General features: G+C 39.2%; 20 protein-coding genes, 1 long non-coding RNA gene and 1 pseudogene across 39 annotated transcripts; 19 read left to right on the forward strand and 3 right to left on the reverse strand.

Annotated features, from left to right (window-relative positions):
- The first annotated feature begins 4429 nt into the window (after nt 1-4429).
- LOC104423322 (cytosolic sulfotransferase 14) lies at nt 4430-29429 on the forward strand. The gene is made up of 3 exons (XM_039303636.1): nt 4430-4987; nt 5038-5248; nt 29200-29429. The coding sequence occupies exons 1-3, from the start codon at nt 4430-4432 to the stop codon at nt 29427-29429; spliced, it is 999 nt and encodes a 332-aa protein (XP_039159570.1).
- A 99-nt stretch (nt 29430-29528) lies between these two features.
- LOC120289108 lies at nt 29529-31279 on the forward strand (annotated as a pseudogene).
- Nucleotides 31280-34974: 3695 nt separating this feature from the next.
- Nucleotides 34975-35837, forward strand: LOC104420950 (putative RING-H2 finger protein ATL69). The gene has a single exon (XM_010032725.3). It carries the CDS (start codon nt 35111-35113, stop codon nt 35615-35617), a length of 507 nt encoding a protein of 168 aa, XP_010031027.1. The 5' UTR covers nt 34975-35110; the 3' UTR covers nt 35618-35837.
- Nucleotides 35838-36958: 1121 nt separating this feature from the next.
- On the reverse strand, nt 36959-43683 carry LOC104420951 (65-kDa microtubule-associated protein 5). Its single transcript, XM_010032726.3, has 11 exons — nt 43397-43683; nt 42739-42942; nt 42133-42378; nt 41810-42025; nt 40085-40240; nt 39823-39982; nt 39216-39367; nt 38326-38413; nt 37753-37826; nt 37594-37668; nt 36959-37349 (listed from the first exon to the last, which is right to left on the reverse strand). The coding sequence occupies exons 1-11, from the start codon at nt 43463-43465 to the stop codon at nt 37098-37100; spliced, it is 1692 nt and encodes a 563-aa protein (XP_010031028.2). The 5' UTR covers nt 43466-43683; the 3' UTR covers nt 36959-37097.
- Nucleotides 43684-46760: 3077 nt separating this feature from the next.
- Nucleotides 46761-52644, forward strand: LOC104420952 (cytochrome P450 4X1). Its single transcript, XM_010032727.3, has 7 exons — nt 46761-47201; nt 47923-48122; nt 48608-49234; nt 49756-49906; nt 50572-50739; nt 51168-51334; nt 52044-52644. Exons 1-7 carry the CDS (start codon nt 46874-46876, stop codon nt 52149-52151), a joined length of 1749 nt encoding a protein of 582 aa, XP_010031029.2. The 5' UTR covers nt 46761-46873; the 3' UTR covers nt 52152-52644.
- A 780-nt stretch (nt 52645-53424) lies between these two features.
- On the forward strand, nt 53425-55441 carry LOC104420954 (cysteine proteinase inhibitor 12). The gene is made up of 4 exons (XM_010032728.3): nt 53425-53670; nt 54115-54334; nt 54425-54570; nt 55085-55441. The coding sequence occupies exons 1-4, from the start codon at nt 53473-53475 to the stop codon at nt 55220-55222; spliced, it is 702 nt and encodes a 233-aa protein (XP_010031030.2). The 5' UTR covers nt 53425-53472; the 3' UTR covers nt 55223-55441.
- A 7035-nt stretch (nt 55442-62476) lies between these two features.
- LOC104423324 (zinc finger protein STAMENLESS 1-like) lies at nt 62477-63415 on the forward strand. Its single transcript, XM_010035831.1, has one exon. The coding sequence runs from the start codon at nt 62477-62479 to the stop codon at nt 63413-63415; it is 939 nt and encodes a 312-aa protein (XP_010034133.1).
- Nucleotides 63416-71276: 7861 nt separating this feature from the next.
- On the forward strand, nt 71277-97451 carry LOC108955672 (mediator of RNA polymerase II transcription subunit 15a-like). Of its 2 annotated transcripts, none has more exons than XM_039303848.1 (7): nt 71277-71732; nt 73412-73523; nt 73850-73964; nt 75141-76442; nt 76557-76627; nt 78107-78181; nt 78859-79442. In XM_039303848.1, the coding sequence occupies exons 1-7, from the start codon at nt 71599-71601 to the stop codon at nt 79252-79254; spliced, it is 2205 nt and encodes a 734-aa protein (XP_039159782.1). In that variant the 5' UTR covers nt 71277-71598; the 3' UTR covers nt 79255-79442. The 2 variants fall into 2 exon arrangements, with proteins under 2 accessions (XP_039159782.1, XP_039159783.1); XM_039303849.1 differs by lacking the exons at nt 78107-78181; nt 78859-79442 and adding exons at nt 96648-96722; nt 96931-97451 and having other exon boundaries at nt 71310-71732.
- A 7164-nt stretch (nt 97452-104615) lies between these two features.
- On the forward strand, nt 104616-105589 carry LOC104420957. Its single transcript, XR_005547113.1, has 2 exons — nt 104616-104812; nt 105021-105589. It is a non-coding gene; the product is annotated as an uncharacterized LOC104420957 (long non-coding RNA).
- Nucleotides 105590-108205: 2616 nt separating this feature from the next.
- LOC120289109 (mediator of RNA polymerase II transcription subunit 15a-like) lies at nt 108206-111538 on the forward strand. The gene is made up of 4 exons (XM_039303637.1): nt 108206-108225; nt 108686-108754; nt 110462-110573; nt 110894-111538. Exons 1-4 carry the CDS (start codon nt 108206-108208, stop codon nt 111137-111139), a joined length of 447 nt encoding a protein of 148 aa, XP_039159571.1. The 3' UTR covers nt 111140-111538.
- A 6380-nt stretch (nt 111539-117918) lies between these two features.
- Nucleotides 117919-129202, forward strand: LOC104420955 (mediator of RNA polymerase II transcription subunit 15a). Of its 3 annotated transcripts, none has more exons than XM_010032729.3 (12): nt 117919-118188; nt 118316-118485; nt 120211-120322; nt 120642-120756; nt 121997-123340; nt 123456-123526; nt 125015-125089; nt 125281-126678; nt 126796-127140; nt 128082-128282; nt 128367-128455; nt 128579-129202. In XM_010032729.3, exons 2-12 carry the CDS (start codon nt 118352-118354, stop codon nt 128784-128786), a joined length of 4092 nt encoding a protein of 1363 aa, XP_010031031.2. In that variant the 5' UTR covers nt 117919-118188; nt 118316-118351; the 3' UTR covers nt 128787-129202. The 3 variants fall into 3 exon arrangements, with proteins under 3 accessions (XP_010031031.2, XP_010031032.2, XP_039159781.1); XM_010032730.3 differs by having other exon boundaries at nt 121997-122625; nt 123428-123526; XM_039303847.1 differs by having other exon boundaries at nt 120642-120744.
- A 1464-nt stretch (nt 129203-130666) lies between these two features.
- Nucleotides 130667-134907, forward strand: LOC104420961 (pentatricopeptide repeat-containing protein At2g15630, mitochondrial). Of its 7 annotated transcripts, none has more exons than XM_018863776.2 (4): nt 130668-132873; nt 133138-133356; nt 133635-133998; nt 134389-134907. In XM_018863776.2, exon 1 carries the CDS (start codon nt 130863-130865, stop codon nt 132774-132776), a length of 1914 nt encoding a protein of 637 aa, XP_018719321.2. In that variant the 5' UTR covers nt 130668-130862; the 3' UTR covers nt 132777-132873; nt 133138-133356; nt 133635-133998; nt 134389-134907. The 7 variants fall into 7 exon arrangements, with proteins under 7 accessions (XP_039159910.1, XP_039159911.1, XP_039159912.1 ...); XM_018863779.2 differs by having other exon boundaries at nt 133635-133745; XM_039303976.1 differs by lacking the exon at nt 133138-133356 and having other exon boundaries at nt 130667-132873.
- Nucleotides 134908-136519: 1612 nt separating this feature from the next.
- Nucleotides 136520-140676, forward strand: LOC104423325 (receptor-like cytoplasmic kinase 1). Its single transcript, XM_039303638.1, has 7 exons — nt 136520-136540; nt 136979-137076; nt 137633-138240; nt 138369-138517; nt 139471-139689; nt 139920-140069; nt 140611-140676. Exons 1-7 carry the CDS (start codon nt 136520-136522, stop codon nt 140674-140676), a joined length of 1311 nt encoding a protein of 436 aa, XP_039159572.1.
- Nucleotides 140677-150046: 9370 nt separating this feature from the next.
- Nucleotides 150047-153668, forward strand: LOC104423326 (proline-rich receptor-like protein kinase PERK3). The gene is made up of 7 exons (XM_039303639.1): nt 150047-150184; nt 150378-150467; nt 150889-150983; nt 151796-152112; nt 152219-152357; nt 152901-153093; nt 153345-153668. The coding sequence occupies exons 1-7, from the start codon at nt 150047-150049 to the stop codon at nt 153666-153668; spliced, it is 1296 nt and encodes a 431-aa protein (XP_039159573.1).
- Nucleotides 153669-183734: 30066 nt separating this feature from the next.
- Nucleotides 183735-188011, forward strand: LOC104420962 (histone-lysine N-methyltransferase, H3 lysine-9 specific SUVH1). 4 transcript variants are annotated; one of them, XM_039303541.1, is made up of 2 exons: nt 183735-186016; nt 187605-188011. In XM_039303541.1, exon 1 carries the CDS (start codon nt 183913-183915, stop codon nt 185959-185961), a length of 2049 nt encoding a protein of 682 aa, XP_039159475.1. In that variant the 5' UTR covers nt 183735-183912; the 3' UTR covers nt 185962-186016; nt 187605-188011. The 4 variants fall into 4 exon arrangements, with proteins under 4 accessions (XP_039159475.1, XP_039159476.1, XP_039159478.1 ...); XM_039303542.1 differs by lacking the exon at nt 187605-188011 and adding an exon at nt 186924-187132; XM_039303544.1 differs by lacking the exon at nt 187605-188011 and adding an exon at nt 186949-187132.
- A 4325-nt stretch (nt 188012-192336) lies between these two features.
- On the forward strand, nt 192337-196953 carry LOC104420964 (cytochrome P450 714A1). The gene is made up of 5 exons (XM_010032752.3): nt 192337-192729; nt 195075-195298; nt 195384-195634; nt 195717-196086; nt 196218-196953. Exons 1-5 carry the CDS (start codon nt 192420-192422, stop codon nt 196641-196643), a joined length of 1581 nt encoding a protein of 526 aa, XP_010031054.1. The 5' UTR covers nt 192337-192419; the 3' UTR covers nt 196644-196953.
- Nucleotides 196954-198007: 1054 nt separating this feature from the next.
- Nucleotides 198008-200339, forward strand: LOC104420965 (protein SRC2 homolog). Of its 3 annotated transcripts, none has more exons than XM_010032755.3 (3): nt 198008-198657; nt 199291-199854; nt 200119-200339. In XM_010032755.3, the coding sequence occupies exons 1-2, from the start codon at nt 198189-198191 to the stop codon at nt 199845-199847; spliced, it is 1026 nt and encodes a 341-aa protein (XP_010031057.1). In that variant the 5' UTR covers nt 198008-198188; the 3' UTR covers nt 199848-199854; nt 200119-200339. The 3 variants fall into 3 exon arrangements, with proteins under 3 accessions (XP_010031057.1, XP_010031058.1, XP_010031055.1); XM_010032756.3 differs by having other exon boundaries at nt 200126-200339; XM_010032753.3 differs by lacking the exon at nt 200119-200339 and having other exon boundaries at nt 199291-200057.
- A 1783-nt stretch (nt 200340-202122) lies between these two features.
- LOC104420966 (autophagy-related protein 18c) lies at nt 202123-206934 on the reverse strand. The gene is made up of 5 exons (XM_010032757.3): nt 206781-206934; nt 204628-205459; nt 204060-204318; nt 203538-203661; nt 202123-202492 (listed from the first exon to the last, which is right to left on the reverse strand). The coding sequence occupies exons 2-5, from the start codon at nt 205405-205407 to the stop codon at nt 202399-202401; spliced, it is 1257 nt and encodes a 418-aa protein (XP_010031059.1). The 5' UTR covers nt 205408-205459; nt 206781-206934; the 3' UTR covers nt 202123-202398.
- Nucleotides 206935-218499: 11565 nt separating this feature from the next.
- LOC104420968 (hydroxyacylglutathione hydrolase cytoplasmic) lies at nt 218500-221689 on the reverse strand. Its single transcript, XM_010032759.3, is given in 8 exon segments — nt 218500-218815; nt 218981-219157; nt 219796-219909; nt 220243-220280; nt 220283-220320; nt 220917-221078; nt 221291-221413; nt 221511-221689. Coding segments are annotated over 8 exon segments (774 nt in total). The 5' UTR covers nt 221558-221689; the 3' UTR covers nt 218500-218740.
- Nucleotides 221690-222820: 1131 nt separating this feature from the next.
- Nucleotides 222821-225498, forward strand: LOC104420969 (60S ribosomal protein L10). The gene is made up of 4 exons (XM_010032760.3): nt 222821-222974; nt 223805-224306; nt 224739-224820; nt 225219-225498. Exons 1-4 carry the CDS (start codon nt 222965-222967, stop codon nt 225285-225287), a joined length of 663 nt encoding a protein of 220 aa, XP_010031062.1. The 5' UTR covers nt 222821-222964; the 3' UTR covers nt 225288-225498.
- A 4522-nt stretch (nt 225499-230020) lies between these two features.
- LOC104420970 (probable inactive receptor kinase At5g58300) lies at nt 230021-234470 on the forward strand. Of its 5 annotated transcripts, none has more exons than XM_010032763.3 (4): nt 230021-230357; nt 231085-232433; nt 233167-233487; nt 233938-234470. In XM_010032763.3, exons 2-4 carry the CDS (start codon nt 231149-231151, stop codon nt 234231-234233), a joined length of 1902 nt encoding a protein of 633 aa, XP_010031065.1. In that variant the 5' UTR covers nt 230021-230357; nt 231085-231148; the 3' UTR covers nt 234234-234470. The 5 variants fall into 5 exon arrangements, with proteins under 5 accessions (XP_010031065.1, XP_010031066.1, XP_018719340.1 ...); XM_010032764.3 differs by lacking the exon at nt 230021-230357 and adding an exon at nt 230398-230550; XM_018863795.2 differs by lacking the exon at nt 230021-230357 and adding an exon at nt 230408-230661.
- Nucleotides 234471-236032: 1562 nt separating this feature from the next.
- On the forward strand, nt 236033-237688 carry LOC104423327 (low affinity inorganic phosphate transporter 8). Its single transcript, XM_010035834.2, has one exon. The coding sequence runs from the start codon at nt 236033-236035 to the stop codon at nt 237686-237688; it is 1656 nt and encodes a 551-aa protein (XP_010034136.2).
- The last annotated feature ends 4474 nt before the right edge of the window (nt 237689-242162 follow it).

Raw genomic sequence — 242162 nt, forward strand, 5'->3', positions numbered from 1 at the left:
TGCGCAAACCACCAATTTAACACCCAGATAAAGAAGCGAATAAATTGCAGGACTTACCTCATCGCATCGAAAGCATCTGCAATGTTAGATTAGAATTCACATCGATAGTCCTAGATATGATTTTTAATTAACACGCAATTACTTTTTTTTCACTTATTTAATGAGAATTTAATCTATATGCAATGCCATCCAAACCTAATTCTAATGACAGACAATTTTTAACTAAATGAACCTAGCAACAATCACTAAATGACATGCATTTCATGAACCTAATTCTATATAACGTGCACATAATATTTTTCATTTTCTTAATAAGCATGCAATCTATCCTAGAGAATGAAACTAGTTTATTCTAAGATAATTTTTTGGTATTTTCCATCAAATTAGAAATTTGAAAAATGCAAAAATTATCTATCTAGATTAAGATACCATCCAACTTATATTAAGGAAACTAAGATGTTATCTTAACTTATTAATCCCTAACCTAAAATACAGTCTATTTAACCTTATAATTAATTAGAAAATAAATTTAAACATGCAATCTTATCTTAATATGCAATGACGCAAAGAATGCCATAATTCAAGTTTTTTTTCTTTTTCTTTTCAATGAAATTCGAAATTAAAATTGTCACATAATTAAACATGCAACTTAAATTAATAAATAAAAAAAACTAACATCCTAAATCAATGCTCTTTTTGGATTTTTATTTAAGAAATTCGAAATAAATAAATCTCCTAACATGCAAACTACCCTAGAACAAACAATAAACCTAATTTAACTCAAACAAAAAAAAAAAATTTGGGGCTTTCTTTTACGGAAACAAAATAAATTCAAATAACACGACAGCAAAATCAGGTAAGATAAGCATGAGATCGGGTTGGCCAATTTTAAACAAAATCACGAATCGAATCTCGAGCGTGAGAGATCGGATTGACGATTTTTTGTGCGATTGCGAGTCAAATTTCGGGTGCAAAAATCAAACCATCAACCATATCAAATTAGGGATTAATCCCTAACTTAAAATGCTACTCGAGTTGCGAATATAGTTGGGGATTTGGGGAGACTTCAAATAAAGAAACAAAATACTAAAAAAATAAAAATAAAATAAATAAATAAAAATCTACCTAATTTGATTTTTTCAAACAGGGCGTAGCAAACGGCTCGTGTCTCGGCGTGACTGGGGACAGTCACCGTGGTGGTGGGCACGGTGTGGGTGGAGGAGAAGCCGGTGTTCGGAGCTCCGGCGAGGGGCGGCGCGAGCCGATAGCGAGGGCTTGGAGCGTTGGTTGCCGGCTGCAATGCGCGGGCTGCTGGGTGTCGGGGACAATCGAGCGGGGGCATCGGACGTTGGGCGAGGGAGACGTTGGCGGGGCGAGCGTCGGCGATAGGCGCGGAAGCAAGGGATGACGACGCGGCGAGGGGTGAACAGGTCTTTGTGTAAGAATTATTGTGACCCACATGATATGATTTATTATATGGTTTAATAATTATTGAAATGCTATAAAATAAATAATTATTGGTTACGAGAAGTTGCGACTCTAATAAAATAAAAAGGTATATCGCTTTGATGGAAGACACATTTTCAACGAACGTATAAATAGAGTCCGGTCCTCTCTCAACCCACAACGAACAACAATAACATAAAGGAATTTGGTATTCTCTCCTCCATCGATAGAATACATTAAGGTTTAGTGGGTTAAGGGAGAGAAATCGGATTTCTTCTTTTGGTTCGAGATTCTTTGGGTTTTCTACAACGATCATCATCAAGTGCAACGCTATGGATAAAGGTATGTCTTCATCTAATTGTGAAAATCATGAAGATCAAAATATCACTGTTTTATTTGTATTTCCGCATCAAAGTATTATATGAATTCCTAACAGTTGGTATCAAAGCATTTGGTTTATGATCTCATGATTTTTCCGTTTAAAGAAATATTATGATTTATGTATGATAATTCGTTAAACGATCCTGTTTGTATTATTTGTTGTTGTTAAAATGTTTTCAGATGGTTCTATTAAAGAAAATCTGAATGATGAATGCTTTCATGGAGAAAAATGTCGAAAATGGAAGAATGAGGGTGAAACAGGGGATGAAAGGACGAAAAAATGGCGAAGAAAATTGCCTCTGTCGCGCGGGGAAGAAGGCGTGTGGGTCCACGCGAGCGCTGCAGTTGCAGGCGTGTGGATCCCATGCGCCCGCGCCGTCAAGCGCGCACGCGCCCGCCAAGGACGAAGGCACGTGCTCAGCATGTGGGTGGCGTCGCGATGCTGGCTACGGGAGGTGCAGGCGGAGGAAGACGCGCGGTCGTCGGCGCTCGGAGTTGCAACAGTGACTGGTATTGCAGTGGCGTCGGGACGAGCTCGCGGGTGCAGAGGGATTCCGGGTGCGGAAGTCGCGGATAGAGCACGACCAACGTTGGGCGGATTGGCGTCGGCAGAAGCTCCGGGCAGCAGGGCACAGGGATTCAGTGGTAGCGTCGAATCGCATGAGCGCATCAAGGGGTCAGTGGGTCCTCGACTCCTGGGCGATGGGCGATGCTCGGTGAGGCGGAGCAGTGGGTCGCGACGAGCTTCAGCGGGCCGGAGGTTGCGGCCGAGGTAGGTCGCGGGGCTATGTGTCGCCGCGGGACCGGCTGGTGTGGCGAGGGCGTTCGCGGTCGAAAGTGCGGTGAGGCGGCACCGCGGGCAGTCTGAGATGCGGTCGCTAGACGCCGGGCGCGGCGATGCTCACAGCTGCGGAGGCGCGACGGATCGGACGGCGAGGGAGTCCGAGCGGCTTGCGGTTTGATGGCGTCGACGCAGCGCAGGCGCGGGTGAAGAAGAAGCCGGCAACCGGGACAGCGGATGGGGACAGCGAATGTGGGGAAGATGATGAACAGTAAATGTCCAATCACTTCCTCCCCTCTGCTGTTTCTGCTTTTCACTGTTGTTGCAGTACTTTTCCCCTCCTATTTCCTCCCCTCTGCTTTTCACTGTTGTTGCAGTACTTTTCCCCTCCTATTTCCTCCCCTCTGCTGTTTCTGCTTTTCACTGTTGTTGCAGTACTTTTCCCCTCCTATTCACGACGACTTCCCCTCTCTCTTCACTTTCTCTTCTTTTTCGGTCAAAGAAGCAAAAACTTTATTTTACTTTTTCCTTCTCTTCCCTTTTTTCTTTTCCGACGAAGAGAAAAGTTGTTGTTGAATTTTTCGAAAACCCTCGAGAGAGACACCAATGTGGCTGTATGTATAAATCTGTGTGGCCTCCTTCTCAAACCCTACGCATTTAATCTATTTATAGGCCGCGAGTTAGGGTTTTAATTTTTCCAAATCCATATCCACGAAAATTCATTTTTCCAAATGTAATATTTGCTTTTGATACGATTTAGGATTGCAAAATGATTCTTTTAAAATTCGAAATCTCGCATAAATCAATCCGTAAAATCTTTCCGAGGATATGGGCTTGGGCCAATTTACTAAATTAATATTCTGAACCATCAATTTGAACCCATTTGTCACCGGCCCAATGTAAATGCAAATTAAGAAATAAATGCACCTAAAACTATATGCTATGCAATTAACTATTTTTTCAGAAATAAAATTAACCCCTAATTTTTTAATGCAATAAATGACTAAGCGGGTCGCCAAAATTTAGGTGTCAACATACACACACACAAATACTAATCCATCTTTTTGTTTCTCATTAATCTTGGATTAATTCATTATCTCCTAAATCATAAGCAAAGGATCAGACAATTCCCCTTATTTCTTTTTAGATCTAAAGTTTGAATTATATCGGGCTACTTCTTTCGAGGAAGGTAGAAGTTCAATGACAAAATAAGTAATTGCGCTATTGCTTTGCACTTTCATTTAATAACAAGAAGGCATTTTCACATCATGATGATTTACATTCGCACATCACCTTATGCATGATTCCACAACACGTGCTTCATTGAGAATTGCATACTCTCTTTCTCTATCTCGTGTAACCAACAAGATGGTGCTCTGATAGGGTTCAACTATTCTGACTATTATTAGGTTTTTTCGCTTTATTGGAGTTACCAACTTTTATTTGTCTGACTTACCAAACCACTAAATTTAGCAACTCTATTAGAGAAAGGAAAAAGGAGGAAGAAGAAGAAGTAGAAGACAACTCAAATCAAACCCAATTAACTACTCAATTAAATGTCTGGCAATGACTCAACCGGCATGCTAACAAAGCACACGGTGGTCCCTCAAAGAAACGTGAATCCTATTGAGATTGATTAAGGGGTATGCACAAGAAGTCAACAGACATAGCTTGCATGAAGGAGGTCCATTTCGGACCCACTTCATTTAATCATTAAAGGGCTCATAAATTGTTTTTCTCATGTGATTGGGGGCATGCAACGACTATAAAGCAGTGAAAAAGGAATTGAAAACCGTATGAGTGTTTCGCACTGAAAACGCCATGGCAATGGGAGACAGTGAGCAGGAGGCCATTGATGAGCTGATTGCTTCACTTCCCCAAGAGAAAGTTCTTAATCTTCCTCCTTGCTGCCTTTTTCAAAACTTTTGCTACCCGATCTTCGTGCTTCCTAAATTAGTCGCGTGCCAAAGGCACTTCAAGGCCAAAGACAAGGACATTGTTGTAGCCTCTACCCCCAAATCGGGGACCACCTGGCTAATGGCCATAGCATTCTCCATTGTCAATCGCTCCCGCTTCGACGTCTCAAACACACCATTGCTCACTTCAAGCCCCCATGAACTCGTCCCTCGCTTCGAGTTCGACTTGTTCGGGCATAACCCGAGAGTCAATCTTGATGACATGGAGGAGCCGAGGCTTTTCGCTACACACGTAGCTTATCCAAGCTTGCCGAGTGCGTCAAGCGTCGACTGCCGGATCATTTACATCGTCGAAGTCCGTTGGACACCGTGGTTTCCTCTTGGTACTTCTCCCTCGAGATGGCGCGATCAGCAGAGTGGCCAGAGTGGTCTTTGGAAGAGCATTTCGAGAGCTATTGCCAAGGTAAACTCCCGTTCGGGCCCTTTTGGGAGCACATGGTGGGGTATTGGAAGGAGAGCTTGGAGAGACCACACAAGGTGTTGTTCCTCAAGTATGAGGACTTGAAGGAAGATATTGAAGGACAGATGAAGAAGGTGGCCCAATTTGTGGGGGGCCCCTTCACTGAGGAGGAAGAGGAGGGAGGTGTGATTGAAGAGATAGCCAAAATGTGCAGCTTGAAGACCCTCCAGAACCTGGAGGTCAATAAATCCGGCAAATTACCTGGTAAAACCATTGAGAAGAGAAGTTTTTTTAGGAAAGGCGAGGTGGGTGATTGGGTTAACCATCTCACTCCCTCCATGGCAGATCGCCTCAATAGCATCATGCAAGAGAAAATCGGCCCCTTTGGGTTACATTTCAAAACACGTTAGAGTGTTAATTACTCTCACTTTCTCGTGTGCTATCAGAAATAAACGAAATCAATAATGGATGGATCTGCAGTCCTCTTTATTGGTGTAGGATAGAGAACTCAAGAATCCTTGACTTCTCAATTGCTAGAGACCAAAACAAGTACTCGATGTTGATCACGTGTAAGAAGTAAAAAGATAATCTTTGGTTGCGGAGGTAGACTGAATCTGATATTGTAAACTACTACAATCCCACACTCAATATTAGTGAACGATATCATAATTTGCTATATGGCTCATTCAGTAGCACACTGAAACAAGGTTGAACATCATCAATAGAATTATGAAACACTTAGCCTACTCCTGCAAACAATAACAAGCACCGCCGCATATCCGACGCAGCAAAGTAACCAAGCAAGCTCGCCCCCGATGTACCCAAAATCTTATATGGCACCATGTCACTACAACTCTATGAGATACAAAGTTCAAGATTAATTGATCTAACCGGCCATATGAGCGAAAAAATATTTATTTACTGGGTAATCCATTTTTATTTTTATTTTTACTGTGTTTTTTGTTGTGATGATTCTTTGAGAACTGAATAGGAATTATGAAATTTGGGGATGTGAGAGAGAGAGAGAGAACACTAAACTATCTTATTGCGACACCAGGGAGATGTAAAGAATCAACAGTTAGACTCATTAAGCCCTACACTCGAGCTAAATCAATCTTGGGCATACCCTAACAGCAGACGCGAAGTCAGTCGAACCTTAAAAATTGAGTAGATACACCCATGCAGGTCAAAACTTAGCCAAGCCCTCCAGCACAACAGGCAACAATGGAGTCCTCCCATGCGGCTTATTATGCTGCCAAAGGCAAATGATCCAGTTTGTCTGTGTAATATTAATTACCATACTGGAAAATAATGTCATGAAACTTAATTCATTGTTTTCATGCCTCAACTTTAAGTAGTCTACTCTCAATTTTGTCCCGGTGTGGTTCATGCTGGACATAAATGATTACGATCCAAACCGAATGTCGTAAACTCACGAAAAGCAACCTATTCAGTAAAAATTTGATTTCTTGTGAATTTTCTCATATAAATTGAAGCAGACCACGAAAATGTATTATGTCTTAGAAATAGGCCTAGAAAGCTTATTAACAATCCTTGGCACCTATATATCTCGATGGAACCTCAGCTCTAATAGCTCTGTATATGTGGTCACTTCTTGATATATGAAAACCAGAAATTGAGAGCAACGGTGTTAGTGAGTGCCTGAAGAAGACACAATTCAGATTAATCCTAATCAACCACTGAATTAGATTTGCGTGGATTATGACTAAACCAGCTCACTGATGAAGCACCTGCAAGTCCCCAAACAAAGGCCTGGCAGATGATCACAATGCACGAATCATGTGTTTCATGCGTCGACATCACCCGAGGGGCCGACAAAAGATTTGTGTAGATTATGACTAAACCAGCTCATTGATGAAGCACCTGCAAGTCCCCAAACAAAGGCCTTGCAGATTATCATAATGCATGAATCATGTGTTTCACGTAGTCGACATCACCCGAGGGCCCGACAAAAGATTTGTGTGGATTATGACTAAACCAGCTCACTGATGAAGCACCTGCAAGTCCCCAAACAAAGGCCTTGCAGATTATCACAATGCATGAATCATGCGTTTCATGCAGTCAACATCACCTGCGGGGCCGACAAAAGAGTTCTACCTAGCATCTTATTTAAAATTGATGAAGGCGCATGTGTTTTTAGGGCATGCGCCGCCTTGATTTTTATGATTTGGAAGAGCATTCTGAGACCTTTTTCCGAGGGATGATGGGTTTTCAGTCCTCTTGTGATCCCGTGTGGGTATTGGAAGGAGAGCTTGGAGAGGCCACCCAAGGGGTTACTCCCCGGGTATGAGGACTAAAGGGAGATGTTGTTGAAAGTGCTAGTATGAACACTTAAAGGGGGGTGAATAGGTGTTTAAAATAAATCTTGGCAAATATATGCAGAATAAAATAAACTTCAAACAAAACAAAGGAGCTAGGGAAGAGAATAAGAACACAAGGTTTATAGTGGTTCGACTTAATTCAAGCCTACTTCCACTCTCCAACGCTAACAGCCTTCTTGGCTGGATTCCACTATACAATCAACAAGAGATTATAACTTTGAGTGCAAACACTTAGTAGTAGATCACACTATCTCACTAAGTCACTCTTTTGGTATTTCTCTCACGATCACAAACGTTTAAGCTCACCAAAGACAAGTGTATGAACAAAGATCACTCGGACTTTGAAATTATAAATTCTACGCTCCGTCTCTTACTTGCTCATCGGTCCTTCATCTCCTTAAATACTTCTCCACTTCCAAACTAGCCGTTGGACAGTATCTCGAGAGAATCGTCTTCCAATATACCCATTGGACAGCTCGTATCTAGAAGATTTGGTAGCCGTTGAGTGACAAAGGTAGAATCCCAAATTGATTCCGATCGCCCATACAAACAGAATCTTGGTTTCCATAAGTAGAGCTTATTCGTATAAAAAGTTATTGTCTTCAAGATCCAATCGACAATCAATTAGATTGAATCAATCAAATCAATCTTGATGTAGAATCCAAACCAGATCACTAGCCATTATATGATTGGGCTTGTATTATGTTTTGTCGAATCTAGATGTAAAGTCCGAGTGCAATAGACTTTACAATCTGGGTCTGAGTGTAATAGACTTTACAATCTAGGTCTGAATGCAATAGATTTTACAATCTAAGTCTGAACATATTTTGCTTCAGCATAGAGTATGTCTTCTAGTTCAGTTTCAGCATAGAGCCTGCCTTCTGGTTCTTCCAAGTATAGACTTTGATAATATCCTTTACATGTTCTATCATATGCATGGTCTATTACTCAACCATCAAACATATCAGTAGCTTTTGATTTATTTTGTCATCTTCAAAACATCATAAGGGATTTCCCTAACAATCTCCCCATTTTTGATGATGACAAAACAATCTCCGAATATGCAGATGTGTAATTAATATGCAGATGTGTAATCACACTTTCTAAAATAATGATAAATCAATCATCTTAGATTTTCAAATAATGTGATTTGAATCAAAAGACAGCAAATAGATTGAGCATAACAATGTATAGAAAAAAATAATCGCAGCTCAATAATATCAACACATATGCATATTTATATTCTCTCCCCCTTTTGTCATAATCAAAAAGCGATAAAAAGTAACACGTAGAGAATATAAAATGATAACAATTTTTTTTTTCATGAAACACAATTTTTGAAAAATTTGTTTTTATAAAGTAAATCGAATATTAAATATATGCAATATAACTCACTTCAATCATATATATTAGCAAATATCCAATAGAAATCACAGATGCATCATAAAATGCACGTACCCTTTTTGTCATAATAAAATGATAATATCAATAAGAGATTTGTTAATGACAAAAGGTAATAAGAGATGCACTAACCGGATTTTGTAGAAATTCTGATGCATTTACCTTTTCCTTCTTTCCACAACAAGATCACGATCAATCCAAAAGATTTTTCCATAATTGATCAATGCTCCCCTCAATTTGTTGCCTTTTGAGATGATCACGATTCTTTTCCTTTTTCTTGGATTCGCTTGCTCCCCTATCATCATGATAAGATTTGCAAATAGAAACAATTGTTGCTTGTGCACGTTGAACATAATACTTTTCCAATATTTCCTTTGTAGCAACAACATCAGCAACGATCACTTGCATTTTGAAATTCGAGGCAAAAATTTATTTTCTTCAACCAAGCTCATCTCGAATTCAACCTGCATAAACTTAACAAACTTTTTCCACAAATAAGCTGTAATAATGTCCGCGTAATATATAATGCCATTTCTTCAAATAAATAAATTGAATAGCATATGTAAAATTAAAATTCAGAGCTACTCAACCTTACGTATGACACATAAGCAAAAATTTTGCACAAAGAATAGAATCTTTGAGCCTCCAAAAAATAGTACAGAATTTTCCATGATTTTCAAATTTAGCTTTCCAAAATCCAAATGAAAGATTCTTTTGTGACCTGCAAATTCAGATAATAATCCTTGAAAAAATATTGCGTAATATCTTTCTTTTATTTGCAGATCAAACTTGCTAGATATAATATATCTTCTAAGAATATAGCAAGAATATCCATAAATATGCAATAATATCTTTTCAAGATCAAAAGGATTTCCATAAGCATATATATCAAAATATTATTGATGCACATTGCAAAAATAAAGCGGATATTTCTATCATGTGCCAAATCAAATAAAAACTTGCAATGCCTTATATTTATGACTACAATATAATAAACAATCATCCAAAATTGTGATAAATGCACTTAGAAATTTACAAGGCGCGATGATAAAAATATTCTCTTACCCATGGTATATGTTTCAAATATACCATTGAAAAAATAAAATAAAATCAGTACCAATCTTCACATGAGATGCATTTATGATTGCATCATGATTTGCATAGATTTGCGATCATTCACCCCTTAAAGAATTCCCTGCAATCAACTCATTTCCCTTTTTGGTATCCATCAATTTGGATCCTTCCTTGACGTTAGAGCAAAATATAAAATCTCATAGATAATCAAATATTCTTTCTAAACTCATCATAACATGTTATTTAAGGAAAGAATATTATGCACAATAATATCTCGAAAAATAAATTCTCACTTAGTCATAATACGATAAAATCATAGAGAATAAAAATCCTTGAGTAATTTATGATCACGTAAAACAGATTTTTATTTGACAAAATATGATAAAATCTGAGAGTATAAAATCAAACCAAATAAATTCATTTGTTTCTAAACAGGATATCAAAAAAAAATAATCACACGTATTAAATCAAATCTCAACTCACGAATCACAAAAATAAATCACACGATTGTTTCTTCAATAAAACAAAATATGATCATTATAAAATCTCAATCAACCAAGGATATATCGAATATCAAGTATAATGAGAATTATTGCCCAAATCAAATTGAGAATAAAAATTCCTTACCAAATCCTCTTTCTTCTTTCTTCTTTATATCCTGCAAAAACAACTCATATTTTCTTTGATACCCATTTTTCTTGGGTCCATGAGAGTTAGTAGAACATGCTGTTTTTATCCAATTTTTCTTAATAGGTCTCCAAACTTTAGGACAATCTTTTTCAAAGTGTTCCGAATCTCCACAATTTGAACACTTGACGTCATTTCCACCAACAGGTTTTACAAATACTTTTTGAAAATAATTTTTGTAAAATGCCTTTGGAAGTCTTTGTCTAAGTCTCTACTTGACTTTAGGAAAATCAATTAGAGAATCTCTTTCCTTATTGAAACCAAGTCCCGACTTATTATAGTAAGGAACTTGTATGGAAAGGATATGCTCTAATGCTTTTGATCCATTTGAAAATCTTGTCGAAATATTTGAAAATTCTTTCTTTAAAGAATCATTTTCTTTGACAAGTAAATCTCGACTTTCTTTTGTTTGTAGAAAATCTTTTTGCAAAATTTCAAACTTTTATTTTCGAGAAAGATCCTATTGCCTAAGCCATGAATTTTCCTTTTAAGTTCGGAGATCCTTTTAATCGAAGATTTGAGATTTGAGCAAAGCTCATTTATATACTTAAAAACTTTAGCAGGAATTTCTAAATGACTTACCTCGATTTTCTCATCGGATTCTGAGTCTGTGTCTAAGTCAGACTCTGATTTTGAGTCTGTGTCTGAGTCAAACTCAGATTCTAAATGTGCCATCAAGCATATATTTTCTTGCTCATCATCTTTTTTCATTGTTCTTTTCTACCCATTATGCTTTTATCGTCTTCTTCCACTGAATTTCCTTCCTTTTCTACTCAGATTTTTGAATTTCTTGACTATAAAGGCAAGTTTTTCGTCGTCGATGTCATTTTCTAAGTCTATTTCATCAAAAACAGCGTTAGATACTAAAGCAATGGACTTCTTACCTTCGGGATCTTCATCGTTAATTTGTTCCACTTCATAGGATTGAAGAGTGCCGATCAATTCATCAACGGAAAGTGGCATAATCCTCTGAGTCTCCCGGATTGAGGTCTTAACACGATTCCAATCTTTTGAGAGTCCACACAGTAGCTTGTTTACTTTCATGGGATCAGAAATTGGTTGACCTTGATTTTCAAGACCATTCACGATTTCTGTAAAACGACTAAATATGTCAGTGATTCTCTGATTTCATTTTGAATGCTTTGTATTGACCGAGCAGAATGTTGATTCTGGTTTCTTTCACTCGATCAATTCCTTCATAGGTGATGTGTAATCTATCCCGAGACTTCTTTAGCTGTAACACAAGAAGATATTCTGTTATATTCAGCAGGAGACAATGCACAATATAAAGAATAAATAGTTTTTGCATCAAGCGCTTCTCTTTTGGACATCTCTGTCTGAGACATAGGAGCATGGGGTTTGGTTTCTTTGTCTTTGCTATTCTTATTTGATGTAGATACAGTAGTGGGATTGATTCCTCTTTCCACAACATCCCATTGCAAGGGATATCGGATCTTAGGAATGCTTTCATTTTGTTCTTCCACACGTTGTATTCATTTCCATCAAAATATGGTGGCCTTGTGTTGATTTGCCCTTCCATAAGTCCTAGTGCCAAGATACTAGCCATAAAGAATATTTAGCTCAAAAGTAAAAACACTTTTATAAACCGAGCACCTTGCTCTGATACCAATTGAAAGTGCTAGTATGAACACCTATAGGGGGTGAATAGGTGTTTAAAATAAATCTTGACAAATATATGCGGAATAAAATAAACTTCAAACAAAACAAAGGAGCTAGGGAAGAGAATAAGAACACAAGGTTTATAGTGGTTCGGCTTAATCCAAGCCTACGTCCACTCTCCCACGCTAACAACCTTCTTGGCTGGATTCCACTATGCAATCAACAAGAGATTACAACTTTGAGTGCAAACACTTAGTAGTAGATCACACTATCTCGCTAAGTCACTCTTTTGGTATTTCTCTCACGATCACAAACGTTTAAGCTCACCAAAGACAAGTGTATGAACAAAGATCGCTCGGACTTTGGAATTATAAATTCTACGCTCCGTCTCTTACTTGTTCATCGGTCATTCATCTCCTTAAATACTTCTCCACTTCCAAACTAGCCATTGGATAGTATCTCAGAGAATCGTCTTCCAATATACCCATTGGACAGCTCTGTATCTAGAAGATTTGGTAGCCGTTAAGTGACAAAAGTAGAATTCCAAATTGATTCCGATCGCCCATACAAACAGAATCTTGGTTTCCATAAGTAAAGCTTCTTCGTATAGAAAGTTCTTATCTTCAAGATTCAATCGACAATCAATTAGATTGAATCAATCAAATCAATCTTGATGTAGAATCCAAACCAGATTACTAGCCGTTATATGATTTGGCTTGTATTACGTTCTGTCGAATCTGGATGTAAAGTCCGAGTGTAATAGACTTTACAATCTGAGTCCGAGTGCAATAGACTTTACAATCTGAGTTCGAGTGCAATAGACTTTACAATCTGAGTCTGAACATATTCTGCTTCAGCATAGAGTATGTCTTCTAGTTCAATTTCAGCATAGAGTCTGTCTTCTGGTTCTTCCAAGTATAGACTTTGATAATATCATTTACATGTTCTATCATCTGCATGGTCTATTACTCAACCATCAAACATATCAGTAGCTTTTGATTTATTTTGTCATATTCAAAACATTATAAGGGATTTCCTAACAGTTGTAGGACACCAAGAAGGTGGGCTGAGCTAGGCATTTCCCTTCTTCAAGCGGGAAGAAGGTGGAGGTGTCAATGAAGAGATAGCCAAAATGTGTAGCTCGAAGAACTTGAAGGGCCTGCAGCCAACGAGAATGGCGGATTATTGCAGATGATTTTCAAAAATGAGGTGCATCCTAGGTTAGCCATCTCACTCCTTACTCTTGGGAGAACAAGGACAATCTGAACAATATCGAATTAGCGCAGCAAAACAAAATATTCTCTCATATTTGCCACGACCTAACCTCAGGTTGGACCACCTAGGGTTTGGCTAATAGACTACTAAGTCTAAACTTAGCTCGGACTCTTCCAATATCATACCAATTCGCGACTTAGGTTCAAGTTCTTAACATGCAAATAATTTTCCGATTAGGAGTCACAACTAATCTATTTTTGGTAAGTCAATTAGAAACTCAAGTAAAGTGATGAAATATTCACCTTACTCCTACGAACCAAAGATTTATGAATTCGGAGACTTGATTACGCTAGATTCATCTAACGTCCTTTCGGTACCCTTCTCTTTTATTTCGAAAAAAATGTTTTGCAAGTAGCTTATGATATTGCTAGTATGAGTACCTAGAGGGGGGTGAATAGGTATATAAAAGATTTTTCTTCAACAATTGCACAATACTAGACAGATTTTATCCTCTTATGCTTTGATTATGATAGATTCATCTAACGTCACTCCCTTATGGAATTATGATTTACAATTATGCTCTTATGCTTTGATTACGATTTTATCCCTGTGTGCAATTTGGTAAATATTTGTATTTTACAATATTAAAAATTCATATTACGAATGGTTTGTTAGTCACCAAAGTGGCCGAACCTTGAAGTCTTTTAAATTTTTGATATTGTAAATTATTTTATTTAATTACCCATGATTAATTGATGCTATAATGAAATTGATATGTTTTATATCATTATTGGAGCTATAGGTATATTGAAGTTTATTTATTATAAGAATTTAGGGATTAACCCAAAGGTTAATTATTTTCTTATAATTCATGAACATGATGGTTGATAATTAATATGACTTATTAAATTTGTTTGTATATCCAAAGATAGCAAATAAATTTTAATAAGATATATTTACAATTATCAAATAAAAGTTATTAGCATCATTATGGTATATATATATTTGTATATCATAGGATCGCCCAAAGGAGAACTATGATATACATGTGTCGTTTAGTTTGAATTTGATTAGGTGATATTCTCAAAGCGTTAATGTATGAGTATTTTCTTGCACATTTGCAGTATCTGTACCTGTTTCAATCCATTCACACGCCTCATATGTTCCCTTATTCAATGTGATAAATTTTCCTGATTGGAGTGAACAAGTCCAGTTTCACTTAGGTGTCCTGGATATTGATTTAGCGCCTCAAGCTGAGAAACCAGCTGCTATTATTGATTAAAGTAGCGATGATGAAAAGTCTTTCCATAAAGCTTGGGAAAAATCGAACAGATTGAGCTTAATGTTCATGCGAATGACAGTTGCAAACAACTTAAAGACTTCTCTTCCCAAGACTAACAATGCTAAGGAATTTATGAAATTTGAGGAAGAGCGTTCTCAAACTGCTGATAAGTCACTTGCTAGTACATTGATGAGCACACTAACCACCATGAAATATGATCGTTCGTGTACCATGCATGAGCATATACTTGAGATGACGAATTTAGCAGCAAAGTTAAGGACTTTGGGAATGAACGTGAATGAGTACTTTTTAGTACAATTTATACTTAATTCCTTGCCTCATGAGCAATATGGGCCATTTCAAATGAATTACAACACTATAAAGGATAAGTGGAATGTAAATGAATTGGCCAAGTATGCTAGTTCAAGAGGAAATAAGGATAAAGAATCAAAAGGCTCATTCTGTTCATCTCTCAAGTCATTAAGAAGTTTGAAAGAATTTCAAGAGGAAAGGTGGAAGGAGCAAGAAGAAAGGACTATACGTCCTGAATGACTCTTCAAAGACTTCTCAAATCCACAAGAAGGAACACAATCTTATTAAGTGTCATTTTTGCAACAAAATTGGACACTTGAAGAAAGATTGTCTGAAATGTAAGGCTTGGTTCAAAAAGAAAGGTAAGCCATGTGCTTTAGTATGTTTTGAATCAAACTTTACTGAAGTTCCTCATAATACTTGGTGGATTGATTCTAGTGCCACCACTCATGTGTCAAATACGATGCAGGAATTTCTTACGATCCAAACTATAAAGCCAAATGAAAATTATGTGATTACGGGAAACAGAAACAAAGCTCTAATTGAATGCATTGGCACTTACTGTTTGATCTTAAATACTGAGCATTATTTGGATTTGTTTCGAATCCTTTATGTACCTACATTTTCTCGCAATTTAGTTTCTTTGCCAAGACTTGATGTGGCGGGATTTTATTGTAAATTTGGATCTGAATCTTTCAGTCTATTTAAGAGTGATACTCTTATTCGAACTAGAACTTTATGTGATGGTCTCTACAAATTTAGACTTGGTAATACTTTTGTTGAGACATTAATGACCTTGCATCATAATGTTGGCACTAAACGAAGTTTGGTGAATGAAAATTCTGCTTACTTGTGGCATAAACGTTTGGGTCATATATCCAAGGAAAGAATGCAAAGATTAGTGAAGAATGAAATTCTTCCAAATTAGGATTTTACTAACCTTGGAGTGTGTATTGATTGTATTAAAGGTAAACAAACAAAACATACTAAGAAAGGTGCCACAAGAAGTAAAGAGCTTCTTGAGATTATACATACTGACATATGTGGTCCTTTCGATATTCCATCTTTTGGTAAGGAAAATTATTTCATAACTTTTATTGATGATTTTTCACGTTGTGGTTACATTTATCTATTGCATGATAAGTCTCAATCAGTGAATGCATTTGAAGTATATATTAAAGAGGTTGAGAGGCAATTAGATAGAAATGTGAAAATAGTAAGATCGGATAGAGGTGGTGAATATTATGGAAAGTATGATGAATCGGGACAATGTCCAGGTCCATTTGCTAAATTCCTTGAAAGACATAGCATTTGTGCTCAATACACAATGCCAGGTACACCACAACAAAATGGTGTAGCAGAAATGTGTAACCGTACTTTAATGGAAATGGTTAGGAGTATGATGAGTCATTCATCTTTACCCTTGTCTTTGTGGATGTATTCTTTAAAGACTTCTATGTACTTATTAAACAGGGTTCCTAGTAAGGCAGTTCCAAAAACTCCCTTTGAACTGTGGACGGGAAGGAAACCTAGTTTACGACATCTGCATGTTTGGGGTTATCAAGCAGAAGTAAGAATTTATAATCCACATGAAAGGAAATTGAATTCAAGAACGACCAGTGGTTATTTCATTGGTTATGCAGAGAAATCCAAAGGGTATAAACTTTATTGCCCTAATCATAGTACAAGAATTGTTGAATCTGGAAATGCTAGGTTCATTGAGAATAGTGACATCAGTGGGAGTGAAAGAATGCGTGATGCTTGCATTCAAGAAGTAAGGGTAGAAGTTCCTATGCCTAAAGCTTCTAAAGTTGTTGTTCCTGATATTGTAGTACAATCTAACAATAATCGAGAACAACAAATTAATGAACAAACACTCGATAATTGAGATATCGATAATGAACCTCTAATAGCCGAGTCACAAGAAATAGCATTAAGGAGATCTCAAAGAGAAAGGAGGTCAGCTATTTCTGATGACTATATGGTTTATCTACAAGAGTCGAAATTGACTTAGGAATTGAAATGATCCAGATTCATTTTCCCAAGTCATGGAATGTGAAGATTCTAATGAATGGTTTAATGGCATGGAAGAAGAGTTAAAATCCATGCATCAAAATCAAGTTTGGGATATTGTTGAATTGCCTAAATGATGTAAAAAGGTCGGGTGTAAATGGGTCTTTAAGACCAAGCGCGACTCAAAAGGCAATATTGAACGATATAAAGCCAGACTTGTTGCAAAGGGTTTTACTCAGAAAGAAAACATTGACTATAAAGAGACATTTTCACCAGTCTCTAAGAAGGACTCACTTAGAATTATTATGGCTTTGGTGGCTCATTATGACTTGGAGTTACACCAAATGGATGTAAAAACTAAGATAGCTAGTATAATCACCTAGAGGGGGTGAATAGGTGCACAAACAAATTTTCGAGATACAGAAGCGATTTTAGGCAATCGATAGAAAGGAAAATACGATCAAAGTAAAGTAAAGGTTAGGGAAGAGAGAAATGAACACAAGATTTATAGTGGTTCGGCTTATTCCAAGCATACGTCCACTCTTCCGCACTGACAGCCCACCGGCTGGATTTCACTATGAACAAAAGAGAAGTTATAGCACAGCTTTTCTTTGATTCCACAGTGTAGATGTTCTACCATACTTCCTCAAGGTTTCTCACGAATATAGACTCTCTTTTGTTTACACGATTATGCTCAACAAATGAATTGAGTAGAAACAAGGAGCTTCGGACTTTGGAATTCTTCTATCGTGCACACTCTCGAACAACTAGAACATCTTCCTTATATACTCCTTCATGCCATCATACCCGTTGGCACTTTCCAAAGGAATTCCTCCAATCTACCCGTTGGATGGAATCAATTAGGAAGATCATTCGAGCTATTAAAGGAACATGTCGATAGCCCATCAATCATGTTCGCCCATACAATCGGGATCTCGGTTTCCATAAGTAGAACCTTCCAAGTATACTTCGCCAATCATCGAATCCTTAATCTTCGAATCAATTGTGATCAAATAAAGAATTCCGTTATGTCATATCCAGCCAAGAGATCTTCTCCAGTCGATAAGGCCACATCCTTAATGAAACATCCAGTTCCGGATAGCCTTTCTTCAACGGATTAGAAACTGTCAATGAGGATAGACTTTGAGTCTTGAGTCTGGCTGTCCGGAGGTCTTTGGACTTTAAGTAGCAGAGTCTGCAATCCTTCATACTAGACTGATGGAAACGTTTTGTCAACTTCAAAACACTTCAAGAGGAATTTCTCCAACAATCTGCCCCTTTTTTTATGGTGACAAAACTTTCCTGCAGATTTGGAAAACTTTGACCTGCAAAACATTTCTCAAACACATATGCATATCTTATAGATAAAATGGCTAAATGAATAACACTAGAATCTGCAACCACAGAAAATAGATTAGTCCAGTATGCAATAAAGCCATCCATAAGACATCAATAGTAGTTAATAATAAGCAGTCAAATCCAAATCATAGATTTAGTCCACATCCAGACACAAGTCAAGTCAAAACAAACCACATACAAAACAAGCCAAAAGTTCAAATTTAAGTTCAAAGTTTTTCAAGTCTCGCAACTCTCCCCCTTTTTGTCAGCATAAAAAATATTGAGATGAAAATGAAGTCAAGGATTCTTGGGAATACAAACAAGCTGAAAATCTCCCATCGATCGAACAATGCCTTTCAGCCTTTTAAAGTCTTCCTTCACCGAGCAACATCCTCACCCTTAGCATTAGCCTGAATCAAGAGAAATGGCTTGGATTTGATCATTTAATGAACCCGAAGAGACTTGTCCGCATTCCGCAAGTTCGAACTTCACATCCCAATGCATATATCTCGACATTGCATCTCCAAGAGAATATCTATCACTCTACGAAAGTCTGCTGAATTTTCGGTCTGCGTACTGGCATTAGCACGATCTGATTGAGTAAATGCAGACGATGATAGATCAGCATAATCACGCAGATTTGGCGAAGAAACCTCATGACCTTCCAGCATTTTAAAGTCTTCCTTCAGCTGAGCAACATCCTCACCCTTAGCATTAGCCTAAATCTGAAGAGAAATGGCTTGGATTTGATCATTTAATGAACCCGAAGAGACTTGTCCCGCATTCCGCAAGTTCGAACTTCACATCCCAATGCATATATCGACCTTGCATCTCCAAGAGAATATCCATCACTCGCGAAAGTCCGCTGAATTTTCGGTCTGCTGCAATCGGCATTAGCACAATCGATGGAGTAAATGCGGACGATGATAGATCAAAGCATAATCACGCAGATTTGGCGAAGAAACCTCATGACCTTCCTCAAGAAACCGAGAGGCAAAAACCTCCTCTGGATCTCGCTGGGATCGACCGACTCCCTCACCTGCTGCGGATTTGAGGTCATTCCTCTTTTTCTCTTGGTCTCCCCGTGTCCATGCCTTCAGGTGGAGAGTGCTCCTCATGTTCTCCTTCTTCTTGATCTCTTTTTCTTCTTCTTCTTTTTCAACTCTCTCTCTTGCTCAAGCATCTCTTTCTTCTTCTTCTTCTTCTTCTTCTCTTTCCTCTATTTCTTTTTCCTCCGCCTCTTTCTCTGCTCTTTCTTCTGTCTGCTGTTCTGACTCTTTCTCTGGAACAGATTGACTAAGATTCTTCAAAGCAGAAATAGTGATGTTATCCTCATCATCTTCATCCTTAACGAGGAGAGATCTTCTTCTCTTGGATGCAGCATCCATGGGCTCCTTCCCTTTCATTTTTCCTGCAGAAGAGAATTGATGAGATTTGACTGGAGTCTTCTCCTTAAATTTCTCCAATGCCTTGCTTAGTTCCTTCAAACGCATCTTGGTCACCATTTTTAGTCCTACCACCATATGATCGCACGATCGAGCACAAAGAATTTGCGGAGGTTGAATGTTCGGATGTCCGAATAACTTCGTCACAAGACGGATAAGGAAGTTGTCATCTGTCCTTCATCACAGCTCTATACATATGGAACATAACAAAGTGTGAGGAAGTGAAAACCTTTTCCAGTGATGATGGCATACATTAGCTTTGCCTCTGAACTTGAGACATTAGTCTTGGAAGTTGATTTCGGTCTGAGGCAATTAATTACAATTTTGTGCAGCAAGATGTTAAATGCACTCATCCTTGAATAGGAAATCTTTCCCTCTATTCTCCTGTCTTTAACAAGTTCCAGAGTAGTACGAGCAATAGAAACTTTGATCCGTTGATACCTTCCTCTCTCAACTCCTAACACATCATGCCAAAGCATATCCATATCCACAACAAAGTCTTGATCTTTGACATGAAGGAGAATCTATTCGCATCCAAGAAACTAAGATTTGAATAGAAATATGCGGTTAGTTGAGGATAGGCCTCGTGGAGTCGAGCAGAATTTCTCAAGTTGAAGATGACCAAACTTTTCCCTTAAGTTCACATTTACAGCATCCAGAAAGTCAAAATCCACACTCCTAGGGTTTATCACCCCACGCTTCAGCAATATTGAGTATAGATCCATCTGTTCCTTCGATCTAAACAACTCTCCTCTTTTTCCTCGATTTTCCGCCGCAATTCCCATTCTTGGCTGAAATTCGTTGTATAATTTGTCATCATCATTTCCATCCACCGGATTAACTCCCCAATCACGAGGGTCACATGGGATATTCGCAAGGGATTCTTCGCCACACCCTTACGAGCAATTCCCAAACTTTCCATTTTTCGCAAAAAGATATATTCATTTCCATATCCTTTGTCCTTAAGAAAATCATCCACATAGTTCAACGGAGTACCTGGTCCCTTTTAAAGCACGATACTGACTTATAAATAAAAGAGGGTCTTTGAACTCTTACGAGTCTCGCATCTTCAATGATTTCTTCATTTTGATGATGATCAACATCTTGAGGACTAGATGGAGGAGAATGACGCCGCCGAGAATGTTGTGGGCTCTGCGCTGATTTGGAGACACTTCTTCTTCGGTGAGATCGAAGTGCGTAGGCCCCTCACTCATTCGTCGTGGTCCCCCCTTTGCGATCCTCGAAGACTTTCTTGAAGATGACATCTTTCTTAGTCTTTGAAAGATTCCTTGCTTGACTTTCCCAAGAAAGATGACAACTTTTCGAAAATTAAACAAGAGAAGAAAACAGGAATGGAAGATTGGTGCTTTTAGGGTTTTGGAGTTAAGCGAGGAGAAACTGATTATATATATAAGACAGTCGTAAGGAGGGGATACCAACCGTCGTAATGGTAAGTGAAAAGATGCCTTTTTAAAAAAATAACTGCCTTTTTCGAAAAATAGTCACATCAAAATAACTTCTTTTTCTAAAGGAAATGATGCAATAATTTCGTCAATTAAAGATAGCGATTGAGATAACAATAATCAACACGGTTGATCAACGTACCTTTTCAAAATGAGATTAGAGAGAGAATAACTTACAGTCAAAGTCTTGCAGTCAAAGTCTTATAGTCTGAGTCTGAGAGTCTCTAGACTTTAACTTCTTCAAACTTCAAAATGTTGAGTCTTGAACGGATAATTTCAAATTGATTTTTCTCCAAAGGCTTTGTAAATATATCCGCCAATTGGTTCTTTGAATCAACAAACTGAATCGAAATTTCTCCATTTTGAACATAATCTCTAATGAAGTGATGTCAAATCTCTATATGCTTTGCTCTTGAGTGAAGAATTGGATTTTTGGTGAGATTGATTGCTTATTTGGTGTTGTCACATTTAATCTCCGTGCATGAATCTTCAATTCCGAAGTCTCTTAGCTGTTGTTTTATCCACAGAATTTGTGAACAGCAACTTCCAAGAGCTACATATTCTGCTTATGATGTAGAGAGAGCTACTGTACTTTGTTTTCTTGAAAACCAAGACATTGTCCCGCCTCCAAGTAGTTGGGAGGTACGAGGTGCTCTTTCTATCAACTCTGCATCCGGCTAAGTCTGCGTCTGAGTATCCAAGAAGAGTAAAGTCTCCCATTTTAGGATACCAGAGACCGAAGCTTGAAGTTGATGCAATATATTTGATAATACGCTTTGCCGCATTTAAATGTGATTCTTTAGGGTCTCGCTTGAAATCGCACAAATGCAAACACTAAACAAAATATCGAGTCTAGAAGCAAAGTAAGATAAAGAAGTGAACCGATGATACTCCGTATAACTTTTGGTCAACTTTCTTTCCTCCTTCATCTTTATCTATCTTCACGAGCTTGACATTGGTATATCAGCCTTTTTGCAATTGTCCAGTCCAAACTTCTTCATAATATCATTAGCATATTTTTCTTGATAAATAAAAGTTCCTTCATTCAATTGTTTTACTTGAAGTCCAAGAAAGAAGGTTAACTCACCCATCATGCTCATTTCAAATTCATCCTGCATAGTCTTAGAGAATTTCTTGCACAGATTTTCATTAGAGGATCCAAAAATAATATCATCGACATATATTTGAACAAATAGAAAACTCTTGCTTTATCTTTTAATGAAAAGAGTAGTGTCTACTTTACCTTTAACAAATCCATTTTCAATTAAAAACTTACTCAAGTATGTCGTACCAAGCTCGAGGAGCTTGTTTCAAGCCGTATAAAGCCTTTTTGAGTCGAATACCGAGTCCGGTTTCTTTGGGTCTTCAAACCAGGTGGTTGTTCCACATAGACTTCCTCTTGGATGAATCCATTTAGGAAGGCACTTTTGACATCCATTTGGAATAACCTGAAATTCTTATAACAAGCAAAAGCAAGTAATAATCGAATTGCTTCTAACCTTGCTACTGGTGCGTAAGTCTCGTCATACCCTTCTTCTTGTGTATATCCCTTGGCCACGAGTCTTGCCTTGTTTCTTATGACTTTTCCTTTCTCGTTCATCTTGTTCCTGAAAACCCATTTAGCTCCAATAACAGACTTACCTTTCGGTTTAGGAGTCAATTCCCGCACATCATTAATTGAATTGCCGAGCTCTTCTTGCATAGCTTCAATCCAGCTTTCATCATATAAAGCTTCTTCTATGCTTTTGGGTTCTATTTCAGAAATAAGAGCCACAGCACTAGATTCTTCGCGCCTTTTGGATCTTGTGCGAATTCCTTCATTGATGTCGCCAATAATAAGATCTTTGGGATGACCTGGACTTATGTTTCCAGTTCTGGTTAATTTGTCAAATTGATGGTCACTTCCTTCACTTGAATCTTCAACAATCACTTGTTCTTTGGTCCTTCAAAGTCTCGAGCTATTTTAGACTTTGTAGAGTCTGGAGCAGTTCGGATTCTTCAAGATGAGTCTGAATGGATTCATTTTGCATAGAATCTTGGAATTTAACATTCATTGATTCTTCCACTTTGTTTGAGTCTTCTTGTTGTAGACTCTGTACGCTTTGCTTGTGGTTGAATATCCAAGGAAGATGCCTTCATCTGATTTTTCTTCAAACTTTCCAACTCGATCATTTGCATTTTTCAGTATAAAACATTTGCATCCAAATACATGAAAATATGAAACAATAGGCTTCTTTTCTTTGAATAGTTCAAAGGGGGTTTTTTTCCATAATAGGCCTTAGAAAGACTCTATTTATAATGTAACATGCTGTAGAAACTGCTTCGGCCCAGAAATGTGAAGAGATGTTACTTTCAATTAAAAGAGTTCTAGCCATTTCTTGAAGAGATCTATTCTTTCTTTCCACAACTCCATTTTGCTCTAGAGTATATGGAGATGAGAATACATGCTAAAAACCATATTCATCACAGAATTTTGTAAAATCATGATTTTCAAACTCACCTCCATGATCTGTTCTTATACTCAATATAACATACCCTTTTTCATTTTGAACCTTTTTAGCAAACTTTTCAAAGTAAGAGAAGGTTTCAGACTTACTTGCCAAGAAATATACCCAAGTGAATCGTGAGTAATCATCCACAATTACCAGGCAGTATTTCTTACCTCCAATGCTTTGCGTTCTGGTTGGTCCAAAAAGATCCATATGCAAAAGCTGCAGTACACGGTTAGTGGAAACTTGATTTATTAGTTTAAAGGAATTTCTTACCTGTTTTCCCAATATACATGGTGTACATAGATCAGACTTTTGATATGATAAATTGGGTAGACCACGAACAAGCTTCTTTGCTGAGATTTTGGCTATTTGCTTCATATTGACGTGCCCAAGCTTTCTGTGCCATAAGTTTGCTTCGTCTTGGATTGAGATTAGACATTGTGATTCATCTAGTTTCACATCCAAGAGGTAGATATTTCCATGTCTTTGACCCATGAATGACTGAGTAGAATCTTTACTAATTCAGAACATATTCCCTCTTGAAAGTTGATTTTGAAACCAAGTATCACATAGCCGACTAATACCGAGCAAATTGTAATTGAGCCCTTCCACTAAGGAAACATTGCTGATTTTGAGATTTCCAATCTTTACAATTCCAAATCCCACAATTTTTCCTTTGTTGTTTCCTCCAAAAGAAACTTTTCCACCATTTACTCGAACAAGCTTTATGAAGTCATTTGAGTCTCTGTCATGTGTCTTGAGCATCCACTATCCGGATACCATTTTACCTTTTTCTTGATAGTGACCCGCATTTAAAAAAGAAACTCAAGCCTTCTTTGGTACCCATATTTTCTTGGGTCCATTGGTGTTAGTATGATATGCGGTTTTTGCCCATACCTTTTAACAGGTTTCCAAATCATAGGACATTATTTTTCAAAATGATCTGCACTATTGCACTTTGAGCATCTAAGAGCATTGCGACCTTTGGTTTTACAAAGATTCTTTTAAAATGATTTTTGTAAGCATCTCTTGTGGCTCTTTGTTTGATTCTTTCTTTCACCTTAGGAAAATCAATTAAAGGAATGGTTTCATCAGTCATTCCCAAACCAGATTTATTAAAATAAGGTCTTTGAACATAAAGAATTTTTCTAGTTTCTCGAGATCCTATAGAAAATCTTTTGGAAATATTTGAGATATCTCTTTTCAAGAATGCATTTTCTTTTAACAAATTATCTTCACTTTCCTTAAGAGAAGAAACATTCTTGTTTAAACTTTTCACTTTTTCTTTCAAAATATTTTCCTGTTGTTTTAGAGCAGAATTTTCTTTCTTGAGTTCGGAAATTCTTTTAAGAGAAGTCTTAAGACGAAACACAATTCATCAATATACTTTGAAACCTTAATAGGGATTTTGAAGTTACTTACCTCAAATTCGCTTTCTGAGTCTGAATCTGTCTCGGAATTTGAATCTGAATCCGATTGTGCCATCAGACATATATTGGCATAATCATCATCACTTTCTTCACACTCGTATCACCCGGGTTTCAGCTTTAAGAGCTTTTCGATACTTTTCAGTTTTTCCTTTCTTCTTCCTCGAAGAGGACAGTTGGGTCTCGATGTGTCCCTTTTTCTTACATTCAAAGCAAACTACATCTTTGTTTGATTCATCATCCTCAAAGACTTAGTCTTTGCTTTTGAAAGCTTTGTTTCTTTGGATTGAATCTTCTTCATTTTCTGTTCAGCTTTCTGAATCTTCTTATCATGAGAGCAAGTTCCTCATCATCCATATCGTCTTCAGAATCTGTAGCATTAGAATCATCATTAGATTTTAACGCAATGGATTTCTTACCTTTAGGGTCTTCGTCTTCATTGATTCGTTCCACTTCATAAGACTGAAGAGTCCCAACCAACTCATCAACGAGATAGAGGCATGATTCTTTGGGTCTCTCGATTGAGGTCTTTATGTGATTCCAATCATTGGAGAGTCCATGCGGTAGCTTGTTTACTTTCATGGGATCGAAATTGGTTGACCTTGATTTTCAAGACCGTTCACAATATCTCGTAAAACGACTAAACATATCAATTATAGATTCTCCTGGTTTCATTTTGAAGGCTTCATATTAGCCGAGGAGAATGTTGATTCTAGTCTCTTTCACTCGATTGGTTCCTTCATAAGTAATATGTAATCTATCCCAGACTTCTTTAGCTGTAACACAAGAAGATATTATGTTATATTCAGTAGGGGATAAAGCACAATATAAGGAATAAATTGCTTTTGCATCAAGAGCTTGTCTCTTGATTTTCTCTTCCTAAGTCATTTCGCTAGACTCAACAACATATTTTCCTCTTTCTGAGACAGATGCAGCTTTAAGAATGATTCATTTTTCTACAACGTCCCATTCCAGAGGATCCTTTGATCTTAGGAATGCTTTCATCTTATTCTTCCATATGTTGTAATCATTTCCATCAAAGTAAGGTGGTATGGTATTGCTTTGCCCTTCTACCAGCCCTAGAGCCAACATACTAGCCATGGATCTTTAACTCTGAAGTAAAACACTTCAACAAAAGTGAGTACACAGGCTCTGATACCAATTGAGATAGCTAGTATAATCACCTAGAGGGGGGTGAATAGGTACACAAACAAATTTTTGAGATACGGAAGCGATTTTAGGCAATCGATAGAAAGGAAAATACGATCAAAGTAAAGTAAAGGTTAGGGAAGAGAGAAATGAACACAAGATTTATAGTTGTTCGGCTTATTCCAAGCCTACGTCCACTCTTCACCGACAACCCCCACCGGCTGGATTTCACTATGAACAAAGAGAAGTTACAAGCACAGCTTTTCTTTGATTCCACTTTGTGTAAATGTTCTACCATACTTCCTCAAGGTTTCTCACGAATATAGACTCTCTTTTGTTTACACGATTATGCTCAACAAATGAATTGATTAGAAACAAGGAGCTTCAGACTTTGGAATTCTTCTATCGTGCACACACTCGAACAACTAGAACGTCTTCCTTATATACTCCTTCATGCCATCATACCCGTTGGCACTTACCAAAGGAATTCCTCCAATCTACCCGTTGGACGGAATCAATTAGGAAGATCATTCGAGCTATTAAAGGAACATGTCGATAGCCCATCAATCATGTTCGCCCATACAATCAGGATCTCGGTTTCCATAAGTAGAACCTTCCAAGTATACTTCGCCAATCATCGAATCCTTAATCTTCGAATCAATTGTGATCAAATAAAGAATTCTGTTATGTCATATCCAGCCAAGAGATCTTCTCCAATCGATAAGGCCACATCCTTAATGAAACATCCAGTTCTTGATAGCCTTTCTTCAACGGATTAGAAACTGTCAATGAGGATAGACTTTGAGTCTTGAGTCCGGCTGTCAGGAGGTCTTGGACTTTAAGTAACAGAGTCTGCAATCCTTCAGACTAGACTGATGGAAACGTTTTGTCAACTTCAAAACACTTCAAGAGGAATTTCTCCAACAAAAACCGCCTTTCTTAATGGGAATTTAGAAGAAGAGGTTTATATGGACCAACCCGAAGGCTTTTCAATTAAAGGAAAGGAACACATGGTATGTAAATTAAAGAAGTCAATATATAAACTTAAACAAGCTTCCCGACAATGGTATCTTAAGTTTAACGATACCACAACTTCACTTGGATTTAAGGAAAACACCGTTGATCGGTGTATATATATGAAGATTAGTGGGAGCAAGTTTATTTTTCTAGTTCTGTATGTTGATGATATTTTGCTTGCTTCTAATGATCTTGGTTTGTTACATGAAACCAAGAAATTTCTCTTTAAGAATTTTGAAATGAAGGATATGGGAGAGGCAACATATGTGATAGGAAAAGAAATATTCCGTGATAGATCACAAGGATTATTAGGATTGTCTCAGAAAGCCTACATTGAGAAAATTTTAGAGAGATTTAATATGAGTAAATGTTCAATATGAATAGTTCCAATTCAAAAATGTGACAAATTTAGTCTTATGCAATGTCCGAAAAGTGAATTGGAACAAGAACAAATGACAAATATTCCTTATGCATCTGTTGTTAGGAGCTTAATGTATGCACAAACTTGCACCAGACCAAACATCAGTTTTGCTATCGGAATGTTGGGCATGTATCAAAGTAATCCTGGAATGGATCATTGGAAAGCTACAAAGAAAGTTCTTAGATACTTGCAAGGAACGAAGAATCATATGCTCACTTATAAAAGATCCGATCATCTCGAGGTGATTGGATATTCAGATTCAGATATAGCCGAATGTGTCGATACAAGAAAATCAACGTTTGGTTACTTGTTTCTTTTGGCTGGAGGGGCAATTTCATGGAAGAGTACGAAGCAGTCAATTATTACTATGGAAGCTGAATTTGTGGCATGCTTTAAGGCCACAATTCATGGATTATGGCTGTGGAATTTTATTTCAGAGCTTGTGATTGTCGACAGTATTGCCAAGCTGCTGAAAATTTATTGTGTAACTCTACAGCAGTTTTCTTCTCTAAAAACGACAAGTATTCTAAGGGTGCTAAGCATATGGAGATCAAATACTTGTTTGTTAAAGAAGAAGTTCAGAAACGAAGAGTATCAATTGAGCACATTAGCACCAATTTTATGATAGCAAATCCCTTAACAAAAGGACTGCCGCCCAAAACATTTAATGAGCATGTTGAAAAGATAGGCATTATTGGACGTCATTAATATTTGTATTATGATTGTATTAAATTTATGTATTTGACACTTTGAGCTCACTTACGTGTTTCTGATATTTTCTGTTTTCTATTTTGTATACATTATGGAAATAGATGAATGTTAAACAGGATAGTTTCTAAAGAAACATTATGGTTGGACTATTACTGTACTTCTCATTTATGAATCATGTTAAGTAAAGTGCTATAGTCGTAGTATATAGAAGGGACTATGTCAATTAATGACATACAATTGCTATGACTCACATTAGTTTTCTTTACTTAATTATGATTATTATGTGATTGCCAATTTAATGAAATTTTATAGCATAATGTTATTGTGCATGAAAGGAAAATCATATGGGTCAAGTGAGAGAATGTAAGAATTATTGTAACCCACGTGATATGATTTATTATATGGTTTAATAATTATTGAAATGCTATAAAATAAATAATTATTGGTTACGAGAAGTTGCGACTCTAATAAAATGAAATGGTATATCGCTTTGATGGAAGGCACATTTTCAACGAACGTATAAATAGAGTCCGGTCCTCTCTCTACCCACAACGAACAACAATAACATAAAGGAATTTGGTATTCTCTCCTTCATCGATAGAATACATTAAGGTTTAGTGGGTTAAGGGAGCGAAATCAAATTTCTTCTTTTGGTTTGAGATTCTTCGGTTTTCTACAACGATCATCATCAAGTGCAATGCTATGGATAAAGGTATGTCTTCATCTAATTGTGAAAATCATGAAAATCAAAAGATCACTATTTTATTTGTATTTCCGCATCAAAGTATTATATGAATTCCTAACAGCTGGTGCTCGGGCAGAGGCGCAGGTAGAGGTGCTGGGTCGTGGCTGCAGCAGGCGTTGGTTCTGTGTCGTGGCCGCTGGCGTCGGGGCCGGCTGCAAGAGCAACGGTGGACGCGCGAGGCAAGGCGCGGGATCTGCAAGTTGCAGCCAAGGTGGAGGCGCAATGGCGAAGCGACGAGGCAGCAGCGGCGGGCGTTGGCGCTGGGTTGCAGCTGCTAGCGTCAGCGACTAAGCGCGACGAGGACAGGGGGCGGCTACCGGCAAGGCGAAGACGGTGGCCACGGTGGCGTCACAGCTTCTGGGCAGGAGCAGTGACGCGAGGTCGCGGGTGATGGAGGGTTCCGACGGCAGGCGGGACAGCGGCCGGCTCGACCGGGCTGGCGAAGAGGCTACTGTGGTGCAGGCGCGGCGGTCGACGCAGCAGCTCGCAAGCGAAGGCCGGCGGTGGGTGAAGACGCCCGCACGAAGAAGATGACCAATCCTCTTGCTTTTTCTTTCTTCTTTCTTTTTTGTCTCTTTTTCTTCTTTTCCCTGCCTACCTAACGTGATTGAGTTCCAGTGGCACTTCGAAGCCAAATGCAAGGACATTGTCTTGGCCTCTTAGCCCGAGTCAAGGACCACCTGGCTTAAGGCCCTAGTGTTCTCCATCATTAACCGCTCCTGCTTTGACATCTCCAACCCATCATCGAGCTCAAGCTGCATGGAAGAAATCCGAGGCCAAACTTGACGGTGCCAAGGCTCTTCGCAACTCACATCCCTTACCCAACCTTGCCAGAAAGTGTCAAGCGGTCGGACTGCTGGATCATTTACATCTGCCGGAACCCATTAGACACCGTGGTTTCCTCATGGCACTTCTACCTTGGGCTGGCGCGGTCAACTGGCCACCGGAATGGTCCTCAAGTACGAGGACTTACAGGAAGATGTTGGAGGATAGCTGAAGAAGGTGGCCGGGTTTGTGGGGCTTCCCTTTGATATTGCTAGTATAAACACCTAGAGGGGGGGTGAATAGGCGCACAAACAATTTGTCTCAAATACAGAAGCAATTGAAATACGATCGAGGTAAAGAGAGTAAGGAAGAGAAAATTGAACACAGGATTTATAGTGGTTCGGCTTATTCCAAGCCTACGTCCACTCTTTTCCGCACCGATGCCCCCACCGGCTGTATTTCACTATGATCAAAAGAGAAGTTACAGCACAGCTTTGCCTTGATTCCACGGTGTAGATGTTCTACCACACCTCCTCAAGGTCTCTCACAAATATAGACTCTCTTTTGTATACAAGTATTCGCTCAAAGGATTTATCTAAACAAATAGGAGCTTCAGACTTTGGAATTCTTCTATCGCGCACACCTCGAACAACTAAGAACGTCTTCCTTATATACTCCTTTATGCCATCATACCCGTTGGCACTTACCAAAGGAATTCCTCCAATCTACCCGTTGGACGGAATCAATTAAGAAGATTGTTCGAGCTATTAAAGGAACGTGTTGATAGCCCATCAATCCTGTTCGCCCATACAATCAGGATCTCGGTTTCCATAAGTAGAACCTTCCAATAATATTTAGACAATCATCGAATCTTCAGTCATTGAATCAATCTTGATCAATCAAAGGATTCTTATACGTCTTCTCCAACCACGAGATCTTCTCCGGATGATAAGGTTAAATCTGAACAAAACATCCAGTTCTGGATAACCTTTCTTCAACGGATTAGAGAGCTGTCAATGAGGATAGACTTTGAGTCTTGAGTCTGGCTGTCCGGAAGTCTTCGAGACTTTAACTAACGAGTCGGACCTTGGACTAGACCGATGGAAACGTTTTGTCAACTTCAAAACACTTTCACCGAGATTTCTCCAACACCCTTCGCTGAGGAGGAATAGGAGGGAGGAGTGATTGAAGAGATAACTAAGATGTGTAGCTTAAAGAACCTCAAGGACCTGGAGGTCAACAAATCCGGCAAATTACCGACGCATATCAAGATTGAGAAGAGAAGCTTTTTCTGGAAAGGTGAGGTGAGTGCTTAGGATAACTATCTCGCTCCTTCTTCCATGGTGGAACGCCCTCAACTCGATAGCATCATCCAAGAGAAGATGAGCCCTTTTGGGTTGGAATTGAGAAAACATTTTAGTTGCTTTCAACCCCTTCCTTCTCTAAAGTATAAACAGAAATGAATGAAAGCAAAATCGAATGGTTTTCGCAGCCAGCTTCGTTTGTCTTGCTTCTCCTCGTTGTTTGGGTGGTGTAGGGTAAGAAAAAGAGCAAATCCCAATTGAACTAAAGAAACCTCGACTCTCTCTGTGCGCTAGAGACCAAACAAGTAGGGAAGAGAGGCTGATCGTTGGCTGAATTGCGGATATTGGACAAATAATAATTTCAATACATAAGGACAGTTCTACTGTTTAGTTTTTAAAAAAAAAAAAATCGGTACTGGTAAATCAATAAAAAAGTTGATAATTTGCTAATTACGAATTTTTCTTATCTTTCATTGGCTTTTATTTGTTTTTTTTTTTTTTTATCAACGACTTAAATGTGCTAACTCTTATATGGATTAACTAATCTTTATCCGAGTAACAAACTAATCATTGAGTTTTCTTATCTTTTATAAACATTTATATGGTTTTTTTTTTATAATTTATTGACTTTCGTTATCGTTTACCAACTACTTTATTTATCCTCTCTTATATAAAATTTACCAATATATATTTGTGTGGATTATCAGCTTTTCTCCTATGAGACTACCAACTAATTTTAGTTTACCAACTCTCGTTTGAATTATTCATCAATATTTATTTGGTTTTTAATTTTAAAAGTCTAAAACTTTCTATTGAGTTACCAACTTCTGTTTTGTCTTTCTTACTAAAGATTTATATAAACCGACTCTTTTTAGTAATGATCAACTTTTAATAGAGTGATTACCATCTTCTATCCAATTAAAATATCAATTAGTTTTGCGTTAATGGCCTTTATTTGCTATTTTTTTCTTTTTTCAAATTACCTCTTGAGCTTCATTGATCATCCTTTCTATAGACATTTTCAATCTTCCCATTGAAGATAGTCTCGAGGAGCAAAAAGCCGTTGAGAGTCGTTAGAAGCTGTTTGTCCAAGGATCGATTGTCCATACAATTTTTTTCCTCGAACATCAACATGGTTTCCCAAAATGGAGTCTACTCATTTTGTCACATCATTAGGTACTTTGACAATCTGACAAAAGCTATCAACTGCTCTCAAACAATTATCAATTATTTTGCTATGGTGTTTCCAGCTATCAATGGCTATAATATTCGTCTCTAATGATGATCTTTGGATGAACGTATCAATAGCATCCCCAATGACTCGGCATTAGTACACATCCATGCTCATAATTAGCATGTGCACTTTATCACCGATCTCTTGATGTTATCTACAGATAAACCATAAGAATAACTTGCATTCTACTTCCAATAATACTTTTAAGTATATCAACTTCCAAAGACTTCACAAATCAACCATAGTCCTTTTAAGTCCTTATGAACACCTTGACATGTCTAACTTATTCACATCCTTTCAAAATCTATATCACCATAGCTAGCCTTTGCTAAGCTTTTCAAGCAATCATGGATATCATCACAATCTTTCAAATATCACCACAAACATATGGAGATGCCATTATAGATATTATACAAAGTATAGTTTCGGAATCATCATAATTGCCTAGGGGTGTTTTCCAACAAGCGGGGGTCACCAAGCCTCAACGATGGCTGGTGACACTTGCCCAGATCTGGGAGAGGCAAGACAAAGACAAAGATCTTCTCGCTTTCGGTGGCAATTGCAAAAGCGAGCAAATTTCTTCGCCATCCGTGAAACAATGGTTGCTTTTGTTGCATTCCCCTTGCCGCCGCCTCCTCTACTAGATGTGGCAAAATAGATCCAAGGCCCATTCTTTAACTCGTATGTAATGGGCCAGTCACATATGAATTACCAAAAATTTTAAAAACAAGTTGAAAAGGGTTCAAGAAATAAATGGCTAACTCCATATGGGTCTAAATGGGCTGTAAACAAGCCCATTTGAGACCCATTTTCATTGCAGCATAATTACCCATTAAAGAGGGAAGTGGTCTTCCAGAATTTGTTGAATTATGCTGAAGCCCAAAAGCTTGCCTGTGTCAATCCGTAATTGGGTTTTAATACTTAGTGATATAAAGATTCTGGCTTGTTCACGTTTTACATTATCACTTATCTTTCGTCTCGTTTCAGTGTTGTTCCTCTATTGATTCACCATTGAAGCAGCTTACAAGCATTACTTCAGGGAACACTACCATTAATAAAGTATCAATAAAAAATGAGGGGAAAAAATAGTGGATATTCAAAATTTTCCCATGTAGGAAAGTACATGAACGCCATTCATTTTGAATCCCAAAGTTCGACCACATAATCTTTTTAAAAAGATAGTAGCTTAGGAGAATATTTTAGAATTTTATCGGCAATAAGATTGTCAGTTTAATTATTTATTAAGGCAACTTTACAAAAATGAAGTTATTAGGAATATGAGCAAAATTTATTAAGACATATCTAATTATTGATATGGCCCTTAAATTTACAAACTATTAAGATGTGGTACAAATATTAAGTTATTAGAAGTACAAGTGCTTAACCACCAGGGCAAATTCTTCCCACATGGGAAGGGGGTGGGAGATTCGAAACTCCACTTTCTTGAAGAGTTGAGAAGGGGATGATTTAAAGTGTGGATTTCGACTCTTACACCTTACATGGAGGCAGGGCAAAAGTTAGCATAAGAATAAAGTAAGATTGAGCAAATCGAGTAGGGATATGAGTCATTAAAATTATATTTTATTTAAATGAGTTGATTTGAATCATATCATTTTCACTTGTGATTCGGCCAAGTTTGAAAGTAAAAGTTAGAATAAGAGTAAAATATTATCGAAAAAAAAAAAAAAAGAGTACAAATGCTTATGGTATTTGGAAAGTTATTTGTCGGCATGAGTTGGATTCGGATCGAGTTTGGGTATGGGTTATTAAAATTATTTTTCATTTAAATAAGTCAATTTGGGTCAGATCCACCCATTTGATAGGCCTATGCTTTACTTCCATACGCATGCTTTGTCTTCATCTCTTAGGATTCCTCTACTCAAAGCATTTATTGATCGTTATTTCTTGGTCTCCATTTATGTGGCTTTCCCTCGCGAGCACGTTTGCCAGCCAGAACCACCACTTGTACAGTGAAGATCCACGCCTAGGGCCAATGAGGGTCACCGGCCATTGTCGAGGTCCGGCAACTCCCACTAACCCTTCCACCACCTCACCAAGTGATATTGCAGTCCCTTTTTTAAGTATTTTTAGTTTGTCCTTTTCTTTTGGAAAAAAAAAAAATAGGATGCCGAGTAAAAAGAAGAAAATAATAAATAAATAAAATCACTTCAATATTATCAATTAGCCAAATTAGACAAAACTAACATAAAGATTTGATTGTACAATTTTAATAAGTTTTAAAACTTTATTATACTTTTTAAAAGTTTAAGAATATAATTACATCTTCATGATAAATTTTAAAATGCATGCTACTCTTATCCCCTAAAAATAACATCTCTCGTCATCTATAAAGAATGAAAATAAAGAAGTGTCAAAAAAAGTTTATTGTCAAATTCGTTATATTAAAAGAAAATATCCTATACATTAATCAATATTTACAATAATAAGATATTGGGAACTTAATCAAGTATATTCAGGGTGCAATTCGGGTTCCAAATCTCAACCATTAAGCACTAATCCCAAGGGTCATCACTCCTCTCACCTCACCTCCCACTTTCTTTCATTCGCACTCAACTTTGGCACTCACCAACACACATTAACTCCAAAATCTCATTAATTTCGCTCCCCTGCTCCCTCCCATTTGTCCTCCTCCTCTCTCTTTCTCTCCCATGTCCTCCTCCGCCGACCCCCCGGCGGCGACCGGAGTCGGCCTCGGGTACGGCATCGCCATCGCCGTGAGCCTCCTCGTCCTCATCTCCACCATCATGCTCGCCTCCTACGCCTGCGTCCGCGTCAAGTCCCACAACCTCCGCGCCACCTCCGACGGCGGCGACCCCGACGCGGCGGACCCGACGCCGCGTGCTGCGGAGATTATGGTGGCGGTGGGGATGGACGGGGCGGCGATAGAGACGTACTACCCGAAGCTGGTGCTAGGGGAGAGCAAGAGGCTGCCGAAGCACAACGAGGGGGGGCATTGCTCGATATGCTTGGCCGAGTACGAAGCCAAGGACGTCATACGGTGCGTACCGGAGTGCAGCCACTGCTTCCACGCTGCCTGCGTCGACGCATGGCTCAGGGTCAGCGCCACGTGCCCGCTGTGCCGGAGCTCGCCGGCTCCCACGCCGCTCGCCACGCCGCTCTCGGAGGTGGTCCCCCTCGCCATCAACCCCAGGTGACATTGGTCGGGCTGAGTTTTCTTTGTTTTGTCTAGGTTTTGGGTATGTCCATGTTGCGGTATATGTAGCGTAGTTGCTAGAAGAACCACAAGCATGCATGGTGCTTTTGCCTGTTCTTTTCCTTTTCCCCTTAGATGGTGAAGAATGTCCTGTAATCTGTATGTATTACGCAGTGCAGCTCAATTGAGAATATTCAAGAGCGGATTTATTCCTTTTGTTCCATTTTTTTCCCTTAATGAAGAAATCAGGGATCTTAACACGAGCTTTGTACAAATCTTGAGCCGTTGATTCAAGTTTCCCCTGACGTTACCCCGTCATTATCCCCATTCAATCCGATGGTCGAGTGGAGCTAAAACTAGCTAATTGCTTTGGATTGGTACCCTTCAACAGCCACTCAATACAAATGGAGAAGTAGATCCCACACCAGACGAGAAAAGCTTGCTTGGCTGACTTTCAAGTCGGATTAAAAATTTGATCGAACGAAGTGGATGGCAAGAAACGATGCGGCCAAATTAGAAGATCGTGATGATTGTTGCCTACGTTTGAAAGGAGCTTAGACTAACCTTTTGTTTCTAAACTAGGCGTGTAGGCCTAGTGTATATTTTATCTAGTCAGTGGCGACAGAAAGCACGAAGTCGTGTCTTAGGAGATCGGGTCGGCTCTTTTGGACTGATCTACAAAGTCAAGATTTCTCGAGATTTGTCCCCTCATTCCATGTCCGTAGTTCTCTCGTCTCTAGAAAATTGAACCAGGGGGGGTGGTCCTCTTGGATTCACCAGTTCGAATAGGGTACATAAGCGCAATGCAATCCCAACCGATGACCCCATCGGAAGCTAAACTGAGACTCAATTCTTTGGATTAGAGCAGCTTGGCTACCTTCCGTTGGAAATTTTTTTTAAGTTTATATGTTCAGATGTAGATCTGAGTCATATATCCAGATGGCCCCGCAGACATTAATATAAAAATAAAGGCGCTGAAAGGAATGGGAACAGATGGACTATGCCGACCTTGGATAGGGTCACTGGCCGACACTCGACAGTCCACATAAATGACCTGTTGGCACTTTAATATTCCCTTCACATGGGCCGAAGAGGTCGTTGCCGGTGACAATTAAGGCGTCGGGATGTGCGAAAGACGGACCAAAAAGCGGAGATGCTGTCCCAACCAGTCAAATATAAAAAGCTTCTTTCCCAGTGGTCTTCTTTTGTTTTTCTTCTCCTTTCTGAACATCCTGCGACTTAATGCTCATGACCCAGCCAGAGGACTCTAATGAAAGGGATGAAGTGCTCGCAATGGTCAGGTCCATGAATGGTGCGCGACGATATCCATTGTTTTAGGCGGTTGGCATGAAACAATGAGCTGTACTTTTATTAGCTATCATGGTCGTATGCACAATTCCGGAGGACTAAGCATTATATGCTTCTTCCGGATAAGAAAAAAAATTCATGTAAAGTATGGAAGAGAAAGCCACATGTCGATTTCACTGAGAAATGGTATCATCCTTTGGAAGAGCGACGTAGTTGATAGGGATGACGGCATTGGACTTGCGGCCATCTCTGCGCTCCTTGCCGCTCGAGGGCACTCCATGACGGCTGGGGGTGGCACCCCGTCGGCCAAGTGGTGTTCCGAGGAGGGTATTGGCAGTGGTGCTCTGGCCGAGCGGTTTCTTGGGCCGGGAACCAAAGATGGCTTCTTGTTCCGTAGCAAGTTGCTCCTGTAGTCGTTTCTGCTCCTGCAAGAGGCAGAAAGAATGGATAGCAAGATTTACTAGGCAAGTTCAGCCTCAAATAACAAATGTCAATGCTGAAGCTCCTAAATGAGGACGGCATAGTAGAACCTTCCAGATCCATAACAAAACATAATAGGAGAATAAATTAGTGCCATTTTACGTGTGAAAGACAAAATCAGACCCGTGTGTTTTCCATATTAAACATAATGAAATGCAAGAAGTACCAGATTAAACGATTTAAGCATACCCGAAATCGACGCTTTTCCTCTTCCCTCTCTTGCCGCAACATTATGTACTCCTCCAGAGTACATAAGAGAGGATCCTGGAATTAGCTAGCAATTTGAGTCAAAACTACTTAAATGCTAAATTGTACATAAAACAGAAGATGAGTGAGCTGATTAATTACCTTATCATACAAGAAAGGGATCCCTTTCTCTGATTCCCAAGCTTTTATTTTTGATGTCAGAGTTTCAATAATAGCTAGTCAAGAAAGTTTGAGTCTTGTGTGAGCATATAAACATCCTTCCAAATCATAAACAGTAAAATAAACACTTCTTGTCAACTGCAAATTGAAACCTTACGGACTACTTCATTAAATGAAACCCGACTACTATGCATCAGAAGGTTATAAGCTTACAACATAACACAAGGAGTTTCCTTGCTGTCACAAAATCGCTACAAGAGGTACAGCATTTAATTTAATCCGAGAGATAAAATCATGCTGTGAAGATGCCGATAACAGAAACACTTCCACAGTAGTCTTGGCTCGGAGAAAATGACACGTTCAGGAGAAATAGCTTGATTACCGCAGGAAAAGAGGATTTCTCTTAACGGTCTGTCACTTCTATGTAACATAGACTAATTAGCAATGGTATTGATTGACTTATAGTTCGACTTTGAATCAAGGAGGCACTCTGCCACCAATCATCAAAGACTTAGATATTGTTATAACAGTGTCTGTCGACGATGAAAAGCTCACATGGTATTTTGCTGACCAGGATTCGTGCCTTCTCTGCACGTTTGAGACTTTTATGTGCGCCCCTGCCAGCAGAATAGCGATTTTCGTCCTGCAAAGGGAAAAATAAAGTGAGTAACTAAGGATTCAAAAGCTGAAAGCTTGCAACGTGATTGCCTAAGAGCAAGTACAGGGCCCAAAGGTATTACTTGCTACGAATCTCCTAACATAGATTGTAATAAATTAATCAATTTAGCACAAATGTAATAGAAAGAAATGCGATGATCTCCTATAATTGTACACATGGAGATAAGTCTAATTTTATCTCTAAGCAATACAGACTTGTTCACAAGCCTAAGTAGAAGAAATTTCTCTGGCTTGTTATTTACATTTTCTCCTAAAAGAATCATATAGGAGCAGTAACAAGTTCATTTGCAATGACTGAGGCTAGTGACATAAAAAAAGGCCCAAGGGACAACACAAGTCAACAAGTTGGGTCAGGCCTTTCCTCACCACGCTTGGGCATGGATTTGGTTTTACCCTGTAGCGCAACAAGGAGGTCGATGACATACATATTTAATACCCAGTACTCATGATCCAGAAGTAAGCAAGATTATCATCACTTGACATAAAAATGTAAAATTTGGAAGAGAAAATGGAAGTAGGTGATGTGGAAAGAAAACATTAGCATACGTCCAAAGACAGAAAAAGTCATAGAGCTGTAAGTTTCTCAAAGCATCCAAGATTCGTTCTTGCATGTTTAGACAATGCCTGGGATTCACCTTTCAAGTATATTATCTCCAAGAAACCTTGAGATGCCATATTGTAAAACCAGAACAAAAGCTAGAGTGCTGAATGTATCTACCACCAAACTGTGCAGCAAAGCAATTCAAAAGCTTTTTGAGAGTTGATACCTTTTCATAATCATCAAGCCATTTCTCCTCTTCCGCTGCATACTTCCACTTCTCTACCTTATCCAAAATATCCTTTCTGCTCAGAGCTTGCTCTTTCGCTTTCGCAATCTGGTCGTCCATGCTTGAAAGTAGGTCAGACATATCAGCATTGCCTGCAAGTGCATGTTGAAAGCAAAATTTAAATATTCATTGCAGGTATTTTTGTTTAGCCTCAGAGCAAGAAGTGTGCATTTTGATTCCCTCCTAAAAAAGGGGCCTTAATATAAACAAAGTAAAAGATGCATGCCCAAGAGAGGAAAGTGGAATATATCAAGAACAAGGAGACTGCTAAAGGTACAAACATCACACTGGAAATGTATATACACGGGATAAGGGTTGGAGGATGGAACTCCTCACAACAAATTTCTATTTCACACAAGTTGAAATTGATTGCTAAGAATGACAACCGAAATGCAGGGATGAATATTTCAGGAATGCTTCTTTACCCTGGGATTTGGTAAATATGCACATCATGGAAAGTGCTGAATAACTTGAGGAAGGTAATGCCAATAGAGAGTATTTCTACTTTATCACTGTGGAAGATGAAAAAGGGAATAATGAGTGGGACCTGATTCTATAAGGCTGATGAGAATCTGTCTGGCTGCATCACTGTCCACATCCATATGAACACCTCTGTAGATTTCTTCTAGCTCACTTTGCCTCTTTAAAACAAGCTCCTTCATCTTACTGGCCTTTAGCACATTCAACCTCTCTACTTCAAGCTCAGCCTAGAAATAACAGGCTTAAGCATGTTTACAGAAATCCAACAGACAACTTCTTCAATATGGTAAGAGTTTATTTGTGAAATAAACCTTATGTCACGATTTCACCTGCTCAATGACTTCTAAAGCGAGGGATCCTGGCTTGGACACCTCGTCAACATTGGAAGAAATTAAACTAGTGACATAGTCATACTTTTTCTGTTCCTCAGTAGGAGTGTCCATAAGGTTCCACAGCTCCATGAGTGTGCTCCCTAGATTTTGAAGCTACAATTACACCAAAGAAATTTCTCTTCATTCCAATGCCATCAAAAAATCTCGCAGCAAACAAGATTATTCTGTTCACCAGCAACAAGTATTAGCCCTGAGGGCATTTTATTAAGCTCGAGCTCGGGAAGATCATTAAGACAATCAATAGGCCATGAAAAAGTAAAGAGAGGAAGAATCTGCTTGTACTGAGTAGCTATTAGCCTGTTACAAAAGAAATTTTTAAAGAGGAATTAAATTAACTACAAACTTATCCATTTGGTTAATACTTGCATTTTTATGGCTCCAGAGTAGTGTATTTTTCCCTTGTCATTGCTTGAAAGCACAAAGTATGTTACTAAGGCCCCGTTTGGTTCAACTTTGGAGAAATGGCTTTGCATTTCCCCAAGTATCCTGGAGTGAATGAGCGTTTGGGGAATGAAAAGTGTGTTTGGGAACTCATTTTTGTGTGTATTTTGCAAATTAATTTTGAGGTGAAAAGAAAAAGGAAAAAAAGAAAGGAAAAGAAAAGGGAGGAGGAGATGCAGCTGCTCGGCAGTGGGGCTGGTGGTGGTGGGGAGGCGGCTGGTGGTGGTGGCGGTGGCGGTGGCAGTGGAGGAAGGCGGCTCAGGCGCCTCGCGGTTCAGGCGCCGCCGAGTCGCGCGGCCTCAGGCGACGTTGCCTGGGTCGATTTCTCCCTCCGATCCTTCTCCAACCTCTAGGTAGCGCGTTCTTGAACTCGCGGCCATCGTCATCTTCTTCCGATCGTCGCAGGTTTCGGGAAGGATTTTCTCGCCGTCGTTTTCTGGGGGTGTTGAGTGCCGGCATCAGCGTCGCCGTCGGCGGCATCGCCTGGGTCACTCGACCTCAAGCGCGACCCAAGGCGTCGCCTGAGACCGCGGTCGAGCGACCCAGGCAACGCCGCCTAGGTGGCGCAACCTCAGGCCAGGCTTCCTGGTGGCCAGATCTGGCCCCCCGGCGGCCAGATCTGGCCTCTCGTCGGCTGAGCTTCGTGAGGAAGAAGGAAGAAGACGATGAACAGTGTTTTTCAAGGGCAGAAAAGGAAAACATAATTATCAATAAGGGCAATATTGGAAAGAAAAAAATTTACTAAACCCTAGACTAGCATTCCAAATGCCGAATGGAGACTTGAAAAGCCGAACCAAACGCAAAAAAATTTTCCCCAAGGAGCTTTGGGCTCAAAGCCCTTGGGAAAGTTGAACCAAACGGGGCCTAAGTCTTAAAAATCCATGCAGTTCCAGCAAAGACCTTGCCAATACAAGCATGATCATGGACAAAAACAACCATAGAAATAAGGAAGCAATGAGACAATTTTAGCAGTTCTAGAAAAGACCTTGCTAATACGAGCATGATCATAGGCAAAAACAACCTTAGACATGAGGAAGCAATGAGACGTTTTTAGCAGTTCCAGCAAAGACCTTGCTAATAAAAGCATGATCATGGGCAAAAACAACCTTAGAGATAATGAAGCAATAAGACGTTTTTACGTGCTCTAATCAGGAATTACAAGTCTGATGTAGCATATACACACGTAGAAAACCAGAGACATAAAGGGAAAGTAGCCATCACCTTCTGTAGTCTTTGTCGTTTTTCTTGATTTAAGGAACGGATCACACTGGTGAGTCTAGCAAGAGTGTCATTGCTTATGCTTTTAACCTGGTCACTTTTGCAGCTGCTCAAACTTGGATTAATTTCATTGACAGTTTCAAAGAAATCAAACGACATGACAACTGACAACTGATGGATGGCGTTGATATGGCTGTTCACTCTTTGTAAGCGGATCAACTGCAACTCAAATAAAAGAATTGTTTAATTTGAGGTATTTACCAATTTTTCTCCTAGGCTTTGCAGAAAAAAGAGCGTACAAGACAGATAAAAGAAATGATATAAACCTTCTCATTTTGAAGCTCCTGCAAGTGTGATTTCAGTTCCGCCAACTTGTTTAATGTCCAATCGCTTTCATTAACTCGCAGAGAAGTAGAATCATTGGACTGTCCATTTCCTGCTATCTCTGCACATATCTGGGCAATCTGCCTTTGCGTCTCTGAAAATTCCTTCATTCTTTCGTTTTTCTTCAATCTTAAGTCATCGAGAACAGGTTCTATAGTAGATAGTTGCTCTTTGAGACTACCCTTCCCCTTCATAATCAAGTGATATCTAAAAGCTCAGCACTTATCTTCACAGAAATATTTACTTAAGGAACTAGATAGAGCAAACCAAGTTGATAATTCTATGGTAGGCCCCGGCTCGAAAAAAAAAAAAAAAGAATTTTCTCCTCTCTTCCCCCATATTTTTTTTCCCCTATTTTCACTTCATCAATGTATACTAAAATGCTATGGAGTAATTGCGCAATGATTTATTCTTGAAATTTTCAATCCCCAATCTGAACTTCGATAATTAAAGGTTTAAAAGGTTAATGGAGTGATCAATTCATGTAACTATCAATCCCCTGATCCTAAATTTCGAATATTAAATATTGAAAAGGTTAATGTGAGTACCCGCGCGATGATCATGCGCTCCCCAAGGGCAGAAATAAGGTTGGTTATTTCAGCTTCAGACTCAGCTAGTGACTGATGCAGCTCTGCCTTGTACTTTCTGGTTCTATCGACCTTCCTGCGGTAAATGTCAAGACACTCCTGCTCCAGCTGCAGAAGCATTCTATCCCTCTCGTCATCACTCTCACCAATCTCATCCCAAATGATCTGCCATACAGTGGTAATTAGATCACAATGGAAAACTACTGCATAAGCAGTTCCAATCCCGAAGAATAAAAAAAGGGGGGAAATCAGAATAAGAGACAACGTTCGAACCACACTAACAGAGCGATCGAATTCCTTTCCAATCCTACCATCTACCCATTATTCGATTCTCCACAGACGACTCGGAATGCCATTGGCTCACAGAGAAACAAGGCAAATGCTAGTTCGCTGACCATAAACTCTGGAATGTGTATCGTAGCGGAAGACGAAACGCCGAAATGCAATCTCAAAATCCTTGGCGACTTCGACGCGAGGAGGACAATATCGACGTGAATCTATGCAGAGCAGACCGCGGAAGAGGCCGGAGTAGAATTAAAGTCTCCGATTCGGCGAAAGAAGACGAAGCCCAGTGCTTGCTTAATGGAACAGGAAAAGAGAGAGAGAGAGAGAGACTGACCTGAAGCTCGTGGAGGAGGGAGCTACAGGTGGTGTGGCTTTGAGAGGAAGCGGGCTGCGGATCCGCCATGCCGGATGAATCCCCCGCCGCTCGGAAGCCGTCGGAAGATGGAAACCGCCGGCGATTCGAGAAACCCTAGAAGGATGAAGGAAGAAGAACGGAGAAGGAGAGAGATTGGATCGAATTCGAACCGGAGAATCTGCGCGTTTTATGAGCACGAGAGAGAGGGAGAGAAATGGGAAATTTTTGGGGGAGCCGGAGCCGTACTGGTCGTCGGTTACGGATTGAGTTTCGTTTTGGCGGGCAATGAAATCGGATTTCCTCATTTTTGAATCGGCACGATTTTGGAGGGCACGGTGGGCCCCCCCCCCGCGCATTGGGGCCCCCAAGCGATAAGCAAGAGAGGATGATGATATTTCTTTGGGAAAAAATATTGGGAGAACTCCTAAAACTTGTTATGAAAATATAATTAAATTATAAAACTTATAAAAAGTGTAATTAAGTTCTAAAATTTGTCAAAATATTTTAATCGATTCCTAAAATGACACCGTCAAATTTCCTAACGGAAAAAAAGTTGACGTGGCGTGGGACGCACTTTTTTACTCATTTCTCTCCTACATGGCGAATAGTTAAAAGAAAATTCCTTTAGGAAATTTGACAACGTCGAGTTTATGACTCGATTGAAACATCTTAACAAGTTTTAAGACTTAATTGCACTTTTTGCAAATTTTATACTCAATTACATTTTCGTAACGGGTTTTAAGACTTCTACAAAGACTTATTTTAATTCTTTTATAAAGCCATAAGTTGTTCAAAGGGATGAAAACGGCCCTTTGTTTTTATTTTATTTTTTTATTTGTTGGTTTGAAACGGCCCTTTAATTAAATGGGTTGGTTGATCCTGAGGTGGGTAACGGATAACCCTTTTTTTTTCTAAATAAAATCCTGTATCCGATTCTCCTATTTATATACTCAAATCTCTAAATTATGCTGGTTAACTTCTTTTTCCTTGATCTGATTCGACCACAATGGCCCATTCATTAGAAACCTCCCTCGCTTGAATGCCATTAATTATAATTCACTTGAAATCGATAGACATCGCATCATGGTAGAAATTTCATAGTAAAAGCTACTTGTTATCTCATCCGATGAGTTTATATTAATTTTAAAGTGGTTTTTTTCACAAATGCAGAGAAACGTGAATGGATCATAATTCCATTCAATTTATATTGCACGACCTTCGTTTTGTAAATCATATGTAATATATTGGACGAAATTTGGAGCTATCTAGATATAATTTGAATTAAAAAAATTATCACATAAGAGGTGAGACGAATGTCGCGCGAGCTTCCACCATCAACACCAACATGTAACTTCAAATCTGAGGTCACCAACCTTAAGGGATCCTAGACTTGAGGTCACCAAATGTTGGACCTTGATCTCAGTGTTGCCCACGGCCTATGTGGTTGCGGCCAATCGCAAGCTTAGCTTGCATCCCTCGGTGTTGATGATGATGACAAACCTCGACCTCGTCGATGAAGATTACTAAGAAAAGCGGGTGAAAAGTAATTTGATGGTGGTGAATCGTTGACAAGAAGACAGAGGCCAGTGGAATTTGAAGTTGCAGTATATATGTCGATGGTGGATTGAGGGAGAAGAATCAACCCACTTTCTTTTTTATAGGAATCAATAATAAGAAATATTGAAGTCCGATTGGATTTCATTCAAATAAAGAAGAAATGCGCATAAATCGTAATTCCATTCGATCTTCATCGCCCATATCAAAGTGGGCCAATTTTGGATTCGAAAGTTGGAGCAACACATAATCTAATATGCCTAGATATAATTTGAATTAAAAAAAAATTAACATAAGTGGTGAGATGTACCCAATAAGATAATAAATTTGACAGAGAAAAAATGTCATACAAGATTCCATCATCAATACTCACGTGTAACCTCAATTATGAGGTTGTCAATCTTGAGGAACCCTAGAAGTCACTGGAGGTCAGACCTCGATCTCAATGTCATTGACAACCTCTTTGGTCACGGCCAACCGCAAGCTTGGCTAACGTCTTCATGGTGTTGATGAAGACAGATAAACCGTGACCTCGTTGAAGATTGTTAAGAAAAGCGGGGGAAAAGGAATTTGATGGCGGTGAATTGACGACAAGAAAGACAAGGCATGGTGGAATTTGCACTTGCGCAATATAATGTCAACGGTGGATCGAGGGAGAAAAATCGATGCCACTTTCCCTTGGAAGATCCCCTTTTTGCTCTCTCTTCGTTCTTTCCTCTCTGGCATCTGACATCTTTGACTACTTGGAGAACTGTAGAGAGGAAGGGTCTGCATGACATGACAACATTTTCGTTTTTCACAATCTCTATTTTTTTATTTCGCGAAAAAAAAAATGAAAATTCATTTAACAACGTCAAATTGTTTTTTTTGTTCCTCAAAATAAAAAGTTAGCCCCAAAATGGATTTAGAGTAAAAATGAGAAATAAAAAAAAGTTACTTCTTGCTCTGGGAACAATTTCTAAAAAATAAGCCAAATTTCTTTTTTGTTTTTCTTTTATTCCTCTATATTGCCGTGGCCACTAGTCGTCGACCGCTGCCGCATAGCCCATCAGCCTATTGCTGACCAAACGCATTTCTATTTTTTTTTCTATTTCTAGAATAAAAATTACGTGAAGTTACCAACTTACCAAACATCTTATTTTACAAAAAAAATTGTTCCTCAAAATAAAAATAGAAAAGAACTATTTCTGGAAAAAAAAAAAAACTCTTCCTCAAACAAGAAGCGTTGTTATGCGCAGCTGAAGTCGCAAGCCCCTGCCCCTGATCTAGGTGATGTTGTCACGCGTGTGGCATGGAGGTGAAGGGCATCCTCGACGGGGATTGAGAGCCGCAAGTTTCTCTGTCAATATAGCAATTATTTCATTATCTTACGTCCTTATTATGTTCGATAATATTTATCAAAATAATGTGTAAAAAAATTCACGACGACCTAATCTTATTTATATAATTTAAAAATATTACTTAGATTTCACAAAATTACGGAAGATTATACGTGAATATATGTGGTAATATTTGCATAATCACGACTTATTCGAATCTAAGGAAAAAGCCAAAATGGCAACAAGATTTTTGACTAAGTAAAAGGAACGTGCCCGTAAACTTTATATTTTTTTAACAAGGTTCGAGAAGCTTTCTCTTGCACGAGGAGCAGGAGGGGAGAGCGCGTGAGCCGCCTCCACCCACCGCAGTTTCCGAGACGCGCGTCATGATATCGTCCGCTGCTTTTTCACGGGAAGACAAATGAACGAACCGTCGGGATTTGATTGGTCGGGATATGATTGATTGATTGATTGATTGAAGGAACCGACAGATATCGTGATTCGTACTTTCGCTCAGTTCCCGGTGGAGAGGTCAGTCAACCGAGATCATCACAGTCCCTCCATCTTCTCGCCGATGTGATCGATGATCGATCGATCGATCATGGACTCGTGCGCGTCGTGGTCGTCCTCCTCGCCGTCGTCGTCGGAGACTCTCCTGGGGCTTCTCCTCCGATCGAAGCTGAGCCCCCGGTCCTGCGGCTCCGGCGAGTACGCCCACGAGCTGCTCCGGGAGTGCGCCGCGAGGGAGCTCAACGCCTTCCTGTGGATCTCCCTCATCGCCGTCACCGCTTACCTGGTCGGGAAGGTGGTCCGGCTGGCGAGGCTGTGGATCGGGGGGAGCAGGATCCCCGGGCCTCCCTCCTCGTCCTTCTACGGCCACTGCAAGCTCATCTCGAGGGGGAATCTCGTCGGTGAGTCTTTTTCCGTCTACGAAGTGTTGATGTTCGGAGGGAAGCTTCTCTGAGCGTCGAGGATGGAGAGGGCGTGGACTAGATGTCGGGTTGTTGCGTGCTCGTTGATTGATTGGATTTGCAGCGAGTCTCGTCGATAGTAGGCCATCCTATGCCGTGTGTAGTATGGTCCTATTTCTGGTTTGATTGTGGATAATCATGTTCCCGATGCTATTCTTAGCTTGTGAAATCCCCGCGGAAGTTGTTCAATGTTCACTGGTGGGCTTGAATGTTACTCTCGCTGGTGATTTACTACTGGACTGAAGAAGAAGATAGAAATAGAAGTACATGACATCCCCATGTAGCCTCAATTATGCTTTCTGAGATTATCGAGAGAGAGAGAGAGGAGCAATTAGCTGAATGTACTTGACCGCACAACCACTGTAGACGCGCAAGATTTTACTCCGTCCACAGTTGGTGGAGCGGTCCAATCACTGGAAGGCCCTATGATATTACTGGAGAGCCCTATCGTTGCACTTTGTTTTTCTTTTGCTTCCTCCGGTAGTTTGCTGTTCTAATGACTGCTAATTGTTGTGCCTTCCATTTAGTTGTGTCTTCTCTAGAATATCGGCACTGCCATTTTGTTTGTTCTGTTAGTGATTAGTAATTTAAGAGCTTCTCGTGTGTGTAATGTCTTTTTCTCATTCTGGATTCTCTTGCTGATCCTGTTGGCCTTTCTTAGATGTTCTATCCATCCTCCATGAGAAGTATGGAGCAGTTGTCAAGCTGTGGTTAGGCCCGACTCAGCTTTTGGTATCGATGAAGGATGAACGACTCGTCAAAGAAATGCTTTCAAAGGCTGAAGATAAATTGCCTATTGTTGGTAGGACCTTTCAATTGGCCTTTGGACGATCGAGCCTCTTTATGCCCTGTTTTGACAAGGTGCAGACTCCAGTTCCTTGTCCTTATGTGGTCCAAAGTGTATAGGGAGTCATGACTTTCTCTGGAGCAATAGCATCTCTAGCTGTTGCTTTACTATGATTAAAAGAAGTTGAAATAGGTCATTTCACCAGTCTAATAACTGAATGTTTTTAACTCCGTATTCATGGTCCCATTGCCAATTTATTGCCACCGCCAGCACCTTGAAATATGCCATGCCAGTCTCTATCCTTTTTATTGAAGTAGATGACTTAGTTTCTGTCTGTTCATATAAACTATCTAGCTGACTGGGATTTGCATAATTATCTTATTGTTGAAGCTTAATGTGTTAGTATTAACGGCCAAATTGGAGATGATACCTCAAGGTCATGCGTCAAATGTGCTCTTCTTTTTTCTTTTACAAGGCATGAATCATCAAATATCCTTGTTTGGTTCCTTACAAATACTTTTCATTTGTTAGTTCTTCATTCACCTAATGTTTCCAACAGGTGCAAAAGAGAAGAGAGTTATTGGAAGCAGAATTGAATAAAAGATTGCATGAGAAAGCTGGTGTTGTCTCCACAAAGGTCGTGGACTCTATCATGGAAAAGATGCGTCTATTAATGGCCAAAGGAAGTGTGGACTCTAACGTATTATCTCAACATATGGCGTTCACAGTTTTGGGTGCCACAGTGTTTGGGGAAGCATTCTTGGGTTGGTCTGAAGTTACCGCCTATGAGGAATTGCTCATGTCAATTTCCAAGGATGCATATTTTTGGGCTTCATATAATGTCACTCCTTTCTGGAGACGGGAATTTTGGAGGTACCAAGGCATGTGCACAAAGTTGAAATACCTGACTCAAAAGTTTGTTCAACTTTGTGAAAAGAACTATGAGAGATGTTGCCACCTCGATGAGAAGCCTAAAATTGATCCGACAGTAGGAAGTTCTCTGGCATGGTCTCCTGCTCTGATGCCTGATAACTTAGTGTCTAAGGAGCTAAATAGCCAATTTAATCCAAGTGAGGAACCATTTGCTAATATCATGGGTGTCATGTTTCATGGATGCCTGACTACTGCCAGCCTAATTGGTGATATCTTCCTAAGGCTTGCATCGAATCAAGAATTGCAAGATCAGGTCTTTTTCCCCCTTTCTTCTGCTGTTATAGATTGTTTATGTGACCAATCAATTCAGATGTAAACTATGTACTATTGGGTAGAAAGTTTAAATCTAAGCAATGCAGGGGAGGAAGTTTGAATCTAACCTTCCCGTTCTCAGTTTTTTTACACCTGGGTGATTGTTAGCAATTCTTCCTCTTGGGTGCTGGTCTTTTGTTGGAGGTCTTGGCCCTTGGTGCTTGCCTCTATCCTTTGTATTGTCAAGTCGCCATATGAGTCTATGTTCCATACATCAGTTTTAGATGGGTCGATGCTAGAAGGTAAATGGTGATTGATCTGGTTGAACATTGACTATGACTTAGCTTAGGTTTGCCGTGAGCCATTATCATATCAAGGAAGTTAATTTTGAAAATGATGCTCCTATTGGATAACTTCTGGTTAAGATTTGGTAATTGTGTTTGGCTTGCTTCGAGGCTGGTGTTGTTTTCTATTAAGAACTTGGTCCACATAATATGACTGTATTTTTAATACGTTTTAAAGATCTACTCGGAGATTGTTACGGCAAGAAGATTGTCACAGAAAGAGGACTATCTACACCTTGATGAGATGGTGCTATTATTTGCCACTATTTATGAATCTGCTCGTCTTCTCCCAGCTTCGCCTTTGCTGCACAGGTGCTCTCTTAATGCAGGTATGTGGCTAAATTGCATCAGGTGGTGCATTTGACTGTGAAGTTGTGCAATAAAGCGTGTCTTCAAGTGCATTGAAAATGAAAAGGACCAAATCACAATTTATAGATATGCAGTGTGATGTGGTTTCTTTAATGTTGTGCTGCATTTATTTACAGTCAAACTGGAAATATCTTTGTGCATATGACGAAGGCCCTATGTTAGATTGCCAGAAAAAATAAGTTGAATGCCCCTCTTTTCTCCCATCACATCATATCATCATTTCAGTATGTTGCATTCTTATTGTACTGATGACGTATCATTCATGGGAAATGTTACGTTTTTAGTTTCATGAAATCTTGAGGTACCTCCCCCTTTGACCACGTTTTATGTCATGGTGCTTCCTCATTTCATGAAGTAAAGTTTCCTTGTGCTTCTGAGATGGTCAGTCTAAGTGACCATTCAATCGTCAATCAATACTTTGATATTCAAGTGGAAGGACTTAATTTAATATCTTGGTAAAAGTATGCCAATTCGATGTTTGTAACAGCAAATTTTTTCCAGCTGACTAACACCCATCTTCAATGCTAAAAAGGGTTTCACATAATGCCCATCATTTACCTTATTATTTTTTTAGTGGGAACGCTTTGAACTGTTCTTTTAACTCAAGTCTTTTCGAACTTTCTAGACTTGCACCTCAAATCGGGTACTACTATACCTGCTGGAGCAGTAATAGTTGTGCCTGTGCAGTTGGTACAAATGGAAGGTTTAAGCTGGAAAAGTGACAGCAGTGAGTTCAATCCACATCGTTTCCTATCAAGGGCTGAAAAGGGTTCTCTTTCAGCACAACTTTCAGGTGCCACTCATTAGCTTGCAGTCTCCCTTTTTGTTTTCAATTTCCTGGTTTACCTCGCCTTCAGCCGTCGGTCAAATACGGATCATAGTAGTTGCTACTGATAAACTTTTTGAAAAGTCACTTATCCATGCCGATGCGATTTGGATATCTTTCGTGGGCAATGCAACTTTCCACGCTGTAATTGCTCGATGTATTTTCTTGAGAATATTACATTATTATTACATGTTTCTGGCTGTGAATTAGAGTCATAAGGAAATTATGGCCTGATTTTTAGTGTCTTCTCTAGGTTGAGCTTGAATGCACTAACTTTTACAAAGCAAGCTCTAATTTTGAAAATTACATTGAGATTTTGCTGTCACCACCATGGCAAAGTTCTTATAACTGTCTTTTGGTTATGCATGTTACCTCCTGGCAATCGTTTTCATCAGGGGCTGCTGAAGATGGTGTTTCTAAGAAGAGTTCTAATGTTTTGGATGATCCAAGAAACCATGCAGCATATCTTCCTTTTGGTTATGGCACACGTGCTTGTGTCGGTCAAAAGTTTGTGATCCATGGCCTGGCAACATTATTTGCATCAATGTTGGAGCACTACAAGGTTTGCTAATTCTATCTTCTCTACCTTACTGCTTGTGGTAGATCCCATCAACTTTTCCCTGACTAATAGAGTTGTGATTAGAGCAAGAAACTGTGCACTACATGAGAAATGCGAGGAAAGGGAAATAACACAACTGATGCAGAGAGGGTCAAAATATTACAAAAGTGGGAAGGAGTTTGGGAGATTCTGGTGATTGACCTGCTATTTCTTAAATGCTGGAATAATTGTGATAGTTGACCATGGACCATGGTCCTTTACATGAACTCAAACAACGTATAGCCTGCCATTGCTCTTGCGATAGGCCTTAGATATGAGAATTTTAGAAACGAGTTGTACAGGCGGGTGAGCACTGTTCCATTCTAACGCTAGCTCCAACTGAAATCTGACACCCAAGCAAGAGTGGTCTTTTAAAAGAATAAAAAGACGGATTGACTTGGCTTGACTGGAAACCAAATTTCCTGGTTCCAGATTTAGTTGGATTGTTTTGAGACCCCTACTAGTCAATGACTGACGCATCTTTCATTACTGTCGACTGGATGGTTCTGTTTGTAGTTCTAAAGCCATTAGCATTTGTAGTACTGCAGCATTCTGTACTCTGTCGTTTAGATAAGCGATGAGAAGCTGTTTTATTTTCAAGTGTAATTTTCTGGGAGTTCTATGATGGACAAGAAACCATGATATCTGTTTGGAATGAAACATTTTTGGGCAGGTGAGGTTGAAGCAAGGATGTGAGGGTGATCTCAAGCCAGCACATAGTAAGCGTGCTCTTGAACGGCTTCCCAGCCTGGAAATAGTTTTTGTGAAAAGGAACATCTGAAAGACAAGGCCACAATGGTTGTTGTCCATCACTTAGAGGGGATAAGTTTTCAAGTTTACTTCTGTCTTGTGTTTTTTTCTCAAAGTCGATGGGGGGATGCTTCGCCATTGACCCGACAACAGGGGATTTATACATGTGAGCGAGTTTCGAAGCTCACGTTTTTTTTCGCTCCCCATTTTGAAGTAGCCGAAGGTGCCCTCTCTCATTGTTGGACATAGAAGCATGGTTTTTGGAGCACTTGGAGCTAAATTGTGGCGGCGAAGCGAAGACCCTTCTTGTTCTCTACCCCCGCCACTTGAATGTCTGTATTTGGTTTTTCAGTCCTCTCTTTCGTCTGGTTTTTCACTCTCCCTTGAGGAGAGATGACGTTGTACTTTAATCCCCTCTATCATTGTATTGGGCAATAAACTATACATTCACTGTACCCTTGTGTAACGTATACTTGTAACAAACTTGGCTTTCTTTATACAACCGTTGATAAGCTTATTAAGGATATATGTTTTGTGAAAAATGAATGAATTAAAAAATACATTTTTTTTAAAATAATAGTTTGATTCGCTTTTGAGAATGCATAAGAAAAATACTTTTGTCTTCTAAAAAATTTGTAGATATAAATTATTGTCGATTTTTTATTAATTAATTTTTTGAAGTAATTCGGACAGTCATAAGAAAATATCTTCAGTCATAAGAAAGTATCTTCAGAAAATATCTTCTAATATATTCAACCTCGCGTGAAACAAACGGAGATAAAGTCTCATTCGACTTTCATTGCTTTCCATGGTCCATTCGACTTATATATATACATATATGATATCTCCTTTCACGGTCAATTTCAACATTTAGTCGTAGGTTGTTTGGTCGTCACCTTAACTCTGTCCTCACGGGATCTTCGTGACAATTGGATAAAAGCCAAGAGTAAGCCTCCCTCGTCAATCGTAAAATCCCTAAATTTTCGGGTCACGATATGAGAATTACCCTCCCCTTCTGTTAAATGCTTGCGGACGAAATCGTGAGGAGGAAAATGGCCGACGTAAAGTCCAATCGGTTCGACCAAAAAGAAAAAGAAAAGAAAAAATCCAATTAGAAAAGAAAAGGGAAAAAGAAAAAAAGAGAGAGAAGTGAGGGGGTCCACGGGCCCACCAAAGCTTACGGACTAAGCAAAGAACCGGGGGAACCTTCGGAAACGAAACGGAAAGTCCATTCGACACGTGTCCCACACGTATCCCGTTCCCCGCACACTCGCCAAGCACCGCCCCCCTCTCCCTTTAACTCCTCGTTCGAACCACAGAAGACCAGCACAGAAAACGATCATGAAATCGCCATGAGATTCAACCTCATCATCCCCTCCTCCCTCCTCCTCCTCCTCGTAGCCTCAGCCTCCGCAGCGCTCGGCGAACCAGGCCTCTGCCCCGACCGGATGGCCACTCTCGGCGGAGTTCACGAGTCGTGCGGGGCCGAGAACAGCGTCGAGGTCGAGAGCCTCGGCCGTTTCGCCGTCGACGAGCACAACAGCAAGGAGGTGGTTCCCTCGCGCCCTCCCTCTCTCCGTCCTCGATTTCGCCGTGATCGTGCTTTTTTTTTCCGTTTCGCGAGTTTCCAGTAGGCGGGATCGTTCGATTTTTTAGTTCGCCTGTGGGTCGGGTGTGGAGTTCTCGTCGATCTTTTTAACTTCTATGCCGGTCGATTGATGCGGAGGAGGTGGGCCTTGTGAGATTTCGCAAGATCCGGACGATGCCCGCCTAAAAATGTTGGAGCTTGAAGAGAAGAGAGGAGTAAAAATTAGATTTTGATTGTGTTTTCCTTCGTCGCATGATTCGGGTATAGAGAGGAGCGTTTGTTTTGATGGTTTGCCTGTGGGGTTTTCGTGAGCTTTCTGTTCCACGACGGAGCTGTTGCCGGATTTATATTCGCGAATGCCTCTACGGCATGGTAATGGACTGACGATGTGTGTGCTTTCTTGAAGAATGGACTCCTCGAGTTCGCGAGGGTGGTGAAGGCGCATGAACAGGTGGTCGCCGGTACCTTGCACCATCTTACGATCGAGGCCGTGGATGCAGGTAAAAAGAAGCTCTACGAAGCGAAGATCTGGGTGAGGCCGTGGATGAACTCTAAAGAGCTGCAGGAATTCAAGCATGCTGGTGATGTGCCCGCCTTCACATCCTCGGACCTTGGTGCTAGGATAGGTGAGTGATGTTCTTGTTGTCGGTACGATTGTTCTTGTTCGCGGTTCTTGGGTTGATGGATGTGAAAAGCTATCTCGTTGTGAGTGAAAGGTGGGCATTGTCCTGGTTGGCAAGAAGTGCCGGTTCATGATCCCGAAGTCCAGGATGCAGCAGATCACGCCGTGAAGACTATTCAGCAGAGGTCCAATTCCTTGTTCCCATATGAACTCCATGAGATTGTTCATGCAAAAGCTGAGGTAAGTAAGCGCTGGAATTTCACTTTGTCCTATACTGAAGTTCGTTGGCAGAAGATTGAACTAACATTCTTCTGCTATCTAAGAAGTCATTGGTGTCAACTTAATGTATCGTGCTGCGAAGTTTTTGGCGTACAATCTGATGTGGGGTTGTCTTTGTTTGTTTCTTTTGTCTCCATTTGCTAACTTTCATTGTCTCGACTCGTTAGCGCTTTGAATACTCCCCCAGTTGAAGCTATAGAACTTGATGTCAATTTGTGGCTATGACCCATCAGAGAGGGAGAGAATTTATCCAAGTTCCCTTGACTGACAAAATGATTAAATTACAAACAGTTGCTGCTATCACGTGCCTCCCTCCTCGTCTCTTTCTCCATGCCAATCTATTCCTTTTGAGATGTCGAGTGGCCCGTTAATTGAAGCTATGTCGCTGTCGTGGCCATGTGTTGTATGCATCATTAAATGCTGTGAGGAGGAGAAGTGACGGATACCTCGAGTAAACTGTAATTGTAATATGCAGGTAGCAGAGAACTTGGCCAAATTCGACATGCTTCTCAAGGTCAAGAGAGGCGACAAAGAAGAGAAGTTTAAAGTTGAAGTGCACAAGAGCCATGAGGGAATCCTAAAGCTAAATCAGATGGTGCCTGAGCAATCCTGAACTGTGATGATGTACATCACTTTGGTTTCCGAATATGAACCCCTCTCTGCATAAACTTTCTTTTGTGTCTTTGTATGTTCTGAGTTTTCTTGTGAACTGAAGAAAAGCTGACGTGTAGTCTCTTGTGACTAATAAACACTAGCTCGTTTTCACTCGTAGTGCTCTCTTGTTTAGTTGTGTTCGTGTCCTCTATATATAATATATAACGAGTTGTGAAAAGAAATGCTGTTAATTTTTTAAACATAATTGCCACAGGCTCTTTGTTTTCACGTAAGTGTTTGGCATGGAGCCGTTTTCTCGAAAGATGACTTAGATTGGACTCTATCTGAATGAAGGCCTGAAGTAGCCAAGTTAATCTCAAATAAGAGTTAGAACTTGTCAGCTGGCTAAATTGAATATGATTAGGGTTTCTCCTCTTTCCTCAAATTCTCTTGTCGATTCCTCCTTGGTTCTACATTGCGCACCGGCACATATTCGGAACTCGTAGACCGGCATTGGGAAAACTAACCTCAGTTGGATCACCGGCCGAGAACGATCAAGAAGTTCTTGAGGCCATTTCGTGCTTGACCCTGTGGACGGAATTTTGTGGTTTGTGCGTGGAAATCAGTATGCTGGAGCTGTAGCTGTAGCTTTGATTTTTGACGATGAGGAAGTCATCATTGGAGTGCATGGATGTCCAAACTGCCAATGAAAAGAGGGTGGCTAATTTCAAATGAGTAGGGTTGGCGCAACCGGTTCAGTTTTACTCTAGAACCGAACGGAAACTGTTTCATGAAGTGGGAAAAAGATGATTTAAATTTCCTGAATGAGTTTTAACCTTCCTATTGTTTTATTCCTAGTTCATTCTAGAAATTGATCCTTGCTTAGTCCTGCTAAGCCACCTTGAAGTTCGGGCCAAAATTGTTCCCTGGCCCAATCTAAGCTAAAGTGCATTCGAATATTTTGATTGCCCAGACACAATCAACAAGGCTAGGCAACCGGTCAGACTAAGCCACCTTGAAGTTCGGGCCTAATTTGTGCTCAACCCCGACATGATAGGGCTGTGTAATCGGTTTGGTTTTACTCGAGAATTTAACCAAACTCGCTTTATAAAGTGGGAAGAAGATGATATAAATTTTTCAAATGAGCTTAGCTTTCCAATTGCTTTGTTCCTAGTTCATTAGTCATGCTAAGCCACCTTAAAGCTTGGGCCAACTTTTTTTCAAAGCCCGACCTAATCTAAAGTACATTCAAATATTTTGATTAACTCATACTCAAGCCTAGGGTTGTCAGGAATCAAACTGAACCGAACCAAAGAATTTAGTTTTTTCGGTTCGGTCCTCATTAAAAATTAATATTTTTGTATTAGTTCGGTTTTTATCGATTATCCGAACCGAACCGAACCACAAACTGATAAAATCAAACCATTAAAATTTCGATTTTATTCTCTCCCGACTCCCGTCTGCTCTGGCTCTAAGTCCTCTCCTCTCCTTGGTCGGCTTGGAGGTGCAGCGGTGACGACGACGACAATGATGACAGCGACTGCGATAGCGATGGCAGCAGGGAGAGTGACTGTGACAGCGACAGCGACGACGGCAGCGATCGATTGATCGATTGAGGGACAGAGCCCCTTTCTTCTGTAAGTCTCTCCTTTGTCCCTCTTCCTTTCGTAGTTTTTGCGCAAATTGTCGAGTTTTGCAACGGTAAGCTCGGATGTTTTTGGGATTTTTTCTCCCGGCACATCGTGTTTGGATCTTTCGTTTCTTGTTTCGGGATCTCCCGTTTGTTCATGCTTTCTTGAGTCTCGGGCCTTTCGAATTTCGAGTGAATAAGTGGGGTCGGTGATTCGTATTGGCGTCCGCTACTGTAGTTTTGGGATTGGCCAAACTTGGGCTTGTCTTAGTTGCTTCGACCCTCTGTCCCCATGTCTCCCCTCGCCCTCTTTCTTTGGTAAAGCTGTGTTTTTGGCCCCTTTTTCTCGGTGCCCAGAAGCTCCGAGGGGGAAGAAAGTCGGCTCCGCTCTTCTAGGTTTTGGCTTTTGGTCGAGTCTTGGGGGCTTAGATGGCAGATGTGGTTCGACTGTCTTCATTGCGCTTCTCTTCTTCTCCTTCTTTTTCGTCTCTAACATATTTTGGTAATGTGAACAACATAAATCTTATATGGTTCATTGCATGTATACTTGACCCTCGACATAAGATGGAGTATGTGAAATTGATGGTTAATCAAGTGTATGAAGGCAACCGGGCATAAACTTTACGAGATAGAGTGACAAAATCTCTAATATTATTGTTTGAGCAATATCACACCGGTACATGCCCTCAAAGCAACGTGAGATTAAAGGGAATAAGGACAGTGAACGTTTCAATGTTTCTTGTGGTTGGTACGGACATTATGACTGCAATGTATCCTAGCCAAACGGGATAAGAATATGTGGAAGAAAAATCGAATTAGATAAGTATTTGGAAGAAGATATGAACGGTATAGCTCCACCTTTGATATATTAAATTTGTGGAAAGTCAATTCTTCCAAATATCCTATCTTTTCTTCCATTGCTCGAGATATTTTGGCCGTACCCATCTCCACTGTAGCATTAGAGTCTGAATTCAGTATCAGAAGTCGAGTACTTGATGAATTTCGTAGCTCCTTGACCCCAATGATGATAGAGGCTCTTATATGTATTCAAGATTGGCTACAATTCGCACCACTTTCACAATTGATTGAGGAGGACTTAGAAGAACTTGAAAATTTTGAGTCAGGTGAGAAAAAAATTACCATGGAATATTTTTATCTTTCAATTTTACAATTGATATTTCAATTTTCATTTTCATTGTGAATTTAATGCAGAGTTGTCATTTATGACCATGGACCTGAATTCAATAGCAATTTCTCTTGATGATTGACGAACTTAGATGTAAGAATTATCCATATTTATATCTTTCAATGTTACAATTGATATTTCAATTCTCATTTTCACCGTGAATTTAATGCAGAGTTGTTATCGATGACCATGTACTTTGAATTCAATAGCAATTTCTCTTGATGATTGACAAACTTAGATGTAAGAATTATCCATATTTATATCTTTCAATATTACAATTGATGCTTTGATTCTCATATTCATTGTGAATTTAATGCAGAGTTGTACCCAGCTCAGGAATTTAGTCAATTTTCTGGTTTTTATGTTCTCTCTTTGAAAGTTTGGAGGGCTATTTTACAATTTCATCTTGTTGATATAGCTCCTAGAGATTGGGAGATAAAAGTTACTTGGATTTGTTTTGTTTTTAGAAGAATGGCATTCCCCCAATTTTATAATGTAGAAACAAGACTGAATGTTTCAGCTATTGGTTGATTGGGAGCTTAAGCTTTTATTTTTGTCAAATGATAATTTAAGGTTTCAAAAAAGCCTAAGTCCTAAGCTCATCTTTGATGGAATTACATGATTGGAAATGGCACGTGGCAAGTAGCCAAATATTCCACATGGAAGCCATGTCGGATTTCCTACGCTTCAATTTTACTGGTGGTGAGCAAACGATTTGATTGGGACTTCTTAAACAAGTCTTCTGTTGACCAAACCAAAACTTTCAAGTCTAGAATGGACTAAAAACTGGAAACTCTAAGATTTGTTTTAGCACTTACCAATATGTTATTCGGGAATGGGATAAAGTAAATACTTTTTGCCAATAGTTTTTTTTTTTGACACTTATAAACTTTTTTAGTAATTTATCGTTATGGAAAAAATTCTTTCTTTTTTTCAATTGAACAATAGAATTGTCTCTTAGAGAATCATCAAGAGAGATTATATTAAGCAATTGTTTAAATTGGATATCATCATTTGGCCAATGCTTAAAAAAGGGAATGAAGTATATGATCTAAATTGCAAAATCCTCTAAGCTTGAAGTACAGTAACATATTGAATTTAGATTATTTTGAGTTGAACAAAAAAAAAGAAAACCGAAAACCAAAAAGCTAAGAACCAAAAACCGAAAAACTGAAAAAACTGAAAAATCGAAAAACCGAACTGAAATTTCAGTTCGGGTTTGTATTCGGTTCTAAAGATTTTTCTAACGGTTCGGTTCGGTTCGGTTTTCAAAAAAACGGAACCGAATCAAACCATTGACACTCCTACTCAAGCCATAAGGCTGGGCAACCAATTTGGTTCTATTTGAGAACCGAACTGAATTTGTTTTATAAAGTTGGAAGAATATACTTTCTGAAATGAGCTTATTCCTAGTACAATCTAGAAAATGATCCTTACTTAATCCAGCTAAGCCACAATGAAGTTTGGATCAATTTGTGCCCAAGCACAATGTAATTTAAAGTACATTTGGATATTTTGATTGGCCTGAACTTGAGCCATAGGGCCATGCAACCGGTTTGATTCTACTCGAGAGTCGAACCAAACACAACCAAACCTAATTTGTGAATTGGAAGAAAATGATTTAACTTTCTTGAATAAGCTTAATTTTCCTATCACTTTATTAGATTACATAAGACTCATATGAAAGCTTACACAACTTTTCTTAAAATACTAATTGAGATGGAAATAATTGTACAAAAGTCATAATATAATGTATATGGCTAATTCAATCTTAAACTTCCAATTGTGACAATCAAGTCATAAATCTTTTATTGATTTGCCAATTTAGTGAAATTACTAACGTAAACACTAATCATCTTATGTGACACGGATAGCCACGGTTGACGTGAATAATAATAATAATAATAATAATAATAATAATAATAATAATAATAATAATAATAATAATAATAATAATAATAATAATAATAATAATTATTATTATTATTATTATTATTATTATTATTATTATTATTTTAATTTTATTTTCTTTTTATTTTCTTAATGAAAGAAGGAAATGAAAAGGAAAAAATGACAAGAATAAATAAATAAATAAAAATTCTACCTAACCTCAAAAATTTTACAAAAATTATTTACATTAGTACTAGTTATATCACATGGGAAGTTCAACGTCTGCTTCAACGATTCCCCATCCAAATTAGCCAAAAAGATTAAAATTGGTAAATTTCTACACTCGAAAGGTTATAATTAAATTGACCATTTAACAATAGATTTACAACTTTTTGGATTTTTTTAATGAAAAATAGCAGCCTGTACATAATCTATTAGATTTGTTATCTTAACCAATCGATTATTTTTAAACACTACTGTCAATGTGTTCTCTAGGTTTTTTTTTTTTTGGTTGAAATGTTCTCTAAAGTTTCAACAAAAACTTCCCAAGGCCTTAAAAAGTGGGAGAATTACTAAAAAAATCTCAAACCTATTGTAATTGTATAAATTCGGTTATAAACTTTTTTTTTTTGTCAATTCAGTCCTAAATATTTTGTATTTGTGCCAATTGAGTCTATTTGGCTAATTTTGGCGGGTTAGCATTGACATGGAATTGCCGGTGCTGACTGGCAATTTTAAAATATTATTTTACTTATTTTTTTCTTTCCTTTTCTTTAATTTTTCCCCCTTCCCCCTCTCCTTCCCTTTCAGGTTGGCGAGGGCCATGACACCCGTACTGATAGGGCGTGAGCACGTGGCCCTCACCGATTTGGCTAGGTGAAGGCGTCGTGACCCTCGCCTAGACCAGCCAACAAGGGCATAGCGGCCTTGCTTGGTTTGGGCGAGGGTTGCAACAACCTCACCCGATTTGGGTGAGCAAAACAGTTGTGACCCTAGCCTTGCCAATCCTAGCCTGCCCAAAGGGAGAGGGGAGGGAAAAAAATGTAAGAAAAATTATAAAAAAATTATCAAAATATAATTTTAAAAATTGTCACATTAGCATTGGCTGGTCAAAATTAATCGGATGGATTCCTGACACAAATGCAAAATGTTTAGGACCAAATTGACCCCAAAAAAAGTTTAGGACTGAATTGACATAGTTGTAATAGATTTAGAACTTTTTGTTAATTCTCCTTAAAAAGCAAGTAAACCTTTTCATATCGGAAAGGAAGTAAACCTTTTTATATCCTAAGCACAGCCAAAGTTGTCCCTTGCATCACTTTGCTTCCAAAATCGATCACATCTTGTCTCACCACAGAACATCACTTATATGTTGAGGATGATCTCATATGGGACTATTAGATCCTAATACAAGATTACATTCCCCAATTACAAACTTTATTTGAGTGGTCCATATTGAATTGCGTAGCACCTCTTTTATCCATTAGAACAACTAGTTTAGTGCCTCGTTCATCTGCAGCAACCCAGATGTCCAACCTTGTCGGCAACCAAAATTTAAAAAAAAAAAAAAAAAAAAAAACACGCTGATTGCCAGCTTACTACATCCTTTCGGATAAAGGTTAGTCAACTTGACTATTTTGACTCATACCCAGTCACACTTTGGCCGGACAAAAAGAGCAACCTCGCTTATCCTCGGAAGTACCATGGAGGGAAGTGCTGATATATGGTCGTTTTCAGGCAAGTTTTTTTTTTTTTGGTCAGTATTTTCAGGCAAGTTTTGAAGATACCGCAAGTGGTAATCTCATCGTCCTGTCATCAGCCAGAGAAATTTAAATAGTTACTTAATCTAAATGACACTTAATATGCCAAAAAAATAGGAAACATCTTATCCGATTGCATTTTTTGATTCTATGTCCATCTAAAGATTGTACATCTACATTCCATTATATTCAAAAATCACTGCAGCAGAAATGATATATAGAGTAATGTAATATAGTATATTCTTCTTACCATATAAGTAAATTCCTCCTACCGAATAAAACAACTAAGAATGTCTGAAATTTCGTAATTTATGGGATAAGATTCTCTATACTTTATGAACACTGTAATATAACATCACGTTAAAATACTATCAAGTTTAAATGACGCTGAATAGAGTGCAAAGTACGAGAAAGGAGCTGACCTGAGTGCAAAGTAAAAGAAAAGAGTGATAACCCAAATTAATCAGAGGAGCATGTTTCATTTGTTGGCTCGTATTTGGCATCCAATGACTACAAGATCACAACCTATTTTGGGATGCTTTGCCATGAAAGTAGGTGCGCACGCCCCAAGATTACCTTTCTGGGATGTCGCCGTCGTTGGTATTGATTAGAATATAATCACCATAGTTGGCCACATAATGAGATGACATTTGGGATTTCTTTCCATGGAAAGAATAATTTACGTTGACTCGACCCCTTATAAATACAAGCACATTTCATCACTGTTTTCCTCACCATCCGGAGATACCCCCCGACCAAACCAAAAATAAAATAAAAAAAGAGAGAGGAAAAGAAACGGGAAAGGCAATGGGAAAAGCACCAGTGACCATAGGGGACTCTTGTCCTTTGTCTGATTCCTCAAGCAATGTCTCAGCAACCCCAGACCACGGGGACGCCGCATGCAAACGAGCTGTCCTCGCTCATGACGATGCCAAGAACAAGATGAAAATGGATGAGGCTTCTGGTGCTGCCAAGGCCGATCTCATGCTCGATCTGACCCTCGTGACAGTTGGCTCAGGTCATAAGCAACCCTCGAGCTCCGACAAAGTGGCGGTTGTCGGGGAGCCCTCTGCTGATAGGGTTTTCTCATGCGCCTATTGCAAGAAAGGCTTTGCGACGTCGCAGGCGCTCGGGGGCCACCAGAACGCACACAGGCATGAGCGTATGATCGCAAAAAGGGAGCGAGAAATTGCTGCCATGAGCGGGTACGGGCCGCCTTCAACTCTGACCTATGGCTATGGTGCTGTCAATTCACCCTATTCAGGTGTCCATCGATTCCCTGCTCTCGGACGGCTCAACCAACAGGCCCTGCCTGGTGTGGGGATGGATCAGCCCATGGTCCACAGGGTCCAACCATCATGGAACCAGCCAGGATCGGGGGTCATGCAAAACGGGCCTTGGCTCGGGCATCCACACACGATGCCCTCATCCCTACCAAGGTCGGAGGGCATGCCTTATGCTCTCAATAACCATTTCAATAATTTCAATACTGCAGGATTTTCGGGTCAAGCTCCTCCTCCAGCATTTAATCATTCTCAAGAGGGTGGTGGTGCAATGATGCACAGCTTTCAAGGTCCTTCAAGCATTCTTAGCCCGGATCTGGGAATGAGTACGGTTGCTAATGGGTGGGGCAGCAGCGCTGGGGGCAGCGGCAGCAGCCGAGATCTTGAAGTCCTGCTGGGGAAGAAGAGGGATGTTCAGCCAAAGACCGACCATGGAGAACCTGATTTGACTCTCAAGCTCTAAGTTTATTAGCAAGTTAATTCATTTCATTCGCTCACATTGAAAACTCATCTATGATTTTGTTTAAAATCGTTGTACAGTATTTGTTTTCTTGAACATGGAGATGATCGTGAATCATCGAGCATAAGTTTAGTGTGTTCATGAATGGAATAAATAATCGTTTTGCTTATTTGATTGGGCCTTAAACCTTTTCTCCCGAAGATTTAAAGTTGAGTTATTATCGGACTCTCTAAACTTCATTACTTTGATGTTACCTTGCGTTTGGGATATATTGAAAGGACAAGAACGATGATTGATCTTCAGTAGTAGTCGACTCCAGTTCAATTTGCTCTTTTCCATAACTGCTAAAACCCAATCCCCAGTGATATTTGCTAACAATCCGTTAACCGCTACGGTCATGGTTTTCCGTTATTGCATGATTCGTTGATGTCATCGTGATAGAAATCACCCCGAAAATTATCGGCGGATCATGCATTTAAATTAGATTCTACTAAAATCACGTGTCATTGCCTGATCGATCAAAAGAGCGGAGGAAGCAAACTTAGAAGAGACAGCAAAATTAGATTTTTGACCATAACGAGAGGAGTGAGAACTTTAAACTCAGAGATAAAGTTCATGTATCTGCATCTGTGAACAAAGGAAGGACTGTAGAAGAGCAGATATGGTTAGTCCATTTCAGGTAAATTCCTGGAGTCTACTCATTTTGGGATAAACTTACCCAATCTATCTCATCATACTTTATTGGATTGGGACATCCAAAAATTAGGACTAGAGTTATGAAAGTCGCTTTTTATGGGCAAACTTACTCAAATATACCGGATTTCGGCTGTAGAAGAGACTTCCATATCTCTTGCTTACTAAGATGGGCAGGTACGGATGGGCAGGTACGGATTTCTTTCTTTGTTTATTGTTATAAAAAATCGATTTTGTTTCCAAAAAAGCAGCATTCAGAGCATTTGAGTTGCCTTTAGAAGGAGAAACATACCAAAATAGAGTTGATCTTGGAGAAAATAGCCCAAAGGCATTCCAACTTCCAACTCTGGAGTGCAGCTTGCGCTCTGCTGTTATTGGTAGTTGTCATCTACTGTGATAAAGTCTATCTTCCTTCGTAGTTTATGTTACTCTGAAAACATTTTGAGTCCAATACGGTGCACATCGTGGATGCATGCGCTGCTCAACTCGCACCACATAAATTTTGAATTTAAAGAATGAGGGAAAAGCTCAGTCAAATTTGAGAGGGAGAGAGAGAGAGAGCTGCGACTTTGCTTCAAATGTACCATAATCCATGCAGGTGCAAATTTGGGGTGCACGAATAAAGGGATTGTGAAATGGATAACAACGTGTATTTTAATGTAATCCCCAGATATATAAATTCAAGAAATCACGTAGAAAGGAAAAGTTCACAAGGAAATGAATAACAAAATAAACAGGAGAGAGCCGCACAAAGCATCCGATTTCCTGTGAGTACCAAGGGGTCGTAATCCTAGTGCTCATGTTTGATTTTGCGTCGATAAGTGCAGCGCAGCAGGATTCTAGGAAAGTTTTTGAGCTATCAGTCATAAGTTTATCACGATAGATTTTGCTACTTGATTAGAAAAGAAGGAGCAGGCGAAGCCCGAGAGCTGCATAGGAGTATCGAATATTATTGTGTTGCGGATATTCAGAGAGACCTGGAGGCTGGTTTAGTGCCCAGTAACTTCATCTGCAACTTTCGCATGTCTTTTTTATCGTCTGAACAGTTCAATTCTTATGGAGGATGGATGTTTTGAGTTGATAATTTGATCATTTTGATGTCTCAGATTCCAATTGCACCTGCTTTGTTATTTCCAATTTCCAATGTTAATCGGGTGCTTGGTAAATCTGGTTGAGTGCTGAGTTTTCGCGACTCTTTCGGTTCATGCAGGGTGTTACCGGCAAATGCATTCCAGGCAAGGATGATGGACCCGCGCAGGACTTGAAGCTTGAAAGTCGAACGAGAATGAAAGAGAGATTCAGAGGATACTATGATATATAAAGCATTATCGGAGTTTTGCGTTCAAACCCAGCTTTAGATCTTCTTGTTGCACGGAGGTAGGATTCTTCTTTCAACAAGACTGAAAGACATAAAGACATAACAAGTGTCAGCTTTGCATGGTGTTTACTTTAGTACTAAATGTTTTCACTAGACCACTTAAATACCAAAATCAAAGGGAAAAAAAAATCTAAATGCATTTGGCAAAAAATTCCAGCATGATGATATTATGTGACTTTTATAATTAAAGCTTTAATATAAGTTGGCAATTTTTTTTTAATCTGTCCACGTGGACATCCTAAACCGAGTCGCACGAGTCAACATGGCTGTGTTGTCTAAAAATGACACACCACCACACCACTCTCACGAAACCGAAACATGATATTGCACTTTCACTCTCGAAATAGGCTCCATTATCCTTCAGCAAGAAATTGTCTAAAAAGTCTTAAATCTATTACACTTTTACTAATTTAATCCTAAACTTTTTAATTTTATCAATTGAGTTTAAAATATTTTCATGTTTTGTCAATTAAGTCTATTTGATCAATTTTGGTTTGAAATTGCTAACATGGATGACAATTATTCCATGTGGCATGATTAATGTTGATATATATAAATATATAAATATATAATAATAATAATAATAATAATAATAATAATAATAATAATAATAATATATTAATAATTTTTTGAATTTTTAATCTTTTTAACTTTAAAATTTTCTATTCTTTACTTCTTCTTTTTTTTTTTTTTTTTAACTTAGGCTAGCAAGGGCCTATAAGAACATTGCTCGGTTGAGGAGGCCGTAATGCCCTCACCAAGTGGCAGTGAGAGCATCCAAGCCCTCACCTATGGTTGATGACCATCACTGGTCCTAAGTTCAAATCCTCAATAAAAAAAAAAAAAAAGAAAAAGAATAATTGAAATATTCTAAACAATGTTTAAAAATTCAAAAAACCTTAAAGTATTTTTAAAAATGCCAACATAAGCATTGACCACCGTTCATGTCAGCGATTTCGTACCAAAAGTGGCCAAATGGTCTTAATTGACAAAATTGAAATATTTAGAATTGATTTGATAAAAGTACAACGGGTTTAAGAATTTTTAGATAATCTTGCCGTCATTCAACGATCGACTCCTAGGTGAAAAAACGACTCGTTGTCACCGTCGTTTTGCTCACTCACTTGCCCTCATGGCTACTTGCTCACTTAGTCAAGCGTGTCATTCTCACTCACTCTGTCAATTGGTTGGAAAAATTAGGGCTCGGGGGGAGCAAATGTTCAGCTTCTTCTTCATTTTGTTGAAAGAAATTTGAATTGCTTGTCATGCTCTTGCTTTCTATTTGTAAGATTGAGTTGTTAATGTTATGAGCTAACCAAATCTGGGTTTAGATTTAGGGTTTCCAATTTGAGGATTTCCTTGTAAGTTGCGGCTTAGGGTTTTTGTTAAGAGCAAAGCATGTAGGCCTCGCCATTTTGGGTATATATATTGACTGGACATGTTGGCAAGTCATGTTAGACGGAGAAATTAATAAATGTGGCCACATTCGATGATGCAGATTGGAATTGATACATAAATAATCATTTCATGAGAAAAAGGTGGCATTTAAGTGATTTGAAAAATACTTTTTGCATTAAAATGAACGCCATGCGAAACTTTTAACACTTTTAGTATCCTTATCCGTTTTTTATTTGTCTTTTTCCAAGGAAAATAGCATCAAGTGCAATGAAGCAAGATTCTAAGAAAGTTTTTGAGCTATTAGTCACAAGTTTATCACAGTAGATTTCTCTACTTGATTAAAAAAGAAGGGGCAGGCAAAGCTCGAGGGCTGCATAGGAGTATCGAATATTGTTGTGTTGCGGATGTTTTGCGAGATCTCGAGGCTGGTTTAGTGCCTAGTAACTTCAGCTGCGACTTTCGCATGTCTTTGTTATTGTCTGAACAGTTCATTTCCGATGGAGTACGGATGTTTTATGTGATAATTTGAGGTCTCAGATTCCAATTGCACCTGATTTGTCATGTCCAATGTAAATCGGGTGCTCAGTAAATCTTGTCAAGTGTTGAGGTTTCGCGTCTCATTCGATTCATGCAGGCAGGGTGTTGCCAGCAAATATGCATTCCCGTGTAAGGATCGATCCAAATTGACCGGTTCAAGAAAATGGAAAGAAACTCCATAGCAGACCTAGCCCGAGTTCTTGCCCCAAATTGACCGGTTCAAAAACTCGAAGCTCAAAACTACGAGCACAGATCAAAGATAATATTCACTCCACACTCGACAATCTTCAGTGCGTTCACGGGATGAAGCGATTGGAAGCGAGAAGAGAGATGTCTCTCTCAGTTAAAAGGTTCCCGCACTTTCTGACTACTTTTTGTTGGAATTTTTGCAGTATTTTTTAAAAACAATTTAAAAAAATTGGCCCAATCCAAGTGGGCGGTTCTAGAACAGGAACTAGACCAAAAATCACCTATTCCATTTTTATGGAACTAGCTGGTCCGGTCTGGTTCGGGCCATTTCGTTTGCTCACCTTAAAGAATGGCCCGAATTAAATCATACCCCTATGCAATTAAGTATAATTGGACAGAAGAATTTCTATTATAATTGGTATTATTTGTTAATTTTTTCATATTTGGTTATGACAACTATTTAAAGAACATTAACCATGTGCTATATCTCAAGCACACGCTTTGCACGTGCACTATGATAACTTTCTTGAAAAGATTAAGAAGATCTGATGAATAACCATTCGAGTGATCATTTTATTTTTATTTAAAAAAAAGATGTACTGAGACTTCCTCATTTCTAAGAGTGAAGAGAGAAGTGGGTTACGTGAGCAATGAAAAATTGCTACTTTTTGAGAGTGAAGTTAGAAGTAGGGCATAAGTGAAAAGTGGAACAATTATTTTTCATAATCTTGAACATGAATGATTATTATGTATTTATTGTTTGGTTGAGGATCACTATGGTCATTTTAGATTAGACATCAAGTTTGAAAGTTGGTTTAGAGCCATCATTCTTGCTACTTTCAAGTGATCATTTTGAAATATCCATGACATTTAGATTAATTTTACATTTTTTTATATTAAAGAAGAATCCATGGAGTAATTACTCAATTAAAGCATGCGCTACTTGAGTCAAGAAGCCCATACTATGTTCATAGTTGGAGTTCTTTTAATATTATGATAAGGAGAAAATTACCCAATCAGTTTTAAACCTATCACACATATGTTGACTAAGTCATAAACTTTTCAATTTTGCTAATTTATTCCTACAATTTTGCATGAAATTCCAATGTAATCATTTCAGTCAATTTTCGCTAAAAATTGCTAATGTTGGTCTAGTAATTGCCAATTGTCCTACGTGGCACACTATCACGCCAACGGTTTTTAGCAAAAATGATCGGAATGATTATATTAAAATTTTGTGTAAAGATGTAAGAATAAATTAGCAAAATTAAAAAAAAAGGGACTGAATTAACGTCCAAATATAAATTTACTCAAGCTTGAGTGACTAGGGAAACTTTAGTTGGAGCCAAAGACCATGAAAGAATCCATGCTCAAGCTTAAGTTCCAATTAAGGGGGAAATTTCAAATAAAAGGATGAAGTGAAGTCATTTTCTCAAAATAAGACTAATAACAAATCTTATATCAAATAAGAGCTTGAATTGGTCAACCTAATTTCAAATAAAACCCCGAGCTCACAGCCAGCCAAATCTTTACCGGTATACTTATTTTGCCAGCTGGATTATGGACAATTTTGTCCAAAATGTTGTAAGGCGCGTTCTTACCTAAATTGAGCTTTAATTTCCTTGGGCGTCTGCTTTGCTGCCCGGGCCGGTGGCTACCATGGCCAGCTCCACCGACATCCTACTGCTGATGCTAGATAAAATGAACCTGCACACCGGTGTCGCTTTGGGCGCACTAACCTTTCCATCAATCTCGTTGTACTAGTGATAGTTTTAGAGGAGCCAAGGAGCTTGCAAGTGAACATGTGGCTGCTGTTGCCAGCGACGCTAAGGCCGGTGATGGTTGCGTCGAGCTCCACCAAGCCGGCGATGAACCGGGCGGACGTGTTTGGGTGGGCCTACATGAACTAATTGGCACAACACGGGTGATCAATTCGTGCACTAGATTTGCCAATTTATGGGGGCGGCTTTGGCGGGCTAGGCAGCGTATGGAACGTTTCTGTTCCTCCGGATTTCTGTTCTTTTGTTCTCTGGAATAGAAAGTTAGCCCGAAAATAGATTTGGAGCAGAAACGAGAAACAAAAAAAAAGTTATCTTTTGTTCCCAGAAACAATTTCTAGAAATTAGCTAATTTTCTTTTTCATATTTCTTTATTCTTCTCTCTTGCCACGGCCACCTCCAATCGCCTGGAGCCATCGCCGACCGTTGGTCGTTGGTCGTTGTCACCGCCCAACGGTCGACCACCGCCGCCACCGCCGACTGCCGCTGCACAGCCCATCACCCGCCATCGACAGCCGACCGCTAGAGGTCGTGCAACGGCGGCGACAGGCGGTGACGGGCGGCGGTCAGCAGTCAGCGATCCGTGAGCAAGAAGTAAAAATGAATAAATACAAAAAAGAAATTATTTTTGTACCAAACGCATTTTTTTTTTGGAGTAGAAATTTTATATAATTACCACATACTTTATTTTACTCAAAAATTGTTTCCCGGAATAGAAATATAAAAGAATTATTTCTGAAAAAAAAAAAACTCTTTTCCAGTCAAGAAAGATTGTCATGGGCAGCTCTAGATGTCAAAGCTCTTGTTCCCAATCCAAAAAGGCCAGGGGGAAAAACAAAACGAAGGGGTTTGCCTTTTTCCGTCAAAGCTCTTGTTACAGCATAATCGTATGGAGGGACAAATCCCAAATTCCCAATTGCCATCATCATATTATGCTTTTCAATTGAAGTGTTTTGGACAATATTACCCTCATTTTAGTCGCTATAATTAAATACGCTGGTGTAGACCTATCCTATTGATGAGTTTAAGGTCTTATTCAAAATTAAATTGAATGATTCATGGCACAAAGTTTACTAAGAGCCTTTTTTTTCTTTTTTTACCAAGGAAATAGCTCCGTTTTAGGAAATTTTTCGTAGTGCCAAACAAGGTCCTGATCAAATCTACCCTCCTCAGGCGAAGCAAAGAATGAGCAAAGCCTCCTGTCGGGTTCTCTTGCCCGATCATCTCAGCCTGCGTCTCTCTCTCCCCATCACATTTCAGCCAAAAACGTCATATTTGAAGGACGAAGATGTATTTTGTAGGAAAAATATAATTATATTACTTATATTACTTGGTACATGTATACGTTAGGAGATGAGTATAGGTTAGGTGAACGGTTCTTATATTGGAATCGAGAATTGACCACTAAAGATTAATTGCAAAAAATTGAAACCCTGAATCAGTTCCCAGATGACTCCATAGAATCGGTCACACCAAACTTCATATACTCATCGGAACATCTTATAGCAAGTAAAAGTAAAATAAAAAAACACGAAATTTTCCTATTCTTACTTTCAAGATTAGTAAAAAGATTATGCTCATATTAAAAGTTGAGAGTCAAAGTTATAAGAAATGAAAAGACGATTGAGATGAGGTAATTAGTTAATAAATGTTAAATTAGGAATTTTTAAATTTTTTCTAAACGTAAATTTCGGTCCGATTCGACACTATAACCGAGAATCGGACTATTATCCATCGGTTTCAATTTCTAGTACCGTTTTGAAGTGTTCTCGATTCTTGTGCACATCTTTATATAATTATATAGTACGAGAAGGAAGTTAAGGAAAGAATAAAATCCGATTATAATTTCCTATTTTATATCCGAACATCCTGACAGAATCAATTAAAATCAAGAATGAAATCAAATCTCAACGATAAAATCAAAGCCTCCTCTCGACACTTCCTATTTTATCTCCGAACATCCTGACAGAATCAATTGAAATCAAGAATGAAATCAAATCTCAACAATAAAATCAACGCCTCCTCTCGACACTCCTCTTTCGCTACTCGTCGACTCTTGTTTTGGGTTTTCTACATCTTTTGCGAGAGCGTGGGACGGGAGGATTTGTGGGTTCTTGGGTTCCTGAATCGGGGTGGATCGTGTCGGTCGTGCGATTCGAGTCTGCGTGTGCTGAATGCTCGGTGGTTGTGGAGGTTCTTGAGGAGTGACAGCGATGGACGACACTAACAGGAGGCCGCCGACGCCGCCGGGTGGTGTGGGGGATGGGGGCGCTGAAGCGGCGCTTGAGGGGGCCGATTGGAGGGCTCAGTTGGCGCCCGAATTGCGGGAGGGGATTGTCGACAATATGTGAGTGCGCTTCTTCTTTCTTCGCTTGGGTTTCTTGATGTTTTTCTGTTTCGCGGGGAGAAGTGTGGAGTATATGCTAAAGGAAGTAATGGGTTTTGCAAATATGGTCGTGTTAGTTGGTCGAGGCGCAACATGAATTCTGAGGAATCTTTCGCTGTAAATCTTTTTCTCGTTGCATCGTTTGGTTTTAGTAAGTCTCAATGTGGGTAAGTAACTCTTGTTACAGTGCTTAGGTCCCATCGTAATCTGTATGTAATTCTTTCTTTTAAGTATATAGGTAGGGTCGCGTGGCTTTTTGGCAGGAAATTAGTTACAGGATGATTTCCTGTTATGCTGGTAACTAAAGCTTACGTATCCGGAACCTGAGGATTTTTAAGCGTCTTATCGTTTGTGGGTTGTATTATTTTCTATTAATCTCAAATTTATTGGTCCGTATAAGCTGTTACTGGAAGAGGTATGTGGGCCATCAGGTACTGATGGGGTGGTGGGGGTAAAGTCGTTGGTTCTTGTATATGAAGCTTTGCTTGGAAAATGGTTGTGTTGATTTAATGGGGAAGAAAACTAGACCTGGAGGAGGGTACTTGGTTATGAAGATACAGACTGGATGACTAAATCTAGTCGAGAAGCACATGGACTTGGGCTTTGGAAGCACATGAGGCAAGGATGGGATGCTATCGAAAACAGACTTTCTGTTAGAGTGCGAAATGGTAGTAACACATTGTTGTGGGATGCCATATGCTGTGTTGAGGCACTGCTTTCAAACACTTATGCACTAGCAAGAAACAAGAGAGCTGGGGTGGCTGATTGTTGGAAGACTAACAATGTAGAAACAATGTGGGAGATTAATATCTTATCTAGTGCTCAAGATTAGGAGCACAAAGCTTTCTGGATTTTTTTGAGTTGTGGTATCGAGCAATGTTAGATGTGAGGACGATAGACTACAGTGGAATTGGTCTAACTCTGAAACTTTTTCTGTCAAATCCCATTATTCCGATCTCCTTTCTACTCAGATGCTATTACGACAGAGCACACATTTTCCATGGACATCTATTCGGAAAGTCAAGGTCCAATTGAAGGTTTCTTTTTCGCTTGGGAAGCTGCTTGGGGATGTGACGTCACTTTGGATAATGTTCAGAAGAGAGGAAAATAACGGCTAATAGGTGTTTTTTGTGCAAGACTGAAGAAGAGAGCGTGAATCTCTCAGTTTTGCATTGTACCTGGACCAGAAAGATTTGGGCTGCAGTTTGTGCAATATTAGGAGTGACCAGTGTGACATGAACTTTGGGATTGGAGAGGAGGGATTTACAGTTTCTGTGTTGGAAAGAAACAGATTACTAAGATGATTTTTCTCCTTTTTTTTGCTCATTTGGAGAGAGAGGAACAAAAGGGCATTTCAAGGAGTTGAATCCTTGTAGGATTCTTTTAGGGATAATTCGTTGTACACTCTTTGCTATTGGTAGCAGGAAAGTCCAATTTCATACCTCTAGTTTGTTGGAATTGTTAAAAACAGTCTTTTGTCCATAATTTTATTTAAGGGCAGGTTCTACCTAAAACTATTCTGTTAGGGATGGTACCCCAGTGGTACCTTCTTAATGAAATCTTATTTATCATTGAAGGAAAAAAAGAAATTATCGGCGAGAAATTTATTGGCTCAAGTGCAAATCTCTTTTGATATGCAGAATGGATACTTTGAAGACACATCTTCCTGTTTCTGGTCCAGAGGATTTGCAAGAACTCAAGAAAATTGCCATGAGGTTTGAGGAAAAAATTTATACTGCTGCAACAAGCCAGGTATTATATAACGCGCATGCCTTTTTAATTATTTTATATCGAGTATTTATGTAGATAGAGGATACATAAACAAACTGGATAGGGTTGTGCTTAAAATGAAGAGATGCGTTATTTTATCCGCATAATCTGTTGAGAATTTGTATCATTCGTGCATCTATACAGTAACTGAAAATGTTTAAATATTTACATTTATCTTTGCGCCAGTGAAATTAGGTTTGCTCAATGCTGTAATATTGTGCTAAGGTTTAATATCTGCTCCATTTTCTTTCTAATTTGATTTAGTTATGAAGTGATTTTTAGTGATTTCTGCTCCCTCTCCCTTTTAGTCCGATTATTTAGGGAAGATATCTCCGAAGATGCTGACAATGGAGACCAAGTCTCAGAGTACCTTACCTAATGCTTTGTCATCTAACTCTGCTGGGAGTAGCAGTAAGGACTTGGGTACGACTTAACTTCCTGTTATTTGATACCATTGATGTAGGAGTTAGAATATCTGTTTTGTTATACCTTATATGGTATATTTTCATTTATGTATTTAAACTATTTTTGTTTTACGTTGTTTTTGGGGGTCATTACAGCAGGAGTCTTAAAACTTTTTATGACAGAGGCACTTGAATCCTAAAACTTTTATTTTGTGCTCTTAAGCCCTAAGACTTGTGACAGTCATGTACTTTAGCTCTTCTGCTGGCTATGTTGACCCCATTAGGTTTTAGTGGATAGAAAACTAGATGGCATTTTTTTTTTATATTAACGGCCACTTAGGATGAAAAGACAATTAAAAAAAGCCATATAGCATCTACTGTCCAACTTAAAATAGACAGATATAATGGAACCACTCAACTGCATCAACATTGCAAGTTTAATGCTTAAATGCACAAAATGCAAGTATAAGACTTAAGTGCATTAGCGTAATAAATTTTAGGACCATGCTGCTTACGAGTTTTTGTTGTAGTAGCTTGAATTTAATTTCTTTTTTCCAATCTTGCTCATTGGCAACCTTAAATGCACATTTATAGTTTGCGTAGCAGCACATTTGAATTTCTCTTTTACATTTTTAATATATTGATTAAAGAACTAAAAGATCTCGGTTTGTTTCATCAGTAGAATTAGATTTCCATTTGAGAAGAGCTAGTTTTTCAAAAAGTGGCAGCAAGACTGAAGTCTTACTAGAAAGGGCCAAATGCTTGCATCTTTTGCAACTTCCTCCCACTTTTTTTGCCTCAAATTTCATCTTTCCTGTTTGTTAAAGTGACTCTCCTATGGTGTCAGAAGACGCATGCTTGAAAAGACGATTCACCATTCTCCTTTATATATATATTTGTAGATTTCTAGATCAATTCAAGGACATGGACTTCACAAAGATTTTTATTCGATATTTGTTGAAAAGAAAATGAGTGGTCATTGTTTGCCTGTGTTCGCTTGTCCATTATCCATCCAGTATCCTTTGCTCAGAAATTTTCCAGTTAGAATACATAGTGCTCTAAAGGTCATACTTGTGGCGCATCTATCTCTCATTCCTTGTCTCTTTATGCTATTTGCAGTTAATGCTGCTATGCATGAATTGGTCAGTTTCTTGATTGACTAACTTAACTTGTATATATTGTTTGTCATCTCAAGATATGCTGTCACAAATTCAAAGTCAGAGCCAACCAATTCCTAATTCCTTAGCTGTGAATCAGCCTCAAGTACATCAACAGTTATTGGTTCAGAATGTTCAGAATAATGTTCAATCTGGAGGTCAGGCTGCTGCCAGTCTATTGTCTGCATTGCCATCTGTCTCTGGCTTGAAACAATCTTCCCTCCCTAGTACTATCGGACAAAACAACAACATGCAAAATATGGCAAGTTTTTCTCAGAACTTGCTCGCAAACTCAATGGGCCAAGGTCTCAATAGTAACATGTTTGTAAATTCTGAGAGGGTAATTCAAGCTATGCAAAGGATGGCTTCCCAAAAGCAACAACAACAGTCTCAGAATCCACAGCAGTATCTTTACCAGCAGCAGCTTACGAAGCAGAAGCTTCAGCCAGGAAACATCCTGCACTCGCTTGTGTCATCTCGATTCCAACAACAGCCGCAGCAACAGAATTTGCTACAACCGACTAAGCTGCAGGCTCCTCAGCAGTCTGTCCTTCAAACATCTCCTGTCATGCAGTCGCATTCAATGCAACTGACCCCTCTAACTGGTCTCCAACAAAATCAACAGTCTTCAGTTCCACAGTCAACACAGTCCATGCTTCAGCAACATCAAGGTCTGTGGCAGCAGCAGCCTCAGCAGGCTGTTCATCAACAGCAAGCATCTTTGTTGCAGCAGCCAATGTTGACTCCACAGCAGCACCAGCAGCATCAGCTTTCAAGTCAACAGCTGATGCAGCAGAACCTGTTGGTCGGCCAACAAAATAACCTGGGTGATATGCAGCAGCAGCAGGGATTACTTAACCAGCAGAATAATCTGCAAAACCTCCAGCAGCAGCAGCTGCTGATGCTGCAGCAAAACAACCTCACAAATATTCATCCTCAGCAAATGGCACCTCAAATTAATGTTTCTGGGTTGAATCAGCACCGGCCATTGGTTGCGTCTCAATCTGGTAACTTTAGCATGCAGGCTGGTCAGCACCCAGTTTATGGGCTCCAACAGTCCAAAGTTCCTTTACAGCAACAAATACAAGGTGGCACATCAAATTTGCTAGCCTCTCAAGGACAACAATCACAAGCTCAGCCAATGCAGCAACAGTTGATGTCACAGATTCAACAGCAACCTGCACAATTGCAGCAGCAAGTGGGCCTGCAACAGCAGGCCAATATATTGCAGTGGGTTATGCATCAGAGACTTCAAGCATTATTGGTTCAACAGCAGAATGTGATTGATCAACTAAAGCAGTTGTGCCCATCACACAGATCCCTTCCAGAGACATCGACAAGTAAGTCTCTCTGGTTACTGTCCTAGTTTTGTTTCTTTCTTGCCATGTTCCCTGGCAAACAAAATATTCTTAGATCTTAAAATATAGATGAAGATTTTTCTTCTACTTTTGTAGCATCTATTGATAGCTCTGCCCAGGCAGGGCATTCGACCGAGGGTGACTGGCAAGAGGAGGCTTACCAAAAGGTTTTGTGCCACAGTTTTGTTTATGATTGAATTTTATGGAATGCATGTATTATGCGGGATACTTTTCATTTTTGTCTACGGGTTTTACTAGTTTGTTGGTGACTGATCTTTGTTGTTATATGGTTTGGTAGATTATAAAAGTACAAAAGCACACATGAGAGTATTCATTCACAGTTTTATAAGGTCAAGCCAGGGAAAGGAATTCATTCACATAAGATTTTGGTTTGGAAATTGACTTGAAAGCAAATATAGCTGCAAGACAGAATTGGGTATTTGGCAACGAGCTGTTGATAGGGTAATCTTATATCCAAAGTATCAGATAATGGGCAAGTTGCATAATGAACTAAAATTGGGGGATAGTAGTATAGCCTTGTGCAGTAACTGGTATGACAATAACAACTGCTGAACAGGAGCCAATTCCATTGCTAGAAGTTTTAGAACATCATACATTATGGTCACCAAACTTTTTCTCAGAGAAATTTGAAAGCCCTTAAAGCCCTTGAGTGGAATTTGTTTAGCCAATTCTTTACATAGAGTAGTATGGACAGGTTCTTTTGGTTTCTAAACCTAGGAATCCCTTCACCAAAGGTTAGTTTCTAATTATGTAGTGACTCCAGGCCAGTCAGCATTAACATGTATCTAACAATTCTTGTTATGAAAAACTGCAATGTCTAGCCAAGCTTATATTTTTTTGAGGATCAGGTAGCGATAATGATGCTATTAATCTGTAAGTTGAGCATGAGAAGCTGCCAAGAGTGCTTTTGATGAGCTTTTCCGTTTTTTGCATGACATTATGAAGAGGGAAAAAGAGTAGTTGTGTGCAATGGAAAGGGAAGTCATTTAACTACTGAATCGTGTTTACTTAAGAATGTTTCTGCATTGTGTTAAGAGAGCTTTTTTTTTTCCCATCATTTTATCAAGGAGTAGTAAAAGATAAAATTGTAGATATGTCTTAAATTGGAAAAGAAACTACCATAATTTTGTCTGTGTCAGTTAAATTCCATTACCAGTTTTACTTGCTTTTTTTAATGTTATATCCAGGTTGTAGTTGGCATCCTGATGAAACAGCAGCTTATGCAAGTTACTAATCTTTTTATTCTTCGTACTTGTCTTCTTGTATAAACGGTACTGATGCAGTCTAGTCTTATATAAGAGTTGAGATTTATTTAGATATCCACGTGAGTACTAACATGTGACTATCTGTTTCCGGTAATCTGAAAATGGTGAAGCCATTTTGTCCTCTCCTTCAGTCTTCTTCCTGCTCCTTAATTATAGTTGAAAATTTATAGATCGTATGATAATTAGCCATGTGGAAAAACTGTCATTGGAACTTCCTTTCAGTTTTCTGCTGGTAATGTGTGTGTGTCTGTAGTTATTTTTCTCAATAAAGTATTGAAAGATATACATTATTTGATTTGTAGAATAAATTGACCCAGGAGGAGTTTGGATTGATGAATATGCTACTTATTTTTGTTGCAGATTAAATCCATGAAGGAAGTATATTTACCTGAATTGAATGAGATGCACCAGAAAATCTCTATGAAGTTACAGCAGGTACGTAAAGAAAGTCTGTTATTGAGAACGTTCTGATTAAGCACTATTGAGAAAGTTATTGCTTGCGCTATTGAGAAAGTCATTGCTTAATTTTGATTCTTTTCTAATGATGTTGCATGGAGTAAACATGTCTTAAGAAAGGCAGCCTATATAATTGATTTCTAAATCTATCATCCCGTTCGATGTCTTTCTTATCATGTGTTATTTTACATTGCCAACACGAGTCTCTTCCACAACTGCCAAAGTCAGACCAGCTTGAAAAATTGAAATCTTTCAAAGCGACCATTTTGCAAATTATCAAAGCTGATATAGTGCCTACTTTCAAGGAGAAGCTGGTTCATTATGAGAAACAGCTAATAAACTTTATAAACGCAAGTAGGCCCAGGAAAGTAGCTATGCAGCAAGGGCAACTTCCCCCTCCTCATATGCACTCAATGCAGCAGCAGCAACCTCAAACTACTCAAGTGCAGTCACATGAGAATCAAATGAACCCTCAATTACAATCAATGAATTTACAAGGTTCTGTAGCATCAATGCAGCAGAACAATATGGGAAATTTGAATCATTATTCTATGTCGTTGTCTGGGGTTTCAAATGCACAGCAAACCATGATTAATTCACTACAGCCGAATTCCAATATGGACTCTGGAACAGTTAATGCCTTGATTACTATGCAGGTGGTTGGTATGGGATCTATGCAGCAGAGTCCTGTTGCTCCACAACAGGTGAACATGAGCACCATGCAGCAACAGGGTGGGGTATGCATGTTACAATCAAATGTCAACAAACATCAGTCTGATTCCAGTATGCTTCAATATCAGCATCTCAAACAGCAACAGGAACAACAGATGCTACCGACAAAGCAGCTTAAGCAACAATATAAGCAACGTCAAATGCAGCAGCAACTCAAACAACAGCTTCTGCGGCAGCAGCTACAGCAGGATAAGCAGCAGCTTCCTTCGCAACTGCAGACTCATCAAAGGCGTTCCAAAATCCAACTCCGGAATGCAGCTTGGGCTCTGCTGTTATTATTAGTTGTCATCTACTATATTAAAGTTTTTCTTCTCTCTTAGTGTAGAAATTGATAGAAGACAAAAGAGGAGAGCATACAAACTGATTAATGTTTGCCACTCCTCACACTTTTATTATTAGCTAAATAAGACTTAGGGTCGAATGATAAACATTAAGTTTCAGAAATCTATTTTTGGCCATTTCATGGGTGTTTGATAACATTTATGTTAACATGAACGATTTTTATTCAGATATAAAAGTATCTTCATTTTTTTAAATAAGGCTTTGAAGTGGGCATTGCTTTAAATAGAGTGCGGAAATGCCATTAATTTCTCAAATAAGAGTTTAAAGTGGATTTTATTTTAAATAATGGCTTGAAATGCATTTATCGGTTTCAAATAAGGGCTTGAATTTACTAAATGTGAAGGGTAATTTCGTCTTTTTAAATTTTTTAAAGTTTATTATTTATTATTTTTTTTCAGTCTTTTGTTTTGTTTTTTCCTTTTCAAAAAAACTAAAAAACTAAAAAAGAAAAAAAAGAAAACACAGGCGAGAGGGCCTGCTCTAGGCCCTCGTTAAAGGTGGGAGAGGGTGGTGACCCTCTCCCAAATTTGGGCGAGGCTCACCTACTTTTGCGTAGTCTTGATAGCCCTCGCCTAGCTCCACTATTTGGGAGAGGGTTGTCACCCTCTCTTGTCTCTAGTGAGGGCCTGTCGACCTTTGCCTTTGGTCGGGTAGGGTCGCCGACCTTTCCTTAGGAGCCAATGACCCTATTGGCATTTGTTGCCATCCCATCGGTGATGGGGCGATGGCCTCCCCAACCGTGTATTCTTTTTCTCTTTTGTTTTTGTTTTTTTATATAATTTTTATAATTTATATTCTAATTTAATTTAATTTAAATGGTGTTTGGATGAACATTCCCTAATCGGTCGGAATTTTTTGTCAGCCAACGATGCTTAGCCCTTATTTGAAACGGTTATAACCATTTCGGGCCCTTATTTGAAATACAATCCATTTGAAGTTTTTATTTGAAAAAATGAGGATACTTTGTACTCTTATTTGGAATTTTCTTTTTTCTATTTGTATTCCCTAGATGAGTTTTTGAGTAGAAGAATATGTTTGGTAATTTCACAAAACTTTTATTTTCAAAATAGAAAAAGAAAAAGGTGATGCGTTTGGTATGACTCTAAGAAATGTATTTTCATTTGATTATCAAAATGGTAGTGGAGACTTAACATTTCATGTTTGGATAAAATTAGACTTTTGTAATGATTTAATTGATTAAAATATTCTAAGATAGCCTAAGAAAATCCAATGAAATACTTAGTCAAAGATGCATAACTGAAAATGGCAGCAAGAGTCCCATTAGTTTATAACTCACAATATGATGATGTTAATAGTAAATCTTTATGCATTAAAATAAACAAGTGCATAAAACTTTTGATTTTTTTTTATCCAAGATGATAAATTCCCTTTACCATCCAGAGACTCTCTTTACTGATCTAACAAAGGCTCATATCTATTCCAAATTCCACCTCAAAGCCGGATTTTGGCAATTGAACATCCATCCTGAAGACAGATCCAAAACAGGATTCTATATTCCGAACCAGCATTTCCAGTGGAAAGTTCTTCTTTTTGGCCTAAAGGTAGCACCATCCCTTTTTCAAAAGACCATGTGTCGTATTTTCCAACCAATTTTCTCAAGTGTTGCAGTATATATTGATGACATCCTACTCTACAGTCTTGATGAGCAGTCTCACTGTCAACTTCTTGAGCAGTTTGCGGAAAATGTAAATAAGCATGGCATCATGCTTTCTCAAAGGAAAATGAATATTGCCAAAATAAAGATTGAATTTCTTGGTATGCACTTCAACAAAGGTACGTACTACCCAGGGCCACATATTGCTCAAGAATTATTGAAGTTTCTTGAAGATAACTTTACGATGAAACAAGTTTAGCAATTTCTTGGGATAATCAATTATCTCAAGGATTTTGTCTTGAACATTGCAAAGCTCCTAATTCCTTTGAAATGCTGAAAATATATTTTCCTTCCTAAATTGTTATTACCCTTTTATTTTATTTTTTAAATGTGAAGAAGAATCGCCTACTTTGGAGAAAATTCAGACCAAAGCGACATTTGGTCGCGAGCTTAAGGAGATTATGCGCCGCAGCGGCCTCGAATCTCCCACCATTGCAAATACCATCAATAGGAAAAGGATTCGCCCTTCGGCGAACCTCGACGCCGAGGGTCGCCCGAATCGGGCGACCTCCGCGGGCGCACCCTCGCCGGAGGTCGCCCGCCCGGCGACTAGCGACGCCGCCGCCGCCAGATTCGGCTCGCGGCAGCCGCTCTTCGCCGGTCCGGCGAAGGGTTTATCTGAATTTTCAAAAAAAAAAAAAAGAAAAAAGAAAAAATAATACCCATCAAAGCCCTTGCAAAAGTTTATTTTACCAAACACACATCCAGCTCAAAAGTCCATTTGCAAAATTTTTTACCAAACACAACCGCATTTTCCCAAAATAGCTTTAGCTTTCAGCATTTGCATTTGACTCAAAGCCCATTGCAAATGCTGAACCAAACGCAGCCTTTGTCTTGAACATTGCAAAGCTCCTAATTCCTTTGCAATCTATGCTGAAGAAGAATCGCCTACTTTGGAGAAAAATTCAGACCAAAGCAGTCGCTGAGCTTAAGGAGATTATGCAGAATCTCCCACCATTGCAAATACCATCAATAGGAAAAATGATTCTTCAAACTGATGCCAGTGATGAATACTGGGCAGCCATTCTCTTTGAAGAAATTGATGGTAAGAGACACCTTTGTGCTCACAAAAGTGGAAAGTTTTCTCAAGCTGAAATGTACTACCATTCCACTTTTAAAGAAATCTTGATAGTAAAAAATGGAATAAAAAAGTTTGAATTTCATCTCACCGGCCATTATTTCCCGGTAGAATTAGACATGGCATCTTTTCCTCAGATGACTAAGTTTAAACAAAAGCAGATTCCAAACTCCCAACTACTTCGATGGGTTGAATGGTTTTCAAAATACTTTTTGAAACCAAACATATTTCTCGGAAAGAAGAATAATTTTTTTTTTTTTGGTAACCCTGGGAACCTCCGCACGCCGCTTCGCGGTGGAGAGTAAACCCAGGGGAGACACGTGAGGACCCCACCACCCACGTGCCCCAAGTAAGACCGGCTAGCACTTAAAGCAACGACGACGCAGAGTTTCGAACTCAGGACCTCTCGTGAAAAGTCCCTCGCTCAAACCACTACGCCACCACCGTGGTGGGTTGCTTGCTGACTTATTGTCAAGGCCAAAAGCACCAACTGAAATCAACATGTACATCAAGAAGCCTGCTTTTCATATGCTCAATCATGGCGTGAAATATAAGATTGAGAAAATCAAAGATTTGCCAAGTTGGAAATATTCACAGGAGATTATTTAACAAATCCAGAATGACAGTCTCACCAAGAACTTGGAGAACCTTATGTGGCAATGCCACACAAATCTATTCAATTTTAATGGAGGTTCCATTATTTATCCTTTTAAATTAAATTCAGATTATCCATTCATTCATCATCTTATCTAGAAGGAAGATGATTTCCCTTATCAATTCAAGACGTTATTATGGTACTTAACCAATAAGTACTAATAGCCATTGAAATTAGAAAATTCATTGCCAACCTCACAAGGATATTCTTACTTGGAAGAAACATTGAAAGAGAAAGTGATCAGAATCTCTTAGACTTTCTCAATTGGTTCTATCCTCCTATTCATTGGAAATATCTCTTGGAGAAAGAGCTAAGAACCATGACACCAAATCTTGAAGTCCATACCATCCTATTTTTCCAACACCCATGGCATTTTTTCAGAAATAATGGAAGCATCATTAATGCCCCTAAAAAAATAGGAACCACATCCTATAAACCTCATTTGGAAAACAGAGAAACTCGGATTCACAAATTTTATCCAAGATCTGTTAGATCTTGTGAACACCAGTACTGAGAACTCCAGAGGATCTTGTGCCAGGAAAATAAAACTATTCCTCAAGATGCATGGCATAATGTACTCACTACGTGGGATCATTATGACCTAGCCCCAGAAGCTAGGGAAGCACTCAGGCAATACAGACAAGCTGCATCATCTCAAGATCATGAAATGATAGGAGTAGAAGATATTGTTCAATCTACTCAGGACCCCTATGCATGCTTTGGAGGCCCCCTCTCCTAGGATCCCTACGAACAAGGACTTTCGTGCTTATCCCAAAGCATTGACACATCTTTTTATGCACAGTCATCCAATTGGCCTCAGCCAAGGTTTCCTGCCGACACTGAAGAAAATGGCAACACAAACTGGGCAGAAGAAGAAGCATCCCATTGGGCTTACGAAGCCTCCATATCCACATCTCGTCAGCTCAACCAGATTTTATCACCAAAAGACCTTGAAGCACTTGAACAAAAGTATGATGAACACTGCTTAGCAACAGTATACAGTTCGGATGACTCCGACTATGACTACAATGCTCGTGATAAATGAGACCGTTGAGTCCGTACAGTTTCACTGTAGCAATTTCTGTTCAATTTTACCGTAGCACTAGGCTAGGGAATGTACTGTTCACAGTACAATCATTATTCATAGTGTGCGAATAATTCCCTCTCGGAAGTTTTCGGTGTCTCTGTTTGTATTTGGACCCATGAGCTTGGTCCTTGTGCGTGTCTTTGTGACCTCTTATTGTCTATAAAAGATGAGGATGGTGTAATGTGTTGGGCATAGTCCCTTGAAGTAAAGTGTGTGCTTTGTGAAAAACCTTTCCATGGCTTTCTAAATTCCTCTTCTTCTCCAGCCTAGTAGGATCCTCCAAGAAATGCAGCTTGGATAGGTTAGAAACGTTTCAATCCTGGAATCTTTGAGTGTCTCTAGGCTCTGAACTAAATGGCTGAGTGGTTTTCTGCTAAAAGGCTATCCCTGAAGGGCTTGAACGGGAGTTGTTCGCCCACTGTGGGATGCATACTTGCAGGAAATTTACTCCCATTCCCTAGTTCTAAGTCTAGGTCCATTCGTGGTATTAGAGCCATGGTTTCGTTTGTAATGTTATCCATTCCATGTGCTTGATAGTTGAATCCAGTGCTGAGAAGATCCTTTTATATCATGTCTACAGACCAGAAATCCTCAAAGCACCCGTTTCTCTTGCTCCTTCTCCTTCATCTTCAACCCCTCCAGAGTTTCGTATTTCCAATGTTTCTAAGATAGATTATCTCTATGAAGTCTCTCTTAGCGATGAAACCAAGATCTCTAAAACTCAACTTCCTCTCATGAATCCTTACTCCGCTTTTGCTAAACCCAACTCGTCATTCTCACCTATCCGCTCTATCCGCCAACTTATTTACCAAACCCCAAAGCAAGTAAAGGAGTACGTCCAGTCCTCCAAATTCGACCAACACCCCATTCCTGCTATTGAAAAGAAGTATTTTGTTACCCTTCAGATCCCTCCGGAATTCCCCAGACAATGGGCTCAACAGGATACACTCATGTCCATTATGGCGTTGTTATTCTTGCTCTTACCTTTCGTGGTCGTAAAGGTTAAGAGGTTGATAGTTGATTATCAATCTCATTTTTCCCCTGTTTTGCTCGGCACGTTTATTGACATAAAAGGCTTCGCAAGCCCATTAAGAATAAGAGATTTCAATAAGGCCTTGTTGCAATAGTTCTAAGCATTCCCTTTGGGCTAAAGCCAAGTGTTTTGGCTTCATTCCCATATGACTGGCCTTTGTAGGATTGATGTCCTCATTCTTTTTTAATGGAAGGTGAACAAAGAACTCTGGATTTTCCCATAAAGGATGAGAACATTTTTTATACGATCTCGTAATTCTGCCATATTTGGTTCTTTTCTGAAAGAATCTTCTGGGATGGTAGAAAAAATGGACATCTAGGGTGGTGGAGGCAAATACCCAGTTCTGACAGTAGTTGCGAAGGGATCGAAAGGTCTGAACCTTCCTTCTTCAAGGAGTTGGATTTAACTCTTGAGTTTCTCTATCTCTGGCTTTGGGCTCTCTAGATGATGATACCCTAGATGTTGTCCTGATTCCAATGCATTTAGTCTCTTCTGGAATTCAGAAATCATTTTCTTGGTGGTCTGATCATACTTTCAGAGATCTTGTTGCACATTTCCAATCTTGGAATCAATTACTTTGAAAGCATTGTTTTGTGCTAACAGAGTCTCTGATTGCCAATTTAGAACAGCTTCAGCAGTAGGAGTCTTTCTATGTCTCCCATGTCCATCTACATCAATGAAGGTAGGAATCTTAGGAACATGGCGGTATTTTCCATGTGGATCAATAAACTCTTATGAAGCAGGAAACAAGAGTTTAGAACTTTCTTTGGCAAGAGGGGGAAAGTCAGTTTCATGGAACATGGCGATAGAAGAAGTGGGTGGTTTTTCTGCTGGAGCTTCGAGGGGGTAAGAGTGCTTCTTAGCCCATTTGAGGATTGGCTTGTAAAACGGAGAGAGAGCTTGTTTTTTCTAAGGAGTAGATGGTGGGGGTGATTTTGGTGGATTTGATAAAGCTTGGGATGTAGTACTGAGCTCTGGTGGAGGAGGTGGTGCATAAGAAACCATGAATTGGTATTTATCACATTCACCAAGAGTATTAACGGAGGGATCTCTGTCTAAGTACCTTTGGTATACCTTATATTTTGGCATTTTCCTTCGAGGTGGAGATTTTGCAAAATGATCTACTTCGTCAGGGGAATTTGTACAATAGGAACATTGGCAAAAATGATCACAAAAATAATGATCATAATTGTCTTTGTAGTAATGGACAAGATGTCCATCACCATTGAAGTGTCGAACAAGCTTTTTTGGATCTGGTTTAGAAATTGATTCAAGAACACATGGTTCAATCATGAAGAGGGTTTGGAAGATAGAAGGACTTTCTTCCTTTTCCTTGCCAAATTTGATGGAAACGATTCCATCTTTTTTCCTAACGAACTCAAAGTCCGTAGACTGGAAATGCTTATTGTGTTGGTGTAGCTTTTCATAGTTGGTGATCCAAGTCTCTGGAAGGAGCTTGGCCAACGTATGATCTGTCTGGGAACATGGATGCATGATACCTGATCATTCTGCATGGAGATAAACAGGGCGTCTTCATGACCATTGTTGAAGGTGAGGTTAAGAGCATGATTTTGCACTCGATAAACCATATGGTAATGTAGGGTTTCAGGATCTAAAAGAGCGATGTTGAAATTTGGATATAAAGTCACAAAGACTATTCCGGCATTCGAAGTAGTTTGGACAGTATCGATGCAAGCATGCTGTATTGTAAAAACCTGGTATCCAACAACGCAATTCTTGTCACAACTGGCAAACCTTTAAAGCCTTATCATTGTCCATTATGGCGTTGTTCGTCTTGCTCTTACCTTTCATGGTCGTAAAGATTAAGAGGTTGATAGTTGATTATCAATCTCATTTTTCCCCTGTTTGACATAAAAGGCTTCGCAAGCCCATTGAGAATCAGATATTTCAATAAGGCCTTGTTGCAATAGTTCTTTCCCTTTGGCTAAAGCCAAGTGTTTTGGCTTCATTCCCATATGACTTGCCTTTATAGGATTGATGTCCTCATTCTTTTTGAATGGAAGGCGGACAAAGAACTTTGGATTTTCCCATAGAGGATGAGAACATTTTTGAGCGAATTGAAAATGGGATTCCGAGCAAGATTCTAACAATTTTTGCATGATTGGATCTAATAGACTTATCTGAATGAAAAAGAGTTTTTGAATATTGACGAACTCAGAGAATTGGTCTTTATACATAAGACCTTTTCCAGGAATGATACGAAACTGAGAGATTTGAGTCATAATGTCCCACCCAATTATTAGGTCTTTATTGGGGAGACTTGATCCAAAAATCTTTGTGGTTATGGAGCATTGAGGAAAGAACTGGATATTTGTGGAGAAAGTGTTTCCGAAGTAGAATTGAAATATCGGACATAAAGAGTCCAATATTCTTCAGGAAGAACTTTGGTGTCCATAACTGAACAACTTGCTCCGGTGTCTATGAGAGAAATAATAATGATAGGTTTGGCAAACTTCGAGGTGAGGATTTTTACAGGGAAATTGGCATAGTGAGTTTGACTTGAAAATATGTCAAGGCTTGGTTCTAAAGATGTGGGGAATATGTGAAAAATGTCTTCAGATTCTGAGTCTGACTTAGTCTCACTGGAAGTTTGGTAAGAGGGAATGACACAAAGAGTTTGTTCAGATGGCTCTTCATCAGCAGAAAATAAGGATTCAATATCATTTTCAAGAGAAATACCTGTTTCATTCTCAATGTGATGAATTAGACGGTTCTAATCTTTTCTCGCTTGTGGACAATTTTTGGCAAAATGTTCTTTCTGATTGTAGATAAAGCAATGATTTGATTTCTTATGGCCCGTGCGATCATTTCTTTTGCGTAGGTATCGCCATTTCTTCTTTTTACGGAAGTTCTTGGGGCATGTTTGGATTTCTTCATCCAGAACTTCTTGAAATGTTTCTTTTTCCGAGAAAATTTACCACAAGTACCATCACAGTCTTGTTTTGAACATTTGATCTTCAACTTCTGGCGAGAGCAGGCTGTCTCGAGACTTTTGTCATATGTGATGTAGGTACGGACCATCTGGCGCTTTAAGCACAGTTTTTCAAGACATAGATGGATTTCTTGTTGTATTTCTCCCAAGGGAATATCTTGTATTCTCCTTTATCTTCCAAAGAAAGATCTTTCAACCATATGAGATAATTCTTTAGGGATAGAAGTTAGGAGAACATGTTTCAGATTTGGGTCAGCTTCAATTTGATAGAAAAGCTGAAGCATTATTCAATAATGCTTATCAAAATATTTTTTTCTTGAGAGAGCAACATTTCCTTTCAAAAAATTCTCTTCTTTTCATTTCTATGAGATCAGTGGGTTTTCCCACAAAGACATGATACAAGATAGTGACGATATGGCTGAAATCAGGTGACATCAGAAAATAAATTTGGTCAAAGTAGTTTGGACAGTACCGATGCAAAAAAAAAAGTTGCTTGGAGTCACCACCATGCTTTTGCGACCTATCATTGTCTCTAAAGAAAACGGCATTCAAAAATTCATATTGTAAAGCCCTCAAAGTTTATTCAATTTTAAATCTAATTTTCATCAAAAGAATTTCACTTTTTTTTTTATGCTCAACTAATTCTAAATTGAAATTAACACTAAAATTCTAAGAATGTTTTCAAGCTATTAGTCATGAGTTTATCGCGGTAAATTTCTCTACTTGAATAGAAAAGAAGGGGGAGAAGTGTTAAAAAAGTCATAAACCTATTAGTCATGAGTTTATCGCGGTAAATTTCTCTACTTGAATAGAAAAGAATGGGGAGAAGTGTTAAAAAAGTCCTAAATCTTTTGTATTTATACCAATTTAGTTTTAAATCTTTTTTTTTGTGCCAATTTAGTTCTAAATATTTTTACTTTGTGCCGATTCAGTTCTTTCGGCTAATTTTGGTTGGATTTTGTTGATCGGGTGCCGGCCGCGAACGTGGCTCGATCGAAGCGACATTGACAACTTTTAATAATATTTTAAAATTTTTGAATTTTTTTATTCTTTTTATTTTTTTCTTCTCTCCTCTTTCCTTCGGCCGAGCCTCGCCGATCACCTCGCCAGTGCGTTGCACGGCAAGGCTCTCCCTCGCCGAATCTATCAAGGGTCGAGCCTCGCTCATGGCCTCGCGGCCTGGGCGATGCTGGCGAGGCTCGCCCTCGCCAGCTTGACGAGAGGCCACCCTCGAGACTTGGGCAGCCTTGAGCTGGCCTCGCACCGAGCCGGCGAGGGTCAAGCCTCGCTGAATCTGGTGGGAGGCCACTCTTGAGGCCTAGGCGGCCTTAAGTTGGCCTCGCGCTAGGTGGGATAGGGTCGAGCCTCGCCCATGGTCGGTGAGGCTTGAACTCGTTGAATCACGGCTTGGGCAGCGCTGGCAAGGTCGAGCCTCGCCGCCCAGTGCAAGGTTGCACTCGTGGCCATTGGAGAGGTGGCCGATGAGGCTCGCCAGTGGTCGATGAGGTTCAACGAGGTCGACCTTGTCGGCCGTCCCTTTGGCTAGTCGTTGAGGTCCGACAGCCGATTGGAGGAAAAGGAAAAAAGAAAAAAGAAAAAAAATCAATAATATTAAAATATTATTAAAAGTTGTCCATCCACGTCAGCACCAATTGGGTCACGTTAGCCGAGTTGGCATCCAAGTTAGTAAAATCCAGTCAAAATTGACCGGAAATAATTAAATCAGCACAAAGTAAAAAATATTTAGGACTAAATTGGCACCAAAAAAGGTTTATGATTAAATTAGCACAAATACAAATGTTTATGAACTTTTTAACACTTCTCCCAAAAAGAAGGGGCAAGCAAAGCCCGAGGGCTACATAAGAGTATCGAATGTCATTGTGTTACGGATGTTCCAAGAGATCTCACGGTTGGTTTAGTGCCTAGTAACTTCAGCCACAACTTTCACATGTCTTTGTTATCGTCTGAACAATTCATTTCTAATGGAGGATGGATGTTTTCAAGTGATAATTTGAGATCTAAGATTCCAATTGCATCTACTTTGTTATTTCCAATGTCAATCGGGTGCTTGGTAAATCCAGTTGCATGAACTCTTTCGATTCATGCAGGGAGTTCCCAACAAATGCATTCCAGTGGGCAGAAGTACACCCCAACTGCCAAAACTTAGCATAGAAGGACACTTAAGTGTTAAAAGTTAGGAAAGTGATACTTAAGTACCAAAATCGGAGCAAAATAGATCGCTTAAGTGCTAATCTAGCCAAAATCTGACCAAAATGCTGACATTGTAATTTTTCAATAAAATAAGTGCAAAATGACATCATTTTGCACGCCGATGTGGCTAGACAATACTAAAACGACGTCATTTTGGTGTCAACGTGGTAAAAAATTAATAAAATTAAAATTAAAACTAAATTTATTTAAAATATTTAAAAATAAGATACAAATATTAAAATTAAATTAAATTAAAAAAGGGGGCGGTGAGGGCGAGCCCTGTCGCCGCCACCTCCCCGCCACATCTAAGAAGGGCCGGCAACAAAGGAGGGAGGATTGAACGTGGTTGCTAGGTTCTTGCGGTGGCAGGGAGACGGATTAGCGAGGGCTCATCCCTCGCCCGCCTCCCTTCCCTTTTAATATTATTTTTAAATTTTTTTAATATTTGTATTTGTATTTTTAAATGTTTTAAATAAATTTAGTTTCAAATTTAAGTTAATTAATTTTTATATTATTTTTTATCACGTCACCACAAAAACAATGTCATTTTTGCATTGTCTAGCCATGTTAGCGCATAAAACGATGCTGTTTTGCACTTATTTTGCTGGAAAATCGCCATGTCAACATTTTGGCCAGATTTTCGCCGAATTGGTACTTAAGTGATTTATTTTGTTCCGATTTTAGCACTTAAGTATCACTTTCTAACTTTTGGCACTTAAGTATCCTTCCGTGTCAAGTTTTGACACTCCTGGTGTCCGTCACTCCATTCCAGTGTAAGGATGGACCCATGTATGACTCGAAGCTTGAAAGTCCAACGAGATTGAACGACAGTTTCAGTGGGTATTATGGCAGAAAGAACTTTTAGAGTTGTCATGTCCAGACTTAGATCTAGATCTTCTTGTTGCACAAGCACGCAGGATTCTTTTCCTTTCTTTCTTTTTCTTATTTGTCTTTCTCCGGGGGAAGAAGTATCAAGGACGCTTTAAAGTTTTAAATTAACCAAGAAGTCCTTTTTGAATTTTCCGCCACCATAAGAATATATCATTCTAGATATTATTGTTTATGGTTTCAAAGTTAGGCAGTTCAATGTTTATTCAATAGCTATGTGATTAGAAATCTGACTTCTGCTTCTCTCTCTTTCCCCCCTTTTGTAGGATTTTAAATTTGACTTTTATTTAACGTGATTACCTATAATCTCTTCAAGCATATGAACATTGTACTTTTATTGTCATTATAGAAATTCTTTTCAATTTCAAAATTCAGAACGGAAGGCTATCACCAAAAATACTTTTGCAAGAAAAAAAAAGAATAATCGGTTTCATGGTGGGAATTCTTGAGTGGTCCAATTTTCGCCCTAGAACCGGGAACAGACCACCTGGTTTTGGAATCGGGTGGTCTAGTGGAATTAGTCGCATATGAAGAGCGAGCGTGAGATTTGAGTTGCTGTGTGCCTGCGTGAGTGACTGCAATGGGAGATTGATTAGGAATTTTTAGTGAACAATTACTTCTTAAGAAAATAGCTACAAACTTTCCCCAAAAACAACACAGACACAACCTAAAAACCCTTGGAAGGAAGGGATACAGCGGGACCTGTACATATTCAAGAGAAAATAGGAATAAAAAACTCGAATGAAAGCTGAATTTGGCTGGTTCAAGAAAATTGAAAGAAAACTTTATAGCAGACCTAGACCGACTTCTCACCCCAAGTTGACCGGTTCGAAAACTCGAAGCTCAAAACTACGAGCACAGATCAAAGATGATATTCACTCCGCACTCAGCAATCATGAGGAGAGCAGATTATGCAGCTAACCGCAAAGGATCGGGCCGTACCTTGACCTTCAGTCCGTTCACGAGATGAAGCAAATGGAAGCGAGAAGTGAGATCTCTCTCTCAGCTAAAAGCTTTTCTAGCACTTTCTGACTACTTTTTGATGGAATTCTTTACAGAATTTTTAAAAATAATTTAAAATAATAGCTCCAATCCAAGTGGGCAGTTCCACTCATAGAATCGGGAACCGGATTAATGTCCTTGAGAACCGTCCAAAATTAGCTGATCTAATATGGTTCTGGTGGTTCCATTTGCTCAACCCTAAAAAATACCCCAATTAAATCGTACCCCTATGCATTATGACAAGATTGGATTGAAGAATTTTTATATAATTGGTATTTGATAATTTTTTTCATATTGGGATATGACAACTATGTAAAGAACATTAACCATCAGCTACATCTCAAGCACGCTTTTTGCACGTGTTATAAAGATTAAGAAGATCCGATGAAAAATTATTTGAGTGATTGTTTTATTTTTATCTAAAAAAAGATGTACCAAGACTTTTTTTTTCTAAGAGTGAAGAGAGAAGTGGGTTACATGAGCAATGAAAACTTTCTTCTTTTTTTTTTGAAGAACATAGAGAACAACAAATACACAAACAAACCTTAGAGGACCTAGGAGCTCTGATCAGCAACCATAGAGTTAAGATCAACATGAAGGGAGGGACGTGAGCTCGATTGACATTAGATCTTGGCTAGTCAATGTTAGGTCTGGGATGAACGAGAACATGCGATGCTAGATGACACCAAATTTGAGCTAGATGGGGATTAGGTAACGTCGGATCTAAGCTGACAATGCTCGCCGATGTCAGATTAGGACTCAACAAGGCTGGGTGACTCCAGATTGGGCTGGACGACACTCACCAATGTCAGATCTAAACTTGTAATGACTAAATTTTTATTTTTATTATGGCTTTGATACCATATTGAAATTGATATAGAACAAAAGAAGAGTGTACAAATTGATTAGTGTTTGCCCTCCTCACACTTCAATATTAATTAAATAACACTTAATGACCATAATAACCTTCTCAGTTAACACGTAGTTTATGTTACTTTCAAAATATTTTTAGTCGAATATGGCGCAAATGGTGGATTTGCTGCTCAACTCGCATCACATAAATTATGGGTGCATGAATAAATGGATTATGAAATGGATAAGAATGTATATTTTTATGTAATCTCCATAAATAAAATTCAAGAAATCACGTAGAAAGTAAAATTTCGGAAAAAAATGAATATCAAAATAAACAGGAGAGAGCTGTGCAAGGCACTTGATTTTCTGTGAGTACCGGGAGATCCTAATTGCAATGATCATGTTTGCTTTGCGTGGACAAGTGTAATGCAGCAAGATCAGTTTTAAGATGGATCGATTATCAATTTGTGGAATTTAGAAGTTGCTCACCTGGTTTTGGAATTGAACTAACCAATCCAATCTAGTTCCCAAATGGATTTAGAGATGGGTGATGATATCTTTTTTCTTCCCTATTCCTTAGTATTGTTGCATAGTCTAAACTCTCATTTTTTTAGTGTCTTGGATCTTTAATAAATTAAAATCCCAATGGAAAGATGCTAAAGGTGTGATAAAATATGATCAAATATCATTGACCTGCTACTAAAAAAAAAAGTATCGATTCGGTTCGGGTGGTTTGGTCCAAATCATGGATTCCTAATTCCTAAGCTGGCTGGTTTAGTCCGGTTTCAATGCCCACCCTTTTTTATGTACTGGATTTGGCAATTTGCGGGTGCGATTTAGGTGGGTCGGGCGTTCAAGCTCCTATTCCTGGTCTAGAAAGCTGACGAAGAGAAGACTCGAAAACAAAGGACCTATTTTACTTCAACCCGATCCAAGCCCGTGACCCGGCCCGACCCGTTTTCGGACGAGAAGGTGACGCCGCGACAAAAAACGAAGAGACGAGAAGAGGCCAACTGAATGACGGCGTCTTCTTCAAGCTGCTTCTGCTTAGTCTTTTAGTCCATCGTCCTCCTCTTTTCATTTCTCGCTTAGCTTTTATGAATCGACGACCTCCTCAGTCGAAGAAAACAAGGGCCGCGATAAACAAGCGGATCGATGGGGGTTTGCAAGCGCCCGACGGCGCGTTACGGGCGTTCCAATCTCCGGTATTCTTCTCGATTCTCTCCCTCGGAATACGGGAGACGTTGATCTCGATCGTTTTTAGCTATTTCAATCCGATCTTTCTTCCTCTTGATTTGAGCTCTGCCCTGGTTTTTCCTCCGTTGATGGAATAACTTTATGTGTAGTTGCTCAGCTCTCTAGGAGGTGTCTTCAAAACTGGTTTTCTGTTTCGATTGTTTGTTCCTCTAGGTGTAGGGCAGAGTTGTGGTGAGGTTTTTCCTGATTGATTGAGGTTTGATCTTAGCTTTTTTGCTTGGTGATGCGATCTGCTTTCTCGTCCTGATGCTTGTCCTTCCTGCGCGAAATTCGGTTTTCGCTGATCTGCACTCTCGAAGAAGGCTGTGTTTAGGGAATGGTTTGGCCTTGGCTTTGCATGTGATAGAAACTCAGTTCGTATGACTCTGTTCATGGTGTGGTCTATGAAACTGTATTGTGAATTCAGATTTTCATTTTCTCCTGTTGCTCGCGTCGTTCATAGCCATTTATTTTTTGTCTACTTTCCATATGTCTGATCATTTGCTGAAGCCATTATGATTAACCAGCAGGCATGTGATTTACCAACATTACCTAGAGTTTTGTTGTCTGAGATGAAATATGCGGTGTTTACTTATTGATTGGCGTGATAGATTTTAGCTCTATGACTGGACCTGCGGTTTTTTGCAATTATAGCACAACACATGCGTTTGTATATTTATCTATTGATTGGCGCTATGGGGTCCGGTAGCCTAGATCTGGGAGAAGTTTGGAGTTCATGAGGGATCTTTGCTTAGGAGCGATTTCCCAGGGTTTAGTATGTTAAAGGAAGTAATGGTTTTGCAATATGGTCCTGTTATTTGGTCGAGGCGCAACATGAATTCTGAAGCATCTTTTGCTGCAAATTCTTTTTGGTTGGATAGTTTAGGTTAGGTTTAGTATGTCTCAATGTGGGATTTAACAGGTATGTAGGCGGGCAACTCTTGTTATTGTAATTTGGATGTAATTCTTTGTTTAGTGTGGAGGTAAGGCTTGGCAGGAAATCAGTTACAGGATGATTTCCTGTTATGCTGGTAACAAAAAATTTATTTATCCAGAACCTGAGGTTTTTTGAGCATCTTATTGCTTGTAGGTTGTATTTTTTTCTATTAATCTCAAATTTATCGGTCCGTATCAGCTGTTTCCGGAAGAGGTACGTGGGCGATCAGGTGCTAATGGCCTATGGTGACTGGCGAGAGGAGGCTTACCAAAAGGTTTTGTGCCACTGTTTTGTTTTATTCATTGAATTTTATGGAATGCGTGTATTATGTGTGTGATACTTGTCATATTTTTTCTACGGGTTTTAATAGTTTGTTGGTGACTGACCTTTCTTGCTAGACTTTACTTATATGGTTTAGTAGGATACAAAAGTACAAAAGCACAGATGAGAGTATTAGTAGTTTTATAAGGTCAAGCCAGGTAAATGAATTCATTCACATGAGATATTGGTTTGGAAATTGACTTGATAGCAAATATAGCAGTGAGACAGAAATGGGTATTCGGCAACAAACTGTCGATAGCATAATCTTTTGTCCAAAGTATCAGAACGTGGGAATTTGCATAAGGAACTATAATTTGGTGATAGTAATATGGCCTCGTGCACTAACCAGTATGACAATAAGAACTGCTGAACAGGAGCCAATTCCCTTGCTAGAATTTGTAGAACATCATACATTTTGGTGACAGGAATTTTTCTCAGAGAAATTTGAAAGCCTTGAGTGAAATTTGGTTAGCGAATTCTTTACATAGTGTAGTATGGACAGGTGCTTATGGTTTGTAAACCTAGGAATTCCTCCACCAAAGGTGAATTTCTAATTATGTAGTGACTCCAGGCCAGTCGCATTAACATGCATCTAACAATTCTTGTTATGAAAAACTGCAATGTCTAGCCAAGCTTATATTTTGTGAGGATCAGGTATTGATAATGCTGCTATTAATCTGTAAGTTAAGCATGAGAAGCTGCCAAAGAGTGCTTTCTGATCAACATTCCCCTTTTTCTCACGACATTATGAAGAGGGAAAAAAGAGTAGTTTTGTGCAATGGAAACAGTAGTCATTTAACTACCGAATCGTGTTTACTTAAGAATGTTTCCGCATTGTGTTAAGATTGCTGTTTTTCCTTTATCAAGGAGCAATAAAACATAAAACCATTGATGTCTTAATGTAGAAAAGAATTTACATAATTTTGTCTGTGTCTGTTAATTTCCTTTTCCAGTTTTACTTGCTTTTTTTAATGTTATCCAGGTGGTGGTTGGCATTCTGATGGAAACAGTAGCTTTATGCAACTTGCTAATCTTTTTTATTCATCATACTTGGCTTATGTATAAACGACACTGATGCGGTCTAGTCTTATATAAGAGTTGGGCTTTATTTATATATTTATTGTGAGTACTAACATGTGATTATCTGTTTCTGGTAATCTGAAAATGCTGAATTCATTTTGTCCTCTCTTTCATTCTTCATCCTGTTCCTTATTTCATGTTTCTTTGCTCTTGGAAGATGATTATAGCTAAAAATGTATAGATCATATGATAATTAGCCTTGGAGAAATACTATCAGTGGAACTTCCTTTCAGTTGTCTGCTTGTGAATGTCTGTAGTTATTTCTCTCAATAAAGTATTGGAAGATATATGTTATTTGATTTGTAGAAGAAAACACGGGAGGAGTTTGATTGATCACTACACTACTTATTTTTGTTGCAGTTGAAATCCATGAGGGAATCATATATGCCTGAATTGAATGAGATGTACGAGAAAATCTCTAGGAAGTTACAGCAGGTATGTAAAGAAAGTCTGTTATTGGGAACGTTCCGACTAAGCATTGTTGAGAAAGCTATTGCTTAATTTTGCTTCTTTCATAATTTTGTTACATGGAGTAAACATTTCTTAAGAAAGGCAGACTATATGATTGATTTTTAAATCATTGAATGGTCTATAATCGTTTTTGATGTCTTTCTTATCATATGTCATTCTTATACATTGCCAGCATAAGTCTCTTCCGCAACAGCCCAAGCCAGAGTTGCTTGAAAAATTGAAAGCTTTTAGAACAATGTTGGAGCGCGTAATTGCTATTTTGCAATTTAACAGAGCTGATATAGTGCCTTTAGTGCCTTCTTTCAAGGAGAAGCTGGTTCATTATGAGAAACAGATTATAAACTTGATCAACACAAGTAGGTCCAGGAAAGTAGCTATGCAGCAAGGGCAACCTCCCCCTTCTCATATGCACTCAAGTTGAAGCATTGGACACCAGAATGACAAACATGGAGCGTACTTTGGAAAATATGCAATACTATGTCCTTGTTCAACTACCTCCAGGACATGGAATTCTGTCTCTTGCTCCAGTTCCATCTCCAGCTCCTATTCCAGACCTTGACCCAAACCAACCATATCCTAGTCCAAATAACTTTCTATATTTGCATTTTTTCTCAAAGTTTGGATTGTTTTGCCGTTTGGTTTGTAATAACTTTTGTATTATGGTTTGCTTATAATATTATGTTTTATCTAGTATCTGTTTTATTGTTGACAAAAAATGGGAGAAGGTGGACTAGGAGAAGTAAGATTGCAAACTTTATTACACTTGACACTTTTTCTGCAGGTTTTAAGACTTCGAGCATCGCAAAGCTAAGGGGATTGGTAAAAATTTTTTATCCCTTATCTTTTAATTCAAAGCATTAGCTATAAGAGTTTCGCTAAAATTCTTTCAATGTAGATATTCTCATTGTTTGATTGCGCCTCATTTTAAAATTTGCTTTATTTGAGAGCTATTTAAATTTTGCATTTTTTTAAATCTCTTTAAAAGTTTTGCTCGTACAAGTTTTGTCATCATAAAAAATGCGGAGATTGTTAAGAAAATATTCCCTAAGTAATCTTAATGATTGACAAAACTTAGAGACTTTGGGCGCGTTTGGTAACGTTCGTTCAAAAATTATTCCTGGAACAAAAATAGAAAAAACTATTTCGTTTTGGGAACAATTTTTGACCGAAAAGACGCATTTGGTAAACTTGTTTAGAATAAAAAATGAATAGAAACACGTTTGGTAAATTTATATTTTTTTTGTTTCTTTTAATTTTTTAATATTTTTATTTTATTTTTTCCTTTTTCCTTTCTTTTTTTCTTTTTTCTTCTTTTGGCCGGTCGTCGGCCTCCATGACTCGACCGACGGGGCCGGCAACCTCGCCCAACCACGGTGAGGCTCGCCGGCCCCGGTGAGGCTTGGCCTTGCCTAGATCCAGCGAGGCCGAGCTTGCCGAGCCACCGGTGAGGTCGAGCGTTGTCGGCCCTCGGCGAGGTTTGGCCTCGCCGGATGTGGGCGAGCTCGAGCTCGCCCGGCCAAGATGAGGCCGAGCCTCGCCGGGGGCGTGACGCTCCAGCGAGGTCGCCGACCCTCGATGGCGTTGTCGGCCCTCGACGGCCGGTCGCCGACCATGGCCGAAATCAGCGACTGGCCAAAGAAAAAAGAAGAAGAAAAGAGAAGAGAGAGAAGTGTTTCTTCAAAAGTGTTTTTGGAATAAAAACAACTTTTTTGTTTCTCATTTCTGTTTTTTTTTTGTTTAGAACAAAACGCAAACAAACGCGCGTTTTTTGTTTTTTTGTTCAGGAACAAAAAAACAAAATTTTGTTCATGAACAAGAAAAAGAACATTACCATGCAGGGCCTTTGTTTCTGATAAAAATTATTTTTAGGTGGAACAGATTATATCAATCAGGATAAGAGTTGTGGTTTATTTTTCCTTCCTTACATATTCTATAAAACGGTTAGGAAAGAGTTAAATACATTGGTGCAATAGCTTGTGGCGAATGGATTCCTGTCATATTTATAAAGAGTTTCAAAAGAAAAGTCTTCTTAATTTTTATAAGGGATTCAACCTTCTTGGAATTTCTTATTAGATGCAAAACATTCATTCTATTTGTAAACATTTAACTTTTGGAAACCTAAATTGCTATATGATCGACAAAACATATGGGAAGCTTTACCCTCGACTCTGGACTTTGGAGTGGAACACAATCCTTGAACAAGTAATTAGATCTTCTAACATGCCTTTTTCCATTAAAAATCTAGGGCCAAGGGTAAATCTCTATGCAAGCCAGTGAAGATGATCATTTTGGAGATATGTCTAATGGTCAAGGGTAAATTGGCCGGATGATCATTTTTGGACTAGAAAGAGGGAAAAGTACCAAAAAAGTCATAAACTTATTGTATTGGTATCAATTCAGTCATAAACTTTTTAATTAGACCAATTTAATCTTAAACATTTATACATTAGTACCAATTCAGTCAATCCGGCTAATTTTGGCCTATCGGCGCTGATGTGAACATTAGCTGGTGACCGAACACTGACGGGCCAAGGCGAGGTTGGCCTCGCCCAGATTTGGGCGAAGCCGCCTTGTTGGCGGCCTTGGGAGAGGCCGGGCGAGGGCAGCAACCCTCACCAGTGGGAGGCGAGGGCTTGAGGCCCTCGTCGGCCACCACCGAAATAGTCGAGGAGAAAGAAGGAAGAAAAGGAAAAAGAAATAGAAAAAAAAAAAAAAAGGAAAAAATTAATAAAAATTAATAAAATAATAACAAATTCAAAAAAATTAATCAAAAAAAAAAAAATTAAAAAATTGCCATGTCGGCGTCCGGTCATCGGCCGATGTCCACATTAGCATCGGCAAGCCATAGTTGGTTGGATGGATCGAATTAGTACCGATGTAAAAATGTATATGACTGAATTGATCTAATTGAAAAGTTTATGACTGAATTCGTATCAATGCAATAGGTTTATGACTTTTTTTGTACTTTTCCCCTAGAAAGAATATAAGAGGAGGTCTCGAAGTTGAAGCATATAATTCACATTCATGAGAATTGAAACTTTAATTCCATAGTTTGAAAAGTATTTTCTGATCTTATACATTATTCTCCGCTACGCAATATTATGTAAACCTTTAGAGGCTAAAAGTATGAGAAGTCGTTCATACAAACTTGAGTGCTCATATCTCAAGACTTGTGGCTACGCAATATTATGTAAACCTTTAGAGGCTAAAAGTATGAGAAGTCGTTCATACAAACTTGAGTGCTCATATCTCAAGACTTGTAACCTCTGATCAGTTCTCATTAGTGAACCACTAGGCTGTAGCATGATATAGAATTGCAAAAACCGAACCACTATAATCTTTAGTGTGCAATCCTCTATCCCTTATTCTTTTTATTTATTGTGATAGAATTGCACACTAGTAAGATCTAACTAATTCATCAGAAGTTGCCTCGTTGCAATATTTGTTTATAGCCAATCACTAATTCATTTCCGCACAATCACTTATTCATCTTTCTCTAGGTGATAGTTATAGCCATAATAGATTTTCAACATGGAAGTCCAAGAATCATAAATTAGTTTAACCACCCCAATGATCAACTTTGACAAACCCAAATTTTCACATCTTATTATTATTTTTTTTATTTGATCTAAAGGACAAGATAGAAAGTGATCATTACAGTAATTCAATCTTCCTCTCTACTTAACAGGTCCAGACATGCACGTCGCACAAAAGCCTAAAACAATATGAAAGGCTAAATATGATGTTCAAGCTTAATCCCTAAATAAAATGAGAATTTTGTGTGTTCACTTAGTGCTAAGACATGAGATGGTGTTTTACATATTTCCAGATGGGATCCTGTTCCTCGTTGTTGTCCCCTCGGCATGAGTTTCCCTACTAAGTAAACATTCCACCAGACAACGATGTTGATGAGGAACGGGCGATGTTCACTTTACTCATGCATCCGCAGACGGAGAGCCCTAGAGTCGTGCCTAATTAGCAAGGGTACTCCTGAACCAGAAGCTGCAAAATAAAGTCGTTCATCAGGGCTAAGCATAAATAGAAGAGGAGCATGAGCACATGCTGCTCTTGAAAATTGCTTCAGATACGGAGAAACGGATAAAGCACAAAGGACCTTCCTAATACAAGGATAAAAATTTAAAGACTTTCAATGACTGAACGATCTTGGCTTGAGGAACACAATGGAATGAAACTGCTGCTGAAAGCTAACTTGAGAATGTCAAACTGTGTCCGTCTGTACTAGATGAAGTACTGATTGATGCATAAAATTAATATTATCTTATTTGCTATTATCAGATTTGATTCACTACCAGTCGGATGCATTGATGGCCAAAAGAACAAAATCGCCATGATGCAAGAAGAGATTCGCCAGTAGAAACTCCAGACCAAGTAAGGGGAATGACGCAGAATTTCTTGCTAAACAACATAAAATAACATGAACACCTTCAGAGAAAGTAAAGACGGTTTGAATCCAAGTGTTTCAAGCCTCGAGCCATTAAAGTCGATGGTTGAAATGGTCCCTAGAAGTTTGCAGCCTGCTGTCCACCTGCGATGAGGTTTGAAACTTGAGAAATTTCCTCCCTCATTAGCTGATTTAGGGTAATGGCCATTAAAAGCTAATAATAATCTGCGATCTTGCTACTTAACCTGCTACTACTAGCATATGATTTATCGATATCAAGGACGGTTGATTTCGACTCATGAATTTATTTTCAGAGAATATATTCATGTCTATGCTTTACAAAGTAGACACCATCTATTTACACAAAAACAACTTTTATGAATCAATTCCATGAAATTCATATTAGAAAGAACTCTTTTATTATTATTTTTTTAAATTAACATAAAATTGCTGATAAGTAAAATAAAAAATAAAAATTTCCTCTTAAAAATTATAACTCAGCTAAGGCAATTTTAATTAATGAGTTTGTGGAATTCCAGAGTATTCTACTGAAGATTGATCAACTGGCCTAAATAACTACATGGGCAGTGAATTTCCTCTCCCCAAATTTTCTTACATGTGGATTTTATATGCTTGTCTTAGGAATTGAGGAATGTAGGTGGATGAGGATTGGGTGTGCAAAAGAAGCGGAAATCGGCGTGGCCACCTGTCACTTCGTTTTTGCCGCGACGTGCAGGGTCTTGCCTCGGACCTTCTCGTCCAAAAACGGGTCGGGTCCGGGTCCGGCTCAGGGTCAGGGTCACGGGGGCATGGATCGGGTCCCACCTCGGACCGATTTCCGCCTTCTTTTGCCCTCGTCGATTTCTCTCTTCAATCGACCGATCTCTCTTTCAAGGTATTGTTCTCGATTCTTTCCTTCGGAATAGGAGGTCTTTGTCTCTATTGATTTGAGCTTTGATCTGGTTTTTTCTCCGTCGATGAATTTTTAATGGCGATGAGATTCCAATCCTCTTCGCGAGATTTGTTCTAAATTTCGGACCTTTATGTGTAGATGTTCAGCTTTCTGATTTGGTTCGAATAGATCGGTGCTCTTTGGAGGATTGATAGTCGATCTTCTCTTGACGAATCTAGGTGTCTTCAAAGCTGGTTTTCTGTTTCGATTGTTTGTTCTTCTAGCTGTAGAGCAGAGTTGTGGTAAGGTTTTCCTGATTGATTGAGGTTTGATCTTATCTTTTTGCTTGGAAGATGCCGCCCGTTGCGAATGCCCAGTGATGCAATCTGCTTTCTCGTCCCGATGCTTGTCCTTCCTGCCCAAAATTCGGTTTTGTGAAATTTTCGTCATTGATCTGCGCTCTTGAAGAAGGCTGTGTTTAGAGAATGGTTTGAACTTGGCTTTGCATGTGAAGGAAACTCAGTTCGTATGACTTTGTTGATGGTGTGGTCTATGATTCTGTTTTGTGAATTCAGATTTTAATTTTCTCCCAGTTGCTTGTGTCGTTTGTAGCCATTTATTTTTGTCTAGTTTCCATATGCCTGATCATTTGTTGAAGCCATGATGATTAACCAGTAGGCATGTGATTTACCAACATTACCTAGAGCTTTGTTGTCTGAGATGAAATATGCGGTGTTTACGTATTGATCGGTGTGATAGATTTTAGCTCTATGACTGGACCTGCGGTTTTTTGCAATTATAGCACAACACATAGGTTTGTAGATCTATTGTTTACTTCATGATGAATCTTTGCTTAGGAGCGACTTCCCAGGTTTTGGTATGTTAAAGGAAGTAATGGTTTTGCAATATGGTCCTGTTATTGTAATTTGGTTGGATGGCTTAGGTTTAATATGTCTCGATGTGGGATTTAGCAGGTATGTAGGCGGGCAACTCTTGTTATTGTAATTTGGATGTAATTCTTTCTGAAGTGTAGAGGTGAGGTTTGGCAGGAAATCAGTTACAGGATGATTTCCTGTTATGCTGGTAACAAAAATTTATGTATCCGGAACCTGAGGATTTTTTAGTGTCTTATTGCTTGTACGTTGTATTTTTTTCTATTAATCTCAAATTTATTGGTCCGTATCAGCTGTTACCGGAAGAGGTACGTGGGCAATCAGGTGCTAATGGCGTCGGGTGATGGGCAAGAGGAGGCTTACCAAAAGGTTTTGTGCCACTGTTTTGTTTTATTCATTGAATTTTGTGGAATGCATGTATTATGTGCTATACTTCTCATATTTTTTCTACGGGTTTTAATAGTTTGTTGGTGACTGACCTTTCTTGCTTAGACTTTACTTATATGGTTTAGTAGGATACAAAAGTACAAAAGCACAGACGAGAGTAAGAGTATTAGTAGTTTTATAAGGTCAAGCCAGGGAAGGAATTCATTCACATGAGATATTGGTTTGGAAATTGACTTGATAGCAAATATAGCTGTGAGACAGAAATGGGTATTCGGCAACAAACTGTCAGCAGCGTAATCCTTTGTCCAAAGTATCAGAATGTGGGGAATTTGCATAATGAACTATAATTTGGGGATAGTAATGTGGCCTCGTGCACTAACCAGCATGACAATAAGAACCACTGAACAGGAGCCAATTCCCTTGCTAGAATTTGTAGAACATCATACATTTTGGTGACAGGAATTTTTCTCAGGGAAATTTGAAAGCCCTTGAGTGAAATTTGGTTAGCAAATTCTTTACATAGTGTAGTATGGACGGGTGCTTATGGTTTGTAAACCTAGGAAGTCCTCCACCAAAGGTGAATTTCTAATTATGTAGTGACTCCAGGCCAGTCGCATTAACCTTTAGCTAACAATTCTTGTTATGAAAAACTGCAATGTCTAGCCAAGCTTACATTTTGTGAGGATCAGGTATCGATAATGCTGCTATTAATCTGTAAGTTAAGCATGAGAAGCTGCCACGACATTATGAAGAGGGAAAAAAGAGTAGTTTTGTGCAATGGAAAGAATAGTCATTTAACTACCAAATCGTGTTAAGATTGCTGTTTTTCCTTTATCAAGGAGCAATAAAAGATAAAACCATTGATGTCTTAATGTAGAAAAGAAATTACATAATTTTTTCCGTGTGTGTTAATTTCCTTTTCCAGTTTTACTTTTTTAATGTTATGTGGTGGTTGGCATTCTGATGGAAATAGTAGCTTTATGCAAATTGCTAATCTTTTTTATCCTTCATACTTGGCTTATGTATAAACGACACTGATGCGGTCTAGTCTTATATAAGTGTTGGTTTTTATTTATATATTTATTGTGAGTACTAACATGTGATCATCTTTTTCCGGTATTCTGAAAATGCTGAATTCATTTTGTCCTCTCTTTCATACTTCTTCCCGTTCCTTATTTCATGTTTCTTTGCTCTTGGAAGACGATTATAGCTAAAAATGTATAGATCGTATGATAATTAGCCTTGGAGAAGTACTATCAGTGGAACTTCCTTTCAGTCTTCTGCTTGTGAATGTCTAGTTATTTTTCTCAATAAAGTATTGGAAGATATATGTTATTTGATTTGTAGAAGAAAACAACCCGGGAGGAGTTTTGATTGATCAATACACTACTTATTTTTGTTGCAGTTGACATCCATGAGGGAATCATATATGCCTGAATTGAATAAGATGAAGGAGGGAATCTCGATGAGGTTACGGCCGGTATGTAAAGAAACTCTGTTATTGGGAACGTTCTGACTAAGCATTGTTGAGAAAGTTATCGCTTAATTTTGATTCTTTCATAATTTTGTTACGTGGAGTAAACATTTCTTAAGAAAGGCAGACTATATAATTGATTTTTAAATTTTTGAATGGTCTATCATCCTTTTTGATCTCTTTCTTATCATATGTCATTCTTATACATTACCAGCATGAGTCTCTTTCGCAACAGCTGAAGCCAAAGCGGAAGTCAAAGCGAAAGTCAAAGGAGCTTGAAAAATTGAAAAATTTTGAAGTGATGTTGGGCCGCGTAATTGCTATGTTGCAAGTTAACAAAGCTGATATAGAGCCTACTTTCAAGGGGAAGCTGGTTCAATACGACAAACATCTTATGAACTTTATCAACACAAGTAGGCCCAGGAATGTACCTAGGCAGCAAGGGCAACTTCCCCCTCCTCATATGCACTCAGGATGAAGCACTGGACCCCAGAATGACAAACATGGAGCGTTTTTTTGAAAAATAGTATTTGAAAAATATGCAATACTATGTCCTTGTTCAGAACAGAGTTCCATCTCTTGCTCCAGTTCCATCTCTAGCTCCTATTCCAGATCTTGACCCAAACAAACCATCCTTGTCCAAATAACTTACTATGTTTGCATTATTTCTCAAAGTTTGGATTGTTTTGTCGTTTGGTTTGTAATGCTTGTGGGTTGTTATTTGAACTTATTGGACTAACCTTCGTACTATGGTTTGCTTATAATATTATGCTTTATTTAGTATATTTTTTATTGTTGATGAAAAAGGAGAGAAAGTGGACCAGCAGCAGAACTAAGATTGCAAACTTTATTGAATTAACACTTTTTCTGTAGGTTTTTTAAGACTAAGCATCGCAAAAGTTAAGGGGATTAATTAAAAAAATTTCTTATCCCTTATCTTTTAATTCAGAGCATTAGCTATAAGAGTTTCACTAAAATTATTTCGATGTAGATATTCTTATAATTTGATTGCACCTCATTTTAAAATTGGCTTTATTTAAAAGCTATTTATATTTCACAATATTTCGTCTTTTTTAAATTTTTGCTCGTACAAAATTTGTCATCATAAAAAGGGCGACGCCGGCGCCGACGCCGAGTGAGGGCTAGCCTTGCTAGATTTGGTCTGGGCAAGGTCGACACTCACCGGGTGTAGGTCAGCCTCACCTAGCTTGGGTGAGGGCTCCTCTTGTTGGGGTTCACTCTCGCTCGGTGGAGCCTCACCTGTGACGAGTGAGCCAGCTAGCCAACTGTGGCCGACCACTGGAAAAGGAAAAGAAAGAAAGCCAAAAATAAAAAGAAAAAGAAAAAAAAAACAGAAAATAATAATAATAATTCAAAAGAAGTATTAAAATTTTATTAAAAATTGTCTATATCATTGTTGGTGTCCACGGTAGCGTTTTTCTGCCAAAATTGATCGGTTGAATTCAATTGAAAAGAAGTGAAAATGTTTATGATTGGATTGATAAAATTAAAATGTTTATGATTGAATTGGAAAAAATGCAATAGATTTAAGATTTTTTGGATAATTTTCCTCTCAAAATTTGTTGAGGTTCTTATAAAAATTAATGTCTTTTTTCTCTCTTTCAATCCGTGAAGTCATAAGTTGGGGGAAGAAAAAGCGCCTCAAAATAGATTAAAAGTCGGAGGTGTATCCTACACAGAATCATGCTGACAATATCTTTATTTTTGCACGAAAGAAAGGGCACGGAGTCGATGACTACTTCACTTAATGTTGACGGTCAAGTCTTTAAAATAAGGGCTATGTTTCTGGGGAGCTTCATCCTCCCGTCACCGTGTGAATCCCATCAAATCTAATGATGTAAATTCGGAACGTAATGTTTGGATATTCAAATATCCGCCAATTTTCGGAATAAAGAAATGTTACTTTTATAGTCGGCTGAGTTTGGGATGGCCTCTCAATCTACTATCAATTCTTTGGTTTCAGTATGTTGCGCTCGTCGGGCGACCGAGGTCTTATTAGGCCGGGTTCAGGTTGGATTAGGCTGAGTAAATCGGTCCCTCCTCCATCCCTATCCTAAGATTTATATTAAAAGGACTTGGCCTCTCGTTTTTTTTTTTTTTTTTTTTTTTTTAAAAAGAAATGTAAACTATTGATGAATTTGTGTGAACTCATTGTCGAGTCGTACTACTCAGTATTTCTTTTACAAATCATAAAACAAAGTTCTTAAAAAATTTAAATTTGAAATCTACTTATTATCAAGATACACTATGAATGGTGTTAGAAAGTTCAACATCGAAGAAGTGATGTGACGTGGAGTGATTAATATATTTTAATTGTCCGTGACTTATTTACTTACACTTTTTGAGTGAGGGTGGATTCAACTGAATATGTTAATAGGTTCGGACTTCACTCCATCTCAGCAATTGATTCTCTTGGATCATTCAACAAGGTCAAGGTCTAACGAAATCGATTTCTTGCTTTCTTTATGGGTTTCTATGGATGGGCTGCGAAACTTACGAGGATACATTCAATTGAGAATGTCGACCTCGGCTTCCGTGTAGGCTTGCTAAACTTTAATTTCATTCACTTCATGCAAAGATCTTTAATTTACTTTCAATTAATACACTCTTATTGTAATCTAACCAATTTTCCTCAGGAAATGTTGAGACACATGGTGTGGCTTCAAGGGTAGTTACACGTAGGTTTCATGGGCATTTGAACAGCAAATTGGTCGAATTCTATTTGAATGACATTTAGGGCGCAAGTGATAACTATTCTGATAAGAAATTGATTTATGTTCTAAAAATCAATGTTTCTATTTTCATTTTTACACGAGTTTTTAGTCAGAAAAATGCGTTTGATAATGACACAAATTTTTTATTTCTAAAATAGAAATTCATTTAATAATAGTATGAAATTTATATTTCTTAAAATAGAATTTTCATTTTGGAGCAAGTGAGATGTTCATTCTCACAAATTTCAAATGCTTACGAACCCAAATTAATTAAAGAATTTTTCGAATAGATATAAAAAATGAAGTTGGGTTTTTAAAAATAAGACCCCTAGCGAATCTCATCTTAAATAAAAACTTAAAGTGATCATCCTAATGCTTGAGAAAGTAAACCTGCTCACGGGTGCCGTCGTTAAGGGCACAGTTACCTTCCCATTGCTAGTGAAAGTGTGGCTACTAGCGATGGCAACGGTGGGGCTAATGGTGGTTGGAGCAATAAATTAGGCAAATGCATTTAGATGGGCGGAGCGTACATGAATGACTAGCACAACAGGAGGGAGTAATTCATGTTAGGGGTGATCAGTTTTAAAATAGGCCGATTCTTAGTCGATGTAATTCAGAAGTGACTCACCGGGTTTTGGAATCGGACTGACCGGTCCGGTCAGGGATGGATTTAGAATTTCGATGGTGATATCCTTTTTCGTCCCTATTTCTTGCAAATCAAATGCGCCCTTCCTCAGGCAAAGAAATTAAGGAACCGCAAGAAAAAGCATCTCAAGACTTGCGTCCCTCCCTCCCTCTCCTCTCCTCTCCTCTCCCCACTTCGCATTTCTGCCAATAAAAAAAGGTGATCTTTCGCGCCTTTCATCGACTCTTGTTTCTGGGTTTTCTAGGGCTTTTTGGGAGGAGGACGTGGGTGGAGGGGTCTGGTGGGTTTTTTCTTGGGTTCCTGAATCGGAGCTGATTTTGTGTTGGTTGTGAGACTCGAATCTGGGTTTGCGCGCGCGCGTGTGGGTGTGTGCTGATTGCTCGTTTGTTGCTTGTGTAAGGCCCTTGCGGGTGTTGGGTCGTTGAGAAGCGATCATGACGGATGACAATAACTGGATGCCGACGCCGCCGGGTGGTGTGGGAGGTGGGGGCGCTGAAGCTGCGCTCGACGGGGGCGATTGGAGGGCTCAATTACCCCCGAATCGCGGGAGAGGATCGTCCACAAGATGTGAGTGCCTCCTTCCTTCGCTTGGCTTTTCTTGATATTTCCATCGTTTCGCAGGGTGAAGTGTGGAGTTCATGAGGGATCTTTGCTTAGGAGCGATTTCCCAGGGTTTAGTATGTTAAAGGAAGTAATGGTTTTGCAATATGGTCCTGTTATTTGGTAGAGGCGCAACATGAATTCTGAGGAATCTTTTGCTATAAATTCTGTTTGGTTGGATAGTTTTGGTTAGGTTTAGTATGTCTCAATGTGAGATTTAGCTGGTATGTAGGGGCGCAACTCTTGTTATTGTGATTTGGAAGTAATTCTTTCTTAAGTGTAGAGGTAAGGTTTGGCAGGAAATCAATTGCAGGATGATTTCCTGTTATGCTGGTAACAGAAATTTATGTATCTGGAACCTGAGGATTTTTAAGCGTCTTATTGCTTTTAGGTGGTACTATTTTCTATTAATCTCAAATTTATTGGTCCGCATACTCCGTTGCTGGAAGACGTATGTGGGCAACAAGGTGCTGATGGCGGGTTGGGGGTAAAGTCGTTGGTTCTTGTATATAAAGCTTTGCTTGGGAAATGGTTGTGTTGATTTAACGGGGAGATAACTATACCTGGAGGAGGGTACTTGGTTTCGAAGATACAGAGTAGATGACTAAATCTAGTTGAGGAGCATATGGACTCGGGCTTTGGAAGCACATTAGGCAAGGATGGTTCCTTTCAAAAACAGACTTTCTATTAGATTGGGGTATGGTAGGAATACTATGTTGTGTGGGATGACATATGCTGTGGAGACACTGCTTTCAAACACTTATGCCCGGATGTGCATGCACTAGCAAGAAACAAGAGAGCTAGGGCGGATGATTGTTGGAAGACTAACAATGGAGAAACGACGTGGGAGATTAATATCTTGCGTAGTGCTCAAGATTAGGAGCACAAAGCTTCTTGAATTTTTTTTGAGTTGTCATATCAAGCGAGGTTAGATTTGAGGACGATAGGCTATGCAGAAGTGCCGCAACTCTGGAACTTTTTCTGTATCCTATTATTCTGGTCTCCTTTCTACTGAGATTCTGTTACAACAGAGCACACTTTTCCCATGGACATCTATTTGGAAAGTCAAGGTCCCATTGAAGGCTTTGTTTTTTGCTTGAGACTGCTTGGGGATGTATTCTTACTTTGGATAATGTTCAGAAGAAAGAAAAATACGGGCTAATAGATGTTTTTTGAAGCAAGACCGAAGAAGAGAGCGTGACTCACTCACTTTTACATGTTACCTGGACCAGAAGATTCTGGGCTGCAGTTTTTGAAATATTAGGAGTGAACAGTGCGACAGGAACTTTGCGCTTGGAGAGGGACTTTCTGTTTGTGGTTGGGAAAGAAACTGATTACTATTTCTCCTTTTTTTTTTGGGCTCATCTGGAGAGAGAGGAACAAATGGGCATTTCAAGGAGTTGAATACTTGTGGGATTCTTTTAGGGATAATTGGTTTTACACTCTTCACTTTTGGTAGCAGGAAAGTCCAATTTCATGCATCTAGTTTGTTGGATATGTTAAAAAAAGTCTTTTGTCCATGAATTTGTTTATTTGCAGCTTCTACCTGAAGCCATTCTGTTAGGGGTGGTACCCCTTTGGTACCTTCTTAATGAAATCTTATTTATCATTGAGGAAAAAAAATTATTGGCAAGAAGAATTTTGTCTCAAGTTCAAATTTCTTTTGATATGCAGAATAGAGACCTTGAAGAGACACCTTCCTGTTTCTGGTCCAGAGGGTTTGCAAGAACTCAAGAAAATTGCTGTGCGGTTTGAGGAAAAAAATTACACTGCTGCAATAAGCCAGGTATTATATGATGTCCATGCCTTCTGTGATTATTTGGTATGAAGTTTCTATGTAGTTAGAGGATGCATAAACAAACTGGATAGGCATGTGCTTAAAATTAAGAGAAGCATTCTTTTATCCGCATAATCTGTTGAGAATTTTTATCATTCGTGCATGCATCCATATAGTAACTGGAACTGTTAAATATTTACATTTAGCTTTGTGCCAGGGAAATTAGGTTTGCTCAGTGCTGTAATATTGTGCTAAGGTTTTATATCTGCTTCATTTTCTTTCTAATTTGATTTAGTGATGAAGTGATTTCTGCTTCCTTTCCCTTTCAGTCCGATTATTTGAGGAAGATATCTTTGAAGATGTTGTCAATGGAGACGAAGTCTCAGAATACCATACCTAATGCTTTGCCATCGAACCCTGCTGGGAATAGCAGTGACTTGGGAAATTTGCATCATAATTCTGTGTCTTCTTTGTCTGGGGTTTCAAATGCACAGCAAACTATGATTAATTCACCACAGCCGAATTCCAATGTGGACTCTGGACAAGGTAATGCCTTTGAGTACAATGACGGTTGATATGGGATCTATGCAGCAGAATTCTGTTAGTGCTCCACAACAGGGTGGGGCATACACTATCAAATGTTAACAACCATCAGTCTAATTCCAATATGCTTCAACATCAGCATCTCAAACACCAACAGGAACAACAGATGCAGTTGCTAGAGCAGGCTAAGCAGCAGCTCCAACATCCAACTCCGGAATGCCGTTTTGGGCTCTGCTGTTATTAGTAGTTGTCATCTATTATATCAAAGTTTTTTTCTTTCATAGTGTAGAAATTGATATAGAACAAAAAGATGGATGGTTGAAAATGGCAGCGGTGGTTTATAACTCACAATATGAGGAGGGTAATAGTAAATCTTTGGGTGTTACAATAAACAGGTGCATAAACCTTTTGAGCTTTCTTAGCCACAAGAAGTGCTTGGAGTCGCCACGAAGATTTTGTCACCTAGCATTCTCTCTAAGAGAAAACGACATTCAAAAATCAAAATATTATATAAGTTATGAGATCGCTTCTGTGTGATGATCCACAATAGCCTAATGGATGGGAACCTTGCCAAACAATCGAATTAATGGAAAATCATCTGCTATGCCAAAAAAAAGGCATTGAAGACTTTTTCATCTCCTAGCGTGAAAAAATAATCATATTACCATAAGTAGTAAATATTTTAAACTAGCGTTTTTCCCATACATGCAAACATAACAAATAAAACCAAACGAAGATAAGCTAGCATAGATAGGAGTCCATCTTCAGTGAGCATAGGAGTAGATCCCCACTTAAAAAAGACAAAGAACAGCATACATTAAAGCACATCACTTTACGTCTATAGACATTAATTTCAATCTTCTAGAAAGAGTCAACAGACTCTTCTCTTCTAGTCTCCCCGGTCAGATGCTCTTTTGAAGAATGATTGATTGCTGTTCTCTGACCCTTATGGCTCAACATAAGAGTGGACAGCTAATGCATTCTACTATTGAACGTGATTCTATGGTCGGTCCGCAACCCCTAGATGCCAAAGGCGTCCTTGGGATGATCTCATAATTCCTACTAGGCGGAGATGATGGGATTGGTTTATGGATTTTCTTTCCTTTTGTCGCATTTCGCTTAAAGTGTGAAGGGAGATAGTGCATCAAGCTATTCACAAGGGCCAATTTGATCCTCTTTCCTAGGGATCCTAGATGAGGGAATCCTAAGAAAGCCGTCGGTTGCAACTACCGTCCATATGTGATCCATACTAGATCTAACCAATCGTCCATCCCACCTCCTCTACATTCTTAACAGCTCATCTTTGTCTCAGTAGTCTTTCGGTGGCATGTTTCGGTTCTCTTCCCCATTATTTAGAAAAAGTGAGCCATCGGTTTAGATACAAGATATTATCATTGTTGCTTGGATAATTAGACATCCAACCTGTAATCGCAACGACCCAATTGCAAGAGCAGAGCTCTACCAACTGAGCTATATCCCCCCAAGCCAAGTGGAGCATGCATAAAGGAGTCAAATGCTTCTTCTATTATTTTATTTTCCTTGGCGTAGCTGAGCCATCATGGACTTAAACCAATTGGGAGAGAATAAATAGATTCCTTTTCCGGAGTGATTCACCCTTCTTTAATGCAGCATACAACTCTCGTCATACTATGCTCTCCAAATGTGCTTGTTCCTATTCAAGCCCTAAAAACTTATTCAATTTTGAATTTGATTTTCATGAAAATATTTTCATATTTTTTTATACTTAATTAAAAACTACAATTAACACTAAAATCTAGTAAAACTACTCAAAATCTAAATTCTAATTTTTTTCCCTAAATTCTTGATTTTTTTTTTTTTTTAAATTGGGACTCGGATTGGGTAAGGAGATTTGGCCTTGTGTTGATTGTGTAAAATGAGTATTAGGTTATGTTAAGTTTGTTTTTCTAAAATAACCTTATTTCTTTTTTGGTTCCCGTAAACAAGCAAGTTTTTTCTACTCATTTCTACTTGAGATCTATTTCGTGGCTACTGATCTATTTAGGGAATAGAAAAATTAGCTTACCAAATGGACTTTTATTTTAATTTTATTATTATTATTATTATTATTATTATTATTATTATTATTATTATTATTATTATTATTATTATTATTATTATTATTATTATTATTATTATTATTATTATTATTATTATTATTATTATTATTATTATTTTGGGAACAAAAGAACATAAGAATAGAGGAACATAAATGTTTCCAAACATGGCTTTTATTTTTGAGCAAAAAGACGCATTTTATAACCATAAAATTTCTAGGGTTAATACCCCGAAAACCCCAAACTGGTACACCTATGAAAAATTTACCAAAAACTATTTTTTTGACCACCAAAAACCCTAAAGTCGTATACTTTGACAAATTTACTCCAAATTTGTACACTTATGACAAATTTACCATTTGTTAGTTTTCGTTAAATTTTACTATCAAATTATTAAGTTAAATGACACGTGACAGTTAACCGGTATATCAATTTGGGATTTTACGCTCCGTTTGTCACAATTTACAATTTTTGTGACAATTGACTAGTATACAAAGTGGTAGATGAAAAAATGATTTAGAAGGAAAAAGAAGAGAGTGCGAAGTTGCACCCTTAAGAGTAGAGACAGTGTGCAATTGATAAGATAACATGTAGTCATCATAGCGTCAGCCTAAAAGGATTTGTCTACCTTCATTTCAAACATCAATGATCGATTAATTTCGAATAGGAAGATTGATGATGGATACCCCGTCGGATCATGATTTTTTTTTTTCAAAAAGATTACAATACCAAAAAAAAAAAAGAAGATTAGAAAGACATTTTTTGGCATTATCACTTTGAAGAATACGAACATGAATTGAAAATTGAGTATGTACTTCGTTAACAAGCCAAGTGGCTCTTGAATAATCATCTACAAAAGTAACGAAGTACTTTAAACTCAACTTAGAAAAAGTAGGACATGGATCTCATATATCAAAATGAACTAACACAGACAACTGAGAAGTCTATTTATTGACTCTCAGATGATAACTAATAAGGTGTAATTTGCCAAACTGACATGACTCACACTTAAGACTAGATAAAGAATGAAACTGGGATCTAACTTCTTTAAACTTTCCAATGAGAGGTGGGCCAAACAACAATGGATCTGATGTGGGAAGCCGCAAAAGAAGCAACATTGGTATTATCATCAAATAAGTATAGCCCCTTGACATATGTCCTTTACTAATCATCTTCCTCATCTTCAAGTCTTGAAAAACACAGGAACCAAGATATAAAGTTACTGAACAATTGTATGTTTTGGTAAGATGACTGACATACATAAGATTATATGGAAAACTTGGGAGATACATGACAAAAGATAAAAATATGGAGGATGTTAGGGGAATTGTGTCTATCCAATTTATTGTGAATAATAAATCACCAGCTAATATAATATTGGACATAGCCTCATGAAAGTTAGAAAAGATACTTGAAACTCTAGTCATACGATCGGTAGAACCTGAATCGATAACCCAAAGGCAAGAGGTAAAAGAAAGGCATGCTGTTGTATTACCAATCTGGACAAGTGGAGGAGGACCATGAAACTAGCTTAGAAATCTATAAATGATTGTACCTAGCAAATTCCTTCTTCGTCATTCTAATCACCTTTCCTGCTTTAGAGGGCTACATAGAGGTACTAGATTCTATTGCATCGGCTACATTAGTTGCATCTAGTTGAGGCGGCCTTTCGTGAAGCTTATAACAGAATCTTTGAATGTGTTCAAGTAAACCGTAGTAATGACAAGTCCAGATAAATTCGATATTACCTCATGTGTCACTGTAAGTATTACTATATGAGGGTGGTTGGCCTCTACCAAAACCTCAGCCACCACTACGACCTCGACCACTACTATAATTTCCTTGGGCTGCCAATGTTGAGCTATAACCTGTGAAGAATCCATCCCTAGGTAGTTTACATGAGGCTTTCAAGACACGAGCAAACATCTCAGTGAATGTCCAAGCATTTGGGAACGGACTACATCATATTTTGGTCATAGTCATCCCAAAGACCCATAACAGCCAATTGCTCTCGTTGTTCCCGCATTTTCTTAACATTAGAGGTAATGGATAGCAGAGAATTAAGCTCCTCATATATCCATTTAAAATCAGCAAAATACTAGGTTAGTGGCCGGCCCTTTCTATTAACCCCATACAATTCTTGGGATACTTTATAAATCCTGAAAGATTATTTTGCCTAGAATAAAGGAAATTCAAGTAGTCCCACAGCTCCTTCATTGCATAAATTTGTAACCAAATCTGCAACTTGGGATTCCATGGAGTTCAACATTTGATCAAGAATTTTGGCATCCATAGTTTCCCAATCTGTATAAGAGGTAGACCTATTACTTGTTAGATGATTATGTTGCTCTCTCCCGGTCAATACTAACAACACGATTTTCCTCCATTGTTGAAATTCTTACTTCTTCTTTGTCAACTAGAGGATGTAGACACAACTTCGGCCGCTACACCTTTATTCTCCGCCATAACCCAATGTGTACAAAAATAACACAAGAATTCTCAACACAATAATCAAACTCATATTCCACCGACCATAATTAAATTTAATAAATTATCGCAATTTGTTTCAAACAGTTCAAATCTCTACCACACTTCAATTGAATTCATTTGTATCATGAAAACATACAACAAAACTACAGATTATGCCCAAACAAAAACCACCTTATCCAACATCAATTTTGAGTTGAATAGGGCAAGCATCCCCCTCAAGCAAGCTGTTGCTTTTTTTATTTATTTTAAAGAACATAGAGAACAACAAAGACACAAACAAACCCTAGAGGACCAAGGAACTTAGATTAGCGACCACCGAGTGCAAATCAACTCGAAGGGAGGGACGTGAGCTCAACTAGCATAAGATCTTGGTTGGTCAATGTTACATCTAGGATGAACGAGAACACACGATGCCAGATGACACTAGATTTGAGCTAGACAAGATTAGACAACGTCGGATCTAAGCCAACAATTCTCCCCGCTGTCAAATCTAGACTCAACAAGGCTGGGCGATCTAGATTAGGTTGGACGACACTTGCCAATGTTAGATTTGAACTTGCAATGACTAGATTTTTTTTTTTTTTTTGGTGGCTTTGATACCATGTAGAAATTGATATAGAACAAAAGAAGAGAGCATACAAATTGATTAGTGTTTGCCACTCGTCACACTTTAATATTAATTAAATAACACTTAATGACCATAATAACCTTCTCAGTATTAATGATCAAAATAACCCTCTCACACTTTAACACGTAATTTATGTTACTTTGAAAATATTTTGAGTCGAATATGGTGCAAATGGTGGATCTGCTGCTCAACTCACATCACATAAATTTTGAGCTTAAAAGAGTAGGGAAAAGCTTAGTCAAAGAGTTGCAACTTTTCTTTAAATGTACGATAATCCATGCAGGTGCAAATTCTGGGTGCATGAATAAGTGGATTATGAAGTGGATAAGAACGTATATTTTTATGTAATCTCCATAAATATAAATTCAAGAAATCACGTAGAAAGTAAAAGTTTGAAAAAAAATGAATAACAAAATGAACAGGAGAGAGCTACAAAAGGCACCCGATTTTCTATCAGTGCCGGGAGATCCTAATCGTAGTGTTCATGTTTGCTTTTCATCGACAAGAGCAGCGGTGCAAGATTCTAAGAAATTTTTCGAGCTATTAGTAATGACCTTATCACCATAGACTTTGTTACTTGATTAAAAAAAGGGGCAGGCAAAGCTGGAGGGCTACATAGGAGTATTGAATGTTGTTATGTTGCGGATGTTGTGAGAGATCTTGAGGCTGGTTTAGAGCCCGGTAACTTGAGCTGCAACTTTCGCATGTCTCGTGAACATGTCCTATATTCAATCCTATGGTTATGCATTGTGATGAGACTGAATTGGAGAATTTATGCCATAATTGATTTTTGATAATTGTTTGATATTGGCTTATGACAACTATTTAAAGAAAATTAAATAACAACAAGATCTCAAGCACACTCTGTATGTGTACAATTGTTTTCTTTCTCTCGATAAGATTAAGAAGATTTGATGAACAATTGTCCGAATGATTGTTTTATTTTCTAGAATTAAAAAGAGAAGTGGGTTCCATGGGTAACAAAAATTACTACATTTTAAGAGTAAAGTGAATTAGGCGATAAGTGAAAAGTGGAACAATTAATTTTTTTTTCATACTCTCAAGGATGAACAATTATTATTGACTTAATTTTAATATTCTAAGGATCACTATGGTCATTTCTAGATTAGACACTAAGTTTGAAAATTGTTGCTCCTTTCAAGTGATCATTGTGAAGTATCTATGACATTTAGATTAATTTTTTTTTATAATTTCTTAATTAATGTAGAATCCGTGGATTAATTGCTCAATTGAAGCATGACCGGCTTCGGGCTTCAATTAAATAGCATTTAGAGAAACTTTAGTTGGAGCCAAAGATCCCCACCACATTATGCTAAAAAAGAATCAATGCTAGAGCTTAAATTCACAATTTTTCAAAAAAGTATTGGTCTGGTTCGGGGGGGATTTGGTCCACCGATCCAAGTCATTGGAAAAAGAATCGGGGCGACCCGTTTTCGGACGAGGAAGTCCGGGGCAAGCAAGACCCGCGCACAGGTGGCCACCTCAATGACGGCGAATCTTCTGCTGCTCTCTTTCGCATTTTGCCTATAAAAATTATATATATACATATATATATATATATATATAATATATATATCATCAAATCAACGACCTCGTCAGCTCTTGCATACGGAAACACAGAGTCCAAATCAAATCCACCTTCCCCTCAGGCGAAGAAAATAAGGAACCCCAAGAACCAAGAACAAAGAACAGACAAAGCCAGCCTTGCTTTTTGGGTTCCTCTCGCCCAATCATCTCGACTTGCGTCCCTCCCCCGCCCTCCCCCCTTCGCATTTCGGCCAAAAAGTCATCTTTCGCGCTTTTCATCCACTCTTGTTTCTGGGTTTTCTAGGGCTTTGTCGGGAGGACTTGTGGGCGGAGGGGTCTGGTGGGTTTTTTTTTTTTTTTCTTGGTTTCCTGAATCGGAGCTGATTTTGTGTTGGTTGCGCGACTCGAATCTGCGTTTGGGTGGGTGGGTGGGTGCTGATTGTGGGTCTTTTTGTTGCTTGTATAAGGCCCTTGCGAGTGCTGGGTTCGTTGAGGAGTGAATAATGATGGATAACAATAACTGGAGGCCGACGCCGCCGGCCGGTGTGGGAGGCGGGGGTGCTGAAGCTGCGCTCGACGGGGGCGATTGGAGGGGTCAATTGCCGCCCGAATCGCGGGATAGGATCGTCAACAAGATGTGAGTGCCTCCTTCCTTCGCTTGGGTTTTTTAATGTCTCATCGTTTTGCAGGGACAAGTGTGGAGTTCATGAGGGATCCTTGCTGAGGAGTGATTTCCGGGGGTTTAGTATGTTAAGGGAAGTAATGGTTTTGCAATATGGTCCTGTTAATTGGTCGAGGCCCAACATGAATTCTGAGGAATCTTTCGCTGTAAATTCTTTTTGGTTAGATAGTTTAGGTTAGGTTTAGTATGTCGCAATGTGGGATTTAGCAGGTATGTAGGGGGGCCACTCTTGTTATTGTATTTTGGATGTAATTCTTTCTTAAGTGTAGAGGTAAGGTTTGGGAGGAAATCAGTTGCAGGATGATTTCCTGTTATGCTGGTAACAAAAATTCATGTATCCGGAACCTGAGGAATTTTAAGCGTCTCATTGCTTGTAGGTTGTATTATTTTGTATTAATCTCAGATTTATTGGTCTGTATAAGCTGTTACTGGAAGAGGTATGTGGGCAATGAGGTGCTAATGAGGGGTTGGGGTAAAGTCGTCGGTTCTTGTATATGAAGCTTTGCTTGGGAAATGGTTGTGTTGATTTAATGGGGAGAAAACTAGAACTGGAGGAGGGTACTTGGTTTCAAAGATACAGAGTAGATGACTAAATCTAGTTGAGGAGCACATGGATTCGACATTGAGCAAGGCTGGGATGCTTTCGAAAGCAGACTTTCTATTAGAGTTGGGGAATAGTAGTACTATGTCATGGGATGACATATGCTGTGGAGGCACTGCATTCAAACAGTTATTCCTGGATGGGTATGCACTAGAAAGAAACAAGAGAGCTAGGCTGGATGATTGTTGGGAGAAACAACGTGGGAGATTAATATCTTGCGTGGTGCTCTAGATTAGAAGCATGAAGCTTCTAGAATTTTTTTGGGTTGTCTTACTGAGTGAGGTTAGATTTGAGGACGATAGGCTACGTGAATTGCTGTGACTCTGGGAACTTTTTCTGTCAAATGCTATTGTTCTGATCTCCTTCTACTCAGATGCTATTACAACAGAGTACACTTTTCCCATGTACATCTATTTGGAAAGTCAAGGTCCCATTGAATGCTTTGTTTTTTACTTGAGATGCTTGGGGATGTATTCTTACTTTGGATAATGCTCAGAAGAGAGGAAAATACAGGCTAACGGGTGTTTTTTGTGCAAAGACTGAAGAAGAGAGCGTGAATCACTCAATTTGACATTGTACCTGCACCAGAAAGATTCTGGGCTGCGGTTTTTGCAATATTGGGAGTGAACATTGCGACATGAAATTTGGGCTTGGAGAGGGGCTTTCAGTTTGTGGTTCGGAAAGAAAGTGATTACTATTTCTCCTTTTTTTGGGCTCATTTGGAGAGAGAGAGAGAGAGAGAGAGAGAGAGAGAGAGAGAGAGAGAGAGAGAGAGAGAGGAACAGAAGGGCATTTCAAGAAATTGAATACTTGTGGGATTCTTTTTAGGGATAATTGGTTCTACACTCCTCACTTTTGGTAGCAGGAAAGTCCAGTTTCAGATGTCTAGTTTGTTGGAAATGTTAAGAAAAGTCTTTTGTCCATGAATTTTTTTATGGGTGGCTTCTACCTAAAGCCGTTCTGTTAGGGGTGCCACCCCTTTGGTACCTTCTTAATGAAATCTTATTTATCGTTGAGGAAAGAAAAAATTATTGGTAAGAAGAATTTCGTCTCAAGTGCAAATCTCTTTTGATATGCAGAATGGAGACCTTGAAGAGACACCTTCCTGTTTCTGGTCCAGAGGGTTTGCAAGAACTCAAGAAAATTGCCGTGCGGTTTGAGGAAAAAATTTACACTGCTGCAACAAGCCAGGTATTATATGATGTCCATGCCTTTTGTGATTAATTGGTACGAAGTTTCTATGTGGATAGAGGATGCAGAAACAAACTGGATAGGCTTGTGCTTAAAATTAAGAGAAGCGTTCTTTTATCTGCATAATTTGTTGATAATTTTTATCATTCATGCATGCATCCTTATAGTAACTGGAACTGTTAAATATTTACGTTAGCTTTGCCCCAGGGAAATTAGGTTTACTCATTGCTGTAATATTGTGCTAAGGCTTTATATATGCTTCATTTTCTTTCCAATTCGATTAAGTGATGAAGTGATTTCTGCTTCCTTTCCCTTTTAGTCCGATTATTTAAGGAAGATATCTTTGAAGATGCTGACAATGGAGACAAAGTCTCAGAATACCATACCTAATGCTTTGCCATCTAACCCTGCTGGGAATAGCAGTAAGGACCCGGGTACGACTTAAGTTCCTGTCATTTGGTATCGTTAATGTAGGAATTAGAATTTTCGTTTTGTTATCCCCTCATATAGTGTTTATTCATTTATGTAATTGTACTATTTTTTTGTATACATAGTTTTTGGGGGACATTACAACAGGAGTCTTGAAACTTGTTATGATAGAGGCATTTGAGTCCTAAAACTTTTATTTTGTGCACTTAAGTCCTAAGACTTGTGATAGTCATTTACTTTAGCTCTTCTGTGAGCTCTGTTGGCTCCATTAGGTTTTAGTGGACAGAAAATCTAGGTGGCCTTTTTTTATAATATTAACAGCCACTTTGGTTTAAGAAAACCACAAAAGAAAGCCATGTGAAATCTTCCATCCGACTTAAAATTGACGGAGTTAATGGAATGACTAAAGGGCATCGACATTTACAAGTTTTATGCTTAAATGCACAAAATGAAAATTTAGGATTTAAGCGCATTAGCATAACAAATTTTAGGACTTGCCCTGTTGTTGCTTTTACTGGGCTTTACATAGTACACATGTATACTCACTACAAGCCATGCTGCTTGTGGATTTTCATTGTAGTAACCTGAATTTAATAAATTTTTTCCAATCTTGCTCATTTGTAACCTCAAATGCACATTTATACCATGGGCAGTGGCACATTTGAATATCTCTTTTAAATTTGTAATATATTGATTAAAGAACTAAAAATCAGTTTGTTTCGTCAGTAGAATTAGATTTGCATTTGTGAAGAGCAAGTTTTTCAAAGAGTGGCAGCAAGACTTAAGTTTTACTAGAAAGGGACAAATGCTTGCATCTTTTGTAACTTCCTCCCACTTTTTTGGCCTCAAATTTTATCTTTCTTCTTTGTTAAAGTGAGTCTCCTATGGCATCAGAAGATGTGTGCTTGAAAAGATGATTACCTTTGTCCTTTATTTATTTATTTATTTTTGTAAATTTCAAGATCAATTCAAATACATAAATTTCACAAAGACTTTTATTTGGTATTTGTTGAAAAGAAAATGAGTGGTCATTGTTTGTCTGTGTTTGCATGTCCATTATCCATCCAGTATCACTTGCTCAGAAAATTTCAAGTTGGAATACATAATGGTCTAAGGTCGTACTTGTGGTGCATTTATCTCTCATTCATTGTCTCTTTGTGCTATTTGTAGTTAATGCTGCTGTACTGAATTGGTTGGTTTCTTGATTGACTAACATGACTTGTATATATTGTATGTCATCTCAAGTTATGCAGTCACAAATTCAAAATCAAGGCCAATCAATTCCTAATTCCTTAGCTGTGAATCAGCCTCAAGCACGTCAACAGTTATTGGTTCAGAATATTCAGAATAATGTTCCATCTGGAGTTCAGGCTTCAGCCAGTCTATCGTCTACATTGCCATCTGTCTCTGGCTTGAACCAATCTTCCATCCCGAATACTATTGGCCAAAACAACAACATGCAAAATATGCCTAGTGTTTCTCAGAACTCACTGGGGAACTCACTGGGCCAAGGTCTCAATAGCAACATGTTCGTAAATTCTCGGCAACTTCAAGCTAGGCAACAGATGGTTTCCCAACAGCAACAACAACAGTCTCAGAATTCACAGCAGTATATTTACCAGCAGCAGCAATACCAACAGCAGCTTTTGAAGCAGAAGCTTCAACCGGTGGTCCCACATTCGCTCATGTCATCTCAATTCCAACAACAGCAGCAGCAACAGCAGCAACAGAATATGCTACAGCCGACTCAGCTGCAGGCTTCTCAGCAGTCTGTCCTCCAAACATCTTCTGTCATGCAGCCATCAATGCAACCAGCTCCTCTAGCTGGTCTCCAACAAAATCAACAGTCTTCAGTTCCACAGTCAACACAGTCCATGCTTCAGCAACATCAAGGTCTGAGGCAACAGCAGTCTCAGCAGGCTGTTCATCAACAGCAAGCATCTTTGTCACAGCAGCCGATGTTGACTCCACAGCAGCAACAGCAGCATCAGCTTTCAAGTCAACAGATGATGCAGCAGAACCAGTTGGCCGGTCAACAAAATAACATGGGAGATATGCAGCAGCAGCAGCAGCAGAGATTGCTTAACCCACAGAATAATCTGCAAAACATCCAGCAGCAGCAGCAGCAGCAGCAGCAGCAGTTGATGCCTCAACAAAACAATCTCACAAATATTCATCCTCAGCAAATGGCTCCTCAAAGTAATGTTCCTGGGTTGAATCAGCAGCAACAAATGGTTGGGTCTCAATCTGGTAACTCTAGCATGCAGGTTGGTCAGCACCAAGTTCACGTGCTTCAACAGTCCAAAGTTCCTGTACAGCAACAAATACAAGGTGGTGCATCAAATTTGCTAGCCTCTCAAGGACAACAATCACAAGCTCAGCCAATGCAGCAACAGTTGATGTCACAGATTCAACAGCAACCTGCACAATTGCAGCAGCAGGTGGGCCTGCAACAACAGGCCAATTTATTGCAGCGAGATATGCATCAGAGACTTCAAGCATCTGGATCATTGGTTCAACAGCAGAATGTGATTGATCAGCAAAAGCAATTGTACCCATCGCAAAGACCCCTGTCAGAGACATCGACAAGTAAGTCTCTCTGGTAACTGTTCTAGTTTTGGTTCTTTCTTCCTATGTTCTCTGGCAAACAAAATATTCTTTGATCTTAAATGATAGATGAAGAGTTATTCTTCTACTTTTGTAGTGTCTATTGATAGCTCTGCCCAAACGGGGCATTCGGCTGGGGGTGACTGGCAAGAGGAGGCTTACCAAAAGGTTTTGTGCCACTGTTTTGTTTTATTCATTAAATTTTATGGAATGCATGTATTATGTGTGAAACTTCTCATTTTTTCTACGGGTTTTAATAGTTTGTTGGTGACCGACCTTTCTTGCTAGACTTTACATATATGATTTAGTAGGATACAAAAGTACAAAAGCACAGATGAGAGTATTAGTAGTTTTATGAGGTCTAGCTAGGGAAAGGAATTCATTCACATGAGATATTGGTTTGGATATTGACTTGATAGCAAATGTAGCTGTGAAACAGAAATGGGTATTCGGCAACAAACTGTCGATAGCATAATCTTTTGTCCAAAGTATCAGAATGTGGGGAATTTGCATAAGGAACTATAATTTGGGGATAGTAATATGGCCTCGTGCACTAACCAGTATGACAATAAGAACTGCTGAACAGGAGCCAATTCCCTTGCTAGAATTTGTAGAACATCATACATTTTGGTGACAGGAATTTAAATCAGAGAAATTTGAAAGCCCTTGAGTGGAATTTTGTTAGCCAATTCTTTACATAGTGTAGTATGGACGGGTGCTTATGGTTTGTAAACCTAGGAATCCCTCCACCAAAGGTGAATTTCTAATTACGTAGTGACTCCAGGCCAGTTGCATTAACATTTATCTAACAATTCTTGTTATTAAGAACTGCAATATCTAGCCAAGCTTATATGTTGTGAGGATCAGGTATCGATACTGCTGCTATTAATCTGTAAGTTAAGCATGAGAAGTTGTCACAGAGTGCTTTCTGATCGGCATTCCCCTTTCTCTCATGACATTATGAAGAGGGAAAAAGAGTAGTTTTGTGCAATGGAAAGAGAAGTCATTTAATTACTGAATCGTGTTTACTTAAGAATGTTTCTGTGTTGCGTTAAGATTGCTGTTTTTCCTTTATTAAGGAGTAATAAAAGATAAAGCCATTGATGTCTTAATGTAGAAAAGAAATTGCCATAATTTTGTCCGTGTCAGTTAATCTCCTTTTCCTGTTTTACTTGCTTTTTATAATGTTATCCAGGTGGTGGTTGGCATTCTGATGAAACAGTAGCTTTATGCAAGTTGCTAATCTTTATTATTCTTCATACTTGGCTTATGCATAAATGACACTGATGCGATCTAGTCTGATATAAGAGTTGAGCTTTATTTAGATATTTATTGTGAGTACTAACATGTGATTATCTGTTTTAATTCGAAAATGCTAAGTCATTTTGTCCTCTCTTTCATTCTTCTTCCTGTTCCTTATTTCATGTTTCTTTGCTCTTGGAAGATGATTGTAGCTAAAAATGTATAGATCATATGATAATTAGCCTTGGAGAAATACTATCAGTGGAACTTACTGTAAGTTGTCTGCTGGTAATGTGAGTGTCTGCAGTTATTTTTCTCAATAAAGTATTGGAAGATAAATGTTACTTGATTGGTAGAAGAAAACGACCCGGGAGGAGTTTGGATTGATCAATACACTACTTATTTTTGTTGCAGATGAAATCCATGAGGGATGCATATTTATCTGAATTGAATGAGATGTACCAGAAAATCTCTATGAGGTTACAGCAGGTATGTAAATAAAGTCTGCTATTGGGAACGTTCCAAGAAAGTCATTGCTTAATTTTGATTCTTTCCTAATTTGTTACATGGAGTAAACATTTCTTAAGAAAGGCAGACTAATAATTGATTTTTAAATCTTTAAATGGTCTATCTTCCTTTTTGATCTCTTTCTTATCATATGTTATTCTTATACATTGCAGCATGAGTCTCTTCCGCAACAGCCAAAGTCAGATCAACTTGACAAATTGAAAAATTTTAAATTGATGTTGGAGCGCGTAATTGCTATTTTGCAAGTTAACAAATCTGAAATAAATCCTTCTTTCAAGGAGAAGCTAGTTCATTATGAGAAACAGATTATAAACATTATCAACACAAGCAGGCCCAGGAAAGTAGCTATGCAACAAGGGCAACTTCCCCCTCCTCATATGCACTCAATGCAGCAGCAGCAGCAGCAGCAATCGCAACCTCAAATTACTCAAGTGCAGTCACATGATAATCAAATGAACCCTCAGTTACAATCAATGAATTTACAAGGTTCTGTAGCATCAATGCAGCAGAACAATATGGGAAATTTGCATCATAATTCCATGTCTTCTTTGTCTGGGGTTTCAAATGCACAGCAAACCATGATTAGTTCACTACAGCCAAATTCCAATATGGACTCTGGACAAAATAATGCCCTGAATACAATGCAGCAGGTTGGTATGGGACCTATGCAGCAGAATCCTGTTAGTGCTCCACAGCAGGTGAACATGAGCACCATGCCGCAACAGGGTGGGGTAAACATGTTACAATCAAATGTTAACACCCATCAGTCTAATTCCAATATGCTTCAACATCAGCATATCAAACAGCAACAGGAACAACAGATACTACAGACACAGCAGCAGTTCAAGCAACAGTATCAGCAACGTCAAATGCAGCAACAAATGAAACAACAGCTTCTGCATCAGCAGCAGCAGCAACAGCAGCATCAGCATCAGCTACAGCAGGCTAAGCAGCAGCTTCCTTCACAACTGCAGACTCATCAAATACCACAACTTCATCAGATGAATGATGGAAGTGATATAAAAATAAGACCAGGCATGGGGGTGAAGCAAGGAGTCTTTCAGCAACATCACTCAGCGACACAGCGCTCCTCTTTTCCGCATCAACAGCTGAAATCAGGAGCTTCATTTCCTACCTCTTCCCCTCAGCTTCTCCAGGCTGCATCCCCTCAAATTCCGCAGAACTCATCTCCACAGATTGATCAGCAGAATGCGCATTCTTTAACTAAAGCTGGAACTCCTTTGCAATCTTCAAATTCACCTTTTGTTGTTCCATCTCCAGCTACTCCCTTGGCTCCATCGCCCATGCCAGGGGAGTCTGAGAAACCTATATCTGGCATTTCCTCCCTTTCTAATGCTGGAAACATTGGAAATCAGCAACCAAGTGCTGCCCCAGCACCAGCCCCTTCCCTTGCCATTGGCACTCCTGGTATATCGGCTTCACCCCTGCTCGCAGAGTTTGGTCCAGACGGTGCTCATGGTAATGCATCTGCTGTTGTCTCCAGCAAGTCAACCGTGACTGAGCAGCCTTTTGAGCGACTAATTAAAGCGGTTAGTCAAGCAAGATTATTATTCCTACCCTTACTATTAATTGGTGTTGTTCATTACCTCTGCGTGAATAAGATTTAAAACATTTGGGTGTGGTAAAGCTGTTGTTATTCATTTCAGGTTAAATCAATGTCACCCCAAGCATTGAATTCTGCAGTCAATGACATTGGTTCAGTTGTTAGCATGGTTGATAGGATAGCAGGATCAGCTCCTGGAAATGGATCTAGGGCTGCTGTTGGTGAGGATCTAGTTGCTATGACTAAATGTCGCTTGCAAGCCAGAAATTTCATGACACAAGATGGGACATCTGGAAATAGGAAAATGAGGCGTCACACAAGTGCAATGCCTTTGAATGTTGTATCATCAGCTGGCAGTGTAAATGATAGTTTTAAGCAGTTCACAGGTGCAGAGTCTTCTGATTTGGAGTCAACTGCAACATCCAGTATCAAAAGGCCAAGGATTGAGGTATCCATCTCTCTCTCTCTCTCTCTCTCTCTCTCTCTCTCTATTGGGCCTTTTACCTGTGGTTTTGTATTTGAGTGCAGAAAGTTCTTGTGAGAATGAAATACCCATTTTGCTTCCATGCTTGACTTGGTTACCTGAATGGTTAATCTTTCTGTGGGTCTGTAGATGCCTTTAACTCAGCAGTATGGACAGTATTTGTTTGATCACACAAATTGTTGTAAGACAAGACAGTTTCACAGGACCTAGATCTGGATGGCAATACAAGGGTATCAGTAAGATTTCTTGATGGCCAACATGTCTAATTATGTTAGAGCATATATTGGACTGGAGTAATTGCAGAATAGTTGTTGCCAAAGGCACGAGCAAATGAATGGTCTTTGTGGAGTCTTAAACAAAGATAAATATGTCTGGCAGTATCCCAAATGTCTTCTTTCAGAGTAGTTGCTTTTAATTATCGACATTCAAAATTTAGGATTGCAGCATGCTTTTCAGCAAAAACTAGGTAGTTAAATTCATATAACTTCATTTAGAAAGAGAAAGAACTTGGTATATATGAGCAAATAGTTAGATATAATATATATCATAATCGTGTTTCCAGTTGGGGTTTCTCCACAACTAGAGGCTGCCTTGGCTATTTAGTGAAGAAACCCAAATGCCTCATGTTTGTGCAATTGTATCATGAACAAAATAAGCAAAAGTACATGAGATATACTAATTTTTATTGTTTTGACTTCAGAGTTATGCACAAATACAAGAGTTGTCTTGGGTAAAATCTCGAGAATAATATAACATTTAGAGGGATATCTTGTGCCTTCCCTACATTGCATGACCCATGATATTATTCACCCTTCTCCTTGTCCATTGAGTTGGTTTTTGGTTTTACTTCTCAAATTCAGTCATCAAAATTGATTGGACGTGGATCTTTTTCTTTTCTTTTTCAGGCAAACCACGTCCTGTTGGAAGAAATAAGAGAAATAAATCAGCGTCTTATAGATACTGTGGTAGATATTAGTGATGAAGATGTTAATCCAAGTGCGACTGTTGCTGTCGCGGAGGGAGGGGAGGGAGTCATTGTCAAGTGCTCTTTCAATGCTGTTGCTCTGAGCCCAAACTTGAGGTCACAGTATGCTTCAGCACAAATGGTAGGCTTTGTACCCTATACAGTTCGACTTTATCATGAGAGAGATGCCATGTTGCTGACCTTTTATGTGCTATTTTTGTAATAGTCACCAATTCAGCCTTTACGGTTGCTTGTACCTACAAATTACCCCAATTGCTCCCCTGTGCTTTTGGACAAATTTCCTGTTGAAGTGAGGTAAGGCAATGGGCATTGTTCTTTTCCTTTTACGCCCTGGATAAAATCATTATTTAAGTATGGGAGGCATTTGAACATCAAATACTCTATCTTAGAGAGCTTGCATCTGTTGCGACTTTTCAGTAAAGAATATGAAGATCTTTCCGTTAAGGCGAAGTCAAGGTTCAGCATATCCCTTCGAAGCCTTTCACAACCGATGTCACTTAGGGACATAGCAAGAACTTGGGACGATTGTGCCCGTGCGGTTATTTTGGAATATGCTCAGCAGAGAGGGGGAGGCAGCTTCAGCTCAAAGTATGGGACCTGGGAGAACTGTTTGAGCGCCGCATAGTTCTTTTTGCCACCTGTGCCAATACTGAGGGAGAGCTGCTTTCGGAGTTCCTTACCAGAAAAAGTATCTTGCTGGTCAAGGTCGTTGTTGACATGAAGCTGTTTTAAGACGGATTCTATAGCTTGGAAGGTATGGAAAAAGAGCTTGCATTTCTGAATTTTTTTGGGCCATTGGGATGTTTGTGCTAGATCGAAACATCCGGCGGTCGGGAATATGTATATTATGCAATGTCGTTTAAGCCAAAAGGATGGGTTTGTTGCTGCACGTATGTCTTGAACACTCACTGATGTGGTGTGATATTTGTATTATACCGTTCTTCCTTTCTCACATATTTGCGATGTTAGTTTCAGATCCTTTCTTGTTAACCTGTAAGTTATCATTTTGCCGATTGGATGGGGTTCCTGGTTTCAAGATTACCCATGGTATCCGTTGGAAGTTCAGTTCATTTCTAGTTTGCGTTCGTGTATTTGTTGGAGATATACATGGCTAAATAAGAATCTCGAGAAATTTTGTTCGGTTCCTTCGCACTGGATGCATGTCGAATCTCACTCTTTGGAGCTAGAAATTGGTGTTGTCTGATCCCCCCCCAACTCATTTCTTTCCATGGTGTGGGGAGAGTTCAACGAATTGGAAAAGTTACAGTTTGAAATTGTAAAGGTGTTGAAGTTTGTGAAATTGAAATGGCACTTTTGACTTCTCAACAGAATTTAAAAAAGGCACATATACGTGCACGTGCATTCACTTTCAGAGTACTAGCGTTGCGATGAGAAAATGTGAAACCTAGTTCAAACTTCAAACCTCTTTTTGGGTCATGGCCCTTAAGACTGAAGTTGCCAACTTTCAAATGAAGTGCTCTGAGGAAGTTTTGGTAATTGTGGAGGGAAAATTGGTTAATAATATCATGGGTTAAATGACATTGTATTAGCCGTGGTGAGCCACGTGTTGAGACTCCGTCGAAAGACCAAAAGCTGTGGAACTCTTCACATAATGTTCCCAAGGCCCTATCATGTTTGTAGACTTCCAAAAAATGGAGATGGGCCGGGGGCTTCCCAATCTCTATTCCTGTTGAAAATTGCCCTTAAAACACCAGATATCGGATGCTTACTATGCTTTGGGAATTGTGCGCTTGCTATATTAATCCGTTAATGGGAGGAGTCAATGTATAAGCGATGATATTCTTTAGGGTTAATACCTTAAAAAAAAATCTTAAATTAGTACGTTTATAATAAATTTATCTCAAATTTGTATACTTACACACTTACTTGAACTAATTTTTTTATCACTAAAAATCTCAAAAGTAGTACTCAGGTGACACATTTGTCAGCTTCGGTTAAATTTTACTGTTAAATTACATGGTGATGTGAGATAGTGACGTGGTAAGTTGATGTGGAAATCCCAATATTACAAAAAAATAAAATAAAATTAATAAAGTCAATTTGTCACTTGGTATGGGGTTTTTCGTGATATTTAGCTATGGATATCTATGTCACAATGTGTCATCCGGATCAGCAAATTTAATAATAAAAATTGACGGAAACTTATGGAGGGAAAATTTATCACAAGTGTACGGGTTTTGGATTTTTAGTAGTAAAAACATTAGTTTGCGATAAATTTATCATAATTGTACCGGTTATTAATCCTATCATTTATTTGGGTACAAGGCTGAATACGTGTGTTGAGGTTTTAGAGAGATTACAGAAAAAAGAAAGGAATAAGATTACGACGACACAGCTGATGAGCGAATTACCCAGTTCATCATCAGCTTGCAAAGAGCAAAACTGCCATTTGATAAAAGCTCTCATATTTCTTCACGCATTCTTCTTGTCCGAAACATCATGGAATGAATTCTAGACCGTGTCCGAGATATGCTGGTCCAGACCCACTTACGATCCGGAAGAAATGCTGAGCGGGCTCGAGAAATGCTGTAAATGCTTGTCTAAAAGCCCACTCGATCTTCAATTTCTTCCAGCGCCGGCAAAAAGCAGCAGGACGATCGAAACCCGTCCGAGGCGACAAGTTGTAAGCATCAACTCCCTGTAGCCGACACGATCCAGAAGAGAAGATCCTGGGCAAAACATGAAACCCGGCAAGCTCCTCCGCCGTCCCCATGACCTCAAACGCCAATGCCTCGCCGCTGTCCCTTCTACCGTCGACGCTCTCTTCTCCCTCCATTTCTCTTCGTCCGCCTCGCAAAGCGCCTGCGACCAACCCCAAGTCGCCATCACCCCGCGGGCGCTGCTGGGTTCGGTCCAGTCTTCTCAGTGGCATTTCGTCGAACAGGTCTCGGACCGCCTCACTCCCTCCCTGATTTCGACCACCCTCTCGGCTCTCGAGAAAAGGCCCGAACTTGCTCTCGGGTTCGTGACCCGCGTCGACACCAGGTGCTTAGACACGAGGACCTCCTGCCTCGCGCTCGCCATCGTTTCGCGGCTCCCGGATCCGAGGCCCGCGCTGCAGCTCGTGAAGAGGATCATCCGCAGCGTCGATGCCACCGTAAAAGAGGTCTTCGATGAACTGGTGAGCTTGCGCGGTCAGTCGGGCACGAAAAGTAGCATTGTCTTTGATTTCTTGGCAAGGGCTTGTTGTGAATTGAAGATGGGTCATGAGGCGTTGGAGTGCTTTGACATGATGAAAGAGAAGGGCATCTTGCCAAAGACCGAGACTTGTAATAGCATGTTGAGTCTGTTATTGAAGTTGGACAGGAGAGAGACCGCTTGGGTTTTGTATGCTGAGATGTTTAAGTTGAGGATTAAATCGAGTGTCCACACTTACAACATAATGATCAATTTGTTGTGCAAGGAGGGAAAGTTGAAGAAGGCGAAGGAGTTTATTGGTTGGATGGATGGTTTGGGTATAAAGCCTAATGTTGTCACATACAACACGTTAGTACATGGATATTGCTCGAAAGGGAGGGTTCAAGCTGCTCTAATGATTTTTAATGCAATGAAAGCTAAAGGCATTGAACCGGATTCCTATACGTATGGACCGATCATTAATGGGATGTGTAAGGAGGGGAGACTTGAGGAGGCATCCAAATTTTTGGGCAAAATGTTGGAAGTTGGGTTAGTCCCCAGTGCTGTGGTTTATAATGCTTTGATCGATGGGTACTGCAACAAAGGGGATTTAGAGACGGCCTTGAGTTATAGAGATGAGATGGTTAGGAGGGGTATAAGGCCCACTATTTCAACATTTAACTTGCTTATTCATGCAATGTTAATGGAAGGAAACACTCTTGAAGTTGATAACATGATGAGAGAAATGGGTGAAAAAGGGATGGCTCCAGATGCCTTCACTTACAATATACTAATTAATGGGTATTGCCAGTGTGGCGATGCTAAAAAGGCCTTTGCTCTTCGTGACGAGATGTTGGTTAAAGGGATCCAGCCTACCCGAGTAACTTATACCTCACTTATTTATGTTCTGGGTAGACGGAACAGAATGAAGGAAGCAGATGATTTATTTGAGAAAATAGTAGGTGAGGGTATTCGTCCAGATGTTGTGATGTTTAATGCAATGATCGATGGACACTGTACAAATGGGAGCATGGAGCGTGCATTTTCGCTTTTGGAGAAAATGGATCAATTTAAGATTAAGCCCGATGAAGTCACCTACAATACACTAATGCAGGGACTTTGCAAGGAGGGTAAAGTTGAAGAAGCACGTGAGCTTCTAGGTGTGATGAAAAGAAGAGGGATAAAGCCTGATCACATCAGTTACAACACTCTGATAAGTGGTTATAGCAGACGTGGCGACATGAATGATGCTTTTAGGACACGGGATGAGATGTTGAATGTTGGGTTCAATCCCACACGTCTCACATACAATGCCCTTATTCAAGGTTTATGCAAGAATAAGGAAGGAGATCATGCAGAAGAACTCCTCAAGGAAATGGTTAATAAAGGCATCACTCCAGATGATGCCACTTACATTTCACTGATCGAGGGAATAGGGGAAGTTCATAAACTGAAGGAAATGGTGACTCTTGAGTAATGAGTGAAAGAAATTATCCTATGTGGTGATAGCAAAGAGGTGTTTTCAAAAATGTATGGTTGAGAGAAGTCTTTTCACCACCAGATTTTGGGGAAAGGTAATTCGGCACATTTTTTTTTCAATCCATTTCTGTGAGTGTAAGCAACAGATCATATAAATATAGGTAAAAATCATTCACATGGGTCCAGAAAATAGTACTTGTCACTCAGTTTATTCATGTTTATATTATAGTGATTCTCCAAAAAATGTATTGAGTTGTTTGAAGAGTTCATACTGAATCATGTGGCTGATCTAATATGTATAAAATGTGATTAGGGGCTTCTGTTTTTTGTCTGAAATTTTAACTACGTCCATGGCACAGAACCAACTGCTTCTAGACACAACAGTACAGAATGGATGCTTCAATCATTGGCAGAGTGGAGCGGACACTTTGCAATTTCTGTTTTGGTTTCTGAAATTGTTTACTGTGCAAAGGGTTATAAAATTGTCATCTCAAGGGGGGAGTGCACTGCTTTGCTGCAACTGGTTTATCATATAGCTGATTTTTTCATCCTGCAAGTTGTGCATGCCATTCATTTTGGTAAGAATATATACCTGTGGTGAACCATGTACAAAAAAGATGGTATTTTTGTGCACCTTCATTGTCTGATTTTATTTATCATTGTTCTGTTTAGGGGACTAGGCTCTTGACGCTAATGTATTGATTAAGTAAATTCTTTAGTTGAACCCAAATGGACCCTTGCTGCTTTGGCATCATTTATTTTTTACTACATTCGATACATTTTTTGCTTGCTGCTTCTCTTACATATATTCACTGCAAATATATTGATTTTCAGAAACATTATTCTTTCTAATTAGGTATGACTGATTGGAGGTTGAATTTCTTTGCTAGTGGAAATTCCTCAATCAGTGAGGAATAGTCGTGATGGTGTTTACAAGTGATTCACGGATGTAATTGAGGCAAAGAGGGTGAGATTTTTCTCGAGTCAACAATTCGGGTCGTTCTGTCATTTTGTAGGACACTCGCTTCCATTACATGATGTGGATCACCAGGGGAAATAGCAATAGAGCTTTTTCAGACATGCGTAATTCGTGTACTTATTATACAACATCTTACTTCAAACACTGGAGTACTAAGAGTACAATTCGGAAGACGGGCCCAGTGTATGGGAAATACTGCAACAAGTTATGCTATGGCATCTCATATAGCCAAACAGATTAGGTAGTGGGTCGTTGAACTTAAGTAATATTGCTTGTTGATTTTGTGGTTATTGTCATTTCTACCCCTCGGGTATTTCTCTTTTAGAACGTGCGACTGATCCCATTCAGGAGAGACTATCAATTGGCAGCACTTCTTCCTCATAAACAACCACAAACACAAGCTGCTGCTGCCCTTCTTCTCGCTATAATAGCAGCTGTAAAAAAGGCACAGAGGGTGATATGGAGATCACATAAGTCCAAATAAGAATCATTCGTGCATTTATCTTGTTAAAGAGAGAAATATATGCTTAGTTGAAATCCCCAACAAGGCTTCTTCAAGATGTTTTAGTCCATGAATGATGAGAATTCTCCAAATGAGGAACTGAACGCTTTTTATACTTCTTTGGTACAGTTCTAGAAAGCAGCAAGAACTCCAGCCACGGAAGCTGTGTCTTGTGACCATACCCCGACCATGTGGACAAGCCTAGGAAGAAGATAATGCTTGGGTATGTGATCTTCTTGCTTATGCGCTAGTCTAGAAGATATCCTAGAATACCAAGGAGAACGGAAGAGAAGAAAGCATCCATAAGAAGACGACGAGGGCCATGTTTTTGACGAAGAAGCTGTCGCATGTTTGATGTTTTATTGCTGACTACGTAGTCTTGCAAGATATGCTGCATGTCAAGAACTAGTCAATTTCCCAGGCTTTTGGTAGGTTAAATTTACATTGTCTCGCTTGATTCATTGGACTATAGTTAGGAGCAGGAATGATCTCTGCCCAATAGAAAGGACATGATCTGGCATGCAGAAACATCCATCCACATGATGCCCTCTTGCATACATCATTGTATTCATCATATGTGATCATCCGGGATATTGCGACTTACATTTATAGCATAGCGAAACTAAAAGGATGTGAATTTTGGTCGTATAACGTATGCCTCTTGCTTATTGCCTGGATCTAAATAGATATACCATGAACTATTGCTGTTAGTAGTTAAATTTGTCTCCTACAAAAGCTCAGCATGAAGCAAAGGTCTTTCTTGAGTGCCATAACTTAATTATTTAATCACTTGAGTGCTACGATTTTAAGAAAGTTTACATGTGTGCTATATATATTGATCATTTGATTACCATAATTCTTAAATTAAACACTTGAGTGACATAACTTTTTAAAACAGTTCATCATAGGTGTTGAAAATTTGATGTGGCATGTCACTTATGGTGATCTTTTCAAAACTTATGGCGCTCAAATCTTCGATTGCAGCTATGACATTCAGGCGAATGTTTTTGAGAAATTGCAGCACTCAAATAAACGTATTTTTAGAAGTCATAGCACTCGACCGTTAGAAAAAAATTCATGTCACTCAAGTAATGGAAAAATGATGCTCAAGTGAATCGTACGCAAATTAAAATATTAATGGTGAGGTGATGTCACACATTAGGAGAAGAGAAGCATAGCATGATTTGTCAATTTTGACAGCTGTCTCTGATATTCAGAATTGGTAAAGATGTATTTTCGCCAGCTATTTGTTAACTAGGCAAAGCTGGAAAGCAATTGTCTCACGGCTGAGAAAGCTACGAAAACGAGTATGCCACTCGCGCGCGCGCGTTTTGGGATAAGTCGTCCCGCTCATGTTTAACTTATCTAAGAAAGGGCACTTGCGATTGTCAAATTAATCCCCCTTCCCGCTGTCAGATGATAAGCAACGCCTTTACAAAACCAAAGCATCTTTTCGGGTTCATCGCTGCTCAGCCAAAATACCTGAAAATGACAAAAAGAAGCACACCAATCACTATGTTCATCGGCCTTCTCTATATTCCATTTGGTACTAAGGCCCATCCGCACCCCTAAAATCTGGTAGAATGGACAAAAGGACAAATGTCAAGGCAAATATTCCTAGAATAAGAACGAGCATCCTTCCTCTCCTGACGCCACCAATCAACTAAGCAATGAAACATTCTCTAGTGGTCTAAATTCAACCTTTAGTTTATGTCTGAATGTTGTCATCCTAACTCCATCTGTCTTGGCGGTTCGGGTCCACGGGGTATAAAGTGATTTTTTGAGAGCTCTTCTTTTCTGTCCATCCGACTCGTGAAGAAAGTGATGTCGTTGGAGGCTCAGAGGGTACTGGTGGTCGAAGACGCCTCGCGTGGGATTAGCTTGGATGCGATCAAATGCGGTTTACAGAAATTTGCGCTTCACCCTGGAGACAAGATTGTGCTCCTAGCAGTTCTTCGAAAAGTTTGCCACCCATGTAAGTAAAGCAAGCAATATGCAAGAGAGTTGCCAGACATTTTGGGCCCAGAAGAACATGATAGTTCACAAATGCACCCAAAATTAAAATCGTACGCGAGGGAAGTAGCTGAAATATCATGTATTGATTTCACTCCGCGTCCGTTTATTTTCTTACAGTGGGTTACCAGATCAAAGCCAATTCAAGTGAATGGATCGGATCAAGCCAGAAAATTGTTAACAAAGAAGTGGAACGGAGGAAGGAGGAATACACTCATGCCGATGAGGTTACGGAGGTTTCCAAGCAATGCCAGTCTATGAAGGTCCAGTATGATTCATTGCTAATGTGGATGATATTTTTCTCCATCGTGTACTTCAGTAGTTGTAAGTAGAGTAGTTTTCTGTTGAAGTGAAAGATCCATTTGATAGATACCTGGAAAGCACATGCTAAGGATGTACTCTTGAGTGTTAAGTAACCGTGCCATGTCTTAATGGCATTAGTCTATCTGAGTTCTTGATCACGAGCTGATATCCATGCTTCCTTCTTGTATACGAAGCTCAGAACTACAGAATGAAGAATTCTTGATTTTTCTATCTTCTACAACGTAAGGTTCAACGTTTTTCCTTGTTCAACTGTTAATATTTCAGCAACTGTGGGAACGCTACAGCATTATTCAAGAAAATATTCCATCCTAGACGAGATGTGCCCCTATTTGGTTCTGTTAATTAAGTGGCTAATGCATGTCTTTTGTTCGTCTAATTTCAGATTGAGCTCGACATAGATGTCCGTGGAGAAGCCTCCCCAAAGGAAGTTGTCCTAACAACTGCTATGACTTTTAAGCCATCATGGGTGATACTGGACGGGTTAGTCGAGGTCATGAGACCATTTCATTTTGTTTTGAGTGCTGTTAGTGTTTCTACTGTTAGACTGCATCTTGTATCTGTATCTTAGGTTGCATCCTAAATGACACTATAGGGTCTAAAACTCACCAAATAAATGACAGGCCAAAATATTATGTGAACCAAAATGAAATACGAAAAGATAGATAAATCCAGGAGATTCAATCCTTATTGATGGACCAATCAGAAAAGAGATGATGCATCTATACTTACTTGACTGTCCACAGTTTTAAGGTAATAAGAGCGAATAGGGAACACTTTGATTATCTGTACTTCTGGATTGACAGTAAGAGCAAAAAACATATACTGTGTGCGAGGTTAAGAAAGTACTGCAATAAAAGATGACTAGAATGATTATATGGTAAGAATTTATTCAAGGATATTTGTCTAGGGACATAATTTCATAAAGTTTATTACCTTTCGAGAGAGAGTTTCACAAATACAATGGAGGATATAAAGATATCCAACGTGAGGACGCTAGGAGTTTGTATATTGTAATTCTAAAGTATCCTTATTGCAGGAAAATGAGAAAAGACACAGACTATCTCATTGCAAGACTCTCATGCGGTGTTTCGATAGTGAGACGAAACAACACCTTGGAAAAGTTGAGAAAGCCAAAACCTCAAAATCTTCAGGAACAACACATCCCTGTTTCAAGTGAATTGATAGGAGGAGATGGATTTAAACAGCCAAAAACACAAAGTCCTCAGAAACAACAAATAGATGACCCAAGTGGTTTGGCAGGAGGAGATGAACAGAAGCCAGAGATCAGAAATTACATTTGTTCAATCTGCAATAACAGACGTCCAAAAAGCGGATGGAAGAGAGAGTTCACTTACGCAGAACTTCATGCTGTCACTGACGGATTTTCTGCTAATAACTGCCAATCAGAAAATGGGTTTGGAGTAGTCTTCAGGGGAGAGCTAAATGGACTGAAGATTGCTGTTAAGCAGCAGAAAAATGCGAGTTTTCAGGGAGATGATAAAGAATTCCAATCCATGGTTCATATGCTCAGTGAAGTTAGACACGAACATGTGGTCACCTTATTGGGTTCCTGTTCAGACGGAAACCACAGGTTTCTTGTTTACGAATATGTCTGCAACGGTTCGTTGGACCAACATCTATCGAGTAAAAACCACAGTTAAGAGCACATAACCGTCAACATCTCAAAATAAGTTTGCATGTTGGAAATTTGCCTCATGTATAAATTCAGAGCATGAACCTAGTCAATAAGATATTTGGTTTAACTAATGCAGGAAATCCTGGTATACTGCTCACGTGGGATCAAAGGATAAAAATTGCGATGGGAGCTGCCAAGGGCTTGAAGTATCTGCATGACAACAACATTGTCCACCGAAATTTGAGATCCGGCAATGTCCTCTTAACTCATGATTACGAATCTCTGGTGAGAGTTTCAATGCCTTGACTTTTTTAGAGCAGATCTGAGCCAAATAGCAAAGATTCGAAACACTTTTCTTTTTCAAACGCAATTTTGGAAACCCAATGACTCAATCATATTTTTCGAGATGATCCTACAATATGGGGTCAAAAAAATAAATGATTTAATATGCTTGGTCATGATTCTATATGAAAGCTGTGGACTTAGTTTTAGGGATAAACGAGATAATCACTCAGTTGTTTTGTCACCCCTTCGTAAAGCTTTTTATAGCGAAGGGAATGCAAACCCATTCACAAAATAGGTATATTTTATCTATTGGCTTTTGAAAATGCTAGTCGTTAGCGCACTAAGGTCTTTGACGTGTAAACGTAAGCAAATGGAAAACTCATTTCTGTTTAAATCAATACCTGAAAGAGGAAGATCAGAACAATTTTCGAAAGGTTTATACTTTTTATGGACAAATTGTAACGACCTAGTCTGACGAGGGTGGGGAGTGGTCACTGATGCCAAAGAGGGTTTGGACAGAGAGCGGCTCCTGGCAAGCTTCTAGGATGGCAAAAGAAGTAGGAATGAACTGAACTGTCCACCGAATGAGGGGAGAGCGATATTGGAATAAATATGCAAAAACTGAAATTAACTCGCATAGGCACCTTTTGACATAATAGTAAGCTTTGTTTTGGAACTTCAAAGTTAAGTGAGCCCAAGCTAGAGCACTACCAGTATAGGTGACCTCCTGAGAAAGTGCCTGCCGGTCCGCCAAAGGATAAAACTGTGAGGCTCAGAGAGCGGACAATATCTCGAGAGAGTTAATTTAGGGATATCATAGAAATAACCTAGGGTAAGAAACTAGTAGGTCAAGCGAAGTGAAGACTACGCACTCATGATTAAATCCTGATCTGATCACCACTTTATATGTGACATCATAAATCACATGCTATGCTGTACTGCTTATGTATCAGCTTGGAGATTTTGGCCTTGAAATGACTCTACATGAGAACTCTGATCTCCCATCTGAGACGAGAATTGCAACTATACCATACTTGGCTCCAGAATACGCAAATTCTGGTGAAGTGTCTCAAAAGACCGACTGTTATTCCTTCGGTGTCATACTATTACAGCTGATAACAGGATTGAGGAGCACAGATCCATCATTTGGAAAGCATAGCATTGTAGGATGGGTAAATGTCTCAAAGCTTCATACCTAGTCTGCTTGCATGTGTGATTCTATTGACCTAGCAAAGCAAGACAAAATTAATGCAAAGTGATTCCAGGTCATTTTACATTTACCAATGTAGGTAGAATATTACTGTTGAATAAGATACGTTGCGTGCTTCACTCTCTGAACGAGTGCTTTAATTTTGAGTCTGAAAACTCTAGTACTGACGTTGTTCTGCTTGAGATGTTACAGGCAAAGCCATTGCTAAGAGAAAAAAACTACCCAGAATTGATTGAACACAGCCTAACCGACTCTTACGATGTCAATCAACTCACTTGGGTGATTCGAGTGGCAGTTAAGTGCCTAAAAAAGGACCCCAACAGGAGAATATCTATGGACCAGGTCAGAGTCACAAGTCATAAGTTTCGTTAATATATGCTATTGACTGTGCACAGATGCATTTCTCCTCTCCTTTTTCATGTGTCTTCCATGATTGAAGTGCAGAAACACTGTTTAATAGTTCATTGATAAGCAATCTGATATCACACTAGGCATGGTTCTCTGTCTTGTTATCAGATTAAAGAAAATTCATTTAGTTTTTCTCATCCTCCTCTAAGAAGAATTATACAATCCTTACGATCAGTTGTGAAGCACCTCTATTAATGTAGTTGGAGCATCTCTATCATCTTGTTTTTATCAAAATGTTCTTGACGAACAGCTCTGCATTCCACTTCTAAACCTCTGATTTTTTATATTTGCATAGTGAATAGTGAAACTAATATGCATCAGGTGACTGTTCTCATCAGGCCACTACTTTCGCATTAGCACAAACAACATGTTCACATGTCACCTAGAGTTTTAATATCTTCACAGCCTTCCACTGGTTCAAATTTTCTTCTACCCAGGTATAGGCAGTCTGATTGTTATTTGACTTTCAACGCAGGTACTTCATGCATTAACTTACATGGTAGAAGGAAAAACACTTCCGGTTATTAGGGACCAACCATGACCGGAATCAATTGGCGACACCAACTCACCCACTGGTTCATTTTACAACTATGAAAGTCCCATGCAACGACCATCATCTCCAGGTGGAATGGATGATCTGACGACAGGATTGGTACCATCAATTACTGCAAAAGAATACTACATGACGACAATTGCCATTTAATTGTAGCGTAGAGATTCTCAGTTGTCGAGATACTCACAATAAAAGTACATCCTTCCCAGAAATCGTTTTTGTGATACATTGCTTTATTATTGCTTTCCAAAGATCAGCTCCAATGAGGTTTTCCGCATCCACACATAAAAGCAGTCATCCTTGACAAAAACAAACTCTATACAACAAACAATGATGAACTGATTTGAACAAAGGGACATTTTGACCATTTTCTTAGCTGAATTAATGTGGTGAATACTATGTCTCCTGTCATGGGTGTTTTACTTGCATGAAACAAAGAAACATTCTTAAGGGGTTTGGTTCTATGAGAGGAACTTATCCCGCCATGCCGAGGTCTGTTTTTTAGCAAATGGGCTAAAGGAACAAGAATTTAAGCTTAGGAAGTAACAGCACAACGTGAAGCCGAATTAGCTGTGTCCTCCAACGAAGCAATCCTTGGAACACAATTGGATATCTAACACCAAATTCCAATGGTCCAAAGACTCTTGTTTGGATTTCCTAATCTTGATTAAAACCCTTGCAACACAATTTATGATTTTTCAGAGATCTTGAATTCTGGCCATGGTTTGTTTCACCATAGTATACAAACAAGTTGGTGTTACTTCGTGATGATTCCTAGTAACTTCCAACTCATCACTTTCACCAACACATTTCTTCAGTGGGTTAAAGGATGAAGGTGGATGCATGTTACCGTGTCTGGAGCAAAGCAGGAAATCAATGGTGAAGAAGCTAACCAAAAGAAAGAAAGAACAGTAGAAGGATGACAGCATAACTATAAATTGGGGCATTCAAACGAACCACTGCAATTCTGAAGGAGCTGCCAGAGGTTCAAAGTATCTGGGTGAAAATAACATTTTGGCAAGAATATCTTGTTTGCCTGCTATGGAATGTGTACAAATTGGATCTTATATTATGTAGCTTCAGCATTTATTTTAATCTAGTTTTTTTTGCAAATAATAGATTGAGATCGAACACCAGTACTTTGCTTGAATCAACTTGGCTCTGAAGCGAATCAGCATGTCTCCATATTGCTTAGGCATCTACGTAGTCGTTAGTGCATTCGACCCACTACTTTTGCTTCTTATTATACTCACGAAATATTTACAGGAATTTGATTATTTTCAGCAGTACCATTGCTTCAAGTAGGTGTACCGATCGGATTCCTGAATTTCTAAGCCGTTTTAATTTCTAGAGGCAAACACGTAAACTATGTAGTTGAATCTGAGAAGTAGCGCTTATTAGGATGCACATGTGAGTTGTGCTAGAGAAATACCCACATTAGAGAATTGGTGTAATGTAGAGCAGTTAATATGTCTTAATTGGCTTAATCTTTGGAGTGAAAGTGGGTTCAACTGGATGTGTTGTCAAGCTTGGACTTGAGTTCTTCCTTAGAGATATTACCTGCTGCACACTCTCAACACCATTCTTGAGAGTTTTTTTTCCTTAATTCTCCTTTCTATTGTTCAGGTATTTCTCTTTGTTAAATATGCGACCTTTGGACGAGCTCAGGGGTCGTCCAATTTCCAGGAGAATTTTTATGGGCATACGGTAGCACTTCTTCCTTACTAAACACGCCATCTTTCTTCTTGCTATAACTGGAGCTGCAAAACAGGCAGATGGTGATAACGAGGTCCACTTGAAGTCCATACAAGAATAAATTGTCGAATCATCTTGTTAAGATGAGAAGCTCTGCCTTACCAGATAAGTTGGATAATGATCCTTGTTACTCCCCCAAATGTTAGAAAAGTAGAAAGCTTGGAATTTGGGAGAATTGTATATTGCTTTCTTATCAGAAAAGTATGTAATTACAACCTATTTATAATACAAGTTGTCTAAATAATTAAGGAATAAAAATATACACAATATCCCAAAGATATACATAATATTCTCACAAAATATTCCCTATAATCAAAATCAATCAAGATCAATCAGCATCGGCAACAGTATCTTCAACACTCCCCCTCAAGCTCGGCGGTTTGTACACATCGAAGACACCTAGCTTGTTTAGTAGATACGAATGTTGCCTTTGACATAAGGCCTTGGTAAAGATGTCCGCAGGTTGCTATGCCGTTCTTATCCCTCTTGTTTTAATCACCCCACTCTGGATCTTGTCTAGGATGAAGTGACAATCAATCTCTATATGCTTTGTCCTTTTGTGGAATACTAGATTCATTGCAAGCTTAAGTGCAGCATCATTATCACAAAATAGGATAGTGGGCTCCTTTATCCATACACCAAGGTCTTGAAGAAGACCTCTTATCTAGACTATCTCACAACTAGTCTTTGCCATTGCTTGGTATTCTGCCTCAGTAGATGATAAAGATACGGTTGATTGTTTCTTCGTCTTCCACGAAATTAAAGAATCCCCCAATTTTATACAGAATCCTGTAACTGATCTTCTACTCATGGGACAAGTAGCATAATCTGTGTCACAATATGCTGTCATCTCCATATTGTTGTTTTGTGACAGCATTATTCCCAATCCAAGACACGCTTTCAAGTATTTTATGACCTTCAATGCCGCATTCATGTGAGACTGTTTCGGAGCATGCATAAATTGACTAAGAATCTAATTGCATAACAGATGTCTGGCCTAGTCATGGTCAAATAGATAAGCTTTCCAACGAGTCTTTGATAAGCAGAAGGATCTTTAAGCAAAGGATCCTTGTTTATGGGCGACAATCCTTTGTCATATTCAGCTGTTGTTAACTTGATATTATGATTGATTGGAATAATAGCCGGCCTAGACCCCGACAAACCTGCTTCTGATACAATCTCTAAGACAAATTTCCGTTGGCTAAGATAGATGCCTTTATTTGACCGCACAATTTCCATCCCAAGAAAGTATTTAGGAGATCCCAAATCCTTAATATGAAATGTAGAATGTAGATACTCTTTGAATCTCTCAATGGCAGGCGCATCATTTCAATAATGAGTATATCATCAACATATATAAGTAAGTAGATTGACAATGTACCTTTTTTCCATGTGAATAAAGCATAGTCATGCTTAGATTGCTGGAATTTTGCAGTTGTAAGCGCATTGGTAAATTTGGCATACCATTGACGAGAAACCTGTTTGAGCCCATATAGAGATTTATGAAGACGGCACACGCTTCCCTCCCCCTGTCTGCGAAATCCCGGCGGAATATCCATATAAATCTCTGCTTCAAGATCCCCATGTAAAAAGGCATTGTGAACGTCAATTTGATGAAGAGGCAAGTCACGAATAGCGGCAATGGAAAGAAAGGATCGTACGGTGACTTCTTTGACAACAGGAGAGAAAGTTTATGTATAATCAAATCCTTCCTTCTGAGTGAATCCTTTCGCAACTAATCTGGCTTTGTAACGCTCAATGGATCCGTCTGCTTTGTATTTGATCTTGTATACCCATTTGCATCATATGGGTCTACGATGGGGAGGTAGACAAACAATATCCCAAGTCTCATTTTCGATGAGAGCTTGTAACTCATCTTTCATAGCTCGTTGCCAACGAGGATCCTTGGCAGCTTCATCATAAGATGAGGGTTCCTGTTGTTCAGAAATCCTACTAACACAGAACTTATGTTCAGGAGAGAGATTAGCGAAACTAACATAGGAGGAATTAGGATATTGTGTACGACACTTCTTTGAGGAAGAACAAACGTAATCCGCTGTCCATGTTGGTGGTCGAACTGTCCGTCTTGATCGCCGAAGATTAGTCGGTTCAGATGGAACATCAACCTGTGAGTCTATAGGAGTATCATCCGCCAGAATATTGGATTTCGAAAATTCAAGTCTTTAATATATGGTTGATGAAGGAAGACTAGAACTTTCATTATTCACATTCGATGCAACATGTGTATCGACATCTGAAGATGATATAGGTGATATTACTTGTGGAATCATAATCATCAATGCCTGTGGAGTATCATCTTCATTCAAAAAAGGACGAGAAGACGTAGGGGGATCGGCATGTTGATATGAAGATGGCCTACTCTTGAAAGGGAAAACATATTCATGAAAGATGACATCTCTGCTAACGAAGAATCTTCTAGTAGATGGATCAAGAACCAAATATCCCTTTTGAAGGGTAGGGTATCCCATAAATATGCAAGAAAGGACACGGGGACCCAATTTGTCCCGAGGGCCCGTGGTAGAGACATCGCATAAACACCCAAAAACACGAAGATGACGATTGTCGGAACGTTTCCCAAACAATGACTCGAATGGAGTCTTTCCATTTAAAACTCGAGATGGCATTCGATTGATTAGGTATGCCGCTATGACCACACGGTCTCCCCAAAACATTTCAAGAATTGAAGCTTGATATTTAAGAGCTCAAGCAACTTCTAACAAATGACGGTGTTTTCTTTCTACAACCCCATTTTGTTGAGGAATATAGACACAGGAGCTTTCGTGAAGAATGCCATTGGAAATGAACAATGAAGAACATTCATGATTAAAGAATTCACGTGCATTGTCAGTACGAACCCGTTGTACGGATTTGTTAAACTGATTTTTGATTAGGACAATAAAAATTTTGAGATGTGGAAGGACTTGGGCTTTCGATTGCATAAGAAAAACCCAAGTTGCTCGAGTATGATCATCCATGATGGTGAGAAAGAAGTGTGACCCATCACGATGAGGGGTGTGATATGGGCCCTAGATGTCCATGTGTAATAATGAGAAGGCTCTAGCAGCATGTGATGTACTTTGTGGAAAAGACATTCTGGACTGTTTAGCTAATAGGCATATAGGGCACTTGGGATGAGGAAAGGCAGCGCTATGGCCTAGACGCTGATGGGATAAAGAGACATTTTTATTATGATTGGCATTACATAAGATGCTCTTGTTGAAGGAAAAATTCTTTGGAAATGCTATCCAAAAATGAAGTCCCTTGAAATTTCTACCCCAGCCCATCAATGTCCTAGTCAAAGGGGCCTAAAAGAGACAAACGTTAGAATAAAAAATGACCTGACAGAGATTGTCTTGACAAATCTTAGATACGGAAATGAGATTGAACTGAAAATTTGGAAGAGAATGACATTTTTTAGTGTGATGGAAGGACTCAGCTCAACATCCCCAATTTTATCTACTAAAATATCATTGCCATTTGGGAGGCGAACGGAAGTATGACTTGAGGACTTGTCTAATTTAGAAAAGAAACATTCATCACAAACTATATGGTCACTGGCACCTGAATCAATAATTCATGCGTTGCTCGAAATATTACTCATCAAATAATAAGAAATACCTGCATAACTAGGCATCTTTTCTTGAATTCCCATCTGACTTACGGTCCTAATGATTTGTTGGAGTTGATCATTGCTGATGGGTTAATTCACCTTAGCATTTGTTGCTACAGAAAATTCTCTTTCCTTCTTCTCCCCTGATCTTCCATGCAATTTCCAATAATTTTCTTTGCGATAAGGTTTTTTGCAATAATCACAAAATTTACCTTTCCATTTGTTTGAATTATTTTGGTTCGAGGATATGGCCGAATTTTGGCCGTTGGATCGCTTCAAAACGAATGCTAATGGACCATCGGATCGGGCGCTACAAGGGCGAAAAGTGAGCCGTCCGATTGTGCGAAGGAGCCTCCACCGTCAGATCCGAAGATCGGATCTCAGCCGCTCGTTCCTTGTGAGCTACCCGAGCCACCCGATCTCCCGAAGTAATCTTGGCCATCCATTTGAGGAAAATAAAAACCCTCTTCTTCTTCCTCCTACAACCCTAGCGTCCTTGTTTTCTTCGGCAAACCTCCATGGTCGGATCTTGAAGACGCCAGCCGATGTTCCGACGAGGTCTTGGCTGCAAGCACAACGCGGTCACCCGTCTTCGTATACTCGGTCGACGCCAGCCTCTGGGACTCTTCTTGAACCACAAGTTGGTATATGCGGCCGACCGGAGGAACCGAATCCATGGCCAAGATCTGGCTACAAATAGGTCTCATTCAACACGAGCAGGAACCTTGTAACCTTCTCTCGATCCTTCATGGCCCGGTATTGAGCCAAGGTCGCCTCAGGTCCCTCTAATTTCTCCTCTGTCATTTCAATTTCGTTCCATAGGGCAGAGAGTTTATTGTAGATGGCCGAGATCGACAAATTTCCCTGCTTGAGATCTGACAAAGCTTGTGTTAGTGTGAATATTTTTGCTCTATCTAGCTTACCATACATCTCTTGTAAATTTTCCCAAAATTTTTGTGCATCCTCGGTTGGTGGTACCCCAACGGCTACTTCTGCCATGAGGCAATTTCCTATCCAGGTCCGAACAAGCTGGTTGCACTTCCGCCATTGCCATGCAAGTCGCTCGTCGGACGGTATCGGGACGGTGCCGTCCAAAAAACCGTCCTTGTCCTTGGTCACGAGCGCTCGCGGAGTTCGCGAAACCACATGGAGTAATTCTCCGATCCCGAAAGCTGCTGGGAGATCAAGCACAACTCCGGTCCGTTGGCGGTGGCGGTGTATAGCGGGTCTCCAGGTTTCGGCCGGCCGCTGACTCCGGCGAGACCTGCAAAGGGAAAGAATCCAGGTTCGTAGGTCGGGTAGGGATTGCTTGCCCCGTATCCAGGACCCATCCCACTGTGACTCGGGAAAGTCCAGCTTGCCCCATATCCAGGATCCGCTCCAGGCATGTGCGATGGGCTTTCTTTCGGCCCACCAATCCTTCTAGGCTCAATTTGAGGTGAGCTCTGAGTTGAACCTGCTTGATTTGGCTGAATTGGTATAGGTACCCACTGAATGTGTGGGCCTGCAAAGGCATTTCCAGGATTAAATCCTGTGTTGGGCTGCACGAGGCCCATTTGACTTTATGATGGATTCGTTTGATGTTCAGTAGGGACGACATCTCCTCTTTGATTGTTGAGAAACTCTAGATTTCCCTCAGAAACACCGGAAGTTGAATCCTCAATCTTCGACATGATTTTTTTTTTTTTGGTAAAGGTAATGATATATTGAGCAAAGAACCAATAATTACAGAAGATTAGGCACCACAAAACTTTCACTCAAAAAGACACAGCGTCAAAAGGAGTGAAAGGGCGCCTAGTGCAAAAGAACACCGCATAGCAGTCAAAGCAAGCAGGTCAACACAGACAGCCAAAAACAAAGACAAGACAGCCACGTAGGGTCGAGGAAACAAAGAGAACAACATCAACCAAGGAACAACAACAAGGAGGACCCGAAGATCCAAAGCAAGGCCGCCGAGGAAGGCACAAAGAACGGGGAGGTAGCCGCAAGACACACTGAAGGAGATACTAGGCGGTCGGCGTAGGAGAAGAGAAAATAGAAGGGTCGAGCCCCCAATTCCGTTGAAGCCTTCTATTTCTCGGGCAATCTTCGACGCTTCTAAAGGTTAAGCTTTGTCCTTGACCACTTTAATGAGATGCTTCTTGACAGCCACAGGCACCACTGGATGACCTCTGAAGAGAATGTCGTTCCTGATAAGAATTTCATCGTCCATTGAAGATTTTCCATCCAAGACTCGTTTCTCCATGGGAGATTGCACTTGGCCGCCCAAAAATAAGCCATACTTGAAGTAATACTACAGCTCAAAGTGATAGCTTTGTTCCATATAAAAGATGACCACTCCACTCTCGCTTTCCTCTTTCTGAAAAAAATGCCATGCAGAAGCCACCGAGAAGAGACCAGACGGATTGACACTCCACACAAATCTATCCGGAACCTCAGGGAGAAGAATAGGGAGCTGGCCCCACGAGTCCATCACCATCCTAAAGGCTCGACCTGGCTTAGAGAAAAAAAGAAAAAGGAAAACATTGCGGAAGCTAGGCCAAGGCGGGAGGCACTGATACCATGTCAGAAAAGTAGAAAGCTTGGAATTTGGGAGAATTGTATATTGCTTTCTTATTAGAAAAGTATGTAATTACAACCTATTTATAATACAAGGTGTCTAAATAACTAAGGAATAAAAATATACACAATATCTCAAAGATATACATACTATTCTCACAAAATATTCCCTATAATCAAAATTAATCAAGATCAATCAGCATCGGCGACAATATCTTCAACACCAAAAAACTTTTTCAAGGTGTTTCCGTATTCGACCGATGAGAGATCGTCAAATAACTGTACGCTGTTCTTGAGAATCTTGTTTTGCAGAAGTGATCATAGATGAGCAGTTTAACCTCTCCTTTTTTTTCTTTTCTTTTTTTTTCCTTTTTTGGCCGTAGAAAAGTCTAACCTATTCATATCGCATGAAGACTTGACTTCAACTTTGCCACTCTCCCCCATAGTACATATAAAAAGCTCCGTTGGATACGACCTAGGATTTTATTTTATCATCAATCCAATCATTATTCACATCTTTTTCTTTTTCCGTGAAAAACTAATAAGAGTTCTCGGGCCAGGATATGGAAAAGGAGCTGTTATTGTCCATGCCGAAGTGGTCGCTTCAGCCAGATCAACGAGATCCCAATCTTGATTTCCTAGGTTGAGGTAATAATTCCATATTGATCTCAACCAACTCATATGCTCCCATTATTAATAGTATTCCAGCGAAAACTATGATGAAACCTAAAATCGATCACCAATATTTGTTGTCCATCCTCTTAATCGGTTTCAGAATAAGTTAATTTTGCCTCCTTGGTCACCGAGAGTCCCTGGTCATGGTCAGATTATTTGAGAGGAACAATAGCACTTTCACTTGTTTAAATTTATTTCCATGTTCAGATAATGAGCCATAGCTTTACATAACAAAGCACATTCTATGGTTTATCCCTGTTCCATTGAAGCACATGATACAGAGAAGGACACACCAATCACTATGTAGAGTCAGTAGTTTAACTCATTCCCTATTTAGTTCATTCGGCTGTAAACTACATTCCTAGAAACGACGAAGTTAAGGATGAAGTGAACAAAAAGACATACTTCTCAAGGAAATGATTTCTCTTAAAAGACAAATAATCCTCCTATATCGAGGCCATCAATCAATGAAAAAATCATCCTAAGCATTGGAAGTACCAGATGAGGAAACAAGCGCAATTATTTCTTATATTCACGACAAAGATATTCTGACGTGCATGTTGCAATATTTTACATCTATTCACAGATGTTCGGACATTGGGCAATGTGGATTCACCAAAGTCCATTTGCTTTGGCTGGTTAAAGCTCATGCCATATTCAACATAAGAATTGAGTTTTGAGAGCTTTTCCCACCTGCCATGCTCTGCTAGCTTCCATGCTTTGACTTGATAAGAAATCATGTCAGCAGAAGGTCAAAGGGTATTGGTGATTGAAGACGCTTCACCAGGAATTATCCTGAACACGATCAAATACATTTTACAAGGATCTATGCTTTCCCCTGGAAGCAAGCTTATGCTCTTGGCAGTTCTCCACGAAGTTAGCCACCCTAGTAAGTAAGCTAGGAAGCTGCATAAAACTCTTGAGAGAGCACGGTCATGAGTAAATGCATCCACATCTCAGAAACTCATAAGAAAAAAAAAGAAAGAAATATCGCTACATTGATCTTGCTCACCTTTTTCTATGAACTCCACACTTTTCACCTCATCCCTTTTTCTTTAGTGGGTTACAGGATCAAGATGGGTTCAGGATCATGGCTTGGAGCAAGCCAGAAAATTGTCAGGGAAGAAGTTGCACAGAAGCGAGAGAGTACATCAAGGATGTATTGTAATTAGGTCAATTTTCTGTTGAAAGTGGAACATCCAATTGAGCAGGTACATGGAAACGGACATTGTGAACATGTGAAAAGTTTTCGGCTGTCCAATCTCTGATTATCAAATAGCCATTCCATGTTTGACAACTGCACTCACTCTAAAATGTAACTGTACAACGTGGATATCAACCTAGGATGCACAAAAGTTATTGATCTAACCAGTAAACAGAACTGTGTTTATATTACAAGTAGATAGTGCATCCTTCTCTTCTAACATGAGGATACAGCCTCGTTTAGCTGCTAAAATTCAAGCACAGTTCCACAATGCACGCAAGTGCAAAACGATATGCTGCAAAACTTTCTATTATAGGAGTAATGTGCCCCAATTTGATTCTGTTAGTCAAATGGCTCATTGTTTGTCAAATTGCAGATTAAGCTGGATATAGATGTCCAAGGAGGAGATTCTCCAAAAGAAGTCCGAAAAGCTGCTATAACTTTTAGGGCAACATGGATAATACTCGACAGGTTAGTCAAACTTTTTGGTCACGAGACCAACGAAGGATACTTCGAGTATTGATTGGTGCTTCTACTGCTCGACATGTTAGTCAAACTTTTTGGTCACGAGACCAACACAGGATATCTTGAGTATTGATTGGTGCTTCTACTGCTAGAGTTAATCCTACTATTTATACCTTTAATTACACTATGTAGTCTACAACTTACCAGCAAATTTGCAGACCAAGATACTAGTGACAAGAGGAACATGGCAGATACATATCTCACTGTTAAATAAAGCGGAAAAGAGATTTTACATCATCTTAACTGTCCACAGCTCTAAGGTAATAGGAGCTAAATGGAATAAATTGATTAACTATAATCACCTGTTAAGCTAACAAAGTCCTTCATGGATTTTGATTGTGCGATAGATTTAGTACTGCATTACAGGATGACTTTAACGGAGATTTTGAAATAAATAGCTACAAAGGCCAGGCTAAATGACAAGTTTTCAGAACTTGATCGCTGTTTTTGAGCTGGTAATCTATCAAATAGACTCAAAAGATACTAAAATTTCCCTACATGAGCACACCCTAGTTCTTATTTTTTTAACATTCTGAAAAAACCCTTGCAACAGGAAAATGAAAAAAGACAAGGATTATCTCATGCAAAGACTCGTGTGGAATTTCAATAGTGAAATGCGATCACACCATTGAGGAGCTGAGACAGCCAAGAGCACGAAATTTTCCAATGCAACATATATGCAACTCTAGCAAGTTGACAGGAAGTGATGAACCAGATTCGATGAGCAGGCACTACATTTGTTCCATTTGCCACAACAGACGTCCAAAGATGGGATGGAAGAGAGACTTCGCTTTTGAGGAGCTTAAGGCTGCTACCAAGGGTTTTTCTCAGAAATTGGCTTTGCACTTCGGAGTAGCCTACAGGGAAGAGCTTAATGGACTGAAAATTACCGTTAAGCAGCACAAAAACGCACGCTACCATGGTAGTGAAAAGGGATTCCAATCTGAAGTTCATATGCTCAGTGAAGTGAGACATGAAAATCTGGCCATGCTGTTAGGTTCATGTTCAGAAGGAAATTGCAGGCTGCTTGTGTATGAATATGTCTGCAATGGTTCGCTGGACAATCATCTGTCTAGTAAGTTAATACCACATACCTTTTTGAGGTCATGCACAACTATGACATCCGTGCATATGTTAGAATGGAGTGCCTAATCAATACGACGTATGTCTTACTAATGCAGGAAATCCCAGTAGACTTCTCAGGTGGGATCAAAAGATGAAAATCACCTTAGGAGCTGCTAAAGGCTTAAAATATCTGCATGAAAACAACATCATCCACCAAAATTTGAGGCCTGACAACATCCTCTTAACTCATGAATGGTAAGAGCGCCTCATAATTTTCTCAGCGACTCTTGTGATTGCAATGGAACTTGCTATATAATTGGCTTGTGGATGAAACAACTGACTTTTTGCTCCAAAATTGATGCAGCATATGTTGCCTATAGTCATAGCATAATACCAATTTGAGATTTCATTCACTTTTATATTTCAATATAAGTGAATGTATAATCCAGACTCCTTATCACAAGTTTAGTAAACACTGTGTATAGCCATGTTCGGAAAACTGAGAGAAGATATATACCCCAAAAAAATTCATTTCATCCTGTGGCAGCAAATAATTAATGAAAAAGAGTCACTAGTTTCATTAACTCTAGCAGGGGAATATTTTAGTACTGTTGTGACTAGTGCAAAGCCAATCAAAAGAAGTAGAGTCACTCGTTCCTTGAAGTGATTCCAACTTGACCACCAAAGCAATTTACAACATCAAATCATATGAGAGGCTGCATCACTTGTGTATCAGATAGGAGATTTTGGCCTGGAAATGATTATGTATGAAGACTCTGATTTCTCTTCTGAGATGAGGATTGGGACTATGCCATACTTGGCTCCAGAATATGCAGATTCCAGTGAAGTGTCTCCAAAGAGTGACTGTTATTCTTTTGGGGTCATACTTCTACATCTGATCACAGGACTAAGGAGCACAGACCCATTGTTTGGAGAGCGAAGTATCGTAAAATGGGTAACTGCCTCAATGCTTCTTATACAGCCTCTGCCTGTATGTGCAACTTCTACTGATCAAACTAAGCGCGAAACATTTGGCAAAAAATGCATGTCATTTGAATCTTTCGCCTTGTTAGCATCTAATGAAGAGTAGAAAAAGGAATCCAGATGAGATGCCCTGCATGATTCATCCTGTGAAAGATTGCTTTATCGACGACACTGCAAGGAACTCAGCCTAAGGACGGAAGACTATAGCACACTTATTTGATTGCCCTTCTTCCTTTATGAGAGCTCGATGTTTTGCAGGCAAAACCGTTGCTAAGAGGAAAAAAGTACCCAGAATTGCTTGAGCACGGCATGGCTGACTCATATGATGACGACCAACTCCGTAGGCTGATTCGTGTGGCAGATAAGTGCCTAATCAAAAATCTTTGCAAGAGAGAGTCCATGGACCAGGTCAGTGTGGCTAAGTTTTCTCATCTTCTGTATAATCGCTGCTTGGAAATTGGTTTGCTCCACATTGAGTATGATAAAGAGTTGTCCCGCAGGCACTCTTCAACATTTCCCATTTTCGCTGTTTTCAAGTTCCCATACAAAGAGACTAGTAATATGCACCGTCGTGTTTACTGAGAAGAATGCGGAGATCCATGCTCTTGTGGCATGATACGCATGGAATCATAGAGATTCACAAGCTTCCTGCTGGGTGGGCGGGCTTTTATTTTCCGCCATCTTCTACTTGTCAGGAATGTCTTCTATGATTGGGAGGCAACTCATTTTCTCTATGCAGTTTAAGTTTCCGGCACGTTTTTTTCACGAAAAATTCAAAATTGAAATATTATTTCAAAAAATGATCGCATGTATTACTCACAAAAATGAATGAATGAAAAATCATCTCCAATAAGAATAGTTAGTCATAAATTGTTATTGATAATAAAAGTAATTTCTATCTCTCGGTTCGCTTTTGGAGCCTTATGTAATATTATTTGGAAGGAAATGAATAATACCATTTTCCGTGATCGGACTCTCTGTTTGCCGGCTATAAAAAAACGCCTTGACAAGGTTGTTAGGGATAAGGCATTGACCTTCCATCAAGTGCCGGATACCCCTACGAATAGAAGATTGTAGCAGAACTAGAGCCTTAGCCCGTCTATTTTCTCAGACTGAGCCGTGCCTTGTTTCTGCTTTGTTTTCCTTTGCTAGGGTGATTCCCTCCTTTTTGTTTCCTTTTGGGTTACTATGACACCCTTGCACTCCTGTTGACAATTCCTATTGTCACCTTGGGAGCAAGGCCCTTCTGTTGGTGTCAGGTCTCCTTTTTTTGTATATTCCCTTTTGGGTAAAAGTTAATATATACATTACCTTTACCGAAAAAAAATCTTGAGTTTTCAATGAAAAACGCACTCTAAGACTATTTTTTTCATGGAAAATGTTTTCCAAAAAGTCATTTTTCAAGAAAATGACAATATTTTCCGATATTTTGTTGAAACTTGAAAAACAAAACTAGAAAATATTTTCCATCATTCAAGTATAGAAAATCTAATTTGATTTTGCTCGGTAAAATTACCAAAAATATTTGAATTTTTTTACATTTTTTTCCTTTTCCTTTTTCCTTCTTACTTGGCCAGTCACCAGCCACGGCGACAGTCAGCAACTGGTCATAGGTGAGGGACAAGCTCGCTCAAAGCAAGTGAGGCTTGAGTTCGAGAGAATGGAGGAGAGCATGATTCATCTTAGTGAAAGAAAGATGAGAGAAAATAATTTCCTCTTTTTGAAAAGAATAAATCATTTTCCCCACTTTTGAAGTTTTTTTTATTGATAGAAAATATTTGTCTTGGCCTATTTATTTTTTGCAAAACAAATGCTGAAAAATTCAAAAAAAAATGGAACTTATTTTTCTCAAAACAAACAATGCTGCCTTAATAAAAGCCAGAGTTACTAACCAACTGAAATTAATTACAGGTGGTTGACGTATTGAGTCACATGGTAGACGGCAAAAAGCACCATTCCTGTTATCAATTCATCCTCCTCCTCCTCCTCCTCCTCGGGGGTTTCTCTCTGATGACAAATTCTTCGCTCCACAAACATCGGCAATACATCTTCGTGCGTGACATACACGAGATGGCTCGAAGCTGGTCGTTCAAGGACATATGGAACGTCTTGATCTTTCGAAGAAAATAGAGCTGTAATAATTGTTATTGCTGGACCCAAAAATGACCAACTTTTGGGTTTTTATAATCGACAAGTATCGGACTTAGTTGAGAAGAGCAAAATTTGGCCAACAATAAACAGAACAATCGATAACTTGAAATGAATCAAGAATTTGCTATGGAAATCATCGATGGCATTAGTCATTGAGAGATCATTTATCAAGATTTGAGAAGTTGATTGGCAAAGTCATGGAACAATTATTGACGAGATCCTTTATCAAAACTTGTGAAATTGATTGGCAAAGTCATGGACAACATGCAATTTACACGGAAACGTAACTGCTGGGTAGTTATTTTTTGTTGCTTAACTTCGTGTGAAATATGTTCTAGATAACAGGAATCAATGGATAACACAACTTCTTGTAATTGCTATTAGAAGTTATTGTTATTTGAATTCCAAAATTGTAGCCATTGGATGTAACCATCAAATGTGGGTTGTTTCACATCGTGCTCTTTGTAATTGATGGAGGCTAACAATATCATCTAGATGGAGCCAAAAAAGGTGATTTTAAAGATTTTGGCAAAGAATTGCGAAATTAAAAGTGCCAAAAGGGTGACCGAGTGAACTAGAGTTTGAAAATGACTAGGTTTGTGATAATAATCAGCAATGCAGTGATCTTCTAACAAATAGTAAGTAAATATAAGCAAGAGATAAAAGACTTTGCACACAAGCTTATAGTGGTTCAACTTAGTATAAGTTTGCATCTACGCTCTCATGCTAACATCATATTGACTTGATACCATTATAATCACTGAGAAGTCACAGTCGTATGTGCCTGCTAATATTCAAGCACTTCTCCACAAAGTAGGTGCTGCTACTATTCAAGTTTATAAGTCTCTTTATCTCACACTTAAGCACACACTTATAACACTATTAATACCTCTCAAGAGATTACAATAATATACTCTTAGAAGACGATTCAAAGTATGTGAACTTCTCTCAAATTTTGGAATACTATACTCTTGATCTAATTTGCTCTTTGGTGCCTTGGTCTCCTTTTATACTCCTAAATGTCCGACCTTCTCACGGGATAATCTTTGAGGATTAGTCTTCAATCCACCCGTTGGACAATTGTTGGAGAAGATTAGGTAGCCATTGAGGTTTAACAATCAAAGATCTTGTTGATTTGTTTGCTCATACAAACAAATCTCAGTTTCCAAAAATAGAGTTCTTCAACTATAGAAAGAATTAAGTTTTCGGAATGATTGTCAATCAATCAAGATATCTTACCTTATGTCACAAAGATAATCCAAGGATAGAAGGTCAATCAAGATCTTCTTAATTGGGAATTCATGCCAAATCACTAGCCCTTGAGATTGAGATTGAATATCTACAAATGATAGTTTTGGGGTTCAAGATAAGGTTTTGACCAGGAAAAAAGTTCAAGATAAGGTTGTCATTGCAGGTAGAATATGTGTTGTGATAATATTTAGTTATGGCATAAGTCTGATAATATTGAGCATCTACTAATATCCAAGTGTAAGTCCTGGTAATATTCACGCAATTGTCTTGCTAATATCTAGCATTCACCTTGGAAATATCCACGCAATAACTTAGCTAATGTCCACATTTCTCTTGCTAATATCCAGCATTTGCCTTGATAATATTCACGAGATGAACTTGAATTTTGGCTTTAACATGTTGTAGAAGTCTTCCAAAACCGTCAGTAATATTCTTGCTAAATGAGGAAAAAGGTGAATTGCTGGTGCCTGAATAAAGAATTACTGCTCCTGGAGCTTGATTGGAACCACCGCATTTTATAGTCTTGGATGTTTACATGGTATACATATTCTTGATGCTTGAATTTTCAACATATTTCAGTTGGATTGATGAGATCCAATGCACTTCTTTTTTTTTTCTTTTTTTTTTTTTTCCGCTTTTGGAGAATGAGCAGTATGTTGGCCATTGATACAATGATAAACTAACAGATATCATATTCATGCATGTGGATTGTGCTTCTGTGATGTTTGAGATGAGGTGCAGCATTGCAAAGGTCGCTTGAGAGAGGGCAAGAGGCACTCGCTCATGGCTCGATGAGAGGTGGTTGGCCCTTGTCAAGGCCTAAAGAAGACACGGTAGCTACATCCTTTCTTCGTGCTGAGGAAATTTCCCAAATTGATTTTGAAGATTGACAAAACTTATCCGAAGTAAAGACTTGGATTCTGATGATAAGTATTTTCCAAGTAGAAGATAAGACGATATCAATCAAAACCAAAGTCGTGGCTTAATTATTTCTTTCATTATGTGTTCTATCAAACGGCTAAGAATGAGACAAATTCATGCTATGGAGACTGGCGATTGATTGGATTTCCTGCCTTATGTATAAGGAGTTTTAGATGAAAGTTTTCCAAAATATCTCTCGGAGATTTGACTTTCCAGAATGATATACTTAAGGCAAAGCATTCTATCCAAGTTAAAGTACTTGACTTATGGAAACTCAAACTGCTATATAGGCGGCAAAATCTACTTGAGGCTTTACTCTCGTTGTCCTTGAAGCGATCAGATCTTCTAACCAAGATCTAGGCCAATGGGTAGATTTAAGGGTGAGCATGGTCCGGGTCGGGCCGGTCCACCCCCTAACCTTAGGACCAACCCGCATAGTGTTGGTCCTCAATTTTTGGGATCGAGGATCGACCTTATTGAGCTTGGGACTGGGGACTAGACTGACCCAGTGGGTTCGGTCCGGTTCCAAGGTCAACTTGGGACCAATCGATAATTTTTTATTTCACTTTTTGTACTCCTTAAAAAAACGATTGAGGACCGAACTGATCCAATGTTAAATTGCTAAAGAGAAGAGAGATGAGGCTAAAACTTCATCTTTCATACAGAACAACAAAATCTTTTACGAAAGACAAATACATAACGTAAAAACACTACTAAAATATGACCCATAACTACCCATGTTCTACATAAAACACTTACTCCACTAACACCTAAAAACTAAGACAACTAACACATATGACTCCACTAACTCTAATAACTGAAAAACCAAATCAACAAAACATGCAAAAGGAAATAACTATTATTTCAACAATCCCTCCTTTAAACTGATGTTTACTAACATTCAGTTTAAAACCTTTACTATTTTCAACGTGCAAACACCTAGTAACCTTCTGAGCTTCACAAATGACTCCATCTTGAGGGCCTTGGTGAATATATCAGCAACTTGATCTAATCTACTGCAGATCTTCACTCCTGCAGTAGATTAGATCAATTGCTCAATCATTGCTAAGATCTCTCAAGAAATAAAATTTCACATCAATGTGCTTACTTCTTCCATGTAGCACAGGATTCTTGGAGAGTTTGATTGCTGAGTTGTTGTCATAAAAATTTTAGTAGCTCTTGGTTGCTTAAATTGTAGCTCCTCAAGAATTCTCTTTAGCCAAATAGCTTGACAAGCACTAGCTGTTGCAGCAACAAATTCAGCTTCTATACTTGACAATGTGACAATCAGTTACTTCTTGGATGACCACGAAATAGCACATGTCCCAAACATAAAAGCATAACCCGAAGTGCTCCTTCTATCATCTTGATTTCATGCATAGTCATTATCAGTAAATCCCAACAAATTTGACTTTTCACCCTTCTTGTAAAATAGCCCAAAGTCTCCAGTTCCTTGCGAGCAACGAAGAATTCTCTTAGCAGCTAATAAATGCATTTTTGTAGGATTCTCAATATATCTATTGATTAAACTAACAAAATACATTATGTCTGGTCTTGTTGCAATTAGATACATCAAACTGCCCACAATTTGTTTATAAAGTGTTCTGTCAACCTCCTCCCTTCATGATCCAACTAGAGTGTTTACATGATTACAATCCTTCATCTGAAACATGTCCAAAATTTCTCCCACATATTTCTTTTGAGAAATAAAGATCCCATCATCCAATTGTACCACTTCTATGCCAAGGAAGTAATGCATCATACCAAGATCAGACATTTCAAACTCATCCATCATAGATTTCTTAAATTCTTCAAACATGCCATCACAACTTCCAGTAAATATAAGATTGTCAACATACAAGCAGACAATAAGTATTTTCCATTTATCTCCAATCTTGACCAAAAGCATATGCTCATAAGGGGCAAAAGAACGCTTCAAGTGCCATAACTTTGGCCAAAGGGACACTTAAGTGCCTTAACTTGAAAGGTACACTTAAGTGCCAAATTCGAAAAAATGAATCACTTGAGTGCCACTCCTGTTAACGCAACGTGGCGTTTTCCGCGAAGCGCGCCCAAAACGACGCCGTTTTGCACGCCGACGTGGCCAAAACGGCGTCGTTTTTTGGGCCGACGTGGTAAAAAGAAAATTAAAAATTAATTAAATTAATTTTAAAATTAAATTTAGTTAAAATATTTTTAAATAATAATTTTAAAATTAAATTTATTTAAAATATTTTAAAAATAATAATTTAAAAAACTTTAAAAAATTTAAAAAAAATTAAAAAAAAAAGGGAATGGGGGAGGCGACCGAGGGATCGCCCCCGCCGCCGCCCCGCCGCCCCGCCGCGCGGGAAGGGCCGGCGACGGCGGGGAGGGTCGGCCGGGTTCGCCGGGCCTCGGCCGGGGCCGGCGACCCCGGCCGACCAACGGCGAGGGCTCGCGAGCCTCGCCCGATCCGGGGCGAGGTCGCAGCCTCGCCCGGCCGGGCCAAGGGCCACCGCCCGCCGGGGTCGCCCAATGGGCGGCAGCCTTGGCCCGGCCGGGCGAGGGCCGCGCGCCCCCAGAGATCCGGGCCGGCGAGGGCTCACGGCCCTCGCCCATCCAGCGGCGAGGGCTCGCGAGCCCTCGCCGCCGGGAGGGTCGCGGGGTCACCGGCCCCCGGCCGGGGGCCGCGACCTCGGCCGACCCTCCCCCGCCGTCACCGCTCTTCCCGACAGCGGCGAGGCGGTGGTGGCGGCGGCCGAGGGCCGATCCCCCGCCTGCCCCCCGTTCCTTTTTTTTTTTTTTTAATTTTTTAAAATTTTTTTAAAGTTTTTTAAAGTTTTTTAAATTTTTAAATGATTATTTTTTAAAATATTTTAACTAAATTTAATTTTAAATTTAATTTAATTATTTATTTATTTATTTATTTCCACGTCAGCCGAAACGACGCCGTTTTGGCCACGTCAACGTGCAAAACAGCGTCGTTTTGGCCGCGCTTCACCGGAAAAACGCCACGTTGGCGTTTTGGCCAGATTTTGGCCGGATTGGCACTCAAGTGATCCATTGTTAAGAAAATAAGTTATGGCACTTAAGTGTCCCTTTGGCCAAAGTTATGGCACTTGAGGGGTCCGCGAGTCGCTCATAAGGACATTTTGAAAAACCAATGTTAAGAAAATAAGTTTCAATACGACTATACCAAGTCCGAGGGGGTTGCTCGACAAATACCTATTCCTCCAAGTACCTATGCAAGAACGCCGATTTGACATCTAGCTAGAAAATAGGCCAAGAATTTCGTGTCGCTAATGCAACCACCAATCTGATCGTGTCATGTCTCACAACTGGAAAAAAAAACTTCTGTATAGTCGATCCCATATTGTTGCTTGTATCCCTTGGCTACCAAACGTGCTTTGTAATTGTCAACTTCACCATTTTATTTCAGTTTTGTCATAAAGACCCACTTTACACCAATGATTTTTTGTCCATCCGGAAAATCGGATAGCTCCCAAGTATGATTTCTTTCAATGGCATTAATTTCATCATCCATCGCTTTTCGCCATTTTTCTTCTTTGACAGCACTCTAAAAAATTGTAGGGTCATAGTCTGAAAATAAGGCAAAATGAATAATTGAATCTCCAATTCCAATTACCTCATAATCTTCCATCCAAGCATGCCTTCTTCTACCGCAGCGAAGAGATTGGGCTTCTTTTTCATTGACTTGAGCGGCTGTTGGTGAAATTCTAGCAACTGTAGAAGTCGTATTTGATGAATTTTTGGGCATGCAAGGTGCTGAAATTTGCTCTTGTTTAGCATCATTGTCATAAAGGACTTGGGTAGGCTGCTGCCTATTCCAATCCCAAGTGTTCTCTTCATCAAAAACAACATCCCTGCTAGTCACAATATTTTTTGTTAATGGATTGAATAATTTACATGTTTTGGATGCTTCACTTACACCAAGAAAGATGCATTTTTTAACCTTGTCATCAAGTTTCTTCCTTTTCTCATCCGGGACATGGGCATATGCGATGCATCCAAAGATTCTGAAGTGATCTACAACCGGTCTTCTCCCACTCCAAGTCTATTCTGAACAGCAAAAGTTGGACTTTTGTTCAAAACATGAATATTCCAATTTATTGCTTATGGCCAGAAAGTCTTTGGAACTCTTCCTCTTGCCAATAAGCTTCTCACCATGTTGAGAATGGTTCTATTTTTCCTCTCAGATACACCATTCTATTGTGGTATATATGCAGCAGTAAGCTCTCTTCGAATGCCATGCTCTGCACACAAAACTTCAAATTCTTTTGAGCAATATTCACCACCACGATCTGTTCGAAGAGTCTTAATGGTCTTTCTTGCTTCATTTTCAACACGAGTTTTGAAGCTTTTAAATGTGGAGAAAGCTTTTGATTTTTCTTGTAAAACATAAACCCAAGTTTTTCTAGAAAAATCATCAATGAAGGTAATTAAGTATCTTTTACCTCCATTAGAAGAAGGGTTTATAGGACCGCAAATGTCCGAATGCACCAGCTGCAAAACATCATTTGCTCTCCATGACTTCTCTTTTGAAAATTGAGAACGATGTTGTTTGCTAACAACACATTCTTCGCAGACTTGGGAAGGAATAGTAATTTGAGGAAGACTTGTCACCATATTTTTCTGTTGGAGGGTCTTCAATCCACTAAAACTCAAGTGACCATAACGAAAATGTCACAGCCATGAGAGATCTTTCTTTTCAGCCATCAAACAAGATTGAATATTTTCAATCTTTAATGGAAACAATCTATTTGAACTCATAAGAACAACTGCAATAGCATCTCTAACAGAATCATAAATTTCACAAGCACTCCTTTGAATGGTGATTACATAACCATTTTTCTTGTAATTGGCTAGCACTCAATAGATTACTTTTCAAGACAGGAACATACAACACATTAGAGATCATTTCCACAAAACCATTCTTAGTTCTTATCTTAATAGCACATTTTCCCATCACTTTCACAGTAGAATGATCCCCAAAACTCACAGTGGAATGAAAATCTTCATTTAGATGAGAAAAAAAAAGACTTACTTCCACTCATATGGTTACTACAGCCTGTATCCACATATCAAATATTTAGCTCGGGCTTTTTTTTCATCTTGAATAGTCATCAAGAACGTTTCAACTTTTTCTTTTTTCAACAAAATTTGAACTCTCTGCCTTTTCTTTATTATTAGGCAGCCTAGTATAACATTCCTTTGAAACTGTTGGAATGAGTATTGGTAGAAGCCTTCAACGCTTGCTCCTCTATTGTTGAACTTCTATTCATCTTATGTTCATGGACCAATAAGGAGTTTTGCAATTCATCAAGAGAGAGCGTATCTATGTCTTTCACTCTTCAATTGAGCAGACAACATAATTAAACTTTGGTGTCAAGGAACGCAAAATCTTCTCCACAATGGTGACGTCGTCCATCTTCTCACCATGAAATCGCATCTTGTTGCTGATCTCTATTGTTCTGGCACAATAACTAGTGACAGATTCTCCATCCTTCATCGCTAGTGTCTCAAAATCTCTTCTTAAGGCTTGAAGTTGTGCATGCTTCACCCTAACAGAGCCTTGATATTTCTTCTTCATAGAATCTCAAATATCCTTAGAAGTTCCTTTGCAAAGAATAGTCTCCAAGATGGGATGATCAATAGCCTGAAAAAAATAATTTTTTGCCTTCAGGTCCTTCAATTTTCTAGCTTCCAATTCTGCTTTATGGGGATCTGTCAAAACCATGCCTGCTGGTGGCTCTTGAATTCCAGATTCGACAACCAACCAATACTCCTTTGATCGTAAAAAATTCTCCATCAGCATACTCCAATGGTCATAGTGACCATCAAAGCGTGGAATTGCTGGTTAAACAAAATTATTGGTGGCCATTTGAAATATTGCTGCTGCAATTATCTCATGAAAGTATCTTACACCTCTAAACCTTCTTTATCTTTTTTTTTTAAAACTCTCTTAGGCTTCTCTCAGGCTCTGATACCACTATTAAATTGCTAAAAAAAGAGAGATGAGGCTGAAACATCATCTTTCGTACAGAACAACAAAGTCTTTTACACAAGACAAATACATAAAAAAAAAGCACCACTAAAATAGGATCCATAACTACTCATGTTATGCATAAAACACTTACTACACTAACACCTAAAAACTAAAACAACTAACACACATGACTCCACTAACTCTAATAATTGAAAAACCAAATCAGCAAAACGTGCAAAAGGAAATAACTATTATTTCAACACCCAATAGGTTCGATCCGGTTTCAAGGTCAACCTTAGACTAACCTGTGAAGGATAATTGTTTTCTAATTATCAAAATGAAAAATGGTTACAAATATATATATGTGTGTGTGTGTGCGCGCGCGCGCGCTTAACCCTACTCATAACTAAGTTACTATTTCACCCTTATTACTCACAATATTTCTCAACACTCCCCCTCAAGTTGGGATATAGATATCAAATAATCCCAACTTGTTACATAAGAAGCTCACTCTATTCCCCCGTAGAGATTTCGTAAAAATTTCTGCGAGTTGATCCTCCGACTTTGTGTGTTGAAGAATAACGTCACTTTTATGAACTTTTCTCGCACAAAATGACAATCAACCTCAATGTGCTTAGTTCGCTCATGGAAGACTAGATTAGATGCAATATGAATAGCGGATTGATTATCACAATACAACACTGATGGATTTGATGGTGACATTCCAATCTCTGATAGTAACATTCTCAACCATAGTAATTCACTTGTCACATGTGCCATAGCATGATATTCAGCTTCAGCGCTTGATCGAGAAACTACGTGCTATTTATTGCTTTTCCATGCAACTAAATTACCCCCAAGAAACACACAATAGCCTGAAGTAGATCTCCTATCAACAGGACATCCAGCCTAGTCGATATCAAAAAAGCCTACAGTGTTTAGATGGCCATAATTCTTGAATTATAGTCCTTTACTTGGTGCTCCTTTCAAATATTTGATGATCCGAAGTATAGCATCCCAATGAGTGGTACGAGGAGAACTCATGAACTGACTTACTACACTAACCATGAAGGATATATTAGGTCTTGTAATAGTAAGATAGTTTAACTTACCAACTAATCTTCGATACTTTGCTGGATCATGTAGTAATTCTCCATGTTCTGCATCAAGTTTCATATTGGGATCCATAGGGGTATCGACTAGCTTTACTCCAAGAAATCCAACCTCGCCAAGGATGTCCTAATACATACTTTCGTTGTGATAAATTGATACCATCATGTGAATAGGATACATCAATACCAAGAAAGTATCAAAGACGTCCTAGATCTTTAGTACTAAATTCTTTATATAGAAATTGCTTAAGTTTTTCAATACCACCTGAATCACTGCCAGTAATGATGATATCATCCACATATACGACTAGAAGAATACAACCAGTCAAAGACACAGAGCTGAAAACTGAATGATCTACCTAACACCGCTTTAATCCAAATTTGATAACTACATCACTAAATCTACCAAACCAAGCACGAGGAGATTGTTTAAGTCCATACAAAGCTTTGTGTAAACGACATACCACATTCTCCCCCTGAGCAATGAACTCAGGTGGTTACTCCATGTAGACCTCCTCAGCCAGATCACCATGTAAAAAGGCATTTTTCACATCCAATTGATGAAGGATCCAGCCAAATTGCACAGCCAATGAAATGAAGACACGGACAGAGGGAATTTTGGCCACGGGAGAGAATGTGTCATTATAGTCGACACCATAAGTTTAAGTATACCGCTTCGCAACTAATCGTGCCTTCAATCGATCAAGAGTACCATCCAGGTAAACTTTAATAGTGAAAACCCAACGACAACCAACAAGTTGCTTATCAGTAGATAAGGAAGTAAGCTGCCAAGTTTTGTTTTGAATTAGTTCTTGCATTTCATCTTCCATGGCGCGATGCCAACCCGGATGAGCAAGAGTTTCAGCAACACTGCTAGGCATAGAAATAGAAGACAACGACGAGACAAAGGCAGAGAAGGTAGGAGATAAACGATCATAGGACAAAAAATTTGAAATAGGATGATGCGTACTAACACAATTAGAAAGACCAGAATAACGATCAACAAGACGACCAACACAAGAATGTGTACCTTTTCGAGAAGCAATGGGTGGATCGGGATCAGAGGCTGGCACTGCAACTGATTGGGGAACAGATGAATCAGGTGTTGATGAAGGCTGCATTGTCATAGTTGAAACTATATGTCGTCGATGATAGGTGTGGTCAGCAAACTGAATTTTTTGGAGGTAGCTGGAGAAATGGAAGGAAGTGGAAGCATTGGTAGTACACAATCATCACTATCATCAGGTGTCTATGGAACATTCTGAGAGGAAAAATACGACTGATCTTCAAAGAACGTCACATCTGTAAACACGAACATACGATGACGAGTAGGACTGTAACATTTGTATCCCTTCTGAGTTCGAGAATATCCCACAAAGACATATTTTTCAACACGAGGATCCAGTTTATCAAGACCTGGAGTAAGACTATGTACAAAACAAACACACCCAAAGACCCGAAGAGGTAAGGAAAAAAGAGGACGATTTGGATGTAAAATTGAGAATTGTGTCTTCCCTTGAAGAACAGAAGTTGGAAGTCTATTAATTAAATAGCATGTTGTAAGAATAGCATGGCCCCAAAAATGTTTAGGCAGATGCATATGAAACATGAGGCACCAGGCGACATCAAGAAGATGGCGATTTTTACGTTCAGCTACGCCATTTTGTTATGGAGTGTATGAGCATGACATATGATGAATAATACCATGAGATTCCAGAAAAAGCTGGAAACCAAAAGTTGTAGCAAGATATTCTCTAGCATTTATCTGACCATAAATGTTTGACAGAGATATTATATTGATTTAACACTTTGAAATAGAACAATTGAAAACAATGAAAAATCTATGTACGATCTTTTATTAAGAATAACCAAGTCATTCGGGAAAAATCATCCACGAATGTAACAAAATATTTGAATCCAGAGACATCAGACACACAACATGGACCCCATACATCTGAGTGAACCAACTCAAATGGACTAGACACATGACTCTGAATACGGGAAGGAAAAAAAGCTCTATGATGTTTACCAAACTGACAAGCTTCACACTAAAAGGAACTCACAAACGTAGACTCTGGAAATAAACGTCGAAGTAGGTTTGGTGGTGGATGACCAACACGACAATGCATCCAATATACATCAATGGATGTCTGTTTCGCCGCTGCGGTAGCTAACACCTTCTTATCAAGGTAGTACAAGCCATTGGATTCATGTCCCCCACCAATCATATGTCCAATCTTCAGATCTGAAAAACACAACGGGAAGAGTAAAAGGTCACAAAACAATTTAGTTCTTTGGTCAACGAGCTAACAGAAATCAAATTATAAGGAGATTTTGATAGGTGAAGGACAGATGATAAAGAAAGAGAGGGACTCAAATGAGCAACTCCCATACCAGTAACTTGAGACTGTGAACCATTTGCTAATGTAACCAAATTTGATAATGAGGGAGATGTAGAGTGAAAAGAAGACAGTAAGTTAGAGTTACCAGTTATGTGATTGGTAGCTCCAGAGTCTATAACCCAAGAATCAGACAATGCAGACAACAAACATGATGAACTACCTTTAGAGGTTTGTGCCAGAGTAGCAGTAGGAGTTGAAGATCCTGTCACTTGTTGGGAACGAACCAATGTATCATACTCAGCACGTGTTAATGTAACCGAATCACCTGTCTTAAGAACTTGAGTTGAACTTGGTGGAGCTGTTGAGGGAGGACCAAGAGAATCCTCAACTTCTGCATATGCATCAATAGGTGGCTTGAGCTCTGGGTGAAGTGTCTAGTAATAAGCTTCTGTATGTCCAGCTCTTTAACAATGATGGCAATAGCGGGAACCATGACTATTCCCAGAATTGATGGTACCACGAGTCCCAACTCCCCCTTCACGGCCTCCACAACTTCCACCATGAACAACACCGCGTCCACGACCTCAAGCTCCACGTCCACTAGAACCACGAGAAAGCATAGCACCAATCTCCATTGCCGACGTGGAAGAACTCTTCTCAAGAATTGTAGAACGAAGAGCCTGGGAGAAGACTTCATCTACTGTGGGAAGAGAACTCTGAGATGTAATATGCTAACGAAGAGATGAATACTCAGGCCCCGATGACTTGAGGTATAATATTACCCTCAAATCCTCTTGGCGTTTAGCCAAAACATCTGGATCATTCGAGGCAAGAAGATAAGTATCCAATCGTGGACAGAGAGTGGTGAACCGAGCATAATGATTAGATAAGGATTGATCTCCACGTTGAATATCAAATAACTTTTCCCACGCGTCACATACTCGCATTATATTATTTTGCTCCGAATAGAGTAATGCACACTTATCCCAAACTGCTTTAGCAGAGTCACATTGAATAAAGTGAGGACTGACCTTAGGGTCCATGCTATTCCACAATAGGGTCTAAATCATCGCATCTCCTGCAATCTAATCGGCAGCTTTACTCGTGTCAGACAATATTGTAGACGTGAGATAGTCCAGTTGTTTGGTGGCGGTAAGATAGACCTTGATCGCTTTAGACCAAGATGGATAATTAGTTCCATCTAACTTGACAGATGTTAATTGAAAATAACCAAAAGGAGATCCAAAAGTTGATCCAATGGTCGCCATTAGAGAATAAAGAATGATTGAGTCCAAGAAATGAACTTCACAGTCACCAATACTTAATTCCAATAATCCAATCAAATACACACACAAAAATCCAAACAAAAAGGCTTCAATCGAATCACCATACGAATCAACAAAGCACCAGTATACTTATCAATACAAATAACTTTCAAGTGCATAATAGCAACTCTATTCTCTGTAATAACTAGCAAATCTATTATCCACAATGGCCACTTCTAAAATTTTGTGCATTACACATAATAAAGTGGGTTACTGCCCACCATCAGAAAATTTTCCATCATGTCCAGCAGTTAAGATATGTAGCTTTCACACAGTAGACCCGAGTCCCTGCGCATCTAAACCTCAATAAAGCAAAGGAGAAATTTACACTGCAAAGCCAATTATAGCTTCCGAGGATTGTAATGAATCAAACGACAAAAAGCTTTTCAGCAACTTAATGGGTATGCACCTAACCTATACCAAAAAGAATGTCTGACCGAGATTGTGGGGGCCTTCACTTCTCAGAAGACCAATTTGATGCTTGCAAGTTTTGGGTGCAGCACCTTGTCCTTATTGGGTAAAACCATAACATCACCACCATGACCATAGAAACCACGACACCTGACCCACCTAATAACTCCTCAAATCACAAACTCGAACTTGAAAAATATATCCAAAGCAGCAGCACCGACGACGAACTCAGTTCCTCTAGTCACACACTCCTTGTGGAGGAAATTGATGTGGGCAGCGCTCAGAATCGATGCCCTCCGCACGAATCCTCAAGTCGAATCCTCGAGCTCAACAGACATTGAAACTTCGATCTCCACGACAACGATTGGGGACGATATATCAAGCGCCCAGCTTCTTCCAAAACTCAGCCCGATCCGATCAATACTCCATAGATCTTCATGCACACGGATAGGCCTCGATTCCCTTCACACGAGCCACACGAGGTGGCAAAATCGAAATAGGGTTTTAGCAGAGGAAGCCGTAAGCAAAGGTCATCATCATGGCCAGACCATAAGATGCATGTCGTCTTCTAAGATTTTCATCGGAGGACTCTCATATGGAATTGACCAGCAAGGTTTGACAAAAGGATTTGCGATGATGAGGAATCGAGCAGCAACCACAAGGCTAATCAATGCGTTCCCAAGGTGGGATTTGAATGATGACAGCTGGGGTCACTAATCAACGTCGTAGGTCAGGCTGGAGGCACCACCTTTTCCGATGACGGAACAGTGGTCTCCGGTAAAATGGCGGCTAGGGTTTTTATTTTTATTTTTTAAAAAGTGTGGCTCCGATACCATGTGAAGGATAATTGTTTTCTGATTATCAAAATGAAAAAGGGTTACAAATATATATTTATATATATGTGTGTGTGTGTGTGCGCGCGCGCTTAACCCTACTCATAACTAAGTTACTATTTTACTCTTATTACTCACAATATTTCTCAACATAACTAATAATTTTTTATTTCATTTTTTATACTCTTTGAAAGAGCAACCGAGGACCGTACCGACCCAATGGGTTTGATGATAAGCGAGGTCAACTAAGAAAACCAAGCGGTGAGGGTCAAGTGGGGTGAGCGTCGAACAAAATGAGTATCGAATGTCGAGCGAGGAGCAACAAGCCAAGCGAGCATCGAGCGGCAAGCGGCATGAGTGACCCAAAGTAAGCAAGGCTAGTGTCGAGTGACAAGAGGAGAAGTTATTTCTTTTCGATTTTGGCAAATTGAAGACTAAGAGGACAAATAAGACATAAAAGAACGAATACTAGAGGAGGATGCCATAAAGAGTTGTTTATACCTTTTTGGACGCCGTGAGGACTCCTCACAAAATCATTTTCCTCTTTCGTAAATTATGACTATTGACGTTGTAAAAGACATTAAAAGTCTAAGTTATTAAATAACAATGTAAAATTACATGAACTCCTCACTAAAGAGTTGTTTAATATTGTTGACGCAGTTTATTTTAAGGTTTTCTCAATATAAAAAAAATTGGAAGAAGTACATTAATGGTGTCATAAGTTGTGTACGGCACTTACTTTGGTGTCAAAAGTTTCCGTTGGATCATTTAAGTGCCAAAAATTTTGAAATTCGATCACTTTTGTGCAATCGCCGATTTTGTTGGCCGAAAATCCGACGTGGCAGTTTTTTATTAATTTTTGAAATCGATGTAGATCCGGAGAATACAATTAGCATAGAAAGAACAAAATAATGCCGTTTACTGTTTTCCCCCAAATAAGAAACCCTAAATTAATTTCGACTAAAACTAGAAGTTAAAAACCCTAAATCCCCAATTCGACCATTTCGAGTGTGGTTATCAGCTCGCTCTTGCAAATGGAGGATAAAAGCTTCAGCTGTTCACATTCCTATCGAAAAGCGAATTAGATAGTGAGTGTTACTGTTATTGTGGGTTATCGAGTCCAAGAAGAACATCTTGGACTCGGTTGAATCCGGGGAGAAAATTCCATGGGTGTTGTAGATATAGAGAAGGCTCAAAGTGCCAATATTTCAAATGGATTGATAGGAAATTCTCTGATCGAGCGACAGAGGTGATATTAGAGTTACTTGAAAGCCAAAATCAACCTCCACCAATGTTAATGGACGAGTTAGAGAGACTCAATGCAAGCTCAAATGAAGGGTTTAACATCTCTGGTGGACCATTTGAAGAGGGTGGTTTCAAGGCTAAAAATTGAAAGAAACTTTTATCGAGTGTTGATTGTGTTCTTATTCTTTTGGGTAGTTTATTCAAATGTAAAGTGAGTAATGAGAAAAAGTTTGTATGTCTACCATAGTCGAAGACGTGGAATATGCACTTGTATTGGATTATTTATAAGTAAAATGTGTTTTTTGGTTTGTTGCAATTTTTATATGGAGCATAATGTTTTATTGTTGTAATCTATGGGTAGAAATGCAAGGTTGGACTTTGAATGCATTAGTTATGAGCACTTAAAAGTTTTATTGTTTAGTTGTGTATTATCAATATTTGTTTTGGTTAGTTTTTGCTTCAAATATAATGGTTTGCTGCATTTTTTATTTGGTAAATAGTTTGCTGCATTGAAAGCTTTTCGTAATGGTTTGCTGCATTTTTTTTTATTTGGTAATGGTTTGCTACATTGAAAGCTTTTGGTAATGGTTTGCTGCATTTTTTTTATTTAGTAATTTGCATTTTTTTATTTGGTAATGGTTTGCTGCATTTTTTATTTGGTAATGGTTTGCTGGTTTGCTGGTTTGCGGATTTGCTAGTTTGCTGGTTTGCTAGTTTGCTGCAACTAATAAACCATGGCCGAAATTAAAGGATGGTGGCAAATCCACGATTAACCATTTCAGTGTCATAAGTTGTAAATAGTGATTGCTTAAGTGCTAAGTTTTTATAAAAGTGATCATTTAAGTGCCAGTTGCGATTACAAAGTGATCACTTATATTGTACAAGTTTTTTAAAAAAGAACATGTTAGTGTCAAACGTTACATTCCAAATGCACCTTGTTCTTGCATCTTATTCTTGCACTAATTGAGTTGCTGGTGCATCTTCTTGCACTAGCCCATATAAGTGTTGATGCAACAAGATGTACCAGCACTTAAAGTGTTCTTGTAGCAGCACATATAATCAGAACCCCACAAATTTATTATAATCCACAACTTCAACCAACAACAGCAACATTGCAGCAACAGCAACATTGCAGTAACAGCAAAAATAAAATATACAGCATAACTGACTTGCTAGCATTCTAGCCGAAACCAACACAAGAGAAAATGAATATTCATTCCAATACTTGCCATTAACATTGATTGATTGTTTACAAAATAAAAGAAAAGCATGTTTAATTTCACTCCCCAATCATCGAAAGTTCAGCACTCTCTTAAAAAAAAAAAACAGTGGCAATATGCAGGCAACAACTACCATCAATGATATAATATCCATCACACTCCTAAAAAAAGAAAACATGAAAATAGACCATGTCCAGCATCACATAAAAAGAGACCATATCCAGCACCCTCCCATCAGTCAATATTGACAACGCCCTGATCTCCTTTTCTCTTGGAGTTTTTAATTAATTCATAATCTGAGCACTCTTTCAAACTAGATGTGCAGGTTCTTTAATTGAGCTTTCTGTCACCTCATTTTCCTTTTCCTTATTTTTGACGACGGTTATTTTTGTTCTAGCACGTGTCATGTGTTGGTCCATATCATCATTACTGCTCCCAATCGTTTGTTGAGATGGAACTAGTGCTGGGTTCTTTTTGGATGGCTATTTTGTAGCTATACCCATTGTCTTCTTCTTCTTTGGCTGCGCCCTTGATTCCTGAGTTGGCCCACCTTGAGAGAGAAGTACCTCCGAAGTTTTCCCAGGCTATAAGAACATAGTGATATTATCAACCAAATGAATTAAAGAACAACAAATTAAATGCATGAGGCCTATAAATCTTACATTCAAAATAGTCATTCCAGTATATTCATCTGTATAAATTACATAACCATATTGCCTTAATCTTTTTCCAAGAGCCCATCTTGTTCGCTGTGGTGCATCATTTTCAGTAACAACAATCCTTATAGCAACATCTGCAACTTGTGCAATTGCTCATTTTCTCACCTGAGAAACACATAGCAAATGTAAATTTTAGCCCATAAAAGACCAAACACAACGATGTACAACTTACAGGATATTTTTTTCTTGTTTGCTCAATAATGAACTCAGTTGTTGTTGTTGCTATCCTGCTCATTCCAGTCCCTGTCCCTGCATTTGAGCCTACAACAGGGTCTTTTATGGCCCTTTAGTAGGCCTTACAACAATGTATTATATTAGGATTATGACCAACTACAACGAATAATTAGACATCTACTCATTTTCATGGTGGAAACAAATGGAGAAAACTTCTCAAATTACAAGTGCATGATAGAGGAAAAGCACAAGAGAAACCAGTACACATGGTCAACCATCAAACTCTATTGAATAAGAACTGTAAAGTTACTGAGACAAAGAGGATACTTACCTTACAGCATGGCTTTCTGTTTGCCCTTCAGTAGGCATTACAGCAGGGCCTTTTGTCCTCCCTTTAATAGGCCCAACAAGAAACTCTTCAGTAGGTCCTGTCCCTAGCACTGAATCAGCCATTATATCTTGTTGTTGATGCTGCTTTTTCAGCTCACAACCTTTCTTATTGTGCCATTCCTTGCGGCAATAGGAGCATTTCATCTTTGATACAGTCCTACTCATCCTTTAACTTGATGCCTCTTCCTGCTGCATTCTTCGTCTCTTTTTTGGCATTTCTATTTGCTTCTTCAGCGGTAAAGGTAGAGGGCTTTCATAATTTGTTGGCTCCCAAAATTTGCTGCTTCTGATAAGCTGCATCATAAATTGGTATGAAGCAAGGTATGAGCTTTTTTTTGTACCAATCGTGTAGGCAATCATTTGTGTTTTCTTGCTTCATCTGAATAGCACAAATGGTATGGGCACAGGGAATTCCATTCAGTTGCCAGGCTCAGCATGAACACTTTCTTCTATTCAGATTGACAACATACTTATCCTGATTTTGAATAATCTCATATCCATTATCTCCATCCCAAATTGGATGGTAGAACCTACTAGCACCAATATTTGCATCCAATCTCTTCACAATCCTAGAGCCACAGTCTCTACTCCATTTTGTAGCCTCATCTCTTTGTCTATGCAGTTTAGTCATAACCATAACTCGAATATCATCAAGCATGCTGATGATTAGTTTACACCTAGCCTCTAAAATTCTACCATTGAAAGCTTCACTGAGGTTGTTATCAATGATATCGCATTTGAACTCTTTGTTGAAGAAGGCCCGACACCAGTGATTAGCTTCTGTCTAGAAGAGTGCATCAAAACATTCCTTTGTCAGCTGCAACAATCCTTATTTGGCTAATCTGAAATCAACCATATTCGTACTCTTTGCTATCTGCCAGAACTGCTTCTGCAGCCTATCTCCTTTGAAATTCCTTGCCCAGTTTGCATATATGTGCCTCGCGCACATTCTATGCTCAGCATGTGGCATCAACTCAGCCAATGCAGGAATAAGTCCCTACAAAAATTCAAATCAATAAATACAAGTCAAGAAAAATATGCAAATGATTAATATTAAAAGGGAGTGAATTAATTGACAATGAAATTACCTTTTGTTGGTCGCTCATGAATGCCCATCCTCCCCCATCGATTATCTCAAGGTCAGCCATTAAATTTTTTAGGAACCAGGACCAAATATCCTTGTTCTCTATCTTTACCATCGCCCAAGCTATCGGGAACATTTTATTATTTGCATCTCTCCCCACAACAGCCAACAACTCCCCCTTGCATAAACCTTTTAGAAAGTATCCATCCAATCCAATAACTCTTCTACAACCAGCCAAGAAGCCTCGTTGCATGCATCAAAATAAACATAAAATCTATCAAATCTAGGCCCAGGATCAAGGAGTGGCCTCTCCACAACCTCTACATATACCTTACTAGATGGGTTTTGAAACATGCATTCACCGGCATAATCCCATACCTGCGCATATTCTTCCTTATACCCACCCATCAATATCTTCATCACCCTCATCTTAGCTCTCTTACATTGATTTCTCAACACATTAACCCCCACTTGCTCTTTCACTAACTATTAAAATTGATGACTCTTGATCTCGGGCATTGCTTTGATAGTATTGAAAAAAATGCTTTGATAACCATACACTTGTTACTCTTTTATTGTTAAAGATAATTGGACAAATATGCTCCTCCTCAAAGGACCTAATCTGGAATGATCCATTCTTACTAAGCGCGGCATAGAGCTTCCACGAACAATTCAGTTGTGAGCACTTAGCTCTCACAAATTCCTTCGTGTTTCTAATGAATTTAACACTCCTCTGTTCACCAATTGAGTTCTTCACAACAACTTCCTTGAACTATTTGGCATCGTCAAATCTCATGCCCACCGACAAAACAGGTTTATCAACAGTGGGATCATAGCAAGGGTACTTACTTTTTCTTCAAGGAGCAGGTTCTTCATCATCATTATCAAGCTCATTTTCCGAACCAGCAACTTCATCGCCACAACTTTCTTCATCTTCACTTCTATTACCCTCAGCTAGATCTCCATCCCTCTTTACTAGCTCGGGCCTTTTTGCTAAAGCTGCAAGTTTTTTTCTCAGAAATTCCCTTTGCTTTTGTCTTGACTGTGTAAGTTCATCATCATCTTCGTCATTTGGGAAATTTATTAAAGCTAAACATTCATCTTCCGATTCACTAGATAAAGCAATTTCTCATTCTAATCCAATGAAGTTTTCATCGCCCACAACTTCACCCAAATCTTCACCCAAGATTTCAGGACATCTCCCTCTTTATTCATCTCTATCAATATGACTTATCTCCCTCTCATTTTGCCCTTCATCTAACCTAAACTCATCCCCGACCTGATTACTCGCTTGAACAGGATCCCTCACTTCTCCTCCTTCAATGGTCGTCTACTCATCCCCATCCTCATCATCATCCTCATCCTCACTATAATACTCAACATATACCTTAGCTTTTTCACCGTAAAGATAATGGTAAATGATATCCTTAATACCATTATCATTATTAAAAAATCTCAATCCTTAAAAAATCAATATATGATGGCTTCCAAATATCGACATAAATAGTACCTTCATTTCCACTACTATATTCACAATCTTCAGTACCAATAACAAACTCTCCACCATAGCAAATAATGACGCCTACCTGATTCGCGTCCATGTCGATGCTGCACCCAATGAAAAAAAAAAAAAAAAAGTTATTGTCATTTTGTTGGAACCACATGACAGAATCGGCAACTTCACATGCAGGTCCTTATCATTTTGTTGTCAAGGAACAAATGCAACTAAAATCTCCCCAATTCGGTGCATTTACAAAAACAAAAGAAACCGAATTAAATAAACAAAGTGAGGTCCCCACTACCAATTTTTCAATTCAATCACATTCACATTCGGTCCCCCACAAAAGCAATCCAATTAATTAAACAAACAATTTCAGTCCCACCACTGTTTCCCTCCAAGTCAAGCCCCTTCGCACCCTATTTTTCTATTTGGTCCCCACAACAGAAAGCGAACGAACAATGAAAGAATCAATTTTTCTATTCCGTCTCCATAAAAGTGACATCCCCACCACTTTCCCCACTACTTTCCCCCTGAGCCGAGCCCTCAATTTGCCCTCCATGCCCTAACTTGCCCGTCGGAACCCTAAATCTTTCGCAAAATTGATCCTCTTAGAGAACATGACAAACCTGAACGATCGTGAATGATAGCACAACTACAGCGGTGGCCGAGCGACGGTGAGCGAGCGAATGACGGTGGGTGAGCGAGCTACGGCCGGTGTCAAGGAGAACCGTATACGAACCCTATTTTACTACTTCTTCAGCGACATCGTTTTTTGATATGGAGCAACGCGGCGTTGTTTCTTATGTGAATCCACAATGGATGGCAAGACGAAGAAAGGAAAACAACATCGTTTTATGCTATCCACCATGGACAATCTTAAGCCACGTTGATTTTTCTTTTTAAAATATAAAAGCCACGTAATCATTTTAGCCGGAATTTCTCGCCGATGGCACCAAAGTGATCGTTTTTCCTCCGATTTGGCACTTAAGTGATTCGACAGAAACTTTTGACACCAAAGTGAGCGTTGTACACAACTTATGGCACAATTAGTGTACTTATCCCTAAAAAAAAATTATAAATAATATTATATATATATTCAGGATTGGTCCGAACTGGACCGACCCAGAACTCTCAAGACCGAGAACCAACCCGCACATTGCTAGTCTAGGAATTCTACGACCAAGGACCGACTCAGTCTCCCTAAGAACCGGACCAAGACCGGCAAGGTTGGGTTGGTCTAGGGTTGACCCTGGACCGATGCTCACCCCTAGGTAGATTGGCTGGATAATCCTCTAGGGGATATGTCTAATGGTTAGCTTGGACAAGGAGGAGTATAAAGGAGGTCTCGAAGCTTATAATTCCAAAGTCTAAAAAGTGTTTTCCAATCAAATACTTTTGCCTCTATGAGCATCATTATGTAATCATTTTGGAGGTTAAGAATATGTAAGATGTTTTCCACACGAGCTTAATTATTATTGCTCAGATCTTGTAATTTTTTATTGGTTCTTGATAGTATAATCCAACCAATCGACTATCAATACGGAAGAGTGGATGTAGACTTATAAAAGCTGAACCACTATAATATTTTATGTGTAATTCTCTATCCCTTACTCTCTTTAATTATTGTGATAGAATTGCACACTCGTTAAATCTGACCACTTTGCTTTTTGTCACTAGAAGTTGTTTTCATGCGATATTTAAAAAAAAAAAAATCATTTTCACACAATCACCTATTTACCCTCTCTAGATGATAGATCTAGCCATAATAATTGGTATTATAGCACAGTTACTCTTTATTAAAATATTTATTACTTTTGAGTTAATAATCTTTCTATGGTTAGTGATATTGCACCAAGACTTATGGAAGAATAGATGATACAAGGCCTCCATAGTTCAATGGAAAAGATTACAACATCTGTAAGAACAAGATGAAAGCATTCATCAGATCTAAGGATCTCTTGGAGTGGGATGTTGTTCTGAAAGGCATAAGACCTTATACTTCTTCGTTCAAAGAAGAAGGCAAAAAACTAGAAGTCTCAACCTTATATGATGCGCATCAAAAAAAGAGAAGCATTAGATGCTAAAGTAGTTTATTCATTATATTGTGCATTATCTCCTTCTGAATACAACCAAATTTCCTTATGTGAATCAGCAAAATTTGGGATAGGTTGCAAGTGATGTTCAAAGGAACTAATCGGGTTAAGGAGACGAAGATAGACATTCTTCTCCAGCAATATGAAGCCTTCAAGATGAAACCTGAAGAATCTGTAACTAATATGTTCAACAGATTTACGGACATTGTTAATGAGCTAGCGTATTAAGGGCAACCTATATCAGATCCTATGAAAGTGAACAAAATTCTTTGAGAACTATCAAAAGAATGGAATAACATTAAGACGTCCATTTGAGAAACTCAAAGGATATCACTTCTTTTCGTGGATGAACTCATGGGAACACTCAAATCCTATGATGAAGAATGAAGGAAGATCCCGAAGGTAAGAAGTTAATCGCCTTAAAGTCTAATATTGATTATGATGTTTTAGGTTTTGAAGATGAAGAAGAAGATGATGAGGAGATGAAGTTGCTAATCAAAAGATTTCAACACCTTATGAGAAAGAGAAGAAACTCCAAAGGAAGAAGTCAAAGAAATCCGGAGAAATAAATTTTTATGATAGAAACGACAATGAAGGTAAGGGCGTAATATATTTTGAGTGCAGGAAAAAATGTCACATAAAACCCAATTGTCCTTCATTCAAGAAAAGGAAGGGAAAATTTGAAAAGAAGAAGAAAACTCTAAAAGCGGAGACGCAGAGTGACACAGAGTCTAAATCTAGCAATGATGAGTAAGGAAATCTATGCTTAATGGCAGACATTGAATCTATTCTAAACGATGATGATCTTTTCGAAGAGTTATGCACGGAAAAAGCGTTGATGAAGATCTCGAGTTGAAAAAGGATGTCTCTAAATTGAGACAACATAATATTACGTATGAAAAAAGGATTATTGAGTTGGAAAAGGAGAATTTCTTTGTTAAGGAAGAGAAAGAAATTTTGCAAAAAGAAGTTGATTCCTATAAGGAAGAAATTTCAAAAGTTCGCAAGAAATTTTCTCTTGGCTTGAAGACATTAGAGCATATCCTCTCTATACAAATGTCATACGACAACAAATCTAGCCTCGGCTTCAAAAATGCAAGTGAGATCAAGAATGACTTTCCAAAAGTTAAGGAAAGATTAAAGCGAAGACTACCAATCTAGTATTATCGAAATCATTATGTTGAGCAATTTGTCAAGCCTATTGGATCTCAATATTACAATTGCTCGAATTGTAGTGATCCTAATTACTTTAAGCAAGAATGTCCATTTGATTGGAGGAAATCCAAGTCAATCAATTGGATATTTGATGCTTCCTCTAACCAGATTGGACCCAAACTCGTTTGGGTACCAAAAAATAGATGAATTGCTCTTCTTGCAGGGAATAAAGAAAAAGAGAAAGAAAATTTGGTAAGTAAAGATATGTTTTTAAATTCTCATTTGATATATTATTTCTACCTTTTGTGCTAGACTAAAGTTTTTATGATGTGCTACGTAAATTATAATTGCTTTGATTGTAATATTTTTTTAAGAAAGAATGCTGTGGTGTATTTTTTGTGGTTCATGAGATATCATCAATAATATACATGTGATTGTTTGATATATTGCTTAGAGATAATTTAGATTTTTTAACTGATTTTATGTTCTCTATTTTTATCGTGTGCTGCCAAGTGAGAATCTTTTTTGAAGGGAAATAGTATTTGATTTTTCTTTATATGTCATTAGAATATGGAAAGAATCCTATGTTTTAAGAGATTTCATGTTTTGCCACTAACAAAAGGAAAGGATCCACATTCGTGGATACCATAAAGGAAACGATTTATTGCAAGCAATTATACAAAGGAACCTTGATTGCAAATCTATGCAAATCATGATGCAATCAAAGAAGGATCTTGAGTGAGAATTTTTTAAAAGGGAAGGTATATTCTGCACATGCATATTTGGATACGAATATTTGTTGCCATATTTATAAGATCTTGCATAGATTTAATGCTTCTATCATCTATATTCCTTTTGTGAAATACGTTAAATTTATATTATCTATATGTATTTGAGATTTATGCTAGAAAAAGAATATTTTTAATCTTGAGAGATATTATTGCGTGCTTTTATATATTTGAATATACTTGCTATATTTTAGAAATATATCTTGTAATTGGTAAGATTGATCCATGAATTAAAGGAAGGTAAGATTGATCCACGAATATACTTGCTATATTTGAATATACTTGCTATATTTTAGAAATATATCTTGTAATTGATAAGATTGATCCACGAATAAAAGGAAGGTACGTACATGATGTTCTCTATATTTTGTAAATATTGTTGTCTTTTTTACAAGAAATTGCAGGTGGCAAAAGAATATTTCCATATGAAGTTTAGAAACTTTGATGCAAAAAATTGGAAATATACTGCACAATTTTCGAAGGATTGAAAATTCTCCTCCTTGCACAAAATTTGTGCAAATTATTGAAGAAGAAGAAAGGGGATGCAAAAAAAAAAAAGAAGGAAGAATCGTGTCATCTAAAAAATGCATCAAATTGAGGAGCAGCATAAATCAAGTGTGAGAAAATCCTAATTAAGTCAATTTAATTTCTGCCTCCTCTTGATTATGGAAGAAAAGTAATGCTCGTAAGTTCTACATGATCTGGTTAGTATATTTCATATTTCCCTTATTTTTTGTCATTATAAATCTCATAATTCCATTAAATTTTTAATTATGATAAAAAAAAAGTATGTGAAATTTATATATTGCATCATTGATATATATATATATATATATATATATATATATATATATGTATGTATGTATGTATGTATGTATGTGATCATTGATATATATGTATATGGTATTTGATTCTACAAAAAATGAGCTATATTGCATTATATTTTATTGTATGTTCACGAATCTTATTTACTCGACTAGCTCGATATTACGTAAGAAGTTTGTACTTATCTTTACATAGAATTTGTCATCATTAAAAAGGAGGAGGTTGTTAAGGAAATTTCTCAAGCTAATTTGGAAGATTGACAAAATTTATCCGGAGTAAAGACTTTGATTCTGATTATAAGTATTTTTCATATGGAAAGTCTAATGAAATATGATTAAACGATATCAATCAGAACCGAAATCTAGCTTAATTATTTCCTTCATTATTATGTGTTATATCGAATGGTTAGGAATGAGATAGATCATCGTGCAACGGCTAGTAACGATTGGTTAGATTTCCTGCCTTATATATAAGGAGTTCTAAAAGAAAGTTTTCCAAAATATCTCTTGGAGAGTTGACTTTCCAGAACTTTATACTTGAGGCAAAGCATTCTTCTCAAGTTGAAGCACTCAACTCATGGAAATCCAAACTACTATATGGGCGGCAAAATCTACAGGAAGCTTTATTCTCGATGTCCTTGAAGCAATTAGATCTTCTAAGCAAGATCTAGGCCAATGGGTTGGTTGGATAATCCTCCGAGAGGTATGTCCAACGGTCAACTTGGACAAGAAGGAATATAAAAGGAGGTCTCGAAGCTTAAAGGAAAAACGTAACACGAGAGATTCAAAGCTTATAATTCCAAAGTCTAAAGAATATTTTTCAATAAAAAACTTTCATCTTTGTGAGTATCATTGTGTAATCATTTAGAAGTTGAGAGTGTGTGAGGCATTTTTTTTCACACAAGCTTGAGTATTCATTACTCAAATCTTGTAACCTCCGATTGGTTATTGATAGTGGAATTTAATTAATCGAGTGTCAACAGAAAAATGGACGTAGGTTTACAAAAATCGAACCAATATAATCTTTTGTGTACAATTCTCTATCCATTACTCTCTTTAATTATTGTGATAAAATTGCATACCGGTAAGATCTGACAACTTTGCTTTTTGTCACCGAAAGTTATTTCGCTGCAATATTTATTTAAATTCTTCTATTTCCGCACAACCACCTATTTATCTCCTCTAGGTGATAGATCTAGCCATAATACTTCACACTAGTAGGGGACCTAGTGGTGCTGTACAAGTTGGGTTAGTTGTGGCATCTATGTTGCTTTGACTTGGTGTGCTGTACAGGGACCCTTTCATTGCACAAAACAACTGCTTACTAGAATGAACAAGTCTGTAATATCATTCCCATAACTCCTATTTACATCGCAACTATGCTTCAATATGTTAATTAGTCAAGTCAGTCAATAGTATACTAGAATAATACTCACGCGATGTCACATGAAAATATAAATGGTATAACGATACTATTGCCATCACAAATGCAAGATCGAAAACTGAATAGATCACTTAAAAAAGGGAAGTCAACATTACAAGTAATTTAACTGAGACACTACATGTGATTAACACACATAAAAGTGCCTCGGCGAATGGCGCAAAAAGAACATGTAGAAACAATCGGATCACTATCAAGAAAGATTGCTTTCGTCCCAAGCAAAAGCCGTGCGTGCAAGACGCTTGCTCAGCAGATGTTGCATTTCTCGCTTCGTGCTTAGTTGCTGCTGTACTCAATTTTTTGAAACACCCACGACAAGATTTCAACTAATATCAAATGGAGAACAAAAAAAGGAGGGAAAATTATTTGTTTTACCGAATTTTATCCATCCATGTCAATAAAATATTTTATAGATCCAACGATTATTCATAACTATTACTAGATGGTTTGAATAACATCCATTTAGTTAATTTCCTTAGATACAATAAATTCGCATAAATATGCTTACAATGAGATCATATGATCACTGTATCATACACGACCCAATAATTTTGTACTTTTGAATATATCAATAAGGTTTGCCTCCTGAGTTAATAGTTTTCTCAAGGACGCCCAGTTAAACAAGGTAATAAAAGTTAACCGTCTTTCTTGATAGCATCTTTTACAACTTTACATATTCAAATATAAGAATAATGTTCCACTCAAATTTCGGCCCCGATCAAGTGAGTTAAATGATTTAGTTGCAATTAAAATTATTAAATGCCATAAAAAATGAATTATTTAAAAAAATATCTTCCTAAAATTAATCATTCATATCATTTGAAATAATTAATTGATCAAAAATATTTTTATCATTAACAAAATTTATGTTTAAAATATTTTTTAAATGACAAAAATATCTTTTATTTATTTATTTTTACAAACGACAGAATGATCTATTTCAGAAACATATTTTGTAAATTATTCAATTTTTCACAGAAAAAAAAGAAGCCTAAATTCAACCATCAAGGCGAAGTTACTATATAAGTTTTTGAAAAGGAAAAAAAAAAAACCAGCGAGCTATGCATAGCGAGCGAGCGAGCGAGCGAGAAATTTGTCTATAACATTTCGGAGATGAGTCGGACCCAACCGAGTCGCCGCCGCGGGATGGAGTAGCAGAAGCGGCGCGTGGTTCCAACCCGCCGGTCCGCCGCCCCGAGAGCCGAGCGGAAATGCGAATGCGTACCGCCAAAGGTAGTCAGCAAAGCCACTGCAAGAAGCTTTTCAGCTGACAGGAAGGGGGGGGAGAGAAGAGAGAGAGAGAGAGAGACTGTCTCCTCAGCTTCCGCTTGCTCCTCCATCTCGCGAACGCGCCGAAGGTGAGGAAGGTACGGCCCGATCCTCTGCGGTTTTTATTGTCAAAATCCGTTCTTGGTGTTGATCGTGGAGCGTGGAGTGGATGTCGTCTTTGATTTGTGCTCAAAGTTTCGAGCTTTCGAGTTTCCGAGCCGGTGAATTTGGGGGGGTGGGAACTAAGAAGTCGGTTTAGGTCTGCTATCGAGTCTTTTTTTCTTTTCCGTTTTTCTTGAACCAGCCGGCTTCAGCTTTCGTTCGATCTTTTCGACGGTTTTTCGAGCTTCGAAGGCGTAGCTGTGTTGTTTTTTAGGGAAAGTTTTTTTTTTTTGGTAAGAAGTTTTTAGGGAAAGTTCATAGCTTTTTGCATAAACAAAGGCAACTCCGGTGGTGGAAAGGAGACGGGGAGTGGCTCCACCTCCGCGCACTAGCATTTTTCCCCCCCCATTGTGGCGGCGGCGGCGAGGGCGAGGGGAACAGGTTGGCGGTGAGCTTTTTTCTTTTGGCTTTTGGAGGGTTTGCGGAATGCAAGGAGGTGCAGGGAATCACTCGGCTCCGCAGGCTGCGTCGTTTGATAAGACGAGGGTATTGGATGTGAAGCCTCTGCGGGTTCTGAAACCCTTGTTCACCGCTTCCGGTGAAAACCCTCCCTCTTTCCCCATCCCTCCTGGCGGCCCGGCCCCTCCTGGGACATTGCCATTTTACCCGTTTGGTGTTCCGCGAGAATATCAGACCTCGCATTCAGACGCCCAAAGGGAAGCTCCAGTTGCTCCGGCTCCACTAAGGTCATTCAGGACTCCCGGACAAGGGAAAAATGTTGAGGCGTCCAGAGAAGACAGGGCTGGTGATGGTCGAAATTATGACAATTCCGATCTGCGCCCTTCAAGACCTTCCCGGAAGATGGGGAAGAGGAGCAAAGAGTCGGAGTTTTGGGTAGCAGACGGTGAAGATAGTGGGGGGCCTGATTATGCGGTTCCTATCAATTCCATCCAACGCGAGGATGGCGACAGGAATGTGGTTGATTACGTGCTCGTGACATTTGATGGGATTCGGAGGAGGCTTAGCCAATTAGAAGACTCAAATGAAGGGCAGACTGGAGGGATCAAGCGTGCTGATCTGAAAGCCGGGAATATATTGATGAGCAAAGGGTTTAGGACGAATATGAGGAGGAGGACTGGAGCCATCCCTGGTGTTGAAGTCGGTGACATTTTCTTTTTCCGCATGGAAATGTGTGTAGTGGGACTACATGCTCCGTCAATGGCTGGGATTGATTACTTGAATGTAAAAGGTGATCATCAAGAAGAATCGGTTGCATTAAGCATTGTTTCCTCTGGGTCCTACGAAGATGATGCAGGGGATAAGGATGTTTTGATTTATAGTGGGCAGGGTGGGGTATCTGCCAAGAAAGATAAGGAAGCTTCTGATCAGAAGCTTGAGAGGGGTAATCTTGCTCTTGAGAGAAGTTTGCGTCGTGCGAATGAGGTTAGAGTCATTCGCGGTATGAAAGACATTACGAGTCCCAATAGCAAGGTGTATGTATATGATGGGCTTTACAGAGTACAAGAGTCGTGGATGGACAAGGGTAAATCTGGTGCTAACATTTTCAAATACAAGTTGATGAGGATTCCTGGGCAACCAGATGCATTTGCTGTTTGGAAATCGATTGAAAGGTGTAAGGAAGTTATGTCCACTCGCCCCGGACTGATACTTTCTGATTTGACTTCTGGGTCCGAGCACGTACCCGTTTCACTTGTGAATGAAGTTGACAATGAGAGAGGACCTGCTTATTTTAATTACTTCTATGACCTAAGATACATCAAACCTTATAACTTATCCAATACTTCTCATGGTTGCAACTGCAGTGATGCATGTAAACCTGGTGATCTCAACTGCTCCTGCATTCAGAAAAATGGGGGTGACTTTCCATTTACTGGAACTGGGGTTCTCGTGAGTCGGAAGCCACTTGTACATGAATGTGGTCCATCTTGCCGATGCTCTCCGAACTGCAAAAACCGAGTCTCACAAAGTGGTCTGAAACTCCACCTAGAGGTGTTCAAGACAAAGGATCGGGGCTGGGGCCTCCGATCCTGGGATCCTATTCGAGCCGGTAGTTTTATATGTCACTATGCAGGTGATGTCATAGACGGATCTAGACTGAAGCATAAATTAGAGCAAGGTGAAGGTGATGAACATGTTTTCGACACAAGCCGTGTTTACGAGTTATTCAAGTGGAATTATGAATCTGGATTATTGGGAGAGCATTCAAATGACTCTTCTGAGGAATACAGTATTCCACACCCCCTGATTATTACAGCGAAGAACTTTGGAAATGTGGCCCGATTTATGAACCATAGTTGCAATCCAAATGTCTTCTGGCAACCAGTCTTTTATCAGCAGAATAAAGAGTGCTATATCCGTATTGCCTTTTACGCGAAAAGGCACATTCCTCCAATGACAGAGTTAACTTATGACTATGGGATTCTGCCTGATGATCGTGATATTTACATCACAAGGTATAGGAAGAAGAAATGCTTGTGTGGAACTTCAAAGTGCCGGGGTTATTTTGGCTTGTAGTGTGATGTGCAAGGTGGGAGGGAAGCATAGGGGTAGCAAATCATGGACTTAGAAGGTTAGGAAATTCTCCTTGTCTATCTTTTTCATAATTTCTGCAGTTTTATGCCCACACTATGTTCAACTCTTAGTTTCTTATGTCATTTTTTTTCCGTACTCATTACATGCCATTGGAAGTTGGAACATCTCTTCAATATCTTTTCAGATTATAAAGGAGCAAATCCTCCAACCAATTTCTGGCTTTCATGCTTGACTAGATTTTAAGGACTTTCCAGTAGCTTTCTTGCTGTATCTATTTTGAAAGGTAAATACTAGTGGCCAGAGTCATTTAAAACGAAAGATATATCTTTCATTTACTCGGTTGGGCATGGCTGATGAGTTAACACTGTTTTTGTAGGCATATGTTGAACACTTAATGTGGAACAGTATCTCCATTAATAGTTATTAAAATTGCACATAATGGTTTTAAGCTAGTCTAAATAATTTTTGTTATTCATATGAGACTAATACTTGGCTATGGCCTTCAACTTCTGTCTCCTGTAGTATCTCAGTAGTTTGACTTTGACAAACTGGCAAATCTATTATGATAATGTCTTAGTGTCTTCATTCGGGATATTGTGGCACAGATATTTGTTTTGGCTTGTTAGACAGTTGAGACTGACTATTTATGTGTGTCAACTTAAGTCGAGAGAGCTGATACATGTGGATCAAGATTTGTCAGGATAAAAAGTTCAAGATGTGGTGCATCATGACTCACAAGCACTAAACATAAATTTACATCGATTTACATAGAATTGTCTGAAGATGGGATTAATTTCATGATCTGTGGGATAAACAATTCATGGTGTGTCTATGTTCATCTAAGCTGAAATTTGTTCATTTGCTATGAGGGGCACTCTGCGGAAGTAGGAAGGAAGTTGGAATTGCATGGTAGCTATTGGCTTTAATGCTTTCGATGTAATCAGGAGAAGTGTGATACTTTCTTAGTAGATGGAAAGATAGATGCTGATGGAGCTGTGCCCATCAGTGAAGGCTCGGTTAGTTGGGAGGTGAGATTGCTGGGATTTGCAGATGCTGATGGCATGGGAAGGTGGAATCTCACAGATGTTAGTTGTCCAGGTAGAGGGGCCCAAGAGCAAATTCAACGTTCATATCTCAGAGAGAAATATGTGTAGGCAAGTAATACTCAGCAGCTTGTAGACATTTACCATGATTATACCTTGATCATCTGGTGAGGTTTCCTATTAGAGATATGATGACTGGCCTCATAATTCTAGTCGGATAATAAATTGCCATGGATGTAGGCTTTAGACCAGAATATCTATAATCAGATTTTTTTCATCATTTTGGATGATGAAGTACCATAGGGTTGGCCAAAACTAATAAAGCAGAGGCACTGCCTTTTATAAAGCTCTCAGAAAACTACTTTTGCTGCTTCGTCTTTCTCCTTTTGTATTTTTTACTCAATAGAGTTCGCTGCTGCGCAATCTGAGTGTAAATTTGGTTTGATTTATTGTTATTATTTTTTTTGTCTTTTACTTGCTTCATAACTCCAAACTTCTTCATGCTTCACTTCACATGGCATATTTTTTTTCCTCTGGCCGATACACCAGCATCCATGCTGAATAAATTGCATATGGCTGCAGGGTTCTCCTTCTGGTGCGGGACCTTGGAAAGTCCGAATGTTTCAATTACCTGGGCAATGGCAAGCTGTTGTGGTCATCTAAATCCAAGGCCAGGTCAGATGTGGAAGCAGCTTCAGTGCCTGGTCTGTTGCTCTTTCCAGCTGTGGATATCAGTAAATAAGTAGATCCAGCATATTAGTGGAACTTGATTAGTTGGCACCTTCAGTTTTAGGATCATTAATGCTCATTTGCTTATCAAATTTCCTTTTCCCTCCTTTTAGGGAACACATTCACAATATGTCAAATTAGTTTACTTGCTTTCGCTTTGTTCTTTATTATGGTTGGATTAAAAAACTTCCTCAGATTAATCCAGGTGATTATGTATTAGTCTTACCCTCTTGAATAGCATCAAATTTTGTTCCGAGAAATCTAAACACCCTACCAATTCCATCACGGTGCAGCGGACCTGTCATGTCCAATCCAGAGTGACAAGTTACTGAGACACCTCCAGCGAACCAAATAGGTGAAAGCAAAAAGGGTTATCAAGCAATGGTGATGAGAGCTTGCAATTCGAAAATCCATCATGCTCACGAAATTATGCCTTATTTGCACTATACTAATATCTTCAATTGCACTAAGGTATTTGAAGAAAAGGGCTGTGGCTAATATACCAAAGTAATCACTCAGAGACTCACAGTGGCAAGTTCTCCTACAGAGGATGGGGTCGGGGATTTCTATACGAAACTTGTTGCTCTGCTTTAGAAAAGAGACAGAGAGAAAAAGTTTGGTCAGGAAGCAAACTGAGAGAAGGTTTCACCTAGTGAATGATGACCTGCCTAAGGAAGCAACCTAAACGCTTCGAGTCACATCAGCCTGTTCGGCTTGTTGCTCCAGGCGAGAGCATCACGATGAGCAACACTTTAGTGGTGATTTGAAGTACCCCATGATTGTGCCGCGAAAAGAGAGGGAGAAGTTATTGGCACCAGCTCGCAATTGTCCGGCCCTTAAATGCCTGAAGGGCTGCCACGCAACCCTCTGCAAGTACCCAGCTTTCATGCTTTCTATTGACTCTTGGATGCCCCCCCACAATGAGAATTCTCATTGCTCATGAGAAATATGGTGAACGAAACCAAAGATCAAGACCGGATAGTTATAATCGCAGTTCTATCATGACTAGATTCAATTGAATCGTACACGCGACTTAAAAAAATGGGGACCCAAGAGCATTTCCCTGTCTAAGTGGCGTGTCCTATGCTTCTTTTCTTTTTATGTGGGTGTGTGTGATACTTATGTTCCATTCGACTTCTCCATACCCTACTCAATAATTCCACAATTTGTCCTACTCTTGAACATTTTCAAGTGCATATTATGTAATATTTACATCATTTAACATATAGACATCGTCAATGAATTGATAGATCGTCACTGTTTCGACATCATATATGTACTCGATTTAGAATAAACGACAATATTTGATTGATAACTTGTACCAATATATCAAGGGGATATCTTATGTGGAACCTACAATATATATCTTTTAGACGATCCCTCGATCCAACAAAAAGCTTATAGGTGGATGGATAACCATTGACGATGCACATACAAAAGCAGCCCATCGCCACGTGGCTGTCCTAAGTTTGAAGGAAAGCCAAAGAGGAGGGTCCATCATGTGAATGTTTATTTTTCCCTTTCTAGAGGAACGTGAATGTAATTCATCAGCGCATACATTTTTTTCGCAAAGCATAGGGGACCATCTCTTGTTGTACCATCAACTTTCCTGCTGCTCAGCTCGCAATGCGTCAAACGTGGGGATTTGGAAAAAAAAAAATCAATGATTTTGAATGTATTAAATTGAAATTTACGATTTATCTATCCAGTCGAAATTGGATACCTCTATCCATGCGAAGGTATCGATGCGTTCTACGCATAAATAAATTTGCCACAATTCTTTCTTCGCCCTCTTATTGTTTCCCTCCTTAACACATGTAAATGGTTAGAATGAGTTGCCTTTGATCAACTACTCTATGGCCAAGGCAATGTAGGCAAAGAAGACAAAACTCGGTAATCCCCCCAAAAGTGAGGTGGATAGAGAGAAACCAATGGGCTCCTTGGAAAGTCCTACGGTTTTGGCCACTTCCAGCTTCAAAGGCCCCGACAACTGGGGCAAGCAGCATGTGATCATCCCTGATATTTGAAGGCTCTGATGATTCAAAAGAAAGAGGAGGAGGGAAAGACCAATATCAGGTGGTCCTTACAGACTTCAACAACCATCGCATCTACTTGAAGATATGGCACGGAAGTATTCTCTTACGTGGCCCGCTTTTGATCAGCCAACCACACCCAACAGCTCTTCTTGAAGGTATAAACCCTCTTGTTAATTCTCGACCCATCATTATTCCTTGCTCCAGGAGTCAGGACCACCGATTTCCCCAGCAATTGACCCATCTCTCAAAACCCTAAGAAAGAAAAGAAAAAAGGAACAGAAACACACTCGCACATAGGTGGCTGAGTTCTCGGAGCTGACACTATCAAGAAAAAACCTCACATAGACCCAACTTGTCGGCATCAAATCATCGGTGCCATGTGAAAGAGAAGTGACTGTTAAGTTCGTGCCCATCATTCATATTCAATGTACTTCTCTTCACTGGCTTCCAAGTCCTTCTCTGGGTCCCTAGTTACTTCTTTCAACGGGTGGTACCATCCCATTTTCCCTTCTTGACTAGATGCTTTCACTCCTTTTTTGTCAAGTTTGAGTCATAAGTCAGTCGGTTTTCGGGAATCTGATTAATATTTCTAAGTTAACCCACCTCTTCGATTAGGTTCAATTGAAGTTATTTATATCGGGATCAGCAAAATTCACTGGAAATTACTTCCTCGTATCCTAATCCGAGAAGCTGCTCTCATTAGGAACAGGTCCTCCGACTATATCTCGTGCTACTTTCTGGGGGTAAAGTTGCATTACTCCATTAATCTCTTGAGGTGAGATGGATCCGCTTTCATACCTCACAACCAAATATTCTCGACACGTCCAAAGGCATCTTCCAGGGTAGCATAACATCCAAACCCATTCAAACTATTCGAACCACTCATTATTCAGGTTGAAATAGCGACACATGGACAGATAATCATATAAAAGGTACTGACTGGTTTTGTTGATCGAATCAACGTGGCTGAATAAAACCCACAAAGCATTTTCAAATCTTAAAAACAACACGATGTAGAGTGCAAGATTTCACGTGCTGGGGGTGGACTTCATCGAGTGAAGTCATTGTATAGCGCAACTTGTGGGAAGAACATGTATTAAGTCATAGATCATTGTGTTACCATAGCTAGTTAGGGTCGGATCTGTAACGACGTTGAAGTTGAGACAAAGAATGGGCCAAAGGTTTTAATTTCCTTCCCTCCTTGTCAGAGTAGAAACGTTGCATACGGAACTATATTATAAAAGTTCCATTATTCACGCACCTAACTCTATTCCTAGTTACCTCAGCATCATGATGGGGTGCAACCTCCACTCAACCCCATAAGCACATGCGCAACCAATTAACAAAAACACTTAGCATTTAAAAAGGGTCATTCAATATGGCATCAGAGCGACTTTTTCTATGCTCTCTAGTCACTATTGTTATTGTCCCTTCAGCTTTTCGCTTAGTGTTTGACTTGTGATCATCTTGCTCGTATGGCATACTCAAAGCCTTGCACGTGAGGAGTGATCACTTGAGGATTGTCTTCGATGTAAATATCGTGAATCCAATTCATGATAGTTCGATTCATGCCGTCATGATATGACTGTTCGACGCACGCGAATGATCACTAATATTTTCTTGTCGGCTCGTTATTATAACATCATGCCAGCAATCGCATCGATGTGAGGAGACTTGACCTTTAATTTAAGTAATTTGTGATGGTTCATCTCACAAGACAAATTGGGAGGCAAGGAGAGAGAGAAAATGCAATTATAGCATATCAACAATTATGTTCTATAATATAATAAGAACCCATGATGGAAGCATAATCTGGACAAGGGTTTTCAAATACAGGGCACGGTCTTATCAGAATAAAGTAACAACGAGTTAATTAATCTTCTTTTGGCGCCGACAAATATACAATTTCGGTTGCTCCGAAGATCATAGGGTAACAAAAGTTAAATCCAAATCCAAATTTTTAAGAAAAGATGATCTTGATGGAGCACCCAGTAGGAGTTATTACTTGTAATCTCTATCTTCCACCACCTATTTACCAATGAACAACACCTTAAGGTATTGTTTGACAAAGTCGGTCCATTACGTCCAATCATGTCAGCATCTGATGCTTTTACCAGAATATATACAAACACAACATGACAAAACAAAGAGGAGAAAAAAGGGGAAAAATATTTGAAGTTGATTGCGATTAGTCCATCGTCTCATGCGGCTTCTCATTCGAAGATTATTATATTCTTGCCTTTCTGTTGTTCGCGTTTGTGTTAGAATCATCTAAGGTTTTGCCCTCTCCCACATATAATTGAACCATTTTATTTTGTACATGGATAATGGAAAGATAACAAATATATTTTCGCAAATAAAATATACCGTTACACGTTGATGTGATTTTTACCTAAATTTGACCTCACTCCATTCGGTTTACTGGGTAAATATTTATGACTTCTTATAGTAAAGATTTCTTATCAAGACGTATCTTTTATATTGGATCCTTCTTTATAGACCATTGTTTAATATTGACTGGCAAGTGGCACAAGAGAGATCCGAGGTGGTATATATAAGAGTAAGTGACCCGAGTTGGTGTTGTGAAAACCAGCATTTCTGAGAAAGCACAGGAGGAGGAGAGGAGAGAGTCATGGAGGTTTCAGTGTTCACACTGATGAAAGTGCTTGGTTCGCTAGCTGTTGTGGCCATGGTGAGCTCTGTGGTTCATCTGTACACCGCGACGTGGTTGAAGTGTGAGAGGCTGAGGAAGAAGCTGAGAAGGCAAGGCATAAGAGGGCCTACACCTTCATTCTTGTATGGCAACCTTCCTGAGATGCAGAGGATACAGATGAAGGCGAAAGCGGCCATTGATGAAGCAGCTCTTCCTCATGGAGAGTTCATTGCCCATGACTACACTTCCTCTCTCTTCCCATACTTTGAACAGTGGAGGAAAGAATACGGTACGGTAGTCTCTCTCTCTCTCTCTCTCTCTCTGATTTTCTTCCACATCTTCTAAAAATTTTGGTCTTGCTTAAATTTTCTTTTACGGAATTGATAGTTCAAGGAGTTGATTTGATTTGATGCACATTTGTGCATGTGAAACTTAACAGTTTCACTTTTCTATATGACTTTCTTCATCGGACGGTGCATTAATTAGTTCTAAGCATAAAAAAAGAATATAAGTGGTTAGGTATTGAGAGTTTTTAAATGTGAGATTCTGATAAAATATGTTCAACATTTTTCGAGGTCACCTTCTCGTGTTTTTTAATATAATTGAAATGAGACCAACGCCATTAAGACTTTGTTATATCATGTGATGAATATCACTATTGCATCTGTCCTTGAATTGCCACCAAAAGCTCATATCTCCAAAAATATTGTAAGTATTTAATCTTAGGAAAAGATGTTCATATGTGCTCGACGCAACCCGACAAATGTTGAATTCTAATGAAGTGTCTTGGATTAAGTATATATGCTAACTTTCCTGTGATGAATATACCGATGCCCTAAGAACATATGCAAACGGGATTGGTGCGGCTGTTTCATCTGTCGTTTGTTCGCAACAAAAGCTTATTATATTTCTAAGAATAGTATAATCACCTTTTTGCAAAGACAAGCTCTAATCCACTATCCATCTCTCTAACGTCATTCTTAATTGCTCACTTCTTTAATTTTTCAGATGTCATAAGTGTGAATCATTTGGAGATATTGACAAAAAGCATGTGTGACAAAATATTAAAATGAGCTCAGTGAGTTCAGCAAAAGATAAGGAACGCAAGAGAGGATGAAATTTCAATGCACTCGACCACAGGACCAAAAATAGGGGGTGCTTCACTTGTTTGCTGGCTTGTGGACATGATGCGTTGATAGTGCTGCATGGTCTGTGTTTCCTGATAATATACTGCTGCAACATCACAGCTTTTGTCTATCATCTGCTTGTGTCGCGAAGAAAACTGTACTCCCAATTCGTTTTCTGATGATGCTGGGAGTCACCAAGTACCTTCCTCTAATGTCTATCATTGGCAATGTTTATTCTGATTTTTGTTTATGATATGTAATAAAACAACAAAAACAAATAAATTAGTAATAGCTCATGTGCTTTTATATTCTAATTTACTGACTTCTTTTTCTTTTCTATTTTTCTCTTTTTTTATTATTTTATTTTTATAAAAGTGGTGTTAGATGACTCGAGTATCCCATAAAAGTTAATTAAAATTTTTCATATTTATCTATTAATACCTCATAACCCGGGCCAATCAAGGCCTAAACAAACATTAATTAGGAAATGGGTTTTGATTGATTCTTTGACAAATGACCATGAGCAATAAGATCAATCCTCTGCAATGACATCAACTGTATTAAAAGTAGGCTTTTTGCAGCCGACCACAGCCAAAAAAAGAATTCAAGTTGGCAATTTGCATCAGATTTTTCCATTCATAGTAATATAATAATGTCCCTCTCTCTTACTTTAATACATTGTGTTGACATTGACTATATGCACATCATCAGCATTAAAAAAATAACTTTGTTCCTTAGCTTTTATATAACAAGATCATTGAATGATTGGGGCCTGTGAGAGGGTATATTTGATGTGGAATTCAATACCAATATATTTTAATTGCTTGATTGCTTCTTATCTTGGTGGGTTTTGATCATTAAAGAGTTCCTTTCAGCTCCTTTATTATCTTCTGTCTTTTTTTTTCTTGGCCTTGAAATTTGCCGAGGGCTAATTCCATATACACTATAGTCAGGTGTCATTTTTTAATTTTTTTCCAATTTTTTCCATGAAAAATTGTTTAAGTTTGATAAGCATATTCGAGTAAAATTCTCAATAATTCTGCTTTCACGTCCGGAGATGCTGAGAAAGGAAAAGGTTATCTTTTCCATGAACCTTGATCTCAACATCAAGTGAGTTAAAGAGAATAAATGATGAGTCTTATCTGTTCTATAGCTACTCTAGTTTATTCTCTTCAAGCAAAGGATAACATAGGCTACAATAGATAAGGTTACTAGAAACAAAAGGTGAGGACAAAAGGAGTTCGGTTTTTGTCTTAATAGGAGGCATTATTGAGTGAGGTAGAGGCAGATATGGGTTGGGCCCAAAAGATAAGTTGGCTCTTCTTGCTCTATTACAAAAAGAAAATCCAAGTTATTTGGCCCATCAAGACGACCCATGTTTGCAAGTCCTAACATTTTTGTAGGGTCAAAGATGTTACTGGCAAACACTCGGCACATTACGACCAAAAAAACACTTGGTACATTGATTTGGCAAGAATTGAATTTGTTTTGAGCTTGGTAAATGTAGGGCTGATGTACACATACTCAAATGGAATGAGGCAGCACTTGTACATCAATCAAGCAGAGCTAGTGAAGGAGATGAACCAGTGTGTGACTTTGCTGGGCAAGCCTTCTTACGTCTCCAAGAGACTCAAACCCTTGCTTGGCAATGGCATCATCAGGTCCAACGGCCATTTCTGGTCTCAGCAGAGAAAGATCATTGCCCCTGAGTTCTTCATGGAGAAAGTGAAGGTCAATATGGCCCTCAAAATCTTGACTGCTCTTTGTTAGACCTGTGAGTCGGATGAATATGAGAAATGTGAAATTGAATTTGCAGGGGATGGTGGGACTAATGGTTGAGTCGGCGCAGACTCTGCTGACGACATGGGACAGCAGGATCGAAGCTGAAGGTGGTCAGATGGCAGAGATCACGGTGGATGAGGACTTGAGGAGCTTATCAGCAGATGTGATCTCAAGGGCTTGCTTTGGAAGCTCTTATGTCAAGGGCAAAGAGGTGTTCTCCAAGCTCAGGAGCCTCCAAAATATCATGTCCAAGCAAAGCTTCCTGTTCGGAAACAGCCTTTTCGGGTACGTGCCGATTGACCCATGATTTCGTTACATCTTTCGACACCTTAAACGCCAATTAAATGTCCATGTGTTTTTCTTGCAGATTTCTTCCGTTGAAGGACGGGAAGAAAGTGAGGAATCTGGAGAAGGAAATAGAGTTGCTGATATGGAAGGCCATACAGGAACGCCGAAGAGAATGCTCTGAGAGGACTTCGGCGAAGGATTTAATGCAACTGATCCTGGAAGGGGCGATCAATGATCACAACCTCGACAAGGAATCGTCAAAGCACTTCATCATCGATAACTGCAAGAACATATACTTCGCCGGCTATGAGACTACTGCAGTCGCCGCGTCCTGGTGCTTGATGCTGCTTGCCCTACATCCCAAGTGGCAGTCGCAGATACGAGAAGAGATGGCCCAAGTTTGTGACAGCAACACGGTCGATGCTGATGCGCTCCTACAACTGAAGGCGGTAAGCATGCATTGTGACTATCTAGTGTTCTTTTCGTCACAAAAACTGAACTCCTGAGTGACAAAGAAGCTCCTACCCTCAATTTGATTTCTTATCCGCATGCCGTTGAATTAATTCCATTCTACGAACAGGTGACTATGGTCATCCAAGAAACGCTCCGTCTATACCCACCGGCAGCATTCGTCTCCAGGGAGGCGCTGGAAGACACGAAAATCGGGAATGTGAACGTCCCGAAAAATGTATGCATATGGACTCTGATTCCGACACTTCACCGTGATCCCGAGATCTGGGGCACGGACGCCAACGAGTTCAAGCCACAGAGATTCGCTGACGGCATAGCCAAAGCTTGCAAGTATCCCCAAGCGTATGTCCCGTTCGGGCTTGGGCCACGGCTGTGCTTGGGCAAGAACTTTGCAATGGTTCAACTGAAGATCGTCCTCTCACTCATCGTGTCGAGATATACTTTCTCCCTCTCTCCCAAGTACCAGCATTCTCCGACTTATCAAATGATTGTAGCACCCAAACACGGCGTATGCATCACGATTCAGAAGATCTGACCGAGTCCTAGCAGTTTGTAACTAACAAAATCAGCCCAAGCATGTTGATCCGCTGCTTCTTGACGATTCTCCTAACTCGTCCGCTTGAAATTGACTTCAGAGTCACAAAAGATCATTGAATCTGCTTTGCCATCTCGTCCACACCTATTCTAACGTAGCTTGATGAATGTAAGGGTTTTTTACGTTCAGATGTAGCCGCCATCTCACATAATGAATGTATTTATCTAAATCCTGATTAGCATAAACTCCTTGAAGAAATGAAATGCAAATGTACTGGTCAATGGCATATATAGGCTTATTACTTTTGAAACTCCTTGATTAGTATAAACTCTTAAATTAGGAGCTTCTGTCTGTGCCATTCATTGCAAATGTTAACACAATAAATGGTGTCGCATGCAATTCCGACTACAATATAAATGCTTACCTGATGCAATCTAAGTAGTCTGTGAGAATAGCTCGAAATGTTTGATCCCAGGACCGTCAAGATCAAGCAAAAGACAAACCGGATCATGTGCAGGAAAAGGTCTCTTTTAGGCTTTTCATAACCAAACATTGGTGAATCTTTCTTCCTTTTACTTTGCGTCATTCTGATGGTGTTCAAAAACATGGATTTAATGTTGATTCTGAGCTCGTACCACCGTCTGTTTAGATGTACGGGACTGCAGACATCCTCGCTAGATAGTGCGCACACAGCTCGCACAGCAGTTGAATGCTTGAGCTCAAGAAAATCTCAAGGACGGTTCACTGGGGACATTCTAAAGGCCAATACCTGACGGGTTCTGCAGTAGTCTTATCCAAAAGACAGAACATGAAATTGGGCCTAAGAGGGAGAGGCCTGAAAGGAGGATTAATTCTTATTGTTAAAGTTTTCTTTTTTACTTAGTGTATGTGAATATTTAAAAGATAAAAGGATGTACTTTTTAATATTTAACTTACGTATTATGTTTTTTAATGATTTGGAACAACGAAAATACTTATAAAGCCAATTCCGCGCAAAACCAGGGTCAATGATCTAATTAGACTGTAGGCCTTACTGTATCCAACTTTACACATGAACTGCGGTGGCCCAAAAAGACATTTTGACTGAAGTGCAGTTCGTGTCTGAAAGGTTGAAACCATTTGCTCCAGATCCTTTTTCCTAACATTTATCTAAATTTTTTCGGCTTAATTAATATCAGCAGACCGCTAATTACCCTGTTCACATGTACTAGATGATGCTTCACTAGTGAAATAGCTAAGCTAACCTCAAGATTCATACAAATATTGATATCATAATATTATTATATATCTAAATCATTCAATTAAATTATGACATCGGATGGTACGCGCTTTGATATTAATTCTAGCAATTAGTATAGTAGATCAATACAGTAAAGCGGTACAGCAAAACCCTTCTTTTTCTCTCTTTTCTCTGGTTCTGCATCATCATCTTCATCCAAGTAAAAAGGAGAAAGAGGAACCAGCCCTCACTATCCCGGACCACCATTTCAAGTTTCTTCCACTGGGGTTTTAGCAAGAAAAGATTCTTCTTTCACTAAACCCAAAATGGGAAAGATCTGCCTTGAAGTTTGCCTGATTTCAGCTCGTGGGCTAAGGCAGTCCACAATCTTGTGGAACCGCCATTGGTTTGCTGTGGGATGGACAGATCCGAAGAACAAGTACTGCACGAAGATCGACGCTTCAGGGAGTTCGAACCCAGTTTGGAAGACCAAGTTCTCGACTTTACTCGACAGTGACGCCGGCTCGCAAACGCCAGCACTCCAAGATCTGGTCTTGCAGGTTGAAGTTTATAGCAGAGACCCCGTCTTCTTAACAGAGAAGCTGCAGGGGACAGCTAGTATTGCTTTGAGAGAGTTTCTGGTGAAGCTTCACAGAAAGAGCGAAGCTTCAAGCTCAGTTAATGGTGAAGTGGGGAGTTATCAGTTGAGGAAGAAAGGTTCAGGCAAGCCCCGAGGGTTTGTGGATGTTTCCATTCGTGTGTCCGAGGAAGGAGCTGAACCAAGTTTTTATACAGGTTCCTTACATTTTTCTGTAGCTGTTTTTCATGTTATTATTATATATATAAGTGAAACTTTGTTGCGCTGGAGTAGAGAAATACTTGCTGCAGAATACCCGGGAAGTCTTTTAAGTAGGAGAATGTCAGAAGATCCATTTGATTCCATCTGTGGATTTTGTGTCATGTGGTATTTGGATATAATGCTCATGGACAATGCCAATCTCCTCTGCAACCGGAAAGCGCTTTTAAGATGGAAGTTATTCTCTAGATGTTGTATCACGCTTGTTCGAAATGGGAATTGTAGAATTCATTTTTTGTGGGAATGGAAATGAAAATAAGAGTAATTTTTCCGACCTTTTTCTCTTATTGATTTTGTATCTTTCCAATCCTATTCTAAATTCATTTTTCAATTGAAGATTCTTTCATTGCAGTAGAATCCATCTCATTCCACTTGATTATTCTGAGTTGTGTTGAATATCGTATTCAATCGGAAGAAAAGAAAAGGGTGTCGAACAGAATCTATACCAAAGTTCCTTGGTCTTTAAATGACATAGTGATCAATTGTTCGGTTGTCTGCAACAATCTCAGATAGTCAACACTCGAGCTCATATTAATTGATTGATAATAGTTTCATGTGATTGGGTTTTGCAGGTAATGAAGGAGGAATAGTGCTCATGGACAATAACAACCACCATATGGACTTGGGCAGTGAGAATGCATTAGCTCCAGCTTTCCCAGCAGGGCCAACACCGTTGCCTCTTGCCGCTCACAAGCAACAAAACCATCAGAAAGCTGAACAACCCTATACGCACCCCGCCCCTTTCCCCATGAACTATGCCGACAACCGTGTCGGAGGGCCAACCTACACTCCAGCGAGTGGTCCGAGCTATCGAGGCCCGAGCTATCGAGGTCCATATCTAGCTCCTCATTTTCCTCCTCCTGCATTGGGCCCACCTCAAAGGGCCGGTTATTTGCCAGCCGCCCACGCAAGAATGGATTATAACCCGGCGAACTACATAAACATGCCGTCTTCCGGAGGAGCAATAGGACGTGGCGGGGGAGGGCGCGGTTTTGGACTGGGAGTAGGAGCTGGGGCGGCAGCAGCGGCTGGGGCCATTGTGTATGGTGACAGTCTTTTCTCAGGATTCGATGTCCCTGTCGGGATGCAGGATCCCAGCCTCACCATCTCCCTGGATCCTCTGTTCTGATCAACCGGTAATTTGAGCTCCAGTGAGCTATATTTGTATCTACCCTGCTAGTAGGAATTATCTCCATGCCAGGTTTTGTTTTCTTGAAATGATTTCTTTGTATATAGTAAAGTTATTGCAGCAGTTACAGCCGAACTTTATTTGTTTCGACATCACTTTTTAGTGTACTTACTTTATAAACTAGACTCACTGCTGCTTCTGTTCTTGGTACATAAAGAGCCAGCTCTAATGTATAGCAACCGTCTGATGTGGGGTTTGATGTTCCTGTCAGGATGCAGGATCCTAGTCTCACCGTCTCCCTGGATCCTCTTTTCTGATTTAACCAGATGATAAGCACCCGTGGGCTGCATTTGTGTCTACATGCAAGTAGCAAGATTGTTGCAGCAGTCCCTGTTACGGTTTTTTTGTTTTCATCGTGTGTTGTGTTCTTTCCCCATTCCTTTTCTCTTATTCTTTGGGGGTAAAAAAGCTTTCAGCTTCTTTGACCAATAAGTTGATCTTAAATTCTTGCTATAACTGTTACAGAATCTGTCAAATTGAACCTACACTACGGTCATTTAGGAATCTAGGGGTGAGCATGGTCTAAGTTGGGCCGGTCCGCCCCTTAATCCTAAGACCAACTAGCACAGTACCGATCCTCAATTTTTAGAACCGAGGACCAACCTTATTAAACTTGGAACCGAGGATCGGACCGACCTAATGGGTTCAGTTCAGTTTCAAAATCAACCTAAGACCAACCAATAATTTTTATTTCATTTTTTATATTCCCTAGAAAAACGATTCAATTTTTTTTCATTTTTTATATTCCTTTGAAAAACGATTAAGGACCAAACTGATCCAATGGATTCAATCTGGTTTCAGGATCAACTAGGACCAATCAATAATTTTTTATTTTATTTTTTGTATTCCTTGAAATTGCAACCGAGGACCCAACCGATCCAATGAGTTCGATAATAAGCGAGGTTAACTAAGAAAGGCAAGCAATGAGGGTCAAGTGGGATAACCGTTGAACAAAATAAAGCATCGAATGTCGAGCGAGGAGCAACAAGCCTTCAGGGTCAATCCAGGACTAACCAATAATTTTTTATTTTATTTTTTGTATTCCTTGAAATTGTAACCGAGGACCCAACCAACCCAATGAGTTCAATAATAAGCGAGGTTAGCTAAAAAAGGCAAACGATGAGGGTCAAGTGAGGTGAGTGTTGAATAAAATAAGCATCGAATGTCAAGTGAGAAGCAACAAGCCAAGCAAGCATCGAGTAGCGAGCGGCACGAGTGACCCAAAGCGAGTGAGGCGAGTGTCAAGTGGCAAGCGAAGAAGTTGTTTCTTTTGATTTTGTCAAATTGAAAATTAATAAGATAAATAAGATAGAAGAAAATAAATACTAGAGGATGCCATAAAGAGCTATTTATACCTTTTTGAACACCACGAGAACTCCTCACAAAAACATTTTTCTCATTCATAAATTATTACTATTGATGCCGTAAAATACATTAAAAATCTAAGTTATTAAAGAACAATGTAAAATTACTTGAACTTCTCACTAAATAATTATTTAATGTTGTTGACACCGTTCATTTTAAGATTTTCTCTATATAAAAAATTATAAGTAATATATATATATATATATATATATATATAGTCAGAGTTGATCCGAGTTTGACCAATTCGGAACTCTCAGGATCGAAGACCAAATTGAATAGTGCTGGTCCAGGAATTTCAGAACGAAGGACCAACCCAGAATAGTGTTGGTCCAGGAATTCCAGAACGAAGGACCAACCCAGTCTCCTTAGGAACCGGACAAAAACCGGCAAGATTGGGCCAGTCCAAGGTCAATCCTTGAATGACGAGTTAAAATTAGCGTGGGGGAAACTCATTGCAGCGTGGGCATTCAGGTTCCGAATTGAAGCAGACTAATTCACAGGGAAGTGAGCAAGATTCATTACAATGGGGTAATTTTGATCACGATGCACTTGGACAATGGGGTGACCTAATGAGGTGATAGCATTTTAGATTATGGGGAGAAGTTATCTGAAATATTATTGGGATAGAAAATTGTAATTCTATCTATTTAAAGTTTCATCGACCTCTAAACAGGTCAGTTGGGTCACCACTGGGTCTCCCAGGTCCACCACTGCTTGAAGCCGTTGATACTCTTTGCAGGAATTGTATAATCCACATCAGATTGGCCACGAATCTTCACTTCCCAAGTAGGAACCAGCCATTAATAGCATCCTAACATGATTTTATGTACTGATACTAAGTCTTTAAAGATAGACTAAACATGATGCTCAAAAGCCAAAGAGTAACCACATTTACAAGTTTGGCGACTGCAATTTAAAGTCATACTTTCAACTGATTACTTCATGTACATATGCCACTGGCCAGTAAATACTAATGCACCACGATCACAAAGTAGATACAGTTAACATATCTATACCAAATAAGTAGGGCGATCATTAAGGCACCTTGCATATATATGTACACTTTATACCTTATAGACATAAAATTTGAAAATAGAGTGAGCAGGTTCAGATGCTGTCGACAAACTTATCTAGGCTGATTATCACTTGTCAGAAAACGATTATATTCCTGCTGCACCATTTGCCCTCCATTGACTGGATCAAAACTGCACCTGTAGAAACTGAAAATGCATGGAGGAAAAAAATGTGTTGAGAGAGGTAAAATCTCTAATATGATCAATTAAAGTCAAATACGTTAAGTTGTCAAGGAAAAGAAAAACATCACTGCGCCATAATCAAAAAACACATCGAGCATGCTTTTCAAAAGATCAGGAACAAGTTTGCCTGACAATGCGAAGGAACTGGATGTTTTAAAATCCTAATGTTCCATCACCAGATATTATGTCTTCACCTTTCAAAGTAAGGGAAAAGGGTGAACGCTGAGAAGAAGAGAGATTATGGGACCAAAGTGTCAAAAGCACTTTCGGGAGTAAGTGGGACTGTTTGCTAGGAAGTGGAGAACCCCACATTTTCCATTAGGCTTTTCTTTGAGGTAACACATGCAATGGCTTGCTATTTCCCATGGGTTCAGCAGTAAGGCATGGTAATTATCTACTCGCAGTGTAGTCGTCTTCCCCAATTGTGCAAGTAAAGTTCAACGGTTTCATCTGGAATAGCTATAAAGTAGGCCATGTCTGGATAAACCATGAGACTTTCATTGCAGTGCTACGACTTACTGACATGCTTTCCCCCAACTCTCACAAATTATATCTTGATGTTGAAAAAATGAAACTCATATGGTAGTGTCATTGAATAAACACCTCCCTCATCCAAACGCCAGTTCCCAAGTGCTCATATCCAGTTCTTAATTGAGAAAATGAAAAAGTAATAGCCCACACCAACTGCTTCCTCTAAGCAAGTATCAGAAAAAGTTGATCAGAAGATGATAAGAGAAAGACCACCATCACATAGTTCTCTTCCAAATCAACAGGCAAAAAACACATGCGGACGGTTAGAAGACAGCTAGCATTTTGCAGAAAAAAGAAAAGCCAAATAAAAGTGCTATATCACAGAAATAGCTAGAGAAGCAGCATCATTTCAGATAATGTAGCCATTTCATTGCTTAGGAAGGAAACAGAAAATTCAGAGGTCAGCTTTGGAGAATCGACCTGAAAGAGGGAAAAGAAACTACAAAACTGACTTTAAACAACGTAGGAAAATCTTTACCTCCCATCCATGCCAATGATTAGTACAGTATTTTGGGATCCAAAAGCTGCGACAAATTGAGTCTCTTCAGGTAAATGGAACTGGGCAAATGACCATTCTGAGCTAAAATATTTTGGTAAAACCCCTGGAAAAGAGGGCAGAATCACAAAGACATCAGAGGGAGATCCTACAGGGGGTAGATAATTCCGTCTCAAAAGACAAGATACACAGTTATGCAGCATATCAAATTCCAGATGCTTTGATAAGAAGAGCCTGAAACCAACAGATGCATTTTTCAGAAGTCCAAAATATGTGCGTCATTTTAAGTCCCAAACAGCTACAAATAAATATGTCCAACCCATCGAATATTTCCAGACATAATGCATTTGGCAACATCCATACTCTCATTTTCTCAAACTTCAAACCAGATCATGTAAAGCTACCCTTCTGTTTCTCCAAAAATTAAATCGGACATCTAAGGAAGCCATCAGGCATATTGGCTCCATTACCACTAATCCTAATCAAAGATATTTCAAACCATACCTCTCATAAAAGACAATGATGAACCAGGATTGGCACCGGTGCTTGTAGATATGAGGGTATCAAGCGAAGTTGAAGAATTCTGGCACGCTAGTGACGGACTCTGGGCAACATCTGAATGTGCAGGAGAGTCCTCGCCTGCAACTCTGACTCTGAGACTAAATAGATGGACAGTACCTTTATCACTAGACACAGCCAACCACTGAACATTAGGCGAGAGAGCAATGCTGTAAATTTCAGCTCTGTCCACTCCTCTACGTACCTATTGAAAAGCATGAGAAATGAATGAGAGAACACTTAGTTTGAATGTGAATCTAAACCTAACAAGATCCTATAGATGATCGTTCACTGTAATAAATATTGCATTCGCATGGTAATCGACTCCAAGGCAAAAAATGGTTTCTTTATAACCTAGTTTATAATGTCGTCAAAAAACTGCCTTTACCTGTTTCATTTGATTCCTTCATTTACCTAGCAGATAAAATGAATTCTCCACCAGCCTATCTTTTGAAACGCAATAATTTAAGAAGGAGAATAAACTCAGTAGGTGAATTTTCACATGGCCCATTACCTCTTGCAACCGAGTTCCATCCATCGTGTTAAATATTCTTATCAAAGTACCCTTAGCACTTGCTGTTGCAAGAAGCAGCCCATCCGTTGTCAAGGTAAAGCATGCAACCTGAGAATCATGTGCATTGATGAATTTCGTCATACGAAGTCCAAAATGCTCGATCCGAATCTGTCCTCGACGAAGACCAGGGCAAGCCAAAACAAATGCGTTCACATTCTGAGAGAGGCAACAGAGTCCCCTAGGATTTGCCGCAGTTTCAATTTGATGGAGCAGCTTCAAGTCCATAAAATTGTGTACATATATCTTGTGCTCAAGGACAACGACAATTCGATCCCGTCTTAGTTTCACACCACGAACTTCTGACCTAAATGCAAATTCACCGATGCAACGGCTCTGATGGTCATCCCAGATTAGAACTTTATTTGGTGGATACTGGGAATTAGCAGCACCACCAACAAGAGCTAAAATGTTGCAACGGAAGAGCATCTCCACAATTTTAAATCCCCCACTTTTCAAATCTCGCCTGAAAGTCTCCTTAAAGGGCTCACAATTATAGATACGGAAGCCTCGGTTTGTGCCTGCAGCAAAGCAACCATAGTCCTGATTCCAAGACACGGATAGTAGCTCTGTTTCATTGTTGTCATTAAATTCTTGTTCAGGCTGTGCAAATGACCCGGAAGCCCCAGAAATAGGAGAATCATAACTACCAAGCCTTGTTGGTGGCAACATTCCATGTGGCGTTGAAACGGTAGAGCTCATGGGGGAGGAGGGAACAGTCATCAATAGTATGTTTAGCAAGGATATGGGAAGCAAGACCACCACAGATAAGATTCTGCCATCAAAAAATGTCACATCAATGAGCTGCACTATCTCAAGAATCCTTACAAATGACTTAGGATATTGTCAATTATCAATTGTAGATATATGGTAGGCACAGAGTCAAACATTTAAATGATGATGCAACTTAAGAAAAGGTGCGGTACCTCCATGGAACTTACATGAAGTGAAAGTACAAATAAGTGCAAGCATTTCTAATACCCCATTACCAAACAGAAAGCAAAAATGCAACACAGGATTAAAGAAACCAAGAGCAGTGTTGGGGCTGCATCTCCCAAACAAACTAAGCAAAAATAGTATTTGGCATCGGACAAGAAGACTGCATATCAAAAGAGAACCGCCAAGATGCAGCACATCAATTATGGAAGAAACTCTATTGCTCAATCACCTAATAGCTAGCTTTAGGAATAAATTCTTCTAAGAGTCAAATCAGTCGATATCATAGCCAAAACCGTGCTTCTCGTCTAGATCCCAGATAGTGGGGCACCTGGGAAAAGATTAGGGACAAGGCGGGGTTTCAATCATCAATAGACTTCCAATTGTGAGGACCATTTGCCAGGTGAGTGTCAAAACAATGCAGCCAACCAAAGAAAAGGCTACACAAAGACAACAGCAAAATCAACAGTAGACTTCATAAGTGAGACTTTTGTGATGCGAAAGGTCAATGGAGCTCCCAACACATCAGGAAAGACACTAGATTAGAATTCCCCAGTAGACTTCAAAGGTGAGACCTTGCTGCCAAGCCAAAATTTACAAGATCGGAGCCTCCGAAAGCAAGAGCGATTCGGAAGCTCAGTGAGTTAGTGTCAAAAGTAAAGCCATATGTCGGTCCCACGAGAAATACTTTAGCAATGACAAAAAAATCTTCACCCTCCATCAACCTAAGCTCTTGGTGGGCAGTCCTCTTATTGAGGGCTAACATGGGTAGCAGATAAGCAAGCGGAGAGCCAAGCCAAGCCATCGTTTTGCTCTTAACCCACAAACCCAATTCACATTCTCGAAAACACCAGCTCACGCCGATCGAAATTGAACTCCAAAACGATGGGATACACTCCAGCCCATTCCCCAAACCAAAACACCGAAACGCACACCAGAACTCGAATCGCGATCAGAAAAAAACCAGAGCCCGCTATCCAGACAGTGCCCGAGACGGGGAATGCACGTAACTCGCGACGAATCGGCGTCCGGGGGCTCGAATCTCCGGCCGACGTCGAAGACACGAATCCGCTAACGAGGAAGAAGAAGAAGGGAAACGAACGAAGAAGACGAGAGCCCTACGAGATTCCAGGGAACAGCGATTGGAGATCGAGGTTTACCGTTTTCCGGATCGCGATTCGTCGCCGATCGATCGGGAGAGATCGACAGAGCTGCCCGCACAGAATCGCTAGATGGAGACGACGATGAAGTGAAAAGACCAGGATTCTATATGATTGCTTTTCTTTTCCGAATAATAACGTGAACCGTTCCTGAATTTTGATTTCACGTGGAATAAGATTCTTAAAATTTTAATTTATTTAATTTGATTTAAGACTTTAGTATGATAAATGATGTTATTCTTGAACTTTTAATTCATTTAATATGATTCGGAAACTTTTAATATATGTTCAATTTATTTTATACATTGTATATAAGTGAGTAACATTATCCTTGAAGTTGAATTAAAAGAAGAACGATGTTGAATATTTGCGTATGGTGAGTGGACTCAATTGAATACTTATTAAAAGTTTAGGGATTATATTAAAATACCAAGAGTTTAAGAAATAACATTGCAAATTGAATTAAAGTTTGTAGGCCACATTAGACAAATAAAATATCATGAATGACATTGTATATTGGGGCAAAGTTCAATGACCATTTATGTAATTATACTTTTCTTTTTTAGGTTGTGGTCTGTTTTTTGTAATATTTTTGTGAAGATTTTCTTAATACGTTTTGTAAACATTTTCCCCTATTATTCTTTTGGGCCGTACTCGTGTTCGGCCCAATATCCTTCCACGGCCCAAAGATGATGCCACGTTTTAGGAAGCTATACTTGAGGTGCTGCGGTGACAAGGTCCAAGGTCAAGTTTTGGGTGTCATTCAAGATACGTCAAATTTCTCTTCAAATGTGAATTCTTTTAGTGAGTTTAATAAAGTTTACAGAGATTCCTTTAATTAGGATAATATACACCAGGTGGTCTTGAAATGAGCTACGGAAGTTTTGATTACATGAGATCCCAATCGATTTAGCCGAAGCTGTAAAATGTCAGAGGAGTTTATGATACTTAAATGACGTGTTTTATCAAGTTTCTTGTAAGGAAAATCATTTATTTAATTCGCAAATAAAAGCTTTCTACTCATTTTTAAATTGATATCCACTAGCACGCTATATAGATGCATTGCAATTCACCCGATGCACTACTTTCTATCATTTCAATGAACGTGACTTGGTATTAATCTAGGGTTGGGTGATGCAACACCAATCACAATTCGCATGATTTACTAACCTAGGTTTCCTGAATTTAATTGAGTTCAATTATCCCATATGCAAGTTGCCAGAAGTTGCTGGAAGCGCATGCCTTCCAAATAAATCCAAATTTGGTCTCCCGAACCGCGACATCGGATCTATATATTTGTGTGTGTGGGCACACGCGCATTTAGTCAACTAATCTAGTTTATTTGATGTTTATTTTTTCTGGTCAAAGGTTTGTCTAATGTTACATTGTTTAGATATGTCTTTGTTTAATGCAGTTGCAAAAATCCTCTTCTAAAAAAGTTATGACATCAAACTAAACAATCTATACGGTCATGACACAACACATGCTTTCATCCTCTTATGAAAAAAAATTGATACTATCAATTTTGTAAAGAAAAAGGTAGGGTTGTCATATATGTTCAATTACCTCCTAAAAGAACATGCCTATCACATACAATAATTAAAAAGATTATAATCAAAAGTATTGCACAAAAGTTCTCTGACCCTACCATATGATCTAATTGACTCCTGAATCTTTTAGATGAGTGCAACTACATGAACTTTTATCGAAAAGTTTAAGCAAGTCCCATTATGTTTGGTGGAAGTGATTAGAGAATTTTGAAATAATTATGAGAGAGGAGCAGAGAAAGCACTTGAATGTGGAATGGGTAAACATATTGTTTAGATGCAAGCGAGGGAAAAGAAGGAAAATAATATGTCATGAGGTAAATATCCCTTCATATATTTACAAGTAGATGTAAAATAAGAGTATAAATGAGAAAAGGAATACCGTTGTTTATTAATACATAAATTTTAGTTTACTAATCTTTCCTAGTTTCTCCCAATCCCACGTAATCCTTTTCTTCCATCTCTTTTCCTTAAAAATAAAAAGAGAGAGAGAGATCTAGTTTTTAAAACCCTTTCTTCTATCCCCTCCTAACAACTGCAGCTAAGGACTAGCGAGTGGAGTGGAGTCAAAACAAGATAGCCATATCGGAAGGTGCGATCGGATCACCCATTTCCCCAAGAGAGTTGATGTTCTGTTGCGTCGAAAAAAAATACAACTTACGGCTGTCTCGTAGACAAAGTCTTAGCATACCAAGTAGACAATTTACATCATTACTCATCGATAAAACTTAATTATAATTTTTTTTTTTTTTTTTAAATTGACCGAACCGTATCAATCAAAAGGTTTAGAATTGGGTTATGTTGATTTCGTACATAAAAATATTCGAGGCTTTCGGTGAACCCTTTCCCTTATATCTCAACCGGTATTCCATTCAAATTATTTGATGATGTGCCAAAATTTAAATGAGAGGAGAAGCCATCAAAAGAATTACCTGGATGGACAGACGCACGAGGCTTTCTTGGGAGACCCCATCTTTTAGCACAAACATGAATCCGTCCAGCTTCAAAACTGATCATCTACACATCATTCAAGATTGTAAGAAAGCATTTGGAGTACGGGTGCCGCAGCCAAATCAGGCCCTCTCATCAGACTTAACTTACCTTTATTTTTTTTTCTAATTTAATAAAGATTGGATTTTAATTTTAATTGCTGTTCTTTAGGCTTAATCTGGGACCAGCGCTTGCCTAATCGATATTATTTTTTCTTTAAATTGCGCATAGAATGGTGGCATTGCACTAGTTTGAAGGTTTTACTTGTAGCTTGATGAGTTATTATAGTATACATCGAGTACGTCAAAATAAAATAAAAATAAAAATAAAAACACACAAGCGGCCTTCTCAACTATTAATTTGGGGATGAATAGTTATGATCTTCAAATTATTGATGGATAAGGCCAATTGTGTAAAATATTATTTGAGCCGGCAATGTATGCTTGATATTTTCTTGAATCGAATACTCTGGACAAAAAAGAAGGAACTCGTTAGTTGAATGTCTATGCATAGTCGTTACCATGAAGACTGAGTTTTAAACAATATAAATAGAGAGAAATCTATCGCCTAAATCTCATATTTGAGAAAAAAAAACACTCGTGTGATTTCTTTTTTTAAGTATACGAATTTAGTAAAAGATTTTTTTATTTTTTTATTTTGCCTTTGCATTACTCATCAAGATTGCTTGTGCCGCAAAATAGTTTTGCTGTTTGCAGAGTCAAATGCATGTATCCTCCAACTAATGTCACTAACAATGTTACTAAACATTATTCAATTCCAACATATGTACAAATTCGACAAAGGACTCCAAACACAGGCATTTATTCAATTCAAACCATGGACTCCTTGAAACCCTATTAAACACAGTCGCCCAACTAGATACAAGCCTTACAATTTGCATATCACCGGATTTTATATAATGAACGAACCGCCCATTTCTTTTTGTTCACTATTTAGGAGAAAATCCATACAGAGGGCGTGCGACGCTACTCCATCCCTCTTAATTCGACGCTAATCTCCCCCATGCCAAACACTTCATTGATAGCACAGGCACACACGTGCGCGGAGATACAGCCACCTAAAAGCCCTTGAAACACACCCTACAAGGCTCCTGAACCAATAAATCCAGCTCTGCAGGTGTAGCCTTTAGCATATGATACAATGATCTAAAGATTTTGCGTGCAGTTAAAGTGATTTGAATGAATGACCACTTTGTGCGCACTGATGCCGTACGCCATTCCATGGTGGAAAAGATGCATCATTCTCTGAGTCAGGGCCATGGTGTTGGAAAACGTACGATATAGAAATGGCTACAGTCCTACATTAGAGAAATACTAGGTCAGTTTTTGTTGTTGAAGTTGCTATAATCATAGTTGACCAGAATGTGTAATCACGCTATGGACGCGAAAGGATGTGTTTTTCTCGCGTTCCTAGAGTGGGTTAACCCCAGATGAATGAGACCACAATCTAGATTGAATGCCCTTTATTATGGATTTATAGTTGGGAAAGAAGCACAGGTATCGTTTCCCAAGCACAAAACAAAAGCCCAGAAAACCCTATTTGCTCATTGAACTAACGTGCAAAAAGAGATACCTGAAACGGTAATTGACTATACAGATCAAGAAAAAGATGTAGTCCTTTCGGTTTAGATGTTCATGTGATCCTTTTAAGAATCAAGAATCCATCAGAATGCATATTGTAAGAATGCTCGGTAACCATGGATCAATTTGTTGTCATTGAGACTTTACAGTCGAGTAGTATAAGTGACAATGTACCTTCCGAATGAGATTTTACTTTAAAAAAAAAAAAAATACACTCTTACAACCCTTTATTTTTTCCTTTGGGAAAAGCTCACATTGGATTAAATTAACCATGGAACCGAAGAAAGGTCGACAACCTCAAAAACAATTACAATGTGAGACAACCCAAAAAGAGAAACACAAGATCATCTGCATTTGATGGTATAGGAAATTAGATCTGTGTATTATCACAAACTTCACTTATACAATCGAATCAATTTCAAGTTGCACCCTTACATTCAACGATCACCCCTTGCATTTTTCTTTGATGGTTGCTTCCATGTTCTAAGGACATATAGTGCCGCACAAAAAATAAGTGCAGAAAAATTGCAGTTGCGGAAGGTGTCAATTACCAGCTAAATACCCATTAAGGTCTATAATTTTCATAAACCTTACAGTTCACAAGGCAGAAATGCAAATCAACTTCGCGTGCACATCGGCTTAAAAGTTTCTCTTCCATTTCGCAGTTGTTTACTTCATCTTTTTGCGTTTATTTCAATATATTTTTTCTGTCATCTCAAGAAACATATCTTACCTTTCTTCTCTTCTGCTAGGGCAAAACTGGAGAGAGAGAGAGAGAGAGAGAGAGAAAGAAAGAGAGAACCCTAGAGAGAGAGAGATAAATGGCAAGAGCAAAAGCTGCTATCTCTGCTTAACCCACAGCTGCAAGTACGACGCCAAAAAGCAGAATACCCATCTGTGAAACACCTCCTGTACGCTAAATTATAAAATAAAGAATCTGCACCAAAATTCAGCAGATAAAAAGCCCAAAAAGAAAAAGTGAGGTGAAGCAACAATATATTACCTTAACTAGAACAGAGAACGAGGCTTTCAGATTGTTTATTTTCGGCCAAATCTCTGTATTCAACCGCCACTTATAAAACAACATCGGATTAAGAAGTTGAAAAGAGCCATCAAATATGACAAGAATGAAACAAGAACCATACAGACAGCACTGGCATAAGATAATGCCAAAGACCACATGGCACGGTCCCTCATGGGAATATATTAAAGAAAGGAAGAAATTATACACATTTGTACTTCATTGTATCGATGAACTCAACGAACTGAGGATTTTCAAAACGAAAAAGCACAAACCAAACTCGTACTTGCGACTGCAACTAGTATTAAAAAAACCCAGTTCCACATAAGAACCCTAATAAAAAAGACTTAATGCACCTGTAGATTTATCATCTTTTACGAGGTGGAAGGAGAGGCCGCATGGTGCTTGACGCATGGTAATAAATTCTTGAACTTTTTTTGGAGAGGGATTAAATTATCTTAATTTAATTTCCAAGAAAATATCGTTTGCTTCAAAATATGAAATCCTACCCCCAGTTAGCTACAAGTTCCAACACATCATAGACCCACTAGAGAAATAAAAAGCTGGTTTTTCTTTTGAGCATTGGAGGAAAGTTGGCAAGATGCATGGGAAAATGAGCAATCAATCAGGTGTGATAGAGATTAAAGACAAAGAAACCAAAGGAATTCCCTATTGAGTCCTTCACGGGAAACCCTTTCCTTCGAATTACAGACTGCGTATCAAAAGCAACGCTTATGTCGCAGCACATCCGATCAAACACAAATTATTTGCTAATTCCTTCAAAAAAAAAAAAAGACATTAAGAGTGATTCATATCATTCTATCTTTGATATGTTACTAGAAGAATTCACGATTGGTGTCGTCATGTGATATGATCACATATACTTAATAAGCATCTACAAAGAAATCAGCCCCATTTCTCTGCAAAAGAAGCTGAGTAAATCACTCCTCAACCCGACTGATGATTTTCAAAACTGAAGAACTATGTTGCAAGCAAAATGAGGGGAATATGACATAGCAAAAAGGTGTTCTTAACAAGCACTCTATCGCGGCAGCAGAAGGACTAAAAAACAGGCTGAATTTATAGGTTGTTCTTATGACGGAAAAGGACAAACGGTATTTGATACAACAAAACATCATCTTTTCACCTCATCGTGGGATTGTAAGGAGAGAAAGATTTGCATTAATCCAACCATGAAGAAAGGCGAGCTGGAGTCTCTGACACCGTGGGTTGCAGAGCTGACACTGTTTTGGTCATTAAGGATGCAATTCGAAATCGCAATGCACGCTCGCTCTTACTAGCACATGCTAAGACTTGCATACCACCTTGAAAACAATCGAATAGAATCCAAGAGAAAGAGCAATCGAAAAGGATGAAAGAGAGCTGAGAACAAGGGGTGAAGGAGCTCCCTTCAGTCCAAGCAAGGAAAAGAAGGGAGCGAAATTATCTCCCGCATCATTCACACGGTCAATAGTAGATCCACATGATTTCTACTGATTGATCAAATGAATGAGTCGGCAGCCAATTCAACCCCGATTCCTCCATGAGTGGACTGAAGGAAGCTCTCTCTCCCATGGTTTTTCCAGCACAAAATTGCACTGAAACTCATAAAGGATCCAATTCTTTATGAAACAATGCTAAACAAGAGTCTCCTCAGACTAGCTCTCAGACCACGGATTTCTAGATGCTTGAAGCAACATGTAAAATGAAAGCAATCTCACGAACAAACCATTGCACCAAATTCTACTAGCTAGTTTCTCCCGCTTCATACAGATGGCAGTTAATCAACCGCAGCTTTCCAGAAGAATTTCCTTCAGAAGGCTCGATTCTGCTTGTGCACACGACCAGCTAGAATTGAAAAATAGAGTCTCTACTCGACAAAGATGGTGACAACCAAATGAACAAAATCTTTATGGAAGACATGCAATGCTTAAAGTAAAAGAGAACCAGAGACAATTCTTTGGTATTGTTTTGGATGATCCCATCCATAACAAGCATAATTTTGGAAGACCACGCTTCTAAAATCGGTTGTGCAAGCAAACAGAGGAAACAAATAGCAACATTAAAATGGAAAAAACTCCAGCAAAATGGTGGCATCAAGAAACATCACTAGTCTCATCTTATTCTACAAGTATCAATCATCATATGCTAAGCAATATGAACTTGACAACCGAACGAAGCTGGGTGACAGTCGAGAGGGTAATAAAAAGCGAACCCAATGATCTTCAGTGTTGCTACATCCAATTCTTCGGGTGTACAGTACGAACTCTTTTGACCAAAGAAAACCCTAGCTACAATGTGATCACGCGCTTAAGAAGAGTAGTTGCAGGGAAAAGTACGAGAGTCAGCCCTAAAATGATAAATGGACAGTTTATCGCCTCATGAACAAGAGACGGATAAGTGACAAACCTCTTTTGCAAGCGGAAAACTACCGCAAGTCACAAGCTCAGACTGTTGTTGAACAAACATAAATATACACAACATATGGGAAACACAAAAAGTATCTCATCACAGGCATAAATATGCGGAGAGAGAAGAGGAACTTACTTCTTAGGGCAGGGTAGGATGGATAGTACAAACTTTATGACTAAGCACATTCTATTTCCCTCCAGGCAAAAGCAAAGAGTGAGCTGAAAAATACAAATTTGAAAAAAGAAACTTTTCTACAGAGACTAATGCCCTAATCAATAACTTTGCATCGTGTACTAGGTGCAAAGCAATGAAGACCTAAAGCTATAGTTAGTGATAGGAAGCTATAATCCTACTAAAAAAAAAAAAAAATCACGGCCAAAGGGAAAGAAAAATCAGATTAAAATAATCGATAGAGCAAAGCTCAAAGTAGAAGAGGTCAACTGCACCGGTCCTTCATAAAGTTAATAGGGTGTGTGTGTGTGACTGGTTTCCAGCTGTTGATCCAACCCTAACCAAAATCTTCATCCCAGTGGTTGGTGTGGCGATGCCTTGCAGACCTATGTATGCAGACACAAACACATGTCGATATAGCGCCCTCATCCTACCGCCACGAGAGCTAGCTAAGAACACTACTAAAAACATAATGAGAAAGAGAGACGGGTGGGGGTGAGGAGGCGCCTATTGTGAGTTGTGACATTTAGAGAGGTGGAGAGAATGAAAAGGAAGGGCAACAGGAGGGAGACTATATAAAAGAGGAACTTGCAGAAAATAAGGAGACGATGGGTCATAGTCTTCATGAGAAAGAGAGAAGATGGGTCATAGTCTTCATGAGAGTCAGAGACAGGAAAGTGACACAAGATCTCAGAAAATCCAACATACTGGAGATTAAAATGACTATGAAAAGAGAGAGAGAGAGAGAGAGAGAGAGAGAGAGGACTTTTCTTTTTCAGACTCTCCCAGGAGTGTCTTGAGTGTCGAATATGATAATGTAGACAGAGAAATGAAATGTTTGAAGGGACTGTCACAGTGTGATGAAGCCAAAGCGACACCATTTTTGCTTCAAAAAGCAAAAAGATAGGTCTGTCTTTAGCCAAGAATCAAAGTGAATGATGCTAGATCATGACTTATAAGAGAAATGGTAGAGGTCGTGTGTGTCCTGTGACGAGAAAGGAAGGAATCAAACCCCTTTTTTCATCTCTCTATCTCTGGTCATCACTGTAACCCTAGAGCTGGCGATGCTGGCAAAAGAGACTTTTCTTGCTTTCTTCTACAAAACCTGAATATGCGGAATGACCCAGACTGTGCCTTACAGTTCTTGGACAAGATAGCTCGAGTCAGACGTAAAATAATACTTATCCCCTCATAAAGAAATTCATTTTTTCATAGAAAAATAAATTATGACAATTGTTAGAAAAAAAAGAAAGAAAGTCTTGCAGAAAAAATGGGTGTTCGGGGAATCATTAGTCGTGCCAACTAAAAAGTCGCATGAATTATCGTAATCATGATTCACGAGCACCGAAATGTGAGGGAGAGGAAAAAAGGAAGATGCAGGTTTGACATATGCATTTGAGGACAAAAAAAGGATGAAAATCCTCCACATTTGTGGACAGAATTCCAGAGTTTCTGGTCTTTTTCATTTCATACTCTGATTTTGCAGTTGAATTGTTGATTGCTATTGGGGTGTTCAGGTTTTCTTCTCGGAAGTTTCAGCTAAAAACACGCATAAATCTTTGTCTAAAGGAACAGCAAAAGCCCAGACTTCCCTTCCGTTGTTTTTTCCTATTTTTTTGAGTTGGACATGTTCCTTGCTAATCTCAATAACAGCCTCAAATGGTTTTTCTTTGCCTTTTTAATTATCGACTGTCATTTATTTACAGCACTCACCAGATCAAACAGATGAAGTTTTGAACTTAGGTTTACAGCAGTCACCAGACAAAACAGGTGAAAATATTTTAGTCTCTTATTCTTGAAATGATATGAGAAGGCCGACCACACCTTTTGGGTTAAATTCATGTTTATCTGTCATACTTGCGTCCAAAAATATTTTCACAAACTGTTCTTATCAAAAATGAACAAAATATATTAATTCATATATGTTGAGTGGATTAGATTTTGAGATTCTTTCATGAAGAATCTCTTCAAATCGCGATGAAAATTGCTATACCTCTATAACAAAATAAATAAACTCTATATTCGTACTTTACATCACAACTCGATTAAGTAGGATTTTCCCACACTAACATGGTGTAAATTTGACCATCAATGTACTTTTTTGTTTTCATTTTATGAACGTTTGTTTATGCTCTCTATTAATTGGCAACACACAACAAAGTAATTCCAAGGTATAGTTTTAATATTCCATTTCTTTCTCACCATAAGGTTTGAAGATGAGAATGTGTGAACATCTCCAACCCACTTTACTGCAAGAGAGTATTGGATCTTAGCATATCCTTAAAATGTTCAAAGGGAAAAAACATGTGAGATATCTATTGTCGGGCAGGAGACCTTATAGTGTCATCCACGTATTCCCTCTCAATCGGGAAGAAAAATATTAATTAGGAATTATGAAGCATTTTCGATGGTGAAGGTAGATACCATGCTAGAGTTTTGGTTTTATTTAGTATAATAGCTTCTCACGTCTAAAGTGAAAAAAGTAGGTGAAAAGCCTACCCTTCAAGCAAGTTTCTCAACCAACTACCAGTTCTAGCTCCCGTGGTTGTTAGACTTGTGCAAGACCATAATTGTGAAGAGAATATTAAGTTTAGCAATTTTTAATTTCATGATACAAACAAAGGGTACTCAAAAACTCCCCTTGGAAGGAGAATATTTCAGTGTTTTATCAGAACCGTGATGTCTAAATATTCGGGAAGTCCAACAGACCACGTGGTAAATTCTTTCAGCTTCTTGGTCCTTGCGTGATTGTTTCTAAGGGAAAGGTAATGTTCTTGCTATTAAACAGGCTACTTGAGTATATCTTCTAAATTCATTGGAAAGATCGCGCCTCCCCTCTATGAATCACTTTAACTCTGATTTTGATGTACGAATAAGGAATTGAGAGCGGTCAGTATCCTCCTCGTGTATGAAGTTGATTTCTTGGTAATGCACTCCTCTTCATTACTGGTACTTATCCTTGAAAACAATGAAGATAGAAGAAAATTTTGAGAAAATTATATTATGCTTCACTCAGTTTGTTATATCTCTATGCTGCTCAAATTCATTTTTCGCTAAAAATCTATATCCATTATGTTTATCAAAAAATATGATTTATTATAAAGGATAAACAATCGTCTCATGCAGTAAAGGAATTAAAACTCAGCGATTTTCTCTTCGCTTTCAAACTCCTTAAAATTATGCATACTGGCAATAATATACTAGGAAGTGCCATCACCCTTCAAGTTCTTGGTTTATCTTGATGGAATCGATACCCTAAAGTTGTTTAACTAAACCACATCCAGTAAAGCAGGATCACCTTTCACTCTTGTAGCAGGGACTTGTCATTTTGGTTCGTTTCAAAAAAAAAAAAAAAAAGAAGTCAGGTCACGATTCAGGACTCTTACTTCATTCCATAAAATTTAACATCTCTATTATCTTCCGCATGCTTGTACCATGCAGATTATCTTAATTTGATCTTCGCATGTTTGCTTCGTTGATTCTTGTTGGGATTCATAGGTGGTTCTTCAATCTTTCCAATGAATCGGACATTTCCAACTGTAAGAGCATAAAACCCTCGGTCGATCATGTGTTTGCCTCTTACTCGGTATAGCTTCTCACATCTTTTCTCAAAAGAAACTAGGAAATCTTTTGTTATAATCTCTTGATAAGTCATGCGACGACATGATTATGCGTACAAGTCCCTACAGACCATGAGTAGCAACTAGTTATGAGGCCACAGGTTCAACTGCGGAAAGTAACTTTCGAAGATCCCATCTTCTTTTCAAGAAAGGACCTAATGCGATAGCCGCGTACTTTCCTTTTTCCCTTACAAGCAGAGACATGTTTCCACGGCCATCTTAAGTGCGGATCAAGTGGTTCTCAAACGCGCTTATGTAGAAAAACTTTGAGCTGAGAGATCTTCCTAAGATGAATTCATGGTAAATATGAACCTTCTCAACTGAAAGCAAAAGAAAGAGGGGCAGAAAACAACTCCGGGAGCAGAAGCAGGCATGTCATGATTTGGCCATTCATTCTCAGATCTCAAACACAACATCATTTATGCATAATAATCCTTATTTTTGAAAGAAAAGGAGTAGCTTTTACAAACAGTTAGTGAAAATTCGACATGATCGTGGCAGTCCCGGAAATGCAGGAGAGCCCATTCAACCTTACACGCAAGGACATTTTATTTGGTTGCATCTTCGACTGGAAACGCTTGGTTGAGAACAACATCGCTCAACCTCTCCACTTGTCTTTGCGCTGCCTGATCTCCCTGAGACATTCGACGGGTGACTTGCAGCCTACGATCTCCTGCAAAGTTGCAGAAGAATTTCCACAAGACAAGAGGCATTAGAGCATCACTCTGTCGGGTAGAAAACAAGCTAAGCAAAGAGAATTAAACACCCCATGTAAATTTCTATTTGTGGATTCACGAAGTTGATAGGGAAGGAGGTTCTCATAGAGAATTAACTTCACCTGCAGCTCCGGTAAATCAACCCGCATAAAAGGGTTGGTCTCCATTTCTTCCTCAATGGTGGATGGAATAGTCGGGAGGCCTTTCTCCTGCTGTTGCTGAGCCCATGATAACTTTTGCTTTATCTTCGCGTTCTCTTGTTCAACGGTGAGAGCAAACAGCAAGTTCTTCACCGTATACTAGAAAATAGCGTTTAGGAACATTGTTCAGCTTTTTGCCAAGGAAAAGAAAGCAAGAAACGTCATACAACGATAAAGAGAAAATCACGTTAGCTCTCTGACGTTGAGTATCTGAACGTAACAAAAATCTGCATCAGGAGCCAGTCGTTATTCTCACTTTTTCATACCATGTCGCATCTCGCATAGTACAATATCAAGAATACACAGCAACACACCGAAGAACATCTACAATTCAAAAAGCTTGGGAGTAACCGTATCAGCTATAGCATGATGGCCATGCCAAAGTCCATATTTTGTTAAAATTACAGATTATTTTCACTCAAGCCTCATGCTCATCCATATTAACTGCTAAAAAGATTCATTAATCTCCCTCATACAATATGATCTCTCTTTTTAACATAAAAGCCACGCAGCATAAGAAAACCGTATTTATTCTGTCACACAACAGTTGGCCAAGAGAAGGAGAAGAACTGCATCTCAGCATTATCTAAAATATCTGAACAAATAATCAGCCTAAGTATACTCTGTAGAGCAACTCCGGCTACTTAGCTTTACTTTATTCAGCCAAACTATCCACGCTACTCCCATGAAGCTGAAAGCAGAAGAAACGGAAAGAGTAAGCAATATCAGTATCTTACCTCATGGCCGCAGTAGACTCGAGTTGGTTTTGGCAATGACCCCAGTGTCACACAGAGCGATTGGTACATCTGCTCTGCTGTGCCTTCAAAGATTTTTCCACACCCAGCAATGAACTGCATTCGAAGATATGCATATTTGTTAAATTGTACGCACAACTTGTCAAATTTCTAATAAACAGACCTTGTCCCAGCCACAACACAACGATGGCAATACTGCCAAAGTGTAGACATGTTAAGAAATAAGATCAACAAAGCATATGGCCCTCATGAAATCTCTGCTTGAAGCAGCAACCGCATCCAAATAATTTTAAAGTCAACTCCCAAGTTATAGAAACACATTTCACGCCTCCTAGATCTTGCTCTTCAAGTTATGTGACTAACTGGTGGATAAAATGTGACCACATGATTTATCACTAGTGCAAGTAATGAGATGAACTATCAACTCACCAGTGTGTCGCCTGTGAAAACAGCAGGATCTTCATCCCCTTTCCAGTCACATAGTAACTTATGTGCCCTTTGGTATGGCTGGCAACAGCATATCAAAAAATTAAAGAAATGGGGACAATAGCACCAAGCTCCAACAGAAAGTTTGTATCTCCATCTTCCACAGGTAAGTGATTTAACTCGAAACAAGAAATTGTCATGAAATGATACGTCAGAGTATGGTTGGAAGACCAGCTAACCAGCTAATCTTCCCATGAGCATCAACATATAGACATTCCTTATTTAAAGGGGAAAAAGGCCCCAAGATAACAATGATAATGAGATCATTAGAGACCCAACATCCTAAGGAATGGCTTACTTTTACCGTTCATCACAAGAGTCATAATCCAGTGCCTATGTGTCACATCCAAAAGTCAAAATAGAAACTAACTACATGTAATAACACAACAATCTTCAACTTCCAAGAATAAAAGGGAAACGAAAGCTCATCTTAATGCAGAGCACTCTTATGGAATGGAATACCAGACAAGCCATTCAAATGACGAGAGCAGAAAAAAATTCTCTCGTAATGCAGAGAAACTTCAATGTCCCCATTTATCAGAAGTGTAAGTCTGCCAATATATTTCTATAGCGAGTGATGATTTAGGCATGAAGAAATTGAAAAAAAAAAAAAATACCCAGGAGTGTGAAGGCATAGTATGTTGGTTTCCTTCCCAAGAGACACCTTATCACCGTTTTCCACCTTATTGGTGCAAGCCTTCACATTGTCGATCGAACCGCCGTACACCTTGATCTCGGGTATCAATTGCTTTATCTTCTCATTCCCCCCAGCATGGTCCCTAGCAGAATCAACACATGCAAGTCGACCCAGAAAAATATGAGGCGACAAATTGCTTTGAAAGAGCGTTTTTCACCCAGAAAAATATCATCTTTCCGCGAATTCTCAGTCTTTGCAGACAATAGGAGAGCAATAGATGCTTCCGCAAGCGAGATGATATTCAATCGAGGTGAAACGAATTTCAGCTCGGTTCAGCCTACACTGTCGACTGACCAGTGATGGTGAGTGGTGAGCACGAGCTTCAGGTCGACGCCGTGCTCCCGAGCCGCCTTCACCACCTTCTCGGGCTCCGCGGGATCCACGGCCGCCGCTTCCCCGGTGCTCTCGTCGACGATCCTGTCGATTCAATCCATGAAAACCGCCGGAAAAACAAGAAACAATCATCGGAGAAGAAACGGGAACGGCGAGGGGGGAAATCCGATGGGTGAATTACAGGTAAGCGAAGTTGTCTTCCAAGCAAGGGATGTGGTGGATCTTCATGGCGGATGAGCAAGCTTCTTCCCGATCGGGATCGCTTGCTCGTCGCTGCGCCGCCGGGAGTCAAGACGCTGGAAGAAGCGTGTCTCGGCAGACGTCTGGAATCTCCGTTCGGCGGTTGGTGATTGGGGAGTTGGTCGGACGGACAGCTGCCACGTGATATGGGAGGACCACGTGCCGCCTCGGCATGCCAACGTGGCTGAACCTGATTCGAACCGACTAAATACCAGATCCGACCCGTGACCAATTTGATTGGAAACAAATTGGTTCTAATCTAGTCCGGTCTCACCAAGGAACTAGTTCCGGGAACCGAATTGGAAGGGCTGGTTCTCAATTGTTGGGATCTGGGATCGGACTGATTAGTCTCGGGGTTGAAAACTAGGTTGATCAATTGATTGGATCTAATTCTAATAAATCGGTCATCCATTATTTTTTTTAATCCAAAAAAGCGATCTACGCATATCAATTTTCAATCACTTATTGAGGATGAACATGTATCGTTTATCCACCGGCCATGGTGGCTGATAATTTCTGTTGATCCCAATGAAGGTGAAAGTTAGTTCAAAAACCCAAAAGGTGTATTAAGTGTGGCTCGGGGGTGGTGGGTCACTCTGGCTTAAATGTCGCTTTGGGGTTTACGGCGCGGTTGTCATGGCTTTGGCGCAGTTCTGCTCCTCCAAAAAAAAAAAAAAAAAAAAAAAAACATGTATCGTTTATGTTGGACGGAGCTCCTCTTTGACTTGGCTTTACATGTTATGTCATCATAATGTACATTAGGCATTGAGTTGTTAAAGCAAATTGTCAAATATCAACTTCTAGCATCATAAATATTAGCATAGTTCCTACCATTGAATTGAAAACTAGATTGATTAGCCACTAGTTCCAGAAATAAAAACGAGAATCAAACCAATGCTTGTGGAAATCCACAGGATCGGTTGGTTTAGTCTAGTTAACTTTAGACAATTCTCGTTACGCATTCCCTTAGCTAGCAAGCCTCTCTGACTTGGTCCCACATTTGAGATGATGTGGACTCGAGAAAACCGGAACGTGCAGCAATTGTGAACCACAGGCAAATTTGATTTGCAAAGTTGAAACGACCCGTATCCGTATGTGGCCTGGGATACAATCTATTTAAATAAAAAAAAAAAATCGCCGGGCCAAACTAATCCGACCCGCTTTTTTTTTCCGTGAAGTCAAAAGTTGACCGTTCAAAGGAGGTGGGTCGGGCTTTGGGCTCAAGCAACCCAAGAGAGAGTAACGTGAGCCGTGAGCTCACAGCGATGCGCGTCCAAGTCCACGAAGAACTCCCTATATAAAGGGTCCCCCGCTAGGGTTTCTACGGTTCTCTCCTCCTCCTTCATCGCAGCGCCCAATTTGCTTTCTCTGCAGGACGATCGGCGGGACGTCGCCATGGGGAGAAGTACGTATCCCTCTCTGTCTCTCCCTCTTTCGCTATCTCGTTTTGTCTTCTGGTTTCGACCAAAGGCGTTGGCGTGTCGAAGCTGCTCCGTTTTTTGATGCGGGATTCCTCTTGAGTGGATTTATGTTTTTTTTTTTTTTTTTTTTTTTGGGGGGCTCGGTTCATTTCTGGCGCTTGCTTGTGATCTGACGAGATGAGGATATCGATTGTCGGGGGCGGGGTGGTCGATTTGATCTTTTCCGCCTTCCGATTCATTGGTTCTTCCGGCGGTGGGGCGGGGGAGGGAATTTTTCCGTTCGAATGAGTATGCGAAGGTGGTATTGGTTCCCTCGCGAACTGCTGCGTGGACGAAATCGATGGGAATCTCGTCGCGATCGAAATTCCTGATCGTTTATTACTGAGGCGGCGTGGGATGCTCGAAATTTTATTTTATTTTTTTTGCTTTTACGTATCGCCTGCATCTGCATTTGCATCCTGCATGCTAGGATTATGAGTTTCCTTTGTGAAGTGGTGGGATATGGCCTATATAATTGAGCTTCCTTGGTTAACTTTATGCTGTGAATTCTGACTTGGGGACGTTGTTCATGGAAAGAAAATGTTATAAATTGTCTGCGGTACCTGCATCCTTTGCATTGTTGTTGCTTCAGCCGCTTGTCGAATCTTGTTTTTCGCTGCAAGAGATGTTTTTGCTTATTAGGTTAGGCCGTGGTGTACGTCGAGCGTGTCTTCTATTCTGTCTGTATTTTGGGGACTCTATTGCCGAGGCTCCACTTCCGGATTTAATTATTTATTGCGATGTATGTGATCTGATTCGAGTCTGGTTATTGTAGGACCGGCAAGGTGTTATCGTCAGATCAAGAATAAGCCATACCCGAAATCGCGGTACTGCCGTGGTGTTCCTGATCCTAAGATCAGAATCTATGATGTCGGGATGAAGAAGAAGGGTGTCGATGAGTTCCCCTTCTGTGTTCACTTGGTGAGTTGGGAGAAGGAGAATGTTTCGAGTGAGGCCCTGGAAGCGGCTAGGATTGCTTGCAACAAGTACATGGCCAAATTCGCTGGAAAGGATGCTTTCCATTTGAGAGTGAGGGTCCACCCCTTCCATGTTCTCCGTATCAACAAGATGCTTTCCTGTGCCGGGGCTGATAGGCTCCAGACTGGTATGAGAGGTGCTTTTGGAAAGCCACAGGGCACATGCGCTCGTGTTGCCATTGGTCAGGTCCTGCTCTCAGTGCGGTGCAAGGACAGCAACAGCCACCATGCCCAGGAGGCTCTTCGCCGTGCAAAGTTCAAGTTCCCTGGCCGCCAAAAGATCATTGTCAGCAGGAAGTGGTATGTGTTTTGACCTTTTGGCCTGTCTTGTAGCTAGAGACTTTAATTGCGTGCTTGTCGATGAGTGTAACTTGATAACAAAGGTCGTGGCTGTAGCCTGTAGCAATAGAAATTTTATACTTGGTCCATACCTGAGTATTAAAGCTCTGTTTCCGAAGGTAGACTCCTAAGGCCCTTCATGTTTTATCTGGCTGTTCTCATCACTTGCTTCCGGCCCATTGCTTCCAAAATAACACAAGATGTGATGCGTAATGTGCTGAAACCTGACTATGGAAAAATTATTCTCTGTTGCTCTTTGTCTGTGTCACCTGGCCGTCTTTTGGAAAATTCAAACTTTTTAGTAGTTTTTTCTCTCTTCACTTTATTTGTGGGTCATTTGTAATAATTTTTTTATGATTAGACTATAAGTTTTGTTTTGGAACTTTGTAACAGGGGATTTACCAAGTTCAGCCGTGCTGACTATTTGAAGTGGAAGTCAGAGAACAAAATTGTTCCAGATGGTGTGAATGCTAAGGTGAGTATGCTTGTGTTTGAATATCATATTTAAAACTTGTTAGACATTCTTATTGCTTCATTAGATGAGAGTTTTGTTCCTCCAGTGTCCAAGGGTAGGCTTATCGATGCTTTAAAAGTGATGTAATGTTACTGAGGTTTCTTCACTTTATGAGGAGGAGGAATTATTTTTTATTTTTTATTTTTTTTAAGTGGAGGCAATCATTTGAGGGATAGTTTCATATTCAGTCATGTTTCGTACCCCAAATATACCTAAAAACTCTCTTTGCTTTAGACACTGGTTGGGTTTAAGATGTGTCAAGTCTAATTGGCCTGTTCTTGATGCTATATACGTCTTTTTTTATGCACCATTGAATTCTTATTGATGACTCACGAGTTCATGATTGGCGTCTATTGCAGCTCCTTGGATGCCATGGACGTCTGGCGAACCGTCAACCTGGAAGAGCTTTCTTGCCTACAACTGCTTAGGAATATCTGGTGTTGACTAGAATATTTCCTGATTTTGTATTCCAAACCTGTCCGTCTTAGTATCATCTGTTGTTTTCTCTCAGTATTCAGAGTTGGATTGGGCTTAAGTGTCCTGAAGTTTATGCACATTATATTTGACTTGAATTTTCTTCGATTACTCTCCATCGACAACTCCAGTATTTTATATACATTCAGTTTGGGCGGTGATGCATTGAGCAAGTGTCTTTATGGATTTGTTATGCGATGGTTGTGAATGATTGTGTTGGGTTTTTACTTTAACTCATATTACTCGGCGGCAATTGTGGGAATCTGAGTCTGCGTATAATTGTCCTCTGTTTTGATAATCTGAGAGAGTTTGCACTTGGTGCTTACTCTGTGTTTTTGTCTTTCTACCTACTTAGGGCCTTTGCCCGGATTTCTTTCAATTCGGTCTATCTACCTATTAAGAGGAAAATCACTTGGTGCATTGATCAATGAGTCATGTTTACTTACTGAAACTTTTATCGCCATGCGTTTCACAATGCACGGAATGTGCAGATAAAGTTCAGGACTCGTGGGATATGGGGACAAATTCTTTGCTTTCAAGGATTCAGGAGAAGTTCTCTTTCGCTCTGTGTACTCTGTTAAGCAAACGTCAGGACATCCTTCTCTTGAGTTTCTTCTCTTTGTAAGGGCAGTACGAATGAGTGCCATCATTTTTACGACCATGAAGCCGAAATTCCTTTGCCAAACTAGGTTATGTGATTGTGCTGCACATGATTGTGAGGGACTTACTAATAGGATCTGGTTGTTGTTCTAAGTGCAGACCATATGTGGCTGAAGTACTTGAGTCTAGATTCTATGCTGAGGTGAGAGATCTCGAGATCAATGACTACATTCCGACCTATCAGTGAGCGTGGATGTGGTATTTATGTCGGACGGGGACTGACGGAGTGGCTGAGTTCATATTAGTTTCGTAAGTTTCTATTGGGTGACACTATGCAAGCTTTAAAAACGTTCGCCTCAGATGGCTCAACTCGGGCCGGGCCTGCAAAAGCTCTTTCGCCCATTCGGGTCAATGTTCTCCCGCATCAAGCAAAATTCGATGCTAACATCGGTGAATGTTCGGTTGCTTTTTGTCAAATGAGATTTGTACTTGCGCTACTGCATGTGATAAAAAGACCCTCGACCCAGACCAAGTGAATTGAATGGATGGTCGCCACGGGTTGGCTTTGCCTGGATTGACGTCATTTGATTGCTCGCTTTCATTAAATTCGATGCCAACTTAATCGACTGCCAACTAACTCCTCGGCCCATTTGTGACTGAGAATGTAGTGCTTCCATTATCGGTCCAACAACTCTCTCTCTCTCTCGTTCTGCCTTTCACTCGCGCCCGCAGCACGCGCTCGTGCGCAGCTTCCGTCGGGTTTCATTTTTTCGGCGGGGGGTCGTTGAACAATCAATTTGAGAAAACTTTGTAATTTGTAATCAGCCGAAATTGTTGAGGTTGTGGCAGATATTTATGATCAGTTTGTAAGTGTGAAGAAAAGTTCCACTATTTGAACTAACTTTTGGGTTGAAAGAAATCTAATATCAACCAACACTTGTACAAATTGTAGTTGCCAATAAGTTTAGACCCAATAACCACATGGGAGAGTTACGGATTATTCCTACTCTAACCCGCGCCTGATTTGTGATGGGAAGATTGCTAATGTGGTCTCACATCTTTTATGAAAGGGGTTGGTAGTCGATTTATAAGGGTATATTTGGTAACGCTCACTTTTTTTTTTGTTCCTTGGAAAAAAATAAAATCGAAATCTATTTGTGTACATTTCTGTTCCCAGGAATAATTTGAAATGGAATCCATTTGTGACTAGCTAGATGAGGTCTAACAACCTCGTTGGAGCCTCCCTAACCCTCGGTGAGGTCAATTCTTGTCGACCAAAGCCTCACTATGGTTGGGTGAGGCTTGGCCTTGCCTTGGCGGGATGAGGCTTGACCTCGCCAAGTCACCAGGTTGACATTGCTCAGCTGACTTCACTGTGGCTAGGTGACATTGAGCCTTGCTAGATTTGGGCAAGATCAAGCCTCGCTTGGCCAAAGCAAGGCTTAGACTGACCTCGCTAGGGGTCAATGATCGGCTAGAGAAAAAAAAAAAAAAAAAGGAAAAAAGAAAGAAGAGAAAGATTTAATAAAATTATTTAAAAATTAAAAGAAATTTCAAGTTACAAACGAAATTCGGGGTCATGCTAGATGCATTTTCATTTTAAAAATATAAATTTTGTGTAGTGACAAAACATGTATGAGGAATAAAAATAGAAAAAAATTGTTCCTAAACAAATTTTGTTCCTAGGTATAAAATTTTTATTATATGGACTCAAGTGAGAGAGAAAATCTTATCATTTAAGTTAACTTTTAAGGTATCTAAAAAAAAAAGTCAGTTTTTAAGGTGAGAGAGATTCGAGATTATCCAAAAAAAATATTTTAAAAATAGAAATTTTGTGTAGTAACCAAACGTGTACAATGAATAAAAATAGAAAAAAATTGTTCTTGAACAAATGTTGTTCCTAGGAATAAAAATATTACTATATATGCACTCGAGTGTGAGAGAAAATTTTATCATTTAAGTTATCTTTTAAGGTGAGAGAGATTTGAGATTATCCAAAAGAAATCTTTTCATTTTTATGATATTATGGAAAACGAGTCATTCCATATTCAATTCATTCGGTTTAGAGGTCCATCTCCCAGGTTCACAAATCTCACTTTCATGATCGAGATGAGAAGTCATGGTTCTTAAATTTTGTTCATACACTGGTCACAAATAGACGCCACCGATCACCATAAATGAAATGATAGAGCACACATGGAAATTCGTGCTTCTCAGCTGTGAGCATCTTCTCACCTAATTATGCAGTCTCGACATTCTATCCCGTTGACTCATCGAATTGTGTTCACATTAAGCAAGCACACGTGATCTATCTATTCAAGGAAAACTCATCTGTCTTTTATTAACCGAAGCATGAATTTTGCACCGCCGAATCAAACGAGCCAAATCACTTGGTCGAGATGATCGCAATCGAGCATACGCGCGAAGGTGGTACAGAAAGAACAAAGGTAAAAAAATTTATTGTTCCAATCGATGATCTAAGCTGGAAAGACGAAAGCAAGGAACTACGGACCCTACCATGTGAATTTCAAAGGTGTGGGCTTCCTCCTTTTATGCACAAGGCCATGATGCTGTTGATTCTCAAGAGTGAAGTCAAACCCACTTATCATGCACAATCACCTTTCACAAAAGGTTGAATTAGACGGTCCCTTTTTAGGGGAAATTATTTGAATTTGCCATAATTACAAGGACCAAAGGGAATAAAAAAAAGAAAAGGTCTCTTGCATCGTGGGGTTGCTGTTCATCATATCGATCCGACGGCCCCGACGGCTTAGGCCTAGCTATGTGAATTATTTTCCTTGGCCAACCGTTATGTGAATTATTAGAAGCCTCCTTTTCTAGGTGAGTAATTATGACATGCTTTCCATTTCATGGGTCGTCGGTCTTGTGGAAATAATTCTCACTTATAAAGAAATTAAACGATTAGAGTTTTTTTTTTAATCAGCAATAAAGAATAAAGATTAAATATTTAGTTACATGTAAGATAAATTCCATATAATCATGACTGATTGTGTCTTTTATTTATTTATAAGATATAAATGAACCGACAAGTACACAATTACACATAGTGTTAGGAGCCTACATGAGTATAGATCTTTATTTACACTTGTCAACATTAAGGTGATCGATTCTCGATTTGGTCTTAGTTTTCAAAAGTCAAAACTGAGGACTAGACTGATTAGTCTTAAGACTGAGAATCGAACCGAACCATAAGTTCAATTCTGTTCTAGTTCAATCCAATTGAATTAATCATTTATTTTTTCTCATTACTTTTTTTCTTATTACTTGGAACCGAATCAAGTTAATGTTTAGTTCACATTTTACTATTTTTTAAAGAAATAATAAAATAAAAAAGTATACTTAGTTTGTCCGATCCAATTCTTTTTTGGAATCGGATCGAACCAACATTCCTAGGTACTAGACCAAACCTACTAATCTAGTTTGGGCGATTCCAGGTTCAAGTGATTTGTTTTGCACATCCCCAATTAATATCCTAGTTTCTCTCGTTTGACAAATTTAATTTTCTTTGTAGTTTTATCCAATAGCAGAATAAGTGATGGAAAACAACTATTCACACACAACATATATCATTGTTTTTCATATAATGTGATTGACACATATATCCACATAAACTTATCCTTAATTTTTTCAAATCTTGATAGCATTATAAATTCGACAGAATCTATTTAATTTTAAAAAGTAAGTTTTACGTAAATAAAATGGAAGGCACTTTTTCTGAAGCTACCAGGCTCCTAGGCCTCTCACATCGTCTTTTTTTTATCTAACCGGTTGCCTTTTTCGAGATTCGAGCCAAGGGCATGTCAAAGCTTGTTAGCGACCATAGATTCGGACAGAATCCAACCAATCTCATCTTGGGATTCATGTCTTTAAGGAATTCTTTAGTAAGAAATGCCTAGAAAATTTATGAATATCCATTGATATTGACCAGTTAAACTTAGCAAAATGAGTCCACTGTTCAGCCATGAAGTTGAAGAATTCACGAGGCAAAAAAATAAATGTATATATATATATATATATATATGTCTGTAAGATAAAGAGTAGTGTCACATCGTTCTGCTTGGCACTGTGCTTTTTCCCACTCAAATCTTCAGGATCCCACTCTTGCCTCTTTTTATCTCTCCCCCATTTTTGCCTAGGAAGAAGGGGAGAAAAGGAGCAAAAATTCACTGAAGAAAAAGGCCTGTAAAAGTCACCCGTTTTCTCAAGCATTCCGTTGAAAGAGAGAACCCAAGAACTGCAGCTTGAGGAGTTCTTGATTGTTCTCTCTCCCTCCCTCCCTCCCTCCTTGAGCTGAAGTCTCAAACCGACTTTCTTCCCATTATGTTCTACAGGCAGGCGGGGACTCACGCTTGCAACCCCCTCGTGATGATGACCTGTTGTTAATGATTGTTGCTGTAATGTCGGTAAAGCACTACCCTATCTCTCTCTCTCTCTCTCTCTGTTGAAACCCTCTGTTTAACCAAGCCTGAACTTTTCTTCAAGTAACCTCGTTGTCTTATTGTTCTTCTTCTTCTTCCTTTTTCTTTTTTGGCTTTTCTGGTATTGTTTCTCGATGAAAGTGGCTAGATGCCATACATGCATATCTAGATTAGAGAGGTGAGAATCCTCTGCTTTTTTTATTGGTCCAATGTGCGCCTGATACCGAGCTAGTGCGATCCATTTGTCTAAAAACCGTGAGATAAAGCGGGGGCCTTTTGTTTTAGCAAAGTATGCTTCTCCTTTATCAGAACAAAAGATAGCATTTGCTTTTCCAGCGGGCTGGCTTTTCTCTCTTGGATTCTTTCTGGTCTCTTTCTTTTTTGTAATCTGGGTGACTTTCTGGGCATGCATATTTTAAATCTTTAGCATCTCTTGGGAATGATTTGCCGTAAAGATTTCTCGGGTCTGCTTTCCCAATGTCAAAAAGTCAGATAAAGAATGACCTCCTTAAGGGATTCAAAATGGGACTGTGGGTGCATCTTATTTGCTTCTTGGTTTTGGTGACGCTCGAAAGTCCAGAGACAACGTGATGTGGAATTGTGAGAAATTATCTCAAAATATATGACGCCTTGAATTACAGCGGTCTGGAGTTGATTTCTGGAAGTCACTGATGAGGCATTTTCTTAATGCTGTTTCATTTTGTTTTTTCAGCTGAGCAAGAAAGGAGCGCTTGAGTTCAATTCGAATATCTGAATCACTCTCTCTTGAGTACTTCATGAAGCTTCTTCAAGCAGTCATTCCCACGACCTCATTGCTTTTCGGTGTACTTCTTCTCATCCCCTTAGTTGTTGCTGATCTGAATTCCGATGTACAAGCACTCCTTGGTTTCGCTTCGGCCGTCCCACATGCCCGGAAACTGAATTGGAGCCCTTCTATTCCGATTTGCAGTTCTTGGGTAGGCATAACTTGCAATGTAGACAAAACCCGGGTGACAAAGGTCCGTCTTCCCGCTGTTGGTCTTTATGGCTCACTGCCGCCAAACACTTTGGCAAAGCTCGATGCTCTTGAGGTCTTGAGCCTACGTTCTAATTATTTAACCGGCAATCTTCCTTCTGATGTGGCTTCCATTCCTTCCCTCCAATACTTATTCCTCCAGCATAATAACTTTTCTGGCTCTCTCCCGATCTCTTTGTCATCTCAGCTCAATGTATTGGATTTGTCCTTCAACTCTTTTAGTGGTGGCATACCGCCATCCATTCAGAAGCTCAATAGGCTTGCTATATTTTACCTTCAAAATAATTCCATTTCTGGTACAATTCCTGACCTTAACCTTCCCAAGCTTAAACTTTTGAATCTGAGCTATAACAACTTGTCGGGTTCCATCCCGAATTCTCTCCAAAAATTTCCTAACTTTTCATTCGTTGGGAACTCTCTTTTGTGCGGACAACCTCTTAGCCAATGCTCCACTCTTTCTACCTCTCCTTCTCCTGCGCCTGCACACTCAGAACAGCCAACAACAGGTCCTTTTGGCCAAAAAGTCGCTTCGAAAAAGAAAATCGGGTCAGGTGCTATTATTGCTTTAGTTATTGGGGGTTTTGCGGTGCTCTTCCTGCTCATGGTGGTTGTCCTTGTCTACTACTCGAAGAGAAAAGATGGTAGTAATGTACTGAAAGTGAAGGGAACTAATGGCACAAGTCAAAATCCAAAGGACTTTGGAAGTGGTGTACAAGAACCAGAGAAGAACAAGCTAGTATTCTTTGAAGGGTGTTCTTACAACTTTGATCTTGAGGACTTATTGAGGGCTTCAGCCGAAGTTCTTGGTAAGGGGAGTTATGGAACAGCTTATAAAGCTATTCTGGAGGATGGGACGACCCTGGTGGTGAAACGGCTGAGGGAAGTTGTGGCTGGCAAAAAGGAGTTTGAACAGCAAATGGAGCTTGTTGGGAAGGTGGGACGACATGCCAATATCGTGCCACTGCGTGCATATTACTATTCGAAGGATGAGAAGCTCTTGGTTTATGATTACATGCCTTATGGGAGCTTGTTTGTACATTTGCATGGTATGTGTTTCCTTAACCATCTATTAGCACATTCTGATCTAGTACTTTTTTTGTTGATGCAAGAAGACATCCTAGTTTCTTTTTCTCTTTATCTAGACTTCACAAAAGAAAACTTATATGTTTAATCTGTGCACAATGTTGAACAATTCCTTTGTTCATGATTTGACCTATAAAGCTACAGGTATGTAAAAAATTGAAGGAACGTATGTTGTGTCAATTATATATGTAGAATACAGTATAACTAGTCTCTGCCAAAGGTGTTATCTGCAGACTAATCTTGAAGATGGATTATTCAATATTTTTCTGAAGAAAAAATGCAACCATGCACTTCATTGCTAGATTGTGATGCGTATAGGAATAGTACGAATAGTACAACTGATGCCGATCCTCATTCTCCCTTTTCAGTGACATGTAGTTTTGTAAGTTTGGTCTCATTTGTTGCTAAAGATTAAATGTCGAGTTTCTTATAAAAGGCTTGTGGAGATCTCACCTTCATGTTGTGGCTTCAAATTAGTGAAAAAATTGCCAACTTCCATGTTCTACTCACCGAGTCAATGAGGAAGTTATGCTTTATAGAGGCCATAGGCAGGTCTAAACTGCCATAGACAAGCTATAAATATTATAAGTTAGGAAGGAATAAGTTTGAGCTTGCTTCAGAAGAACACTTACTGCTCTTATTTTTAAGTTATCTCATGAACCTATTTATTTGCTCTTCTGTGTCCATGCCTTTTAGGAGATAAAGGTTCTGGAAGGACGCCATTAGATTGGAATTCTAGAATGAAGATCTCCCTTGGAACAGCCAAAGCGATTGCTCACATACATTCGGAGCCTGGAGCTAAGTGTGTTCATGGAAACATCAAGTCCTTGAATGTCTTCCTCACCCAAGATCACGATGGTTGTGTTTCGGATGTTGGACTGACTCCTCTCATGAATTTGTCTGCAATAACTCCCCGAGTTATTGGGTACTATGCTCCGGAGGTGATTGAATCAAGGAAAGTTACTCAGAAATCTGATGTTTACAGCTTTGGTGTGCTCCTTCTTGAAATGCTAACAGGTAGACTTTAATTCAGTTTCGAATTTCATAACCAATTAAATGGTTCGGTTTGGAAATTATTTATTTGAGAAAACATGAAACAGAAAAGGTACCTACGATTAAATTATTAATTTGGTTCGGTGCATTTTTGTTTTGCTTTGAACATTTGGTTCATGGCCCAGATGTTTACAGTCGTGGTATGTGATCCATGGTAACTACATCTTTTAGCCCAGATAGAGTACTGAGTTTGTCAAACACTACCTACTCTTAATTCAAAGATACGTGAATTCCTGATATGTAGTTTCTCAGCTCATTATATAGTGGTCATCTAGGATAAGGTACAAGTATTACAAGTGTGTCTGTCTTTCGCTCATTTTCTTTGTCCGAAACCAATGAAATCAAAGCTGAGAGCTGTGGTTTGTTTCAATTTGAGTCGATATTTTTGTCAAGGTTTTGTTTGGGCATGGGCAGGTAAAACACCTCTCAAGCATCCGGGACTCGATGACGTCATTGATCTTCCCAGGTGGGTCCGGTCAGTAGTTCGAGAGGAATGGACGGCTGAGGTCTTTGATGTCGAGCTGCTGAAGTACGAGAATGTGGAGGAGGAGATGGTGCAGATGCTGCAAATTGCTCTCACGTGTGTCACAAAGGTACCTGATATGCGCCCCAAGATGGATGAAGTTGCCAGGTTGATTGATGAAGTTCGGGAACCAGAGGCAAAGGATCGGCCTTCTTCTGGAGCTGAATCCAATGCGCAAACCCCGTAATAACAGATTTTAGATTCTCCTTTTCCTTCCCTGGAGTTGAGCTGCAGTATCTAAGAGAGCAATTTGCTCTCTTGTAAGCTGTGATTTACTTGTATGCTTTGCCCTGTAGTTGAATTCTGTATGGTTTTTTATCCATTTTAGTGAAGTGCTAGTCTGTTTTATCTATTTGCCACCTCCAATTGCACAGTGAACTAGCAGAGAATTGGCTTACACGCTTCCATTATGCCCTTGAGATCATTCGGTGTTTGTTGCCTGGAAATTCGTTTCTCATTTTGGCTTGTTGTTATGGCGTCGTGCTTTGCATCTTAGGCAGTGGAGATCGTATAAAAAAGTGAGCTGAGGGTGCCTTCTGGCATCTGGTTTTGCGGTGAGCAAAAGAGCTCGACTTTGATTTACGTCAGATTGGATTAACAATTAAGAGAGCTAACCAGAAGTAGCCAATTGCCCTTGCTATGAAACAATTCCTTCTTGATGAAATCCAACATTGAAATCTGTCTGCATTTTCGTACTTAATTTTGATCTTGTCGTTCACTGCTTTGGCATTGACTTTGATTGTACTTTTCTTGTTGCCTCAAAAGTAAGCCCAGGAAAAAAGAAAAAAAAAAATCTCTCTTCCTAGAGTAAGATACAATGGCTTGGTCCTTATATTCATGTGAAGGGGCTAGCTTTTTTTTTAAGGGCATTAAGGGTGAGAAAAACTATGAAACTACTTGTTTTGATTACTCCATCTGCAAAAGCATCAAGCAAACAGGCATTGAGTGACAAAAACAAGATGGCCTTCTTCAAGATTATGGGCCCTTTTCACCATCCGAAATTTTAAGGATCCTTTTTTTATAAATATTATTAGACACAGAGAGAGAAAGAGAGAGAGAGAGAGGGTTTGATGGTTATATTCATATGGAGTGGCTATTTTTTTGAAGGTCTTAAGTTGAGAAAAACTATGAAAGTACTTGTTTTGATGACCCATCTGCAAAAGCATCAAGCAAACGGGCTTTGGGTGACAATAACAAGATGGTCTTCTTCAAGACTATTGGCCCTTTCTACCATCTGAACTTTCAAATTCAGAATTTTTTATATAATTTGATCGAGAGAGAGAGAGAGAGAGAGAGTTTGACATGGGTTTTAACTTTTCACAAGGCAAAAGGAGAACCAATAAGAAGCAAATAGTTGCAATTAGTTGTAAACTATCTGGTGCATAAGAACCTCAACCTGTAAAACCCTTTGTAATGACATAAATCGCACGCTTACTGTAACACAAGTGAAAGAAGAAAACAGACGTAGGAATTGAGAGACTTATGCAACCGAGGTCCACCTAAGGCTTCGAAAATAACAACAGAACACTTTCGACCAAAATCAAAAGAAGATATTTCCTTTGAATTATCCTAGAAAGGAAGACGACAGATCCTTATTTTATACACGGCTTCCACGCAAATTGGTTCAACCGAGGAACTGGGTTGCATAGGTCTCGGTTCATCTAGCAATTGCTTAAGCAACTACGTTCCAAGAGACAGAAGAAACTAAAGGTCCAAATGTACAGGACGAAATTAGAGCTCAAGAAAGGTGGTTCTTCCTAGCTCAAACGGCAAGCTAAGCAAGTCAAAATGGTGGCATTTTTCTCTTGGAGCTGACGGCTTTTCGAACTGGTCGTTGGTTACAATGAGCTTTTCTTGTGTAGCAGAGGAGCATCACAAGACAGATGGCGTGAATTTATTCCCCTATATTACCTCCACAGCCATTAGGAACAGAAACATTATCTTTCACAGTCGTCTTTCCTCTAGGGGGAGTAGAGCATTTCAGCCATGGCAGATTCCAGCAGAGCCGTCTTCTCGGAGTTGGACAATGCCAAGACCCAACTCTACCATTTTAAAGCCATCGTCATTGCGGGAATGGGGTTCTTTACTGATGCATATGACCTTTTTTGCATTACCGCGGTCACCAAGCTATTAGGCCGCTTGTACTACTTCGACCCAACAACCGGACAACCAGGTGTTCTTCCAATAAACATCTCTAACGCCATCCAAGGAGTCGCTCTGTTGGGAACTTTAGCAGGTCAGCTCTTCTTCGGATGGCTCGGGGACAAACTCGGCCGCAAGAAGGTCTATGGCATCACCCTGGTCACCATGGTTGGGTGTGCCTTGGCCTCGGGCCTGTCCTTGGGGTCCACCGCCCATAGCGTGATCGGCTGCCTATGCTTCTTCAGATTCTGGCTCGGTTTTGGCATCGGAGGGGACTATCCGCTCTCTGCCGTCATCATGTCTGAATATGCCAATCAGAAAACCAGAGGAGGGTTCATTGCAGCTGTTTTTGCGATGCAAGGTGTCGGGATTCTATTTGCAGGGGCTGTTGCCATGCTGGTCTCAAAGATATTCCTGACAGCATTCCCAGCCGATCCATTCAAGGTCGATCCTATCTATTCCACTCAGCCGCAGAGTGACTTCGTTTGGCGGATTGTCCTAATGTTCGGGGCTGTCCCTGCTGCCTTGACCTACTATTGGCGGATGAAAATGCCCGAGACCGCAAGGTACACCGCCTTGGTCCAGGGAGACCACAAAAAGGCTGCGTCTGACATGGCCAAAGTCCTGGAGAAAGACTTAGTAATCGATGAATCGCGATACAACGCCAATCCCAACCTTCCTGTCACCCCTCAGCCTTCGTACGGACTATTCTCGAGTGAGTTCCTCCGAAGGCATGGGCTCCACCTACTCGGTACCACGACCACCTGGTTCTTGCTGGACATCGCCTTTTACAGCCTTCAGCTCTCGCAAAAGGACATATACCCCGCCAGCAGCATCCTACCCCGGCCAGAGACCATTAACGCGATCGAAGAGGTGTTCAAGTTATCAAAAGCCATGTTCATTATCGCCCTGGTGGCGCAGGTCCCTGGGTACTGGTTCACGGTCTTCTTGGTTGACAAGATCGGGCGGTTCCCCATCCAGCTCATTGGCTTCCTGGCGATGTCGGTCTTCATGGCGGTCCTAGGAGTCAGGTACGAACACTTCAGGGGCCACAAATGCAGCGAAGGCACCAAAGCATACTGCGGTGGCCGTCCGCTGACCTTCATTGCCTTCTATGGACTCACCTTCTTCTTCGCCAACTTTGGACCCAACACCACAACCTTCATAGTCCCGGCCGAGCTCTTCCCCGCAAGATTCAGGTCCACCTGCCACGGAATCTCGGCAGCAGCAGGCAAAGCAGGCGCCATCATCGGGGCATTCTGGATCCAGACGTACACGCAGAGCGGCTCCGGGATTAAGAAAGCGATCATCGCACTGTCCGTGGTCAACCTATTGGGCTTCCTCTTCACTTTCTTGGTGCCAGAGACAAAGGGCAGGTCCCTAGAGGAGATTTCCGGGGAGGATCAGAAGCTCGGCGGGCGTCGGCATCAGGACCAGAATGGGATCGACAGGACGAGAAGCGCGGGCACCAACGTGGTTCCGGACACGGAAATGGTTTAGACCCTTTGAGCTGCATGTGATTTCTTTTGAGTATTTGATTGTCTCTAATGCCTGGAGGTTTGTGGTAATAAAATTAGGTGCCAGGACGAATGAACACGTAATTTGTCATCGTAAAGACTTATAGCTGAAACACAAGCGTCTGTACTACTACTCGTTACGTGGTACAATCAAGTTCGACAGGACAATCGGTCTGCACCTGTCCAAATGGTAGCAACAAAGCCATCGGCTTTTCTTGCCACGGAAAAAAAAAAAAAAAAAGGACTAGTGCGAGCCTTTTTTATGCACTGCTGGGCCTGTTATTGGGCTATTTTTGCTGAGTGCAGGCTCTTATTGGGCCACGGAACTTGCACATCATCTTGCCCCTCCGATTATTTATGCTGCATTAAGCCGGTGCGTTTGATCACCGCGTTAAGAGTCCATTTGTCTCGTGAAAAACAATTTCCTTTCTAGCATTTGATTCGTTTTCAAAATGAGTTAACAAAAAATATTTTCCTAATCAACCGAAAAAGTTTCCTGTCAAAACTTAAAGGGAAAAAGCCACCAAAAACCCTAAACTTTATATAAAGTGATAAATTTATCCCAAAGTTTTTTTTTGTGACATGAAAAACCCCAAACTTTACAAACCGTGATACATTTACCTCATTAATGGCGTTTTCATCTTCTTCTTTTTTTCTTCTTCTCTCTTCCCTCCGCCGGCCATGGCGGAGTTGACAAAGGGAAGCTGGCGTTAGGCAAGGATCGCCCTCGCCTGGGTTGGCTAGAGCCGCCCTCGTCGGCGTCAGTCGAGGGCGGCCCCTTGGCTGGGTCGGGCGAGGGAACCCTCACCAAGCCGTCGCTCAATGTCGGCGAGGGTAGCCCTCGTTGACGTTGGTCAACCCTAGCCAGCCCAAGCGAGGGTGGCCCTCGCCGAACGCTGGCTTCCCTCCACCAGCTCCATCCTGGCAAACGGAGGGAAGAGAGAATAAGAAGAAAAAAAATTAAAAAGTAAAAAGAACAAAATGTCCTATAGTTTAGGGGAAATGTGTTACACGGATATAGATTCAAGGTTTTTTGTGTCACAGAAACAAATTTGGGGTAAATGTGTCACGATTTGCAAAGTTAGGGATTTTTCATGTCAAAAAAAAAATTGGGGTAAATTTGTTACTTTGGCCACAATTTGGTGTTTTTGGTGATTTTTTCCCAAACTTAAATTCAGGAAAATGATTTCCTTTTTGGAAGAACCGGAAAATGTTTTCCAAATATGATTAGGTATTGATATTTGGATTCAAAACTCTATATTTAGGCACAAAAACCCTAACATCGGTTCTCGGGTCCTAGCATTCAAGACTAGGTCTCCCTAGGCTTAGGTCCATCGAAGCCGAGCTCAGAACCCCGGTGCTTTGGCCTAGGCCCCCCAGCACCCATGCTCGGGTTCATCAAGGCCCAGCCCAAACCCTTGGTGCCTATACTTAATGCTTCGGCACCCAAACTTAGGTCTAGACATGCTTAGGTCCCTAACGCTCAAGCTATGGTTCTAAACCTTAAGCCCAGGTCCAAAGAGATCGTTCACAGGTCCTTAGCGCTCGAACTCGAGTCCTTGGTAATTAAAAAGTTTGTTCTTGTAATTTTTTTTAAAAAAATGAATTTTATTTTATTTTATTTTTAAAAATTTTACATTTTATTTTTCTTTTCTTATTTATTCTTTCGTCTTTCCTTTCCTTTTCTTCTTTTGTCTTTACTTTCTTTTCCTTTCTCCTTCTTTCTCCTTATTCCCCCATCGGCTGTGTGCCTCAATAACAACTAACAACTAGTAATCGGCCATTATGCGAGTCGGGGTAGCAAGCTCGTGGCTCATTTGATCCTCGCCTAGGTTGAGCTCACTTGTAGCCATTGCCGACAATCATTGAGGCTTGGCAACTAACAGAAGGAGAAGGAAAAAGGAAGAGAAAAAAAGAAAAAGAAAAATGATATAATATAAAATTTTAATTTTTTTACCTAAGATATTGTCATAAGATTGAAATTATTTTCTAAATGAAATCCAAATACGAGAAAACGTTATCAGTCACATGTTACCAAACAAAGGAAAACCAACAATTTTCCTAAAAAATGATTTTCAAACAAATATTTTCCAACTTTCTAATGTTTGGATAACAAAAACTAATCGATCTATGGACTGAAAACAACAAATTTAGATCGAGGACAACGGCTTTTCTTTCTAGCAAGAAAAAAAAATCACTTTCACTAAATTTTCAAATGAATGAAAACTAACTATTTTCCTTGAAAATGATTTTCATGAAAGTTATTATCTCCGATTGTGAAATTTTTAGTGGAACAAACACGCCTTTAGTGTGTTAGATAATCTCTAACCACACACTATTAATATATCTTTTTTTTTTAAAAAACATTACATAATATGGCAAGTAAGAAAGTACTTAATTAATCGATTAACTGATATAAAATTCAACAGAAATTAAAATCACACCGATTATATTATGAAAAACTTCCAATAAATGCTCCTTATTCCCCATGTTTAACGAGAAACTAATACTCTTTACGATTTAATTTTCATCTGTTTAGCAACTTTTTATTCTTATTTTCAGTACTTAAAATTCAACACTTAATATTTAGTACTTAAATTTTCAGCACTTATCTTACAATATCATAGATAAAAAAATTGGGTGCAACGAAATAAAATAGCTGGACAACACAATGAAATAAAAATGAAATAGTGTGATAATTGAAGAAAAATATATGGCGAAAATCAGACAAATGTCAATAAATTATGAAACCTAAAGTAAGGATTCGACAGAATTGAATCCTGGTTTCTTCACTATGGATTGTGATTCTTTTCCTTTTTATTGATGGAATGAAATACTCATTCCACCTTATAATACCAGGCAAGCATCGAAAACGTGAAGTATTTGAAAATATTCTTCGTCTTATAACGTCATCGAGCGATGTTTTGGTTCAATTTAAATAACATAACGAGAGATTACCTCTCTAATTCAATTATATCTTTAAAGTCTTTTTCTTCGAGCTGGACCATAAACAAAATGCCAAAATATCATGGCACTTAGGCTACATTTGGGAAAACTTTCCCAATAGAGTCCAAAAGCCCGTGGCCCAAGGCAAAATTGGTGTTTGACAAATTTTAAGAGTTTCGAGGAGATGCGATCGCAATTCTAAAAGTCTCTTTAATGTTGTTTGGACAAGGGGTAGGTCCAAAAGAGTTTTGGGCTTTGAGTATTTTTTGAAATGCTAATACAATTTCCTCTTCCAACTTTACCCTCGCTAAATTTTTATAATTCCATCACGCCCTTTTATGTGATGTCACCTTAGGCCTAGGCCGTCGGCAAGCAGTCGATGAGTTAGATTTGGCCAAATTTGGCACCATCAGCTCTCATCTTAGGTCGCATGACCTTAGGCGAGGGCAGCTCGAGCTCTTTATTGGTTTGATGCTTTTTTCCCTCCTTAATTTTTCCAAACATTATTTAAATTAAAAGTCGTTTTCCGATATACTTTAATTACAATTTATCAATATGATAAATCCCACTAACCTAAAGTGGGCTGTACATTTTTGCACGAACTTTACCACGGAAGTCCAACCGGCCGCACCCTCAGTCAATCATAGAGCGTCAGGAATATTTATTTCCGAGTCAAGATGCATCCTTATGTGGTTGATATCACATATCATATCATATCATATTTATTTCCGAGTCAAGTGCTGCGCAATTAACATAGAGACAGCGTTTTCCTCGGATTACCAAAGAACGGGGCCCACCCCCCACCGCGTTTTTTCCCTCCTTTCCTGGGGCCCACACTACTGTGCTTAGTCGCTTTTCGAGTGGGGCCCGAAATCGAGAAAAATCGCCACTTAACCCCGACACACCCCCACATTCCTCAATCCGCGGCTCCCCGGGCGCCACGTGTCAAAGCACAGCTGGCAGACGAGCCGTTTGTCAAACCGCAGATCTCATTTTTCCTGCAATATTCCAAATTTGACTTCTCCTCCCTCCTCTTCCTCCTTTTGGCTTTTTTCCAGGCGTACATTGCATACAATTCAGAGCGCACCAGCTTCAAAAAGTTCAAAAGCGTCGGTGATCTTGCCTCATTGCCAAATTAATGATTGATCTTATCTCTAGATTACCTCTTCCTGGTTTCAAATTGCCCCACGTTGCTCAAAATTATGATCAACCCTTTTGGTTATTCAGCCGCCCAAAACACATTTCCTTCTTTCCTATTTATCATATCAATATGAATCGTTGAAAACACGATGTGATTATTCATGAGAATGCACATATTTATTCAAATTGGGATTTTATTTTTAATTTAAATCAAATTGGTCAATGCCCTTTGTAGTCTCGTACTCAAGACAAACGACTTGTCATTATCGTACGGAAAAAATGACACAAATGACCTCTGAATTTTGGTTCAATGTTTAACGTACTTCTGATTGGGATTTTATTTTTAATTTAAATCAAATTGGTCGATGCCC

The sequence above is a fragment of the Eucalyptus grandis genome, chromosome 10, assembly GCF_016545825.1.
Source record: "Eucalyptus grandis isolate ANBG69807.140 chromosome 10, ASM1654582v1, whole genome shotgun sequence".
Classification (NCBI taxonomy): Eukaryota; Viridiplantae; Streptophyta; class Magnoliopsida; order Myrtales; family Myrtaceae; genus Eucalyptus; species Eucalyptus grandis.

Coding starts and splice junctions, on each gene's coding strand:
- LOC104423322 (XM_039303636.1), top strand. CDS start 4,430: ATGGCAATGGGAGACAGTGAGCAGGAGGCCATTGATGAGCTGATTGCT. Junction 4,988..5,037: donor TTTCGAGAGCTATTGCCAAG/GTAAACTCCCGT, acceptor GGGTATTGGAAG/GAGAGCTTGGAGAGACCACA. Junction 5,249..29,199: donor TAAATCCGGCAAATTACCTG/GTAAAACCATTG, acceptor AATTCCTAACAG/CTGGTGCTCGGGCAGAGGCG.
- LOC104420950 (XM_010032725.3), top strand. CDS start 35,111: ATGTCCTCCTCCGCCGACCCCCCGGCGGCGACCGGAGTCGGCCTCGGG.
- LOC104420951 (XM_010032726.3), bottom strand. CDS start 43,465: ATGGCGGATCCGCAGCCCGCTTCCTCTCAAAGCCACACCACCTGTAGC. Junction 39,983..40,084: donor CTTTAGAAGTCATTGAGCAG/GTGAAATCGTGA, acceptor TGTTATTTCTAG/GCTGAGCTTGAAGTAGAGAG. Junction 39,368..39,822: donor CATCAGCCTTATAGAATCAG/GTCCCACTCATT, acceptor ATGCACTTGCAG/GCAATGCTGATATGTCTGAC.
- LOC104420952 (XM_010032727.3), top strand. CDS start 46,874: ATGATCGATCGATCGATCATGGACTCGTGCGCGTCGTGGTCGTCCTCC. Junction 47,202..47,922: donor CTCGAGGGGGAATCTCGTCG/GTGAGTCTTTTT, acceptor GGCCTTTCTTAG/ATGTTCTATCCATCCTCCAT. Junction 49,907..50,571: donor CAGGTGCTCTCTTAATGCAG/GTATGTGGCTAA, acceptor CGAACTTTCTAG/ACTTGCACCTCAAATCGGGT.
- LOC104420954 (XM_010032728.3), top strand. CDS start 53,473: ATGAGATTCAACCTCATCATCCCCTCCTCCCTCCTCCTCCTCCTCGTA. Junction 53,671..54,114: donor ACGAGCACAACAGCAAGGAG/GTGGTTCCCTCG, acceptor GCTTTCTTGAAG/AATGGACTCCTCGAGTTCGC. Junction 54,335..54,424: donor GGACCTTGGTGCTAGGATAG/GTGAGTGATGTT, acceptor TGTGAGTGAAAG/GTGGGCATTGTCCTGGTTGG.
- LOC104423324 (XM_010035831.1), top strand. CDS start 62,477: ATGGGAAAAGCACCAGTGACCATAGGGGACTCTTGTCCTTTGTCTGAT.
- LOC108955672 (XM_039303848.1), top strand. CDS start 71,599: ATGGACGACACTAACAGGAGGCCGCCGACGCCGCCGGGTGGTGTGGGG. Junction 73,524..73,849: donor ATACTGCTGCAACAAGCCAG/GTATTATATAAC, acceptor TCTCCCTTTTAG/TCCGATTATTTAGGGAAGAT. Junction 78,182..78,858: donor TCTCTATGAAGTTACAGCAG/GTACGTAAAGAA, acceptor ATTACTATGCAG/GTGGTTGGTATGGGATCTAT.
- LOC120289109 (XM_039303637.1), top strand. CDS start 108,206: ATGGATTTAGAATTTCGATG. Junction 108,755..110,461: donor GAGAGGATCGTCCACAAGAT/GTGAGTGCCTCC, acceptor TTTGATATGCAG/AATAGAGACCTTGAAGAGAC. Junction 110,574..110,893: donor ACACTGCTGCAATAAGCCAG/GTATTATATGAT, acceptor TTTCCCTTTCAG/TCCGATTATTTGAGGAAGAT.
- LOC104420955 (XM_010032729.3), top strand. CDS start 118,352: ATGATGGATAACAATAACTGGAGGCCGACGCCGCCGGCCGGTGTGGGA. Junction 127,141..128,081: donor TCAAAAGGCCAAGGATTGAG/GTATCCATCTCT, acceptor TTTCTTTTTCAG/GCAAACCACGTCCTGTTGGA. Junction 128,283..128,366: donor AGTATGCTTCAGCACAAATG/GTAGGCTTTGTA, acceptor TTTTTGTAATAG/TCACCAATTCAGCCTTTACG.
- LOC104420961 (XM_039303976.1), top strand. CDS start 130,863: ATGAAACCCGGCAAGCTCCTCCGCCGTCCCCATGACCTCAAACGCCAA.
- LOC104423325 (XM_039303638.1), top strand. CDS start 136,520: ATGCCAGTCTATGAAGGTCCA. Junction 138,518..139,470: donor CTCATGATTACGAATCTCTG/GTGAGAGTTTCA, acceptor CTTATGTATCAG/CTTGGAGATTTTGGCCTTGA. Junction 139,690..139,919: donor AGCATAGCATTGTAGGATGG/GTAAATGTCTCA, acceptor GAGATGTTACAG/GCAAAGCCATTGCTAAGAGA.
- LOC104423326 (XM_039303639.1), top strand. CDS start 150,047: ATGTCAGCAGAAGGTCAAAGGGTATTGGTGATTGAAGACGCTTCACCA. Junction 150,468..150,888: donor CGAGAGAGTACATCAAGGAT/GTATTGTAATTA, acceptor GTCAAATTGCAG/ATTAAGCTGGATATAGATGT. Junction 153,094..153,344: donor TTCTTATACAGCCTCTGCCT/GTATGTGCAACT, acceptor GATGTTTTGCAG/GCAAAACCGTTGCTAAGAGG.
- LOC104420962 (XM_039303541.1), top strand. CDS start 183,913: ATGCAAGGAGGTGCAGGGAATCACTCGGCTCCGCAGGCTGCGTCGTTT.
- LOC104420964 (XM_010032752.3), top strand. CDS start 192,420: ATGGAGGTTTCAGTGTTCACACTGATGAAAGTGCTTGGTTCGCTAGCT. Junction 192,730..195,074: donor ACAGTGGAGGAAAGAATACG/GTACGGTAGTCT, acceptor TGGTAAATGTAG/GGCTGATGTACACATACTCA. Junction 196,087..196,217: donor CGCTCCTACAACTGAAGGCG/GTAAGCATGCAT, acceptor TTCTACGAACAG/GTGACTATGGTCATCCAAGA.
- LOC104420965 (XM_010032755.3), top strand. CDS start 198,189: ATGGGAAAGATCTGCCTTGAAGTTTGCCTGATTTCAGCTCGTGGGCTA. Junction 198,658..199,290: donor TGAACCAAGTTTTTATACAG/GTTCCTTACATT, acceptor TGGGTTTTGCAG/GTAATGAAGGAGGAATAGTG.
- LOC104420966 (XM_010032757.3), bottom strand. CDS start 205,407: ATGACTGTTCCCTCCTCCCCCATGAGCTCTACCGTTTCAACGCCACAT. Junction 204,319..204,627: donor ATGGAACTCGGTTGCAAGAG/GTAATGGGCCAT, acceptor GCTTTTCAATAG/GTACGTAGAGGAGTGGACAG. Junction 202,493..203,537: donor ATCATTGGCATGGATGGGAG/GTAAAGATTTTC, acceptor ATGCATTTTCAG/TTTCTACAGGTGCAGTTTTG.
- LOC104420969 (XM_010032760.3), top strand. Junction 224,307..224,738: donor ATCATTGTCAGCAGGAAGTG/GTATGTGTTTTG, acceptor ACTTTGTAACAG/GGGATTTACCAAGTTCAGCC. Junction 224,821..225,218: donor CAGATGGTGTGAATGCTAAG/GTGAGTATGCTT, acceptor CGTCTATTGCAG/CTCCTTGGATGCCATGGACG.
- LOC104420970 (XM_010032763.3), top strand. CDS start 231,149: ATGAAGCTTCTTCAAGCAGTCATTCCCACGACCTCATTGCTTTTCGGT. Junction 232,434..233,166: donor CTTGTTTGTACATTTGCATG/GTATGTGTTTCC, acceptor CATGCCTTTTAG/GAGATAAAGGTTCTGGAAGG. Junction 233,488..233,937: donor CCTTCTTGAAATGCTAACAG/GTAGACTTTAAT, acceptor GGGCATGGGCAG/GTAAAACACCTCTCAAGCAT.
- LOC104423327 (XM_010035834.2), top strand. CDS start 236,033: ATGGCAGATTCCAGCAGAGCCGTCTTCTCGGAGTTGGACAATGCCAAG.